Genomic DNA, 288358 nt, shown 5'->3' on the forward strand with positions numbered 1-288358 from the left:
GAGCGGGCACCCAGATCCCAGAGACCAAGGACGGCGAAAGAAAGGAAGAAAATACAGTGGTAAACATATCTTCTACCACACTTACCAGTGAACAGATTCATGTTCTAAACAAGGGACTATCCTTTTGCCCCGTAGCCACAACCAACTGGTTCAATGTTGAGCTAGATTTACAAAAATTTTACCGTATGATTAGATTGAAGGTGTGGGCCTCTGAGCAACAGGATAGATCACGTATTGATAACATAAGAACAAGTGAATTAACTTTACATGATACGGGACTTTTCCTAAAAAGTGACTTTAATCCTGTGTCACACCATCCTGCCATTGAGGCTTTTACTCTGGCAGTAGGGCGAGACATAGATAAATTGAAGCGTGAATTGATAGCGAATCCCATGGGCCATGCTAACATGACGTCTGAGGATATCAAAGCCGTTGGAGATCTGTCTTCAAACCGCAGCCTCACCATCAAGTCTGCGGACAAGGGTGGTGGGGTTGTGGTAATGGACACGGATCTCTACGTGCAAGAAATCCTATCACAGTTGGCGGACAGTAATGTGTATCAGCGGGTCTCCAATGATCCTAAGTTTAATCTACTGAGGGAACTCAGGGATATGTTATTACAGGCCAAATCGGGTGGCATCATAGATGAGAAATTGTGTAATTATCTGTTATGTGAAAAACCAATGACCCCAATATTATATACGCTTCCGAAGATACACAAGGATTTGCGTGCCCCCCCGGGCCGACCCATTGTGTCCGGCAGGGGCTCCTTGTTTTGTAATCCAGCTATTTTCCTTGATAGGATCTTGCGGCCGTTTGCTGTGTCCGCCAGATCCTATATAAGGGATACCAGTGATTTTCTGGTGAAGATCAAGGATCTGAGAATCCCTGATGGCGCCATTCTTGCGTCCTTTGACGTGTGTAGTTTATACACGTCAATCGAGCATGAATTGGGGCTCCATGCAGTGGAACTATGTCTTATGCAGACGACCTACACTGAGGAATGCAGGTTATTCTTATTGGGATTATTGAGATTTATTCTTTTTAGAAATTATTTCTTATTTCAGGATGATTATTATGTACAGTTGAGGGGGACAGCGATGGGGTCCAATGTGGCGCCCACCTATGCAAATATATATATGACACATTTGGAAGACTCATACGTCTATGGATGCCGCCACTTCAGCCATGTGCTGGGGTGGTGGCGTTACATAGATGATGTTTTTTTGATATGGGTGGGCGCCACAGAGGACCTCATGGCTTTCCACTCATTCCTGAATGGGATTGACCCTAGCGTCAAATTTACCTTGATTCACTCACATGAGAGAATACAATTTCTTGACACTGAGGTGAGTATTCAGGGAGATACCCTGTCTACCGACCTCTTTGTGAAATCTACGGACAAAAACACGCTTGTCAGATACGAGAGCCACCACCCGCGGCCAATGATTAAGTCCCTCCCATACAGTCAGATGTTACGAGTGGCCAGGATAGTTGAGCCAGGTCCAATTAGGGACCAAAGGCTAGCCGAAATGGCTAAAAAATTTCGATCTAGAGGTTATCCTAAAAAGCTTGTTAGGGAAAGTATTACCAAAACTGAAGTGAGGATGAAGGATGGTGACCCAGTTAAATCTAAGATTTCCACACCCAGGATACCGCTAGTTACAGACTATTGTTCTAGTAGCTCTCGGTTATCCACTATTGTCAGAAAGCACTGGCCGATTTTGGCCAGTGGCTTTGACCATATAGACGAATTCAAGATACCGCCACTATGTTCCTTTCGGAGAAGCCGAAACCTAGGTGACAAATTGGTTAGAACAGATGTTGGAACTAGGAAGGTTGACTGCAGCACGTATTTCGGCTCCACACGAAGGGGCTGTTATCCGTGCTGTAGTTGTGTCAATTGCTCCTATATGATTAAGGGTGACTCCTTTGTCAATCCAGCTACGGGGAAAACAGTTTGTATTAAACAATACCTTACATGTGATTCATCCTATGTTGTTTACCTGCTAACCTGTCCTTGTGGACTTTGGTATGTCGGGGAAACAACCTGGGATGTCAAAACAAGGTTGAATCAACATAGATATACCATAAGGAAGAAGAGGCTGGACTTACCTGTTCCCAAGCATTTTACAGATGTAGGCCATCAAGAACGGGATTTAAAATTTAGGATTCTAGAACAAGTGCCCTTACCCAGACGGGGTGGGGATAGGACGACACGTCTGAAAAGAAGGGAGCTCTACTGGATTTACGAGTTGAAGACTCTTAAACCAGCAGGGCTCAACGTTGATTTTAGGGTGGTTTGATGTCTCTGGTTATGTTGTATGTCTGTTTCCCCACATGTATGTTTGTTGATGTGGGTTGTCCGAGTGATATGTAGTACCCCATGTTTTGTCTTTTCTGTGGGGTTCTGGGTAATTTGACCTCGTCTCTCTTGTGTAAGGTCATATACAAGTGCAATTGCTATAGTTTAAGCTAATAACTAATATTGTTTTTATATTTTTTATATTCATCACTATATTTTTTATATTCATCACTTCTTTGTAGATTAAAGTGACACTTTATTTTACAATGGATGGCATGTTTGGGCACTGGAGGACGGCAGGACTGGAACGGCGTTTCAACATCTACACGAGCTTTTTGATCGCTGGGTTGTGGAGTGGCGGACGTCGGGGACCCGCACCTGTGGGTGGTGCTTGGTGATGCAGGCGCTCTGAGGCAGCGAATTTCCATTTTACACGTACGGTTGGGATGGTGAACTTATGTATTGTGTGACTGCATCAGCTTGGTTCTCCTATTGGGGATGCTGTGACAAGGTGTTAACTGATGGGTACACCTGTGTTCACTAGACCCCCCTTATTTTGCTGCCTCTGATTGCAATTCATATGGAGGCCGCATACTTGGAGAGCTGAAGTGTGAATGGAGAGGGCAGATGGACCTGAGTGTGTATAACGTTGGGGGACGAGACGGCAACATGGAGAAGTGGTGTGTGCCACAGATTTGGATTGGTCCGCTGTACCCCCCTATGCTACGTTGCTGTAGCTCTTTAAACTAAGTTTGACAGGTCCGTTGCCCAGTGATGATATCATGTGACTCCTCACATGATCGCTATGTATGCCGCTTGACTACCCGCCCAGTGTGGGGAATGAGCATGCCCAGTTCGCCTGTGTTGCTCTGTGGCCATCTTGGATGTGGGCCGCCGATCTCCGCACACCCAGAACATCTCGCGGGAGGAAGCTCATCTCGCGCATGCGCAGTGCCGAGTTCCGGACGCCGAACGGGTCCTGCGACCTTCCGCTGCACATGGGACATCCAGAAGTAAATATGTTATAGATCTTTACTGTTTAGTCATGAACACAACTAGGGACACCTGGCACTGATTATTGCCTTATGATATGTATGTATCACAATTATGTAGGTGGTTGTTTTTTAAATATTATTTATGACACTGTTCTATATATAATACAGTGTTTTGAATGCACTGTGCACAATGTCACTTTACGATGTCATGCTCACTGGAATATTTTACAGGTTTTTATATAATTGATGTATAATCATGTAATGAGATTGTTGTAAATTTGTATGCTTTATAAGCACCTGATGTTGCACTGACCACTATGGCTTGACAAAGGCTCCATTGAGAGAGCTGAAACGTTGCTGTCCACATGGGTCAATAAACACCCTTTTTTTTCACGGATTACTTGTGTGCTGCCTTGGATTTTTTCCTTCTTTATATCTCATTTGGACCAGGTCCGTGGCCCTTTTCAAGGTATTGCACCTGCTCATACATTGTGTGCTGCTCTTCTATTTTTTACTTTATAGATAGATAGATAGATAGATGATAGATAGATAGATAGATAGATAGATAGATACAATAGATAGATAGATAGATAGATAGATAGATAGATAGATAGATAGATAGATAGATAGATAGTAGATAGATAGATAGATAATAGATAGATACAATAGATAGATAATAGATAGATAGATAGATAGAGATAGATAGATGATAGATAGATAGATACAATAGATAGATAGATAGATAGATAGATACAATAGATAGATAGATAGATAGATACAATAGATAGATAGATAGATAGATAGATAGATACAATAGATAGATAGATAGATAGATAGATAGATAGATACAATAGATAGATAGATAGATAGATAGATAGATAGATAGATGATAGATAGATAGATAGATAGATAGATAGATACAATAGATAGATAGATAGATAGATAGATAGATAGATAGATAGATAGATAGATAGATGATAGATAGATAGATAGATAGATAGATAGATAGATAGATACAATAGATAGATAGATAGATAGATAGATAGATAGATAGATAGATAGATAGATAGATAGATACAATAGATAGATAGATAGATAGATAGATAGATAGATAGATAGATAGAGAGATAGATAGACGATAGATAGATAGATAGATACAATAGATAGATAGATAGAGATAGATAGATAGATAGATAGATAGATAGATAGATAGATAGAAAGAAGGATAGATAGTAGATAGATAGATAATAGATAGATAATAGATAGATAGATAGATAGATAGATAGATAGATAGATAGATAGATACAATAGATAGATAGATAGATAGATAGATAGATAGATAGATAGATAGATAGATAGATACAATAGATAGATAGATAGATAGATAGATAGATAGATAGATAGATAGATAGATACAATAGATAGATAGATAGATAGATAGATAGATAGATAGATAGATAGATAGATAGATAGATAGATAGATAGATAGATAGATAGATAGATAGAGTTGTAGTAGTTGGGGTAATGTTGGATAGTAGCACATTGCCCTTATTTGTCCAGGTCACATTTGGGGACATTACTGGGGCCTTCAGTCCCCTTCTTGCTGTATTTCTGTGTAGCTGTCCTTGTGACCCCCCAACAGGGTGTAAATCCTAAAATATTTATACAGAAAGTGCCATAAGTGCGTGCCACGGCTGCAGATAGAGCTATCAGACGAGCTGCTGGCCTCAGATATGAGATTATACTTTATGACATATGTATATGTATATTTGGTTATGGTCGCATTTGTAAATGTCAGTGTTATTGTCCATGAGGATGCGGGGAATATGTCTGACTGGAGGCTCCAGCACCTGTCTGCATGCTACAGCTCCTTCTCCTCTCTCCCTGCAGCCAGGCGGCCTGTCAGTCTCTCTCTGCATCTCACAGGAAGAAATGATCCATTCCACATCGCAGCTGCAGGCCTAGGATTCCATTACACAGGCGTCTGGAATCAGGAAGCGCACAAATGCTGCGAAAGAAGGCAGCCGCTTCTTAAATATCACACTTACTGGGCTGACACTTACTGCAGCTCCCCCCTCGCCGCTCCAGGGGATTAGCACATCTTACCGCTACTGCTTCTGTGGACATGTAGAAAGAAAAAGGAGCAGCTAAGGAGACATGTTAAGATGGTTCTAGTAGATTCTGAGGCCTAGCAGTCAATCCTTCTGCAATTTGGGGTTTCGTGGGCTATCACTAAATGTTTTAATGTGAATTCTACAATTTGAGAGTAAATAGGCTTAACAGGCTAAGTGATAAAAATATTTACTAAGTGTGATTAAATATCAGGTAAAACAGACAAATCGCATACAGAATAAATAATAATCACATGGCCTGCACAATACGAGAGTTGGACTCCTGCCACCATGTCATAACACATGGTCCACACCCCATGGTGATACAAGACAAAGACAGACCTACAACATCCTACCTGGATCATGCTCAATGGTGTTCCAATTACTTGTCTTTGTTCACAAAGTTTATACCTTTCCACCCCTTCTCCTAAGAATGTCTAGTGTGCAGCATGCATGTCTCTGAGATGTGACCTTCTCAGTACAATGGGGGGTTTGTGTATGGTATTTAATTATCCCTAACTCACAACATTATAAGGAATATCATTACAAAGAATTTCACAATACTATATAATAATTAAGGAGGACATAACCAATGTATGTAACATACCCCTACAACACAGCTAAATAACCCTTTTTCGGGGTGGCCGCAGATAGGAAGACAGTTGATGACCAAGCATGCATCACTGTGATGGTCTGATTATTGGACCAGTGGAAATCTGTTCAGTAGACCAAAAGTGATGGGATTTGGGCTTCACGTAAATGTATCATAAAGGGGTACCGTATTCCTATCTGGATATCTATGGCATATCAATAGGATATGTCATAAATGTCCAATAGGTCCAAGTTCCATCTCTGGGATCATCTCCTATCTCAAAAATCAGGCTCTGAATTGAGCGGAGAGCATGTTGCACATGTGCAACAATCTCTCCATTTTTGGAAGTCCCATAGCAATGAATGGAGAGCAAGCTACACATGTGGGGCCATCCCTCCATTCACCACTATTGGACTTCCAAAAATAGCCATGCCAAAGCTTGGATATTTTTGAAAGTCCAATACAGGTGAATGGAGGGGTGACTGCGCATGTGCGGCTTGGTCACCATTTTTGTTGTTGCCCGGGGCTCACACCTATCGATATGCTATACATGTCCAGACAGGAATACCACTTCAAGGGTCTGTATTACTCAAAAAGGCAGAAAATGCTTAAAGGGGTTGTCTGTCCACTAAAGAAATTCAAAAAAGGAGAAAATGCTGTGAAAAGATTACTAGAAGGCATGCTTTCTTTACCAATCCCCCATCACTCCCATTCCGATATGTCATGGGGTCCCACTGCTCTCTACTTCCTGGTCCCCCTTGACACCCAGGACATGACAGCCCATATAATCACTTGGTGAGGCGGGTCACGGACCAAGATAGTAGAGACCAGCATTGACTTGGGAACAGTAGGAAATTGAGGCAAGTATGATCTTAAATTTATTTTATTTTTTGGGCTAGACAACCACTTTAAAACCCTGGCCATTACACATGGTTATACTGAACCAAACACAGACCATTATAGACTCCTATATAAAGATTCAAGCCATGCAAAAAAACTCCATTAAAGAGGACCTTTCACCTCTCATGACATTTAGCTGTTTTAATAGCTACATGAATTCCCCATGTAATAACAATTGTGGAGCATCTATTCTTATGGCTCTATGTTGTGCCATTCCTCTATTATTTCTACTAGAAGTTATGAGTGAATTGCTAGCAGTTTGCAGTAAGGGTACAGAGGGGTGGTAACCAGTTGGGGGTGTGTTCCTGAAAATGGCAGCATTGATTGGATAGAACGAGACTGTGCAGGGACCCCCCCCCAACATGTTACCACCCCTCTGTACCCTTACTGCAGACTGCTAGCAATTCATTCACAACTTCTAGTAGAAATAATAAAGGAATGGCACAACATAGAGCCATAAGAATAGATGTTACAGAATTGTTATTACATGGGGGATCCATGTAACTATTAAAACAGACCTGTCAGGAGTGGCGAAAGGTCCACTTTAAAGGGATTATGCCCTTGATGTGAAAAATGAAAAGCAGACATCATATAGTACATGGAAATATCTTCCTAACAATGCTAGAACCAGTCTTGTACCTCACATGGGTCCAGAGATCTCCCCATTCATTGGTCCAATTGATAGATTCTTCTCAGCCTGGCAGCTCAGGGGCGTGTCCTTTCTGCTGCAGCTCAGGGGGGCGTGTCCTTTCTGCTGCTGCTCTCTCCCTGTAACAGCCACAGCTTCTAACAGAACATATGGCTGGTGGCAGCTGAAGATTTAAACTGAGCATGTGCGACCACCTCAGTGAGGTGGACAAGAAATAAGGAAAAGAACAACAGCAGGTGGCGCTATACAGATACAGTTTATTAAATAACTCAGAGGCTATGCAATTCCAAAAGTATTCAGATCCATGTGCTGGTTTGAAAAAAGTAGAATATATTTTGTGACACGACCCCTTTAAGGAATACCAAAACACAATACGGGCAAAACATCACAAAAATGGCTCAAAAAAGTATAAAAATAATACCAGATAAATGCTTATTGCAGCCTCCAAGATCATTCTTCTACCGCAGCGATTCCAATGGGTTAACAAGATGACATGATCACGTGCCATATGTTATCAGGCGTCCCTCCAGGTACGAGCCTTTAACCTGTGCCCAGACATTCCCCCAGGATACCTGTTGTGTCAGTGTTGTCACCGGCTCCAGTCCCGGTGACAGGTGCGCTTCGGCCCCCCTCCCCCTCCCCTTACAGATTTGCATACTTTTATTTGATAGGAAAATTGCCCGGCAGCAAACGCTGAGCCTACAACACGGGCACCGGGAGATCTCCCGTCTGACCAGATTGATTGATCTTCAGATACTAAAATGCATCTTGCATCGACCGTGTCCCCAGTTCAACCATTGTCACGTTCCTGTTCCCAATGTCCGCACGTTCACATGTAAATTGGTCGCAGGTCAACAGCCGAATCACCACCTTGTGCCCATTTCGATGATGTATTTATTTGTTATTCTATTTTTTATGTGATTTTATGTTTTTATCGTACTTTGGTCTCAGCCGAAACGAATGAAACGCGAGCTGTGAAAATACTACTGCAAATAAAATAAAAGATAGAAATAGCGTCATTTTTTACTTTAGAGATGTTAACTGATTTTATTTAATTATATTTAATTATATTTATAATATTTTTTTAAAGTGCATTATATTTTTTAGTTTGTGATCACTGGAACTGATGACTATGTCTTTCTTAACCCCTTAAGGACACAGCCTTTTTACACCTTAGGACCAGGCCATTTTTTGCAAATCTGACCAGAGTCCCTTTAAGTGCTGATAACTTTAAAACGCTTTGACTTATCCAGGCCGTTGTGAGATTGTTTTTTCGTCACATATTGTACTTCATGACACTGGTAAAATGAAGTCAAAAAATTATTTTTTTTTGCACCAAAAAATACCTAATTTAACAAAATTTGGAAAAATTTAGCAAATTTCAAAGTTTCAGTTTCTCTACTTCTGTAATACATAGTAATACCCCCTAAAATTGTGATGACTTTACATTCCCCATATGTCTACTTCATGTTTGAATTGTTTTGGGAATGATATTTTATTTTTTGGGGATGTTATAAGGCTTAGAAGTTTAGAAGCAAATCTTGAAATTTTTCAGAAATTTACAAAAACTAAATTTTTAGGGACCAGTTCAGGTCTGAAGTCACTTTGCGAGGCTTACATAATAGAAACCACCCAAAAATGACCCCATCTAAGAAACTACACCCCTCAAGGTATTCAAAACTGATTTTACATACGTCGTTAACCCTTTAGGTGTTGCACAAGAGTTATTGGCAAATGGGGATGAAATTTGTGAATTTCATTTTTTTGTCTAATTTTCCATTTTAACCCATTTTTTCCACTAACAAAGCAAGGGTTAACAGCCAAACAAGACTGTATCTTTATTGCCCTGACTCTGCCGTTTACAGAAACACCCAATATGTGGCCGTAAACTGCTGTACGGCCACACAGCGGGGCGTAGAGTGAAAGGTGCGCTGTTTGGTTTTTGGAGGGCTGATTTTTATGGACTGGTTTATTTACACCATGTCCCATTTGAAGCCCCCTGATGCACCCCTAGAGGAGAAACTCCCTAAAAGTGACCCCATCTAAGAAACTACACCCCTCAAGGTATTCAAAACTGATTTTATATACGTCGTTATCCCTTTAGGTGTTGCACAAGAGTTATTGGCAAATGGGGATGAAATTTGAGAATTTCATTTTTTTGTCTAATTTTCCATTTTAACCCATTTTTTTCCACTAACAAAGCAAGGGTTAACAGCCAAACAAGACTGTATCTTTATTGCCCTGACTCTGCCGTTTACAGAAACACCCAATATGTGGCCGTAAACTACTGTACGGCCACACAGCGGGGCGTAGAGTGAAAGGTGCGCCGTTTGGTTTTTAGAAGGCTGATTTTTATGGACCGGTTTATTTACACCGTGTCCTGTTTCAACCCCTCTGATGCACCCCTGGAGTAGAAACTCCCTAAAAGTGACCCCATTTTGGAAACTACGGGATAAGGTGGCATTTTTTTGGGGACTATTTTTAGGGTAAATATGATTTTTGGTTGCTCTATATTACATTTTTGTGAGGCAAGGTTACCAAAAATTTAAATTCTGAAATTTCATCTCTATTTGCCATTAACTGTTGAGGAACACCTAAAGGGTTAATAAAGTTTGTATAATCAGTTTTGAATACCTTGAGGGGTGTAGTTTCTTAGATGGGGTCAGTTTTGGGGAGTTTTTACTCTAGAGTGCATCAGGGGGGCTTCAAAAGGGACATGGTGTCAATAAAAAAGGCCATCAAAATCGGCCTTCCAGAAACCATGTCAGTCCTTTCCTTTTGCGGCCTCCCTTTTACTGATACAGCAGTTTACGACCACAAATGTGTTTTTTCTGTAAACTGCAGTATCAGGGTAATAAATATTAAGTTTTGTTTGGTTGTTAACCCTTGTTTTGTTACCGGAAAAAACGGATTGAAATGGAAAAGTGCCAAAAATAGCGGTTTTGGCACCGTTTTTTTTTTTTTTTTTTAACCGTGTTAATCTGGGGGGTTAGGTAATGGTATATTTTTATAGAGGAGATTCTTACGGACGCGGCAATACCTAATAAGTCTACTTTTTTTTTACAATTATTTAGGTTTTTGACTATATTATCTTTTTTGATACAAATCTTTTTTTTGGGTATCTCTAAAGTCTAAGGGTCATTTTTTTAATTTTTTTTTTATCCAATTATCTCATGTGGGGGCTCATTTTTTGCGGGATGAGCGGACGGTTTTATTGGCACTATTTTGGGGGCTATATGACTTTTTTTTCGCTTGCTATTAAACTTTTTGTTATGTAAGGTGACAAAAAAATTCTTTTTTTGCACCTATTTAATTTTTATTTTTTGACCATGTTAATATGGGGGGTTGAGTAATGGGGTATTTTTATAGAGGAGATTCTTACGGACGCGGCAATACCTAATAAGTCTACTTTTTTTACAATTATTTAGGTTTTAGACTATATTATCTTTTTTGAGTATCTCTAAAGTCTAAGGGTCATTTTAAAAAAAAAAAAATTATCCAATTATCTCATGTGGGGGCTCATTTTTTGCGGGATGAGCGGACGGTTTTATTGGCACTATTTTGGGGGCTATATGACTTTTTGTTCGCTTGCTATTAAACTTTTTGTTATGTAAGGTGACAAAAAAATTCTTTTTTTGCACCTATTTAATTTTTATTTTTTGACCATGTTAATCTGGGGGGTTGGGTAATGGGGTATTTTTATAGAGGAGATTCTTACGGACGCGGCAATACCTAATAAGTCTACTTTTTTTACAATTATTTAGGTTTTAGACTATATTATATTTTTTGATACAAATTATTTTTTGGGTATCTCTAAATTCTAAGGGTCATTTTTTTTTAAATTTTTTTATCCAATTATCTCATGTGGGGGCTCATTTTTTGCGGGATGAGCGGACGGTTTTATTGGCACTATTTTGGGGGCTATATGACTTTTTGATCGCTTGCTATTAAACTTTTTATTATGTAAGGTGACAAAAAAAAACTTTTTTTGCACCTTTTTTTTTTTTTTTTTCTTGACCGTGTTAATCTGGGGGGGTTGGTCATGGGGTAGTTTTATAGAGGAGATTATTACCGACGCGGCGATACCTAATATGTCTACTTTTAATAAATTATTTTAGTTTTTTTGGGTGTCTCAGGTCTGAGAACCATTTTTTTTTATCCGATGTCAGTGCTAAATTGGGATATAAATTTAGTACTCCATGGAAGTGTGATACTCCCTGAAGCAACCGTCAATGCAGAGGCCCGGATGATCGGGGCACGTGTCGCACTGAGTAGTCGTGTCCTTCCATATCCCCCTCCTGCGACACACTCTGCACTTTTTTTGGGTTCGTCCCTTTTTTCCAGTATGGGGGACCACACCTGGAAAGTGTTGGCCAGGGACGATCCGGGCACCTACAGTTCCCGAGGTACTCCGGCCTGCTCTTTCCCGGTCCGAAAAGATCAGGGCCTTGAGGACTGCCTCATAGAACTGGAGGAATGTCCCTGTGCTGCCAGCGCTTCGGGATAGTACAAAAGAGTTGTACATGGCAACCTGCACCAAGTAGACCGCAACTTTTTTTGTACCATGCCCGGGTTTTGCGCATGGCATTATATGGCTTGAGGACTTGATCAGAGAGATCAACTCCTCCCATATACCGATTGTAGGCGACGATACAATCGGGCTTGAGGACCGTTGCCGCGGTACCTCGCACAGGGACAGGGGTGATGCCGTTACCATGAATTGTGGACAGCATAAGGACATCCCTCTTGTCCTTATACCTGACCAGCAACAGGTTTCCAGTGGTAAGGGCACGGGTCTCACCCCTGGGGATAGGTACCTGGAGGGGGTGGGCAGGGAGGCCGCGTTGATTTTTCCGCACGGTCCCACAAGCGGACGTGGATCTGGCGGCAAGGGACTTGAACAAGGGGATACTGGTATAAAAGTTATCCACGTAAAGGTGGTAACCCTTATCCAGCAGTGGGTACATAAGGTCCCACACAAGTTTCCCGGTAACACCCAGAGTGGGGGGACATTCTGGGGGTTGAATCCGGGAATCTCGCCCCTCGTACACACGAAATTTGTAAGTGTACCCTGAGGTACTCTCACAAATTTTGTATAGCTTTACGCCATACCTCGCCCGCTTGGAGAGCACATACTGGCGGAAAATGAGTCTCCCCTTGAACGCAATGAGAGACTCATCAACCGCGACCTCCCTTCCAGGTACATAGGCCTCCATGAATTTGGCCCCAAAGTGATCGATGACCGGCCGTATCTTATACAGACGGTCATGGGCAGGATCACCTCGGGGGGGACATGCCGCATTATCGGAATAATGCAGACATTTCCGGATGGCCTCAAACCGGGAGCGTGTCATGACCATACTGTACAGTGGGGTCTGGTATAGGACGTCCCCACTCCAGTACAGCCTGACACTGGGTTTTTTGACCAGGCCCATATGCAGCACGAGGCCCCAAAATGTCCTCATTTCGGCTGCACTGACCGGCGTCCAGCCACCGGGCCTGGCCAAAAAGGAGCCCGGGTGTTGAGCGACGAACTGTTGGGCGTACAGATTCGTCTGCTCCACCATCAGATTTACCAGTGGGTCACTGAAAAAATGACAAAAAAAGTCATATTCAGTGTAGCCCACTGTGGAAATCTGGATTCCTGATTGGCCTACAAAATCAGGAATCACAGGCTCGTATCGCTCTGGGCTACACCAGACAAGTTCACCGGCAGGGGGCTCCGGTGGATTTAACTGGTGGGCCGGGAAACCAGTACGAGCCCCAGAGCTGCTCGTACTAGTGTGGGCCACAGGGTCCCTAACATGGCGGTCCCCTTGCTCCGCCTGGCGGCGTCTCCGCCGCCTTGGGGGCTCATCATCATCGCTAGATGATGAGGAGGATGCGGATGACAACAGGAATGTGGGGTCATCCTCATCCTCACTGGGACTCTCGGAGTCGGAGGCAAGCTGGGCGTATGCCTCCTCGGCCGAGAACGTCCGGCGGGCCATAGGGGAGTGTGTGTCTGCGTGTATATGTGCGTGTGTGTAACTCTTTATTTTGTGTGCGTGTGTGTGGGGGCACGGGTGTTCACGAACTCACCCTAAAACTAACAGAAAAAAAATAAAATAAACTAACTAAAAAAAATGCAAAAAATGTGGGGAAAAAAAATCAAAACCGCTGATCAACCGTCCGAAGTTGATCAGCGGTGGGGTGTGCGATGCGCTAACAGTGGCCGGACACTAAGTGCCGGCCACAATCAGCGTACACAAAAAAATAAAATAAATGCACCCCAAAAAAGGTGGGGGGGGGGGGCAAGTGGCAGCACCCCTGGGGGGTCTAGGGTCACACAGCTGTGCTGTGGACCCCAGACACCCTAACTTAGGGTGATGCAATAAAAGTTAGAAAAGTTCAAAAACTAACTTTCCCTTTTTTTTCCCTGCCTAAACCAAACTTTCCCTATGCTGTCCCTATGTACCTGATGGGGGGTGCTGGGGCACAGATCGGGTCCTGGGGGTGCTGGCAGACACACATGCAGGCAGCTCCTCTCTCCTCCGGCTCCGGAACACAAAAGGAGGAAGAGAGGAGCGCCTGCCTCTTTTGAATTTGCCGCCGGACCGCCCACAGACCAATCAGGAAGCGATCCTGAGTGGTGATGTCACCATCACCACTCAGGATCGCTGGATGGTGATTGGTGGGGTGAAATCACACCACCATCACCATCCTGTTCCGGGTTATCGGGTCTTCAGAGACCCGAACAACCCGGAAACGCAAAAAAACGCAGGTCTGAATTGACCTGCGGTTTTCTGCGATCGCATACATGGGGGGGTCACCGGACCCCCCGGCGCATTTGCCCCAAGTGCCTGCTCAATGATTTGAGCAGGCACGGGGTTCCGATCACCGCCCGCTGCGCGGCGGTGATCGAAAATACACAGGGCGTACATGTACGCCCTGTGTCCTTAAGTACCAGGGCACAAGGGCGTACCTGTACGCCCTATGTCCTTAAGAGGTTAAAGAGAACCTGTCACCTCTACTATGCTACCCTCACTGAGCGTTTCTAAATGTTCATCGTGTTACCCTGAACGTATAAATTACACTTTTAATTTCATTTGCAGACGAATTCAATAAGTATTATGCATTTTTGTACTTCCCGCCTTTTATGCAAATTAACATGAGTCGTATCTTATTACTTGTGTGACCAGAGAAGAGTCATATTTTCAAGCTCTGACTCATCTCGGGGTAATTTTCATATGTATCAAATCAGGGTTTTTTTACACAATAAAAGCACACAGAGCTATGGGGACTGGGTATTGCAGATGAGCTAGTGGCCATCTAGCAATCCATGTCCTCAGCTCTATACCCAAAATCCAGGTGACAGGTTCCCTTTAAGAACAATTGTACAAATGGGGCAGAGCTGGCTGCACCCCGCATACCTCCCAAATTTAGAAAATCACAAAGAGGGACAATAGCAGGGGTGCGGATCTAATTTTTTAATAATAAACCACACCTCTATCTCCACCCAGTGCATATCTATACATGCCCAATCCTGTCCAGTCCCCTTAGTGCCCCCACACAGAATTTATATCTACATTGTACCTTCACGCAGTAGTTATGCCCATATTGTGCGCCCTCACAGTAATTATGCCTACAGTGTGCCCCCTCACAGTAGTTATGCCCACATTGTACTCTCTTGCAGTAGTTATGCCAACATTGTACTCCTGTCTCCTTCACAGTAGTAGTTATACCCACATGTGTGCCTTCACAGTAATTATGCCTACAGTGTGCGCCCTCACAGTACTTATGCCCACATTGTACCCTCTCGCAGTAGTTATGTCCACATTGTACCCCCCATTACAGTACTTTTGCCCACATTGTGCTCTCCTGCAGTAGTTATGCTCACAATGTACCCTCTCACAGTAGTTATGCTCACATTGCGTGCCCACACAATAGTAATGCCTATATTGTACCCCCACACAGTAGTTATAGCAATAAAGGCATAGTTGCCATTAAAATTCAGGATTTTAAAGGCTATATACACTTTTGGGGGGCAATTTTGTTTATTATTGCATTGTACTCATTTTGAGCTAAAATATTTTTTTTCAATTGGTCTTTATTAAAAATGTTGAACCTCTGTCTCTCTGCAGCCTTGAGTTTATCTAGTAGCAGGATCTGAATTTTCACTCTGCTCAGTCAAGCAGGGAGCTGGCGGGCTCCTTATCTCTGCTCTCTGACATTATAAATACTCATTATAGCTCAGTTATTAACTTACTGGCTTAAATAAGTGCTTATGACTTATAATTTAGAGATAAGGGTTAAAGTAGATAAAGGGATTAAGTGAAAGTACTAGTCACACAGCTAGACAAACAGTTAAAGGGGTTGTCTCACTTAAGCAAGTGGCATTTATCATGTAGAGAAAGTTAATACAAGGCACTTACTAATGTAGTGTGATTGTCCATATTGCTCCCTTTGCTGGCTGGATTCATTTTCCCATCACATTATACACTGCTCGTTTCCATGGTTATCACCACCCTGCAGTCGATCAGTAGTGGTCGTGCTTGCACACTATAGGAAAAAGCATCAACCTTTCTGGTGGCCGGGACCATGGGAGCACACATAAACTAATGCTTTTTCCTATGCACGACCACCTCTGATGGATTGCAGGGTGGTCTGTAACCATGGAAATGAGCAGTGCATAATGGATGGGAAAATGAATCCAGCCAGCAAAGGAAGCAATATGGACAATCACAATACATTAGTAAGTGCCTTGTAATAACTTTCTCTACATGATAAATGCCACTTGCTAAAGTGAGACGACCCCTTTAACCCTTTGTGACAGAAGGGCTCAAAATGTTTAATATTCTAAAATTATTTTTAGCCCAAAATGAGTAAAATGCAAGCATGAAAAATTGCCCCTAAAGGTGTACATAGTCTTTAAGCTTGCCCCCAGGATGACCCAAAATGCCAAAGAAGCACCCACAAACTGCCCCGTTTGGGGGAAATAGGCACAGGCCCCACCTCCCATTTCTAGAGACTCTTGGTAACTACGTGAAGGGAATGTGGCACATTTTAATTCAGAACCGATTAGTACAGTATATAAGTGTGCTGCTATGTAGCTGGAGACTATAGACCAGGAGCTCCTGAGTTATCTAAAACAGTCTGGTTGCTAGGGATGTGCAGCTTGACAACCCATATATTACGGTATAACTGTTAAACAATGAGCCCATAGCAACCAGCCCATAGAAACCACTCACTAGCCAGGCTTTACCATCTGAGTTTGTGTCCTATGGAAATTACACAGGAATCCCACATGGCTCCATGAAATAAACATAGATTAAGTAGGATCCTGTGGTCATCTAAAACTGGTTCAGAAGAATCAGGGTTGGTCCAAGTCTTGCAGCCATAATCCAAGTCCTAAAATAAGGTCATATTATGGTGGTATGAGATTGGCTTACATTTTTTTGCCCCATATTCACATTTAAATATAATAAATGACACCAAAATGTCCTTATTAGGGGATGTTCACACAATGGATTTTGAAAAAATCAGCACCGAAATTTTTTTTTGGTGTGGTTTTCACACATTTTTTCGTGTGTTTTTTAAAGCAGTTTTTTTTATGTGTCTTTTTCTTAACCAACGGGTGTTTACTGTAATACAAAGCTGCATTTTCAGCTGAAGTTTTTGATGTGGATCTGCGGCCAAAAAAACATGCTGAAAATGCAACAAAAAACCCCCCAAAAAAACGCATTGGACTTTTATGGAGCTTCTTTTTTTTTTTTTTGTAATCTTCCCATTCATTTCAGTGGCAGATTCAGGGCTGATTCTGCCCCAAGATGGGTTGCCAGCACCTGGGGCGAGCCATGTATTGCGCCCCCCTTCCCCTTCCCAACCTGTGGCCCCTTTTACAGATAATGTACTAGTCTATATAACACGGTGAGAACTCTCGGAGTACAGATAACGTAGTAGATGGGTGTGAGGCCCCAGAATTCAGAACACACACAGTGTGACCTGAAGTCTGGGGCCAGGATGCGGCAGGGTGGGCCATATTCTCAATCCACCCCCAACCCAACTGTGAAACAAATATGTGTTTGGACATTACATAAATCACTACAAAATATACGGTATAATACAGCACCACATACCTCATCCATCCAGTGACTCCTCCTGTGATGTAGACTTTCCTCCTGTGATGTAGACTTTCCTCCTGTGATGTAGACCGCCATGACACCTTCTTTCAGCCGCGTCTCATCTCTGCAGAGTTTTATATTAATATACAGGGGGGGAATTATATATTATAGTTATACAGAGGGGCCATAATAAATAATAATTATACAAAGGGGCCATTATATATTACAATTATACAGAGAGGCTATTAACAATGGGCCCTCTGTATAATTCTAATATATAATGCCCCCCCTGTATAATTATTATATATAATGGCCCCCCTGTATAATTATTATATATAATGGCCCCCCTATATAATTATTATATATTATGGCCCCCCTGTATAACTATAAATTATAGTTATACAGTGGGGCCATAATATATAATAATTTTACAAGGGGGCCATTATATATTAGAATTATACAGAGGGCCCATTATTATTTATTTTTTTAATTGTCTATTTTTTTATTTATTAAGTCATTGCAAATAAACAACAATAAGTACAAGCCTGTGCAGTGTGGTGTTACAATCAATCAAAATACAGGCGTAGCTAGGTGTGAACTACAGAGGTAATAAAGCATGTGGGTAGCAACCCACTGGGTCCACAGAATACTGTATAACAAGACAATAATTAGGAACAGGTGCAATACATGTACCAAAATATGGGTGTAGTGCAAAATATCCAGTTTTATATAATCAGCCACTAATGAAAAGTTAAAGAATTATAAGACACAGAACAAACAACTAAGATGGGAGGTATGGACAAAGGACACAAGACATAAGGAAAAGGGGTTAGGGGTAGGTCACCTATATGAGCACAGGCACGGGTCAATGTATTCGTCCCATGATTGCCAGATCTTGTTAAATCTCTTAACCTGGTTAGATAAGCTAGCGGACAAGTATTCCATTTTCCTGACCTCCATAACATTTGCAATGAGGTCAATTCGGGTGAGCGGGACAGATCTTTTCCAAAATCTGGCAATAAGGCGTCTGGCTGCGGTCAAAATAGGTAGGGATAAAAGCAAAATGTGTCTTGAGTAGGGTTATTGGCTAAGCTCGAGCCCTCTCCAACCCGTTAAACTAACCCATCCATCACTCTCTCCATCCCAAATAACCACGCACAGCCACTGTTCGGATTAAATCGGCCACAGCAGCCGTTTTATTATATTAAATAAATAACATAAATAATTATAATAATAACATAACCATTTGACTTAAAACTGACGAGGGAGGTCGTAGAAGCCGCCTAAATGAACCTTAACCGGCCAAAACCACCACGGCAATTCCATCTTGCCCCCAGCTGCGTACCATATGCTCGGGGACACCAACTGATGGACGCCACACCAAGCCAACCAGGTGCCCCAACTCTGAGAGTCCAGCCCCACCATTGAGGCCCTCTCATTCACCTGTACCATCCAGTAGCCCCAGCTTCTATGACCTCCCCCCGCTAACAACGCGCAGCTTGACCCCAATCCTTAAGCTTGCGCGTTCCGACACACAGGGAGAGCTCTGTCCACTCCCCCTTGCAAATCCAGCGACCACAAATCAATGCCCACTACATTAAGGTGGATCCCATCCTCTCTCTAGAAACCCCCGGTCCCCCGATTCCAACTCCGGGTGCCGCACCGACACTGCCCCATGCTTGGCACAAAATCGCCCAATCACCCTATTTAACTTGATCCTGGCCTTGTTCAACTTATCCACAGATCTAGCCTCCCTCCAGGACTTCCTCGGCACAATGTCTGACCACACAGTCATCATGGACGGGAAAAGGGACCACAAACGCAAAAAATCAAACCTGATGTCCCGAGTCAATTCCCTGCAGGGACGAACACCTAGGTCATTACCCCCCACGTGCAACACTAGCACATCCGGGGCCCTTTCCAACCTGGCATGACGATGAACCTCCTGGAGGACACTACCCCACAACATACCTCGACGCCCGATCCACCTCACCACTGCTACATCGCGTTTAAACCCCAACTGTCGCCCGTTCTGCCGAACATCAGCCCGCAGGGCCCCCTAAAAAACGAATGAGTGGCCCAAAATCCACACTAACAGCGGGATGTCACCTGCAAGACAACAAAACCAAAACAATGATTAGAAACTGTAACGGCATACAAGGGAATGCTCCAAACTCCCGAACGGAACCTCACGAATAGCTGCTAGCAGACGAATAGGAAACGCACCCAAGCGGCTTACACTCCTGGCAATCAGTCTCTAACAGCATACTGTGAATCCCCCCAAGAACGATATGAGGCTCCGTGTTGAGGGTAAAGCAGTGGACCGCTAGAGCTGTGTGTTTATTGTTCTCATATAACATTGTTACACACTAGTACCACCCACAGGGTTTTGTAAAAACAACCAATAAACACGTACAATACAGAAAAACACTCCCACACAAAATCCTCCCCTCTGCCTGTGATACAATTACCTTACACAATGGGTTGATGTTATTATCACAGGCAGGAGAATACACAATGTCTTCTCTCCTGGAGACAACCGAGGAGTAATTCAATTATCTCTCAGGACAAAGGGAAATACTTTACCAATACACACATAGAGACAATAGGACAGACATCACTACTCAAATATTCAATGTCCCAACTATTACAGTAAACATAGACATTTAACATATCACCAGATGGCTTGGATCTGAGCGCTCAATATATCCAAACAGCGCTCAGATGCCACAAACACAGTCAAATCACCATGGGGTTTAAGTTTAGCATGGGCTGATGAGAGGGCCCATAATCCTGTGGCAAGAGGCTGGCAACCAGGCTTCTCCACCACCCAGTGGCGAGGTTGGTTTCGCCACATTTCTCCCCTTTTCCAAACAGACTAACAGGGTATCTGACCTTCTGCCGGTCAGTGCCCTTGTTAGTCCAGCAGCCCACCCACAAAATAGAAACAGCAGTACAGCCCACCCACAATAAATGGTTACTACACCTGAGCAAGGGATAAACTTGTCCATGTCCATGTGCCTCACTACGGCTGCGTGGGGGACTGGTAGACTGCCTTGGTGGATTGCTGAGTGGGCAGAGACCAGCGGTACTTTGCCCTGGTGCCAGTGCTACCATGGAAGAAGCCTGGTTGTAGCCTGGTTGTTGGAGGGGGAGACCGACTGTCTCCCCTTTAGATAAACCACCATGCTGCTGTGGGGGGAGACCGACTGTCTCCCCTTTGGCTAAACAGCCCTGTTGCTGGAGGACAGGACTAACTGTCCCTACCCCCTGTGCTGTGAGTGCAGAGACCACGGCCCCATCTGCACGGTTGTGGGGCTTACTATCTCCCCCTGGTACGTTAATCTGCCGCTGGGGAATGGAGACTGGGTTCCCAATTCCCAACAAATCCTGTTGCTGTGGGATGGAGACTGGGCTCCCAATTCCCAATAGATCACATTGCCGCTGTGGGACAGGACCGACTGTCTCTGACCCCTGTAACTCAGCCTGCCGCTGGGGAATGGAGACTGGGCTCCCAATTCCCAATAAATCACATTGCCGCTGGGGGACAGGACCGACTGTGTCTGCCCCCTGCAACTCAGCCTGCCGCTGGGGAATGGAGACTGGGCTCCCAATTCCCAATAAATCACATTGCCGCTGGGGAGAGGGGGTAACAAGCTCCTCTCCCATACATACTTCCAGCCCCTGGGGAGGGAGACCGACTGTCTCCGCTCCTAATACAGTGTCCTGTTGCTGGGGAAAGGAGACTGGGCTCTCTATTCCCTGTAGGACACTCTGCCGCTGGGGGACAGGACCGACTGTATCCACCCCTTGTAACTCAGCCTGCCGCTGGGGAATGGAGACTAGGCTCCCAATTCCCTGCAGGAGCGGTGGAGAGACCTCAGTCCCACCTCCACCGGCCACCTGGGGTTCTTCCCAGTAAATCTCCACAATATCTGCCCAGCTAAATGGGTCTGGATCCGGGTCTGTCATCTTGCTGTCCTGCTGAGCCTTCCCAATGGAGTGAAAGAGATCTCGGTAGTCCTGCTCCAGTTCCCACTCCAGGGTTGATAGGTGAGCCAGGTCTTTCTCTACCTCATGGGGGTCATCCCAATCCTGTCTAGCCTCCCTCTCATAGAAAATGTCCTGAAGTCTGGACTGTGCAGGGCTCCCGAAGTCAGGCTCTGCAAAGGACTCCCATAACAAGCCAGGACCATCAAACTCCTCTCCCTCTTGCTTGTCACGCTCAGCTGTCCAGGGTATATACTGTGCCATATACCACCAGAGCGCCTGGCAGGCATCCTCCAGGCATAGCTCCTGCCATACCCGGTGCTCTAGTTCCTTCACCCATTCCTCCAGGGGCTGCTCTCCCAGGAAGGGCATCCGCAGGGCCACTTGCTTCTGCAATCACTGCTCTTCACTGGGGAGACTCTCGCCTCGCTGGTATTGTACATTATCCAGGGCCTGGTACCAGATGCCTTTCCTTAAAGCATCCCGGCCATCCAGGCTTCCTCATCGTACTCCACTGCTGGTTCCATTCTGGTGCTGTCAGGGTCGCTGTACTAGGACATGCGTTGCCCTCAAATTGTAAAAATCCATGGAATAGTGTCTCCTGTAGCTGTCCTTCTGGCTGTGGGAATGATCCCGCCGCTTGCCACCAATTGTAACGGCATACAAGGAAATGCTACAAACTCCCGAACGGAACCTCACGAGTAGCTGCTAGCAGACGAATAGGAAACGCACCCAAGCGGCTTACACTCCTAGCAATCAGTCTCTAACAGCATACAGTGCATCCCCCCAAGAACGAGACGAGGCTCCGTGTTGAGGGTCAAGCAGTGGACAGCTAGAGCTGTGTGTTTATTGTTCTTATATAACATTGTTACACACTAGTACCACCCAGAGGGTTTTGTAAAAACAACCAATAAACACGTACAATACAGTAAAACAATCCCATACAAAATCCTCCCCTCTGCCTGTGATACAATTACCTTACACAATGGGTTGATGTAAACCGCCCCAACCGCACATATAACCGAAAGCGCTCTGACTCCCACTTACCAATGCGCTTTATCACCTTATCTCGCACGCCCAGTCAAGCAGCCTCCGTGGCGGCCCAAATCCTGAAGGAATGACCCGTGAATTTACCAGAATTCATTCCCAGGTTACTCAAACACTTCTTAAAGACCGCCAAGAATTTAAACCTTGACAGAAAGGACCCATCTGCATGCCTGAGAAGCGGGCCCCCACCAACCTCGGACCCCTCCTGAAACTCCCGCAAGCACTTGACTGGGCACAACAAACACCCCGGTACCTCAAACAACGTTATATAATGACCCTTCCCCTCCCGATCCGTCTTAGAAAAACAAAGATAAACCACCAACCTGTCGGCATACAAAACTACATCCTCCCCGCTCAATCCCTTGCACGACTCACACTTCTACACACTAACTCCCCCAAACGAAAAGCCAAAGAAAACGCTAACCTAAACAACCTCAATTCCCAAACCGAATGGCAGACCAAGGCCACTTGCTCCCCCAATTTGAGCAACAGAGAAAAGGACACCGGAAGTCAAGGGTTCCTCACCCACCGAAATCTCCTCTACCCCTTTAACACTTGCCGCACCAAAAAGGACTTAGTGATGTCTGGGGAATTCCGCATCTTGAACCCAAAGGCCAGCCCAGCCATGCAGCTGTTCATCTGCGCGACCAACCAGCCCTGGTCCTTCACATGGCCAATGAACAACAATAGCGTGATTTCCCCACCCATCACATCGACCCCCAGTTCTTCACACCACCGTTGCCAAGTACGCCAGGCCTTATGATATGCTCTCCATGTGCCTTCACTCAATGATGCCTGCAATAGATCCCCTACTGTACCTCCAAGATCTCCCACAGCGACTCTGGACACAACAACCCGTATGGACTCGCCTCTGGGGCCAACTGGCGAAACCGCTCCCACTGTAAACGAGAAAGTGCGTCAGCGATACCATTAGAAGACCCTGGCACGTGCACCACCACCCAAGCATTAAGAGACAGACACATAAGGACCAACCGCTGTAATAAACAAATCACCGGGGGGGAAGAGGCAGTCAAGCCATTGATCGCTTGCACTACTCCTAGGTTGTCACAATGAAACCTAACTTTCTGGTCCCTAAACTTTTCCCCCCAAAGCGTGACCGCCAACACAATTGGAAAGAGTTCCAATAACGCCACATTTTTAACCCAGCCATTTGACACCCAGGATTCTGGCCACCTACCCGCACACCACTGTCCATGACAGTACACCCCAAAACCAACCCCACCCGCAGCCTCTGTAAACAAATCAGTCAAAACTATCAACAACACCACTCATAACTAACGCCCTGCCGTTAAATCTCTGCAGAAACGAATCCCACACCATTAGATCCCCTTTCAGTTGCTGACCCAGCCTGATAAAATGATGCAGAGCCACAATACCCCCGGTCGCGGAAGCCGACCTCCTACTAAATATGCTGCCCATAGGGAGAATGCGACAGGCAAAATTCAATTTGCCCAGCAAGGACTGTAAGTCCCGCATACAAATCTTTTTCGCCCTCAACGCGGCCGCCACCCCTGCCCTCAAATCCAACACATTGTCCTCTGGCAATCTACACTCCATTCGCAGGGTATCAATGACTATCCCCAGAAAACTTAACTCCGTTGTTGGCCCGACTCTTTTGTCTACTGCCAATGGAACCCCAAAAAACTCAAAAACTGACTGCAATGTGGATAACAACAAGGAACAAACTCTAGACCCTCCCGGCCCTAAACACAAAAAATCGTCTAGGTAGTGAATAATAGATGAACAACCCGATTCTTGAACAACCACCCACTCCAAAAATGAACTAAAACGCTCAAAATAGGCACAAGACACTGAACAGCCCATCGGCAAACACCTATCCACAAAATAGCCGTCATCCCAAAAACAACCCAGTAAATACAAACTATCCGGGTGAACCGGTAACAGGCAGAATGCCGACTCGATGTCAGATTTTGCTAATAGGGTACCCGGTCCTAACTTTCTCACCCACTCGACAGCCGCGTCAAAGGAGGCATAAACCACCGAACAAAGCTCAGGGTCTATGCCCTCGTTGACCGACGCACCCTTTGAGAAGGATAAATGATGTATAAGCCTTTTTGGGAACCAAACCCAGAGGGGAGATACGCAAATTACTCATGAGCGGCGTAAAAAAAGGGCCATCCATCCTTCACAAAAAAAACTCTTTTTCTAACTTCTCCGACACGATTTCCGGGAATTCTAATGCCGAGCGCAAATTCTTCCGCGTCTCTACCACCGGCAACGGATGAGAGGGGATATGAAATCCTAACATAAAACCCAAACGTAAAAACTCTGCCACTTCTTGGTTAGGATATCTACTTAGATAATCCCCCATCCTTTCCACTCGCACTGGAGTCCGCCCCTTTTGCAAACCCATCCCCCCTCTCTGTCTACCACCTCTAAAACACCTGTTGGCCCCATGGCTGACCCCACATGCGGAACACTCATGCTTAAATTTACATTTTTGTCCAAACTTGCAACCTCCTTCATTAAAAAGGAAGCAGAACCCCTTACCGGCTGGCGCGTTCCACGTGGACTGGGCCGCCCCCCCTGACTCACTCCGAAAGGACTGACCAGTCCTTCCAGGTGCTGTAACTCTCATCCATAAGGCTATATCCTTATGGTCCCATCTCATGGTAGGGCGGACCGCTTTTCTTTGACGGAATTGTTTGTCATATCTTATCCACCCCCGTACACCCGATAAGCTTCCCCAATTGCGTCCAGGTAACAAAAAAGTGCCGAACAACAATCGGAATACTTTTCGCCAATCACACTTGCTAGAATGGCAAAGGCCTGCAGCCAATTACGAAACGTCCGCGGGATAAGCCGAAAACTACACGCTTGTCGCCTTCCTCCTTCCTAACCCCATCCTTCTTTACTACATCTAAATTAAAGCGTTCTAACAGAAGGAGAGAAAACATTTCTACGTATTCTCCCCGCCAAATCTTTTCTCGCACGTCAGGCTTCAAATATGCTCCCAGGGGACCCTCAAAACACACATACACTTCCCCTTTTGCCGCATCATCTAACCTGGGCCTATCCTCGCCCCCCCCCCCCCCCCCGCCTGCGTCTGTAGTGACACTGACCCCGCCACCCCTCCGCTAGCGGGTGTGGGCACATTACTAGCCCCCGTCCCCAATCCCCATGCCTGTAAGGGGGTCGCACCCAGGGCCGGCCTTTGGGGTGTGCGGCCGCACAGGGCGCCATAGTAACAGGGGCGCTGGGCGGCCGACATCTCGCAATGTAATCTGCGGCAGGCGAGGCTGTACTTGTGTTCTCCTTCGGGGCGCCCCCTCCATCTCCACCTCCCCTGTCTGACCTGCCTGCTGCCCCCGCCGCTGCCAATAAGAAGAGAGACAGGAGGAGGAGGGGAGGGGCTGTGGCCACTGCGCCACCAATGAAGAAAACTGACCTGAAATACAAATACAGGAGGCGGGTGCCGGAATCAAATAGCCGGCACCCGACCTCTGTGACAGGGAGCTGCGATCAGCTGCAGTTGAGTTAACCCTTCAGGTGCGGTACCTGAGGGGTTAACTGCCGCTGATCGCAGCTCCCTGTCACAGAGGTCGGGTGCCGGCTATTTGATTCCGGCACCCGCCTCCTGTATTTGTATAAGAAACGTTGGTGGCACAGTGCGCCCCCCCAAACACCCCAGTATAAGAAACCTAATTGGTGGCTCAGTGCGCCCCCCCCTAGTATAAGAAACGTTGGTGGCACAGTGCGCCCCCCCCAGTATAAGAAACATTGGTGGCGCAGTGGGCAGTGCCAATGAGGGTTAAAAAATAATAACAAAAAATTAACTCACCTCCTCCAGTTGATCGCGTAGCTGCCGGTCTTTCTTCAGGACCTGTGGTGACGTCACTGAGCTCATCACATGACCCATTACCATGGTGATGGATCATGTGATGTATCATGTGATGAGCACAGTGATGTCACCACAGGTCCTTTGACAGGTCATAAAGAAAGAACAGAAGACGATCAATTGGAGGAGGTGAGTTAATTATTTTTTTTTATTTTTTAACCCTCATTGGCACTGCCCACTGCGCCACCAATGTTTATTATATTGAGGGGGGGCGCACTGCGCCACCAATGTTTATTATATTGAGGGGGGGCGCACTGCGCCACCAATGTTTATTATATTGAGGGGGGGCGCACTGCGCCACCAATGTTTATTATATTGAGGGGGGGCGCACTGCGCCACCAATGTTTATTATATTGAGGGGGCGCACTGCGCCAATGTTTATTATACTGGTGTGTTGGGGGGGGCGCACTGCGCCACCAATGTTTATTATACTGGGGTGTTGGGGGGGCGCACTGCGCCACCAATGTTTATTATATTGGGGGGGCGCACTGCGCAAATGTTTATTATACTGGGGTGTTGGGGGGGCGCACTGCGCCACCAATGTTTATTATACTGGGGTGTTGGGGGGGCGCACTGCGCCACCAATGTTTATTATACTGGGGTGTTGGGGGGTGCGCACTGCGCCACCAATGTTTATTATACTGGGGTGTTGGGGGGGCGCACTGCGCCACCAATGTTTATTATACTGGGGTGTTGGGGGGCGCACTGCGCCACCAATGTTTATTATACTGGGGTGTTGGGGGGGGCGCACTGTGCCACCAATGTTTATTATATTGGGGGGGCGCACTGCGCACAACGATGGGTTAGGGAAATTTCCCAGCAGAGTGCGCATGCGCTGGGAGCCTCGCCGGCGGTTAGGGTAGGGAAAAATTATGGGCCAGTGCACAGGTGCGGTGATCGGATGGATGTTCTCAGCAGGACACCGGCCGACACTGCGCATGCGCTGGGAGCCTCACCAGCGGTTAGGCTAGGGAAAAAGCACTGGCCCGTACGTAATTTTTCTCTTCCCTAACTGCTGGTGAGGCTCCCGGTGCATGCGCAGTGTCGGCCGGTGTTCAGCTGAGAACATCCATCCGATCACTGCGCCTGCGCACTGGCCCATAGTTTTTCCCTACCCTAACCGCCGGCGAGACTCCTGGCGCATGAGCACTCTGCTGTGAAACTTCCCTAACCTGACGTTGTGCGCCTGCGCGGCGCTGCACACCTCCTCACGTCATGTCCGGTGCGACCGGAAGTGACGAGGGTAGGGAAATCTCACGAAGTAGGGAAGTATAACATTACACCGGCCTTTGGGGTGTGTGGGCTGGTAACTACTTGGTTGGATAGTCAGCCAGCCTATGCCATGATGCCAGCAACAAGCAGTGTTTTATTTTTTTGGGGGAGGGGGGGGCCACAAGGTTAGCTCGCACAGGGCGCCTGGACACCTAAGGCCGGCCCTGGTCGCACCTAACCCCCGTCCATCTGGACTGACCCCAGCTAGGCCACATAGCAAGCGTCCCAAACCCCCAATAATGGTACTATTGCTCCCACCCAAACTGCCTGACCCTTGAAGTATAGATAGCAACTGTAAACCCAGCAGCCGAAGGTCCTGATTCCTGTCGCACGGCTCCTGAATCAACCGGTACGGTCCTCTCTTGATCTCTTGCTTCAGACGCAGACGGCGCCCCAGCTGCGGCCACGCTAGGCGCGTTGAACGAGACTCTGGAAAGCTCCCTCACATCTAGGCCGTCAGGACCAGCCTCAAGCCGTCCTCCAAAAGAGGCCTGCGCACATCCCTTCCTCCGACATGCGCAGCCTCGTGCTGCTCCACCACCGCATCTTCACGCCCAAGAGGCCTGCCCTGGTACCGGACCCCCGCCTGAGCAGCCTCGTCCTCCTCAGCTAGATGACGCTGTTATTGGCGAGGCCTGTGCTCGCTCGTGGCTCCGCCAGGAACAGCCTCGTATGCCACTACCAGGGGCCCATCCTGTGAAGGCCTGCGCAGGGCTCCGCTACCTGCCTGCACAGCCCCGCCGTCGTCTCTGCTGCTGCCACTACTTCCACGCCGAGCAGGCCTCATCCTCCCTCTGATGGAAGGGTATCCGGCAGAACACGGTCCTGACTCCCTGGCTGCCGCTGCTGTGGGATGGCAAGGGGTCCCCCCTGCCGCCGCTGGGTCCCGCCGGACACGTGGATTCCTCCCACGTCAGGAGGCAGCAGAAGAGGTAAGGCTGGGAACCTCCTGGCGTGAAGGGTCCCCTGAGGGGCTCCTGACACGGCGCCGTACCCGGTGGGGTAACTCGGGGCTTAGGCGCGCCAGCGGACCTACCCGCCGCGGCTGTCTTGCTGATGGAGTGGGGCTAGCTGTACCTACCTCCGCCCCCCTAACATGGCAGTCATCTGCTGCTCCAACCACCCGGAGCCTCTGGAGTCTGCCGCTTCTCTCAAGCGCCGCAGCATCGCCTCCACTGCTTGCGACATGACTGGACATGCTAAGGTGAGGTGAGAGGCTCGCTACTGCTTTCCCAAGATGGCGCCCGTTTCCCGCTCTCTCTTTCATTTAAAACCTCGGCCCGCCCCCTCTCACACCACTCCCCACATCACGTCCACACTTATTAACCCTAACCTACCCTAGCCCTCGCCCTCCAAAACCCCTCATGCCAGCCTCCCCTGAACTTCGTTTTCCGTCCGGCCTTACTTTTCAGCGACATTGGCGGCATATTCAGTAGATAGAAAAAGGGGTTTAATGGGAACCGAATATGGAAGACCTGGAAGAGAATCTCATGCACCATCTCCCAGAAGGGCCCAATTAAAGGGCAATTCCAGAATATATGTATTTGAGACCCCTCACCTGTGGTACATCTCCAACATCTATCGGAGAGGGAAGGGCATAAATGCTTCAATAACTGTGGGGTATGCTACCAAAACATCAATACCTTATAAGAGTTTTCTCTATGAGAGATGCAAGAGGATGACTTCGCTGTCCTGTCCCACACTAGTTTCCAATCCGCAGTCGAGATGGGTCGATTAAGAATCGCTTCCCATTTACAGAGGGCAGATTATTATTAGCCTCTCTGTATAATTATAATATATAATGGCCCCTCTGTATAATATATGATTGCTCCCTTGTATAATTATTATATATTATGGCCCCACTGTATAACTACAATATATAATAGTAACATAGTAACATAGTAACATAGTACATAAGGCCGAAAAAAGACATTTGTCCATCCAGTTCGGCCTGTTATCCTGCAAGTTGATCCAGAGGAAGGCAAAAAACCATGTGAGGTAGAAGCCAATTTTCTCCACTTTAGGGGAATAAAAAATTTCTTCCCGACTCCAATCAGAATAACTCCCTGGATCAACGACCCCTCTCTAGTAGCTATAGCCTGTAATATTATTACACTCCAGAAATAAATCCAGGCCCCTCTTGAATTCCTTTATTGTACTCACCATCACCACCTCCTCAGGCAGAGAGTTCCATAGTCTCACTGCTCTTACTGTAAAGAATCCTCTTCTATGTCTGTGTACAAACCTTCTTTCCTCCAGACGCAGAGGATGTCCCCTCGTCACAGTCCTGGGGATAAATAGATGATGGGAGAGATCTCTGTACTGACCCCTGATATATTTATACATATTAATTAGATCTCCCCTCAGTCGTCTTTTTTCTAAAGTGAATAACCCTAATTTTGATAATCTTTCAGGGTACTGTAGTTGCCCCATTCCAGTTATTACTTTAGTTGCCCTCCTCTGGACCCTCTCCAGCTCTGCTATGTCTGCCTTGTTTACAGGAGCCCAGAACTGTACACAGTCCTCCATGTGTGGTCTGACTAATGATTTGTATAGTGGTAGGACTATGTTCTCATCACGGGCATCTATGCCCCTTCTGATGCAACCCATTATCTTATTGGCCTTGGCAGCAGCTGCCTGACACTGGTTTTTGCTGTTTAGTTTGCTGTTTATTAAAATTCCTAGATCCTTTTCCATGTCAGTGTAAGGCCTCATGCACACGAACGTTTTTTTTCACGGTCCGCAAAAACAGGGTCCGTAGGTCCGTGATCCGTGACCGTTTTTTCGTCCGTGGGTCTTCCTTGATTTTTGGCGGATCCACGGACATAAAAAAAAAGTCATTTTGGTGTCCGCCTGGCCGTGCGGAGCCAAACGGATCCGTCCTGAATTACAATGCAAGTCAATGGGGACGGATCCGTTTGACGTTGACACAATATGGTGCCATTTCAAACGGATCCGTCCCCATTGACTTTCAATGTAAAGTCCGGAGTCCCTTTTATACCATCAGATCGGAGTTTTCTCCAATCCGATGGTATATTTTAACTTGAAGCGTCCCCATCACCATGGGAACGCCTCTATGTTAGAATATACTGTCGGATATGAGTTAGATCGTGAAACCTCATTTCCGACAGTATATTCTAACACAGAGGCGTTCCCATGGTGATGGGGACGCTTCTAGTTAGAATATACTACAAACTGTGTACATGACTGCCCCCTGCTGCCTAGCAGCATCCGATCTCTTACAGGGGGCCGTGATCAGCACAATTAACCCCTCAGGTGCCGCACCTGAAGGGGTTAATTGTACTATCATATCCCCCTGTAAGAGATCAGGGCTGCCAGGCAGCAGGGGGCAGACCCCCCCCCCCCCCCCAGTTTGAATATCATTGGTGGCCAGTGCGGCCCCCCCCCCCCTTCCTCCATTGTAATAAATCGTTGGTGGCACAGTGTGCGCCCCCCCCCCCCTTCCTCCCTCTATTGTAATAATTCGTTGGTGGCACAGTGTGCCCCCCCCCGCCTCCCCCCCCTTCCTCCCTCTATTGTAATAATTCGTTGGTGGCACAGTGTGCGCCCCCCCCCCCCTTCCTCCCTCTATTGTAATAAATCGTTGGTGGCAATCATTGGCCCCCCTCCCTCTATAGCATTTTCAACATTGGTGGCCAGTGTGCGGCCTCCCATCTTGCGCCCCCCCCCCCCCCGATCATTGGTGGCAGCGGGTTACTAGCAATAGTACAAGATTCATACTTACCTGGGAGCTGTGATGTTCGTGTCCGGCCGGGAGCTCCTCCTACTGGTAAGTGACGGTTCATTTAGCAATGCGCCGCACAGACCTGTCACTGTCACTTACCAGTAGGTGGAGCTCCCGGCCGGACACGAACATCGCAGCAGCAGGTAAGTATTAATCTTCTACTATTGTACTATTGCTAAGTAACCATGGCAACGAGGACTGTAGTAGCGTCCTGGTTGCCATGGTTACCGATCGGAGCCCCAGCGAATAAACTGGGACTCCGATCGGAACTCCGCTGCCACCAATGATGATGGGGGGGAGGGGGGGGGGGAGATGGGAGGCTGCACACTGGCCACCAACGTTGTTAATGCTATAGATGGGGGGGGGGCAATGGGGGGCGCACACTGTGCCACCAACGATTTATTACAATAGAGGGAGGAAGGGGGGGGGGCGCACACTGTGCCACCAACGAATTATTACAATAGAGGGAGGGGGGGGGCCGCACTGGCCACCAATGATATTCAAACTGGGGAGGGGGGGGGAGGGTCTGCCCCCTGCTGCCTGGCAGCCCTGATCTCTTACAGGGGGATATGATAGTACAATTAACCCTTTCAGGTGCCGCACCTGAAGGGGTTAATTGTGCTGATCACGGCCCCCTGTAAGAGATCGGGTGCTGCCAGGCAGCAGGGGGCAGTCTTGTACACAGTTTGTAGTGTATTCTAACTAGAAGCGTCCCCATCACCATGGGAACGCTTCTGTGTTAGAATATACTGTCGGTTCTGAGTTTTCACGAAGTGAAAACTCAGCTTTGAAAAAGCTTTTATGCAGACGGATCTTCGGATCCGTCTGTATAAAAACTAAACTACGGCCACGGATCACGGACACGGATGCCAATCTTGTGTGCATCCGTGTTCTTTCACGGACCCATTGACTTGAATGGGTCCGTGAACCGTTGGCCGTGAAAAAAATAGGACAGGTCATATTTTTTTCACGGCCAGGAAACACAGATCACGGATGCGGCTGCAAAACGGTGCATTTTCCGATTTTTCCACGGACCCATTGAAAGTCAATGGGTCCGCGAAAAAAAACGGAAAACGGCACAACGGCCACGGGTGCACACAACGGTCGTGTGCATGAGGCCTTACCGAGTGTTTTACCATTTAGTATGTACGGGTGACTTGCATTATTCCTTCCCATGTGCATAACTTTACATTTCTCAGTGTTAAACCTCATCTGCCACTTCTCTGCTCAAGCCTCTAATCTATCCAGATCCCTCTGTAGTAGTATACTGTCCTCTTCAGTGTAAATTACTTTACACAGTTTAGTGTCATCTGCGAAAATTGATACTTTACTATGCAAGCCTTCTACAAGATCATTAATAAATATATTGAAGAGAATAGGGCCCAATACTGACCCCTGAGGTACTCCACTAGTGACAGTGACCCAATCTGAATGTGTACCGTTAATAACCACCCTCTGTTTTCTATCACTCAGCCAGTTACTTACCCACATACAGACGTTTTCTCCCAGTCCGAGCATTCTCATTTTATATACTAACCTTTTATGAGGTACAGTGTCAAATGCTTTGGAGAAGTCCAGATATACGACATCCATTGATTCGCCCTGTATATTATAAAACGGTGCCCATTCTTTCTAAATATACTGGCCTCCTTTGTATCTCTTCTGCCCACCTCCATAGTGCCCCCAGTATGGCCCCCAGTACTTACAGAAAAGAAAAAAAATACTCACCTCTCTTCATCACCTCTCCTCTTATAGTCTTTGCTTGGGCGTCCCGGCGCAGGCGGTCAGGAACACATCACCGTGCGATGATGTAATCGCGATCTCCTAGACTCCTGCGCCGTTCTACTGCTTCTTAAAGCTTCAGGCCAGGCGGAACGGAGGGGATGGGAGCCATAGGCTTCCATCACCCTCATTTTACTGCCTTCTGCCCTCTACAATTTGGCGCCCGGGGCAACGGCCCCCCTGGACCCCCCCACGCTACGCCCCTGCTCCCACAGTATATGTGCTTCACACTGAACGCCTGACATATATAGCTCTGTGCTCTGCAGTCTGTATATAAGTTCTGACTCCTGACACCAGCAGCATCTTCAGAGCTGAAGGACCTGTGATGACGTCACCGTCATGTGACCCATTTAAGGGGCGGAGCTAATCAGTACAGAGGAGTCCTGCTGAAGACCTGTCATGGCAGTATGTGAGGAGAAGGGAAGAAACATGGAGTCTCTGTAAGAGGCAGGGAAATGCTGAGAGTTATAGTTATCTTCTATTATGCCTCTTCCCTGTAATGTCCTCTGATACTACAAAAAAAAATGGCCTGGACATACTAGGAGTTGTAGTCCTCTTCTCTTGTACCTCCTTCTGTAATGTCATCTGGTATGATATAATAATAGCTTGGACATGCTGGGAATTGTAGTCCCATCTTCTTTTACCACCTCCTGTAATGTGCTCTATTATATAATAATGGCCTAGAGATATACCTCCTCCTGTAACGTGCTCTGATATTAAATAATAATGGCCTAGGAGTAGGGTTGTCAGCCGGCCGGTATGTCACTGTTCAAGACGGTAGTTTAGTGCCCCTGCTGGTGCCAGTAATTTTGTTTTCTTCTAATAATTGCCGGTATTTTACTATAATGACTGTTACTAATGAGCGGTTCCATTGTGGAGTGCTCATTAGTACAGCCTTTACCTCCCTCCCCTCCCCCACTTGTGTGAAAAGAAAAAAAAAAAGAACTCACCTCCCCCATTTGCTCGCGCCGCGGTGAACACTCACTGCTCACTGGAAGCTCAGGACAGGACCTGTGAGACGTCATCACACTGGAGAGCAGGTCCTGTCCTGAGCTTCCAGTGAGCAGCGAGTGTTCACCGCGGCGCGAGCAAATGGGGGAGGTGAGTTCTTTTTTTTTTTTTTCACAAGCAGAGAAGAGAAGGGGGCATTATTAATATTGAGGGACACTAATATGGGCATTAGTAATTCTGGGGGGCACTAACGGAGGCATTACTATTACCAGGGGCACTAATAGGGACCTTACTATTACTGGGGGGCACCAATGGGGCACTATTAATTCTGTGTGGGGTATTAATATTAGGGGGCACTAAGTGGGGTATTAATATTACTGAGGGGCACAAATGGGGGCACTTTATTCTGGGGGGCACCAATGAAGGCATTATTAATTCTGGCGGGCACTAATGGGGGCATTACTATTACTGGGGGGCACCAATGGGGCACTATTAATTCAGCGTGGTGCTAATGGGGGCATTATTAATTTGGGGGGGGGGTAGGTGGGGTAATAATATTACTGAGGGGCACTAATGGGGGCACTATTAATTGTAGGGGGCACTAATAGGGGATATAGGGCCATTATATTTCTGAGTTGCACTAATGGTGGCACTATTAATTCTATGTCGTTCTAATTGGGGCATTATTAATTCAGGAGGGCACTATGTGGGTTATAAATATTACTTAGGCCTCCTGCACACGACCGTTGTGTGCACCCGTGGCCGTTGTGCCGTTTTCCATTTTTTTTCGCGGACCCATTGACTTTCAATGGGTCCATGGAAAAATCGGAAAATGCACCGTTTTGCAGCCGCATCCGTGATCCGTGTTTCCTGGCCGTGAAAAAAATATGACCTGTCCTATTTTTTTCACGGCCAACGGTTCACGGACCCATTCAAGTCAATGGGTCCGTGAAAGAACACGGATGCACACAAGATTGGCATCCGTGGCCGTGATCCGTGGCCGTAGGTTAGTTTTTATACAGACGGATCCGAAGATCCGTCTGCATAAAGCTTTTTCAAAGCTGAGTTTTCACTTCGTGAAAACTCAGAACCGACAGTATATTCTAACACAGAAGCGTTCCCATGGTGATGGAGACGCTTCTAGTTATAATACACTACAAACTGTGTACAAGACTGCCCCCTGCTGCCTGGCAGCACCCGATCTCTTACAGGGGGCCGTGATCAGCACAATTAACCCCTTCAGGTGCGGCACCTGAAAGGGTTAATTGTACTATCATATCCCTCTGTAAGAGATCAGGGCTGCCAGGCAGCAGGGGGCAGACCCCCCCCCCCCTCCCCAGTTTGAATATCATTGATGGCCAGTGCGGCCCCCCCCCCCCCTCTATTGTAATAATAGGTTGGTGGCACAGTGTGCGCCCCCCCCCCTCCCTCTATTGTAATAATTCGTTGGTGGCACAGTGTGCGCCCCCCATCGGCCCCCCTCCCTCTATAGCATTAACAACATTGGTGGCCAGTGTGCGGCCTCCCATCTTCCCCCCCCCCCCCATCATTGGTGGCAGCGGAGTTCCGATCGGAGTCCCAGTTTAATCGCTGGGGCTCCGATCGGTAACCATGGCAACCAGGACGCTACTACAGTCCTGGTTGCCATGGTTACTTAGCAATAGTACAATAGTAGAAGATTCATACTTACCTGCTGCTGCGATTTTCGTGTCCGGCCGGGAGCTTCACCTACTGGTAAGTGACAGCCTCAGGTCTGTGCGGCGCATTGCTAAATGAACTGTCACTTACCAGTAGGAGGAGCTTCTGGCCGGACACGAACATCGCAGCTCCCAGGTAAGTATGAATCTTTTACTATTGTACTATTGCTAGTAACCCGCTGCCACCAATGATCGGGGAAGGGGGGGGGGGGGGGGAGATGGGAGGCCGCACACTGGCCACCAATGTTGTTAATGCTATAGAGGGAGGGGGGGGGGGGGCGATGGGGGGCGCACACTGTGCCACCAACGATTTATTACAATAGAGGGAGGAAGGGGGGGGGGGCGCACACTGTGCCACCAACGATTTATTACAATAGAGGGAGGAGGGGCGGGGGGGGGGGGGGCGCACACTGTGCCACCAACGATTTATTACAATAGAGGGAGGAGGGGCGGGGGGGGGGGGGGCGCACACTGTGCCACCAACGATTTATTACAATAGAGGGAGGAAGGGGGGTGGGGCCACACTGGCCACCAATGATATTCAAACTGGGGAGGGGGGGGGTCTGCCCCCTGCTGCCTGGCAGCCCTGATCTCTTACAGGGGGATATGATAGTACAATTAACCCCTTCAGGTGCGGCACTTGAGGGGTTAATTGTGCTGATCACGGCCCCCTGTAAGAGATCGGATGCTGCTAGGCAGCAGGGGGCAGTCTTGTACACAGTTTGTAGTATATTCTAACTAGAAGCGTCCCCATCACCATGGGAACGCCTCTGTGTTAGAATATACTGTCGGAAATGAGGTTTCACGATATAACTCATATCCGACAGTATATTCTAACATAGAGGCGTTCCCATGGTGATGGGGACGCTTCAAGTTAAAATATACCATCGGATTGGAGAAAACTCCCATCCTATGGTATATTAACTCCTGACTTTACATTGAAAGTCAATGGGGACGGATCCGTTTGAAATGGCACCATATTGTGTCAACGTCAAACGGATCCGTCCCCATTGACTTGCATTGTATTTCAGGACGGATCCGTTTGGCTCCGCACGGCCAGGCGGACACCAAAACGACTTTTTTTTCATGTCCGTGGATCCTCCAAAAATCAAGGAAGACCCACGGACGAAAAAACGGTCACGGATCACGGAAAAACGGGACCCGTTTTTGCGGACCGCAAAAAAATACGTTCGTGTGCAGGAGGCCTTATTATTACTTATTACTATTAATTCTGGGGGGCACCAATGAGGGCATTATTAATTCTGGGGGGCACTAATGGCAGCATTATTAATTCTGGGGGAAGCTAATGGGGGCATTATTAATTCTGGGGGGCGCTAATGGGGCCATTAATATTACTGGGGGCACTAATGGGGGCAATAATATTACTGGGGGCACTAATGGGGGGCATTAATATTATTGGGAGCCACAGTATGATAGCGACTTAACACCCCATGTTAAGCCACGCCCCACAACCACACCCCCTTAACTTGGCCGGGTATTTTTTGTTGGGAAAGGTGGCAAGCCTACCCTAAGGGGATGTGTGTGTTTTTTTGCAGGTTTTTTCATGCGCCAAAAAACTCATGGGGTCATCTACCAAACTGGTGTAAAGTAGAACTGGATTAGTTGCCCATAGCAACCAATCAGAATCCACCTTTCATTTTCCAAAGGAGCTCTGAAAAATGAAAGGTGGAATCTGATTGGTTGCTATGGGCAACTAAGCCGGTTCTCCTTTACACCAGTTTTGATAAATTTCTCCATGTCTGTGTCTCTCATGCGCCTCCTCCCGACAATCCTTAATATGGAGGCAGAGGGCCCAGGTCTTCTATTCACATGGACCCTACCCCGTGCCTGCCGTGTACGATAGTGCAGCCCTTTGTGTACAGGAACATAGGACTGTCCTATGACAAATGGTCTAATTAATGGGAGTCTGGCGAGACCCCGGAATACCTTGGCCTCTGTGTGGAGAACGTATAAAAGGAGATGAGTATAATTCACTCTGACAGGATGCTGGCAGTTTTTCATCCAGCGCTCTTGATGTTAGTGTGGCGGTATGATAGTCTTCTGTAATAGTGGCCTGTGGCGATGTAGCAAGGGATACAGAGGTCGCATTTACCCCCTAGTTTTATAGAAAATGAAGCTTTGGGAAACAAGCAAAGTGGACACATATAATCCCATCATACCGCCATATAGTGCAAAAGGTATGTTGCTTCATACAGGCCACATAATACTGCCATATACTGACAAAATGATATACAGTATGCAAAGAATACTCCCCTAAATGCTACCACATATATTATATTACACTGATATTTAACTCCCCAAAAAATATAACCAAATATAACCCAAAAATTGGTTTTAGTTTCCTTTTGTTGTTCTTGTCCATAGGTCTACCTAAGAAATGGGAGTCTTAGGTAGTGTCTTGTCCTTTAACAGTCGATTTTATGTTGTCCCACAAAAAATGTAATCAATAAAAAATTTAATTTAATTAAAAATGTAGTATAGCCATTAATTTTATAAAATGTACCTGTATAGCGCCACCTGCTGTTTGTTCTTTTGCTTATTTCTCAGTCCACCTCACTGAGGTGATCGCACATGCACAGTTCTGAAAATGATATACAGCATGCAAAGAATACTTCTCTAAATGCTACCACATATATTGCCAACATAATATTACATTGATATTTAACTCCTAAAAAATATAACGGAATGCACACGGACCCATTGAAGTCCGCGAAAAAAACGGAACGGACACGGAAAGAAAATACGTTCGTGTGCATGAGCCCTTATTGTGAATGGCGGATCCGGTCTTTTCTATACACAGAGGTGATATCATTACAGGCAGGTTTGGGATGACAGATAAGCAGATAACTGCAGTAAAGTGATCTGTACAGACCAAGAAGTGCCGCCTATTATTAGGCTTTGTGGCCAGTGTGAAAACTGCAGGATTTTATGTTTTTTGTTTAAATATACCTTATTTTTCGTCCTATAAGACTCACCTAGGTTTTAGAGGGTGAAAATGGAAAAAAAATAATTTTTGACTCCCCTGCATAACGGTAACGGGACGGATCCGTTATGAAGGCCATAGACTTCTATTATGACAAAGTGAATAACGGAATGCCTCTAAAGGCATTCCGTTATAGAATTGCGTTATGGTCCGTGGTAACGGAATCCCTAACGCAATTCTGCTTTTACCACCAAACGAATCGTGAACGAATTTCAAAATATGAAATTTGCTCATCTCTAGTCACTTTATTAGGATTGGGGTGATTAGGGGTACCTTATGGATCACTTTCTGGCAGGGAACAGCACGCAGGGCACAGCTCTCACAGTGCAGGTAGCCAGGAGCAGGAACGTGTGAAGACTGAGAGGCGGAGCAGGGATGTGTGACAGGGAAGTCTGCTCCGTCCCTCGTCTGCCTGCTCCCGCGCTTCCATCAACCGTCCTCCTCCACCATATCATCGCAACTTCAGGCCGGCCGGTCCCTACCACCCAGCACTTTCTGCGGCCGGCCCCTATTGCAAAACACCCGCAGAGGCGACCAGCCCCTGCATCCAACCACATGTAGCTGCGCCGGGTCCCTGCCTCCCAGCACAGCAGCGCGCTCCGCCTTTTCCCTCCAGCACCCGCAGCGCGGCCGGCTCTTTCACTGCAGCGGCAGGAAGGTACCGCAATAAGCAAAGCTCCAGACATTTTCTTTTTCCCTATATACACCCCATAAGACGCACTATTCCCCCCCCCCCCCCCCCCCCCCCCCCGCGCGCCATGCGTCTTATAGGGCGAAAAATACGGTAGATATTGACATGGAAAATTAAAAATAACATCATGAAAATTCTTTAAAAATACATTAAACATAAAAAACTTGATTTAAACAATAGGTCATTTTCTGATGACGTATTCCCGTTAGATATGCTATGGCTATTCCAGCCAGGACGCCCGGGGCAGTAATGGTTAATTTTCAAAGTGCTCTTTTACAAGTGACAGTATCAATCATGGCTGCTTCCTGCATTCCTGCCTTTACAATCACTTCTTGTCTCTGAGGTTCACAGTCTGTCCAGCAGAGATTGAACGCTCTCTGTGTTTATTGGGAGTTTTTAATGATGGCCGTTCCCATATCTCTTCGCGGTTCTATCGCGCTGCGTGCAACCAACCACATTTCCAAAAATGGACTAAACTTGTGATTCCAGTCTCAGTCAGGGATCACATCATTCTTTGTACTACATGGGCATTTGTACCTATGAAACCGGCTGACCTGTTGCTAGGGTTGCCACCCGGCCAGTAACTCACCAGCCAAGCCGGTAATTTAGTGCCGTTGCCGGTAATTTTTTTCTACCGGCAATAATAATTAAATATTAATTAATATAATTATATAATAATTATATATATATATATATATATATATATATATATACAGTACAGACCAAAAGTTTGGACACACCTTCTCATTCAAAGAGTTTTCTTTATTTTCATGACTATGAAGGCATCAAAACTATGAATTAACACATGTGGAATTATATACATAAGAAACAAGTGTGAAACAACTGAAAATATGTCATATTCTAGGTTCTTCAAAGTAGCCACCTTTTGCTTTGATTACTGCTTTGCACACTCTTGGCATTCTCTTGAGGAGCTTCAAGAGGTAGTCCCCTGAAATGGTTTTCACTTCACAGGTGTGCCCTGTCAGGTTTAATAAGTGGGATTTCTTGCCTTATAAATGGGGTTGGGACCATCAGTTGCGTTGAGGAGAAGTCAGGTGGATACACAGCTGATAGTCCTACTGAATAGACTGTTAGAATTTGTATTATAAAGAAAAAAATAAGGGGTTGGGTCAGCACAACCTGCTGCAGGTGCAGATCACTATGGCGAAATACATATACAAACGGAAAATGCAAATGTGATCGCACACTACATCCAGCACTCTGCCCTCCATGCTGGATGAGACATTGGTTTATATTTTGGCCAAAGCATAGTAAGCCACTCACCGCGTCAAGGCTGTCTCATGAGTGGTCCCTAACTCTTGTTCCTACCTGTTCATGGGCCATGACAGCCACATAAAATCCAGGGAATGCAGGTCAGCATGCAAGCCAAGTACACTTTGCTTGTAACCCCGTCCGGTGCCATTACAGCTTTCATCGGATCCAGGGATGCAAGTACCAACATGCATGCTGAACCTACCATATACTTCTCCTGGAGCCAGATGGCTAATGGTAGGTTCTATACAAGCAGACTCAGTTTTATACTGACTTTAAAACCAGCCTCAAGGACAGATTAACTGGTCAGGTGTGCAATGACTCCAAGGAGATCGCCACGCCTCCAATATATACTACAAAGAAAAAAATAAGGGGTTGGGTCAGCACAACCTGCTGCAGGTGCAGATCACTATGGCGAAATACATATACAAACGGAAAATGCAAATGTGATCGCACACTACATCCAGCACTCTGCCCTCCATGCTGGATGAGACATTGGTTTATATTTTGGCCAAAGCATAGTAAGCCACTCACCGCGTCAAGGCTGTCTCATGAGTGGTCCCTAACTCTTGTTCCTACCTGTTCATGGGCCATGACAGCCACATAAAATCCAGGGAATGCAGGTCAGCATGCAAGCCAAGTACACTTTGCTTGTAACCCCGTCCGGTGCCATTACAGCTTTCATCGGATCCAGGGATGCAAGTACCAACATGCATGCTGAACCTACCATATACTTCTCCTGGAGCCAGATGGCTAATGGTAGGTTCTATACAAGCAGACTCAGTTTTATACTGACTTTAAAACCAGCCTTGCATGCTGACCTGCATTCCCTGGATTTTATGTGGCTGTCATGGCCCATGAACAGGTAGGAACAAGAGTTAGGGACCACTCATGAGACAGCCTTGACGCGGTGAGTGGCTTACTATGCTTTGGCCAAAATATAAACCAATGTCTCATCCAGCATGGAGGGCAGAGTGCTGGATGTAGTGTGCGATCACATTTGCATTTTCCGTTTGTATATGTATTTCGCCATAGTGATCTGCACCTGCAGCAGGTTGTGCTGACCCAACCCCTTATTTTTTTCTTTGTAGTATATATTGGAGGCGTGGCGATCTCCTTGGAGTCATTGCACACCTGACCAGTTAATCTGTCCTTGAGGCTGGTTTTAAAGTCAGTATAAAACTGAGTCTGCTTGTATAGAACCTACCATTAGCCATCTGGCTCCAGGAGAAGTATATGGTAGGTTCAGCATGCATGTTGGTACTTGCATCCCTGGATCCGATGAAAGCTGTAATGGCACCGGACGGGGTTACAAGCAAAGTGTACTTGGCTTGCATGCTGACCTGCATTCCCTGGATTTTATGTGGCTGTCATGGCCCATGAACAGGTAGGAACAAGAGTTAGGGACCACTCATGAGACAGCCTTGACGCGGTGAGTGGCTTACTATGCTTTGGCCAAAATATAAACCAATGTCTCATCCAGCATGGAGGGCAGAGTGCTGGATGTAGTGTGCGATCACATTTGCATTTTCCTTTTAGAATTTGTATTATGGCGAGAAAAAAGCAGCTAAGTAAAGAAAAACGAGTGGCCATCATTACTTTAAGAAATGAAGGTCAGTCAGTCAGCCGAAAAATTGGAAAAACTTTGAAAGTAAGGGCTATTTGACCATGAAGGAGAGTGATGGGGTGCTGCGCCAGATGACCTGGCCTCCACAGTCACCGGACCTGAACCCAATCGAGATGGTTTGGGGTGAGCTGGACCGCAGAGTGAAGGCAAAAGGGCCAACAAGTGCTAAGCATTCCTGGGAACTCCTTCAAGACTGTTGGAAGACCATTTCAGGGGACTACCTCTTGAAGCTCATCAAGAGAATGCAAAGAGTGTGCAAAGCAGTAATCAAAGCAAAAGGTGGCTACTTTGAAGAACCTAGAATATGACATATTTTCAGTTGTTTCACACTTGTTTGTTATGTATATAATTCCACATGTGTTAATTCATAGTTTTGATGCCTTCATAGTCATGAAAATAAAGATAACTCTTTGAATGAGAAGGTGTGTCCAAACTTTTGGTCTGTACTGTATATATATTTTTTTTATATACATCATTCATATTTTCCTATATGAACTGTTACTAACGAGTGCTTCCGTACAGCCTTTAACTCCCGCACGCCCACCCCCCACTTGTGTTAAGAAAAAAAACTCACTCACCATTTGATGGATCCAGAACCTGCGCTCAAGCGTGATGAAGTTTCACAGGATTGACTGGAGGCATCAGGACCTGCAAAACGTCATCACGCTGGAGCGCAGGTCCTACCCCATCAAATGGATGAGTTTTTTTTGTTTTTTGTACAAGCAGAGAAGGGGGCATTATTAATATTGGGGGGCACTAATGGGGACATTAGTAATTCTGAGGAGCACTAATGGGACATTACTATTACTGGGGGTACTAATGGGGACATTAAAATTACTGGGGAGTGCTGATGGAGGCATTATTAATTCTGGGGGGCACTGATGGAGGAATTACTATTACTGTGGGCACTAATGGGGACATTATTAATTCTGGGGGGCGCTAAGGGGGGCATTAATATTACTGAGGGGCACTAATGGGGGCATTATTAATTCTGGGGGCCACTAATGGAGGCATTACTATTACTAGGGGCACTAATGGGGACATTATTAATTCTGGTGGGCGCTAAGGGGGGCATTAATATTACTGAGGGGCACTAATGGGGGCATTATTAATACTGGGAGTCACATAATGACATAGAACTTAACATCCCTTTGGGGTGTGGCTTTACTTGGCCAGTAATTTTTATTAGGAAACGTGGCAACCCTATCTGTTAGGCCTCTTGCACACAAACTTTTTTTTTTCCCGCTTCCGTTCCGTTTTTGCGGGTTACGTTTGCTGAATCATTCACTTCAATGGGTCCGCAAAAACAACATACTGTATGTACGTTTGTGTGCCAGCTCTGGTGCATCTATTCTTATGATTCCCTGTTGTGCCATCCCATTATTATTCCTGCTAGAAGTTATGAATGAATCGCTATCAGTTTCCAATGAAGGCGTTTCTGACACCGGCTGCACTGATCTGATAACGTCAGGCTGTGCAGGGACACACCCCAAAATGTCAACACCCATCTGGACCTTCATTTGAAACTGCTAGCCATTAATTACATAACTGGGATAACTAGGAATAATAGAGGAATGGCACATCACAGAGTCCAAAGAATAGATGCTTCAGAATTGGGGGGTGCAAGTAGTTACTAGAAGAGACGTCGGTTCTGTTCTGTCATCGCACTCTGCTGAGATGACGCTTGCCCTGGTTATTACCAGGATAGGTGTAACGGATCTCCTAGCACCCCGACCGGGTACCTCCGTCGAATGGATGCTCCTAGTGCTTCCCGAGGACTCCAAGCACTCCACTTGACACCGTACACACTGCAGACCACGCGTACCGCCGAAGCTTGGTTGAGGTCTCACCGTCTCCTACCCACCCTGGGCCTACGACAAGGCTCCAGGCTCCAGTGGGTGAACCTCTCCTAAATCCAGAGAGCAGGAACAGCTCTTACAAGAGCTAGTAGTTATAGCCAGGGGAGTATAGCAAATCTTCAGCGTATAGCAATCCCCAGTTACCCAAACACCAGCCTCAACATGATGAAGGGTAAAACAGGAACTCTTTATTGAACACACAGCATTGACTTATATACACATGACATACTGAGGACATGACATAGCAGCCAATCCTGTACAGTTTAAACACAAAACTAACCCTATTCAACAAACACAATGGCATTGTCTGTGACGCAATTAACAAACACACTGGCATTGTCTGTGACGCAATTAACAAACACACTGGCATTGTCTTTGACGCAATCAACAATTAACATGCAAACAGATATCTTCACCCCCTCCATAATGAATGAATAGGGGACGAGGAGACACATGTGATGGGATTAACTCCTGAGTGTATCATAGGAGTCGGCTGCTATTATAATCAACTATCTTAATCCCATCACTAACACAATCAGTGGGAGTCTCAGTGCAGAGTTAACCCTTTTTGTGTTGCTGAATCCACACCATGCCTTTTTAATGGGCCATAGGAAATATGTGGCATATAAATGACACACATAAATCAGGGTTCATAGTTCCTTGTAACCCCAAAAGGTCTGAGGGGATCTCCATTGTTCTCGGTCCATAGTCTGTAGGAAGGAGACTAGCCCTCAGGCTCCTCCAGCAGCCCCAGTGACGGTTCAGTCCGTCACAATAGGTTATCAGTGTCAGATCGGCGGGAGTTCCGGGTGTCGGCTGTATGAATGGAAGGTGCGATCAGTGCGCGTGTGCAGTCTCCCTTCTCTCTTCACCTGCTTGCGTCTTTCCTTCTTACAGCTGATCAGTGGGGGTGCCGGGTGTTGGCTTCCCCCCCGCCGATCTGATATTGATGACCTATCCTGAGGATAGTTTATCAATATTAAAATGCCGGAGAACCCCTTTCACCTAGACCTCATGGTCAAATACGCCATAAAGTCTATTAGAAAGTAAAGTAAAATATCAAATTTTAGAGTGACCATGATAAAGTAACATTTAGGATCCCCAGCCTGCTATCTGATATCAGGTCAGATATAATCTCGAGTGACTTCACCTCCGTCCATGAGATAGGCCGCCATGTGCTGTAACCAGCCTCAAAAAGATGATAGTAAATCAATGCTGATGGTCTCCATGCTGATGGATTCACTAGCGTGATGCTACTGGTGTCTGCTTTCACCTCCCTCCAGTGTCGTGAAGAATAGATCCTCTCCCCGGGGTGACCCCACGCCCCACCCTGCTACAGAAGACCTAACTCTAACCACAGCAAGACAATAGGCAGCGAATTAGAATACGGCACCCAAGGACACCTCCTGAAAGTGGAGACAATTCTATTACCATCGACTTGAATGGAAGGGAAGCAAAAAAAAATTAAAAAAAGAGAGATTTCTCAACAAAGCAACGTCATTGAGCAAGCAATTAACTCCGAAGAGCTGACCCTGGTATAGTCAGTGCTGGGTCTGCAGAGGATTATGGGTCCTCCTTTCAAGAATAGACGCCTCACTGACTGCATCGTTATGGAGCCGGATAAATGTCTTGTTTGCTTTATATCAATATGCAGGAGGTAAATTGCTTCTCCTTTTGCACTTCACAAAATGGCCTCCAATTTACATTGGAAGTGTGCCAAGAAGATCGTCAACGCAGCAGTTCTGTGCGAATCACTTGCTGAGATACTGGCATAGCAGCTACCTACAGCTGCCACTAGGGGGAGCTCCCTGGCTACTATTGATTGGAATACTAGCTCTATAAATACAGGTAAGGTTATCTCCCTCTAGTGGTGGCTGGTTGCAGTCACAATTTTATTATTTTATTCATTATTTTTCCATGGTGAGATGAGACTAATTGGTCACACTCGCTGATGATCAGTGAATCAAGGGCGGCACCTGGCTGCTACCTACTGTATGCTGTAAGTAGTAATGGGTTTGACTTACTTTTTCTCAAACAAACAAGTAGCAATAATTTAAGGGTTTTCCCTAAATATTTTAATTGATGACCTATTCTCTGGATAGGTCATCTGTATCTGGTCAGTGGAGGTTCAACACCCAAGACCCCCGCCGATTATCTGTTTGAGAAGGCACCAGCGCAGACTTTGCACAGCTTTAGGGTACTTTCACACTTGCGTTGCTGGATTCCGGCAGGCAGTTCCGATCCCGCAATCTGGACGCAAACGGACACCATTTGTAGACGGATCCGGATGCAGATCTGTCTCACAAATGCATTGCAATACCGGATCCGTCTCTCCGGTTGTCATCCGGAAAAACGGATCCGGCATTTATCTTTTTCACATCTTTAAAGGTTTGCGCATGTGCAGACCGCAAAATCGGATCCGTTTTTTCGTGAACACTTGGGGCCAGATCCGGCATTTTTGCATTTCAATGCAAAATAATGCATTCCGGCATTCCGGCAAGTGTTCCGGAATTTTGGACGGAGAAAATACTGCAGTATGCTGCGGTATTTTCTCAGTCCAAAAACCGTACAGCGACTGAACTGAAGACTTCCTGATGCATACTGAACGGATTGCTCTCTATTCAGAATGCATTAGGATAAAACTGATCCGTTTTTTTTCCGGTATTGAGCCCCTGTGACGGAACTCAATGCCGGAAAAGTTTAACGCAAGTGTGAAAGTACCCTTACCTAGGCCAAGTGATGTCACATTCATTGGTCACATGGTCTAGATGCAGCTCAGTCCCAAGTGAATGGTGCTGAACTGCAATACCAAGAATAACCACTATCAAATGGACGGTGCTGTGCTTGGCGATCATGGATAAGGCCGCGGCACTACTACTAGAATCAGTGCCTTCTCAAACAGCTGATTGGCAGGGGTCCTGGGTGTCAGACCCCGACCGATCAGATACTGATCACCTATCCTCTGGTAAAATTATCTAAAAAAAATATATATATATATATAGAATAGCATCATATATCAGAAAACCCACATTTTCTCAAAAAGCCGTCACATTGTTACTTCCTACAAAAAGGTACAATTGAGGTCATTTATCAAACTGGTGCAAAGTAGAACTGGCTTAGTTGCCCATAGCAACCAATCAGATTCCTCCTTTTATTTTCCAAAGGAGCTGTCAAAAATGAAAGGTGGAATCTGATTGGTCGCTATGGACAAGTAATCCAGCTCTACTTTACACCAGCTTGATAAATGACCCATAATGTTCTTACACCTGATTGAGCCCCCCTCCCACCTCCCGATCCTCTAGGCCCGATAGGAAGTGCTATGGCTACTATAGCTATAACTACGCCCATGCACAGGTCACAGTGCTCTGGTGATAGCTGCCACCGTCTCACAGCACACAAAGCACAGCGCCGTACATTGTATAGTGGCTGTGTTTGGTATTGCAGCCCAGGTCTATTCACTTGAATGGGACTGAGCTGCACATGGACCAATGAATGTTTCGTCACAGGCGCAGCATTTTCAAACAGCTGGGATTCAGACCACCACTGATCTGATATTGGTTAACCTATCCTGAGCAGTGATGGTCAGTTCGCATTGTTCGCCAGCGAACACATGCGGGCTGCCATCTTGACTCACGAGTCCGGCGATGCACAGGTAAGCCCTTACCTGTGCCGGGAGCCGGTCTGAAATCAAATGCGGTCACCGGGAGCAGGCAGTTCCGAGAACAGCCGCCGGAGGCCTTCATCGGACTGTTCTCGGAACTGCCTGCTCCCGGCGATCGCATTTGATTTCAGACCGGCTCCCGGCACAGGTAAGGGCTTACCTGTGCATCGCCGGACTCGTGAGTCAAGATGGCAGCCCGCATGTGTTCGCTGGCAAACAATGCAAACTGACCATCAGTGATCCTAAAGGAGCATCGTACTCCTCGAAAACCACCTATAGATTTCCTCCTACGAAGCGAGCGCCTCCGTACATGCCCCCCTGTGACTCCTCCGTCCCTGCGGAGATATTTTCAGGAAGGGTATTGATAATCACAGACTGACGGATATGAGTCGAGCATTACCTGCGCCATAAATTATGCACATCCTCAGATACAGGTTGATATTTTTGGGGTTTTTTTTTATCGCCAAACCATCAACGTCAACCGCTAAATAATGAATCGAGTCATTAGACAAATGTATCGAGCCTTGGACCATTAAACAACCTCTCGCACAGGCTGACCATCTCGGCAGCAGGTCTGGAGGATGGCGCATGTACTGCCAGCTGTTTTTTTTTTTTTTTTGGAGGATGTGAGTGATTTGCAGTGTGAGATTCTCAGTCTGTACCCTGCAGCATCAGAGAGAGGAGGAGCACAGACCCAGGCTCGGTGGATGATATCACTGTGTAGCTCTGTGCCTCTCTCACATCCACAGCTGCAATCCTGCTGCTGCTGCTGCTCCCCTCGCCTCTATTCCAAGGAAAAAGCACACCCAGCCCAAGGAGGGGAGGCACGCGCCGCTGACATCCCTTTTGTTCATTCTTCTACCAGGTAGGCTGCCGCGCAGCATCCACATTCGTACAGTAGGTCTTCTCGTAGGAGGCAGCAGAGCTCAGCGGGTGAAGGAACCTGCAGCCTCTGATTTGCATGCTATTGCATTGTTTGATCCCGTCTCTTCTCTATCATTGCAATCAATGAGGTACAATGGGTTTCCCTATCCCCCCGCGGGGAAGGGTTGCACTGTGCTCCATTGAATTCTATAGGGTATGCAACATTTAGAAATGATGGCATAAGGCAATGTGAAAGCATTAAATGATTATAAGATAGAGAGACGATAAGGTCACATACACTATTTCTATCCATCGACGTGTATATGGGCGTGTGCCTAGTGATGTAGTATTGCACGATATACGCAATACTTTCCTACCGTGCCGACGCCAAATTTCTAAGACTAAATATATATATATGCAGAAATAAAAGAATAGGGCAACGTGAAAGCATTAATGGTTATAAGGTAGAGAGACGCCACGGTCAGGTACACTATGTCTATCTATCTACGTGTATATGGGCGTGTGTCTAGTGATGTAGTATTGCACGATAAACGCAATACTTTCCTGTAGTGGCGACGCCAAATTTTTGAGAATATATATATATATATCCAAAAATAATAGCAGAGGGCAACGTGAAAGCATTAATGGTTATAAGGTAGAGAGACGCCACGGTCAGGTACACTATGTCCATCTATCTATAGGCGTGTGTCTAGTGATGTAGTATTGAACATGATATATGCAATACTTTCCGTCAGTGCCCTCGCCAAATTTTTGAGAATATATATATATACGGTATATACAGAAATAATAGCAGAGGGCAACGTGAAAGCATTAATGGTTATAAGGTAGAGAGACGCTACGGTCATGGGCACTATGTCTATCTATAGGCGTGTGTCTAGTGATATATACGCAATACTTTCTGACAGTGCCCTCACCAAATGTGTAAGAATATATATATTGAATATGATTTTAAAAAAAAGCTGAACCTCAGAGGATAGAAATCTGAAGAACCCTTTCTATGACGTCAGCAGATGCTTAAAGAGCTGGGGGATGGGAGAAGTTTTCTCCAAAGGGATGTTCAAGATAACAGTGGGCCCCATTCATGGTTCTGTATAGGACCCGGCTTCTCAATCATCCAATTAACCCTGTCAGGGACCACTCGGCATATGTAACGGGAAGGTTTGGTAGCTTGGTATTTTGACCATGGTCATTGGTTTTCTACAGTATAGCCGTCTATAGTGGATGGGAGAAGTGGCCACTCCCTGGGAGACGGACTGGACGGTGTGGAGGTGTTCTCAAGGTTATGTATTGTTACCGGCAACTGCACACAGGGGGCAATGGCTGTAAAACACTGAACCATGTATGAAATTGTCAGAGGGCTTCACCATGCCTAACTTGACCGGGCAAGGGACGGTGAATGCCAGCTGACAGCTCATGGGTATGTCAGGTGTGCCAGCGCTATCTATTATCCATCTATCTATCTATCTATCCTTCTATCTATCTATCTATCTATCTATTATCTATCTATCTATCTATCTATCTATCTATCTATCTATCTATCTGTCTATCCTTCTATCTATCTATCTATCTATCTATCTATCTATCTATCTATCTATCTATTATCTATCTATCTATCTATCTATTATCCATCTATCTATCTATCTATCTATCTATCTATCTATCTATCTATCTATCTATCTATCTATCTATCTATCTATCTATCTGTCTATCCTTCTATCTATCTATCTATCTATCTATCTAATTATCTATCTATCTATCTATCTATCTATCTATCTAATTATCTATCTATCTATCTATCTATCCTTCTATCCATCTATCTATCTATCTATCTATCTATCTATCTATCTATCTATCTATCTATCTCTATTATCTATCTACCCTAGGTTTGTAGAAAGGTCGTCCCTATTTTCTGTGTAGGTAACATGGGCCTAGACAGGACATATCTACTGTAATTAAGAGCCAGTTGTTTATTATGGGTACATGGTCCCAAGCCTTAAAGGGGTTCTGCAGTTTGTTTGAACTGATGATCTATCCTCTTGACCCCCGCCGATCAGCTGTTTGAGAAGGCAGCGGCCGTGGCCTTCTCACTGTTTACTGCCGGCCCAGTGACGTCACGACTAGTATCACTGGCCTGGGCGGGGCTAAGCGCTGTTCAGTTGAATAGAGCTTAGCCCCGCCCAGGCCAGTTGATACTAGTCGTGACGTCACTGGGCCAGCGGTAAACGATGAGAAGGCCGCGGCACTGCTGGAGCGCCGCTGCCTTCTCAAACAGCTGATCGGCCGGGGTCCCGGGTGTCGGACCCCCGCCGATCAGATGCTGATGATCTATCCAGAGGATATGTCTAAAGTGTCATCCACCTATCCCAATGCAAAGTGAAAGAGGGAATAATAGAGCGATAATTACTAGGACCCCCCCCCCCCCATTCACTTTGTATATTGTTGGTAGCACATCTCCATTTGCACAGGGTGACGTACTGCCGACAAATATCAAATTTAGGTGCCATGTGAATTAGGCCATCACTGATCAACGAGCGATTTGTTCATATTTTTGGTATATTTACATGGTATTATCAGGAACGAGCCTTCATTACTGATGATTGGCCAATGTTTCTTGGCCAAATCTTCACTTACCTTCAGAAAATCGGACTAGAGGTATCGGGCATTAGTTCTCTCATTTCATATAGACAATGGGGGTTATTAATCAAACTGGTGTAAAGTAGAACTGGCCGAGTTGCCCATAGCAACCAATCAGATTCCACCTTTCATTTACCAAAGGAGCTGTGAGAAATGAAAGGTGGAATCTGATTGGTTGCTAGGGGCAACTAAGCCAGTTCTACTTTACACCAGTTTGATAAGTGACTCCATATGTGTTGAATGGCGGATTTAGTGAAGATTGTCAGCGGGTAAATAACGGTTGTGCAAATGTCCATTGTATGAATGCTTTTGAATATGTATTAGGTCGGTGAAGATGCTCTTGAAGAGGTCCATTTGTTCAGTCAATGATGAGTAGAGGCAGGGGTGTAACTAGTAACCATAGGGCCCCATAGCAAAAATTGCAATGGGGCCACGCTCTAACATATTTATTTTCAGTAGCAAGTCTGAAACGAGAAAAGCTTATGTCAGTCTCCCTCATGTGCAGGGATAAAGCACACAGTGATGTCACAGTACAGGGATAAAGCACACAGTGATGTCACAGTACAGGGATAAAGCACACAGTGATGTCACAGCACAGGAATAAAGCACATAGTGATGTCACAGCACAGGAATAAAGCACACAGTGATGTCACAGCACAGGGATAAAGCACACAGTGATGTCACAGTACAGGAATAAAACACACAGTGATGTCACAGTACAGGGATAAAGCACACAGTGATGTCACAGTACAGGGATAAAGCACACAGTGATGTCACAGAACAGGGATAAAGCACACAGTGATGTCACAGCACAGGGATAAAGCACACAGTAATGTCACAGCGCAGGGATAAAGCACACAGTGATGTCACAGCACAGGGATAAAGCACACAGTGATGTCACAGCGCAGGGATAAAGCACACAGTGATGTCACAGCACAGGAATAAAGCACACAGTGATGTCACAGTACAGGGATAAAGCACACAGTGATGTCACAGCACAGGGATAAAGCACACAGTGATGTCACAGTACAGGGATAAAGCACACAGTGATGTCACAGAACAGGGATAAAGCACACAGTGATGTCACAGCGCAGGGATAAAGCACACAGTGATGTCACAGCACAGGGATAAAGCACACAGTGATGTCACAGTACAGGGATAAAGCACACAGTGATGTCACAGCACAGGGATAAAGCACACAGTGATGTCACAGCACAGGGATAAAGCACACAGTGATGTCACAGCACAGGGATAAAGCACACAGTGATGTCACAGCACAGGGATAAAGCACACAGTGATGTCACAGCACAGGGATAAAGCACACAGTGATGTCACAGCACAGGGATAAAGCACACAGTGATGTCACAGCACAGGAATAAAGCACACAGTGATGTCACAGCACAGGGATAAAGCACACAGTGATGTCACAGTACAGGGATAAAGCACACAGTGATGTCACAGTACAGGGATAAAGCACACAGTGATGTCACAGTACAGGGATAAAGCACACAGTGATGTCACAGTACAGGGATAAAGCACACAGTGATGTCACAGAACAGGGATAAAGCACACAGTGATGTCACAGCACAGGGATAAAGCACACAGTAATGTCACAGCGCAGGGATAAAGCACACAGTGATGTCACAGAACAGGGATAAAGCACACAGTGATGTCACAGCGCAGGGATAAAGCACACAGTGATGTCACAGCACAGGGATAAAGCACACAGTGATGTCACAGTACAGGGATAAAGCACACAGTGATGTCACAGTACAGGGATAAAGCACACAGTGATGTCACAGTACAGGGATAAAGCACAATCAATGCAATGACACAGTGACGTCAAATAGATAATGCACATCAATACATTTCAAGTGACAGAGAATATACACGCAGGGATGTCACATTAGTGGGAAAATGCACAAGTTAATATGCATAATGATGTCACAATATGGGAATAATGTACACCATGACATCATAGCACAGGAATAGCACACCCAGGGAAGGTCACCACATATGAGAAATCACAGTAAAGGGAAAAAATCACCACAGTGATGTGATTTGAAGGCATAATTCCCACAGTGATGTATCACATACAGATGCAAAAACTACACTGATGTCACAAACAAATATAATTCACACTATGATGTCACAGGCAGGTATAATGCGCACAATATTATCACATATAGGTGCAGTAACTACAGTGATATCACAGGTAAGTATAATGCCCATGATTATGTCTCAGGCTGGTAAAATGCATACTGATGTCACAAATAGGTATAATGCACATGGTCCATGTTAGAGGCATGTATAATGCGCACGGTGATGTGATAGGCAGGAATAACGCACACAGTAAAGTCACAAACAGGTATAATGCACAAAGTGATGTCACAGGCAGATATAATGCACACAGTGATGTCACAGACAGGTATAATGCACACAGTGATGTCACAGGCAGATATAATGTACATGGTGATGTCACAGACAGGTATAATGCACACAGTTATGTCACAGGCAGATATAATGCACACAGTGATGTCACAGACTGGCAAAATGCACACAGCTATGTCACAGACAGGTATAATGCACACAGTGATGTCACAGGCAGATATAATGTACATGGTGATGTCACATACAGGGATAATGCACACAGTTATGTCACAGGCAGGTATAATGCACACAGTGATGTCACAGACAGGTATAATGCACACAGTTATGTCACAGGCAGATATAACGCACATGGGGATGTCACAGACAGGTATAATGCACACAGTTATGTCACAGGCAGGTATAATGCACACAGTGATATCACAGGCAGGTATAATGCACACAGTGATGTCACAGGCAGATATAATGTACATGGTGATGTCACATACAGGGATAATGCACACAGTTATGTCACAGAAGGTATAATGCACACAGTAATATCACAGGCAGGTATACATGATTATTACAGCACAGGAATAATGCAAAATGTAATGTGGCAAAGAAGGGAAATGCAGAGATAACCAACGGTGATTCCCATTATAGCTTAGAATGGGGCCAGTGCGATTCTCTACAGCCTCACACAGACTAACTTCCAGGGGATATGGTGCCCTGTGCAGGTGTTTGGTAGCCGCTTATCTCCTCTGTTCTCCTGCACATTATAATGAGAACAAACTGCAGATTTACGTTGTGGAGCGTCCTTCTTCTTCTCCGAGACTCTCCGTTACAGTATAATTAGTGAGTCTTGATGTTTCGTTACCAAGGAGATGGGAAAGCTGATTACTGGAACTGGGAATTGGGTGGAGAAAGATCATGTAAGATTGCTGCCAATACAAAGGCGTGCTCTGTAATCTGGCTGCCGCGCTCACTATCTGGATGATGCTACCCAGAAGCTGAAGTCAATGCACAGTATCAGCTGGATGCGGATGCAAATGATTTTGCTAAATTAATGAAGTCCACACAAATTATCTCCGTGCTTCTTGCTGATCTGCTGGGAGAAGTCCTCCAGAAGTAACTGAGCCGAGTTTGAAATTTGGTACAATTCATCAGTATATTATATTATTATTTGGATAACTTTGGACCCAACGTAAACCTACTACATTATATTCACCATGGGATGTAGCTCAAAGGGGAGCAGTCGCAACAGGGCCATAGTGCCTGGGGAGACCAAAAGTCACTCTGCCACACACGAAGACATCATAACTGGTACGTGGTAGATGGAGCCCTGGTTGGAGATTTGATGTTGGAGCCCAGGAGTAAAGCCTCTGGAAAGCACCATGGCCCTTGTGGTCATTCCCTAAATTGAGACCGAGCTGCAAAACAAAACACAGGCCAAAGGCAAGAATGAAGGGCTTTTCTTAAATCAGAATATTGATGACCTATCCTCATGATAGGAACATCAGTACGAGATTGGTGGGAGTTTGACACTCAAGTAGAGTTTGAACGAGGAGTGGCATACATAGACAGTCTAGGCCAGTGATGGCTAACCTCCAACACGCCAGCTTTGGTGAAACTACGACTCCCAGCATGCCCCATTCATTTCTGTGGAGTTCTGAGAACAGCCAAGCAAGTGTGCATCTTGGGAGTTGTAGTTTTATGACAGCTGGAGTACCGGAGGTTAGCTATGATGGGTCTAGGCCAATCTAACAGCTTCTTTGGGTGGGAGTTCCATGAGTCAGAACAGATCTAATACTGATAGCATACTGAGATAGAGCATGCCTTTAACCCATGTTCTTCTAAGGATCTTGGTCCCGTTCAGTCAAATCCAAGTTGGACTTGGATCTTGAGTGTTTTTGGTGGCCAAGATATTAGCCAACTGGATCTTCACCAGTTGGGTTGTGAGCAGAAATTAGTCACAAATATCTAGAAAGATGTAGCACTAAAATAAGGAATACACTTGACACTGAGGTCTTCATTATGTTGCACATGTTGACTACAGAGTACAGAAGATACTGCAGTAATGTGAACACGTTATTTCAGGCTTGTTGCTTACAAAAATAATGAACGTTGCTTAACAAGGGCATCACTCGAGCAACCAACAACTCCTAATTAACCGTTATAAAACTGAGGAAAAAACTGGTGAGAAAATGAGCTCAGTGTATCTCAGGATGATCTTTTCCAGTTGTTTGTTCAGGCTCAACCATTTGACTGCTTTAATGTTCAGTGAATCTAAGTGTCGTGTGAAATGGCCGTCCTGGGGTTGTAAGCTGATGACCCAGTGACAGTAAGAACATAATGGACCGCAAAAAGATGTAGTGTTGCCCTAAGTAACTAATAGACCCATGACTTCTACTTATCAAAGCTGTAACTTGAAGAACTTCAGCCCCAATTTAAAATTTGTACTGCCATGTGGCTTCTACTGGTCTACTGGTGTATTCTTATGTAGCAGAGGAGTCTTTGCACCCCCTCAGGAACCAGGTCTCAGGTGTGACGGCTACTTACAAACCCCCTATAGCTATGCCCCTGCTCTGGATAATACAATCTGGCATTGGATTGGTTGTTATGAACAAAAACCTAAGCCCAATCTGGTCCTTTAAAGCCTAGACTAGATGTCCACATCAGTCATGACCTTACCCACCATGACAGCCAAAGACCAAAGTCTTCCTTGAATGTATCCTACACAGAGGGACTCCTCCTTATCTTCATGGGAAATGTCACAACTGAGAAATATTTGTCTCTATAAAGTATGGAAGATAGATATGGAGAACCCCATCCTTGAAAGATCACATTGCTTACTTTGCCAGAGCGTGTAGAACTTTTTGAAGTTTGGATAGAAAACCAGGTATGATATCAATGTGTGGTTAGAAGTGCAAGGCTGAATTTCAGAGAAAAATTTGATTGAATTTATAAAAATTTGCAGAAAACACGGACTAGAATGGATTGCCTCTATACTACGACGGTCCATAATTTTGAAATCAATATCAAGCAGGCATGCTTACTCATGCTTTAAGAGACATCTTATGCATCATTGTAGGTGCCAGATGAATGAATGATCAGTCAAAAGACAACAACCCCAGGCTTAAATACTTACATTTATATTCCTTGTCATAACGTCTTTGTTTTTTTGTCCTGGTGAAGAAGCAGAGTTGCCCTAAACGATAAAACCCTATCCATATCCCCAGCTGTTCTAAATTTCTCGTATTGATGTGCCTAAAGGAACACGACTGAAACACATTGGGTCAGATCTATCAATGTATCATGGCAACATTTTTAAGCTGCTTGTTATACCTAAGACTTTCTTCAACCTTAAAGGGAACCTGTCACCGGGATTTTGTGTAAAGAGCTGAGGACATGGGTTGCTAGATGGCCGCTAGCACATCCGCAATACCCAGTTCCCATAGCTCTGTGTGCTTTTTATTGTGTAAAAAAAAACGATTGGATAAATATGCAAATTAACCTGAGATGAGTCCAGCGTGAAAGAAGCCCAGCACCGACCCGCATCCTGGGCTCCTTCACGCTGGACTCATCTCAGGGTAATTTGCATATGGATCAAAAAATTTTACACAATAAAAGCACACAGAGCTATGGGGACTGGGTATTGCGGATGTGCTAGCGACCATCTAGCAGCCCATGTCCTCAGCTCTATACATCAAATCCCGGTGACAGGTTCCCTTTAATGTCTTTCAATTGTACCAAACCCGTTCCTGTAATACCTTTAGTACAAAGGGCCCACATTTTTTTGTTTGTAACCCTATTTTATCTTGTCTGTACCCTCATTTTGATATACAGTAAGTGGAAATCTTGAGTGGAAGAGGAGGAGACAGCAAGAATGTGTCCATGATCACTTTGATATAGGTGGGTGATCAGGAATGGACTGGGAACTTAAAGTGGCCCTGGAAAAAAACAATGCCTCCCATAATGTGCCAGAAAGAAATGCCCCTACATAGTCCCCTTAGGGTCCATTCACACGTCCGCAAAATGGGTCCGCATCCGCTCTGCAATTTTGCGGAACAGGTGCGGACCCATTCATTTTTAACGGGGCCGGAATGTGCTGTTTGCATCCGCAAATGCGGAACGCACATTGCCGGTGTTTGTATTTTGCGGATCCGTGTGAATGGACCCTTATAATGCTTTTCTCCTCCCCCCCATAGCGCGCCCAGCAGCATTGTGCCAAATAAAAATAAAAAAAACAGTAATACTTACCTCCATGCTGCTGGCAGCCAAGCCATGCAGACCTCTTCCGGCCTGTGTCCCGCGCTGTAAGCTGCGCAGGTTAAGCGGCGCGACGATGATGACATCATCGCGCCTGCACCTGCTTTTGATAGGCTGCAGACACTAGATCTGAAGCCTATTAGAGAAAGGGGGAAGGGAGACGCCTCTCCCCTGCTCCGCCGCCGTTGTCCAGATGAATGTAGAGAGATAAACGCTTTCACAATGGAAGTGCTCATTTCCCACAGCCCCGCTGCCACTGCCTCTGCCCCCCACTTATCTCCAGGGCCGCGCCGCCTGAGGCGATCGCCTCACCTTGCCTAATTGGTGGTGCGGCCCTGGGGACCCCCCAGGAGAAGTGGGCCCCCGGAAACTTGCCTGGGTATGCTGGGTGCTGATGCTGGCCCTGCACAAATGGTTGAAAAACGGCCATGAAAAACTGACAGTATGTCCTTTTTTAATGGCCATTTTTTTTAACTGTCAAGTGAAAGGAGAGGAGACAGCAAGGAAGTGTCTATGTACACTTATGTGTAGGAAGGTGACCGGGAGACCAAAACACTCATTGCTAACTGTACGGTGGCTGCAAAAATCCTCTGATTACAGTAGGAAGTTGCTACTTCTGTACATGATCTGGATCACATAAAGAAAAAAAACACTGAAAAAATACTGTATTATAAAATGGCATTAAATAGTTCAGACAACTTGACACCATTTCACCGGTGTGAGTCCATCAGTGTCCCCTAATTGCATCCAGAAGTACGGATTTATTGGTAACCCAATCTTTGCCGGTACTACAGTGCATTACACATGTTACAGACTGGAGAGATATCACTTACAATACACAGCACTTAATGTAAAAGCTAAAATAAAGCTTCTGACGAAGTCCTGCTGGTGCAATGGTTGGTTGGGGAGGTTGATCAAAGCTGGAACCAAGGTGAGTCCAGTAATGTAAGTGAATGAGAGGTGCTCTCTATGTTGGATCTCTAGGGACAGCCAGCTGCTGGTGTTCTCTGATTGTTACACAGCTCGATGCTTCCATAGGGCGGTGGCTCTTGGATGAGGAGGCTGTGCGTCCGTGTTCAGCAGCAGGAGGTCTTCGCGAGCAGCTCAAGGGCAGATGAATGGGTCTGGAGGACTATCTGAGGCTCATTACATCTGTATCTTTTTCTGTTCATTATTTTACGGAACATGTGTGCATGTAAATTCCTCTGCATGGGTTAAATCTGCGTAGTCATCGTTTAGAACATTGGTCGTATAGACATCTGAAGACCACAGAGAGAAGACATGAATTTCCTATAGTTATAAAGCCTTATAGTGAGATGCAGAATTCTAAAAACAGGAGTTTACATCATAAGAGACTGGTCCCCGTCACTGTACTTTCTAAGCTGAGTGCTCGGGGGAACTAAAGAGTTAAAAATCCCACAACCCGAAAAAAAAAAGGTAGCGCTGTCCTTCAGCTTATTGAAGTCATTAGTATGCTGTTTAATTCTTTGCTTTCCAGAGGGTTAAAGGGTACAGTGGTCTGATATGCATTCTTTTTTTTGTTCGTACCACACCACAGAAAATCTGGAGAGATAAGGGCCAAACATTTGTCCTCTCATCTGTTTTTCCATTGGAGAACTGGAGCCGATTACAATTTTAAACCTTCTATTAAAAATGGGGATGAGACCAGCCTTAGCTCAGGCCCCCTACCCCTACTAAGGTATCACATGGGTGGGGTATATGGAGTTGTGTGCTGGTCCTAATGACTTAATAGAGGATTCCCTCCATAATGTTTGATAGAACATCAATTAAAAATATCATTCGTGTCTGAGACCATATTGAGACCGCTCACGATGTCTAAGAGAAAGGGGCTGTGGCAGGGTCAGACTGGCCCACCAGAGTACCAGAGGATACACTGGTGGGCCCAAGTTCTGACAATAATGGACCTCTAATAAAACAGGACCCTTAAGTCTGAGGCCTTCAGAATCATTCCCTCTGGTGGGCTGTGGCACTTGGCAAAGCTCATCAGTACTTTCAGCTTTTTTTCTAGAATGACTACAAATCCTGACCAAGAATTGTAACCCATTAAAGTTCACTCTACACATGAGATAGTTGGCTGACAGCTATCTTTCCTGATCCTCCCATACTGTGCTCGGTTTGGCCAAACATGCATATGTATGGAATGAGATGTGGATAGAGAGCTGCTAAACACCAGCAGTGACATATCTCCTAAGGTGCCCAAGCCTTATCTCCCACTACATCAGTCATTTGTGAACAGTCAGTAGGCCACCATACCCATTAGACGGTTGGCCAAATCAGTTGAAATCGGCAGAGATGAGCAAATCACTAAAAATTTGTTTTCGGTTCCAAATCAATTCTACTAGAATTGCAAGTGCTCCAATTGGCCTGAAAATTTATATATGATTCTCTTATTTTCTCTCTCTCTCTACAAAATTTGACGAAATCAAATGACCAAAAATTCTGATTCGGATCCATCTCGAATTTTTATAAAATTCGGATTGAATTTGTTTCAAATCGATTTGGTCATCTCTAGCTGATACACATCTAATGAGCATGGCCAGCTGTATCCTGATTCTAGGCATCGCTGGGCCCCAAAAAATCAGTCAAAACCCCTTTTCTGGGGTTTGCGTCAAAACACTTTATTGTCCGACCCTCAATATATTTTCTTAAGGAAGATTTATAATGTACAGAGAGGATAATTTTTGGCCAGTTTGATTATTAAAAGTTATGTGCCAGTTATGAGCTCACCTTGAAATTATGGGGAGAGGGGAGTGGAGGGTGGGAGTGGTGGTTTTGGCCCTGAGGGTGGTAGTAGTGCTTATGGTGGCAATTTTCCCTTTCTGGCTCTCCCTGGGGCTGTGCAGTGTTAGCAGTATGGAACCTTTCTTCTCTCGGCACACACCCTGGTCTTGGGGCCCCTGCCTGGTGGTGATTGGGGTACCCTTGATGCTTTGGCAGGGTGCAAGACAGGAGCGTGGATGATGGAGTTAGTAACCAGGCCAGTTGATATCAATAAATTCTGTAAGTCCCTCTTTACTTAAGTGCAGAATAGCAATAGTACATCAGAGAGAGAGAGAGAGAGAGAGAGAGAGAGAGAGAGAGAGAGAGAGAGAGAGAGAGAAAGAGAGAGAGAGAGAGAGAGAGCACCTAGTACACAAATGTGTGTTTCTCACGATATATATGTGTTGTCTAACTGGTACTTTTTCTCATTATGGAGAGCCCGCGGTATGCAGAGTACGCAGTATTGTAGGCCTGACGATGCCCCTACTATGCCAAGTACATGTGCACAGCATTGTAGTCCTGGCAATGCACCTGGTACTCTGAGTATGTGTGCACAGTATTGTAGATCCAATAGCTCATCGTTAGTTTCTATGATTCCCAGGCTCAGGGGTATAAAACGAAGATACGGTTGGCCAAGGCATTTCAAAGCGTGGAAGAGTGTACAAGCAATGTTCTCTCTCACAAGAGCAAAGCCTTTTTCTGCCATAAACGAGCACAATACCTTGCTGGCTTACTCCAATGCACGGCCTTGTAGATTCTGGACCTTCTAATTTCTTCCCTTTCTCCCTCTGGAGCACTTTTTTGCACCAATTGTTCCTAGCTCTGAGGAGAAAGCACACGTAGATCCTCTCTCTTCTTCAGGTAGCACTAGACTCTACTTTAACTGAACTAAGCAGAGGGCGGGCCCAGGTCCATCTCATGGCAACCTAAAAGGGTTGAGTCCAGGTGTTAACCCTGACTTATCCTTACAATACAATGCTGTTATATGAACACATCAAATCAGAACTTTTCACTTAACTGTTTAACATTATATCAATTTACCATTTGCAGCTACCCTATTCTGGCTGAAAGGATGTCAGATGTTGAGTTGCATTGAAGACTATTACTCCATTGTGTTATAATCTGTTGCTCGGGGAACATTCTGTTATTATTTGTCAGCTCTTTAAACTCATGATATTTACAAAAAACCCACTTGAATAAAGGGCAAAGTCTTCATCTGCTATTCATGGGTGTGACACCATGCCAGCTTGTGTTGAGATGGATTGTCCAGGTTTACAAAAACATTAATGCATAGTGCTTGGTGCAACCAGGGCGTCGCCATTGCTCCTTTGTACCCAAGCTCCGCTCCTCCTTGTGGTCCAGCCCCTCCATCGCTGCTTTTATTGATAGGCCCAGGCAGTGACAAAGCAGCAAAGGGGAGGGGCTGGCCAAAAGAGCTTAGATGACACCCTTGTTGCACCAAACAACTAATGTTCATTTTAGGAAAAAGTATTATAACTCGGGAACAGAGCCTCAGATCAACAAGCTATGTGTATATGCAAACAGTTGGATAGAGAGGTCGCTGGTGACAGAATTAGTGAATGGGATGGAAGTGCACATTAAATTTGCCGAACCCGCCTTTTCTTGGTGGGATTGGCCCACACTTTAATGTGTATGGAGTGTCCAATCCTTTTGTTCTCCAGGGAGATAAGCTGCCGACTGAGGATCCAGGCCTAGCATGCATGTATCTGGTGGAGTTTGGACAGATGGTTGCTGGCCATAAGCCTTTAAAGGTGTCTAGGCTCCTCTACATCACAGAAGCCCAGCTGAAGTCTGGCGACAGGCTTGTTGCCCCTTTAAGATGAGAACGGGCAGCTCTAGATCATACAGGCTGTGACTCAGGATCACTACAAGATTGACGCTGCTTTCACATGCAGTTTTCTCTCTCACTTTATTGTTTTCAAATTGCCAACATTTTCTCCCAGGAATATATGATTCTTTGTACCGTAAGATGCCCCTTTCTGTTTGCAAACCCACATAACAGCAGACACTTTTGTATTGTATGTGTCTATTACAAGAAGCTGCATGGGGGTATGCATTACCCCGGTTCAAAGATCTATAATAACCTGTGCATGTGCAGTCTCTGGATGGCAGAAGAGGCTAAGAGAGTTAGGAAAGTGCAGCAAGAAAAATGAGAGAAGTGTCTGGAAATTGCCTAAGTGTAAATCCAATCATATCCGCCATTGTATAATGACAGCGGGAATCAATCAGAGGCCTCACTGCATTACTCAAGGTATCTGCCGCCATGATACCAGAAGCTGGGGGAGGGGGGCAAGAGATGGAGCAACAGCGGGAGTCCTGTAACGCTTCTCCCCGACTTGTATTGATTGCTGAGCATAAGAAGAACAGCAAAATCAAGTGTGTGTCTTTCTTCAGATTGTTTCAGACAGGTTCTCTATAAAAAATAATTGAGATAAAGAAAATTACTTCAACAAATCTACTATCTATCTACCTATTATCTATGTATCTATCTCATATCTATCTATATCAAATCTATCTATCTATCTATCTATCTATCTATCTATCTATTATCTATCTATCTATCTATCTATCTATCTATCTATCTATCTATCTATCTACCTATTATCTATGTATCTATCTCATATCTATCTATATCAAATCTATCTATCTATCTATCTATCTATCTATCTATCTATCTATCTATCTATCTATCTATCTATCGTGATAGGTGGGGCCATTGTGAAATATCGTATCTATATTTCTGTTAGTCCTTCTATCCATTTATCTATCTATCTATCTATCTATCTATCCATCCATTTACATTCTATCATATTTCCTCTCCTTTTATGTGGACTTGAAGTCCGGTATATGAGCCTCGAGTATATTCAAGTTGGTGTCCCTGCTGAATTTTTGAAACATATAGGAGGAAGGGGTCTCATCTTCCAGGATTACACAGACTTGTACCTCTATTTTATGCCGTTCTCTGTATCTGTTGGCAGAGCTTAGTGTGACCAGCCCCCAGACATAACTTTGCTTGGGGCACCAGAAATGCCAAATGCCCCAGGTCCAATAACCATAGTAAGTCTACAGTTCTGAAATGTGATCTCTTCTTCTCTACTCCCTGTGTGGGGGAACCTATGAGAGATGATGCTCTATGACTTAGTTCAGACTCCTCAGAGCTGCTTAAATCCTACAATGGCTGTGAGCCTGCATTCACTGGATTACCTTGTACATCTCTATGTAATATTACATTTATTTCTGGGAAAAATTTTGAGTAATGTCTTCTATATGGTATTTATCAGGATCTATAATATTGCTTTTCCCTGTGACCTCAGAGCCTCTTCTGTCAGGGCCACTTACCCGTCACATATGTCAGAGCATCTATAAAGCGGTTCATTTATTCATAATGGAGTTTTAGGCTCCTTGTTATGTTTGCTGGACAAGCCATTATCCAATTATTGCTGAGCCTTTATACAGTATTCTTTTTATGCGACATTTTAAATGACAATGGTGCGTAATATAGAAAAATGATCTCCGGTGATCTCATGACTGGCATTAAAGTTTACTTCCTAGTTGGTTATTTAAAGGGAGTTTAATTCACTGTTATATCAGGCACTATACCTTGTAGGGCTAGATCAGCTGAATGTAACAATACCTTTCACTTACCGATCGGTTGCTTCGTTCTAGAGAAAAAGTGTTTTTAATTTATGTGCAGAGGAGCAGTTAAGTGGACCGAAGGCGGGCCCAAGCCACTCTGTGCAACCTGGCTCCGCCTGCTTCCTCTGCCACCGAAGGCGGGCCCAAGCCACTCTGTGCAACCTGGCTCCGCCTGCTTCCTCTGCCACCGAAGGCGGGCCCAAGCCTCTCTGTGCAACCTGGCTCCGCCTGCTTCCTCTGCCACCGAAGGCGGGCCCAAGCCACTCTGTGCAACCTTGCTCCGCCTGCTTCCTCTGCCACCGAAGGTGGGCCCAAGCCACTCTGTGCAACCTTGCTCCGCCTGCTTCCTCTGCCACCGAAGGCGGGCCCAAGCCACTCTGTGCAACCTTGCTCCGCCTGCTTCCTCTGCCACCGAAGGCGGGCCCAAGCCTCTCTGTGCAACCTGGCTCCGCCTGCTTCCTCTGCCACCGAAGGCGGGCCCAAGCCACTCTGTGCAACCTTGCTCCGCCTGCTTCCTCTGCCAGCCCCTAACTCTCCTTCTTGATTGACATGGCCAGACGAGAAGAGTATGCAGGAAGATCGTAGACATATAGAAGAACATTAGAGCTCCCATCGGCCAATGATTTAATGTATGTGTGTGTGTGTGATGGTGGGGGTGTGGGGGCAGGTCTCCCAACAGGCCCCCAACATCTACTGGTTTGACATGTTGGATGTCCAATCATTTGTCTCTCAGCACACCTGACCATGAATGTTCACAGACTAGTTAGGAGTAGAGATGAATGAACTTTTTGAGATTTGGTGTGTTTTAGAGATTTTTGTCAAAAAGTTTGGTTCCGAATTGATTCTACCTGTATCAAAGTTCTCTCTCTTTTTCTCTCTTTCGCTTGAAATGAATTACAAAAAATTGGGGTTTGTTTGAATCCAAAGTTTTTGGGAAATTTTGTACGAATCAGGTTCGTTCAGAATCGATTTGCTCATCCTTAGTTGGGACAGAGAGCACCATAAACATAGGATCAGGGATCAGAAACCTCCGGCACACCAGCTGTTCTGAAACTACAACTCCTAGAATCCTCCTTTTACTTCTATGGATGTTACAAAAACAGCTCAGTAAGTTTGCATGCTGTGGGTTGTAGTTTCACAACAGTTGGGTTGCCGAAGGCTGCTGATCCCTACATTAGATGAATGTTGACCAATCCCTCCAATTATGGCCAGACCAGACGACCACTAATATGTTGCGACTCGAACCCTGATGGCAGATGTCGGGGCAAAGAAGGAGAACACATGCATGCTTGGCTGAACCATGGCTGCATGTGCAGCGTTGGACTGAAGTCCCTTGGGCCCAGCCTCCGTGTATATAGGACCTTAAGAGCCCTGTTTTATTAGGTATCCATTATTGTCAGAGCTTAGGTCCACCGGATCCTCTGGTGGGCCAGTCCTACCCTGTGCATATGTATGAAGGAGGGTTAATAGGTGCTCACTAAAGTATAGGGATAGCTTGTCTGTTGCCCTACACTTGTAGTAATCTAGCTATACGGGAAGTATCCTACAAGGTCATCACTATATTATGACCATCCGGTCTTAGTCCTATTATTACGCTGCCCTCAATGTAGTCCTTCATTGCTAGAGAGGGTAGAAGACCTCACAGTGGAGGCTTGGTCTTCTCCAAATTCTCACCCTCTACGTCCTTTGTTCTTTTATTACAGATGACAGAGCCAGGCTAACCTAATTTGTGAGAGGTTAGGCTGCGTCCATGCTTTACACGCCTCCTGCTGTCCTTTAAAGAGTTAATTTAATTAAACATTTCATCATTTCGGAAGTCCAGAGAACAGAGCCGTTTTCTTGCCTGAGAACACTTTGCTGAGCTCGCTGGTGAGGCTGCGGAAACAATCGGTAATGGAAGTAGGGAGCGGAAATTAACGGCAGGCAGATTTGTTTTTGCAGTCAGACCTTAATTGCGAAGATGATTTTTCAGATTATTTAGAATTTTTTTTTTTTTTTATTGAAATGAGATTGAAAAGTTGAGATCCTCGAGCCAGTAATTTCCTGGAGCAAAAATGAAGAATTGACTGTGGATTGATGATCCCTTATGCATGCTAATAAAAGGTGCCCGTACACCTTCAATAGCTATCAGCCAAAGGCTGGTGCGGCCAACAGCTAACGCTCCCAACTCTCCAATGGCTCAGCCAAGTGTCTGTCTGTTTCCAATGGGGAGAGAGGAGAGAGCTAATGCCAGGAGAAAAAAAGATTAGGAGTTGAAATTCAATTTGCCCAATCCTTCTCTCCACCGATTCCAGTGCACTTGCACTAGCAGAATAAAACATCATATTCACTCTACTCCTGATGATAAGGGCTCCAAAAAAGGTATGTTTGTCCTACTTTCCCCAGTAGAAGGACACCTTTTAAAAGGCTGGGTTCACACACTGCAAATGCACCATGGCTGAGGTGTGCCCTTGATGTGGTCAAAACTGCAACGGCGTATAAATTGGTGTGGCAGCATTTTCAATAGCTGTCGGCCAACAGCTAATGCTCCTGACTCTCCCATGGCTCAGCCAAGTGTCTATGTGTTTCCAATGGGGAGACAGGAGAAAGCCAGGCACCTCAAGAGGCGGCTTATCTCCGTGGAGAAAAAAAAAATTGGGGGTTGAAATTCAATTTGCCCAATCCTTCTCTCCACCAATTCCAGTGCACTTGCAGGAGCAGTATCTAGCAGAATAAAACATCATATTCACTCTACTCCTGATAATAAAGGCTCTACAAACTGTATGTTTGTCCTGCTCTCCCCAGTGGAAGGACACCCTTTAAAAGACTGGATTCACACACTGCAGATACACCGTGATGTGTCCTTGATATGGCTTAAACTGCAGCGGTATGTAAATTGTTGGGGCAGCTCTTTCAATAACTGTTGGTCCAAGTCTGGTGTAGCCAACAGCTGATGCTCCCGACTCTCCTATGACTTAGCCGCATGTCTATGTGTTTCCAATGGGGAGGGAAGAGAGAGCCAATGGCGGGCACCTCAGGAGGCGGCTTATCTCCCTGGGGGAAAAAAGATTGGGTGTTGAATTTCAATGTGTCCAATTTGAGAACTGAACCGAACCGTATGTCGGCATGGTTTTGGACGCATTGAGGGTAAACCACTGTGTATTAGTTGCCATATACATGTCCAAGATTAGCAAAAAAAAGTTTGAGGAGGGAAATAGTATCGGTGGGTGCTGAATCGGCAGGGGATTTAGCAGGTAAGCAATGGCTCTTTTATTATTTTATGCAATCCTCCTTGGACAACCATTTAATGCATCCTCAAATGTACATAACGCCACTCGTTATAGTGACATACTTCGATGCCCCCGTTGCTCCAGCCTCGTCCAGAATGGGGATCTCTGTTTTCATGGCACCCATTAAGGAATGCACGCTGTATCTGAAGCATTGTACGATACAGAAGAAGATAGAAAAGGGTCTTCAGACTGTTGACTCTTAGACCACATAAAGCCAGATGTGCGTGTATGCCGCGGTCTCCGGAGCACAGACCTCTCGCTATTTGCGCTGCTGTCTATGGTGACAGTCTTTACATAAGTAAAAAATATATTTGTACCGTGTCAGCCAGTAAATAGATGATAAGAAAAAATACCAAGATTCCTCAGAGGTTGATAGCCTTTAATGGCTAACTAAAAGGATGATGACACAATTGTAAACTTTCGAGACTACTTAGGTCTCTTCGTCTGAAGATTCACATATTTATAAACCATTTATGTCCTTCTACATCTCCTAAAGGGGTTGTCCAGGTTCAGTGCTGAACCCAGAGACATCCCGATCTGCACTCATTCACAATAAATGAGTGGAGCATCAGAGCTTTTTACGCTCCAAAGCTCCCCCTTGCCCTGCGGAATTGCGCAGGGCAAGGCCTGTTTGTTTACATTTGGACAGTGCTAGGCGGAGGCGCCCGCCTAGCAGTGATCCTGGTGACGTCACCGGCTCTGATGGGCATAGATGATGTATGTAAGAACAGACTAGGGCAGCACTAATGACCGCCCATTAGTGCCGATGACATCACCAGGCTGACTGCTAGGCAGAAGCCTCCACCTAGCTTACCCATGGAGAGCCCGGTACGTCACTGGATCTCAAGAAAATTCCCTTGCCCTGCGAGATTCAGCACAGGGGCAAGGGGGAGCATCACAGCGTGAAAAGCTCCGAAGCTCCACTCATTCATGGTGAATGAATGCAGAATCGTTTTGTTTCCGGGTTCAGAGCTGAACCACTTTAAAGGGAACTCTCCCCGCCCACCTGCTGCTGAATGACAGTTATTTTCCATATGAATCAGCAGCAGGTGGGCAGGGAAGTGGCTATAGCTGTTAATTAAATAAACGCTGGACTCAATGACATCACGCTGGACTCAAATCAGCTCATTAGCATGCGGCATGCAGCATCTTTGTGTGTATATTATGAGGTAACCATCTGTCACACCAGTAAGTGAATACATCTAAGGCACTTTTTAGTAGTTAATGATTGTATATAATTAGTTAGATTATAATCAAATATCCACATGACAGGTTCCCTTTAAGGAAGGTGCCCCTCAGACCTCTTGGATTCATTGCGTTCATGGACTGGATATGTATTACTCCTTATCTATAATTTCTACTACAATTTACTGCTACAACTGTTTGTTTCCTCCCCCACTCATATTGATCGGCTTTCCACCACTTGTCTCATCTACCTCATTATTCCCACGTATAAATATGTAAATCTTCAGATAACGTCTTCTGACGAAGAAGCCCAAGTAGCCTCGAAAGCTTGTAATTGTGTCATCATCTTTTCAGTTAGCCATTACTATCAACCACAAAGGAATCTCAATTTTTTTTTTTTTTCTAGTCTTTACAATGTAGTTAGTGATGGAGAATAGGACTCAACCCCAAGGGGGCGCCTCAGAGTCCATCTCCTTCCCGTCATATTAGATTCTTGATATGATTTTATTTACTTTTCACCTAACATGAGGGATCCATTTGGATAGATTAATTAAGCAAAATGTGTCAGAAACATGAAGAAAAGCAGGGAAAGTGTCGAACATAATTGCCTGACTGTAGAGTATTTGGTGCATCTTCTGCCTGCCTGGTCTAAGTTTCATATATATATATATATATATGATAGGATTAGACAATCTGCCACATTGACTTGTATTCCAGTTGTAGCCTGTACTTGGCAGATCACAGTGCTTCCCTGTTGCCTGGTTGTTCTTTTAAAGGGGTTATCCAATTTTTTTAAAAACATGGCAGCAATGCCAGACCTACCTGTATCAAATTTAGTAGTGCAGGTCATCTCCGTCACAATGACTAGGATTGTCCTGCAATGCCACACTCAACCTGTGAACAGATGTGGAGCTGTTTCTGACAGAAGGCAGGTGCGTTTTTCTTATCCCGTGAACCTCTTAAAGAGGATCTCCCCGTATTAAGGACATAGATGTTTGGGTATCATCTTCTTTTCATTGGTGGTTTATCTTTATTGTATTAAAAATGAACCCTCCGGGCGCTGACTTCCTGGCAAGCTGCTTTTTCTAAACATCAGCCAGTCTGAACAAGCACAGCTGCAGTGTAAAGCATGAAGGAGGAGCAAAACTACCTGATAAGGTAGGAGTCAATTTTAGCCTACCTTCAGCTTCTATTAGACAATGGAGCTAGGCTGTAGTCACCGATCGTGAAGGGGCCAATAATGACCTATCCCTAGGACAGGCCATCAATATCCAATCAGTAGGGGTCTGACACCCCCACCCCCACCATTCAGCTGTTACCTTGCAGCTCCGGGAGTGGCGTTGTGCTGGGCGCTACCCCACAACGGCTGATTGGTGGGGGTGCGGGTGTTAAACCCCTGTCAATCTGACGTTCTGATGGCCTACCCTAATCACAATCTTGACATATGTGTTTCAATAAATGCTTGCATGTCTTATGAAATAACAATTCTAGACCATCGATTTTTAACACTGTGCTTTGTACCATTCCTCTTTAATTCCTCCTGGAAATATATGAATAAATCACTGTTTAATAGGAAGAATCCCTACATATTCTGAACTGTCTAGTTAGAGCTGAGCAATGTTAGACTGTGTAAGAATTCATCCTGTTCACGGGGGAACTGTTGCCCCCCAGTTGTCAATTTATTCATACATTTCCAGGTGGAATATTTGTGGTCTCTTGACATATGTGTTTGAATAAATGCTTGCATACCATATGAAATATTAATTCTGGAGCATCTATTACTTACACTATGCCTTAAATCCTTACTCTTTTATTCCTCCTGGAAATGTATAATAGATCACCATTCGATAGGATAAATCCCTACATATTTTGACATCGCCAATGTTAGACTGTGTAAGAATTCATCCTGTTCACTGGGGGAACAGTTGCCCCCCAGTTGTCAATTGATTTATACATTTCCAGGAGGAATAGAAGAGGAGCGGCACAATGCGAAGTTCTAAGGGAGAAAGAAAAAATTGCATTTAAAAAAAAAAAATGCGTATTGATTAAAACAGACACATCAGAGGAGGGTTGGCAGGTCCTCTTAAAGGGGTACACATCTCAATGATTGTACATGGACAGGGAGTGTCTGATGCTGAAGGCCTACCCTAAGGATAGATCATCAATATAAAAATCCTGGACAACCCCTTTAAGGGGACCAGTAGGCTCTCTTGACATATGTGTTTCAATAAATGCTTACACACCATAAGAAATATTAATTCTGGAGCATCTATCCCTTACACTATGCCTTGAATCGTTACTCTTTTATTCCTCCTGGAAATGTATTATAGATCACTATTCAATAGGAAGAATCCCTACATATTTTGACTGTGTAAGAATGCATCCTGTTCACGAGGCGAACTGTTGCCCCCCCCCCCACCTCCCCAGTTATCAATTGATTCATACATTTCCAGGAGGAATAACAGAGGAACAGCTCTATGCAAAGTTGTAAAGAAAAAAAAATATATATATTTTTTTTAAAATAACGATGCATTCTGATTAAAACAGACACATCAGGGGGGCTGGCAGGTCCTCTTAAAGGGGTGCACATCTCAATAAACGCCCCGTAGACACGGATCCTCGCCTCAGTAATTGCACTTAGTTTACATTTTTGCCCATTGCTTTTGTTGGCAGGGCGGTGGGCAGTGAAGTGGCACAGATTGCAGGCACTGGAGCGTGATTGCTTGTCCTTTCTAGAAGTCTGGACTATTGAGGCTCTGCTGGTGTAACAGAGGGGATGTTAATGGTGGGGGGGCTGGGGGGCACCAGGCCGGCTCTCTAGTAATATCAGGAGCAGATGGGAGCCTCAGGGACATAGAAGGAGTTATATTATTATCAGTAATCTAATGGACTTGCATCGGATACAGTTCTAGATAACGTCGCCATAGTCCCCAGCAGATTTAGGCGGATGACCAGTTTATTGTATTTGCTCTTTTCTTGCTCTGGTAACCAGTACATTGGTGATGAGGGCGGCCAAGCAGCAGTCACCCCCGGGTGCCCTTGAGGGGAGGCCTGAGCAGCTGAGGCCTTGGCAATTTTATTAGGGTGGCTGGAGGGGTCTATAAGGTGACCCTAGCCCTCTCCTGTTTCATGGACATGTCAAGATAAGGCGGTAAATTGACAGATATTTAGACAAAGGGGACAAGGCTGCATAATGAGGGATGAAGTCAGTTCCCGGACGATGTCAGCAGCGGATTGGGGGGGGGGGGGTGATGATGAGCCATGAGGGTGGGGGGAGGGGGAAGACATTTACAGATAGAGGGGATATTTCCGATCATCGCTGAGTCATGAAACTGAAATCTATATCATTTTCTATTCAGTGATCAGTTATCTCACCTCTAAATAACGATATAAAACTGTGAGCGAAAACCCTGGCTGATCACTCAGCTCTGCTACATCTCCATGGCTGATCACTCAGCTCTGCTACATCTCCATGGCTGATCACTCAGCTCTGCTACATCTCCATGGCTGATCACTCAGCTCTGCTACATCTCCTGGCTGATCACTCAGCTCTGCTACATCTCCATGGCTGATCACTCAGCTCTGCTACATCTCCATGGCTGATCACTCAGCTCTGCTACATCTCCTGGCTGATCACTCAGCTCTGCTACATCTCCATGGCAGGCTCCGTCACAAATACCGAAAGATGGGTGCAGCTGGCCGTCCCATTATAAGTCAGCGAGGTCCGTCTGGTGCCAGTGACCATCACATAAGATATCATCTTCTGCTTCTATAGTGGAGCAGAGCAGTGGAATGGCCACATAATCTCTATATTCTTTCTTTCTTTCTTTCTTTTTCTCTTCCTTTCTTCCTTTCTCTCTCTCTCTTTCTTTCTCTTCCTTCCTTTCTCTCTATCTCCCTCTTTCTCTCTCTCTGTTTCTTACTTTTTCTCTTCCTTCCTTTTTCTCTTTCTTTCTTTCTTTCTTTCTTTCTTTCTTTCTTTCTTTCTTTCTTTCTTTTTCTCTTCCTCCCTTCCTTTCTTCCTTCCTTTCTCTCTCTCCCTCTCTTTCTGTCTCTTCCTTCCTTCCTCTCTCTTTTTCTTCCTTCCTTCCTTCCTTTCTCTCTCTTTCTTTCTCTTCCTTTCTTTTTCTCTCTCTCTCTCTCCCTTCCTTCTTTTCTCTCTCTCTTTCTTACTTTTTCTCTTCCTTCCTTCCTTTTTCTCTTCCTCCCTTCCTTTCTCTCCCTCCCTCTCTTTCTGTATCTTCCTTCCTTCCTTTCTCTCTCTTTTTCTTCCTTCCTTCCTTTCTCTCTCTCTCTCTTTCTTTCTGTCTCTTCCTTCCTTCCTTTCTCTCTCTTATTCTTCCTTCCTTTCTCTCTCTTTCTTTCTCTATCTCTCTCCCTTCCTTCTTTTCTTTCTCTCTCTCTTTCTTACTTTTTCTCTTCCTTCCTTCCTTTTTCTCTTTCTTTCTTTCTTTCTTTCTTTCTTTCTTTTTCTCTTCCTCCCTTCCTTTCTCTCTCTCTCTGTCTCTTCCTTCCTTCCTTTCTCTCTCTTTTTCTTACTTTTTTCTTCCTTCCTTTCTCTCTCTCTCTCTTTCTTTCTTTCTCTTCCTTCCTTTTTCTCTCTCTTTCTTTCTCATCCTTCCTTTCTCTCTATCTCCCTCTTTCTCTCTCTCCCTCTCTTTCTGTCTCTTCATTCCTTCCTTTCTCTCTCTTTTTCTTCCTTCCTTCCTTTCTCTCTCTTTCTTTCTTTCTCTTCCTTTCTTTCTCTCTCTCTCCCTCTCTCTTTCTTTCTTTCTTTCTTTCTCTTCCTTTCTTTCTCTCTCTCTCCCTTCCTTCTTTTCTCTCTCTCTTTCTTACTTTTTCTCTTCCTCCCTTCCTTTCTCTCTCTCTCTCTCTCTCTCTCTGTCTCTTCCTTCCTTTCTCTCTCTTTTTCTTACTTTTTCTCTTCCTTCCTTTCTCTCTCTCTTTCTTTCCACAGCGTACTCTCCTCTGATACCTCTCCAGCCCTGATCACTTACAGCCTTGGGACTGCAGCCATGGTCCTGAAAGTCATGTATGACCCTCTGAGGTCTCCTAGGAATGGATCCAACCCATTTCAAGCTCTTTATTGCCGAGTCACGTCAAAGTGACATGGTCCAAAAATGATCTCCTTTTGGTGGCAGATTCAGATTCGCTGACATTCCACTTTTTGGGGAAATTTATAATGAATTTGATTCTTGTAATTCTTATAATCCAATCATCTCAAGATTGATAGAACCCGAATCAAATTTGTTATGAATTTCTCCAACATTTTTTATCTTAAATATGTGATACTACTCAAAATCCTGGAAATCTGCTGTAGAACTTCAGCTGTTTTTATCTTTTTCTCTTCCTGTTTTCCACGTTTCCTCTCCTGACTTTGAGTTCATTACTCCTTTTGCTTCTGTCTGCGCCTCTGTTTCCTTCCATGGTTTTAGTCACCGCACCTTCTTTTTTCTAGAAGGCCTTTTTATGTTAACTCAGGAAGGCATTTCATTTAATGAATAGGCCCCTCTCTCCAGTCTCTTCCTCTCCACAAGTACTTGCTCCTCGGTGGCCTTCTGCTCGGTCCCTGCTCGGCACAGTCTGTCTTTTGTTCCGCTGAAGCTGCTCTTTGATTTTGTTATTTGCTGAGAAAAGCCCATCTTTCTTCCTTACTCCACTTGGCTTTCCTTTCAGTAGTCCACGGTTCAGTTTCTTCTTCCAAGAATTGCTCTGGGCTGGTCACACAACCAGCAGCCGGGACTGCGAACTCCACATGCAGAAGGCACGAATACCCAGAAGGTCTGATCTTACAGCTCGTTTTTATGTAACCTTCTGGCTATATGGAAACTGCCAGCAAGTTGCTGATGACGGATCCCTTAGATCTATTATCTGTCTTCATTTAAACCAGTATCTTTTTTCTTGGCGGGCTGTGAGTGTGACTGGCGTATTCATCTAAATGCTCACCTAAACCCCTTCCTAATAACATATATTGAACGTTGAACCTCGAATGACCACACTTTGGTCCAAGGAAGCCCCCTATAAAGAACTCCTACCCCTTAGACTAGGGGATTGATAACTGTTTAATATCACAAATCTGAAAGCTGAGAATTTTGTTCATTTATTTATGGTGATGGTCATATTTGTGCAGCAGGCATGGCCCGCAGGGGGCGTGGAGAGGATGAGTGGCTGCGATGGCAATGAGGGAGTAGGAGTTCCTCTTGGGGCACACCCTTGGTTTAGGAGGGTCCTGCCTGGTGGTGGCTGGGGTGCCCTTGATGGTGGATTGTCAGCAGAGTGCAAGACAGGTGTACAGGCACGACGATGGAAGCAATAACCAAGCCGGCTTGATTATGATGAATAGCAGCCTCTATACTGTGGATGATGGGTGGCACAGTGCAGAGATAAGTAGGAGGCACAGGTCTGAGATATATAACAAGACATGTTTCTCTCCAAGGCTGCATATAAAGGCTGGGAAGGTCTCTCTCTAGGCATGCAAGTCTTTTTCCCTTATATCTACAATGCCCAACCTGCAGGGTTTAGTCCTAGAATGGCTGTCCAATCCATCTAAGTAGTGTGGCGGGCACCAGAAGCAACTAACCTTCACCAGGTGCAGCAAAGTCCAAAGCCATACCTTGTGTTACATTGGCTGTCTCAGTGGAACACAGCCTTTAAAATGGTCCTCAACCTTCTGTAGTAGTTCAGTGTAGTCAATTATTTCAATAATGATAAGATTCGTGATCCGTGAACAGTAAATTCTTTCCTTCGTGGCTGTAATTTATAATGTTCATCAAGCTGTCGTCAAGCAGGACCTGCCCTTGTGCTTCTCCACCTCAGCAGCATTTCCTCTCTGCATGCATTTAAAGCTTTGAGGGTCAATAACGACGTCAGACGCCCCATAAATAATCAACCCCTCGCTATACGCACCGCCCTGTGCTAGTAATATTGCTAATTGCATCCATTTAATGATGGTGTCTATAGAATAATGAACACGCTTTTAACCCATCATGTGCAGCCTTTATGTCCCTAGATATAAGTGCAAACTATTCTTCCGTGTGCCTATATGCCCATCCATACCTTACTTCCTATGTTCTATTATCATATTTGCCAACAGTCCCGAATTTGAGCGTCCCTAGGCTGAAAATGGGTGGGGCTTATGTAAACCCTGTCCCTAAATGGGGGCCCAGCTTGGTTTGACCTGAATTTACCAGCTGCACAGTTGGTAGGTATGTGTTATGGGCAATATACAGATGTCGCTAGTTGGTGCAACTCACATTAATATCACAACGCAGGGTGATTTATCAAAACTGGATCAGTTTCCCACAGCAACCTATGCCAAATGACAAACTCGTCTTTGTGGCTAGAATTGCTTTGCCATTATTACCCATAATGCAAATTTGCACAAAGCCGTGGTTTTTCTTAGGGTTGCATGAAATACCGAATGCGAAGATGAACAATAGAGGCAGGAACAAATTCAGCTCTGCTACATCTTTCACAGAAATATCTTATAGATCGCCTAGTTCTGCCAAATCACGATGAACAAAAGAGGCAGGAACAAATTCAGCTCTGCTACATCCTTTGTAGAAATATCTTATAGAAAGTTTAATTCTACAAAATTGCAAATGCAACAACTGAGACTAGGGTCATACCTGCAGTGCATTTTTTATTTTTCTGTTCTGGTGTAGGAGCAGAAAAACGAAAACAATAAAAGTGCCCGATCTGGCATATGGTGGACACCAGTGGCACCCAACGGACCCCATTGGCTATAAAAGGGATTGGTCAGGTTTTTGTCACGGTGGCCGTCTCTTTTTTTTCAGAATCTGCAATGAAAGCTCCTAGCAGAACTTCCATCTCAGATGTAATCCAAACCTAACATGAAAAATTGCAATACTAGAATCAGATGTAGCCGAGATGAATTTGTCTTGTAGCTCTTTCCTCTTCGTATACATCCTAATATAAAATATCATCTGCATCCTTATATAGTGAACATTACATAACTCTAATATAAGGCAGGGGGCTTACTTATTCTTCCTAATGAGATTTTATATTTGGAGAATTCATTAAAACGAATGCAAAATAAAAAATGGGGGACGGGGTGTTGCTAATAGTAACCCAATCAGAGTGGCGTTTCAACTTTTAAAGGGGCCTGAAGAAATGTTTTCTACGGGCAACTGCTCCATATTTCATTTGAACTAGCTTTCTGGGCTAAATGTACATCTTTGTGGGCTAAATTGTCTTGATTCCATCTAGAAAACTTGAAGAACCGTCCCTTTCGATGAGGTTTCTAGAGGATTTAACAAATGGTGATTGGCGGCAGCGCGTCCGGTGGAAAACACATTTATCGTCTGCATAATTCATTGCCATTCAGCGGTATTAAAACCGTCCGGGGGAGGGGGGGGGGTTCAATAAGTAGGCATGAGCTCCAATGTACAGAGCAGATAATGTGGTCCTCTGACCCCTCTAAATCTCCACATGAGGCTACTGACAAGGACGTTTTGTCTACGGGAGAATTGGACAATGGGAACAGGAGCTAACGGTCTTACTTCTAGACTTGACCACACTGGACCTACTGAAGTAGATCTGAAAGAGGGTTGTCTAGCTTACAAAGCCTGTTTTCATATAGGGAGACAATTAAAGGGGTTGTGCAAGAATGGAGGGCGGTGGGGGGGACCCACTTGGCCGGACCTGTAAAGGAAAGATTACTTACCTGCTTCCCGGCATTGTCTCCCCGCTCCTTCTCTTCGAGGCTTGCGATTAGGCTCCCTCATTGTCAACATCCTGTCCGACAAATAGTCACGTGATGCAGGGGGATCCGGTCTCTGGACAGTGATTGGCTGCGGCAATGTTAAACGGGATGTTTATAGCTAGGGAGCCCACAGGCTGGATCAGAAGTAGCGATGAGCCAGAGCCGGGAAGCAGGTACGGTAGCTTCCCTTTCACCTAAGTTGCCAAACCCAACCCTGTTATTGCACAACCCCTTTAACTTAGTGAGGGGGTCTCCTCTTTAGGACCCTCTTCTATAGGCAAGAGCAAAGAGCAGGTACAAAGAGCATTCCTCACTCTAAAGGACCTTGCAGACAGTTTATTGTCTAAAGCTTCCCAGGACTGTTTCTAGGACTCTCTCTCTCTCACTGGTTCTTAAATGGCCAATGCGTGTGCACCCTAGTCTTCCCCACCTAATGACTTGTCATCTCAAGGTCTTTAAGACACTTTTCCCTAAGAGAGGGAGCCTTAGCTTTAGGATATCTATCATGCTATTTCCTGATAAAGGTGTGCTGATTTCTGTTTGTCTGCCTGTGTACTGACTCCTTCCTGTTTACTGATTCTGACCTTCTTCTGCCTGATCTGACTTTAGCCTGTTTACTGTACTGACCTTTTCCTGCCTGCCCTGACCTCGGACTAGTTTCACTATTCTGCACAAACGCTGCCTGCTCTGACTTCAGCCTGTTTCCTGACTACGAGTATTTTGGCTGATCCCTCGGTGCTTCACACTGGTGTCTCTGACCTCTGCGGGTCAGCTGCCAACCACACAGGGACTACTCCAAGAGGTAGTGGCTCCCCTGCAGCAAAGTCCAGATCCCCTTATAGGTGTTTACAGGGGACTGCCAGGATAACGCTCTTAAGTTCAGCCCAAAGTCAAACGCAGTGTCACTGTGGTTCCATCCGCAATGCCTGTAATACATTTCTTGCCAATGGTGTCCTTTGGTATAAGGCTGGCGTCAACTTTGAGACTGGGCCCTATTAGGATAATTAAGAATATTAGCTTGAAAGTATGACCATTGGGTTGAAATTTGTGCTCGCAATTTTCCGAAATAGGGCACCATTTGATTCATACTGTCTGACATGTTCCCAGCTGGCACTCTAGCAAAAAAGCAGAGCTGACCCCAGAAGTATGTGGGCCCCTTAGGTGCCAAAATCTACCTCACCCTTGGCTTGAAAAAAATGCAGCCTATTTATACAGATTGCCAATGGACCCAGCTTTGCCTGGTGCTGATGCCAGCCCTGCGTAAAGGTAGCACAGTGCCCTCCTGGTGCCAGCGTCTAGGGGAAACCCCAGTTACACATGCTAGAAACTAGTACAACATGCTCAGTAATAGGTCTTGCATCGAAAACTGCAGCACAGATTGTGTTGGGTATGAGCATAGACATATGGCAGTGAAGGGCACAGATTGCCTGCAGACCAGCGAGGTCTGTGGTACAGAGAATTAGTTTGTTGTATCACATTAGGGAATTCTCATTTCCCCCGTTACCATGGCAGTGCAGATTCTCGGGCCTTCGTTACACAGCGACACAGTCCGCCTGCATCCAAGCCGCTCTTTGGCCGGTGCCTGTGTGTACGATAGCTGCGGAGATTGCTCAGTATCTGTCGTATTAGGGAATTCGTGCCCAACCAGAAGGTGATTTGCAAAATTGATGAAACCGCGGTTAATGAGAAATGTTTAAGCAATCATCATTTGGTCATATCCGTAGGAAAAATTATGCAACACTGTATACATAAGACACTGGTGGTCTTGGCAAGCTATATATTTTGCAATGTTTTCTTTGGTCTTCTTGGAATAAGCCATAAATTAAAAAAAAAAACATAAATGATAATCCAATATTAACCTCTAAAAGATCCAACTTTGCTCCATTTTCTCGTGAATGGGTCTGGATTGCAAAACCTGATGTAGCCCATTAATAAGAGTGGTGCTGTTTCTGAAAGAAATCACCATGTGATGCTATTCATACACTGTGATGCCTGGTTCAGACCCTGCAGAGGCAGGTTATGACCTAGGTGGATTTGGAATCTCTCTCATGCTCCGCCCCCGCAGAGCACATAACACAGTGTGCATACATTTTGCCCAGACTGTTCCTTTAAAGTGGTTTTCCAAGACTTAAATACTGATGACCCTTCCTCTGGATAGGTCATCAGTATCTGATTGGTGGGGTCCAACACCCGGGACCCCCGCCGATCAGCTGTGAGCGTCACAGCCTTCTCCGTGCTCACCAAGCACAGCAGCAAACATTGTATACTGGCTGTGCTTGATATCGTAGCTCAGCCCCATTCACTTCTATGGGGCTGAGCCGCGTCTCGGCCATGTGACTGATGAAAGTGTTGTCATTTGGCCTAAGGAAATCTCGAACAACTGATCGGGATGGGTCCTGGGTGTCGGACCCCCATCGATCAGTATTTATGTCTTGGAAAAACCCTTTAAAGGAACAGTCTGGGCAAAATGTTTGCACACTGTGCTATGTGTGTGCTCTGCGTGGGCAGAGCATGACAGAGATTCCAAATGCACCGAGGTCATGAACTGCTCCCTCAGGGGCAGGCATCACACCATATGACTGTTTCTTTTCAGAAACACTGCCCCTCTTATCCATGGGCTATGTCATGTATTGCAGCCCAGACCCATTCAAGTAAAAATGGAGACCCCCTTTAAACTCCCTAGTATAAATTTACAATGAGATGTGCAAGTTTAGTAAACAACCTCCCCATTGGAGGCTTCACTCCAAAGATTTATGGGGAGGGTTCGACATAATTCTACTTTATGATGTTCATGGCTGTAAACGTCTTGCAGACATTCGGCAGAGTTTAACGTCTCCAGCTCCAGAGAAACCACTGACGGAATTATCATAATAAAAGCTGAGTATCTGCCGGTATTGTGCTTATAAATCCTGCAGTCGAGCACAGCATGTTCTCTGGGAAGGGAAGAGGATCATTTGTATTATTTTGGAGAAAATGGGGGGGGGGGGGGTTGCTCAGGCTGGAGCGAGCTCGTGGAGCGGTAAGACAGATCTGCCCTTGTTAGTCCCAGTCCAGAGTCCACTGCCTGATTGTATGGTTTACTTGGTGCTTGTAATTTTATCATTTCAGATCTAGCAATAAATAACTTTTTATTTCCTTTTGTTTTTTTTCTTTAGATTTTTACTTTTTTTTTTGTAGGAACCAACACGGGAGAAAATATGGTAGATTTTAGTTCTCACCCAAAGAATGGTGAGTTAAAACAGGTTTTCTGGGTGATTAATATTGTTGAGCTTTCCTCAGGATAAGGGGTAATGCACACGACCGTATGTATTTTGCAATCCGCAAAAAACGGATCCGCAAAAAATACGGATGACGTCCGTGTGAATTCCGTATTTTGCAGAACGGAACAGCTGGCCCCTAATAAGGCTCCATTCACACGTCCGAATCCGCAATAGTCCAGGCCGTCACCCCCATAGAACTGCCTATTCTTGTCCGCAATTGCGGACAAGAATAGGACATGCTCTATTTTCTTGCGGAGCTGCGGACCGGAAGATCGGGGGCGTGCTCCGGAAATGCGTATGCGGACAGCACACTGACTGTGTGCTGTCCACATCCATTCCTCCCCCATAGAGAATGAATGGGTCCGCACCCGTTACGCAAAATTGCGGAGCGGATGCGGACCCACTTGCGGACGTGTGAATGGAGCCTAAAACAGCTCTATCCTTGTCCGTAATGCGGACAATAATTGGACATGTTCTATTGTTTTGCAGAACGGACATCCGGAAACAGAATGCACACGGAGTAACTTCCGTTTTTTTGCCGACCCATTAAAATGAATGGTTCTGCATGCGGTGTGCAAAAAAACCGGAACGGACATGGAAAAAAAATACGAGCCCTAAGTAATTAATACCTGATTGGGGGGGGGGTATGACACCAGGCAACCCCTGCCGATCAGCTGTTTGAAGAAGTCCTGGCGAATGCAGCGCCGTCCATTGCATGGTGGTTGTGCTTGGTATTGCAGCTCAGCATCATTCACTTGAAAGTGACTGAGCTGTGCCTTGGCCACTTGACTGATGAACATGAGGTCACCGGCCTCTTCGAGCAGATGATTGACAGGGGTGCTGGGAGTCAGACCTCCACCGATCAGACACTGATGACCTGTCCTGAGGATAGGTCATTATTATTAAACACCTGGAGAACCCCTTTAAAGAGGATCTGCAAGTGATCCCAAATGTAATACACTCTAATCAATTGGTTATAGCAGTTTTTAAGGGACCCATGACCTTTAAAGGGGAAAATCAGACATCCTATAGTACATGATAATCTCTTTCTAACAAAGCTAGAACCAGCCCTGTACCTCACATGGGTCCAGAGATCTCCACATTCATGGCTCCAATTGCTTTGCTAGATTTATTTCAGGATGGCAGCTCAAGGATGTGTCTTTTCTAAGGGGGGGGGGGGTGTCTTTTCTGGCATCTTCTAACAGAAGATGTGACAGGTGGCAGTTAAAGAATGGAACTGAGCATGTGCGACCACCTCAATGAGGTGGACAGGGAAACAAGGAGAAGAAGAAACAACAACAGGTGGAGATATACAGATACATTGTATCAAATAACTCAGTGGCTATATGACATTTTTTATTACATGCAATTAAAATAGTATTCAGAACTGCGGGTTTGCAAAATGTAGAATATTTTCAGTGGGACAACCCCTTTAACCCTTTCCCGACATGTGACATACTATTACGTCACATGTCTGGTCTTTAAAGATGGCACCTGCTCCTGAGCATGTAAAGTGTAAAATAAAAAAATTAAGTTTTTACAAAATTAAAAAAAAATTCTAATCACCCCCCTTTCCCCAAAATGAAAATAAAAAAATGTAATAAAAAAAAAAAAATACACATCATGGATATCGCCACATGGGTAAACGCCCATCAAAATACAAAAGTATTAATCCCATACGGAAAAAGGCAAAATGAAAAAAGGGTCAAAATGGCTGATTATTGATTTGTTATTTTTTAGTTGCTTCTCCTCCCACATAAAATTTAATAAAAAGTGATCGAAACGTTGTACACACTCTAGAATGGTATCAATGAAAAGTACAGATCGCCCCACAAAAAATTATCCCTCTTACAGCTCTGCATACAAAAAAAGTTACAGCTATGAGAACTGAAAAATAAAAAAGTTATGGCTCTGAGAAGGCGGGGAGCGAAAAACGCAAAGTAAAAAAAAAACAACTCCAGGGTAGAACGGGGTTAATGCCCCTACACCCAGAATACTCTCATCCTGTCCCTAGTTATCACCCTATTTTCTTACAATGAATGGAGCAATTGAAAAAATGGTGGGACCTTCTGTCATTACGGGGTGGTGATGTCAAGCGGTGGGCCCCTTTCCTTCTACACTCTTTTTATGGGGCCCCTTTTCCATATACATAGTTTGCATTTGGCTCCACAGTTTGTGAGATGCCATACTAGTACACAATGAACTGACTTGCAGAAATCCGGGCTAGGCGGTATCTGCCAAGTCTCATAATCATAGGATCCTTGAGAGGGGACATCGATACACATGCAGAAAACATCATTTAACCTTTGTAAAAATCACTTGTCAGAGAAAATCGGGATTACTCTGTACAGTTTGGGGCACCATGAATGCTTATATGTGAGGGTTATATTAAGAATTGGAGAAAAATTAAAATTAAAATAAAGACTCAAATGTATGAATATATAATGAGAATATGGCAGCAAATGCTTAAAGGGGTCTTCCAGTTAATAGATATCCGTAACTTATCCTTAGGATGGGTCTTCAATATTGGATCGGTGGGAGTCCGACACCCGTGACCTCTACCTCCTAGCTGTTTGCAGCAGTTGTCGGAGCTAACAAAGAGGATGGATTTGAGAGCGCTACTAGCAGGGGTCGACTGGGATCAACAGTGGCCCCATGTTCTAGGCTGGTCAAAATTGACAAAAAGCAGGGCCAACATAAGTAGGCAGGACCAGCAATACCATAGTGTAGCACAAAATACCGCCCCAACAGAATCAAATACCACAGTCCAGCATTAAATACTGCCCACCCCAGCTGTAGTATTCAACTGTATCGCTGTCCTGAGGATGGCAATACAGTTGAATGCAGGAGGACACTTTCTGCCACCAGCCAGATAAGTACCTGATGTGCCTAGTATTAGAGAGCGTCATATCAGCCCACTAGGAAATTTCTCTGTAGGGTGTCACGCTTCGGTATGGGAGAGAAACACCACACTTAGCATAGGAGGAAAGGGGGAAACAGGCAATCAGGCCTGAGAACTCGGGAAGGAAGATGGACACCTCCTAGTGAAAACCCTAACCAAAATCCTAACTTACTACCAGTATGAACAGAACCCAAAGGTACAGATGTAGTAGAGTTAACACACATGGTTTATGAGACGTGTTATATAAACTAAACTAAATGCGTTAAGCAAACACCTTCAATTGCTTTTCAATGGCTTTTGTTTCAAGATAATGAGTTAAAAGTTTGTGTGTTAACCCTGCTACATCTGTAGATGAGTTCATACGCAGGAATACCTAGAGTGCTATCAAGCCCTATAGAACCCTGGTACTAATGGCAGGGACGAGATTACCTGTTACCTCCAAAAGGAAGGATGAACAGGAGTCTACTTTAGGCCTAATACAAACAATAGGGAAATGCAACACACAGAACCCAAACAAAATACAAAAGGGACAAGGAAAGACTTAACTTCAAAGAGGCTATGGAAGCACCAGGAATTCAGCCGAGATCCAACCACAAACAATCCACAGACACAGAAGCTATAAACCGCACAGTATAGTGGGAGAAGCAACAATAAATAAGGAAGGTTAATTGACCACATAAGAAACACCTAGAGGCAAGGGGTGTGGCAATTACCAGGCACAACACAGACATCTATTGATCCACAAGAAAAACCTTTTTAGATTAAACCACGTGTTGCCAGTCTCACAGATCTCCTGACACTCACTGTCACCAGGACATCCGTATGTCTCGGTACGCCTGTGACACAGGGTCTATGACCAGTCTACCCCTGACCGCTAGTGATTGTGCAGGGTTACTGCATGATCACTAACCATTCATCCGGACTTAGAGGGGTTCTTCAGGATTAGAAAAAAATGGCAGCTTTTTTATGTAATCTTGAACAACCCCTTTAAGAATGACATTCACTTTTCACAGGGTCCAACACTAGTTCCGAAACATTAATGCAGTGTTTGTAGTAAATTGTTTCTGGGATGTCCTTGTTTGGCCTTTCGAACATGTTTCTGGGCCATTTGGAATATTTATTGATGGAAGCAAGCAACGTAATACAAAGATAAACCAGATATGCAGAATCCTCTCCAACTTGACATTTAGGGGAATATTTTTCCTTTCATCTGCATCTCCTGACGTTGGCTCTTGATGGATCAATGGCCTCATGCGTGTCTATTATTTATAACGTTGGCTATACATTTCTTATCGTACTTTTAGCAGAGCAGGCTGAAAAGCAAGTTTTGTGTAGAGTTTTGGCAGTACTTTATACAAGTGATGAGTCATCTAGGTCTAGGCCGACAGTAAAATAAAATGATCTCTTGCTGATGTACGACGTTGATGTTGACAATGAAGATGTATGAACGCTGCACTTAACCTCAGTCGAGGAGAATGTACAAGTTGTTGAAATGGAAAACACTTACCATTATTTAGTATAAATTCTAACGTTAGCAACAACTGCAATGTGGTAACATCTGTCCGATGATGCAGTGAAACAAAAGTAGCTGAAATCCTTTGAGCCTGACCCATCCTTTACCCCAGGCCCAGCTTGTTGGCAGAAAGTGTGGACCCCAGAAACATTTCAAAGGTCTACAGATATATTTCCTCCGTAAAAATAAAATAAAGTGGGTGACATTTTGATTGTGGTCTTATCTTCACTGTCTGTCCCAGACCATTATGAGGACTTCTCCTGACCATTTTCTAACCTTGCAAAATTTAACGCATAGATACCTTTGGCTCCTTGCTTTCCAGCAACCTACTTTTTAGCTTTTCTGCACCTCTAAACAAACACCTCTCAACATCCATAGATGTAATAATGCCCCAGACCGTAATAATGTCTCTCTTCGTACTCCACCCTATGGAATGGTTTACAATAAAAGTAGATATGCACATATTACGTACAGATGGAAGGGAGGCCCCAGGATAATTTCCTTGGATGGGCACAAGGAATTCCAATTAAACACTATGCAACAGCCCAAATCAATGGTGTGAACACCACCTACTTCATCAGTAGTTCCAAGTAGGATAGTCTTGTGTGCAACTTTAGCTTTCTAGATAAGGAATTTAGAATAAAAACATGGCGGCCAAAAACATTTAACTTTATTCACTGAAGATCTAGCAGTAGGAGGCATAGCAAAAGTCCTGGTAGGGTATTGGGTCTACACCTTCAGTGATGGGTCACCTAAATCCTCATAACCATGTTGTTAGGGTCCAGATTGTCCTCATGTTGGGGTTACGGCTAGATCCAGCCAGGAAGAGTGGCGTGGCCTGGGTGCTTGGAAGAGTGCACAGAGTGGCAGCCATCTGATGCATCCTTGTATGTGGAGAATGTAACCCTATGAATACCAGCGCACTCGCATTCCGTTCCCTTGTAGCTTCCAGAGATCAGAGTGTGAAGACGTCAGTGAATGAAGCTTCATTGTGTGTGAATGAGGAGTTCAAGCTCTTCCTTGGTAGATCAGTGAGAAGGAACAGTTGTGGTGCCCACAGCCGTGTACTCTTCTACTGTAATTGGAGTCATTCTGGGGACTTTCCATAACCTTTGGTCCTGCCTTAGATAAATAAACTCTAATACTCACTGGTTAATGCAATAAGCAAACTGGAAAAATACATTATTATCATGTATTCGTCTAGGTAGAACTACAGATAATAGAAGTATTCCACGCTACAGTTTCCAGTTCCTGAGTTTCCAAACCTTAGGATCATGTGTAAGAATCTTCTAATGAGTTGAGAAATTGAAGCTCATTTATTGTACAGCAGTTTTCTAGCTTATGTTCTGCATTGGTTCCTCACTAAATATCTGTGCGCAGTCAGTAAATTTGAATATTTCTTGCCTACATGAGAATGTGATGATCAAAAAGCTACATGGCGGTACACAGCTCTGACTGGAAGTGTAATGGACCATTGCACCACTATGTCTTCAACATGACTAGGTGAGGTTTTTATTCTCTCAAGGAACATTCCTATTCTCGGACTGCAAGCAGGGTAATACCACCATATACATGATGTGATGATGAAAGGAGGGGGGAGATGGATGAAAAGAGACAACTAGACCTAGACTAGCCATAATCATAAGTCTATTACTGTATGTCCAGATCAAGTGGGCAAAAATTCTCATCCCTACTGGTTACAACCCTGGCCAGAAACATGGCACGGCAGTGGACAAATAGGGGCTTTAGGACACGTTTTTATGCATGTCTTGTAGCTGATACTTTCTCTCTAGATGAAATATTCCATGCAAGCAGGGGTGCACCTAGCCTTTCTGCTGCCTGAGGCGAAAATTGAAAAAGCGCCGACCCCCCCACCCCCCCATACTCAAATTCTCAACCTAACCCATTCCCTCCTAACATTACGTATATCACTACAGAACATACAGGGTAATACAGCGCCACATACCTCTTACATCCAGTGACGTCTCCTCTAATGTAGATGTTCTCTTTCCTCATCTTCTCCCTTAAGACCAGAGCACCATTTTTCAGCCATTTCTCATCTCTGCAGTTTGACAAAAAAAATCTTAGTTTACTACTTTTCCATCATCCTCCCATCTTCTGGACAAATCATCCTACTACCCCCAATACTGTGCCGCTGTGCTCCCCAATACTATACTGCAGAAACATATAAACCCCCTGATAATACTAGTACCATGCAGATAGTGCCCTTCAATAATTATTGGCACGCAGTGTCCTAAAATAACTGCGCCCAGCAAATAGTGCCCCTGACACTAATAGTGTAAACATAACGTCCCCCAAAAATAATTGTGTTAAGCTGATACTGTGCCAAGGTGCACCCACAGCAATAGTGCTCCCAAAAGTCCCAACAATAGTAATAATTCTCTGCTAGAGCACACATGGTAGTAATAGTGCTCCTACAGTGCCCCCAACATGTCCCCACTGTGCCCCAGAAGTAATAATGCTCCCATAATGCCCATACTAGTAATCATGTTCCCCCTAGACCCCCAGTAGTAATAAAGTCCACCATAATACCCCCCAGTAGTAATAATTCTCCTTATAATGTGGCAATACAAAAAAATGCCCCATTATAATGTGTGCCAGTGCAAAAAATACCCCCTTAATGCGCCCAGTCGAGCTAATGTCCCCATAGTGCACCCATAATGTGCCAGTATAAAATGCCCCTATAAAGTGCCTTAGTAGATTTCCTTAGTGTCCCCATAATTTTCAAGTATAAAATACCCCTTCCTAGTGCCCCCCATAGATGACCCCATAGTACTCCTCTCCCCCTCCCCATAGTACCCACCATAATGTGTCTCAGTATAAAATGCTAAATCACTGCACGTATAGGTAGGGTAGGTAAACATATATATCACTGAAGCTAGTAAGTGTACCCTTAAAACGTCACTTTTAATATATAAGTTAAAATAAGACCCACCAAGGTAAAGACAAACAAATATATAGACAAAATAGATAATATGAAGATTGGGACAGATAACCCGCTGGAACTCTAATCAAGTGATTAGAGGCAAAACAAATGAAGGGTTACCGCTATGCGGTTACTCATGATACCGTAGATCATAGGTGGGATGGTATGGAGAATAATACGTCCAGAATTAGATCAACATTTCTTGATAGATGTCAAATGGTGGTAAATCGAAATGACCCAGCAAGGATATGATGAAGACAGCTTGCGGTGCACGTACATGGATAGGCAAAAGTGGGATGACTATCCCTAACAGCCTATACTATCCCTACCTAAAGCAGGACAGCACCCCCAGATGGGAGAACTATCCTACTTATAAACGTTGCCCCTAGAATTAGAGTCCCTCCCTAGAGTATCCCAGACTAGGATGCCTAATGAACAACAATAAGGAAGTCCAATGGGTGTCCCAGATTCAAAATCTCCCGACGCGTTTCCCTAGCTTCAATACGAAGGTTCATCAGGGGAGAAAACATAACTCTCGTTTAGTGCCCCCAACATGTCCCCAATGTGCCCCAGAAGTAATAATGCTCCCATAATGCCCATACTAGTAATCATGTTCCCCATAGACCCCCAGTAGTAATAAAGTCCACCATAATACCCCCCAGTAGTAATAATTCTCCTTATAATGTGGCAATACAAAAAAATGCCCCATTATAATGTGTGCCAGTGCAAAAAATACCCCCTTTTAATGCGCCCAGTCGAGCTAATGTCCCCATAGTGCACTTAGTGCCCCCCATAGATAGCCCCATAGTACTCCTCTCCCCCTCCCCATAGTACCCACCATATAAAATACCCCTTCTTTGTGGCCTCCGTAGATGCCCCCATAGTGTTCCTCTCCCCCCCTTCCCCCATAGTGCCCCCCATATAAATTACCCCTTCTTTGTGGCCTCAGTAGATGCCCCCATAGTGCCCCCCAATAATGTGCCAGTAAGAAGTGCCCCTATAGATGCAATCATAGTGCCACCCAATAATGTGCCAGTAAGAAGTGCCCCCATAGATGCCCCCTATAGAGCCCCCTGAGGAAAGCAATACAGACGACTATTGGGATGATCGCTTTCACAATGGAGGAGCTCATCTCCCTGTGCCCGGCCGCCGCCCCCCACTTGTCACCAGGGCCGCGCCGCCTGAGGCCATCGTCTCACCTCACCTAATTGATGGTGCGGCCCTGCATGCAAGATCCTAATGTATATTATTACCAATGTGTATGTTGCTCCAAACTTCAGGGATTTGTAGGTACTCCATAGAGTGTATTGAGGTGCCTTCATGAGGCACCAAGTTCCTGAGATAAACGTTGCTTCTAGGGGATAATGCTCCTGTAATACGTCACCCAATGGAGTAGAATAGGGCTTCATACTCCTTTATCAGTGTAGTATTATAACTTACAACAGCTTTTGTTATTGTATAGACCTGCAATATTGCCATGTGCCTAAAGGGGTTCTCCACCTTACTTAACCACCTCAGCCCCCAGTGCTTAAACACCCTGAAAGACCAGGCCACTTTTTACACTTCTGACCTACACTACTTTCACCGTTTATTGCTCGGTCATGCAACTTACCACCCAAATGAATTTTACCTCCTTTTCTTCTCACTAATAGAGCTTTCATTTGGTGGTATTTCATTGCTGCTGACATTTTTACTTTTTTTGTTATTAATCGAAATTTAACGATTTTTTTGCAAAAAAATGACATTTTTCACTTTCAGTTGTAAAATTTTGCAAAAAAAAACGACATCCATATAGAAATTTTGCTCTAAATTTATAGTTCTACATGTCTTTGATAAAAAAAAAATGTTTGGGTAAAAAAAAAATGGTTTGGGTAAAAGTTATAGCGTTTACAAACTATGGTACAAAAATGTGAATTTCCGCTTTTTGAAGCAGCTCTGACTTTCTGAGCACCTGTCATGTTTCCTGAGGTTCTACAATGCCCAGACAGTACAAACACCCCACAAATGACCCCATTTCTGAAAGTACACACCCTAAGGTATTCGCTAATGGGCATAGTGAGTTCATAGAACTTTTTATTTTTTGTCACAAGTTAGCGGAAAATGATGATTTTTTTTTTTTTTTTTTTTTTCCTTACAAAGTCTCATATTCCACTAACTTGTGACAAAAAATAAAAACTTCTATGAACTCACTATGCCCATCAGCGAATACCTTGGGGTCTCTTCTTTCCAAAATGGGGTCACTTGTGGGGTAGTTATACTGCCCTGGCATTCTAGGGGCCCAAATGTGTGGTAAGGAGTTTGAAATCAAATTCTGTAAAAAATGACCAGTGAAATCCGAAAGGTGCTCTTTGGAATATGGGCCCCTTTGCCCACCTAGGCTGCAAAAAAGTGTCACACATCTGGTTTCTCCGTACTCAGGAGAAGGTGGGGAATGTGTTTTGGGGTGTCATTTTATATATACCCATGCTGGGTGAGAGAAATATCTTGGCAAAAGACAACTTTTCCCATTTTTTTATACAAAGTTGTCATTTGACCAAGATATTTATCTCACCCAGCATGGGTATATGTAAAAAGACACCCCAAAACACATTCCTCAACTTCTCCTGAGTACGGGGATACCAGATGTGTGACACTTTTTTGCAGCCTAGGTGGGCAAAGGGGCCCATATTCCAAAGAGCACCTTTCGGATTTCACTCCTCATTTTTTCCTGAATTTGATTTCAAACTCCTTACCACACATTTGGGCCCCTAGAATACCAGGGCAGTATAACTACCCCACAAGTGACCCCATTTTGGAAAGAAGACACCCCAAGGTATTCCGTGAGGGGCATGGCGAGTTCCTAGAATTTTTTATTTTTTGTCACAAGTTAGTGGAAAATGATGATTTTTTATTTTTTTATTTTTTTTTCATACAAAGTCTCATATTCCACAAACTTGTGACAAAAAATAAAAACTTCCATGAACTCACTATGCCCATCAGCGAATACCTTGGGGTCTCTTCTTTCCAAAATGGGGTCACTTGTGGGGTAGTTATACTGCCCTGGCATTCTAGGGGCCCAAATGTGTGGTAAGTAGGTAAATGACCTGTGAAATCCGAAAGGTGCTCTTTGGAATGTGGGCCCCTTTGCCCACCTAGGCTGCAAAAAAGTGTCACACATCTGGTATCTCTGTATTCAGGAGAAGTTGAGGAATGTGTTTTGGGGTGTCTTTTTACATATACCCATGCTGGGTGAGATAAATATCTTGGTCAAATGCCAACTTTGTATAAAAAAATGGGAAAAGTTGTCTTTTGCCAAGATATTTCTCTCACCCAGCATGGGTATATGTAAAATGACACCCCAAAACACATTCCCCAACTTCTCCCGATTACGGAGATACCAGATGTGTGACACTTTTTTGCAGCCGAGGTGGGCAAAGGGGCCCATATTCAAAAGAGCACCTTTCGGATTTCACAGGTCATTTTTTACAGAATTTGATTTCAAACTCCTTACCACACATTTGGGCCCCTAGAATGCCAGGGCAGTATAACTACCCCACAAGTGACCCCATTTTGGAAAGAAGAGACCCCAAGGTATTCGCTGATGGGCAAAGTGAGTTCATGGAAGTTTTTATTTTTTGTCACAAGTTAGTGGAATATGAGACTTTGTATGAAAAAAAAATAAAAAAAATAAAAATAAGCATTTTCCACTAACTTGTGACAAAAAATAAAAAATTCTAGGAACTCGCCATGCCCCTCACGGAATACCTTGGGGTGTCTTCTTTCCAAAATGGGGTCACTTGTGGGGTAGTTATACTGCCCTGGCATTTTCCAGGGGCCCTAATGTGTGGTAAGTAGGTAAATGACCTGTGAAATCCTAAAGGTGCTCTTTGGAATATGGGCCCCTTTGCCCACCTAGGCTGCAAAAAAGTGTCACACATGTGGTATCGCCGTATTCAGGAGAAGTTGGGGAATGTGTTTTGGGGTGTCATTTTACATATACCCATGCTGGGTGAGAGAAATATCTTGGCAAAAGACAACTTTTCCCATTTTTTTATACAAAGTTGGCATTTGACCAAGATATTTCTCTCACCCAGCATGGGTATATGTAAAATGACACCCCAAAACACATTCCCCAACTTCTCCTGAGTACGGCGATACCAGATGTGTGACACTTTTTTGCAGCCTAGATGCGCAAAGGTGCCCAAATTCCTTTTAGGAGGGCATTTTTAGACATTTGGATACCAGACTTCTTCTCACGCTTTGGGGCCCCTAGAATGCCAGGGCAGTATAAATACCCCACATGTGACCCCATTTTGGAAAGAAGACACCCCAAGGTATTCAATGAGGGGCATGGCGAGTTCATAGAAATTTTTTTTTTTTTGGCACAAGTTAGCGGAAATTGATATTTTTAATTTTTTTCTCACAAAGTCTCCCGTTCCGCTAACTTGGGACAAAAATTTCAATCTTTCATGGACTCAATATGCCCCTCACGGAATACCTGGGGGTGTCTTCTTTCCGAAATGGGGTCACATGTGGGGTATTTATACTGCCCTGGCATTCTAGGGGCCCCAAAGCGTGAGAAGAAGTCTGGAATATAAATGTCTAAAAAATTTTACGCATTTGGATTCCGTGAGGGGTATGGTGAGTTCATGTGAGATTTTATTTTTTGACACAAGTTAGTGGAATATGAGACTTTGTAAGAAAAAAAAAAAAAAATTCCGCTAACTTGGGCCAAAAAAATATCTGAATGGAGCCTTACAGAGGGGTGATCAATGACAGGGGGGTGATCAATGACAGGGGGGTGATCAATGACAGGGGGGTGATCAATGACAGGGGGGTGATCAATGACAGGGGGGTGATCAGGGAGTCTATATGGGGTGATAACCACAGTCATTGATCACGCCCGTGTAAGGCTTCATTCAGACGTCCGGATGCGTTTTGCGGATCCGATCCATCTATCAGTGCATCCGTAAAAATCATGCGGACATCTGAATGGAGCTTTACAGGGGGGTAATCAATGACAGGGGGGTGATCAATGACAGGGGGGTGATCAGGGAGTCTATATGGGGTGATCACCACAGTCATTGATCATGCCCCTGTAAGGCTTCATTCAGACGTCCGGATGCGTTTTGCGGATCCGATCCATCTATCAGTGCATCCGTAAAAATCATGCGGACATCTGAATGGAGCTTTACAGGGGGGTAATCAATGACAGGGGGGTGATCAATGACAGGGGGGTGATCAGGGAGTCTATATGGGGTGATCACCACAGTCATTGATCATGCCCCTGTAAGGCTTCATTCAGACGTCCGGATGCGTTTTGCGGATCGGATCCATCTATCAGTGCATCCGTAAAAATCATGCGGACATCTGAATGGAGCTTTACAGGGGGGTAATCAATGACAGGGGGGTGATCACCACAGTCATTGATCATGCCCCTGTAAGGCTTCATTCAGACGACCGGATGCGTTTTGCGGATCCGATCCATGTATCAGTGCATCCGTAAAAATCATGCGGACATCTGAATGGAGCTTTACAGGGGGGTGATCAGGGAGTCTATATGGGGTGATCACCACAGTCATTGATCATGCCCCTGTAAGGCTTCATTCAGACGTCCGGATGCGTTTTGCGGATCCGATCCATCTATCAGTGCATCCGTAAAAATCATGCGGACATCTGAATGGAGCTTTACAGGGGGGTAATCAATGACAGGGGGGTGATCACCACAGTCATTGATCATGCCCCTGTAAGGCTTCATTCAGACGACCGGATGCGTTTTGCGGATCCGATCCATGTATCAGTGCATCCGTAAAAATCATGCGGACATCTGAATGGAGCTTTACAGGGGGGTAATCAATGACAGGGGGGTAATCAATGACAGGGGGGTGATCAGGGAGTCTATATGGGGTGATCACCACAGTCATTGATCACGCCCCTGTAAGGCTTCATTCAGACGTCCGGATGCGTTTTGCGGATCCGATCCATCTATCAGTGGATCCGTAAAAATCATGCGGACGTCTGAATGGAGCTTTACAGGGGGTTGATCAATGACAGGGGGGTAATCAATGACAGGGGGGTGATCAGGGAGTCTATATGGGGTGATCAGGGGTGATTAGGGGTGATCAGGGGCTAATAAGGGGTTAATAAGTGATGGGGGGGGGGTGTAGTGTAGTGTAGTGGTGCTTGGTGCTACTTTACTGAGCTACCTGTGTCCTCTGGTGGTCGATCCAAACAAAGGGGACCACCAGAGGACCAGGTAGCAGGTATATTAGACGCTGTTATCAAAACAGCGTCTAATATACCTGTTAGGGGTTAAAAAAAACACATCTCCAGCCTGCCAGCGAACGATCGCCGCTGGCAGGCTGGAGATCAACTCTCTTACCTTCCGTTCCTGTGAGCGCGCGCGCCTGTGTGCGCGCGTTCACAGGAAATCTCGCGTCTCGCGAGATGACGCGTATATGCGTGACTGTGCGCAGCGCTGCCACCTCCGGAACGCGATCCTGCGTTAGGCGGTCCGGAGGTGGTTAATGGAAAGGTCTCTAAGCAGTAAACTGATCACAAAGTGTTTTTTTTTTTGGCTGGAACCCCTCGGCTGTAATCTATGGTGAAACCTGGCAGCAGGTGTTCAATTTCTCTACAGCGCCACCACAGGGGAAATGTAGTATGACACAGTGCCTATCTGTGTAATGCAGGATGGGACAGGCCCTCCAGAGTGAGAGATGCTCTTTACATAAACTCTCCCTGTCGGCCAAGAGATGAAGATCCTGAACAGAGGACCCCATTCTGTTGACTAATGAATTCCCTAGTAGAGTATATGGAAAAGGGTTTCTAAACTAGACAGTCCCTTTAAGAACAAGTTGTTTAGCCATCAGCGCTAGCTCTAGGTGCACGTACGACCCTTGGACAACAGAGTCACCCTGTTTAACACATCCTTGGCTTCACAACTGCAGACTGTAGTGAGCCAGAGTGGTAGTAGCTCTGGCTTTCATAGTCAGTCACTGTGCAACCTAGGGCAGGGCAATGAAAAGATGGGCAGTACCTCTCCTACCCTTGGGACACACTGTGGTTCTGGGGCTCCTGCCTGATGGTAACTGGAGTGCCCTTGATGTTAGGTGTTTTGGATGAGTGCAAGGCAGGGCATATAGAGTTCAATGGCCTGCATATGGTCTAGGAGTCAGAAAACCAGGCCAGTGGTACAAGAATAAACATCTCTCTTTACTTTACTGCAAAATAGGAGTTGTAGTACATGTAATTATAGAAAATCGCAATTCCAACTGTACACAGTGCAATTCTCTCCCAGATAGCAGTGTATGGATGAAGGCGAGGGTGAGCATTATGGGTTTCTTTCCTCTCTATCTGGCTAAAGTCGCTCTCTCAGTAGAGTCTATGGCAGGCAATAGTACTCTGGCAATCATGGTTGTAATGTCCACTGTGGGATACAGACCTTTAAGTGTGACAGGTGTCTTAACTGTAATCCCTCCATGGCAGTAAAGTCTGAATGGCTGTAGTTGCAGGTTACCTTGCTGACTCCCATGCTTGGCCTTGCAGATCGCTTCTTTTCTCTCTCTCTCTCTTTCTGTCCTTCTAAGGGTCCATTCACACGACCGCAATCCTGTTCCGCATTTTGCGGAACGGAATTGCGGACCCTTTCATTTCTATGGGGCCGCACGATGTGCTGCCTGGATCCGGAAATGCGGACCCGCACTCACGGGTCCGCAATTCCGTTCCCGAAAAAAAATAGAACATGTCCTATTCTTGTCCGCAATTGTGGACAAGATTAGGCAATTTTCTTTAAGTGCCGGCGATGTGCAGTCCACAAAATGCGGAACGCACATTGCCTGTGTTCGTGTTTTGCCGATCCGCAAAACACACTCGGATGTGTGAATGGACCCTAATTCTGTAGATCTTGCAAAGATCTATTTCTGGAACTTAAGGCCCAGGAAAAAGGAGCACATGGGCTTTGCTTCCTTCCACTTTGAAGTCTCACTATCCACCAACAAGTTTAGGGGTGGGGCCAGCCCACAACTAACCTCCTATGAGCTGAGCTGGGGTCTGAGCTGGGGTCTGAGCTGGGGTTTGTTAACCCTGGATTTGCCATCCATACACACTATACTGGGTGAAAAACAATAACATTAAAGAACATCATTAGCAGATACCCCCTGTACTGGGATACTGCACAGAATGTATATACCCAGATGCCACAGGCTCCTCAGTCTAAGTGGATTTGGGCATCTGCCCAGGTTTTTCCGGTGCTGGCGCCAGCACTGTGTTAAATAATCTAATAGGCGGCAAGTTGAACATATCCTGAAGCATATTATGAAGTGCGAAGCATGAGGGCACCAGTGCATGTATTTCCCCCACCGATAGGACATCCTTTTGCGGATACGGATGGTTTGGTTCTCATAATGAGGGGATTTACTATTCCTAAGATCCATTTTTAAGGGATGGATGGTGGCGGATTTAATATTTGTCTGGACATTTGCGGCTTGTTTTTCGCTCCTTGCTTGTTCAATAATAAATGTATGTGGCTTAAACATTATACATTTCTCACCTCGGCGGCTTTATTATTTATGGATCTATTAAATGAGATGCAGACTGGCTCCTAAAGCCATAATTGGTTCTATAATTACTCTCAGCTTCCGCCATTGCTCGGCTGCATCCCCAATTCAGTGTCATATTGTTGATCATGGCGCATACCTCGACATCCCCCCCCTCCCCCGCTCCCCTTGTATACAAATCAATAGGGTGGAACTCAGTTTTCAGCGCCAATTAGGCGGAATCACGTATCTCCCGCTCGAGTGTCGCCAAGGCCGTCATGCTGGTCGGGTGTCGGACAGTCTGACTGCTGGCGGACACCATCCTAAAAGAATTAATTTGCAATTGACCAGATTTCACCCAGATTTCAGGATTTTATCGCTGTCCAGGGCGATTAGTCACACAGTTATTATAGAATGCGGTCTCACTTCAATAAATAGCATTTATCATGTAGAGAAAGTGAATACAAGCCACTTACTAACGTATTGTTATTATCCATATTGCGTCCTTTGCTGGCTGGATTCATTTTCCCATCATGTTATACACTGATTGTTTCCATGGTTACGACCACCCTGCAATCCATCAGTTGTGGTCGTGCTTGCACACCATAGGAAAAAGCTCCAGCCTATTGGGTGGCCGGGAACTTTGGAGCGCACATAGGCTGGTGCTTTCTCCTATAGTGTGCGAGCACGACCACCACTGCTGGATTGCACGGTGGTCGTAACCATGGAAACAAGCAGTGTATAATGTGGTATGTAATGATAACTTTCCCTGCGATCTGTTGAGCTTCCTTCTGAAGAAAAAAATAATTTTAATCCATATGCAAATAAGCAGTTAGGTGCACCGAAGACACTCCTACTTCCTGTTAGCTACTTCCACTCGTTCTTGATTGATAGGACAAGGCAAGATGACTATGCAGGAACCCATCGCTATCAATCAAGGAGAAGGAGGAGCCAGGGTGCAAAATTACAGCTAACTTCATAAATTATTATTTTAAAGGATACAAATTGGAGAACCCCTTTATCAAGATACTTGATACAAATTGGAGAACCCCTTTATAGAGGACCTGTCATCTCTCCTGACATGTCCATTTGAGTGACTACTTTTAGTAACAATTCCAGAGCATCTATTTTTAAGACTCTATGATGTACCATTTCCTTCATTATTGCTGCTAGAAGTTATGAAAGAATTGTTAGCAGTTTGCAATGAAGGTCCAGCTGGGTGTTACCTGTTGGGCGTGTGTCTCAGCACAGTCTGACAATCGCAGCACTGATTGGATAGTGTGCAGTGCAGAGATACCCCCCAACTGGTAACACCAATGTATTCATAACTTCTAGTAGGAATAATAAAGGAATAGCATAACATATAGTCATAAGAACAGATGCTCCAGAACTGTTTAAGTAGTTACTAAAACAGACATGTCAGGAGGGGACATCTCCAGACCCAAGATTTATTAGCTAATTATCCCAATATTTAAAGAATCCTTTTTTTTCCTTCCCCAGAGAAGGCGCCACTCATGACCATAGGCTGTATGTGGTATTACAACTAAGACCCTTCGAAGTGCACGCTGCAATACCGGACATAACTCATGCACCGGCAAATCGTTGTGTCTAATCTCTGAATGGGAATGAAGCCTCAATCTGCATTTCTCAAAAGCCATATTTCAAGCTCTACTGTCTGGTTATGTAAGAAGCACAAGCCGTTTTATAACATTTGAGAACTGAACCGATATTCAGGCCTCCTCTCCAGGGATCAGCTCTGTCATGGTGAAAAACCATTTTGATGTCCCTGTCTCCTTAGAGGATTTTAGCACTCCTCTTCTTCGCTTTTCCTTTGTATAAAAGGCGCAATCCTTGAAGGAAAATCCTCCATAGTAATACACACCCGTAAAAAGGATTTACTGTATAATGTGTCATCTGAACTGTAAAAATTGCAAATGTTGCATCCATTTAATAAGTGACAACTGATGGCAGTGGGGGGGGGGGGGGGGGGGGGGGGGGGGGGATGGGTCCTATCATAGACTTTTTACCCATGTTCCCACTAATCCAGAGATCAGACTGGATTCAATAGCAGAATTGAGCAAATCAGTTCTTTAAAATCGAAATTTTTTAATATTTGATTAGGGAGAATTTTCCTAAAGAGGGGGTCGGAGAGAGAGAGAGAGGAATTCAAAGTACTTTAGATATGGATAAATTGAATTTCTTGGCTGATTTGGTCAAATCTGTCCAACGCGAATTTTAGGAAATTTGACCATCTCTACTGGATACCAATCTACAAGAATTGCCATACAATGGTTTTCTGTGCTACACATGGCTCGGATGATGAGTAGTTGGAACAGTCTATCACCCAGGGCACCATTGAGGGGTAGTGGCACAACTTATGGATAGAAGCAAATAAGCTATGCTCTGAATCCTTCATACAACCAATGGTATGATGTCCTAAAGTGGTCAATAATGCTGTATGTTCGAGAATTCCATTAGATGATTGACCATTCCACCGCTATTATAATGAAATTCTGCGATGAGGCACTTATCTTGGGCCCAATAGACCATGTCTTGTCTCTGAAGGGTTCAATTAAAGCTGGAGAGGTGTCAGTGAGACCCAGTAGACTTTCACCGATAGTCTTCTCTAACATGTCTACATAATACACCAGAAAATAAGAAAACTGAAGGAACCTTATCAAAGAAGCTTTCTGTGATCCCAAGATCACACTTGTCCATGTGTCTTGACTGGTACAGCACTTGACTGGAGGCACTATCCATAGGCGCATACACTAAACTGAATTTAGGGATTGCAATTAGATGGACAAATATATCAATAGTCCATTCAAAACATACTGTAGGTGGCTGTAGGGTCACCTCAAGGCAAGAGGCCACCTTCTCCAGCTGAAGGGAAATGTGTTCAGTAGAGCAAAGGATTCTTTACTGTAATCATCTCCACCTGGACCAGGAGAATTTTTTATTTATTTTAGGGCAAACTGGTCCATACTTTATATGAGGTTTTGACCTTCCTCTGGATCAACAAAAGTAAAATTTATACCAATTTTGACCATTCTACCCCCTTCCTTCCCTTGATTGATCTTCATGGACATATGATGTGTTCATCATCCTATCTATCTATCTTTTTATGTAGTAACTTCTCAATATTCAGCACGCTGTGATTCATTCCTTCCTCTGAAAGAATTAGTCATACATAATGGAGGTTTCAAGTCAAGGCCATGCTGACTTTATCGAACCTTACATTTATTGTATAGGAAGGCAAGGTCTTCTTTTCTCTACAAAGTACGGTTATGAAAAGAAGAACAGAAGGTTTTACTTATGTAACCAAGAGATAGCATAAAGCACATCCCCCTCAATGTCTGTGGAAAAATTCCACACACATTTTACCTCATCACATAATCTACAAGGTGCAATCTGCTTTAAAATAAGGATGCGCCAAGCTTATGCTGCAACCGAACCCTTGTCAGTTTTAAATCTGATGTTCTTGGTCTAGATCTTCAAAAAACCTGTATGTAGTATTAATGAAAATGTTTCCAGATGCGGCTCCACTTTTGTCCATGTCTATGTCCGAAGTTGCAGTTTAGGACCCTTTGCTTGAATAGGTACAAGCTATTTCCAACCCATGGACAGGACTGGTGCTGTTTCTGGAAAAAAAAAAAAAAAAAAGACCATTTTTTCTAATCCTGGACTACATTTTTAAGGCACTCCATGTAATCTATATACTGTATGTATCATATTCACTGGTATATAGCAGTAGACTTGAGATTTATCCCCCCAATTGGCTAAACTACCTACAATACAGGAAAGCAACAGTATTCCTATGGGGTCTGGAGGGAAGAAGAACTCTAGAAAGCCATAGATCTCTGTTGTAAGCAGGACCTTGGGTGGAGTAAAAGTAAAGCCTTGGTCCAGCTTTAGTGTTTTAAGGGATGGACTGGTGAAGAAGGGGAGTGAAGTACATAGAAAAAAGGGGACCTCACAGCAAATATCATAATGGGCTTCTCATTACAGTGCTTGGTATTGCCACCAATGATGAAAGGATATGGTTACTGCTTTCCTTATTATATCCTCTTTAAGGCTAATTTCCCACCCCATGGCATGCAAACAATGGATTTCCTCTGGAGAAGAGAGTCCTACTGGTTCTTGTCATCCAATAAGAATAAGAATTAAGGGGGGTATTCAGATTAATTGTTCTATGTGGCAGGTGGGAGAATCTCAGTGGTGGTTCCCACTTGAAGATGTGGGTTCAAAGGAAGACACTAAAGTTTTTTTTTCATGGGATGATGGCCACCAGAACAAATATTTGTAGGATTGTTCTTTCATAGTCATTGCCCTATATGCTGTGTATACCTTTGTATTTTTCATTTGCCCTCAAAAAATGATTGTTATAAGTGTTGAATAATCATTCATGTGGCCTTTCGACCAACTATCTGCCTTTGTAAAAGGCTCTTAAGTGAGCACCGGTATTAGTTATGACTGTCTAAAAGGACCCTAACTCGAAGTAAAATTGTGATCTCAGTTAACAGGACTGTCTTTGTTTATATAGATAATGTATTAGTACCTAGGAATACATTTTCAAGATATAACTCATATAATAATCTAAAGAACCTAAAGAACATGCTAGGTGAAAAGTACTTGAAGTCTTATTTGGTAGTACCAGTGCACTGTCCTCACAGGCAACAAACCTTGATTGGATTCCATGCCTGGCCATCCTGACCTCCTTTGCCCGAGAAACTTTTTCCTGGTTGTTTATTCTCTATTTCTGTTTCTACATTTGTTGTCATAGGGTTGGAATTCCGAGTCTAGTAATATGTGGGCTGTGAGGACAAAGATACCACTTGTTTCAGTGGGAAAGGACAGGGCGGGAGTCATTTCCTCTTTGTAGAATCTATATTTTGAGTGATTTGGCATTTGTAAGGCGCATGTGACTATAATGACTTTGTTATGAGGATTTCTATGTGTGCCATTATGATACTATGATGCATTTTTCTCTCATGCTAGCTTTATATTGTGATCAAAGACAAAGCAACGCAATTACGGGAAAATACGTAAGATAAGACATTGGTGGAAATAGTGACTACTGTGAAGCCCACGGTTATGGAGAACATATCACTGTCTGTCTTTGTATGCACTCTTCTGTGCATACAAAGACAGACAGTGATATGTTCTCCATAACCGTGGGCTTCACAGTAGTCACTATTTCCACCAATGTCTTATCTTACGTATTTTCCCGTAATTGCGTTGCTTTGTCTTTGATCACAATATAAAGCTAGCATGAGAGAAAAATGAGAGTTATGTATGACTTATATTTTGGGCATAAAATATGATCAGGGAACTTTTGCTGAACAGGCGAACATCTAAAAAAGCCCCTCCACCCATCAAACCATCACATATGACTGAATTCACCAATGAAACCTTCTGCATGCATCACATGCCTAACTTGAGTTTTCTGTGTTGGCACATCATGACCATACAAGAGAATACAGCACTAATTAGAGGCAGTCACATTATACATTTTTCCTCTCGATCCAGCCCAGACCACCATAACAATTTCTCCTGAGGGCTGCAGAATTTGATTCCCAGACCACTTTGCCCTTTTGATTCTGCAAGGCCCTAGATGATAACCTTAAATAAATTTCAGTCCCAAGACCAGGCCTTTCCCTTAAACCAAACCCCTAAATTAATTTATACCCCAGACCCCTAAAGAAATAAAACTCTCAGGCCAGTCCTCTAAATTAGTAAGGCCCCCAGATCAGACACCCTAAATTAACACAGACCCCTTCAGATTGAAGATAGGAATCCTAATTTAATTCAGTCCCAAGGCCAGACCACCTAAATTAGTGAGATCCCAGGGAAGGGCCCTAAATTAATTCATAACCCAGACTATAGCCTTTAAATAATCAGACTCCAGATCCCTTAATGCATCTCATCTTTCATCTCAGAACAAACCCCCTAAATTTAGACCCTCTAAATTTATAAGACCTCAGACCAGATCTTCTGCATGTATCAAACCCCACACTAGAGTAGCACACAGTGTTGTGATGCTGGGCAGCATCCGAACACAGTGTTGCAGTGCCCAGAGTTGAAGATGAGCCAGGTATGCATGTACATCGGTGCCCCTTGACTTTTCACGGCAGTTCAGCTGCCCGCCTGTCTTTAGATAAATAGCTATCTATGTAATGCATGGACTTGGTCTGCAAGTGCTAGACCATTTTAGAAACTACTCTTGCTCATAAAGGGGGTTGTCCCCCTGGAGAACATCCTATATGATGTCCATTTGAGCTACTAAATTATATGAAAAGGGGTTGACATAAAGAGAAAACCCCTGCTTTGATTCTGTAATACATAGCTATAGTGTTACTATATTGTGCCTTAGGTTTGCTTGTGGACTCTGAAGATAGCAAGGACCTCAAAAGTGGAGGATGCAGATTTAATTGAATTTTGCTATTGCTGGTGCCATAACATGAAGAGCACCAGGAAATGGACCTGAGAAAAGTGCTCTCATGTCCAGTGGTAGAAACATCATTGCTCCTCAAATTTTTCAACCTAGAATTGTCTGAGATACATTTTCTCAGAGACTATAATAGAACACATTCATCTTCCTTCCAAATTTCTCTTTAAACAAGTACCTATTCATTCAACTCAATTCATCAGACAAATAATAATACATTTCAAGATTTTCCATCTATTTTCTTTGCTTGAAAGAAATAATTGATTATTCGCTGTAATTATTTAATTCAACTAAAGTTAATTCAATTGGAAAATGAATCATTAAAGTAAGAACAGGAGATAGTGTGTCAGGTGCAATGTGTCTTTTTAGAACTGTGGCTTTTACAAAAGAAATTATTGAAATGACAAACAAACTTATTTGGATAAGCCTAGAAATGTTAAAGTTTTATTGAAACATATTAAAATACATAGACATTCTGGGTTCTCATTCTAGAACATTTAGCCTGACCTTGTATGACATGGTTGCCCAGTGGCTTCAATGGTCAGCTGATAATATTAATCTTTCTACTTCTTCTCTGACAACTGGATCATCTTCAGGGACAACCCCCTAGAAATTCCCTTGAAAAGCCATTTGTATCATTCCTGGCTGGTTCTTGCTCCAGGACAATGATTCAGTTGAGCAGAGTGTTGAACCCAAGTAGCTCTTATGTCTAGGTGGGGCTTCCTCTTGGCACAATTTCTGTTTTCCCATTCAGTCCTACATGGTGTAAAGATGTACAGGGTTTTTATGGTCTGAAAATTTAGCATTCACCACTTGAGATATCAATACGAAATCATGGCTGTAGCTCCTAAGGTGTACATTTTACCATGCTCAGGCTATGAAAGCTCCTTAAAGTGGTTATGTAAGGCTATTTTTACACCAGCATTTTTGCTGGATTAGTCATGGATCATCAAAAACGCTTCCGTCATGATAACACAACCATCTGCATCCGTAAAATAGCCATGACGTGTCTTGCTCCGGACCACATCGCAAACAGAAAAACGCTGCTTGTAGCGTTATTCTGTCCGCAATAGGGACCCAACCAAATGGAACGGAATGCATTCTGGTGCATTCCGTTTCATTCAGTTCAGTTTTGTCCCCATTGAAAATGGAAGCATTTTCCCGCTGCTATTGAGATCCTATGATGGATCTCAATAGCAGAAAGGGAAAGCACAGATGTGAAAGTAGCCTAATATATAAATGTCTTTCCAAGACGCTTTCATGTACTGTAACCAGGATACAGTGACTCCAAGAAAAACCCTAATGCCTGTCAGTTTGTTTTATAGAAGGGGCAGAATGTGAGTACTGTTCACTGTTGACCAACCCTTACAGCATTTGGGGAGCCCTAACTTGAAAGAACATATATGTCATAAGGTGCCCAGAGGGAATTATGAGTTATTGGAGGAGGTTACTGATCCAAGACCTGTGTTTTCTTGTCATGGCAAGCTTTTCTTGGCCTTGGAGGACCTTAAACAGCCATGCATTACACAAATAACCCATTGCTCTGTGTAATTCTTAATTTCACCTGTGGCGGCACTGCAGGAGAATTTAACACTTGTTAGTGGATTCCCTCGAGGATCACAGTTGATCATCCTGTGAATATTCTATTGTTCGAAGACCTTCCTAAAGAATAAGGGTTGCCCAAAGCTTCTAACTAGGGATGAGCGAATCGACTTCGGATGAAACATCCGAAGTCGATTCGCATAAAACTTTGTTCTAATACTGTACCAAGCAGGAGCTCCGTACAGTATTAAAATGTATTGGCTTTGATTAGCCGAAGTTATTGCTTTATGAAGTCTCGCGAGACTTCAGACAATAACTTCATATATTAATTTGTACTGTAAAAAACCATTTCCCGAACTCTGGTTCGGTTCCAAGTTTTTACAGTGCAAATTAATTTATGAAGTTATTGCGCAAAGTCTCGCAAGACTTCACGTAGCAATAACTTCGGCTCATCGGAGCTCCTGCTTCATACAGTATTAAAATAAAGCTTTATGCAAATCGACTTAGGATGTTTCATCCAAAGTCGATTCGCTCATCCCTAGTTAGAAGCTTTGGGCAACCCCTATTTTTTAGGAAGGTCTTTGAACAATAGAATGTTGAAAGTGTTAAATTCTCCTGCAGTGCCTCCACTGGTGAAATAACTTCCGCTCATCGGAGCCAATACATTCTAATACTGTACGGAGCTCCTGCTCCGTACAGTATTAGAACGAAGTTTTATGCGAATTTACTTAAGATGTTTCATTCTAAGTCGATTCGCTCATCCCTACTTCTAACCAATTTAATAGTTCTTTGTATTAAGTTTTCATTAGACATATCTTTGTATTAAGTTTTCCTTCGGGCTTCGATACCTATCTCTTGTGTTCCGCCCTTTGACAATTGTGGTTGTACTAGCTAATAAATGTATTCTCCGTCCATTTGTGAATTTGCCTTTATGTGCTTTAAATGTTTTTCCTGCTCTTCCCTCTGGCAGTAAAGTCAAGCAAGCATCAATAACAGCCCAGAGAAGCTTGCTTTCAACTATAAAATTGACATTCCTTATGCTCTTGTAGCTTAATATATGATTGTCTTTCCTAGCACAGACGCTCTATGCAATCACTCTGTTGCCAAAACCGTCAACACCCCCCCCTGTATCCAGCCTCTGGTCTGTATCAACCATCGACTGGAAATGCATTGCTAAGGAGAATGCTAATAGTGTGGCACTGTTAATGGTGGGGCTTTCAAGCCTTGCATTACATTACCTGTAAGTGCTGCCATAATGGAGACCATAATTGCAGAGTAAAATAGCATTTTATTTCAGTCTGCTTCTTTCCAACCTCTGCCCCACCCAATTTACAATTCACAGAAGCAAATGAATGCAGCAGATAAGGTCCATGAGCTGAGAGTCCCTGTACCTGCAGGTTCTTTTGAAAAAAAAATTCCAGTTGACTTTCCTTGGTAATCTAATAAACACAAGTAAAAAAAAAAAAGAAGATATATCAAGAGTGGAGATGAGCGAATCGATTCTTTAAAACGCAAAGTATTTAAAAAATTCAGATTTGCTAGAATCAAAATTTCTTGACATTAAATTTGAGAGAAAAAAATAAGAAAGTTTTCAGTAAATTAAAGCACTTTCGATTCGGGTAGAATCCATTTGTACCCAAATCGAATTTCTTGGCCGATTCAGATGAATCTGACAGAAACAAATTTTAGGAAATACGTCCATCTCTAATCAAGAGTTGCCTTCATGTTGTCCTTCAGAGTTTTTGTTAGACAGCCAGCTCAACCAGCAGCAGAATAGGGCTCCAAGCTCAGTGGGTGCAGGTGGGACGGGTGGAGATATTGGCCATATTTATGGTGCAACATATTGTAGCATCTCTGTGGTTATCTTCAAGGTTCAGTGGTCAGGTAGACGTGTGGTATCACAGCTCATCAACTCATGGGATAGGAAAGCACCAGGCAGCAGCGTGCAGTGGAAGATTAGCGAGATATAATAAATTTATACCTGAGTAGATAGAAGGAGCTCATACCAGATTATTTGGCAGCCATTAGAAGTTGTTCCTGCGCAGTTAAGTGTGTGTACTGGAAGAAAGATTATAGATATATCATGAGATTCAAACATCCATTTAGGAAATTGACTGGCTTCTGGCAACTCTCTCCTCTTATGTCTTCTCCTTAGACGATTCTTAGCTCCAGTTATTGAACTCTACAGTAATTTGGGAATAAAGCCATTATTTAATAATTTTCTGTATTTTTATGAAGCCAGTTTGCGTTCTCCATAGCCCTGTTTGGAACTTGGAGGACATCCATTTGAAGTGTAGTGTAGGTGCTGCTGCTAATGATGGTATAATGGTACGTAGTACAAATTGAAACATTCTACAGGGTAGCCCACGGAAAAGTAGCCCACCATCAATATCTCCAAATCAAACTGCCTAATAGTAAATCTAATAAATAGTAAAGCAACCAATCAGAGCTGTCCGTTCCAACAGGACTCTGAAAAAATGAAAGCTGAGCTCTGAATGGTTGCTAACTAAGAGATTTACTATTAGGCAGTTTGATTTGGAAGAAAGGAAGAAAGAAAGATGGATGGATGGATTAACAGAGAGATAAGATGGATGGATGGATGAAGAGAGATAGATAGATAGATAGTTTGGCGTAGCTGAAGTGGAGGCTAATGGGGCATTTGGCCATGGAACCTTGGAGTTTGGTGCCACTGGCACTAGTAAAAATAGCAAGAGAAGGGGTAGTGGCCAGCAGCCAAGATGGCTGGATGCATGTGAGAAGAGCTCCGCGGCTAGCATTGCAGAGCTGGACAAATCCTGCCTAACCAAGGCCATCTAAAAGACGGAACAGAGCCCTGCTCCTATAGAAGGACACACATACCGGTCCCAACTTGCGGAACACACTGCGAGGACTGCGCTGGGGGCTGCATCAGGAGCGGAGCCAAGAGCCAGAACAAGTGCGCAGATGTGCGAAACAGACAGCAGACCGGTGGAGTGCCTGAATGCACCAGACTCAGTGAGAGACAGGAGAAGAGGATCGGGCAGCGGAGGGCAGAATATCAATAGAGGGGGAAGGGGGCTCACCTTAGAGGCTCCCTCAGTTTCCCATCAGTCGGCCATCCTAGGGGCTCGCCTGCAGCGTGAGGAAGGAGCACAGAAAACAGCAAGCTCCTGCAGCTGTAGCATAGTTAAGACCCCTTTCCCATACAATAAAGACACAAACTATTGAATAAAGTCCCTAAAGACAACACTGAGGACTGATTGGCTTTAAATAAAGTTTGAAGAGCACTTATAGAGGCACTACACAATCCCAGGATAACATCCTCTGATAATAATAGCAGACCTATCATATGAAAACTCAAGCGTGCCATTCAAATCCTAGATTAGTCTCAAATATTATACGCTGGTAATTATCCTGACATAACAATAGGGCCGCAAAAAACACAAAGCGCCACTGAAAAACTGTGAGAATTCTCCAGACAACCAGAAGATGGTACACAATCTGCCACACCGGAATAGAAACATAGAAACATAGAATGTGTCGGCAGATAAGAACCATTTGGCCCATCTAGTCTGCCCAATATACTGAATACTATGGATAGCCCCCGGCCCTATCTTATATGAAGGATGGCCTTATGCCTATCCCATGCATTCTTAAACCCCTTCACTGTATTTGCAGCTACCACTTCTGCAGGAAGGCTATTCCATGCATCCACTACTCTCTCAGTAAAGTAATACTTCCTTATATTACTTTTAAACCTTTGCCCCTCTAATTTAAACTGTGTCCTCTTGTGGTAGTTTTTCTTCTTTTAAATATGCTCTCTTCCTTTACCGAGTTGATTCCCTTTATGTATTTAAAAGTTTCTATCATATCCCCTCTGTCTCTTCTTTCTTCCAAGCTATACATATTAAGGTCCTTTAACCTTTCCTGGTAAGTTTTATCCTGCAATCCATGTACTAGTTTAGTAGCTCTTCTCTGAACTCTCTCTAGAGTATCTATATCCTTCTGGAGATATGGCCTCCAGTACTGCGCACAATACTCCAAGTGAGGTCTCACCAGTGTTCTGTACAGCGGCATAAGCACTTCACTCTTTCTACTGCTTATACCTCTCCCTATACATCCAAGCATTCTGCTGGCATTTCGTGCTGCTCTATTACATTGTCTTCCCACCTTTAAGTCTTCTGAAATAATTACTCCTAAATCCCTTTCCTCAGATACTGAGGTCAGGACTGTGTCAAATATTCAATATTCTGCCCTTGGGTTTTTACACCCCAGGTGCATTATCTTGCACTTATCCACATTAAATTTCAGTTGCCAGAGTTCTGACCATTCTTCTAGTTTTCCTAAATCCTTTTCCATTTGGCGTTTCCCTCCAGGAACATCAACCCTGTTACCTATCTTTGTGTCATCAGCAAAAAGACAAACCTTACCAGCGAGGCCTTTTGCAATATCACTTATGAAGATATTAAACAAAATCGGTCCCAGTACAGATCCCTGTGGAACCCCACTGGTAACATGACCTTGTTTTGAATGTTCTCCATTGACTACCACCCTCTGTTGTCTGTCACTCATGTGCACACCAGGGCAAGCACTGCATCAGATTTACCGGCTCCTACAACCACCCCTGAGGACCATGAAGATCTCACTTTGAAGCAAGTATCAGCTCAAGTCCTGCCTGTAAGACTTCTCTCACAGGGAAACTAGATGAAGTCAAGATAGATCTAGGACTATTGAGCCAAGACCTGCAAAACCTGCGAGAAAGAGTTCAGAACATTGAAGAACGTATATCACGCATAGAAGATACTACTGCTACAGTTCCCAGATCCATTTATGATCTTAACACCAAAGCGGAGCTCTCAAAGCAAAAGGCAGACGACCTAGGCAGATGAGTTTATTGGAAAATGGATAAAAAAATTCTTTCCGGATGTGGATCTTCAGCACATGCAGTAGAAAGAGCTCACAGAGCCTGCTGTGAGCACGGAACCACCACACCTGGATGTGCGGATAACTTGAAGTCCAAATGAAGAGCAAAATCCAGCTCAGTTATGCAGAGGTAAAAACCGGTACTTTATTGAAGCAGTATAGAAATACATCAAGGAAAAACAATCTTAGTCTACGCATTTCGGGCCAACAAAAATGTAAGCCCTTACTCATTGTTAAACCTTTGCTCCATATCATACTTACCCAGGGGGATATCAAATCACTCGCCAATACTAGAATACTCGAATGAATATACACCCGTTTTGGCTGAACCTTATGGATGGTGGATGGGATTCCTTATCAACTAACTGAATTTATAAAAATACAAGAAGAGCCCAATCTGGCCCTTGTATGGAACACTTTAAAGGCATATCTGCGAGGGTCCCTACAATCCCATATAACATATATCAAAAAAGATACCAAACGCTCGGAGGTGCACTGCACTGGAACAGCAATACATATGTCACCCAACTGCCATCAGGACTGCCTGGCTCCAGGCGGGTAGACAATACTTATCGATACTCAAAGACAAAGCAGACAGGAAGCTGTTTTTCATAAAACAAACGGAGTTGGGTAATCAATCTTCTAAGATGCTGGCACAGTTGGTCCGCCATAATTCGCCATCATCAGTAATTTGGGCAGTTAGGGACCCAACAGGACAATAATCCTGCACGCAAGAAACAATTATACGTACTTTTAGGCATTTTTATCAGAACTTATATAGCTCTAGCATAACAGCATCTGAAACAGAGATGGCCACGTATTTAGAGGGCATAACCCTCCCTAAACTTTATATCTCACAAAGTGCCCAATTGGACCAACCAATTCCATTGGAAGAAATAACACAAGCCACATCAGACCTTAATAATGGGAAATCCCCTGGCCCAGATGGGCTCCCCAAAGAGGTATATGCTAAGTATGCGGAGGTATTAGCCCCTCAATTGTTATCCACCTTCCATTCGGCCTTAGAAACGGGGCCCCTGCCCGACTCATTTATGGAAGCCACTATAATACTTTTACTTAAGCCTGACAAAGAACCCTTAGAATGTGGCTCTTACAGACCTATAGCACTGTTAAATGTAGATTATAAAATCCTAACCAGAATCTTGGCCATGCGTCTCAATCAAGTAAATTTGTCGCTGGTACACCGGGACCTAACGGGCTTTATGCCAGGGAAATTCACTACGGAGAATATCAGACGGGTTGAGCTGGTCACACAGATGGGCCCTGGCATCACTAGATGCCGCCAAGGCATTTGATTCTAAAGAATGGACATACATGCGTGGATGCCTGCAGGGCTTTGGGTTCTGCCCCCAGTTCATCAGATGGATTACTCTTCTGTATAGCAATCCGGTAAGCAGGTTGCTGATAAACGGGGAATTATCAGAGCGCTTCTCCCTCCATAGAGGAACGAGACAGGGCTGTCACCGCTCTTGTTCGCCCTGGCAATCAAGACACTGGCAATTAAGGTGAGGAGTGGCAACAACATAACCGGAGCGACCATGGGAGAGAGAGAGGTTCGTATCGGACTATATGCTGATGATATGATCCTATATCTATCGTCACCTGACACATTAATAATGCAGTGGCTTTGATAGATGAATTTGGGGAGTTCTCAGGCTTAAAAATTAACAGGGAGAAATCAGTTGACATGCCTCTGGGCAGACCAGAATGGACAAGTCCTTCCCATGTGAAACAACTAAAAGTGGTAGACACATTCAAATATCTAGCAGCAAATATCACTAAAAGATATTCCCAGGCCCTGACACTTAATATTTACCCCTTAATGGAACATATAAGGCAAAAATTCCAAAACTGGAAGACATTGCCAATATTAGTGGCAGGACCTATTAACCTAATCAAAATGATTATACTACCTAAAGCTCTTTATGCTTTTCAACACTCATATACCCAAATCAATGTTTAAAGAAATAGATTCCTTAACCAGAACTTTTATCTGGGGAAGATCCTACGCCAAGCTTAGTTTAAACACACTGAAATGCCCCAAAACGAAGGGAGGTATGGCACTACCAGACTATTATATATATTACTTGGCAGGTCAGCTGCGGCTCATTTACACTTGGTATACGACTGACGACCTGCCCACCTTGGAGTATTTTTTAAAACAGTATTTGAACTGCCACACATTATGGTCACTACTGGAGTCCCGTCCGCCCCCCCCAAATTCCAGAAATCACTACTGCCGCTACACAAACTGGCCCAAACGGTATGGAAAGAGGGTAAATTACTGTCACAATTTACAGGGGCTGTTTCTGATATACCTCTGTGGGGCAATCAATCGTTGCCGCATATGCAGGTAGTGATGAGATTGGACAGATGGCAACTGGCAGGAGTTACAACCCTTGGAAACATCTATGATCATGGAGTATTGATGACATTTGAAGCACTATCGCAGAAATACAATATCCCACGTGCCCACTTCTTTTCAAATTTACAGCTTAGATCTGCCATACAGAGTCAATTCCTGAGTGCTAACACCACGATCTCTAGATACCCACTTATAGGAGTCGTTAAAACCCAAGGTCCCAGAGGGCTGGTATCGGTAATATATTCCCTCTTAGAACAAGCAAAGGTTAATACCAATCCCCTCACAGTAATTGATAAATGGAAAAGTTACAGAATAATCCATAGAGGCTTTATTAGAATCTCATTTACAAGTATCACCAGCAGTTAATAACAAAATAACTGTACATTATTCATCAGACATATCTCACGCCAACTAGGCTTTATAGAATGGGTAGAGCAACAACCACAGCATGTCCGAGGTGTGGAGAACTGGAGGCGGATTTCTGGCACATGATGTGGAGGTGCGGTCCGATTGCAACGTTTTGGGGAGAGGTGACCGCATTTCTTTCAAGTCTGCTGCCGATTCAGGTGGACTGCACCCCCGAGGTTTGCCTTCTGGGAATAATGAAGGGGGGGGTCTATGGGATCATCACACGACAATATTTTTGAGGGAATCACTTTTCCTGGCACGTCAAAGTATTGCCCTGAGATGGTACGATCCCAATATGCCGAACCTGTCCATGTGGAAATTGCAAATAAATCAGATGCTACCATACATAGTGTTAGTGTTTAAACACCGAAATAAACCCCAAAAATTTGCCAAAGTCTGGGGCTTGTGGTGCAGATCACCCCATACTTTATATTCGACCTCAAGACAGCGATAAACTTTGTCAGCGGCTCGAGGACCCGTGGCTCAGTCGGCTTAGTGGGATCATCTGAACGAAGTGTATAAGGCAATTTTCACCCCATGACATAAGAAACTGGCGACAATGCAGTGGGTGGTTGAAGAAACTGATTGTAAGGAACTTTCTCCTATGTCTGTATTATGATATGTAACAGGAGTGTATGATGATGATGTTATCTATCCTATGTTAATAAAAGAGTTTAAAAAAAAATAGCAAGAGCATAGCCGTATTGGCCGTACTGGGTACAAACCAACAAGGCACTTTGCTAGCTCAGCTCATTGACTCAAGGAAAATCTACAGGAGGTTTGACTCTTGGCAATAAAGTTTTAACAATAAAGAGGGTACATAAAATGTGGCTCCAGATTCATGTTGCACGAGGGTCCACCACCTCAAAGTTTTAATGGACAAAAAACATTATAAATATCATTTCCAGTGGTTTCTAATTGATTGTTGGATGAAGAAGTATCAAGATGAACGCCTTTCCAACAGTTAATGTCTAGCAGTGTTCTCGTTCTATAGTTCTAACCTTAGGCCTCATTAGCATGGCCATATTGCAGCCCTACTTTAATAGAGTTTTAATAGAGTTTTAATAGGGCATCCATAGAAGTAGAGGGGCTTTCATGAAGACATGGAGGTTTTGCATAGGTAGGTAGTTAACAAAAGGAAACTCCTTAAGGCAACTCTAAAAAAAAAAAGACTTCAAAGCTACCTGTAGAAAGAAATGATTTGCATTGTACTTACTCTGCCGAAGTGCCACCGATTCCTCTATCTCTGCCGTGGTCAAGTGATGGTCTCAGTCCTATTTTCAGCACTTCTTGTGATGTTCTGTTTCAGAACATCATGTACATTGCATGACTGATGCTTTGGAGAAGAAGCAGCTCTTCTCCAACGCTTGCACAGTTTCAGCTCATTACTGCGCATGAGTCCAGGCTGGTTGAAGTTGAAAACATTCCAGTCTGTGACAGTGACATCGGCAGTTCATGGTGGAAGGCAGGGATCAATGAAGAAGTTAGTTGAGGGACATGTACATAGGATTTTAGGTAGGATTTAAGTGGAAAAAATCCTCTGTGCCAGGAAGCGTAACTGTTATTGGTGCCCATGGATGTCTAGCCTTGTCTTCCCCTTTGTGTCTTCTTGGAGGGACCATTTATGGAAGGGACAGTAGTTAAATGGTTCAAATAAGAATTCAATACAGATGTGAACTAAATAATAAAATGCACATAGTATATAATAAACTGTATAGATTACATATAGTCTACATAGATTCTCTACATACCTCAGGCCCGGTACCCCCATTTTCTATACCTCACACAATGACTGCGCTGTTCCAGGGCAGGTGGCTCTTCATGACTGGAGCATCTTTGCTGTCTCTCTTTCATGCTGTGGCTCAATGTGGAACTAATGTGGAAAAGCAGATAAATGGCTTCCAGCCACCATGGCACAGTCATGACTCCAGTCACCCTATAGAGCACTAATCAGCTCATCATCATGGAGCATGGAGAGTACTGTGCAGATCCACAGTTATCACTCGCTCAACCAGAATGTAAGTGAAGCCCTGTGGTGCTTGTCAAAGAATGAGAAACCTGAAATGTTAATAAAGAGTCATATTTTTTAGAAAGATATAGCCTATCTGTTCTATTCTCCTCAGGAGAAGCCCTTCAGGTTGTCCTCTTCATTCTAGTCTTTTAATATTCTGTTCAGCTGTTTTTTTTAGGGATTAATACTGAGCTTTCTGCAGATTCTGACAGACAGAGCAGTAGGAGGGAGGAAGCAGGAAGACAGTAAAGTGCAAACAATATAGGTTTTAGATGCCATTCTAGCTCCGCAAAAAGTTGGGTGAAATCCTATGTGATTTGATCTATCTATCTGTCTATCTATTGGGTAAGTACTTTGCAAATCATTTCTTTCCAGAAGTTATCCTGGAGAACCCCTTTAAGGCAACTACCTACTGAGCAGCCACGTACTATAAAGGGTCCATATGCCTTCGTAAAAGCCTCTCTACTTCTATGGATTCCCTATAAAATATGGCCATGCTAATGAGGCCTAAGACTAGAACTATAAAACTAGAACATTGGTTGACCCTATGGGCGGACTGGCCATAGACCCTACAGGGAAATTTCCTGGTGGGCCCTCTTTTTGCCCACCATCCAGGTACAAAATGATCTGCTGTTCAGCATTAATTAATTTAGGCAGGATATTCTGGTTCTACTGAGGTTGTATTTTGTATTTCTTTTGCCCGGCCTTCTGTCAGTTTGGACCCGTCTACCGCATAGGGCCACTTTTTTTTTTTTTTTCCAGGGCCACTTTAAGTTCCCAGTCCGCCCCTGGCAAAGACGTTCATCTCAATGCTTCTCCATCCAACAATTAGAAGAAACCATTGAAAATGATATTTATGTTGTTTTTCTTCCATTATAGCCGTGGGGTGCTGGATCCTACCTCGTGCAATGGGGGCCTACACCTAAATTTTATTTATTGCTGTTATTGTTCAAACTTTACTGCTGAGAGTCAAATCTCCAATCTAGCTATGCCTTTGCTATTTTTACTCGTGCCAGTGACACCAAACTCCAAGGCTCCAGGGCCAAATGCCCCATTAGCCTCCACACTATCTATCTATCTATCCTAGGTTCTTTTGGTTGTATTGTCCATGGGGACAGAGCAGCTCCAATGTTCTAGAATGTTTACGTTTTTACCATCAGCAGCACCTACACTGCACTTCAAATGTATGTCCTTCACCTTCCAAAAACAGGAGTGGAAGGAAACTCAGATTGTAAACTTTAAGGGGATAAGTGCAAAAATGTGTGAGCAGCCTGTGGATCAGTTGTCCTCACTGTCTCCTTCTACCCTTAGGTTCTAGGTTCAAAGCAATACCAAAGGCAACATCTTCCTGGAGCTTGTATGGGTTTTTCTCCACCCTCTTAAGAAATTGCTGATGCTATGCTGCCCAAGTTAATGAGTTAGTAACCCTTCAGACTTCTGCTTAATAATGCTCATTCCTCTCAGCATAGGTGTGGCCAGTTACGCGGTAATCTTTTTCTCACTGATGACTGAACTTTATAAAAATGCTTTCTTTTCTGTAATAGAAACCAGCTCTCTAAGCACTGACTGATCTGTTTACTTGTGTTGCTACACAGCAGCCAATCGGAGGAGGCAGAATTGCAGGGGGAGGGAGAAAGCAGCTGCCTGGACCAATGATGAGACAGAAGGTGTGTCTCAGACTACCTCGGACTCCTTGTAGGCACTGTAGCTAGGATGTAGTCACAGATCACAGCTCTGTCCAGCAAGGAAAACAAATAGCAGGTATTTTTCCCTTATAGGTACTGACTTACATATTATATTTGGGCTCCTGACTAGACTGTAGCTTTAACCCTTTCATCTCAGCAATTTTTTAAATAAGATAAGAATAGGTTTTAAGTGCCTAGATACATCAATGCCAGAAGTCACAGAACTCATAATGCATCCCACAATTAGCCTCTATGCATAACCCATATCATTGGCAGATGATGCGTATCATTTTCCCTAAAGGCCTGCAAGTCAGTATGATCTTAATGTACATCCAGAATAATCTAGTGGAATTAATTTATTCTACTGAAGCGTGATGTATTTATACATTGTATATACATGGAATTAAAAAAAGGAGGGGGCGACGGATAAAGGTTTACACCCAGTGGAAAATCTTGCTTTGTACCTCTATCAAACATTGACGGCAAGTCCTTTGTTTCCTGGGGGTTTAATTAATGAGATGAAAAATTAGTAATCCCTTTCTTTAATCCCTATCCACGGGGAGGTCATGCTTGTTATCAGCCTGTAATCACAGATCGGCCTTTAACCATATCGCTACCAGAATGCCGGCAAGCTTTCACTTTGCATTGACTTTTACAGCTATCCAATGATGTCAAGGTGCAAAGGGTTAAACTTCCATAAATAATTAGCCTTGGGTTCCCAAGATGGGTAATTTGCTGAAAAAAATGGAAGGACACGTGTGTGCTTGTGTAAATAAGTCATAATTGTATCAACTGGAGACAAATGCCACCAGAGGCCCACCAAAAACCACACATCCTTTATAGCACTGGTCTCACATGGGTCAAGGAGACTTTTAGGCTCCCCTCAAGGGCCTGGAAGCAACTTTATCGGCTTCATCCTCTATGGTTCGCCTTCTGCATTCCACAATGATGATAAAATAGGACCTCTGGTCGAAAATGCGAGGTCTGTTGGCTGATGAAATGTGGTTTGACTTGACCACCCATATGACCACATCTAGATAATTTTAGATGTTGTGGTTTTATTTGTGGAGTTTTCTTTACCATCTTGTATTTTGTAATCGTCATGCTAATATGAGGGTCTGCAATAGCTTTGAGCAGGATCTTCTGGTGAGGAACATCATAACAACTTCAGTGTGGTTAGCAGTAGAAGGGTTTATATATGTGAATAGGAACCCATTATGACTACATAATTTCATCTTCTGGTGACCATTCGCCAAATTAACACTTTAATTTATTTTTCATTTTAAGATGCTACCTATCTTTGCTTTCTCACAGTTAAAGGAGGTTTCCAGGATCCTCAGGATAGGTCAATATGAGATCATCGGTGTCCGACTCTCGTTCGATCAGCTGTTTAAGGAAGTTACGGAGCTCACCGGAGCTCTGATAAGCGCCGCAGCCACCTGTCAGCTTACCAAACACAGTGCCTTCTATTTAATAGTGGTTGTGCTTGGTATTGCAGCTCATCCCTATTCACTTGGATGGGACTGAGCTGAGCCTGGGCCATGTGACCAATGAATGTGACGTCACTGGCCTAGGAAGAAGCCACAGAGCTCACCGGAGTGCTGCAGTGTCTTTAAACAGAGCCTCACCGATCGGATATTGATGGACTATTCGGAGGAAAGGCCATTAATATCAAAATCCCAGACAACCCCTTTTATTCATTCCATGTAGGAAATGTTCTGAAGTAAATGGGCCTTAGCTGCAATACCAGGCATAGCCGCTATACAATGTACGGAGCCAGCCGTGCTTGGTAAACTGTGAAGAGGGCAGAAGAGCTCACCAAAGTGCCACAACCTCTTCACGCAGCTTATCAGTTGGATTGAGACCCCCACAATCTCATATTGATGACCTATCCTATGAGTAAACATCAATATAAAAATCCTGGAGAACCCTTTTAAGCTGGTCTTACACATGAGGTTAATGTTGGCCAGACCGGCCAAACATCTCATGTGTATGGTGGGGTCCATAATTTCAAGATGTTGGGATGAAAATAAGAAGAATCAGACTACTGGATTTAAACATGCCCCATCCTTTTATTGGGATTAAGAGTGTATGGCCAGCTCTATGTGATGGTAGTAGCCCATGCAGGTTTATAAAACGGTCATCCATGGTGGTGGCCACTTTTTTGTCCCCATGCTCTGTTCTTAAAGTAATATTTGGTGGTATTGTTCTTCATTTTACCCAAATCCGTTACAACTGGCCAATAATGAGAGATTTGTAACACCAATGTAAAAGAACATAGCCTTAGTGAAAGTGATTTATGTCTAGAATATCTTACCTTTGCTTCCCAATCCTCCTCATTAGCAAGTTGATCATGTTCTTTACTTGAAGTCCTGATTATATTATTCCTGTGACTCATCTTCTGGTCTCTTAGCATTTCCTGGATCGTATGTGATACACAAGACGGGCAGAAAATTTATTCTCAAGGTGTCTGGATAGAACACAAGTAGATGCCGGAGAGCTTCATGTGAAAGCCAGCCTTCCATCAATTACTGGGAATTTGTTCTTCTTGTCATTCATTTAGCGAACACTAAAGCAAAGGAAGGTGAAACATTTGGGGCATAAACCTGTCAATCAACTGCCGCTAAACCGTAATTGTCATCTCTGTCCTCGCAAAAAAAATGCTTCCAATGTCTTGAAATTGTTTTTTTTTTTCCTACTGAAAACCTCAAATTTTTACTGACATGATTTGTATAGCTTGAGCATAAGTGAAGTCATCCAAAATCTGTAGGACAAAGGGGACACTTTAGAAGCTTGAACAGTCATGTCCACCGTGTGGACCATGTGGATTTGTGTCATGTTCTTTGGAGTGAGGGACCATTTCAGGATTGGGTTCCTATAGATCAGAATATGTGCCCATTATGGTTCCAGATTTTCCTACCCCGGACAAACGGGTTTGGCATTTCATTCCTCCTCCTTACCCTTTACATGAACCTATGTCCAATGCCCTGCATCTATGTTTGTTAACGCTGGGGATCCTCTGAAATTAGGAGCACTTCCACCTGGTAGCAAAAGGCAGGGGGCCCATCAAAGTTCTGTTTATTTTTCTGGTTCTATTTTATAGTATTGCAGTTTAGGTCCATTTTAAAGGGTTCCCCAAGATCCATACTGAATACCTGTCCAGAATATAAGTGATAAGTATCTGATTGCTGGGGGTTCCACCACAAGTTCCCTCATTGATCATGGGAATGGAGGTCCTGTGTCCTAATTTTGAAAGGAACGAAGGTTGACCATGTGCACTGAAGCTCCACTATATGGGACGGACAAAGACAGCTGATCACTGTACCTATCTTTGACAGTTCCATAGAACCACCAATCCATTCCACTTTGGAAATGGGATCCTCGTTCTGGTGGGTGTCTTAGTGGTGGCCTCCAGTGATCACACACATATTCCCTGTTCTTTAGATGGGTGATATATACTGATTTCTGGAGGTTCCACCACTTGGTCAACTGAACATGGGAATGGTGGATTGGTCCCGTATCCTCCGTTTTTCAAGCTGGGGATCATCTTGATTGGGACCCCCAAGAATCACAGACCTTTGCTTTTGATAGGTGCCTAGTGTCGAACTTGGGAGAACCATTTTAAGTGAATAAGTCTGAACTGCAATACCATATACAGCCAAAAGACCACAGAGGCGCTGTTGCTAGAAACAAAATGCAGATTATTTTTATCTAATCTCATAAACCCATGAATCTCATAAACCCATGAATAAATGCCTCCCTGCCAGCTACAGTTCGGCCATACAGCACTGTGAATATAAATAGGTTAATATGTTGAAGGGGTTTTCTGGGTGTTTGATACTGATGACGTTCCGTCAGAATAGGCCATCAATATCAGATCCAGGTCCAACACGCTGGACTCTGACGTTCAACAGTGAGCGCAGCGGTCTCCTTGCAGCTTACTAAGCTCAGCACCGTCCATGGTATAGTGGCTGTGCTTGGTATTGCAGCCCAGGTCTATTCACTTGAATGGGACTGAGCTGTGCCTGGGGCATCTGACTGATAGACCTAGGAAAAGGCCACACTGCTGACCGGAGTGCCACGGTCTCTTCAGAGAGTTGATTGAGGGTTGAACCCCCACCAATCTGATATTGATGACCTGTCCGGTGGATAGGCCATCAATATCAAGATCCCAGAGAACCCCTTTAATTTATTCCATGTAGGAAGATTGCACAAAGTGTACTAGATGATTTTAAATTAGGGGACTTAATGGGGTTATCCCGTAAATAACGAAAAAAATTTAAATCATACATAATCTAGTATGTGACAACCTCTTTCTATTAAAAACAAAAAATAGCCCTGTACCTCACATGGATCCAGAGATCTCCCCATTCATTGCTCCAATTGTTCTGCTAGATTTCTTTCAAGCTGGCAGCTCAGAGGGTGTGTCCTTTTTCAGGGAGCCGTGTCCTTTCTGCTGCAGCTGGTGGCAGTTGAAGGAGGGAACTGAGCAGGTGCTTCCGTCTCAGTGAGCAGGACAGAAAAGTTAGAAAAAGAGCAAACAGCAGGTGGCGCTATGCAGATAGATATGACATTTTTAATGACATGCAATTACAAAAATATTCAGATCCAGGTGCTGGTTCGAAAACTGTAGAATATTTTTCATAGGACAACCCCTTTAAGTACACCTAGGCTGCAGATCACGTCCCATAAGGGTCCATTCACACGTCCGCAAAATGGGTCCGCATCCGTTCCGCAATTTTGGGTGCAGACCCATTCATTTTCAATGGGGCCGGAATGTGCTGTCCGCATTTGCGGATCCGCACTTCCGCATCCGTGCTTCAGTTTCCGCAAAAAAATAGAACATGTCCTATTCTTGTCCGCAATTGCGGACAAGATTAGGCATTTTCTATTATAGTGCCGGCGATGTGCGGTCCGCAAATTGCGAAATGCACAGTGTCCGTGTTTTGCGGATGTGTGAATGGACCCTAATGCTCGGCTTCCCTCTCCTGATCTGGGTGCAGCATGATAATTCTCCAGATGTTTTATGGGGAGGGATCGTATGCCGTGCAGCGTGATGAACACAAGCGATCAATTGTCCCGTCAGTCCACATGGCCGCAGTAATGGATTTGTCGATATGCGGTTCTGTTTTCAGCTTTTTAACCCTGTAACCTTTTCTGGAAGTCTTAGAACAGTATTTCAATTTTTATTTTTTTAAGAAAAGCAGATCGGATACTGAGAAATGACAAGCCGCAATCATTTATTAATACGTTTATTACTGCATGGTATATTAGTCTGTTACAGGAAGCTGTGCTGTATTTTTTATATTTTTTGTATTTTTTGTATTTTCTTTTATTGTACTGTATGCTCAAAGAGAGTCATCCTATTCTATGGGCAATTTTACTTAAAAGAAGGGCGCCCTGCTTAAAACCCCCGTCGAGATTGCATAGTGGATCAGGATGAAAAAAGACACAGGTCCACCCAGAGTTGATCCACATCAGGCCTTGGAGACCCCGGGTGTGTCCCATTCCCTTTGCTACTGGGTGGCAAGAACCTGACGGCAAAAATGGGGGTGAAGGATTATCCCAGGGATAGGGGAAAGAAATACCGGGTCCTTCTGCATGTGGTAGCAAAACCCAGCACCATAAAGGGGGCTCATTTTGATATTTAGTGCCTTTTATCCAACCCCCTCCCCCCCCCTCCACTGATTATTAAAAGGGCACCTGTCACGTTGGGGTCTGGTGGAGCAGGAGGATCTGAGAAGATTGATCTATAGCTTTCTGGGAAAAGATTCAGTATACCTTGCATTCTATTCATTTAAACCCTGTTCTTTCAATGCTTAGGAGTCCAGTCTAAGGCTTATTGCACACGAACGTGTGCGCTCCATGGCCATATTGCGGACCGCATTTGCGGATCCGCAATACACGGGCACCGTTCCGTGTGCATTCCACATCACGGATGCGGACCCATTCACTTCAATGGGTCCGCAAATCCGGAGATGCGGAATGGTGTGGAACGGAAGCACAGAACGGAACCCTACGGAAGCACTACGGAGTGCTTCCGTGGGGTGTCGTTGCTTCCGTGGGGTGTCGTCCCGTACTTCCGTTCCGCAAAAAGTTAGAACATGTCCTATCTTTTTGCGGAACGGCCGGATCGCGGACCCAATAAAGTGAATGGGTCCGCGATACGCTGCGGCTGCCCCACGGTGGGTGTTCGCAGCACGGCCACGGGGAGCACACGTTCATGTGCAAGAGGCCTAAGGCTACTTTCACACTAGCGTTTTGGCTTTCCATTTGTGAGATCCGTTCCGTTTTGCCCTAATGCATTCTGAATGGAAAAAGATCCGCTCAGAATGCATCAGTTTGCCTCCGTTCAGTCACTATTCCGCTCTGGAGGCCGACACCAAAACTGTGTCCGCCTGAGGAAGCGGAGCCAAACGGATCCGTTCTGGCACACAATGTAAGTCAATGGGGATGGATCAGTTTTCTCTGACACAATAGAAAACGGATCCGTCTCCCGTCATGGCTATAGAAGACATAATACAACCCGTATCGGTTCATGACGGATGCATGCGGTTGTATTATTGTAACGGAAGCGTTTTTGCAGATCCATGACGGATCTGCAAAAAACGCTAGTGAGAAAGTCGCCCACTGGACTCCTACGCATGGAAATAGCAAGGAATTCCTTAAAGGGGTTAATGGAAAAATGGAAATCAGACATCATATAGTACATGACAATCTCTAACAAAGCTAGAACCAGCCCTGCACCTCACATGGGTCCAGAGATCTCCACATTCATTGCTCTGCTAGATTTTCTATTAAGCTGACAGCTCAAGGGGAGTGTCCTTCCTGCTGCAGATCACACGGCTCAGGAGTCAGTTGAAGGATGAAACTGAGCATGTGCGGCCATGTCAGTGAGCAGGACAAAGAAATAAGGAAAAAAAACAAACAGCAGGTGGCGCTATACAGATAGTTTATTGAATATCTCAGTGGCTATATAACATTTTTAATTACATGCAATTACAAAAGTATTCAGAAGAAGGCGCTAATGAGCCACTAGGCCTTGGTATTAAAATTCAATTCCAACACTGGGTGTCATCTGGGAGGTCTTATATGCATTAGCTTAATTGGACTAACATAACTTTAAGGGCTCATTCACACGATCCGTGGCGCCGCAAAAATTATGAGTCATGTCCTATTCTTGTGCGTTTTGCGGACAAGAATAGGCATTTTTATATAATGGGCCTCCTGTTCCGTTCCGCAAATTGCAGAAGGTACATGGGCGCCATCCGTTTTTTGCAGATCCGCAATTTGCGGACCGCAAAAAAAAACGGCACGGTTGTGTGCATGAGCCCTAACGCGCATGCTCAGCATAATTCATTTGTCAAGGATTACAAAAACATGGCTGCTGTCTCATAAAACAGCGCCACCCCTGTCAGCTGGTTCTATCTGGTATTGCAGTGTGTGTGTGGAGCAGTTTTTGGAAGAAAGCAGCCATGTTAATCCAGCAGGTATACAGGACCTGCACATTACTCACAAGCCAAGATTGGACTGTGAATCGTGCTATGTGACAAACACAGCCCTGCTACATCTGACACACTCAGCCCTGGCTACATCTGTAGTCAAGATACCTGGGTCACCTTAAAAAAAAAATTCAAGAAACGTCTTGGCAATTTTAAAGGGCTTCTGTCACCCCACTAAACTCATATTATTATTTTTTGTGTACTTATAATCCCTATCCTGCCATATTGCCATACATTATGTTATTAATAATTTTCGTTCAGTAGATTTAGCAAAAAAACGTACTTTTATGATATGCTAATTACCTTTCTACCAGCAAGTAGGGCGTCTACTTGCTGGTAGCAGCCGCAGAAAACCGCCCCCTCCTTCTGTTGATTGACAGGGCCAGCCGCGATCTCCTCCTCCGGCCAGCCCTGTCAGCATTTCAAAAATCGCGCGCCTGTGTTGATTCGGCGCAGGCGCTGTGAGATAAGGAGGCTCGCCTCCTCGGCACTCCCTCAGTGCGCCTGCGCCGATGACGTCTTCTCTTTCGGTGATCGCGGCTGGCCCTGTCAATCAACAGAAGGAGGGGGCGGTTTTCTGCGGCTGCTACCAGCAAGTAGACGCCCTACTTGCTGGTAGAAAGGTAATTAGCATATCATAAAAGTACGTTTTTTTGCTAAATCTACTGAACGAAAATTATTAATAACATAATGTATGGCAATGTGGCAGGATAGGGATTATAAGTACACAAAAAAAATAATAATGAGTTTAGTGGGGTGACAGAAGCCCTTTAAGAACTTAAAAGGACGGGGTGTAGCAAGGCTGCAGAGCTCTCCATTGTGCTCCATCCACTCCGCGGCTGCAGGTTGCCATTGTTTTGCAGCAGGGACGGAGGTATACATAAATCATGACATCACCGGCAGCCAATCAGAGGCCTCTGGAGCTGAGAGCGCAGCCTGTGGCTGTCATTGCAGTGGCACGGTCCTATGGGAGCCTTTTAACTTCTTGGCTGCCGTGATAAGAGCTGGTTTTACTATGCTGATATACGGTATATTATATATATTTCCCTACTGATTCTTCACCGCCAAAGCTGGAACGCCTGCGACCCTGAGAGACAAATAAACGTTGTATGTGGAGCTGCATTTCTCCTCCCAAAGCCTCCGCTCCACCCGTCTAAGGAATCATGCACATGGTTATATTATGTCTCTGAGCTGTAATTATGGGGCGGCCTTTATTTACGGCGCATTTTTATAGACAAATGGGGTCGTTTATCAAACTGGTGTAAAGCAGAGCTGGCTTAGTTGCCCATAGCAACCAGTCAGATTCCTCCTTTCATTTTCCAAAGCAGCTGTCCAAAGTGAAAGGAGGAATCTGATTGGTTGCCTTGGGCAGCTAAACCAAGTCTACTTTATACCAGTTTGATAAATGACTCCAAAAATTCATTTGGTAGAATGACATTCTGTACCACAAAAGTACAATTCTGTAAATTTTTTTTACACAGAGGGGGAGATTTATCAAAACTGGTGTAAATGAAAACTGGCTGAGTTGCCCATAGCAACCAATCAGATTCCATCTTTCATTTTCCAACGGAGCTGTGGAAAATGAAAGGTGGAATCTGATTGGTTGCTATGGGTAACTAAGCCAGGTCTACTTTACACCAGTTTTGATAAATCTCCCCCAGAGTGTCATTTTGTCGCACAGATTTTGACTTTGTCATGTTGTGACACAGAATGTCATTTGGTCGCACAGACTGTCATTTTGTGATACAGAATTCTACCAAATTAATTTTGGGGGTCATTTACTATGCTGAAATATGCCTAAATAAGGCGCAGAGAGCGCGGCAACGGTTAGTTGTGCCGCTATCTGTGACTTCGCCCCACTCACGCCAGGTCTAAAATTGGGCGTTGGGAAGGGGGTGGGCCAGTATGCCCGTCTTATTCACCATTTTGTACGCCTGTTTTAGGCGTAGAAAATAGTTCAAATGTAAGACAGCTCGGAAGCTGGATGGGCCGAAGTTATGGAGAGGCCAGTGCGGATCCACCACCATTTTAGGGCTTTATTAAGACTGGCGTCTAAAGCACCGATCTCAATAAATGTGCCCCTTTGTCTATACAAACTGCATTTTGTGTAAAAAAAAAAATGCGCTGCGAACAAATGGCGCCCCCACATGTAATCGGCCTGCCATAGAGGTGGATGAGGGCTCATGAACCTCTATGGCAGCCCTATTACAGCTCCGTACAATATGGGGACATCTCCTCGCACTGCTCGTTTGCACCTCCATGTTGGTTTCCATACAAACCCAGCATGAAATAAAAAAAAACATGTGGGGTCAGTTATCAAACTGCTGTAAAGGAGAACTGGCCGAGTTGCCCATAGCAACCAATCAGATTCTACCTTTCATTTTCCAAAGGAGCTGTCAAAAATGAAAGGAGGAATTTGATTGGTTGCTGTGGGCAACTAAGCCAGTTCTACTTTACACCAGTTTGATAAATGACCCCAATAGTTCGCCATCAGACTCTGTAGGTGAGAAGATATAAGTAAGCATTGCTCATCTGGGAGAGTATATTTCCGTATGGCAGTGCCCAAAGGCTCTATGTGTCGGTGGCTGCTTCTTTGCTGTGGAATTGTATTCCTGTACCAGAAAGCTCTGGATGAGCAGTGCTTTGCAGCCTGATTATTGGGATGTGTGCACAGATGATGAATCAAGCATATCAGGTTAGGGATTCTTCTACGGCCACTATTCCTAAGCCATTTGCCAATAAACCTTTGAAAGTTCTATGGAAATTCCTCTACGCCCTCAAACATTGTAATAGCAGTGAATAAGCCTTGACTTGGGCCAGTTGGAATTACAGAGGACCAATCACCTCTCCTGACATGTCTGTTTTAGTCACTGATTGTATTCCCCCCCCCCCCCCCCCCTAATATATCAGTTTCGAAGAACTCTATGTTGTTCAGTTCCTCTGTTGTTCCTACTATAAATATATGAATACGTTGCCAGCAGGATGTTATCAGGTCGGGGTGTGTCAATACACATACTCGCACTGTCCGGTCGGTGCTGCCACTGCTAGACCATGAAGGGACATACCTCTTTGCCAAGTTAGCAAGTTTCTAGGAGGAATAACAGAGGGAAGGCGCTCCAGAATTGTTACTTGATTGGGAATACAAGCAGTTACTGAAAAAGAGATATGTGAGGAGAGGGGTCCATTAGAATGTGGTGACATCGGATGCTTGACGTTCATAAGAATGCGGATTCTGAGAATATTCCATCATTCCACCACCATCCGATTAATACTTCCTTAAGGAGGGCAGACGTTTATGTCTTCCGCTGATTAATTATCCTCTAGTGCATAAACGACCAGACACTTTTTGCACAAATTGATAAATGTGCGGCTGTAGAAGCAGGATATCGGAAGAAAGCAGCCACCGAAACATTGCTCGGTGTTTCCTTCTGCTTCCACCATCAGCCAATTAAAGGGACAGTCCACAAATGTGCTCAGAGACAAGATCTCAAGGTTTACCTCTGATTCTGCTTGAGATGCTACATTTAAATCCCCCCCCCCCCCCCCCAAGCATCTTAGGTTCCTTACAGCAGACAACCAATGTATGATCACTTGATTACAAGACCTGAGACAATGCCCTATGTGTGGCCATGTATGGTACTGCAGTCCAGTCCCCTTCAAGCAGGGGCGGGACTTGATGCTCCTGTGAAATCTGTATCATGGTCCTCATTTACCATGTGCCTTTTATGTGACGTTGGTCTACTCAACTCAAGCACAACTGCTACCACTTCTACGTACCTGACTTCAATAGGATTGGGCAGTGCTTTCTGTCACTTCCTCCAATGAAGTGCTGGACTGTAGGTCAGAACAGAGAAACCAAAAGGTGGTCTTCTACAGAAGTCCTTGGAAGTATATATTCTGTTATGAGCTTTAAAAAGTCACTACATCCAAAATGGATAATGGTGGTCCTTCAGGGATGACCATGCTTATCAAGATCACTGCTTGCTGCTAGGAGCCATTTTCATGAGCAGAAAGTCTTCACCTAGTCCTACTTTTACATTTCTGCTGTGCTTTTGTACCATGCATGAGTCAAGTCAATTCCCTACTTGACCCACCATGACTAATCTCTTCTTCTTTCTCTCTTTGACATGGTGGTGTAATGAATCCGTTTGACCCAGCCAGAATTTGTCTTGACTGAGGGTTGATGACAAACTATGGGAGTCATTGTTAATCCTGGCACCTAATTTTTGAAGGGCAACAGTTACAACTTTTTGAGTTTTGTCCCCAGAATGCTTGCATTTTCTTCTCGGAATCCAGGTGACCTCACCATTATCTAGAAGACATTCCAGAAGACATTTACAATCAATAGTTTACAGTTTTACAATTTTAAGTTTTTTAGAAGATCCCCCTAAAGGGTGTCTAGTCCTCTTTCTTGTAGTTGACCTCCTATTTCCAATGCTTATGTTTGAAATATATAGACCACCAGGTCATTACAGATTATGATAAACTTTAGGACTATTATGGACATGTGATGGACCATCAACGAAACCAAACCCAAAGATCCTCCAAGTTCCTTCTAGAAGTTTATTAGCTTCTCACCTCTTCACAGCCACCTACCATACAAATCTGTATGCACCAACCCTGGCTTGCTGTAGGCTACTGGTGGTTACCTTTGGGGATTTGTGTGGTATGGTCTTTTGGAGATGTGAATGTTTGAAAAAAGTAAATAATGGGGTTATGTAGAATCTAGCATGGTCATGCTAAGTTTTACATTGAAACTTCTTTGAGATGACCACCAGAAATTGCAATGGAAAGTGGTCTTCTAGGAGGGTTGTGTGGTCAAAGATCTTCTAAAAAATCAATATGCATAGTATATGGTGGAACTGCAAATCTGTCACTGAAAATCAAGTCTGGTTCTAGGTCTTCTCTAAAAGGCTGCACTTATATACAGTATATTGATTATCGAATATCTGCTGTTTTTCAGTAGGGTGAAACCAATGACTAAATCATATCAAGTCCACCTTCATTTATCAGGGAAGTTTTGAAAGGATCTCTTGAATATGTATGGATATCCTAACATTTGTTTTGATGTTCCACCGTGGGCCAAACTTCTTGAGATTTTTGAGGGCCACTTGTGTTCTTTGTCTGCTTGGGTCATAAAAGCTTCTTCTCTGGCTAAATAATTCACATTTAAATGAATTCTCATATTTATTAGAAACTCCATACTCCTTCCAGGAAAGCAGATGTGTGAGTAAGTCAAAATCCCTAATGTGTTGTTAATCACTCTGCAGTGTAAGCTGGAGCGCACTGATGGATGGAGCAACCCTGTCACTGAAGGTTACGTAGAAGACTGTAACACCTAACTAAAATGTTCTGTTTGTGTCCTGTAGTACCAATAATGTATTCAGCTTCCGGACGGGCAATAATGTATTCAGCTTCCAATAATGTATTCAGCTTCCGGACGGGCAACAAGCTTGTGGTTGATACTGAAAATTAAAGCTAGTTTACCTGATACAGAAAGGAAATTGGAAGAGCCTTTTATGGTCTCATGTTCTCCCTGGAGAGATTTTATAGGAATTTAGACCATAATAAGCAGATATCTGCATATAGAATGCAATGTAATACAGTGATCCCTCAAGATACAGTGGCCTCAGGATACAATATTTTCACCATACAATGGTCTTTTCTAACCCATCGTAAGTTGAAACCAGACTCAACATACAATGCCTTCTCAGATCCAACCACTCAAGGCCACTTCTCTGGTAAAATAGTTGTTTTAGTTGCTAGTTAGCAGCTATCCCTGACTGTTATATGTAAGGACTTGTTTTATCTGTCTTAGTTATCTGCTTATTTTTCTTAAATCTTCATTTTCTCTTATCTTGAATTACATTTTGGGGCTTTGGAACCGATTACTCAACTTACAATGGTTTCAACATACAATGGTTGTCCTGGAACCAATTAATATTGTAACTTGAGGGACCACTGTGAAGGTAGCACTAGTGGCGACTGGGATACTACAATGCCCAAGTTATTTCAGCCATAACAAGACATATCTATCTATCTATCTATCTATCTATCTATCTATCTATCTTATAGTTATCTATCATCTTACTATCTATGGGGGTCATTTACTATGCTGAAATACATCAAAATTCTGCGACTCACGCCAGGTCTAAAATTGTGGGCATGGCGTGGGAGGGGATTGGACGGCAGACCCGTCTCATTCACCATTTTCTACGCCTGGTTTAGGTGTAGAAAAAGGTCTAAATGTAAGCTTTCTTACACTTAGACTGGCGCTGAATGCACCGAAGTTATGGAGAGGCCGTCTAAAATGCCGGTCATAATAAATGTGCATCTATCTATCTATCTATCTATCTATCTATCTATCTATCTATCTATCTATCTATCTATCTATCTATCTATCTATCTCATATCTATCTATCTTTCTATTTTCTATCTATTATCTATCTATCTATCTATTTATCTATGATATCATTGAATATTTTACACACTAAACTTGGCCCTAATCTTAATGACTAGAAAAATCAACACATTTTTAAAATGTATTTATTTTTTTAATTTTCCAAAAAATGTGTTTTTGAACTTTAAAAAAATTAATCAGGCTCCGACATTGACCCTCTTCCATCACTTGCATTCTTTCCATCCCCCAGACACCTATCACATAAATCTCAGGTTATGACAACAATCATTTCTGATCATTTAATCCCAGTAGTGCAGCCATACATCTCACTGTGCAGCTGTATGGCAGTCTGCCAGGGTTATGGATCAGGCAGTCCGATGGTGTATAGCAGATAAAATATGATGAGGCCAGACTCTGGCCCGGTGCCTGTAGGATCCGCTCGCTCCACACGACATTCATCATGCTAAAACATTCTTCCAGGGACATTGGGCAGTTGCAGGAAAGCATAGCAATTACTCATGGTCATCCACACGCTAATTGGTGGTGATGCAGAGCTTTGTGTAATGGTCCAGCATTGGCCTGGATCATTAACTTATCCTGACCCTGGAGTTAATTGCTAATAGGTGACAAAAAGCAGATGTAATAATAGACTAAATGGACACCGGAAGCTCCTTCAATGTGCTCTGAAGGACAACTAAAATGTATGGACACCAAACTGGTGCTTAAGGGCTGTATAGGAACTCTCAGCCATTAGATCAGGAGACTTTATAATACTTCCTATGTGAATATTTCATAGCTCCAACCAGATTTTAAAATTGTGCTCCTAAGACCCTATGTGCACTTTTTGGTAAGCTCTCACATGACAGAAAGTAGCTAACATTGGCAGCCATATTGGCATTCAAAGAGCTTACCCTAGAGTATCCTCATTCCTACCTCATATCTTCCAAGAAAGAGAACCATCTCACCAGTGCCACCAAAGGAAACTGGCCCCTATGAGTCAAGATCTGACTTCCCAACAACCCTTGGCATTTGACAAGGGAATGTAGCCAGGCCAGATATCCATCTGTAGACAGCTCTTTCTGGGTGCTTGGCCTCTCGTCAGTAAGGAGTAGAATTCTGAATGGCTCAATGCTTTGGAAGAAGCTTTGGCAGGGTACTGAATCTCCTTGAAGAGTTCAGACTTGTGTGGAGACTTACTGGAAGTACTTCATGGTATGGAGACCTATTGGCAATGCTCCATAAGAAACAAATATGCCAATAGCTATCTCCCGAAGAATAGAACCATCTCACCAGGGCCACCTATTGGAAGTGGGCTAGAGAGATGCTTCTTTTTCTTGGGAGATACCACTTTGCATATTTGTCTCTCATGGAGCATTGCCAATAAGTCTCCATTACCATGGAGTACTTCCAGTAAGTCTCCATACAGGACTGAACTCTTCAAGGAGATTCAGCACCCTGCCAAAGCTCCCTCGCATTGAGAAAACCCCCTTCTATATTTTTGCAGGGTCAAACAACTATCTTTTGTGTCTGTGGATGTGCCGATTCTGCCACAGAATGGGAGAAAGAGGGATTTTGCATATTGATGTGTTGTCCTCATGGAAGATAAGCTGCCATCATGAAAGCCATCAGCTTACTTACCGCTCCCCATGGAGAACACATGACATGTATGCTCAGCTGAACTGAGCATGCATGTGTAGGAGGGAGTCAGGAAAGATAGCTGTTGAAGTTCTATGGCCACCTATAGGTAAAGCTTAGACATTTATGAATATGGAAACAAAGAATACTGAAAAATATATAACGGTGCCATCAATGGGAGAGGAGGAAGTAGCTAGCTTCTTAGGTACAGAAGTTGCCCTTACTTAGCATCTTCCTGCTTTGTTTCATACAGAAAGGTCCCAAGCAGTGAACCCTTGTCTATGATATCCATAAAGATGGAAAATAGTAAACACAAGGGAAGGGTCAATTGTGACATCAATGAGGGAGGACGAAGTAGCTGGCTTTTCCAGAACAGGAGCTGCCCTGCTTTGGCTCTTAGAGGGGGTTCCAAAGGACTCTACCCTCCTTTATGATATCCATATGCCATAAAAGATGGAAAGGAGGAAATGCCAGGAAACCTTTAATGGTGACATCAGTGAGGGAGGAAGTAGCTAGCTTCTCTTCTATGTACTACATGATAAGACTGTTTCCACCAGAATGAGAGTCACTCTTACATAAAGGAGGTGTCCAATCTCAATATTTATGGCGTATTGCTAGGATATTCCCTAAATGTCAGATAGGTGCTGGTCCCAGAAAAAGGACCCACTCCTGTCTCCAGAATAAGGCACCCTCCTTTCACCGCTATGGGAGTTTTTCCTGGACCACCCCAGCATGGCTGGACCCGAGGTGGTGAGCATACTTTCCTGATCCAACTCCATCTCTACCTCTCCTGTACCGCAGTTCCCGGGTCAACATCCTCTTTGAAGAGGTTGACGTGACCACCGCAGCCAATGACTGGCTGCAGTTGTGATATGTCACGCATGTGTCATGTGAGGCAGTTAAAGTGGGGAGACCCAGGACCTACGGCACCTGAGAGAAGCGATGGAGCCAGAATCCATTTGTGGAGGTCAGGTAAATATGCTCACCACCGCTGGTCCAGCCACGCTGGGGGGGGGTCTGAAAAATGCACAGCAAAGGTGAACAATCCCATTTTTAAGATATGACCCATAAATAGTGGTCATAATTAGCAATGTGCACTATCTGTATATACTGTGGCTTGCATCCAATTTGTGCAAATTTCAACCGGTGTCCATAGCCATAGCCTCCATTTCTTAAGCAAGTCATCCCCTTCCTTTTGTCTCGTTAAGCAGACACATATTGACAAGGAATCCTTTGCAAAGAACAGCTCTAGCAAATAAATCACAGATAAAACTAAAGAGCAGCATAAATATAAATGAACACGGCGGCGTAAAATGCATATTAAGAGGCATAAGAAATACAGCTTTATGTGTCAAGGGGCTTAATAACGTACAATAGGTTGGAGTGTGAGGAGGGGGCTGGGGACTCACATGTATTATTGAAGCTGCACTCAGATGTGGTTATGCTGAGCATCATCACCAGCTTTCGGTCATGTTGTTGCCATGGAAACTAGGGACCGGCGGTCTCTACTCTGTGTGGGGTCCCCGGGGATGGTAAAGTGAGAGGAGGGAAAGCCCTGAAACAAACAGCTCAGAAGGTGGAGGGAACGGGTAGACAGGGAATCTCTCCTGGCTGGTATTGCTGTAGAACCTTTCACTGCCTGACAAGACTTCTGGAACGGCATGGGTTAAATGTGAGATGAAGCCCCTTCCATGTAAACTGCATGACAATCAATGTTGACCTCCAAGTCAAGGACGTCCCTCAATTTGCTTCTCCAACCCTCTTCAGAATCACGCTGACAACCTGGAGCAGACACCTTGACATCTGGTAAGACCTTCTCACGAGGTAGAAGATACTTGGGACGTCTCAACAAGCCACACGAATGGCCTCCCCCCATTCATAATCCTAAAATGTCAGAACAGATACGAAATATTCATTTTTAGCTTTAGTTTCCGATCTTATTAGACTTTGTTTCAAGATGAAAGGACCTTTTACCAGGAAGTAGAGTTGACATCACTATGGACTTGGGAAGCATTAGGCTACTTTCACACTTGCGGCAGTGTGATCCGGCGGGCAGTTCCGTCGTCGGAACTGCCCGCCGGATCCGCCGATCTGGGTGTGACTGAAAGCATTTGTGAGACTGATCCGGATGCGGATCCGTCTCACAAATGCATTGCAGGAACGGATCCGTCTCCCCGCTTGTCATGCGGACGGATGGAACTGTCTTGTATTTTTTTCACATTTTTACCGGTCAGCGCATGCGCAGGCCGGAAGGACGGATCCGGCATTCCGGTATTTTGAATGCCGCATCTGGCACTAATACATTCCTATGGGGAAAAATGCCAGATCCGGCATTCAGGTATGTCTTCAGTTTTATTGTCCGGAGATAAAACCGTCGCATGCTGCGGTATTATCTCCGTCCTGATCAGTCAAAACTACTGAACTGAAGACATCCTGATGCATCCTGAACGGATTACTCTCCATTCAGAATGCATGGGGATATGCCTGATCAGTTCTTTTCGGGTATAGAGCCCCTGTGACGGAACTCTATGGCGGAAAAGAAAAACGCTAGTGTGAAAGTACCCTTAGAAGCATCAAAGTCAACGAGCCAACTGCTAATTGCTGCCTTGGCTTAAGGGTTTGGGGTGTTTGGAGTGATTTGCCTTAAACTTTTAAGGTGGTCTTGTATTAGTAGAGCCTGGAATCTGGATGTGAAGACCTCATGGCAAGGCATGTGCTTCGGGCTTGTACAGGAACCCTCAAATTCTCATATGCACTCATTATGGACCTGTATGCACTCGCTGGGCTGTAATATGGTGCCTCCATGAGATTACCTCCATAGTATTGTGATAGCATAAAAGTGACACCACCATGGTTCCTCACAGCCAAACCTATAAAGGGGTCCCACCCAGCAATGACCACCATCATTCTGTAAAATACTTCTTCTCCACTCACTTCTTTAACAATGGAGATGGCCTCCTATAGCAGCTGCTATGGAACCTACCTTGGTGGTGACACCCATTATGGGGTACATGGGATATCTTCCTAGTATCATAATGCTACAGTTTTACATAGGACTCCAGAAGACCTACTACATTATGGCGCAATGATGGAAAACACTACATCCCCAAAGTGTTTAGTGAGACATTAGATGTAAGCTGGCCAAACCCACAGATTTTGGTGGGACTAGCTGATTAGTAGACGCCTTGACATCTGGTAGTACCTTCTCGTGTGGTAGAAGATGTCTGGGACATCTCAACGTGCCACATGAATAGCCATAGACATTATATGCAAGTTGGCCAAACCCACAGATTTTGGTGGGACTAGCTGATTAGTAGACGCCTTGACACCTGGTAGTACCTTCTCGCGTGGTAGAAGATGTCTGGGATATCTCAACGTGCCACATGAATAGCCATAGACATTATATGTAAGTTGGCCAAACCCACAGATTTTGGTGGTACCCGCTGATTATGTAATGTGTATAGGGGGCCTTGATGCCAAATGTTGGGGGAAAGAAGCTCTGGCATGTTGGACTTCAACTGCTTGAAACCAAGCAGGAATTGTGGGGGGAACAGCTGTCAAATGAGCAAACATTTGGCCATTCATCACATGTGTAGGTCCACCTTAAAGAGGTTATTTTCATATTGACGGCCTATCCTCATGGTAAATCAATATCGGCGGGGGTGTCAGTAATCGGAAGAGGCAACTGCTCTCACCAGAGTTCCGGTGAGCACCATGTCCTTCTCACAGCTTACCAAGCACAGTGCCATCCATTGTATAGTGGCAGTGCTTGGTATTGCAGCTCAGCCGATTCATTTGAATGGAACTGAGCAGCGCCTAGGCCATGTGACCGATTTATGGTGAAGTCACTGACCTAGGAACAGGCCTAAGATCTCCCGGAGTGTTGCGGCCTCTTCCGATAGCTGATCGATGGGGGTGCTGGGAGTCAGACCACCATGCGCATAGGCCATTATATAATAATCCTGAATAACCCCATTATCTCAGCTCTGCTATACCAAGGCATACAAAGTTGGATGTGAACTTACAGTATCAGTGAATATATACAGTGTATATCCATATGCATTCACTGGTACAAACTGCAGCACTTAAACCGCTTTCTTTCATATTGGTCACAAAATCCCTAATCCATGCTTTCGTGGTCTTCAGAAGTCAGCGTTTCTCCTCTCCTACTGCCCAGTAGGGTTTGTAATGAACTCAATACAAAAAAAAACATTATGCTGAGCTCCATTGTAATGAGCACGCTGCCCCCTTCTCCTGCGTTCCTGATTAAACACGAGATGCCAGGCAGCATCCTGCGCCCGTGTCTCCAAAGCAAACACTGTCACATTGCATCTAGCGGGAAGTCTCGGAGATGTCAGGCTGATGCTACATCATTGTTTGCTACCTGGCACTGCAGACAATGATGGCGGAGTGTGCAGTACGCACGTGGGGCATGGGCTCTTCTGGGGGTGCCATGTCGCCCAGTCCCTCAGCCATAGTCCCTGTGTCATGTGTCTCCGTCGTCTCATCACTTTCGACTCTAATAAGCAGACCTGCTAGCTCTGAGCTGTCATCTGCCTCATTAAATCCGTGCTCTGATGGAGCCTCCCTGTCTATTGTCTTTCAGTTTATTCTGATGTATCTGCAATTTGTCATCTAGGGCGGGTGCATGCCATCTCTGTGATCGGGCGAAGCCGTCTGCATCACAGTGGAGAGGAACTGGATGATTGAAGTTGGGGGCATACCCTCTTGCTGCCCAAGAATCCAATATAATATATTGTCTTTCTGTAAACACACAAAAAAAAGACCTCCTATGGAGATAGGTAATCCATTGCTGTGAGAGGAAGATATTATCTGCAAGCTACTCCTTATTATTAATAGTAGGTGTAGAATTATGACAACAGTAAGACAGCTCATTAGTTCTCTGGATAGGCCTAGATAAAGGCGCACATAGAACAGCATTGCATGTATCAGAGTAATGGGTGGTGCTCTAACTGAGTCTCTGGCCACAGTGATGGTCTGACTGAGAGAAAACCAAACACAGTTTTTTTGTAAAAAAATAAAAATAAAACACATAGAAAGTTCACATATACTGTATGCTGTTAATATGTGATAAACATTTTTGATGAAAGTATCCCTTTAAAGGAAATCTCCTTCCATTATGCCTTAAGTGCTGCCTACAATAATAGCCTGGAAATCTACAGGGGCCCCTGCATTCGATCAGATCCTGTGGATGGGGATAATTTTTAAAAGGGAAAAACTCCTTTAAAATATTCCGAAGTAGGACAGTATTTAAAGGGGTTGTGCCCAAAAAGTATTCTACATTTTTCAAACCAGCACCTGGATCTTAATACTTTTGTAATTGTATGCAATTAAAAATTTTGTATAGCCACTGAGCTAGTCAATAAAATGTATCTGTATAGCGCCACCTGCTGTTTGGTGATTTCCCTATTTCTCTGTCCACCTCACCGAGCTGGTCGCACATGCTCAGTTCAAATCTTCAACTGCCAGCAGCTATATCTTCTGTTAGGTGTGGTAGTTACAGTGAGAGAACTGCAGCTCAAAGGACACTCCCTCCTGAGCTGTGATAAGCAGATAGTTGCAGCCGAAAGATATGCCCCTCAAGCTGTGATAGGAAGAGAGCTGCAGCAGAAAGTATACGCCCTTGAGCTACTAGTGCAGGGCTGGCCAACCTGCGGCTCTCCAGCTGTTGTAAAACTACAATTCCCACCATGCCATGCTGTAGACTGATAGCTGTAGGCTGTCTGGGCATGCTGGGAGTTGTAGTTTTGCAACAGCTGGGAGAGCCTCAGGTTGGCCAGCCCTGTACTAGTGAGTTATTCAATAAATGTATCTGTATAGAGACAATTGCTGTTTGGTGTTTTCCCTATTTCTCTGTCCACCTCACTGACGTGGTCGCACATGCTCAGTTCAAATCTTCAGCTGCCAGCAGCTATATCTTCTGTTAGAAGGTGTGGCCGTTACAGTGAAAGAGCTGCAGCTCAAAGGACACTCCCTCCTGAGCTGTGATAGGGAGAAAGCTGCAGCAGAAAGGATACGCCCTTGAGCTGCCAGCAGAGCAATGAATGGGGAGATCTCTGGATCCATGTGAGGTACAGGACTCATGCACTATATACAGCAATCATGGCATAACCCCTTTAAAGATGGTCCTGTCCTCTCAGGATTAGTAAATGTGTCCTAATGGGTTTTTGTAAGAAATCATAGGATTCGCATAGTGTGAACAGAAGCTTATCCTTCACATGACACAACGTCCCACTGTTCTGTCCTCCGATATCTTACTCTTATGTAATTCATGAATTATTATGTGGTGATCAGCACAATGACGTCAGCCCAGCCAATTAAGCCTCTTCGTTAGATATCATTAGGGAGCTACAAGAATTGTTAATGAGGGCACTTATCTGCAGGAGCTTTCTTTTCCTATCAATAATCTTATTTATTAGGTTTAATAGCTTTAGATCTGATACAGACGCATCACTGCCTTATATGGCTTATATGGCCACTAAAGATTATTTCTACCGAAAATATGATTAAAAGTAGTAATTCTATCAAATTATTCCAAATTCTATTTATTTTTAGCTTCTATAGGCATTGTCACTCAACTTTTCCGACCTCCTGAATGGCAGATAAGCCTGTGTAGGAATATATAGTGTATATACCACAGCGTAGGGTGGGTGACAATTCATGCATAACCGCTATAGGGGCTGGAGTGGTTGTCACCCAGATCTCTCACTGCAGTCACAGCAGGTCTGGGGTGGACATTACAGAAGAGCAAATCCATTCTTTAGAATCAAAAACTGACCTGTTGGTTTTTTTTTCAATTCTAATTCGTGAGAATCAGAATTTCTTCAAATTCTTCTATCTATCTATCTATCTATCTATCTATCTATCTATCTATCTATCTATCTATCTATCTGTCTATATATCTATCTATATCTATCAGTATCTATCAGTATCTATCTATCTATCTATCTATCTATCTATCAGTATCTATCTATCAACCTATCTATCTATCTATCTATCTATCTATCTATCTATATATATCCATCTATATCAATCAGTATCTATATATCTATCTAGGACCTGCCCCCTCTCCTGACATGTCTGTTTGACTCTTTGCTGTAGTATTCCTCCGTTACCCCTGCTAGAAGTTATGAATGAATTGCAATGAAGGTCCAGATTGGCATTACCAGTTGGGGGGGGTGTCCCTGCACAGTCTGACACTAGCAGCACTTTTTGGATAGTCGGTTAGGGAGATTTATATCTTAGCATAAGTGCTAAATTCACAACCAATTCACGTCAGTACCTCTCTGTAATGTCCTTGATGGTCCCAGGTCATACTCCTGATTGAGTAAGAGAAGCTTAGGAAGCAGCTTCTCCTCTACTTTCTGTGTGTGCACTGGATGGCAGCTAGTCTAAACCCACCAGATCTAGGAGAACTGCAAACTAGATGTTCAGCGTGTACATAGGAAAAATGCTAATCAATGTCATATACAAGTGATGTAGCATCCAGAAATAAGAAAATGAATTGGATGGTCCAGCTTGTATTCGTGGTAATCCAAAAGCTTTATTCAGTATTCAATAAAATCCAGGTACAGGAGTGCAGGTCTACATGTTTCGGGCACAATACAATCTTAGCCCTTACTCATGATCATGAGTAAGGGCTAAGATTGTATTGTGCCCGAAACATGTAGACCTGCACTCCTGTACCTGGATTTTATTGAATACTGAATAAAGCTTTTGGATTACCACGAATACAAGCTGGACCATCCAATTCATTTTCTTCATACTTATATTTCTCCTACTTCGGGTGAAGGAGCCGGTCCGTGCTATACCAGTGGAATCCCTGGCAGGTGAGAGCTGCTCAAACCTCTGATTTTTACAGCATCCAGAAATAGTATTATTCCTCATGTACACACTGTACTACTGATTAATGCTGACTTTGTTGAAAGGTTAGGTACGCTTCGCGTTTTCACCGTGTGAGTCCACCTGTCATAGGAAATATACCAAGCCGATCTGTTTGAAAAGCACAGCATCTTTCAAAAGGAACTTAGAAGTGAAGACGTGAGGCGTATGCCAATGACAATATAAATGGCTTCCAGTTCCCATCAAAAAGAGTGTTCTTCAAACCGGATGAAAAGTGGTATCTGGAGCTCAGGAAACCAGCCAAGGAGAGTCCCAAGAGCCAAATCTCCACATCATAAATGTCTCTTTTGGTTTCTAAATTGCTGTTTTTTTTCCCCCTTCTATCCGGTGCTTCCCAACAGCTTTACTGCCAATGTCAGGACAAACACATTCAAGTGAATGATACCTTTTTTCTCAAAGCCGTCAACACTGCAGTAAAGCCAGGGGAAGTCTCCGACCACCGACCGAGTTATGGTTTTTATTGCCAAGAGCTTCTATCATCTTGAGTAAGAATAGTATCACCATGTTTTGATTCTGTCTCCATGATGAGGAGCAATGAAGCTGGCCATACCATTCACAAAGCTGTTAGAAGACGACTAGTTTGGCCAACAGCTAGCTCCTGATTCCCCAGGAACTCAGCTTGGCTAAAAGTGTGCCGAGGGAGGATTTCCTCTGGCCGAAGCTTTTCTCCTCTCAGAAGAAACATTGGACATGTTGAAAATGAACATCTTCTTAACTCTTCTTTTCCCCGTCTTCTGCTGTCAGGAGAGAGCCTGGAGGCTTCTCTACCCCCTCAATGGTCAACAGGTTTGGCTAACATTAATATGTATGGAAACCTAGTGGTCTATATAGATCAAAATGGGCAAAAAAATGCAGGCCAGACATGGACCAAAAATAAGATCATGTGCATGAGCCCGTAAAGAGAGGTGAGACCATTCTGGAATATGCTCCTTGACTCCACATGGCCTTCACCATGAATAGGTCCACATGAGATTCACAAAAAATGCAGACCGGACATGTACCAAAAATACCATCATGTGCATAAGGCCGAAAACAGTGATGAGACCGTTCAGAAATATGGTCCTTGACTCCACATGGCCTCCACCCTCTTGTTCTGTTTATTTCTTGTAGGAGACAAGAACACCACAGCCCTTGGGCAGGATCTTCCACCTCCATTCTGGTGCCCTAGTGACTGACCATCCTTTGTAAGGTTTATACTACAGATAACAAAAAGTACACCCCCCTCCCCCCTTTGCATAGAGCCACGGGGGTGCTTCTCTAACATGTATGCCCTTGGTTGGAGAGCAGTATGACAGCGGACAGTGTCCTTTCCCTCTAGCCACAAGCTTTCGCTGGATTCTGCAATCCCTTCTAAGCGCAGCGTTAGGCTAGAGGATTAACGCCACAATTGGATCTGTAGAGGGCTTTGCTGCAAATCCCATGAAAGTAGTCACTATTAGCCCAATTTATGTCAGCCGCTATTTTCCCTCACAGCTCAGCCGTGATGATGATTTCCTGCACTAAAGCAACATAACTAAGTGGAGAATAGGATGCATAAAATGTGTTGATAACTGAGAGCTCTTGTACATGGTCTTATAACCGATCTGTACACATGCATGATACTGCAATGGTTTCTCCATGATTGATGACCTGCAGACTCCAGATGCAATGGCTTCTGCATGGGTCACGACTAGGGTTGCCACCTTTCCCAACCAAAAATACCAGCCAGGTTAAGCCACATCCCAAAGGGGGTGTGATTGTGGGGGCATGGCTTAACACTGGGTGTTAAGTCGTTATGTCACAATGTGGCTCCTAGTATTAATAGTGCCCCCCAGTAATATTAATGCCTCCATTAGTGCCCCTGGTAATAGTAATGCCTCCATTAGTGCCACCCAAAATCCATAATGTCCCCATTAGCGCCCCCCAGAGTTAATAAGGTCCACATTAGCGGATCCCAGAATTAATAATTCCCCCCTTAGCTCCCCCCAGAATTAATAATACCCCCATTAGTACCCCCAGTAATAGCAATGTCCCCATTAGTGGCCCCAGAATTGATAATGCCCCCATTAGTGCCCCCAGTAATAGTAATGCCTCATTAGTGCCTCCCAAAATTAATAATGTCCCAATTAGTGCCCCCCAGAATTTACAATTCCCCCATTAGCGCCCCCAGAATTAATAATTCCCCCATTAGTGCCCCCAGAATTAATAATGCCCCCATTAGTACCCCCAGTAATAGCAATGCCTCCATTAGTGGCCCTAGAATTGATAATGGCCCCATTGGTGCCCCCCAGAATTAATAATGCCCCAATTACCACCACCCAGAATTAATAATGTCCCCATTAGCTCCCCCCAGAATTAATAATACCCCATTAGCGACCCCCATAATTAATAATGCCCCCATTAGCACCCCCCAGAATTAATAATGCCCCTATGAGCGACCCCAAGAATTAATAATGCCCCCATTAGCGCTCCCCAGAATTAATAATGCCCATATTAGTGACCCCCAGAATTAATAGTGCCCTATTAGAGCCCCCCAGTAATAACGTCCCCAGTAGTGTCCCCTAGTAATAACAATGCCCCCAGTAGTGGCCCCCAGATTTACTAATGCCCCCTTCTCTGTGCAAAAAAAAAAGAAAAAAAAGAACTCACCTCGTCAATTTGCTCGAGCCGGAAGCTAAGGACAGGACCTGCAAGACGTCATCGCACTGGAGCGCAGGTCCTGTCCTGAGCTTGGCCAGTGAGATAATGGCCGGGTGGCAATCCACTCACGACCTGCAGATTCCAGGAGAGGGGATGGAGAAATGTTTTCAGACATTGCCCCATCCCTTTTAACAGCCTACACTCCTTTTTGTACATGCCCCACCCCTTTCGTGCTTCACCCCACCCCTTTCTTACAGTGCCAGGCCCCCTCTATGCAGACTTGTGTCCAATGGTGCAACATGGTGCAACAGGAGGGGACCCTATTGACTTCTATGGGAGAGTTTTCTGGGCATGCTCTGTGACCTGTGCAGAGGTCAGGAGGGAGCAGATAAGCTGTGATATAACCTACTGTGAATGGTGGATCCTGTGTTATCTGTAGATAGGTGATATTTGTCATTGTATTCCTGCCAGTGATGATAATAAGATGACTGCTGAAAAGTGATCTGTATAGACCAAGAAGTGGAGTCAATAATTAAGTTTAGTGGCCAGTACAAAAACTGCAGAAGTTTAAGATTTTTCTGTTTTAAGATAGATAGATAGATAGATAGATAGATAGATAGATGATAGATAGATAGATAGATAGATAGAGATAGATAATATAGATAGATAGATAGATAGATAGATAGATAGATAGATGATAGATAGATAGATAGATAGATAGATAGATAGATAGATAATAGATAGATAGATAGATAGATAGATAGATAGATAGATAATAGATAGATAGATAGATAATAGATAGATAGATAGATAGATAATAGATAGATAGATAGATAGATAATAGATAGATAGATAGATAGATAGATAGATAGATAGATAGATGATAGATAGATAGAGATAGATAATATAGATAGATAGATAGATAGATAGATAGATAGATAGATAGATGATAGATAGATAGAGATAGATAATATAGATAGATAGATAGATAGATAGATAGATAGATAGATAGATGATAGATAGATAGATAGATAATAGATAGATAGATAGATAATAGATAGATAGATAGATAGATAATAGATAGATAGATAGATAGATAATAGATAGATAGATAGATAGATAGATAGATAGATAGATAGATAGATAGATAGACGGATAGATAGAGAGACGGATGGATAGACGGATAGATAGAGAGATAGAAAGATTTTAAAAAATATATATTTAATATAAAAAGCTTACTTTAAGCAATAGATCTTTTCTGATCAGACATTCCCTTTAATCCCCACTATACAGGTAGGAAGATAACATAGTTGAGGACAACTCCCACCATTTTGCATGTGTAATCCTGAGGTTAATCCTTCCCGTCACGTCTATACGGCAGGTGACAAGCCTTGTACAGGGTGACAGTGAGGCTCTACCTGCTGACAGGCCACATTATTATCATTAAAAGCCTGGTGGAAATTGTTCCGTACTAGAATGTGATTAGTGAATTGCTCTCCCCAGTCACCGCCATGGTGAGACAGCATCTATTACTTATCAGGAGGCTTCTCTGAGACTGAGCAGCCGCCCAGCCTCCGCTGCCGGCAGCCTCCATTGTGTGCTCCAGATGTTATACTCTCCAGATGACTGCGGAGAGCCTTCCTATCAATGGGAAGCGCTGCCACTTTAAATATTAGAGAACTGCACTGTCAGCAATTTCCATTATTAATGGATAGATCATCAATATCCAATCATTGGGGTTCTGACATCTTGTACCCCCCACCAATCAGCTCTTCCCTGCAGCCTCCTTCTCTGGAACTAGCACTGTGAATGGAACAGGAAGCACAGCGCCGTTCAAAGTGTAGTGGCCATACTGGGTACTGCAGCTCAGCTTCCATTCACTTTAATGGGAGCCGAGCTGCAGTAACTCAGCACGGCCACTACACTTGGAACGGTGCTGTGCTTCCTTTTCCATTTAAGAGCTAACTGGTCAGTAGGGGAGCAGGGGTTGGATATTGGATTACCTGTCCTTAAGATAGGCCATCAATATAAGGAGCCTGGGGCCCCCTTTAATACAGGATATCTTCTTTTAAAATGTGCATTTCGAAAAATATATTAAAGTGTCTCCAGAGCAGAACTTGACCTTAAAGGGGTGGTCTACTTTGAACAATTCATTTATGATGGAAAGGTTCCCTGATAATATACTGGTTATCAGTTTGTGGGGTAACCCCACATTAAAGGGGTATTTGACATGGACAGTCAATTATTAGCTTGACGATAAACTGATCACAAGATGTCCTCCCTGGTACGACCATCAATGATCAGCTGTAACCTGTGGGGAAACTTGGCAGTAAGTGATCAATTTCTCTGCAGCGCCACCACTGGGTAAAGTGAGAATTACACAATTCTTGTAGAAATCAATAGGTTTAGGCTGCTTTCACACAGTCAGTGTTTGGTCAGTCTTTGATCAGTGATTTCCATCAGTGATTGTGAGCCAAAACCAGGAGTGATATAAGGGAAAGATCTGCTCCTGGTCTGTATTTTTCACCCACACCTGGTTTTGGCTCACAGTAACTGATGAAAATTATTGATCAAACACTGACCAAACACTGACCAAACACTGACAGTGTAATTCTTGGCAGGACTGAGAGGATGAGGATTTGGCAGCTGGACTACATAACCAAGTGGCAGGGAATGGGCACACCTGGAGGAACGCCCCAGAGTAAAATATTGATATCTGATGGATAACTTTATAGCTGTCATCGGTTCTTAAAGGGGAAGTAATCCTTATGTCTCCAGCAGACAATAAATCAATACAAATCACAACCTATACCACTTATGATAATTGAAAGAAGAAGGAGGGAATGAAGGGGGGAGGGGGTCTTTACTCCAGACCCCCTGCTGAATAATTCACACCAGCAGATGTCCACTGGGCCCCGGCTCCGAGCTATTTCTGCCATTTATTCAATTATTTAACTTAGAAGGAGTAGCGACCGCCATCCTGAGAGATGTTAAAGATTTTAACCTCCCCTGCTATTTACAAGTCATCCATTTCCTGCCTGTAGAGGCGGAGGGGCGGAGAGCGCTACCCCCACATCACAGGAGCCGAGCGACCATGAGGGTCCTACTGTACTGCTAATAGTCTGGACGTCATGTCCATCTATCATCTATCTTATATCTATCTATCTATCAGTATCTATCTATCTATCTATCTATCTATCTATCTATCTATCTATCTATCTATCTATCATCTATCTATCTATCTATCTATCATCTATCTATCTATCTATCTATCTATCTATTATCTATCTATCTATCTATCTATCTATCTATCTATCTATCTATCTATTATCTATCTATCTATTATCTATCTATCTCCTATCTATCTATCTATTATCTATCTATCTCCTATCTATCTATCTATCTATCTATTATCTATCTATCTATTATCTATCTATCTATCTATCTATCTATCTATCTATTATCTATCTATTATCTATCTATCTATTATCTATCTATCTATCTATCTATCTATTATCTATCTATTATCTATCTATCTATCATCTATCTATCTATCTATCTATCTATCTATCTATTATCTATCTATCTATCTATCTATTATCTATCTATCTATCTATCTATCTATCATTATCTATCTATCTATCTAATCAGTCTATCTTATTTGTCTATTATCTATCTCATTTTCATGATGATATTTTTCATTTTCCATGTCATTATCTCTATTTAAACAAAAACCATAAAATCCTGCAGTTTTCCTAATAATTGGCTCCACTTCTTGGTCTGTACACATCACTTTACTGCAGTTATCTGCTTATCTGTCATTCTAATCCTGCCGGTAATGATATCACCTCTGTGTATAGATAAGACGGGATCCGCCCTTCACAATAGGTGATATCACAGCTTATCTGCTCCCTCCTGACCTCCGCACAGGTCACAGAGCATGCCCAGAAAACTCTCCCATCGAAGTCAGTGAGGTCCCCCCCCCCCCCCCTCCGACCATTGTGTCTACGCCGTAAAGTGCTTTTGAAATGCCCAGGCAAGATGGCCACCGTCATCCAGTTCAGGTCATAGAATAAATAAATCTGCCACCAGAAAATAAAAAGAGATTAGAAAAAAAAGGGAGATGTTTCCGGCAGATAGAATTTTTGGGGACATTACGGTAAATATACTAGAAATTCAGCAAAGAATTTTGGCCGCGTAATTAAAATGTCTTTCATAGGCGAAGATTCACTAATGGATTTGTCATAAAAAACCGATCAGGAACAGGCCTGTCGCCAGTCTTCCTCTCCGTCTTATTTCTATTGTCCTACTTTTTAAGAATTTTTCGTATTCGCCAAACCCAAAAAAAAAAAAAAAGAACAACAACTTGAAAGCCATTAGCGATAATCCGTCCAGGGCCTCATTAAATTTTCAGCAGTGGCTGTAGAGAACATATGGTGGAGAGGAGACAGCTGCCGGGATCCTGCATCAGATGTCTCTCCGATTTCAGAGGAATCTGTCCTGACCCCGAATCCCTGCTCCGTCCACGGCACGACCCTTCCACGCCATGGATTTGTTACCCCAAAAATCCCATTTTCCATTGGTCTTAGTGAAGATATTATTTGAAATATAGTTTAAAAAAAGACCTGTCGCCTCTCCTGACTAAGTAGTGGCATTCCCTACGTAATGATTCTAGAGCATCTATTCTTATGACATGATGTTACGCTTTTCCTCTATTATTACTATGGGAAATGCCAGCAGTCTGCAATAAAGGTCCAGGTGGGTGTTACTAGATGGGGGGGTGTCCCTGTGTCCAACCACCCCTCAACTGATAACACCCAGATGGACCTTTATTGCCGACTGCTGTCAATTCTAGGAGGAATAATAGAGGAACGATAGTGTCTCTGTACGGTCTGACGCTATCCAGTCAGTGCTGCCATTCTCGGTTGTCCAGCTGTATAATATTGATGGCCAATCCTTAGGACAGGTTATAAATATCTGATCAGTGGGAGTCCGACACCCGAGACCCCCCGCCCATCAGCTGGCGCAAATTTCTCGCAGCTTACCAGGCACAGCGCCTTCCATGGCATAGTGGCTGCGCTTGGTATTGCAGCTCAGGCCCATCACTTGAACGTGATCTCACCGGCTCAGGGCTCATGCACACGACCGTATGTATTTTGCGGTCCGCAAAACACGGATCCACAAAAAATACAGATGTCACCCGTGGGCATTCCGTATTTTGCAGAATGGAACAGCCGGCCCCTAATAGAACAGTCCTATCCGGACATACGGAAGCGGAATGCACACGGAGTAACTTCCGTTACGGTCGCGTGCATGAGCCCTAAGTAATATGCACAGTGCAGTGTAATGTAGGAACAAAACTCGGATCCGCAAAAAATACAGATGAGGTCTGTGTGACATCCATGCTGCGTCCTTTTTTTTTTTTTCGCGGATCCATTGTAACAATGCTTAAAACGGACAAGAATAGGACATGCTCTATCTTTTTTGCAGGGCTACGGAAAGGACATACGGATGCGGACAGCACGCGGTGTGCTGTCTGCATTTTTTGGGGACCCATATGTGTCTGCATCCTATTCGGAAAAAGAAAAAACGGAACAGACACAGAAACAAAATACGTTCCCTATTTGTTAGCTTTTCTCCAGACTAATAAGAGGGGGTCCTAAGTGGAGGACCCCCGTTTACGATGTCCATGTGTCCTTTCAAGGCATATGGGAAGAGGTTGTCTTGTGGATCGCAAATACTAGGCTTCCCGGACATGGACGCCTATAGATCTACGATTCCAGAACAGAAGTACGTCCCAAAAAACCTACATACATTAAGTTTTCTAAGAAAAAGAAAAGGACAAATCTCAGCATAAAATGCTGAAAATCCCCCATAACAATAGTAGGACAAACACAAATCCAGTCGCCGGCCGCGGAGTTATACGGTTCTTTTTGTTCCTTACCCCTCCTCCCACTCCCTCCACTCAAATCAGATGTTAAAGTGACAGCATAAAGCGCCACCACTTAGCAGAGCTGGCGCGCGGTGTATTGCTTGTGTCACTTGCTTTATTTGGGGGGGGGGGGGGGGGGATAGAGAGATCAATAGGGTTTGTCTGTGAGCCGTGTTATAAAGTAAGCTATCGAGAGCAAGGCCAGGGGGTGAGGAGTCCGGCAAATAGGCGAAGAAAACACAATAGAAGTAATAATAATAGTAAAGATAATAATAAGGAATAATAGCAATAATAATACTCAATAAACATAACTAAATGATAGAAACAATAATGATTATAATTGTGAATCATTATCATTATAAATAAATAATAAACCTATTTAAAAAAAACACAAAAGAAATAGTAATTGTGGTAATAAAATAATAATACTAAAAAGGAAATAATAAAAATCTACAAATTCGAGGCGACTTTCACACTGGCGTTTCTGGGTCCGCCTGCGAGATCCGTTCAGGGCTCTTACAAGCGGCCCAAAACGGATCAATGCATTCTGAATGGATAAGGATCCGCTCAGAATGCATCAGTTCGCCTCCGTTCAGACTCCATTCCGCTCTGGAGGCCGACACCAAAACGCAGCTTGCAGCGGTTTTCTGCCCGTCCTGGGATGCAGAGCGAGACGGATCCGTCCTGACTTAGGCCTAGTTCACACGAACGTTTTTTTTGCGAGTGTACCGGCTGTTTTTTTGTGTTCCGTATACGGAACCATTCATTTCGATGGTTCCGCAAAAAAACAAAAAAAACGGAATGTACTCCGTATGCATTCCGTTTCCGTATTTCCGTTTTTTCCGTTCCGTTGAAAGATAGAACATGTTCTATTATAGCCCGCAAATCACGTTCCGTGGCTCCATTCAAGTCAATGGTTCCGCAAAAAAAAAAAAACAGGACACCTACGGAAAGGCATCCGTATGTCTTCCGTATCCGTTCCGTTTTTGCTGAACCATCTATTGAAAATGTTATGCCCAGCCCAATTTTTTCTATGTAATTACTGTATAGTGTATGCCATATGGAAAAACGGAACGGAAAAACGGAAACACAATGGAAACAAAAAAAACGGAACAACTGATCCATGAAAAACGGACGGCAAAACACTGAAAAAGCCATACGGTCGTGTGCAGGAGGCCTAAGTCAATGGGGACGGATCCGTTTTCACTGACACAATATGGTGCAATTGAAAACGGATCCGCCCCCCATTGACTTTCAATGTAAGTCAGGACGGATCCGTTTGCATTATCATCTTCATCCGTTCTGAACGGATACAAGCGATTGCATTATAGGTGCGGATCCGTCTGTGCAGATACCAGACAGATCCGCACCTAACGCAAGTGTGAAAGTAGCCTAACTTAACCAACCCAACAGCTGGCATCTATAGTGTTAAACATGCAGATAGTCTTCTCCAAGATCTCCATCCATAGAGCCCGATGTCAGGCTGCTGTACACGAGCCGTGCTCCGGCTCCAGCTCTACACATAGGAATGAGCATTAGGAAGATCTTATGGAGACATGTGGTGCCCGGGCGAGCGCATGATCTCAGCTGGCATCCTGGGCTCTTAGTCGTTTACCCATCTTTCCTCATCTCCCGGGGAGACTCGCTCTGTCTGGCAGACGTCGATGTCTCAGGAGAAGCTGAGGGTTTTTTGTTCCATAATTAAAGAGGCCTGTTTTCTTTCATTCTTGCATGTAGCCGTGGATAGTGCGAGCGCCTCCTCCTCCTCCTCCTCCTCCACATTACATTGTAATACCTTTATATGTATATCTATGGAGACTTATTCCATCTACTGGGCGCAGCCTTCAAGGGGTATTAGTCCCATCTCAAATGTTGATGGCTGCCATCAATATCAGACAGCTGTAGGCCCCACTTCTGAGACCTGCTCCTATCTCCAGAATGGGGCTCCCGAAGTGAAGGCCGCCCTCCATTCACTGCTTATAGGAGTTCCAAAAACAGCAGGTCAAGTGCGCTCAGCTATTTTTTGGGGAGCGCGCCTCACTTTCATGGCCTCATTCATGGGATTGCTGGAAATAGCCAGAGAATGGAGGGTGTCCACGCATCCACGGCTGCTCTCCCTTCACTTTGGGGGTCCACATTGGAGATAGGATCGGGTCCACTCCTATCTGACATGGAGGCCATCAGTATCAGAGATGGGAATACTCCTATAAGCCCATCACATTCTCCATCCTCTATCACATTATGGAGGTATTCTACCTAGAAGGAATATACAGTCAGGGGTGCACCGCCAATGAGGCGAGGTGAGGCGATTGCCTGAGGCAGCAACAGGTAGGGGCAAGAGAGGGGGCAGAAGAAATTGGCATGGGGGAGGGGGGGTTGGAGCGCCGTTTCAGTTTTTGCCTCGGGCAGCAGAAAGGCTAGGTGCACCCCTGAACATAGTACATGACATAGGAAACCATATGGTGGAGACTCTATGTACCGCCATACAGGACTCACGTCTACAACATGGCCTTGAGCATGGGCTCTTAAAGGAGCTGCCTGAGAGCAGCGCAATATCGATGATCTATCCTTAGGCTAGACCACTAAAGGGGCTGTCCAACTGTTTAATACCCATGACTTGTCCTTAGGATCTGATCGGTGGGGGTCCAACTGTTTGAAGAAACCACCGCTCTCCGTGAGCCTTAGGCCTTTTTCTAGAATAGTCGACGTCACATTGATCGGTCACGTGGCCTCAGTGAATGGGGCTGAGCTGCAATACCAAGCACCGCCGCTATATGATGGATGGCGCTGTGCTTGGTAAGCTGTGAGGAGGCCGTGGCACTCACCACAGTCTGATTGATGGGGGGTGTCAAGAGTCAGACCCCCATTCTGAGGTTAGGTCCTCAGTATTAAACACTCGGATCAGTGACGGTCTCGGCCGTGGTGGCTCCACAGTGCGGTATACTTCACTGTATTGCAGCGTTGCATCATTCACATGGATAGTGTGTTCCCCTTTAAAGTCTTAATTGACGAAATCATCTGCAGTCGCATTCCTCTTTATGTTGTATGTCGTACGGTTTATATAGCACCCACATAGTCTGCCATGCAGTACACAGCGCCGAGTCATCCACATCAACCGCAGACAAATCTTTGCTTTGGAAATGTGAAGCTATTGCAATGAAACCTAACAAAGAGTTAAATCCGACACCTCTCCCTGTCTCCTCCCCCTCCTCAGCATCCCTCGTCTGCAATGTGCTGGGTGAAGGAGCAGGCGCTGATTTCTGTCACTCATCTCCTCTCTCTCCCCGACAGGTGGATCCCTTCTTCTTAAGTCATCCTGGGCTTGTAAAGACAAGGAGCCTCTGCTATGTCTCTACCATCATGTGTCCTGGGGACCTTCCTAGTCACCCTGCTCTGCAGCAACCCCCGGGCATTGGATTTACCCAAGGACTGTGAGTAAACTGCTTACAACCCCCAACATCCGCCTCCGCCTCTTCTGTGTGCTCTGACCCCTATGCATTGCTACGATGTATCTAAAGGTATCAGCTTGTTTGTATTATCTTCCAGCTGCACAATAGCCCAGGGACAGTACGGGGACAGTACAGTACAGTACAGTGACAGTACAGGGACAGTACAGGGACAGCACAGGACAGTACAGTACAGTGACAGTACAGGGACAGTACATGGACAGTACAGGGACAGCACAGGACAGTACAGTACAGGGACAGTACAGTGACAGTACAGGGACAGCACAGGACAGTACAGGGACAGTACAGGGACAGCACAGGGACAGTACGGGGACAGTACAGTACATGGACAGTACAGGGACAGTACAGGGACAGTACAGGACAGTACAGTACATGGACAGTACAGGGACAGCACAGGACAGTACAGTACAGTGACAGCACAGGGACAGCACGGGACAGTACAGGGACAGGCCATGGACAGCAGAGGACAGTACAGTGACAGCACAGGACAGTACAGTGACAGCACAGGAAAGTACAGGGACAGTACAGGGACAGTACAGGGACAGCACAGGACAGTACAGTGACAGCACAGGGACAGCACGGGACAGTACAGGGACAGTACAGGGACAGGCCATGGACAGCACAGGACAGTACAGTACAGTGACAGCACAGGGACAGCACAGGACAGTACAGTGACAGCACAGGACAGTACAGGGACAGTACATGGACAGCACAGGACAGTACAGTGACAGTACATGGACAGTACATGGACAGCACAGGACAGTACAGTACAGTGACAGCACAGGGACAGCACGGGACAGTACAGGGACAGGCCATGGACAGCACAGGACAGTACAGTACAGTGACAGCACAGGGACAGCACAGGACAGTACAGTGACAGCACAGGGACAGCACAGGACAGTACAGGGACAGTACAGTACAGTGACAGCACAGGGACAGTACAGTACAGTGACAGCACAGGACAGCACAGGGACAGTACATTGATGGTACATGGACAGCACAGAAACAGTACAGTGACAGCACAGGGACAGTACATTGACGGTACATGGACAGTACAGGGACAGTACAGTACAGTGACAGCACAGGACAGCACAGGGACAGTACATTGACGGTACATGGACAGCACAGGGACAGCAGTGATCGCAATTCTTGCAGTGCCCAGTAGTCTTTGCTTCAGCACCAGGGCCAGCTCACTGGAAGGGGGCAGGGCTACTGTGTAGGAAACCATCAAAACCACCAGCACCTTGGTCAGCACCTGACAATAGACAGGCAGCAGGTGCAGCACTTGTCATTAGCTCCTCACAGTCCATAGGGAGAACCTAATCAGCTCAGAATAGCAGCTAAGTGTGTGCTGGGTGTCTGTATATACACATGTAGCAGAGTTGGATGTGATATTTTAAGGAACACAGAATTTTCCTTTTTAACTCTTTAATCTCTCATGAGCACTAACTGAATGCCTAACTCTATCTATCTATCTATCTATCTATCTATCTATCTCATATCTATCTATCTATCTATCTATCTCCTATCTATCTATCTATCTATCTATCTATTTATCTATCTATTTATCTATCTATTTATCTCCTATCTATCTATCTATCTATCTATCTATCTATCTATCTATCTATCTATCCTTCTATCTATCCTTCTATCTATCTATCCTTCTATCTATCTATCTATCTATCTATCTATCTATCTCCTATCTATCTATCTATCTATCTATCTATCTATTATCTATCTATCTATCTATCTATCTATCTCCTATCTATCTATTGTATCTATCTATCTATTTATCTATCTATTTATCTATCTATTTATCTCCTATCTATCTATCTATCTATCTATCTATTTATCTATCTATCTATCTATCTATCCTTCTATCTATCCTTCTATCTATCTATCCTTCTATCTATCCTTCTATCTATCTATCTATCCTTCTATCTATCTATCTATCTATCTATCTATCTATCTATCCTTCTTTCTATCTATCTATCTATCTATCTATCTATCTATCCTTCTATCTATCTATCTATCTATCTATCTATCTATCTATCTCCTATTCTTTCTATCTATCCATTTATCTATCTATCTATCTATTTATCTATCTATCTGTCTATCTGTCTATCTTTGGCTGTCTGTCTATCTCCTTAGGCCTTGTTCACAAGTCAATTATTTCCATCAGTTATTGTGAGCCAAAACCAGGTGCTGGTTAAAAACACAGAACCGATGCGGATCTTTCCTTTATTCCTGATCTCTGTGTAGCCTCCACTCCTGGTTTTGGCTCACAAAAACTTATGGATATAACTGATCAAGTAACTGACGTGTGAACAAGGCCTTACTTACTTATCTTTCTCAAATCTATCCATCTATCCAGGGCCAGATGGGACTACAATTCAGCCCTGGCATGTTGAATCAGACAGGCCCACTTACTGTGTGGTGTGCTGCTCCCCCCAATACTCTGTCATCTGTGCTTCCCAACGCCCCCCACATAATATGCAAAAAAGTCCTTACTAGTACCATACAGATAGTCCTAATACCATACAGATAGTCCTTACTAGTACCATACAGATAGTCCTTACTAGTACCATACAGATAGTCCTTACTAGTACCATACAGATAGTCCTTACTAGTACCATACAGATAGTCCTTACTAATACCATACAGATAGTCCTTACTAGTACCATACAGATAGTCCTTACTAGTACCATACAGATAGTCCTTACTAGTACCATACAGATAGTCCTTACTAGTTTTGCTCCCAAAAGTCCCACCAATTATAATTCTCTCCCAGAGTGCCCTCATTACTGATAGCGCCTTCTACAGTGATAATGCTTCCTGAGTGGCCCCATTAGTAGTAGTACTCTTAATATTGTGTCCAATAATAGTATCACCAGTAGGGATAATGCCATATAGTTCCCCCAGCAGTAATAAGGCTTCCTAAAGTTCCCCCAATAGTAATAATAAGTAGAGTTGAGCGAACACGAACTGCAAAATTCAGGTTCGTACCGAACTTTGCGAGTTCAGGTGCCCGGACCCGAACCCAGACTTTTTCACTGAAGTTTGGGTGATTTTATTATTTTTTCGTTATAACTGAAAATAATAACATTCTTAAAACAGAATGCTAAATAAAATGTCTACTAAGGGGATAAAAAAAATAAAAAACAACTCACTTCATCCACTTGATCGCGCAGCTGGGATCCTCTTTTCTTCAGGACCTGCAAAAGGACCTGTGGTGACGTCACCATGCTCACCACGTGGTGAGCGCGGTGACATCACCGCAGGTCTTTCTATCTTCATTCAGCAGGACCTGCAGTGACGTCATCGCGCTCCCCATTAAGAGTTTTGTTTTTTTAACCCCTCAGTAGACATTTTATTTAGCATTCTGTTTTAAGAATGCTATTATTTTCCGTTATAACCATGTTATAACAGAAAATAATAAAGTGAAGTTCGGGCCCCCTTAAATGGGGTCCGGGTTCAGGGGGAAGTTCGGGTCCCAAACTTTGACCTGATGTTCGGCTGAACCCGGCAACGCCGAACTTCCACGGGTTCGCTCAATCCTAGTAATAAGACCCCTTAAAGTGCCCCCAGTAATAATAAAGCTCTCTAAAATGCTCCCAATAATAATAAAGCCCCTCCATAAGACCCCTTATAAAGCCCTTAGTAGTAATAAGGCCCCTTTAGAATGCCCCCACTAGTTATAATGCCATATTGTATTTTCCCAGTCCCCAGTAGTAATAATTCCCCCATATAGTGCACCTGTAGTTATAATGTGCCCCTGTAGTACCCCCAGTAGTTACACTGCCCACCCTCTATCTCACCTGAGTCCTGCTCCATGCTTCATTCTGCATAGCAGGCCACAGGCCTTTTCTGGCTGTCACAATGATGTCCCCACGGTGTGACCACATGCACTGCCTCATAGGCTTCAGGTTTAGTGGCCTAGGAGAGTGCAGGGTGATACAGTAGTATCTACGACGCCCAAGAAGGCGGCCCACTCCAGCTCCGGCCCAACTGGCATTTGCCAAAATTGTCATATCGGTAGTCCAGCCCTGTAAATCTATCTATCTATCTATCTATCTATCTATCTATCTATCTCATATCTATCTATCTATCTATCTATCTATCTATCTATCTCATATCTATCTATCTATCTATCTATCTATCTATCTATCTCATATCTATCTATCTATCTATCTATCTATCTATCTATCTATCTATCAATCTATCTATCTATTTATCTATCTATCTATTTATCTATCTATCTATCTATCCTTCTTTCTATCTATCTATCTATCTATCTATCTATCTATCTATCTATCTATCTATCATCTATTTATCATCTATCTATCTATCTATCTATCTGTCTGTCTATCTATCTATCTATCTATCTATCTATCTATCTATCTCTAATATCTATCTATCTATCTCTAATATCTATCTATCTATCTGTCTATTATCTATCTATCTATCTATCTATCCTTCTATCTATCTATCTATCTATCTATCTATCTATCTATCACCTATCTATCTATCTATCTATATTCTATCTATCTATCTATCTATCTATCTATCTATCTATCTTCTATCTATCTCATATCTATCTATCTATCTATCTATCTATCCTTCTATCTATCTATCTATCTATCTCATATCTATCTATCTATCTATCTATCTATCTATCTATCTATCTATCTATTATCTATCTATCTTCTATCTATCTCATATCTATCTATCTATCTATCTAGCTATCTATCTGTCTATTATCTATCTATCTTCTATCTATCTCATATCTATCTATCTATCTATCTATCTATCTATCTATCTATCTATCATCTATCTATCAATCTATCTATCTATTTATCTATCTATCTATTTATCTATCTATCTATCCTTCTTTCTATCTATCTATCTATCTATCTATCTATCTATCTATCTATCATCTATTTATCATCTATCTATCCTTCTATCTATCTATCTATTATCTATCTATCTATTTATCTATCTATCTATCTGTCTATTATCTATCTATCTATCTATCTATCTATCTATCTATCTATCTATCTATCTATCATCTATTTATCATCTATCTATCTATCTATCTGTCTATTATCTATCTATCTATCTATCTATCCTTCTATCTATCTATCTATCTATCTATCTATCTATCTGTCTATTATCTATCTATCTATCTATCTATCTATCTCATATCTATCTATCTATCTATCTATCTATCTATCTATCTATCCTTCTATCTATCTATCTATCTATCTATCTATCTGTCTATTATCTATCTATCTTCTATCTATCTATCTCATATCTATCTATCTATCTATCTATCTATCTATCTATCTATCTATCTATCTATCTATCTCATATCTATCTATCTATTATCTATCTATTATCTATCTATCTATCTCATATCTATCTATCTATCTATCTATCTATCTATCTATCTATCTATCTATCTATAGAAAAATAAAGAAAAGAAGCAGCACTCAAAAAAGAAAGCGGGTGCAAAAAAATCCTCCTTATCAGACCTGTGACCACGGTCCAAGTTTTAGATACAAGGCAAAAAAACGAAGGCAGCACTCCAAATAGTGAAGAAAGTGGAAGGTTTATTCACCCAACCAGCAGCAACGTTTCAGCTCTCTCTATGGAGCCTTTGTCCAGCTTTGTATTTGGAGTGCTGCCTTAATTTTTTTGCCTTGTATCTATCTATCATCTATCTCTCTATCTATCCTTCTATCTATCTATCTATCTATCTATCTATCTATCTATCTTACTCACATATATCTATTTATCCATCTGTAACTATTATCTAATATTATCTATGTAGCTGTAGATCTATTCATAGATGACATTTAGTTATTTTTCACGTCTCTATATCAGCCATATGATGACTTTTTGCAATGGTTTTAGAATATCCAGATCTTATAATCTAGACTATTGATTTTTTATTTATTTTTTAGAGCTGGTGTATGATTGATTAGGCTTGTCGTTTATGTTTCCATTTTGCTATTGGCTTTAATGGGGAAAACGTTACATTAAAATTCCATGGAAAGGTTTTGTAAATGGCAATGCAGTTGTGATTTCCTATAGAAGTAGCTGCAGGAGATTTTCGTAAAACTCATTTTAAAATAAAATATGACTCTATTCTTGCAGCGAAAATCCCATTTTGAATATTTAACTTCCATTGGTGAAATAGAGGTGCAATCCTCAAGTGCACCCCTCTGATATTTGTGCCCATGTGATTCCTGGCTCTGATCATCCTAACTGCCCTCAGCTTCACAGTGTTATGTATTCTAACATGTACCTACGGCTAGGACCACGGACGGCTTTGATATCATTATTACATAAGTTAATAGTTACTTTGAGTTAAAAAGTTGCTGTAAGTTTCAGTCTGCAATTTTTCTTCCATTCCAAATTTTCAATTTGCAACCTCCTGCTGGTTTTAGACTTTTCTCATGTGCATGGTGTGTTTGTCCCAGTAATACATGCTGGATCTGTGTGACCAGGATGATGCTGTCTTCTCCCTGCAAACTGTCTTGTGTGTTGCTTTCCTCCCTAGCTACACTCTGCACAATCTGCCTTCCTTGGATCCTCTCCACACACATCTGCTGTGTGCATACATACCACATCATCTAGATCAGGGATGGCCAACCTGCGGCTCCACAGCTTCTGTAAAACTACAACTCCCATCATGCCCTGCTGTAGGCTGATAGCTGTAGGCAGTATGGGCATCCTGGGAGTTGTAGTTTTGCAACAGCTGGAGAGCCTCAGGTTGGCCATCCCTGATCTAGATATATATATATATATATATATACAGTACAGACCAAAAGTTTGGACACACCTTCTCATTCAAAGAGTTTTCTTTATTTTCATGACTATGAAGGCATCAAAACTATGAATTAACACATGTGGAATTATATACATAACAAACAAGTGTGAAACAACTGAAAATATGTCATATTCTAGGTTCTTCAAAGTAGCCACCTTTTGCTTTGATTACTGCTTTGCACACTCTTGGCATTCTCTTGATGAGCTTCAAGAGGTAGTCCCCAGAAATGGTTTTCACTTCACAGGTGTGCCCTGTCAGGTTTAATGAGTGGGATTTCTTGCCTTATAAATGGGGTTGGGACCATCAGTTGCGTTGAGGAGAAGTCAGGTGGATACACAGCTGATAGTCCTACTGAATAGACTGTTAGAATTTGTATTATGGCAAGAAAAAAGCAGCTAAGTAAAGAAAAACTAGTGGCCATCATTACTTTAAGAAATGAAGGTCAGTCAGTCAGCCGAAAAATTGGGAAAACTTTGAAACTAAGGGCTATTTGACCATGAAGGAGAGTGATGGGGTGCTGCGCCAGATGACCTGGCCTCCACAGTCACCGGACCTGAACCCAATCGAGATGGTTTGGGGTGAGCTGGACCGCAGAGTGAAGGCAAAAGGGCCAACAAGTGCTAAGCATCTCTGGGAACTCCTTCAAGACTGTTGGAAGACCATTTCAGGGGACTACCTCTTGAAGCTCATCAAGAGAATGCCAAGAGTGTGCAAAGCAGTAATCAAAGCAAAAGGTGGCTACTTTGAAGAACCTAGAATATGACATATTTTCAGTTGTTTCACACTTGTTTGCTATGTATATAATTCCACATGTGTTAATTCATAGTTTTGATGCCTTCATAGTCATGAAAATAAAGAAAACTCTTTGAATAAGAAGGTGTGTCCAAACTTTTGGTCTGTACTGTATATACACACACATACAGTCTAAACCCCCCAAATACAAACAAAATAGTAGAACCGTGTTAGTCAGATGTAGCAGAGCTAAGGTTGTTACACTCATTATTAAAGATTTGGCTGCTTCGCTGAATGTTATCAAAAAAATGTGCTTTGTAACAAATGACTTCGACATGAAGCGCATTTCTTTTTGAGTAGTGGGTGCAATGGAAGCGGCGATTGCGCCACTCCCTGTCATTTTACCCCTCAGATGCCTCGTTCATAGCTGATTGTGGCATCTGACTTTGATATTACAGTGTAAAATAAAATCATACTTACCTCATCCATTTGATTGCAAAGAGTCGGACCCCGCCATCTTGATTGAAGATCTAGTGAGAAATCTTGCGTCGCCCGTGATGACATGCACAGGATTTTGCGCGGGATCTTCATTTAAGCTCTTTGTTCTCAAACGGATGAGGTAAGTTTTATTTTTTTTAATTTTTTTTACAGCCATTTTGGGAAAATCGATTCGTTACCATGAAGCATGAGGAAATTCGGCTTTGTGGCGAATCGAATTTTCCCTGAAATTCGGATCAAATTCCACTTCGTCAGGTTCGATTCGCTCAACACTACTCGTTATATAACAAAGGAGGAGATTTATTAATACTGGTTCGCCATATGAACGGTGCACAAGTCTCATGCTCAGGGCAGCATATGGCAGAGTTATCAAAAGGGTGGAGATAAAGTGCTGAAAACTCAAGTCAAAATAAGTCGCACTTGGTAAAACATAAAACGCACTTATCCTGACAAAGGTAGAGAGGAGGCCTCACCAAGTGTTCTGGTTTTACATAGGACTGCAGGCAAACTTTATAATCAGGCACCAATAATAGCCCTAGAAAAACAAATAACCTCTTCAGCACTGCTACATTCTAGTTTTGGTTTTTTCAGCCCTAAATTTATCAAATCAGACTAATAATAAATGCAAACTTACCTGTCGATTTGCATCCTCCACCATTCACCGGAGGCCTGACGTTTGGAGATTACAACAGACGTTATTGGAAAGATAAAAGGGGCTTTGTAAATCCAGCCTTTGAAAATCTTATTAGGGGCTTTCAGCCTTTTTTCTTATTTTTCTGTAGCACAAAAGATACAGCATATTATGGGTTCCTGGTGGTCTGCAATTTGTTCGAATTGGTTTCCCAGGGGGATAGAGCAGAATAGGCCAAGGTGCCTTTGAAAGCAAAAAAAAGAGCTTGAATGTGGGTTACAATAAATGGTTAGCGTGCCAAAAATATAAGCACACGGGCAGTAGATGTAGCAGAGACATGGGGGAACTCTGATGTATGATATCTGTTGTGCCATATGACAAATTCAGCCCAGCTATCGTGTTTTTTTGCCCTATAAGACGCACCTAGGTTTAAGAGGAGGACAGTCAGAAAAAAAATGTTTTTTATTAGATCTCAGGTCAGACCACTAATCAAACCCCCAATGTTAATCAGTCCTCAGCTTAGAGCCCTAATCAGACCCCCAATGTTAATAAGACCCTCAATCAGACCTCAGATCAGACCCCAATGTGAATGACCCGAATCAGACCTCAGATGAGACCCCCATACCTCATATCAGCCCCCAGCCATAATTGATCAGCCCCCAGCCATATTTGATCAGCCCCTAGCCATATTTGATCAGCCCCCAACCATATTTGATCAGCCCCCAACCATATTTGATCAGCCCCCAGCCATATTTGATCAGTCCCCAACCATATTTGATCAGCCCCCAACCATATTTCATCACCCCCTGCCATATTTCAGCATGCCCCAGCCTCAGATCACAAAATAAAAAATCCACTTACCTTTCCTGCTCCGGACGCCCCCGCTCCTCACCTCCAGCGCTCTCTCTCTTCTTTCTGCCGAGGCTGTGCTGTGACCGGACACCCTCACACTGTGCGCAACCACAGCACAGCCGACCGTAGAGGGCAAGAAGGCGTTGAGTACAGAGCCCGCGGTGCGCTGCATTTACCGCTTACCGGGCCTCCGGTACTAAAGAGCGCTTCCATAAAGGAAACGCTCATTAGTATTCGCCCCATAAGACGCAGATATGACAATGGAAAAATACGGTATATCTGACAAATTTATATTAAGAAGACAAAAATTAACAGATTAACCCGGCCACCAGGGGTGTAGCTATAGGGCTGTGATGGCTAACCTCCAGCACTCCAGCTGTGGTGAAACTATAACTCCCAGCATGCTGAGAACAGCCAAGTGTCCATCTTGGGAGTCATAGTTTTACCACAGCTGTCGTGCCGGAGGATAGCCATCACAGCTATAGGCGGTGCAGAGGTAACATTTGGACTAGAATTTCCTAAAATTTGCTTCAGTCCGATTCGTCCAAATCTGCCCAAAAAATTCTAATCGATTCTACCCAAATCAAAAATGCTTTAAATGTCCAGAAAATCCTGTTCTCTATCTCTCATCTTTCTCAAATGCAAATGCGCATTCGTTGGGTAATCGCTCGTAAAATCATCATTTGTCGACATCATATCAGGTATGTGCTGGCAACAAACATTGAATCTGTATAGGGATGAACAATAACAGTGGTGAATAATCAGCCTGTCTGATCCAAGTAGATATAACATATGCTAATGTGCATAAATGTTTCCCTGAAACACAGACTACAATACTCCTCATGCATACTAGGTGGTCTCCCTAATGAGAAAGAACACCCCCTTCCCAAGAGCAACCAGGGTAATTTTCCCTTGAGACATTCACTACTCTTTTCCTTTTGGAAGGAGAGCTGGCTTGCACATCTCACTCAGAGAAGTGTTACGCTTGGGTCTCTGTCTCTCTCTTGTCTTCTAGAAAGAAATAGGAGTCCTAGGACACCTTAGAGTGTTATATGTCAATTTTTAGGGCAATTGTAGCATATTTGATTTGGCTAGGATCAATTCGGACACAAAATGATTTTTTTTTTAATTTGGTGAAACAGAGACAAAAAGACTTCAAAAAGTTCGCTTATCTCTATTAACAGATGGACAATATGGTTATGTCATGGTCTTCTAGAAGGCTTATTCCGGGATGAGTAAGAATACCCTAAGGCTATGAGGTACCAGCCGGGCCTTGTCAGTAGGTGTCATGCTGCTTCTCTAGCTCAGTCTTCTCCAGTAGATATACATAAGCAGAGACATTTCATCTCTCATTAAATCATTAGTTCAACCTTCAATAAGGAAGCTTCTAAGTGCTGATGGCAACATCTTCAGTAAATCTTAACTGACAACAAGCCCAGGGCAGAGTCAGGGTAATGGCTATTCTTCCTGCTTCTGACATCCTCTTAACCTGACTCTCATACCCGTCATGTCACCAGGTCAGGCCTGTCTGGATAGGTCTACGATGGCATCGTGCCATTCTATGTTAATATGATACACCTCAAATGACTAAGCAATGATAACATGAAAATGGCGTATTCCAGGAACCCCATAGACACTGCATTGGCTCCTACAAATACCTAATACGTAATCCCTCCTGGTTCAGGAAAAAAATGTTCCTCAGTATCACTTAAGAACAGAACCCATTCCCCTTCACAGATCCTGTACCCTTCCATCCAGGGTCGGACTGGCCCACCACAGTACCAAAGGATCCTCTGGTGGGCCCAAGCTCTTACAGTAATGGACCCCTAATAAAACAGGGCCATTAGGGTCCTATAAACACAGAACCTAGGCCCTCAATCATTTCCTCTGGTTGGCCCAAGGAACTTCAGTCCAACGCTACTTCCATCATTCCTCAGGGGCCCACATCTTGCCCATAACAAGGTAAAAGATGGAAGATGATACTCTAGGGAGGTGTCCGGTGGCCCTCTCTGTTTTCCTTAGTACTATATACTTCATTGGTGAAAGCTATGAACATAGTCATCTCTATATCAAAGCAGTTGCAAAAAGGACATCCTTCTTCTAATGGGAGGGGGTCCAAAAATTATTACCCCACTATCAGGCTTTTACAGCATATCCTGTGTGTACCATACGTCTTAAATTCTTCAGATGGAAATATTCCTTTAAAGGAATAGGTCAATATCTGATCGGTGGGGGTTACACTTCAGGTACCCCTGCCAATTATCCAGTGGAAGAGGCTGTGATGATGATCAGCTTACCAAGCACAGCGCCATGCATTGTGTAGTGGCTGTGCTTGGTATTGCAGCCCAGGTCCATTCACTTAAATGGGACTAAGTTGCAGCTAGGCCACGTGAGCAATGAACATGACGTCACTAGCCTAAGAAGAGGCCACGGCACTCACAGGAGCCCCGTGGCCTCTTCAAACAGAGGAGCCAGGAGTCAGTCTCCCATTGATTTGATTATTATCCTGAGCTTAGGTCATCAACATTTTACTTCCAGAAAACTCCTTTAAAGGGAAAATATTGAACAGTTTTCAAAACCAGCACCTGGATCTGAATTATTTTGTATTTGCATCTAATTAAAATTCAGTATAGCCTTTGAGTTATTCAACAAAATGTATCTGTATAGCGCCACCTGCTGTTTGTTTGTTTTTCCTTATTTCTTTGTTCTGCTCACTGAGATGGCCGCACATGCTCAGTTTCCCCCCCTGAGCTGCAGCAGAATGGACATCCCCCTGAGCTGCAGCAGAATGGACATCCCCCTGAGCTGCAGCAGAATGGGCATCTCCCTGAGCTGCAGCAGAATGGACATACCCCCTGAGCTGCAGCAGAAAGGACATGCCCCCTGAGCTGCAGTACAATGGACATACCCCTGAGCTTTTTTTTTTTTTTACATTAATCATAGGATAATCCCTTTAAGTAAAACTAGAATTACCCTTTAGGTAAAGCTCTAGATCCAAGCCACCCAGCAACCCCAATTACCATATATTTGTTTTACGCCAAGCCTCATGTACTGAGGCTGATTTTCTCTCACCATGTAACGCGAATAGATGTCACACTCCTGCCCCCTTGAGCGCTTTGCGATTCGGAAAACATAATTAGCTTGTTCCCTAATAATTTGGATAATTTGTATTCGCGCATCACCCCCGTTTTTTTTTAAACGTTTTTGTTATGTGCTGTCTACCACATGCTGCCAAGGTCACAAAAACTCACTGAGGATGTCGCTGTTATTTCCAAGAGCTGCGACTTGCCCTAGTTTTAGCTGCAAGCAAGCTGATCTGAGACGGCGAGCAATTCCCAAGGCTTGCGAGTTGTGGGCTCGGAGCGCCGTCTACAATTCTACCGTTAAGTCTCGCTAATTGTTTGGCTACAAGAAGAAAGCGCACAGCATTAAGGTTTAGTCTTCCGGGTAGCGGAAAAAATAATAATATACTAAGAATATGGCGTTTAGGGATTTTCAGGCCATGGCTGGCATCACACACGCTATACAACTTTGTTTTCAATATTGAAAAAGTATTTGCCCCCTTGACTGCCCCTTTAATTCTATGCTGAAATGCAAAGTTAGATAGGAGGAATCTGAGTAGAGACATAACAGGTGATGAAATTATGGACGCTTTTATTTCCTGAACATATTTTTCCTATGTTCGCATCAACCAGTTTATTCTTAAAGGGGTTAGTCCGTGACTGATGTAAAAATGAATATCAGACACCACATAGTCCATGACAATACCTTTCTAACAAAGCTAGAACCAGCCCTGTACCTCACATGGATCCAGAGATCTCCCCATCCAACTGCTAGATTTATTTCAGGCTGGCAGCTCAGGGGGCGTAGGTTTTTTCAGAGGGTATGTCCTTTCTGCTGCAGCTTTCTTCCTCTCACATCTCAGGGGGCATGTCCTTTCTACTGCAGCTCTTTCCCTGTAACTGCCACAGTTGGTAACAGTTGAAGATTTAAACTGAGGACGTGTGACCACCTCAGTGAGGTGGACAAGAAATAAGGAAAAAGAACCAACAGCAGATGGCGCTATACACCATTTAAAAATAAAATTTTTAATCACATGCAATTACAAAAGTGTTCAGATCCAGGCGCCAGTTTGAAAAATGTAGAATATTTTTCGTGGGACAACCCCTTTTAAAGAGTTTCCCCAACAAAAATATTGTATGGCAACTAGTTAGGCCTTCAGAACTAGATATGTAGAGTTCTGACTGCTTGGATCTTCAGGAGCCCAGCACCGCCTGCCTACTCCGAATCTCCTCCTTTTGACACAGTTAGATTGCCGTAATCTCGCAATGCGCGAGCTCGCGCATGCGCAGTGCCGGTATAGCGTTCCTTCCCTGTGCTGGCATCAGCCTCAGGGAAGGAACTGCACATGTGCAAGCTCGGGCATCGCGAGATTATGGCAATCTAATTGTGGGCACCAGGAAGGTTCGTACAGCCCCTTGGGCACCTTACAAGGCTCATTTACATATCTCAAAAATAATTTTTTAAACAAAAAAAAAGCACACAGCCCTATAGGACCGGTATATTGCGGACATGCTAGCGGCGATCTAGCCGTGCATGTCCGCAGCTTTATAGACTAAAACGAGGTGACAGAATCCCTTTACATTTCGGCAAAAAAAATTCACTTTGTGACAAACTACTTTGACAGGGAACAGCAATTGCGCCGCTCCCCATCATTGAGCCCCTCAGATGCCGCGTTCATCTCTGGTTGTGGCATCTGAGATCCATATTAAAGCATTTTAGTGGTTTTTAATAAAAACTAATTGTAATTGTACTTACCCCATCCATTTGATTGCGAAGAATCCGCAGTGGTCATCTTGCTTGAAGATCCAGCGCAAAATCTCGCATGGCACATGATGACGTCATCACATCTGCTGGCGCGGTGATATATTACGCGTGGAATCTTCAAGCATGATGGCCACAGCGGTCTCTTCGCGCTCAAATGGATGAGGGAAGTATGATTTATTTTATTTTTTTACCGCCATTTCAGGAAAAATCGATATGTTACCACGAAGCACAAGGAAATTTGGCTTTTGCGGCAAATTGAATTTTTCCTGAACTTTGTGAACTTCAATTTGCTCAACACTAATCTTCACCAATGCAAAAGGTGAGACCAGGAGGCACACAGTCCCTGTCCTCAGCAGAGAAGAAGGTCAACTGGAGATACATTCTCTTCATTGAAGTCAGTGGGAGATGTGTACATGTCCAATGAGCTGCTTGAGTTTCTCCTGATCCCTTTAAGACTAGAGACCCCATATACATGAGTATAAGGACAGGTTGACTATCTTATGTGTATGTTGGAATTTCATGCAATAAATTATGTCCGGGAAAGGAAAGATCGGATGCGTTAAATTTCCGATCTTTTTTTTGCTAGTGGCTTTTCTCTTATCAGTGGAGAAAAGCCACCAGCAGAGGTGTGTGACATGGCCTTATTACCTTCTTCATATTGACAACAAGCAAGCTTGGCCAAACCATGGGGTAGTCAGGAGTAATAGTATTTGGCTGAATGAGCAGTTAGTCAACAGCTATTAAAGGTGTATGGGCACTTTTAGGGTAGGTTCACGTGGACTTTTTTGGAGATGGTTTCGAGGCAGATTTCCCTTCATATTTTTCAGCCAAAGCCAGAAGTGGATCCAGCAGAAAGGAGAAGTCTACGTTCCTCCTTTATATTTCCGAATCCTTTCGAATCTACTTCTGGCTTTGGCTGAAAAACCTAAAGGAAAATCTGCCTCGAAACCTCCTCCAAAAAACTCCATGTGAATCTACCCTTAGGCTCTACTGGGACACTTGGCAATGCATCAGATAACTTGCAACCATCACTAAAATCTTGGCTGTGTTGCAGTTCTTTCACCTGTCCCAACTTTCTTCTGTACTGTATAGGAGGAGCTGCGGTCACATTGCAATTTTCTTTACCCCAACTCGCAGGCCACCGAGTGTAAAGGTGAAGTTCTTCTCTTATGGAGCATGATCACACATGGGGGGGACATTCTGTGCCTATTCTCAGCATTACTAAGGGTTCCAGCAGTAGGACTCTAAAGCAATACCCCTTGAGCAACTGGTTTATTACACCTTTAGCAGAACGCTGCTCTAAGGGGATGATCTGCTATCTTCCTATGTGTAGTTTCGTTGGCATTGCCTGCCCAGACAAATCTTTGAATCTTTCTCTTATTCTGCAGGATCTTGTAATTTAGGATGCCTCCCAACCTCTTGATTTCCTGTATGGGAGATCATCAGTGTGCATCTAAAAGAACAAAAGTGATCAGTGAAGGTTAGATCTGCTATGCAGTAGACTACCTCCACTTTCTACACAGACTTGTTATTGGTTCCTATCGGAAATCATGTAACTTCAGGTGGGGGAGGAGGGTAAATGGTAGTGGGTATTCAGGAAATTAACTTCTATCTACCATACGTACCGTATGTAGTGATGGGTAATTATGGATGACATGACGTAGCAAAGAGTGTAAGATCTTAAGTAAACTGCTAAAATCTTGAACTAAAGTGAATGTTTTATGCAATTTTTGATACCAGTAGTAGGGTAAGATGGGTTTGCAGAGATTGTGCCATGGCCATGAATAGTAGCACCATCCTACTGTACACAGCAGTGATCTCCAAACTGCGGCTCTCCAGCATAATTGCACAACAATAACTCTTATTGTGCCAGGGGCTGCAGTGTTGAAACAGCTGGAGAGCCTCAGGTTGGAGATCACTGGTATATATCATAATATAGCACCTTGTAACATCAGAAGTAAGGTGATGGGTCCCAGGTACAGGACTTGTGCCAGGACCCTGATGATTTCAACTTCACTATATAGTATATACATTGTCTTACATTTTTTAAAATAATATACACTGTTCACACCTGAAGAGATATTAGCAATGAACCTAGAAAAGTCTAGGCTGAACATCATTATCGTCAGCCTGAATGTTGTGTCTACTCATCTAATAAAGCTTCTCTAGGGCACCATGTCCTGTAGTGATTTGGCTGGACCTGCAAATAGGCATTCATGGCCAAGTCTGCAAAACCTGGCAGTGATCAGTAGGGCCAAATGACAGAATTGGCCCATGTGGATGGAAATACTTCTATATAACATTACCAGCGGCAAATTACAATCATGCATCAAAATCTGAAGACATTGGTTTTCATTGAGGTAAACGTCAACAAGGACACGATTTGGAGCTAGAGCTCTAATTCTCTTGGAATAAATCTGCCAAAACATATGGAGCTGTTAGTTGTTTGGCATTGGATTGAAGGATTTCAGGATGCTACATGTGTGGACTGCAAAACTAAATATTACAAACAGTTGGTGTACGGCAAAACTTAGTCCTTGACCCAATTTCATCGAAAAGCTTCTTCTGGTGCTAGTACATAAATCTCAGTTACTAGAACGCAAGAAACACTGAAACCTCTTTAGGTTGAAAAATGTTCTCCTTTAGGATGGTCTTCCTGAAGAAGAAGCAAATGTAGACAGTATATAGGGAAATTGCAGATTTTTCACAGAAAAATCTAGTCTAGCTTAGATGGTCATCTTAAAGAGGTTTGACTTTACATGATAATGTCTTCTGCCATGAGTTTGGAGTCCATGGCTATGCAAGTAGGGAGCTCATGCTGACATATTTTGTGTCCATATATAAATATGACCGTGTGTGTATATTTGTCCGTGGGTGAGATGAAATTTTTGGTGGCTTCCTGTAAGAAATAGGAAAAAGTATCTTTGTACCATGTTAGCCTGTAAATACAAGATATATAAAAATAAGATTCCTTGGTGGTTGATACCTTTTAATGCATAACTGAAAAGATAAAATTTCAAGCATTCAAGACTACTCAAGTCTCTTCTTCAGACATGCCTGAAGAAGAAACCTGAGTAGTCTTCAAAGCTTGCAATTTTGTCATCATCTTGACAGTTAACTAGAGATGTGCGAATTTATAAAAAATTTGATTCAGCCGGTTCGTCAAATTTTCTGAGAAAATTTGGTTCGATCCAAATTTATTTGTGGCGAATCACGTTAAAAACCGGCTATTTCCTGGCTGCAGAGAGTCTTTATAGTGGTGTAGAACACTGCGCCTTGCAGTAACATGCATAGGGAGTCTGCTGTGGTAGTGAAACAATACTGTGAGTCAGTATGACATGCAGATGACAGGTGTCGCTCTTAGAATCACTGCTCACTTCACTTATTTGGGCATTTACGGGGCCAAAACTGACCAAATACCTCAAGTGTGAACTCAGCCTTACAGGTCGATGTTAGCGTCAAGAAGAAGCGCACTCCTTTTACACCGTCCTCAGCTGATTCCACATAGATGTCTACAGAACATGTTTGATTAAACAAGTAGAGACCCCCCCCCCCCCCCCGACAGAGTGGAGAGGGTGTCAGCAGTAAGTTTGTGTTGACGTCACTGATTATTTTGCCCTTCCTCTGATCCGTCAGAACAATAACCCCCAAAAAACTGATCCTGTCTGTGTAGCATCTGCCTTTACTCGGTCAGCATTTGGTCAGTAATCCATCAGTATTGTTAAAGCCCCAAAAAAAACAGGAGTGGATCCAAAACAGATATGACACGGGAATGGAATATTTGCATGTCTTCTGTGTTTTGTACCCACTCCTGCTTTTGGCTACCAAATCATAAGCCAATTCTGATGGGACCATACAGGCCTTACAGCTGTTACATAGACAGGATCCGTTGTGCATCTGATTTTTTTCTTCCTTCTGACAGATCAGAAGAAGGGTCAAATAAATGATTATGTCAGCCAGGCCGAAAGGCAAAATAGTGGCCCAGTCATTAAGTGGGGAGGGTGGGAACAGCATGAGAAGTCCACAGAGTGGCCCTATGACATAGTGGGAGGTGGAAGCAGCATGAGGAGACCACAGAGTGGCACAATGACAGTGTTGAGGTGGCAGCAGCATCAAGAGGCCACAGAGTGGCGCAATGACAGAGTGTGGAGGTGGCTGCAGCAGCAGCATCAGGAGGAGGCCACAGGGTGGCACAATGATAGTCTGGAGGTGACAGCAGCAGCATCAGGAGGAGTGTGGAAGTGGCGGTAGCATCAGGAGGAGGCCACAGGATGACACAATGACAGTGTGGAGGTGGCATCAGCAGCATCAGGAGGCCACAGAGTGGCAAGGTGACATAGTGTGGAGGTGGCAGCAGGTGGGTGGCAATTCCAGTACCAGCTGAAGATGGTGGGTGAAAGAAGGAGCAGATGGGTGTAAGACTTCAGGAACCACTTGACAACCAGATTGAACATGTGCGTCATGCAGGGCGCATGGCTCAGCCCTCCTTGACGCAGCGCCGACACCATGTTCTTCCCGTTGTCGGTCACGGAGCAGTTCCTCCCTTGTGCGACTCCGTTCGCCCAGGCAATCGAGGTGCAGAACAGCATGACACCGCCGTGCCCTGCACATGTGGTATGCTGGAGGAGCACTGTGAATTGTCCCTGCAGTGGAGGCTGAGGACACGGTGGAGGATGAGGAGGCAAAGGCGGACATTGTCGCACGACCAGCGGCGTTGCAACGTGGAGGCCGAATCGGTGTTACCTGGTCAAGTTGCTGGTGTGGCTGTGTAGGAACCACATTCACCCAGTGGGCCGTAAAGGACATGTATTGTCCCTGACCGTAGTTACAGCTCCACACGTCGGCGCTGCCATGCACTTTGGCAGACACCGACAGGCTAAAGGACTGGCCCACCTTCTGTTCTACATATGTGTGCAGGGCTGGTACTGCCTTTTTGGTAAAGAAATGATGGCTTAGGACTCTCCACCTCAGTTCTCTGAAAGGTGCAGTGTCCACACTTGGAAAGGGAGGGACTGTAGCACCAGCAACTTGGCCAGGAGCACATTCAGCTTCTGCACCATTGGATGAGTGCATGCATACTGTTGTCTCTTGAAAATCGCTTCCATGATCGATTGCTGACGGAATGACTGACGAGGAGTAGGAGCAGGAGCATCAGGACCGGTAGATGATGGGAAGGACAGACAGCTCCCTTCGGCTGAGGTGGTGGAGCCTTGACTGCCTGAAATCGGTGCGTGCCACTGGGTGATGCAGAAGTTCCTGTGGCAGGCTGGACCACCACATCGGAGCCACGGTTCTCCCAGGCCACTTTATGTTGACGCTGCATGTGTTGACGCAGGGCCGTGGTGCCAACATTGGCACCCTGACCACGCTTCACCTTCTGCCCACAGATTCTACGAATCCCCATGTTCACCTCCTTAACAAAAAAACTGCCACACGGCCGAGTAGGTTATTTTACCCCCAACACTCCGCACTGACTGACTGCTACCGCCGCTGCTTCCGTGAACCACTGCACCACTACTTTCCGGGCAGGTAAGCTCCTGCGAAGCGGGTGGTCTACCCCGGGCACGTTTGGCTCCTGAGCTCCCACTGCTGCCACCCTATTGAGTCCCGGCCATGCTAGCGACTTGCTGGCTCTGCCGTTGCCTCACGGGAAAGCTGCCACCCTCTTCTCCTGATGATGATGAAGACCCTAATTCACCCGGCTCCCAAGTGCGATCAGCAACATCATCATCATCATCATCGAGAACTGTCTGCACGTGACTGATGTCCTCCCCAGATCTCTGGGTCAGGAGCCTCACCGCTCGCAACACCAGCTCCCATGCCACTCTCCTCATCACTACTTGCCCGCCTACCGGAGGAAGCAGTGGATGTCTCCTCTACATCTTGGCTGGCCAGTAGCTGCTGACTATCCTCTAGTAGCTTGTCCTAGCTGTATAGTGGAGCTGAGCCCACAGCGTATAATACTTCTCTGGCTGAGGGAACAGAAAAGGACAGAGGCAGGTTGAGGGTGAGAGCACAGGGCCTGCTCCCGGGCCATGCCAACTAAAGGTTGTGTCTGACGAACCCACCGACTCTTGGCTGGGGGTGTCTGATGTCACTTGGGATGAAGTGGATGACCGAGTCAACCATTCAAAAACCGCTGGGTTGCTGGTCAAGACACGACCTCTAGATGACACCGGGAGCTCAGGCCTCTCGCTGCAACTGCGGTACGCCAGACCTGCAGGGTATTGCGATTGTGAGGTCACGGTTAATGGCAAGCGAGGGTCACTCACAGTTTTATCAGGAAACCCTGGGCAAGCATACTGCAGTGAAGGAGAGGCTGGCACAAAAGTCCTCTGGGGCACACTCTGTGTTTAGGGACCAGGCCTGGTGGTGGTTGAGGTGCCCTGGGTGTTGCAGGTGTTTTATGTGCCTGGGGCAAGGTCCCTTTGATGTACGTGACGCCAGTGCCAATTTAGACGGTGGCACACCGTGTAGTGTCAGGTTGAATAAATTGAGGATTCAGTGGGTAAACCAAAACGTTCCTTTACTTGGTTGATACAGTCCCAACTTTATACAGGTAGTTACAATTGACAAAATGATTGAAATGCAGTCCCTCGGACAATCCTTCACCAACAGGTAGATTTCAGATGACAGCAGGAAATAAACAGGCAAGATACTTGGAGGAACCTAGTGACGACTGCTTTACAGTGAAACACTGCTCTATCCCCTTCAGCTATTCTAGCTGGCTGGATGCCAAGGCCCGGATGCCTAAATACTGGCTTTTATCCTTGGTAAATCGGTTCTTTTTCCAATATCGGCACTTGCTGCATTCTATATAACCTCTGTCCATCAAGGTACTTATCTGACCCGGTATTGTCCTGACTTGACTGGAGGGTAACCGCTGATCTCTCCCAGGAGGTGCACCTGCAACTGGGGCAACTTCAGAGCTAACTAAGGCTCTCTTGATTCACAGGTAGGCTAGGATCCCTCTACTAGCCCCCTGGTAACAGCTAACAGCCTGGGCTGCCCAGCTGCATGTCAGGAGAAGGTTCTGACTTGAGCCTTCTGGCTTGTCTCAGCAGACTCCTGACCCTGGATGCAACAACCCCCTCTCTCTGTCTGGGCCGAACCTTTATACTAGGGGTTCCCTAGCTCCCTCTAGTGTCTAGGATGACCAATTACAGGGGGAAGGCCTGTTAATGTGTATACAGGGAAACATGGCATAAATACAATACATTGCAAATTACATAAAATGCACAGTTAGAGATACCATCCCTGTCCCGAGTGAGGGGAAGTCACGCACACCCCAATTGACCCTCGTGTAGTGCCCACGCTTAGTCCGTGAGGCCACTACACAACTCCTTCTGTCACAGTCCCTTACTCTGCTGCGACCTCTGCCTGCGCCAGAAACATTTAGGCCTCTGCCACTCCCATGTGCAGGGCCCGGCACTAGTGTTGAGCGAACTTCTGTTTTAAGTTCGGCGTCTAAAGTTCGGCTTCCGGTTAGCGAAAAATCCCGATATGGATTCCGAATTCCGTTGTGGTCCGTGGTAGTGGAATCAATAATGGCCGATTATTGATTCCGCTACCACGGACCACAACGGAATTCGGAATCCATATCGGGATTCTCCGCTAACTGGAAGCCGAACTTTAGACGCCGAACTTAAAACAGAAGTTCGCTCAACACTACCCGGCACTTCTCTGCCTGACATACTGTTAGATCAAATAAATAAAAAGGAAATTAAAACACCCCAAAAAAGTCTGTAATTTTCTCACTTCACCACACGACGGCTAATAAGACTTTTTTTCCCACTAATATATGCCAAAGAAGGCTTTAAAACATATAACTGCCCTGCTGAACGGCAAATAATATATATATATTTTTGCCACTAATACACGCCAAAAAGTGCTTTAGAACATACAACAGCACAGCTGAATTGCAAATTATATATATTTTTTTGCCACTAATACACGCCAAAAAGGGCTGTCATTTTCTCACTTCACCACACAACGGCTAATAAACCCTTTTTTCCCCACTAATACAAGCCAAAAAATGCTTTAGAACATATAACTGCACCGCACAAGGGCAAATAAGACATAGAAATATTTCCTTGTAATAAACCCTGTTAATGCCTGTATCAAACAGCACTTGCACCCCAATAACAAGAACGGTTTGCTGGACTTACAGAGCTGTATAACGGCAATTTGGATCCGCAGTCAGTGCAGCAAGGTGTAATAGGATTGTTCCTTTTACCCAGTCTGTAATCTCCCCTACTGAACCCTGTTCTGCTTCAATACTGTGGAATGATTCCTCCCTATCCTTTCCCTACACTTCTAATGCTCTTTCCCTGAACTTCTATACAGCAAAATAAAAGTTTTAAAGTTTTTCCTAGCACTGTCCCTAGCGCCTGCTGATGTCTCTCCCTGCACTAAGTACACTGGAAAATGGCTGAATCCAAGATGGCTGAGGCTATTTATAGGGCTTTGACATCACAGGGCTGTCTGACTGCTGATTGGCTGCATGCATGGCATTATGGGTGATCCCTCGTTCCCAGAGTTCCTTGCTTCATGTCCTCACACGTGAGGCAGCCATTTTAGGAAAAAATACATTTCGTTACCACGAACCATGAGGTAATTCGGATTTGCTGCAAATCAAATTTTTCCTGAAATTCGGATCTAATTCCACTTCGTCAACTTCGATTCGCTCATCTCTACAGTTAACCATTAAAAGGTATCAGGCACTAAGGAATCACATTTTTATATCTTCTATGAGAAATAGGTTTAGAGTAGAAGGTCATGGGAGATTGGATGCAGAAGTAACCACGTCTTATTATTCCTGAGAAAGTCTGAAAAATTGCAATAAGCCATATTTGTTGAACTAAAACATCATGTATATTCATTAGTCTCAGTTACTGGCCTCAGCTCAGCCTTGGTCAACCATCCCGACCTCACTTTTAGAGACTACATCTTGAAGGCATCTAACTTGTGTGAGAAGCCGAGCATCACAGCAGTAATACAGTGTTGATCAGGGCGCTCTACCTTACTGGATACCAGGCCAAACTTCAATAATGAGACCAACCTCACAAATTTGGCATACAATTTGAGTAGTAAGAGCCATAGCCGTACTCTTTCCCAGTCGTGCACTGCAGAGTCAGAATTATTATTTCATAGGGAATACATTTATTAATTAAAATAGACATCAGGAGAGCTGTCAGGGACTTCTGTAAGGCCAAAATTGTCTATCCATCATGTAACCCCTAGCATTCAGGGTTGAATGTATAGATCACAAGGCATGAGGAGGTGACATGAATGTCTTCAGTGTATTTCCAATATTGCTAATGTACAGAGTCTACTCCGGTAAATCATATTCTGGGAAGTGTCATTTTCCCACCAGGTATTATACAGTAAGCCAATGTACACATAATTAAAGAGGGTCTCTCAGTGTTTCAAACGTGAATTCAAAAGATTTGAGAATGAATAAGCTTACGCAGGCTAAGTGAATAAATATATTTACATCTGGGGAAAAGGTTCAGTCCACTTAGGTTGCCTTCACCCTATATCTAAATACCTTGGGCAGGCAAAGTGGCTTGGTGGGTGCTCAATCTGGCCTGGCAAAAAAGCACCTGGGGCACATGCCTTGGTGTTCCCCCCTTACATAGAGCAAACGCTTTACTTTTAATCTCCTTTTGATCAGTGAAGTTTTTAATCTGTTGATACAGTATTTCCATAGCATTGTCATAGAAACATTATTTATTGAATTAAAATTCAGTCTCTCCGAGCATCCTGTCACACACTGGTGGGTGAGATAATACTGCTGCCAGTAATAAGATACCAATCCCTCCTAGGTATTATGTCTTTGAGTTTACTGAATTTGTTCCTCTGCTTTTCTTTTAAATATCAATATAAATCACTGGATATTCGGACATTGCTCTCTGATGATGGGATCCAGGGCCTCGCATTGCACTAATGCTGGTTAAGGTTGTCCCCCTAGAGAGGATCATGTCACCGTTATCATATATCCCTTGTCTTAAAGCAGCCTGATTGTCTTTCATATAAGAAGCTAGAAACTGCCCTGTATGATTTGTATGGGTAGAAGACATCCTGTTATAGTCTTATTACTTGATATATCCTGTTTATTCAATTACCCAATTAGATTGTATACGAGGGGTGGCAGCACGCAGCATGAGCCTGCACGTTATACATAATACCATTATAATTATTCAGAGGTGGTGTAAGGTAACGCACTGTAATAACCTTAGTAATGTGTCTGCGGGCAAGGTTCCTGAATTTGTCAGCATTATAGATATGTATAATTGTATAATATCCTGACTTAGAGACTGCTGCACAATGATCAGTTACTCATTATGAAGACCTACACTATGGTGTCTTAAAGGGGTGTTCCAGTTCTTAAATAAAAACTGGAACACCCCTTTAAGACACCATCGTGTAGGTCTTCATAATGAGTAACTGATTTTTTAAAATTTATTTACATTTTATTTATTTACTTTTATATTTTATTTTTTGCATAATTCTTTAAATTGAATTGTTTTTTTTATTCATTTAAATTTTTTACATTTTATTTACATTTATTTACATTTTATTTATTGTATTTATTTACTGTTTTATATATTTTTTGCTACATCAGTTATTTTGAATTTTTTACATTAATTAATTAAATAATTAATTAATGTGAAAAATTTAAAATAAATGATGTAGCAAAAAATATATAAAACAGTAAATAAATACAATAAATAAAATGTAAATAAATGTAAATAAAATGTAAAAAATTCAGATGAATAAAAAAAACAATTCAATTTAAAGAATTATGCAAAAAATAAAATATAAAAGTAAATAAATAAAATGTAAATAAATTTTAAAAAATAGAGAAAAAATGTAAAAAAAAAAAAAAAATTCTAATATATAGTACATCCCCCCCCCCTAACATTTTCCTTAGAATTACCCAAAATTAAACACTGACATACATGGTTTGAAAAAAAAAGTAACACTCAACTCCCCCCAAAATGAAACTTCATACGATTACTTACGTGTAGACTTGAAAATAAAAGAAATGCAATCATCAAAATGTGAGAAAGTGAAAACAAGCAAAAAAAAATTCTTCCAGTCTTTAAGACGGACTTGTTGCCTCTCCTGAATTGTCTATTGTAGCAAATACTTGTATTCTCTATGAAATAACAATTCTAGATCATCAGGATTATGCATTGTGCTGATCCTCTGTTATTACTCCTAGAAATGTAAAAATATATTTTATTCAGTAGGGCAAATCCCTAAAAACCGTGATCCTGTCCAATCTGTTGTTGACCATGTTATGGTGCCACTGCCTTCACATATGGTAAAACTAGTACGGTGGTCAGATCCTCGATGCTTAGTGAGCAGTGTGGCCAAAAATTCTGACCGTATACTGAATGGATGAGTCCCACTAACAATTGCCCTTTATTCTGGGGGACCCCCCTTTATGACGCCCTAAAAATGCATGTGGGCTGAGGTCATCCATCCTCTTAAATTTTTCCGCTTCGTTCCTGGGGTGCTTATCACCATCCTGTGGACCATCTCCATTGGCAAGCAGCAGAATTATGAATACAGCTCCAGACAATTACTGTACCTTTATCTATATTGTATGTATAGATGGAGGTGTAAGGTGAGCGTGCACATTGCGATCCCATTGTTTCTCCCCCGTTTTATTGATATAATTGATGTTGTGGTGCATTTGGCAGGCGCATCCAGTAATAAATGATAGTCTTTCTGTCTGAAAACAATTGCATCATTAGCGAGCGCGCTAGACCTCTCTTTCCTCTAACTCTTCCCCCCCCCCCCCCCCCTAATCATTTGCAATTTACTGTACGACTCTTACTCGTTCCTTTTATCTTCAATACCGGAATCTAAAAAGTAGATAATGATACTTAAGTATATGTCAACCTGTCTATATGGTAATATTATATTTTCCAGTTTTACATTGGGAGCTGTATAAATCTGTATGCAGTGAGCTCCCCCTAGTGGTGGCTTGAGGTAAACATGGCAATCAGGACAGTTTAATGCTGGGTCGATGTCTGTGTCTTGCGGATCCGCAATTTGAGGACCGCAGCACACTTCCGGTCGTGTAAATGCCCCCTTAGGATACGCTGCCAATAGCTGTCTGCTGAAGGCTCGCCCGGCCAACAGCTCTTCCCAACAAACATGTCTGTTCGGTTCAGTTGAGCATGCAGGTGTTGGCTTATAATCAGGTACGGTATGTTGAAATTTAACATGTCCGATCCTTTTTCCCTGTCCATTTCATACACATTAAGTAATTGGCCAGTCCTGCCAATATTGCTGGGTTCAGCCAACCTAAGTCTGTGTACGGCCACCTTAAAGAGGAGCTGCCCCGTCTCCTGACATGTCTGTTTTTGGAACTACTTGCAGTTCCCCATGTAATATCAATTCTGGAGCATCTATTCTTATGACTCTATGTTGTGCCAGTCCTCTATTATACCTGCTAGAAGTTATGAATGAATTGCTACCGGTTAGCAATGAAGGTCCAGATGGGTGTTACCAGTTGGGGCTGTGTCCCTGCACAGTCTGACGCTGGCAGCACTGATTGGATAGTGTCAGACACACCTGCAACTCATAACACCCTTCTGGATTTTTTATTTATTTTTTTGCAAATTTCTAGCAATTCAATCATAACTTTTTGCAGGAATAATAGAGGAATGGCACAACCTAGTCCTAAAAATAGATGCTCCAGATTGTTATTACATGGGGAATGCAAGTAGTTACTAAACCAGACATGTCAAGAGAGGTGACAGGCCCTCTTTATGTATTGGGACGCCCAACCTGCAGCCCTCCAGCTGTTGCAAAACTACAACGCCCAGCATGCCTGGACATCCTACAGCTATTAGGGCATGCTGGAAGTTGTAGTTTTGCAACAGCTGGAGGGCCGCAGGTTGAGCATCCCAGCGGCCCTACAGCATGGAAAACTAGCCTTTAAGTTTAGTATTTTTTTTTATTGTGTAATATTATTATTATTATGTATTCTATTATTTGTCAATATGAGGCCTCATGCACATGACTGTATCAGTTTTAGAGTCTGCAAACTGTGGATCCGCAAAATACAAATACAGTCCATGTGCCATTCCCATTTTTATGAGTACCCTTTGACTTCAATGGGTCAGTGGACTGCATTTTGTGGACCAGAATGGAACATGTTCTATAACTTCCAAATAAAGCAGAAGAAGAGTCCAGCTTCCAAACAATCGTGGCAACTTTATTGTTTCAGTGCATTAAAAACCAAAGAGACAGTCCATGTCTACGCGTTTCGGATCTAGTAGTGTTGATCCTTATTCATGTTCTATAACTTGTGCTATGGACATACAGACGCAGACAGACGTCACCCCCAGAATGGGACATGTTCTAAAAGTTGTGGAATGGACATAAAGATGCAGACAGCTCACAGACGTCACCCCCAGAATGGGACATGTTCTATAAGTTGTGCTATGGACATACAGACGCAGACAGCTCACAGACGTCACCCCCAGAATGGGACATGTTCTATAAGTTGTGCTATGGACATACAGACGCAGACAGCACACAGACGTCACCCCCAGAATAGGATATGTTCTATAAGTTGTGCTATGGACATACAGACGCAGACAGACGTCACCCCCAGAATGGGACATGTTCTATAAGTTGTGCTATGGACATACAGACACAGACAGACGTCACCCCCAGAATGGGACATGTTCTATAAGTTGTGGAATGGACATACAGACGCAGACAGCTCACAGAGGTCACCCCCAGAATGGGACATGTTCTATAACTTGTGCTATGGACATACAGATGCAGACAGCACACATCCATATGTCTGTTCTACAAATTATAGAACATGTCCCTTTCTGGTCCGCAAAATGCGGTCCACAGACCCATTGAAGTCAATGGGTCCTCCAAAAAATGCAGATGGTACTCAAGCGGTATTTGTATTTTGCGGATCCACGGTTTGAAGACCGGAAAACGGATACGGTCGTTTGCATGAGGACTGGGTGATCCCATCTACTTTGTAAAGCCTGCGCAGAACCCCAGAGGAGCTACACTGTTAGCAAGCAAGGGGTTGGGGAACTGGTCCGAGGGTCATGAACAGGGGCTATCTGGGGTGGCAATGCCAGCTCCATACTGGGGTACCATTATGCATATATATCTTTACCTGTGGTGGTTATACCGTATGCACATTGCCTGCTTGTTCTGCTTGCACTAACTGTATCCAGTTTCCGCAATTTCTAGTAACTCTGCTCTCTCTTCCTCTCTTCCTTCATTTTGCTTGTGCTAAATGGAACCTTCAGATGAATTTCCAGCAAGTAAGTGACCGTTTTATGTCCACTGACAGAGAGTGTCCTAAATAATGAGTGGGGTGTGAAATGCGCATATCTAAAAAAGACTCACATTGTAGACTCTCCAAATCCATATTACCCTCCCTTGAAGGGGCTGTGAGAAACAATGCACCTCATGTCCACGGGCTGGGTCAAAGAATTGTGGCTGCACCTGACTGTTCATGAGCTGCAATACCAAACACAGCCCATGGACCAGAGGGGCGCCATTTCTCCAGAACCCTTCAATATACAAGAAGGTGTCCTCTTCTATCAGCTTGGTAGCATTTGCTATTCAGTCACCCATTCCTAACTCCCATATGACATGTTTTTATTTTATTTTAAAGGGGTTTTCAAGGAATAGAGATTGATGACCCCTCTAGGAACTGAAGCAATCTGCAAAAGGGGGCGATGATGCTTGCTCGATTGCAGCTGCCCCTTCAATTGTTTGTAAACACAGTGGCCCACCTCCAGTCAAGGGAGTGGATCTTAAAGGGGTTTTCCAATGATCAAAACTGATCCTCTGCTGTAGGTCAGACCACATATGTGCTACCCTACTAGTCCATTCAATATCTATGGAACTGACGGAGACACCGACTTGGCTCATTCCCAGAGAGATTGAATGGAGCATTAAAGGGGTTGTCCAAGTTCAGAGCTGAACCTGGACATATCCCAATCTTCACCCCTCCGATCCGCCTGATCCCCATTTCATGTGCAGGGCAAAGGCATTTTTTGGAGATCTGGTTACGTACTGCCAAACCAAAATTCCACCATGGTCATTTCCCCTATTGCCCCATAGTGCCACGGTCCGTACTTTATTAGTACCACGGATAGTCACTTGGTAAAGTTGTTTTTTGTGGGTATTTTGCATGTCAGGAAATCATCGGAGAAAGAGTTCACTAATAGCTTGTATGGTTTTTTTTCTCCTTTGTCCTTTAGCACAATTATTTCCTCCATCTTTTACTGAGCAGCCCCCCAAAAAGTATGTGGTGTACCCCAACGATGATATTATGCTCAAATGTGAGGCGAAAGAAAAAACCAAAACAACGTAAGTCCAAAATGAAGAAGTGGCGGGACATGAAACAGGGGCTATATGAATATTACTATAATAGTAGTATTATTATCAAACAGATTATTATTAATTATTATTATTAATATTATTATTACCATTATTATTAATGTAATAATTACTATTATTATTAGTATTATTATTAGAATAATTATTATTGTTAGTAGTAGTAGTAGTAGTATTAGTAGTATTATAAAACCGATTATTATTAATTATTAATATTATTATTACCATTATTATTAACGTAATAATTACTATTATTATTAGTATTATTATTAGAATAATAATAATTATTATTGTTAGTAGTAGTAGTATTATTAGTAGTATTATAAAACCGATTATTATTAATTATTAATATTATATTACTATTATTATTAATGTAATAATTACTATTATTTGTATTATTATTATTATTATTATTATTATTATAATAATAATAATAATAATAATAATAATAGGCTGCAGTCATATGAAGACCAACAGCACCAATATCATGATGAATTGTGCCAAATATCTCTTGTAAATTACAAACTCAACTTTGCTAAATCTAAATACAGCTGAAATAGTACCCTAGGTGCACAGCAATCACATATCTGAAATCTGCCATCTTATTGGTTGCTTTATGCTTCCAGTTGTCAGTTCTAGTTTCTGTAAATGAGTCCCATTTTGATTTTCCTTGGGTTGGCTTGGGTAGCCCTAATTATCATAGCAGGTGACACATCTGCTTTGGATCCATGGTGGTAGGATCCTTGCTCTGAACTGGCTTCCCTATTTTGTCACAGTGTATTCCTTCAGCCACCACTAGGGGGATCTCCCTTCAGACAGATGTATACAGCTCGCATTGAGTTCATTACTGGTTCTCATGCAGTTAGCTCCCCCAAGTGGTGGCAACATGCAGTCAGAATTATATCATTTATCAAGCCATAAAAACAAGGAGATTCCATGAGAGCCATGGGGGCCCTATTATTTAAAAAAACATAGATTAATATATGACCAGAGCAATACCTGCACATAATTAACCTGCTCTGAACTGGCTCCTTTGTTTTGTCACAGTGCAGTGACCACTAGGGGGATCTCACTTCAGACAGATGCATACAGCTCGCATTGAGTTCATTACTGGTTCTCATGCAGTTAGCTCCCTCTAGTGGTAGCAACATGAAGTCAGAATTATATAATTTATCTAATCAGAAAAACAACCAATTGCTTGGGTTAACCATATGGTAACTTTGGTGCTAAGGCATGAGTACATGCTAAGCTGGCCATGCTCATTCAAACCTGACAAGTTCAGTGGGAATGATCAACCATCTAATGTGTATGGGGGTGTCTCAACATTTAGTTAAGATGACTTACCTCCCCTCTCCTCATTCAGAACACATGCATGCTTGGTCAGGACCAGGATGAATTGAATGTAAAGTCTAGATTACGAGCTCCATATGGACAGTATCCAACGCTATCTGCTTGTTCCAGGTATTCATGGGAGAAGGACGGGCTGCCGTTTGAGCCAAATGACACCAGAGTGGTTCGAAGGAAAAATTCGGGGTCCTTGACTATTACCAATTTCAACGGGAACATGAAGGAGTTCCAAGGCATGTACCGCTGCTTTGCCAGTAACGAGCTTGGCACAGCTGTGTCCAATGAGGTCCATGTCATTACAGAAGGTATGTTTGACGTTTTTATATCACAGTGTGTCACTTGTTAGGGCAGCAGTTTGTGCTCCAGAGCTGTTGCTCTTTTTAGGAAGTTGACAGCTATCCTCTAGGAAAGCTATGAAGAACTTTCATTGGTTGCTAAGGACAAGTATATATAAACTCAACTATATTCTCATACTTACCAACATGTTTGTTAGAAAATTTAGGGAATTTAAGCCCTGCCCATTACAGACCAGAGAACACCCCCTTCTGGGCAGGGTTTACTAAAGCCCCGTCCATTTTCAAGCGGGAACAAGCAAAAAGTCCAGACGATTCAAGCAAATTGGCAACTATGTATACTGTGCAGTCAGGGGTGCGCCACCAATGAGGCCAGGTAAGGCGATCGCCTCAGGCAGCACCAGGTAGGGGCAAGAGGGGGTCAGCGAAAGGGCCGTGGGCAATGAGCGCTTTTAAGGTGGAAAAAGGGGTTAGGTTAAGAAATTAACATGGGGGGGGGGCGCAGTTTCAGTTTTCGCCTCAGGCAGCAGAAAGGCTAGGAGCACCCCTGTGTGCAGTATACGGAGCACCTGAAGAACAGACAACCACATGGCAGCCCATGTGCACCCTTACAATACACAGCTGGAATTTTATTTTTAGCAGGAAACGAAATGTAAATTTCAATTGTTGTAATTGGGATAATTCCTAGCCGCTCTGCTAATCAGAAGATCTGCAGCGCAAAAGGCCTTCATTAACATTTCCAAGCTCACGACTGGCATTACAGAAAAGTATTCTTATGAAAGCGATGTCTGACCTTCACAGGGTCTATGTAAAGCACAGTCATCTTTTGCTTCTACCTGCTCCGGCTGTGCGCTGTTACCATGGAAACGGTTGCCTCGGTAACTATGCTGCCGATGATGTAAAATGGGAATTTTAATTGTACGCACCCTGGGTGCACGCCTCACCTCCTTGTGTAATTCTAGCCTTGCTGTTATGGGCACAGCCATAGTAAGTCACACGGAAGGGATATGAAAGGATGATATGCTATAGGAATATGGGTTATATTGAATATATTGGGTTGTCCAGCTCCGAAAATAAATGTATGTCCCCTGGAAATAAGTGCTGAGGCGCCCAGTAATCAGCTGTAATGTGTGGAGAATATTACAGCACACGTTCGATTCCCCCTGCAGCACCTCCACAGGTGAAATAAAGCATTACATGGTGACCATCAGTTGACTATGCATCTTGGTCCTCCAAATCTTCTCGCCAGAGGTGATCAGGACTATGGAAACAGACAATCAGACTGCACTAAATTGCTTTCTTAGCTCTTATACAAGGGAGTATCAAGCTTGCTTTAATTGGCATGAGGTACGGTTTTGTTTGAAACAAATTTACTTGCACTTGAAGGGGTTGTCCCATCTTGGACATTTATGGCTTATCATTAAATATCAGATAGGTGCGGTGTCTCCAGAATGGGTCCCCAAAGGGATCGAAGAGTACAGTTCAGTGTCCTCTCCCTCCACCGGCATGGGACTTCCAAAAACAGCCAAGCAGATGAGCTCTGCTATTTTTAGGAAGTCCCATACCAGTTAATGGAGAGCAGGCCAAGCAAGCGTGGCCACTGCTCCATTAACCATTATGGGTTTTCAGAAAATAGATATGCTGGCCCTCACCTATTTTCGGAAGTCTCATAGTGTGGAGTAGAGGGTGGCCACATATGTACAACTTGCTGTTCCTTTACTTAGGAGCTCCATCCTGGAAATAGGAACAGGTCCCAGAGGTGGGACCCACACCTATCTGACATTGATGGCATTTTCTAGTTATTTGCCATAAATATCCCAGATGGGAAAATTCCTTTGAAAGGTTTTTCACTTCAAATAATCTCTACGTGTTGGAGACTTTACTTGACAATAAGCTAAGCACAACATGTCTCTTTGCTGGGACTCCCAACGATCAGCTATTATTTTTGGGGACACCTAAGTAGGTTTTCCAGCAGCGCCACCACAGGAGAAATGAAGCATTACATAGTGTTTATTCAAATCAATAGATTGTCTGTAGAGTCCAGGACAGAACAAGTTTCCAAAGCCAGAGACACTTAACTGTTCTACATTATGGTCACAAGGAGAAGGTCTCACAAAAGACCCACCTATCAACTCAGAATCCCCTAAGGGTACGGCCACACGGCCAGGTTTTTGCAGTGAACTAAAAAAGAGGAGAAATCATATATGTCCGTCATATTTTCTCTCCTTTTAAGATCCACTCCTGATTTTGGCTTCCAAAACTGTATGCAGAAACCATGACCTTTATGGTCATACCCTAATAGGGTGTAAGAAAATGGTTTTTCTAATCTGGATGACCCCTTTAGTCTGGCAAATCAATGTTATACGTCTCGGGTGATTAATGATAACATGCTGTCTTTCTCCAGCTATGCCTAAATGGCAGAAAGAGACCATACGACCTGTTGAGGCTGAAGAAGGAGACTCAGTTGAACTGCCTTGCAATCCCCCCAAAAGTGCCGTACCTCCACGGATCTTCTGGATGAACAGCAGTGAGTGAATCCTTGAAGCTCTTTCTTGGATCTAACTTTTAGAACTGAAGACGTGGTCAATAAGAAATACTATATACTCCATAACATGTTGAAAAATGCTGGGCAAGTCAAGGTCATGTTAAACCAGTATCTGAAAAGTATGCCTTTCATTCCAATTCAAAAGCATCAGTCTAAATTGCAGTACCAAACAGGACCTATGGACAAGTGCGTCACCATTTCTGGATGCAGGCAGTCAGATTATTTTATCTCAAACTGTCCCTTTAATTTATTTTACTTGCTGATACCAGTACTGTATATTGCACAATGTCTCATATGTATCTGTTACATGTTCCTTTTTTTCGTATCAGCTCTTTCACACATAATTCAGGATGATCGTGTCACTATGGGAATGAATGGAAAGCTGTATTTCTCTAATGTGAAGTCAACAGATAACCATCCAGACTACATTTGCCATGCCCAGTTTATCGGAGCCCGAACCATTGTGCAGAAGGAACCCATCGAACTCAAAGTCTTACCCTGTAAGTAAAAGACTCAAAGGGGTTTCCCCATCTTGTAAAGTGCCGGCACCGATTTTGCGCTACATCCCCTTTTAAGTTCGGCCTGCACACAGGCGATCTTGGCCATCTGGGTGTTCAAAGATCTGCATTTGGCGCAATTCACTTGAATGGGTTTTCTTCTGGGAAGGTGGACATGGCGCCATTGTCCACTGGGAAAAACAATGAAGGGGACATATATTATAGTAGTGCTGTGACCCCTCCTTTCAGCATCAGACCCCCATGATCATAATGTGATGGCATATACTAGCAATATTCCATCAATTTACACAATAGGAATAACCGTACACTACAAGAGTCTTGTTTGTTGAGTAGATCTTGTAAGAAACAGGAATCGGTAGATCCAGAGATCTGCCTGATCAGTACGGTGTCAGGAAGGATGTAAGGATGTTTCTCACTCTATGCCAAATTATTCTAAGCCTTTCAAGGATGTTTTTTTTTTATGCCTACCACTGTCCTGGCTGTTGAGTAGATCTTGTATTAGAATAAGGAATTGGTTTACTGGTGTATACTGGTATGAACAAGGTAGAAAGGTTGATCTGGGGATCTGTCTGATTAGTAGCGGGTCGGGTTTCCCATTATTCTAAGCCTTTCAAGGATTTTTTTTGCTGTCTTTTGGATCCACTCGGGTTTGTAAGTCTAAAAGGTTGAACTTGATGGACATGTCTTAATTTCGACCCACTATGTAAGTATATACTCCATGAATTATTATGGTACACTGTTAATTAATTAATTTTTTTTTCAGCTAACTCACTGAAGTACCGTAAGCCCAAGATGATGATGCCAGTTGGTAGTTCAAGTTCTCACTTGGCCTTGAAAGGCACTCCTCTGCAACTAGAGTGCATCTCAGAAGGACTGTAAGTTCAGCGATTTACTCCATATGTAGCATACAAAAATGTGAACATCACAACATGTTCATGGGAGGGAAACTTAGAAGAAGAGGCAAATCAGTTCTTTACCAGATCCACCATGGCCAGGGGCAGAAATGGAGGAGAGTGGGCTCCAGAGCAAAAGTATAAGGTGACTCCTTTGGGTGGTGGTTCATGTCACCATGCCATCCTGGTAATAGTGTGGTGCATGTTAATTTTCCTACCCATTTCTTTCAGAACACAAGGGTCTTCTGGCCTTCGGTCACCATTCCTATTCCCTTATTTGCTATATAGCGGTCCCTGTGCAGGTTTACACTATAGGATGGATAGGGAAATCCAAACTGGACCTGTTACTTTCGTGGAGAAGAGTCAGTTTTATGGTCCTAGCCCATTTTTGAGATGAGATATGTGTGTCCTATATTGAAAAAAACAATCTTGGTTTGGGAAATTAATGCAATCTATTAGTATTCTTTCCTTCTCTGACTTATTTTCCTTATAGTTATTGGGGTTTCAATCAAAATAATATTGTTAGAACAGGAATGAACTGCAATACCAGACACTACCAAGAATGACACTGTTGCTAGCAAAAAAAGCATACCCCTTTAAAAAAAAAAAAAAAAGAACATTCCCTTTAAGTATCAAGTAAATGTTAGTACCGTAGCTACGTTTTGGTCTGTTCTTCTGTATTATTTCACTTCATCTTGTTCACCTTGGACAGCCCTACCCCAGCGAATGAGTGGATAGCTATCACTGGAGCTATGGATCCAAGGCGCTTTCATTTCGATGAGTTTAAGAAGATGCTTCGGATTGAAGAGGTCCAAGAAGAAGATGATGGAGAATATGAATGTATTTCCAGAAACACGGAAGGCGAAGTGAGGCATACGTACACTGTCAGGGTGGAGTGTGAGTTTTTTTTATCCATTATAAAGTAATTTGCTTCGTGTTTGCTTCTCTGCTTTATTGAATTGGAGGGCTTGTCCACATTGCAAAGTTCCTTTTTGTAAGAAGGCTCTCCAGCGGATAAGTTTACAGGGTGAGCGCCCCAGAAATCAGCTGCAATATGTGGTAAAACCTGTCAGTAAGTGTTCAATTTCCCTGCAGCACCACCACAGGACAACTGATGCATTACATACTCCCCACTTCAATTAATGGACTGTCCATGTAATCTATGGACCTGTTGAGTCCTCCAGAGGAGGAGACAGTCTTTGTAGTTGCATTTTCCTCTGGCTAATCGATGATTGCTCTGAACATGGAACCCCATCTATGAATTCAGAATATCCTAATAAAGTTTGGGGGGTAAAGCAGATAACTATAACAAATCACCTACTACATTCCCCTTTTTAATATTTGAATAGTCTTAGTCTTATTTAGGACCAAAAACACCAGGGTGAAGATAATGCTTGAAGACATATGAGGGTTTTGTTGTTAAACATTATAGGGACACTTCCATCAGAAAGGAATATTTTTTAGCTTAGTAGTCATAGAAAACACAATTTTTAGCAATACAGTGCCATTCAAAATTAAATATCAAATATGGTCCTTCTGTGGCAGTCAACACAAATGTTAAGACCTCCTATATAGATAGACAATCCATTGTCAGTTTACTGCTGCTGTGATGGGAAGATGTTATCTGCAGGATAATCCTCATGATAAAAGTAGGTGTAGAGTTTGGAGAGCAGTATGACAGCTTTACTGTTCTCTTGATAGACCTTGATAAAGATGTCCACAGAAGAGCATTGCATTGATAATGCAACGTCACTACAGAGGGGGCTCTATCTGGTCACAGCGATAGCCTGACTGTTTGCCATGCTAAAAGTCCAAAGAGGACATTAAAAGGCCATGCCAGAAAGTACAATATATGGAGTGACTTCAGAGAATTATAACCACAAACTATCCACTCATTATTTGGGAAAAAAATAATACATAGAATATTCACATATTGGTTGTTAATAATTAATTAGAAAAACTGATGGAACTGTCCCTTTAAGTGTTCTAATTGTCTTTTCTTAGCTGCTCCATACTGGATTAACAGGCCGAAAGATGAAATCCGAAGTCCAGGAGAAGACGTTAAATTTACCTGTGAGGTTGAAGGGAAACCCAGGCCCAAGATCACCTGGAAGATAAATGGAGAACCCTTAACAGGTGCAGAGAAAGCTACTGCCAACCTTCTTGTTGTAGATATAAGCCTACAGGTGGTGGTCCACAATCCAGTTTCTTAGGTATCCATATGCATTGGGTTGTAATCAAACTTATAAAATTATGGTCCTTTATCCACCAAACCTGTAAATTTGTACACTTGGATCTTCCAAGGGTACAACGGTAGTCCTGTTGACGCTAAACCTGAAAAATGACAAGACAATTTAGTTTTTTAACATATAAGTGTGAATGTCCACCTAAAGAATCACAAGCAACCAGAGAACTTACGAAAATCTCTCCATTTAATAGCTGCAGATTTGGGTCCTGATCGTAAAATGGACAGTGGAAGATTAATTCTGCAGAACCTGAAGACAAGTGACACAGCTGTGGTTCAGTGTGAAGCAAGGAATAAACATGGACATATACTAGAGAACGCTTATATCTCTGTTGTTGGTAAGTCTTCTGGATTTGGCCTGCACAGCACCACAGAATATAGCAATTCATCTATTTAAAACTGAATTTTCCAACCTGTTGTTCTCCTGTTGTTGTGAAACTGCGGCTCCCAGAACTCCCTGCCGGTCACAGTTTGTTAGACATCCTGGAAGTTGCCGTTTTCCAAATGATGGAGGTGCTTAAAGGCTATCGACACCTTTGGGGTCAATGTTTCATCATTGTAGTTTATATATTTTGGTCTAAAAATCTTTTTTGATAACATTTTCAAAAGTTTTTCCTCTACAGTTTTTGCTTTACAGTTTTACACTGAATCCTTTAGAGAGCTGCTCTGTTGGCTGGATCTGTAACCCTTATCTCTGAACTCCTGGCCTCTCATGAACACTCATTTAAGCTAAAACAGGAAAGTACTGATTGAAATAGTCTGCAGATGCAGTGAAATTGAAAGCATTCTGTTATAGACTGAATCCGTCAGAGAGCTGCTCTGGTGGTGGGATCTGTGACCCTTATCTTTGAACTCCTGACCATTCATAAACACTCACTTAAGCATAAGTGCTACAGAGCACACTAACAGAGCTGCTCTCTAAAGGATTCAATCTGAAACAGAAAGTCATAGTCTGCAGATGCAGTGAAAATGAACCAGTAGAGGAAAAAAGGTTGAAAAACAATATTTAAAGACTAATTAAAAAAATTATTTTTAGCCCAAAATTAGTAAAATGCAATGATAAAAAATTGCCCCCAAAGGTAACTATAACCTTTAAAAAACATGATTAAGAAGTATTGTGCAGTATCCACTATCAATACAGCCAGAATTTGCCGTTCATAGATTATTTTTCTACATTTTGGGTTCCTTGAAGTTATTTGTTTTCGGTTCTGGGGGGAAATATGAGGATTTCCATAATTGTAAAGCACTGAAAGCGATCAGCTTAAAGGGGTTGTCAAGAATTAGAAAAACATGGTTACTTTCTTCCAAAAACAGCACTTCCCCCATTAGTTGTGTCTGGTATTTTAGCTTAGCTTCATTGAAGTGAATAGAGCTTAGTTGTAATACTGCAAACAACTTATGGACAGTTGTGATGCTGTTTATGGAAGAAGACATGCATGTTTTTCTTAACCTGAACAACCTTATGGAAAGCATAATATAAATCAAATCACATAACTCTTCAAGTTCCAATAGAATACTCCACGTACAAGCAAATGAAACCCCCACAAGGTGTACAGCACCAAATCAGCTTATTTGGTATTTTCTAATTTTGTGTCGGTTTGACCCCCTTTAATGCAATTGATTCAAGGTTTAAAAGTCAAATAATGCTAATATGTTTGTCCTTACAGAACTGGCCCCTGAAATTCTTACTACTGATAGAATGAACTACTCTGCTGTGGAGAACACTAATGTTCATTTGCATTGTAAATTTTTTGGTTCCCCTACTCCAGACACCCTCTGGTATGTACTAGCTAAAAACATTCTGTAGCCAAGAAATTGTGAATATCATGTGTTAAAGGCATCTTCACCTGCCAAATGGGCCTGCCAACTGGTGGAGGTGGATGTATTGTTAGAAAATCTGATTGTCTTTACAAGCCATCGAAACCTTTGCATCCATTTTATGGTTCGAATGTATTTAAAATTGAAAATGAAGAAATCTTATTCTTGATTTTAAACAATTCTACTGGTTCGTGTCTATACTGCCGATTTAGACCGTTGTGTTTCACTAGTTCTGGTTAGCCTTGTGCGTTCGTGAGAAGTAGGGAGCAGATGGAAGGGAATATGACTGAAGGATCTGCGACGGGCTTCTCACCAGGAGCGATCGGGTGCCATTGTTTAGGAATGCCAAGTGGTGATGCGGCCCTAATAGTTTGTGTCACGGTGCTCCTACCTGGATACTGTCGCTCCCCAGTGTTAGGCTCCGCAGCAACAAAGGAGTTGTAGTTGGTGAAGTAAGTAGAGTGCAGACTTGGTAAAGTTCAATGGATTTTACTTGAATAAACTTACAATAAACTTAAGTCATCCAAGCAATGTTTGATCTTTCTCTAGGCTCCAGCATGCTAAGGGTAAACTGGCAGGTAAACTTGCTTTATCTCTCTGTTGCTGTGCTAATCTCTCGCTTCAGTTTAGTTCCTATCGACTTCAGTTACTGTTTCTTATGAGAGTGAGGTATCCTGTGACCCATTTTTCGGGGTAGGGGTCTTTGGCTCTGTTTTGCCTCTCAGAGGTACCAGGTCCTTTCATATCAGGAGTGGGATACTTTCTGAACTACTTTCTCAAAGTTCCTGCAGCAGTGAGGGGAAACGCTCCCTCACCACACCATGCTGCTACAGTCTCTCGCACAACTCTCAACTCCACTTCTCATTTCCTCCACTCTTGACTAGCTATAGCTTCCTACAACCCCTTCCTTGGTAGGAAGCAGGACTAGCCCACTTCTTGGAATGGCAAGTTCCATTCTATCTAAAGGTACTCTCTGCCACATACACTGCCACCTGCTGGACAATCAGGCACATTACATGTAATAACAGTTGCATAACAATATTATTAAGGACCTGGAAATAAATACACAAAATACATAACACTCTGTGCTAGCCATTAGAGACAGTAGCTAGATGTAAGAATGGTAGTACTCCATCTGGGGTACTACAGATCAGACTACAAAGCATTTGTTTGTAGTCTGTAACCATGGAGACACAAAGGTCTATATAAGAGATGTGGACACAAACCAGGATGACGTTTTAAATCAAGTATTTCATTTCATGCATTAGGAGGAAAATAATGGTTGGGAAGACAGACTTAGCCTTTAATTGACATTATAAGCTGTGTGGACTGGGTCTTTGTTGATCTTTCCTCTATAACCATATATTTGCAGGTATGACAAGGATATGAGATCTGTGGTAATGAAGAACAGCTTCAACATCCTCACTAATGGCACCATGGAAATCACAAAAGTAACTAGTGAAGATGAAGGAATTTACTACTGTACAGCCTCAAACAGCCAGGGCAACATGACCATATCTGCATATTTAGATGTTAGAAGTAAGTTAGAAACCACCATCACCACCTTTAAGATGAGAAAGTTCAAGACATGAAATTCCTCTGAATATTTTGGTCTCTACTTGTCCATTGTTTACTCCCTTATTTTGTGTAGTCTTCAGTTTTTAGCTGCCCCATCCATTCTTCCATCATCTACTGACCATTAACTGCTCCTCACCCCTGAGACACAATGGGTGATAGGTCCCTCCTCTGCTAAGCCACATAGTGCCTAATATGTCTGCTATGACGGTAGTCTAGAGCAGAATTTATGACAGTGTTTAGAAGGATTGTCCAGGATTAGAGTCATAAAACTGAAATTCTCCTTCTCATGTAACTCTTAATCAGGCTGTCGATGTTTAGTTTTTAGCTTTTAATCGAATCCTCTAAAGACATACCACCAGAGGAATCAAAGACCTAAGTAAATGGACTTTTCAGTTCTGACACTTCAGATAGCTGCCAGGCAAATAATAGTTTAGTTATCTCTCCCCAGGGGTGCACCACTAATGAGGCCAGGTGAGGTGATCGCCTCAGGCAGCACCAGGTAGGGGCAAGAGGGGGGCAGCGGAAGGGCCACGGGCAATGAGCGTCTTCATTGTGGCAAAGGGGTTAGGTTAAGAAATTATCATTAGGGGGGGGGGGCGCTGTTTCAGTTTTCGCCTCAGGCAGCAGAATGGCTAGGTGCACCCCTGTCTCTCACGACTACCTATGCACATGCACACGAGGCTTGTCCAAGCTTGACCACGTTGTGAATGGGCAGAAGGAAGTAAGCTGTTCCCAGACACCCTGATGGTGGCTTTTTCCTTGAGCACAAAAGGATCAGGTGATTGAAATCCTAATGCCCTATTCTTCTCTTCCCCAACATCTGCTATTGGGGAGGAGTTGGGAAGCCTCCATAAACATTAGATGGTTTGCCGGTCCCACTGAAATCGGCAGTTTGGTCGACATCAATCATTTGTATATGGCCAGCCTTAGATTTGAATGTTCATGTTATGTGCAGAATTGAGGCTGGGAAATAAATTAATTCAGGCACCATGCATGAGCATCTTGCTTGTCTACTCATGTGTTCACCAAGACCTGGACGCATGAAGTTATGTTGAAATTTACCAGGGATGAATTACAGGGAGGGCAAATGGGGTAATTGCCCAGGTGCCACCACATGCCACAGCCTCTGAAAAAGGTTTTACGTGTACCTCCAGCAATATAAAAGTTTCAAGTTACATTGCCTGATCAACTTACATTGACTTTTTTTTCTTTTCACAGATGCTACTCAGATAATCACTCCACCAGAGACCCAGCGGGTGCGAAAGGGGGGCAAAGCAACTTTTCAGTGTATACCATTATTTGATCCCAGAATGGAGGATAAAACAGTGGAATGGAAAAAGGACGGCGTGGACATTACAGAACATGCTGATAATGACAAGTAAGGAGGACTGTGATAGGAGGGTTATGTAGTATTGTATGCATTTTGGCTCACATCTGCTTATAATATGGATATGGTTCCATGTAGAAAAAGTGATGTCCAAAAGATCAAATCAGAATGTTATGCTGAAAATAGGCTTTTTGTTTTGCTTTTGCTACCATGGTCCTAATGAATTTTATTTTATCTTCACAGATACTTTATTGAAGATTTCTCTTTGAGTATAGCCAATGTTCAAGAAGATGACCAGGAGATATATACTTGTGTGGCCCGCAGTGAACTTGATGTAGTAGAGAAAAATGCATCTCTTATGATGATTGGTTAGTACTTAGTATGTAGAAGTAATTTAAGAAGAAATCCAACCATGACCATATAGACATGTCAGATGAGCTGGGGACATTTAATGGTAGAAACATCTCAGTGGTGCTGAATAGCTTGGAGAGCTGAAAAGATCACTGCTACCTATTCATTGGGGAACAGTATACATTCACAGGCCCTAAATGATGTCATCTTCTGATATGTTTCTAAGGCCTTGCGAAATGAGCTTGGCTGGGTTTTCCAACAGGGTAACATCTTTAGTCATCATGCCCATGCCAGAGCCATGTGCAGGAGACTGTGGGAGGCAAATGACCATTGCATCCATTGGGTAATGTCACTAATAAAAAGTGGAAGTATAGGTAGGTACAGTACAGCCCTATAGAAATCCATTGGTGCCATAATCTGGCCACGTGCTCGAGGTCTAAATGTGTTTCCTGCCTTTCTCCATCCACTACTTCAATGAATAAAACAACAACTATAGCAGTCTGAAAAAGCTTTCTAGGAAACATTTTTTTCGGTTTCATGGTCCACCACTGGATTTTGTTTGTTGCAGCAGTCTATACTGGCCCACTGTATCCTTCTGAACAAGTTTCAATCGTGTTGATTTATTTTTGTGCAGATCTTCCAGAACCAGCTTATGACTTGGAGCTTTCAGACCCTCAGGACACAAGTGTCATTCTCACCTGGATCCCAGGAAAAGATAATAACAGTCCTATTGATGGTAAAATCCACCACCAGAAATTGCCTTTGCCAGATTTGCTTTAAAATAATAATAGTATAATAAACATTTTGAAAAAGTGTGTCCTTCTTGGCTGTAACCTCAAGCTCATTATTGTAATCTAGAGTTCATCATAGAGTTTGAAGAAGACAACTTTGAGCCTGGAATATGGCATGAGCTAACCCGGGTGGATGGAGATGAAAACACAGCCCGTCTGACTCTCTCTCCCTATGTTAACTACCAGTTCCGAGTCATTGCTGTAAATGAGCTAGGTCCAAGCAATGGAAGTAAGCCATCAGATCGTATCAAGACCCCTGAAGCAGGTGATAACAAAAGTAGAGGGACCTGGAAAATGAATGAATAAAAATCTTAAAACACTATAGTAACTTTCAAAAATGTTTTGTTTACTATTTTCATCATAGCCCCTTTGAAGAATCCCATCGATGTCCGAGGTGAAGGCACAGAGCCAGACAACATGAAGATCACTTGGAAGGTAAATCAGGATCTTCCCACTGGAAGATAGTAAAAATTGATCTGAGTCCTAGTTGGATTTGAAAGCTACTTTTTTCAAAAACATTTACAAGATTCCATATTATCAGGCCAGTTCTGTAGTTCTGTGTAATGTGTTCTAGACTATTGGAATTCCAAAACAGGAGGCAAACATGGATTTTTCACATGATGGACACTAACAGTGCCCAACTAACCCCATGGACTTCAATGGCTCTTCTTGGTGTTCATTATTTTACAACAAATTGTGCTTATTTAACCCTTTCAGGACCGGGCCATTTTTTCACCTTTCTGCCCAGGCCATTTTTAGCAAATCTGACATGTGTCACTTTATGTGGTGATAACTTTAACCTGTTACGGACACAGGGCGTGATGTCCTGGTACTTAAGGACACAGGGCGTACCTGTACGCCCTGTGTATTTCCGATAACCGGCGGGCGGTGATCGGAACCCGGTGCCTGCTCAAACGATTAAGCAGGCACCTTGGCTAAATGCGAGGGGGGGGGTCCCGTCACCCCCCCGTGTCGGCGCAAACCGCAGGTGAATTCAAATTGCGGCTTTTACCTTATGCGATGGCGGTGATCGGAGGTGCCATCGGGTCCCCATGCGGCTGTAGGGGGGACCCGATGGCATGGAAGGCAGCGCGATGCCTTCCTTAGGCATCGGCGCTGCCTTCCGGTGACGAGCCTATGAGATCCATCTCCCTGGATCTCACAGGCCGGAAGCTGTATGAGTAATACACACAGTATTACTCCTACAGCCAATGCATTCCAATACAGAAGTATTGGAATGCATTGTAAAAGGGATTAGACCCCCAAAAGTTGAAGTCCCAGAGTGGTACAAAAAAAAGTTTAAAAAAAGTAGAAAAAATAAAGTTTCACCCCCCCAAAAATTAAAAGTTTCAAGTAAAAATAAACAAAAACGTCATTTTTCCCAAATAAAGTTAAAAAAAATTGGTAAAAAATAGGAAAAAAAAAGTAGACATATTAGGTATCGCCACGTCCGTATCGACCGGATCTATAAAAATATCACATGTCCTAACCCCTCAGGTGAACACCGTATAAATTTTTCTTAAAAAGGTGTAAAAAAAGTAGTACCAATAAAACCATCATCTTATCCCGCAAAAAATGAGACCCTACCTAAGATAATCGCCCAAAAACTGAAAAAACTATGGCTCTCAGACTATGGAGACACTAAAACATGATTTTTTTTGTTTCAAAAATGAAATCATTGTGTAAAACTTACATAAATAAAAAAAAGGTATACATATTAGAGATCGTCGCGTCCGTGACAACCTGCTCTATAAAAATACCACATGATCTAACCTGTCAGATGAATGTTGTAAACAACAAAAAAAAAATGGTGTCAAAACAGCTATTTCTTGTTACCTTGCCTCACCAAAAATCATATGTACCCTAAACTAGTACCAACAAAACTTCCACCCTATCCCGTAGTTTCTAAAATGGGGTAAATTTTTGGGAGTTTCTACTCTAGGGGTGCATCAGGGGGGCTTCAAATGGGACATGGTGTCAAAAAAACAGTCCAGCAAAATCTGCCTTCCAAAAACCATATGGCATTCCTTTCCTTTTGCGCCCTGCTGTGTGCCCGTACAGCAGTTTACGACCACATATGGGTTTCTGTTAGCTGTTAACCCTTGCTTTATAACTGGAAAAAAAATATTAAAATGGAAAATCTGCCAAAAAAGTGAAATTTTGAAATTGTATCTCCATTTTCCATTCATTATTGTGGAACACCTAAAGGGTGAACGACGTTTGTAAAATCAGTTTTAAATACCTTGAGGGGTGTAGTTTCTAGAATGGGGTCATTTTTGGGTGGTTTCTATTATGTAAGCCTCACAAAGTGACTTCAGACCTGTACTGGTCCTTAAAAGTTGGTTTTTGAAAATTTCTGAGAAATTTCAAGATTTACTTCTAAACTTCTAAGCCTTGTAACGTCACCCAAAAATAAAATGTCATTCCCAAAATGATCCTAACATGAAGTAGACATATGGGGAATGTAAAGTAATAACTATTTTTGTAGGTATTACTATGTATTATAGAAGTAGAGAAAATGAAACTTGGAAATTTCCTAATTTTTCCAAATTTTTAGCAAATTTGGTATTTTTTATAAATAAAAAAGATTTTTTTTTTACTCCATTTTACCAGTGTCATGAAGTACAATATGTGAAGAAAACAACTATCTCAGAATGGCCTGGATAAGTAAAAGCATTTTAAAGTTATCACTACTTAAAGTGACACTGGTCATATTTGCAAAAAATGGCCTGGTCATTAAGGTGAAATAAGGCTGTGTCCTTAAAGAGTTAAAACACTTTTACTTATCCAAGCCATTCTGAGATTGTTTTCTTGACACATATTGTACTTCATGACAGTGATAAAATTGAGTCAAAAAATGTCATTTTTATTTATAAAAAATATACCAAATTTACCAAAAATTTTGAATAATTTTCAAATTCTCAAATTTCTAATTCTCTACTTTTATAATAGATAATAATACCTCCAAAAAATTCTCCATATGTCTACTTCATGTTTGGATCATTTTGAAAATTACATTTTATTTTTGGGGGACATTAGAAGGCTTAGAAGTTTAGAAGTAAATCTAAAAAATTTTAAGAACATTTCCAAACCCCAATTTATTCAGGACCAGTTCAGTTATGAAGTCACTTTCTGGGGCTTACATATTAGAAACCACCTATAAATCACCCCATGTTAGAAACTACACCCCTCAAGCTATTCAAAACGGATTTTACAAACTTTGTTAACCCTTTAGGTGAACCACGAGAATTAAATGAAAATGGGAATAAAATTTCAAAAATTCCCTTTTTTTTGCAATTTTTTAATTTGAATCAAGGGTTAACAGCCCAAAAAAACCTCAAAATCTATTACCCTGAATCTGCAGTTTACAGAAACACCCTATGTGTGCTCAAAAACTGATGTATGGGCGCACAGCATGCTTCAGAGTGGAAGAAGTACCATATGGCTTTTGGATAGCGCATTTAGGTAATTGGGAGCTATGTCGCATATGAAGACACCCTGAGGTACCCCTACAATGGAAACCCCCAAAAAGTGACCCCATTCCGGAAACTACACCGTGAGGTACCCCTAGAGTGGAAACCCCCAAAAAGTTTTCCCATTCTGGAAACTACACCCCTCAAGGAATATTTCAAGGTGTGTAGTGAGCACTATGACCCATTGAGCGTTTCACAGAATTAGGAAACGCTTGGCTGTGAAAATGAAAAATTAAATTTGTTTCCAGAAAAAGTTGCTTTACACCCACATTTTTCACTTTCACAAGGGGTAACAGGACAAAATGCACCCCATATGTTGTTCACCATTCCCCCCTGAATACGCCAACACCCCATATATGCTCAAAAAAATGATGTATGGGTGCATGGCAGGGCTCCTCTAGAGTCAAACAGCTAAATATGGATTTTGCTGACCTGAATTGGCAGACATGTATTTTAGGTGCCATGTCGCATTAAATAAATTCCTTAGTTCCCCAGAAATTAAAAACCCCAACAAGTGACCCCATTTCGGAAAGAGCACCCTTGTACGAACATTTTAAATGGGAAGACAGAAATACTTGTGAAAGCATTTCAAACCACATATTTGTGAAAAAAAAATATTACTAGCAGACCCCAATTTTTTCCCACAAGGGGTTAAATTATAAAATGCACCCCAGGTTGTGTTCCCCATTTTCTCCCCATTCAGGAAACACCCCATATGTGCTTGTATCCTGCTGTATGGGCGCACAGCAGGCAAATGGCAATATATGGATTTTGCTGACAGGCCTGAATTGGTAGACATGGATTTTAGGTGCCATGTTGCATTAAATAAATTTACTGAGGTCCTCAGAAATGAAAAACCCCAATAAGTGACCCCATTTCGGAAAGAGTACCCCCGTACGAACATTTTAAGTGGTGGAAAGGGTACTTTTTTTTTAGCAAACAGGTGTCTCACAGAAGGCAGAAATACTAGAGAAAGGATTTCAAAGCATACATTTGTAAAAATAGAAAATTACTAGCAAACCCCAATTTTTCACTTTCACAAGGGGTTAAAGGAGAAAATGCACCCCAGTATATGTTCCCCATTTTCTCCCCTTTTCTTCAAACACCCCATATGTGCTTGTAGCCTCCTGTATTGGTGCACAGCAGGTCTCTAGAAGCAAAGTGCAAAAACAGTTTTTTGCAGGCCTGAATAAACAGACATGGATTTTAGGTGCCATGTCGCATTTATAAAATTCCTGAGGTCCATAGAAATTAAAAAACCCCAAGAAGTGACCCCTTTTTGGAAAGTGCAGCCCCATACGAAAATTTTAAGGGGTGGAAAGGGCACGGTTGTCTCACAGAAAAAAATATGTAGTGGTTGTTGGAAAGTGGATATGCAAGCGAGGTGGACTAAGTCAGAGATATAAAGTGGAAGTATTACAGGGAACATAAAGGATGAAATTAAATTAATACTCCATGGATGAGTGGTAGATTCTGAAGCACTCCTGCATGCGCAGGCCAGGTTTTTCAGGGCCGGTTTCACAGTGGTAAATGGTGTCTTTTCTTATCCCCCTTTTGTAACACATCCTGCATCTTTTTTGGGTCCTTCCCTTCCTTGCTGTCTGGGGGACTTGACCTGGAAAATGTTGCCCTGGTAAAACACGGGCACCGTAACTTCCTGAAGTACTTGGACCCTCCCCGGCCTGGGTTTGAAAAATTAGGGTCTTGATTACCACCTATTGGAACTGAAGGAAAGTTTCTCTGTGGCCTGCAGAATTAAATAGCACGTACGCATTGCACATTGCCATCTGTACAATGTGTACGGCCAGTTTTTTGTATTACTCTTTTGTTTTTCGTGTGGCACTGTAGGGCTTCATAAGTTGATCTGCAAGATCCACCCCTCCCATGTGCTTATTGTAGTCCAGGATGCAAACTGGTTTGGGGTAGTGGTTGTGGTACCACGTACAGGGGCAGGGGAGCTGGCGTTAGTGTGAATGTTGGTCAGTACAAGGACGTCCCTCTTGTAATTAACCACCAGCATGTTCTCATGGAGGAGAGCCCTGCTTTCACCCATTCTCAGTGGTTGCCCTACCAAGGATCTAGGGAGGCCTCTCTGATTTTTGCGCATTGTGCCGCAAGCCACAGTACCTCTGGCAGTTAGGGACCTGAATAGGGGTATGCTGGTATAATAGTTATCCACATAGAGGTGGTAACCCTTATCCAGCAGTGGGTGCAGTAAGTCCCACACAATCTTTCCACTGACTCCTAGGATGGGGGGGCATTCTGGGGGTTCTATGCGGGAATCTCTCCCTTCATAAACTCGGAATTTGTGGGTGTACCCAGAGCTACTCTCACAAAGTTTGTATATTTTTATGCCATACCTTGCCCTTTTGCTAGGCAGGTACTGGCGGAATCTAATCCTCCCTTTGAACAGTAATAGGGACTCATCTACACATACATTCTTATCTGCAAACTTGGTGTTAAAGTGGTCAAGGACGGGCCTAACCTTGAAGACACAGTTAAATATTAGGTTGTTTTGGGGTGGGCACTGTGTATTGTCGTTGTAGTGTAGGAATTTCCGAATTGAATCAAATCGATTCCGGGTCATGGTCTGACTGTAAATTGGAGTCTGGTAGAAAATGCCCAAACTCCAATATTGTCTGACGTTTGGCTTCTTTACTACGCCAATATGCAGCACGAGTCCCCAAAATGTCATCACCTCCGCTGCACTTACTGGGGTCCAACCTAGGGGTCTAGAATATGGTTCTGGGAAATAAATTGCTGGGCATATAAATTTGTTTGGGTCACCATCCAATTTATAAAATCTTCTGAGAAAAAGATTTTGAAATAATCTATTTCTGTAAAGTCAATTTGGATTCCAGAGTGTCCCCCTCTGGTGGACTGCCTCCTCTGCTACCCTGGGGCTCCTTCCAGAGGGTCCCTCATCAGTGGATGATGATGATGATGAGGGAGTAGAGAAATAGAGGAAAGTGGCATCCTCTTCTCCCTCACTGGCAGAGTCAGTATCGGAGGCAAGCATGGCGTATTCCTCTTCAGCTGAGTATACTCTTTGGGATGGACGGGCCATTTTTATTTTATTGGGGAGTAATGTGTGAAATGTGTAAACCTATAAATTTGAAATTAAATTTAGAAGAAAAGTTGTAAATTTTTATTTTTTTTTCTGCAATTTTTTTTATTTTAAACAAAAAAAGTCTTTGCTGCACAAAAAAAGTATTTTCTGCAAAAAAAACACAAACTTGCGGTGCAAACTGAGCAGACACAATCAGTAATGGACACTACTGATTGGTGCTCAGTGGTTGCAAAATGCATGTACGCAGATGGTGCGTTCGTGCAAAAACCTAAACTCACACTAACTGAAATTTATATATATACTGTATATCTTTTACTAACTACCACTAACTGCAGGTCTTTTTTTACACTAAAAAAATAAAAAAATAACCTCAAAAATGTGCAGATGCTACGGAGCACACTACTGATCGGTGCTCTGCAACACACACGCACACAGATCATGCAGGCGTGTGTGCAAAAACTGTAGTATAAAAATTCACTACAGTGAACACTGGCTAAAAATTTAACATATCTATATATATATAGAAATATAGAACTCTATATTGTGGCAATGTGATGGGTGCAGTAAAGTCCCGGGGAAGCATGAAAAAGGGGTGTTGTTTGCACCAGAAGCATGTCACCAAGGGGCCTGGCCTTGGTGGAGTAAAATCCCTAGATATAGGTGGCCACTTAGTTAGTTGGTGGACACCAAGATAGTTAGCTTAGCTGGCTCCAGCTAGTCCAGGGCGGGCTTTTACTGGGAACAAGCAATGTGCAGGGTGGGTGCCTGTTCCCCATGCTCCAGTCTGGGATTTTGGAATATGCCCATGTCCAGGGATGCTATTTAATCCTGTTGCTGGACTTGGGTGTGGCTTCCAGTCTGGGAAAGGAGCAGGCTGTGTTGAGGCCTGTGGGAGCCGGGGCCCTCTAACACTGTGTGTGGGGTAAACACTGTTGATGTGTTTTGGGGAGCTGGGTGGTAGACCCAGACCCAGATCCCGATAGAGAGGGAAAGACTGTTTAGTCAGTGGCCAGATGGCTGAGGATTTATGTTTTTGATTTATCTTTTGGTTGCTGTTTTGTGCTGATGTGCTTGAAAATAAAGCATCGTTTGGACTTCAATCTGGTGTCTGGCGAAGATATCTGTGAGAATGACTCTGAAAAGGAGCTAACCCCCCACAATTGGCTGAGCGTTAAGGGGTTAATAGGACACACATTAACTATATGAATTGTGGACTCCTAGGCTTGACAAACCCTTTAAATAATTTTTTACATTTCTGTGTTTTCCAAAAGTAACATAACTGAAGGTACCAACTATATTTTTTGAGTCCATTGATAGCAGCTATTTCATACAAAAAGTGCAATCCATATTTGGACAGTCAATGGTGAACCTGAATGCCCCCACTGTGTACTTATTTAGGCTTTAATAAGCCAAAGACCACAGTCCGTGATCATTGGGCATCATAGTGCACTCAAAATAGTAAGTAGAAGCACATAAAAGAATACTAGATCTATCAACAGCAGCTTGCGGACAGTTTCCAGGTAGCAAAATATGAAAAGAGCAAAAAGTACTGATTATTTGCATTTATACACCCTATATTCATTATACATAACCAAACATAATTTTTTTATAGCCTATGAGAGGAATTGACTGGAACGGGCCTGGATTTGCATACATTGTCAAGTGGAGGCGACAGAATCAAAATGAACCGTGGAAGGAAAAGATGGTCACAGAGAATTTTTTGTTTGTGGAGAAGACCAAGACATTTGTACCCTACGACATCAAAGTCCAGTCTGTGAATGACCTCGGCAAGGGTCCAGAGCCTAGACTTGTCACTGGCTACTCGGGAGAAGACGGTAAGTGTCCGCCATCTTCCCCTGCAATGTACAATGTGAAATACAGGGGATAAATAGCAAATGCACAAATGAAAGCTATAAAATGGATAAGCAAGAACAGACATAACAGTCGTGCATTAAAAAAAACAAAAAAACTTGAAATATGCCTTTAAAGGGGTTGTCTGGGTTTTTTCATATGGATGGCCTATCCTCAGCATGAGTCATCAATATGAGATTGGTGGGTGTCCAACTCTCAGTACCCCTGTCGATCAGATGTTTGAGAAAGCCATGGCACTCATCAGAGCCCTGGTGAGCACCGTGGCCTCCTCAAAGGTTGCCAAGCAAAGTGCCATACATTGTATAGTGGCTGTGCTAGGTATTGCAGCTCAGTCCCCTTAATTGGTACTGAGCTGTAGCTAGGCCATGTGACCGATGGACATAACGTTACGGGCCTAGGAAGAGACCTAAGCACTCACAGAGCTCCTGGTCCTCTTGATACGGCGGATCGGGAGGAGTGCCAGGAGTCAACTCACCACCGATCAGATACTGATGACCTATCCTGAGCATAAACCATGAATATCAAAATCCCATTGTGATTATTTCTGGCCAAGAGGGCTCTCTGCCCTCAAAACCTGTTATGGAATAATATCTATTTTTAGACTCACCCACTTTCAAGTCCATGAACGACCGGGCTAAAACCAGGGTTCCTTTTTTCTACACAAACTTGTTCAAAAGCCCAGAGAACTCAGTTAAGGGGTGTCATTAAGTATAGTCCTTTCAGATCAGATGATTCCTGGAGAGCATATCAGTGGAGGAAGCAATGTATAGATGTAATTTATGCTTTGTTTGCAGTTCTTCTCTCTGGCTAAGTTGAGTAAGAGACTCCGTTCCTTCTGTAATATCTATATCTCCCACCTGGCCATGCCTATCTCTTACCGGTAACTCTTGGTATCTCCTACCAAGCCAACTATTTTAACAGCCACCATCATAAACCATTCTGAGTTTTTTTTTTTATGTTCCACGAGATGTAAATATTCAATGACCTTCTAATGGGTTTCCACTCACTTTGTAGTGCCCACTATTATCCCTGAAAACATTGGATTAGAGGCTTTAAATGATAGCACCATCAAAGTGGCATGGCTACCGGTGCAGAAGGAGGGATTGAATGGAAGACTAAAGGGATTTGTGGTAAGTAAAAGGACTTGGAGGTAACCTATTGCTTCATAAACCAGTTGACATTTCATGGTGACATGTCAGAAGATTTGATCTGTGAAGGTCTGAGTGCTGAGACCTTCACCGATCGTAGAAATGAAGGAGTGGAAGTACTCCTGTGAGTGACATGCTCCTTTGGCCGTGATGGTGGCTGTGGTTGGCTCTCCTTAGAGAGTCATGCATGTGGTGCATGGGCATATACTCTCTATGGATCCATACACCAAACGTTCAACTCTCCAAGGAGAGCTGTGTCAAGCCAATCACGTTGGAAGGGCATGGCACTCAACTAATCATTTGTGCTCTTCTTTCAGCAACCAGTGGGGCGCTCAGAATTCAGAGCCCCCGGTGATCAAAACTTCTGACATGTCACCATGACATGTTTAATAAAGCAAAACTTACTATAAACTCTAAAGAACACCTGTCAGCAGGATCTACCCTGTTGAACCAGACATACTGCCTGGTAGGGTTGTTTTCCTGCGGCTTAAAATAATACCTGTCTTGTGAAAAACGGTTGCATTGCAGGAAAAAAAAAATCCTGTTATTCTTTATGCAAATGAGGGCTTAAGTTCTCCAAGGAGCATCACCAGCACTGAAAAGGTGAGGTGCACCTATCGTGAAGATATCTGTGAAAGGTATTTGGTCCATGTGTCCGTTTTTGCTCTCCGTGTGTCATCCTTATTCCAAAGACACTGCTAGACTGAAAATTACCTTCCAGAGCATCTCTTACCATTGGTCCATGAAAACCACTGACAGAACACAGATGCCATCCTAAGTGGTTTTCACGGACCCATAGACTGGACACATCAATGGACGTGTTTAGTCCACATCATGGACCAAAGTAGCGCAAAGTCTCTGTGCTTTTTCTACTGATCTAAGCTCAGTGAAAAATCACTGATATTTAAATAAACACATTAAAATCAGTCAGTACGTGTGCCGTCTGTGGAGAACCAGTACCATGTGTGTACATGTTGCTTTATCCCATGTTCTTTAAGCTGTGATCATGTCCTTATAGGTCCGATATGTTGTTCAAAATGAAAAGCATAAAAGCAAGTTAACCGTGCATGGAAACGTTACCCATACATCCATCAATGGTCTGAAGCCTTTCACCAACTATTCAGTGACTGTCCATGTACTTAATGGAAAAGACGAGGGCCCTGAAAGTGAGACACAGACGATTCGAACAGAGGAGGGAGGTAAGTTCACAGGCACAGAATATAGGATATCTATAATACAATAAGTCAAGCATATATAGCTCCCTAACACTCAGTGGAGCGGAGAAAAATGCATGGTAGGGACAATACTATGGATGGCAATACAATATGGAGCTATTATGACTAGTACTAGTGCATAGGTACATGTGGGTAGTGCAGAGGATGGGAGTGGTGGTGGGTCTGGCTGAGGAGGGGGCACCCTTTTTTCCCTCGTGGCACGCCCTGATTCTCAGGCTCCTGCCTAATGGTAGCGAGGGTGCCCTTGATGTTAGGTGTTTGGATGGGTGCAAGGCAGAGCGTGCAGGGTGCAATGGCCGATGTATGGTGAAGCATCTCTCTTTACTGTAGTGCAAAATAGAAGTCGAACTATAGCAAAACACAGTTCTAACTGTTACACAGTGCAGTTCTCTCCCAGATAGAAGTATATGAATTTAGGCAAGGATGGGAGTTATGGCCCTCCTTCCAATCTAGCTTGCCAAATTCTCTCTCAGTAGAATGTATGGCTGGCAAATTATGCCTATAGTGCTCAATGCAGCATACAGGTTGAACAATATGACTGGCTTAGTTGTTCCTTAAGTGTTTAGGACATCTTAACTGTAATCCCTCCATGGCAGTAAAGTCTGCGTTGCCCTCAGTATCGGTTACCTTAATGACCCCCATGCCTAGCCATGCAGATTCCAAGCTCTCCAATTCTCTCCTTTATCTTTTTCTCCTTCTCTCCCTTATAGTTCTTCCTGTAGATTTTGCAACAATCACACAGAGATCTGTTAGTCTCCGAATCCTGGTCAGTGCGCCCTGACTCTCCTAGAACAATCTAGTGCTAAGGGTGTAGCCAGTGACCACCTAGAAACCTCCTGCAAAGGGCTGTGGCAGAGTTACTATCATACAGAGCTATTCTGGGAGGATACAAGGCATTAACAATACATAACATGGCAATATATAGCATAACATGACATTACATAACATGAAAGAAAAAAACATTTGCTCTGGGGTACTGTAGTAACAGTATGCAGATGATACTATTGTATGATCACTGGCTTGTTCTGCATTTATAGGCACTATATACTGTTTGCTGATATATTTCTACTTCTAATTTATGGCCATTTACATTACTGTATAAATATTGCTATGACTGATATTATTCTATGTGCATAGTTCTTTGGCAAGCATGATGGTATGAACATTAATACGTTATCGGCAGTATTGGTGGGGCACAAATATGGGCTCATCCCTACTATTTTCTGACCATGTGCCTGTTGGTGCCAGCTCTAATACAGGGTGGTATTACCCAACATCAGCACTTGAACATCTTAATTCCTTAATTTTTTGGGTGTTTTTACAGTTCCATCACCACCCAGCGGCCTTCGTTTTGAACGCCTTTCTGACACCTCTTTGGCACTATTTTGGGGGCCACCTGAACATCCCAATGGAATCATAACAGGCTATAAAATTTCTCACGATCTAGGTAAGCTCTCATTTTGATGATCAGTGTGTCACAGTTCATGCTACTACTTCATGCATACCTGAAGAGTAATTCCAGTCACAGATTATGTCAATACTGCAAATCTCCTGAGAGGTAATCCTACTAGATGCGAAAATTTCAGCGACCCCATCCATCGCTGGATAATGAACAATGTATCCTGATTTATACTGCCTCCATTAAAGAAGAGTTGCCTCTAAAGAAAACATTGGAGAGGTCATATTAAAGGGGTTGTGAGGAGCTCTGAGTTCCATCTTATAACAACTTACAATTAGTAATAGATACTGTATTAACCAATTGACATGATTTTGTTACTTACTCGACATTACTTGTGTCTCCTCTCAGTGAGAAAGGATCACACCAACTCATTTCTGCTACAAACAATTGATGACCCGGCTCAGCAGACCTGGACGTTCCACAACATGAGCAACAAAGATACTTACAAGTTCTATGTCTATGCCAAGAACTCTGCAAGAGAAAGTCTTCCTGCCAAGATAGTAGGCAGCACAATGAAAGATCTAGGTGAGAAAGATGGAGGACTTTGAAAGTGTTGTGAGAGTAATTACCATATGTTGCTTAAGATATATCTCTGGTATATTAAATGTACAGTACAGACCAAAAGTTTGGACACACCTTCTCATTTAAAGAGTTTTCTTTATTTTCATGACTATGAAGGCATCAAAACTATGAATTAACACGTGTAAGAGCTACTAAACTAGTACATGGATTGCAGGATAAAACTTACCAGGAAAGATAAAAGGACCTTAACATGTATAGCTTGGAAGAAAGACGAGACAGAGGGGATATGATAGAAACTTTTAAATACATAAAGGGAATCAACAAGGTAAAAGAGGAGAGAATATTTAAAAGAAGAAAAACTGCTACAAGAGGACATTAGTTTTAAATTAGAGGGGCAAAGATTTAAAAGTAATATCAGGAAGTATTACTTTACTGAGAGAGAAGTGGATGCATGGAATAGCCTTCCTGCAGAAGTGGTAGCTGCAAATACAGTGAAGGAGTTTAAGCATGCATGGGATAGGCATAAGGCCATCCTTCATATAAGATAGGGCCAGGGGCTATCCATAGTATTCAGTATATTGGGCCGACTAGATGGGCCAAATGATTCTTATCTGCCGACACATTCTATGTTTCTATGTTTCAGTCTTCTTGGGTATGATGCCATAAGTTTTGGACACCTGGATTTGGGGATTTTCTGCCAATTTTCTCTGAAGACCCTTATAAGCTCTGTCAGATTGAATGGGGACTGTCAGTGGGAAGCCATATTCAGGTCTCTCTAGAGATTTTCAGTTGGGTTCAAGTCACAGAGTTGCCCCTAAGCCACTCCTGTGTTTTGGCTGTGTGTTTAGGATCAGTGTTTTGTTAGAGAGTAAACCTTTGCCCAGTCTGAGGTCTAAAGCACTCTGGTTCAGGTTTTAATTAAGAATACCTCTGTAGTTTGCTCCATTCAGCTTGCCCTCAATCCTGACCAGTCTCCCTGTGCAGCCACTGAAAACATCCCACAGCATGATGCTACCACCACCATGCGTCATTTTAGGGATGGTATTCTGCAGGTGATGAGCAGTGCCTGGTTTCCTCCAGACATGACGCTTAGAATTGAAGCCAGAAAGTTCAATCTTGGTTTCATCAGACCAGATAATCTTGCTTCTCACAGTCTGAAAATCTTTTAGGTGCATTTTTGAAAACTCCAGGACTTTCATGTGTCTTTTACTGAAGTGAGGCTTCTTTCTGGCTACTCTACCCTAAAGGCCACTGTGCTCTTGGGAACTTTCAGAACATCTAAAAGGTGATAAAGAGAAATGAGAGGCCCCCAGAGCTAACTTTCAAATGTTATAGCAAAGGGTCTGAATACTTATGTCCATGTGTGAAATTTTTCCTTTTTAATACATTTGCAAAAATGTCTAAAATTCTGTTTTCACTCTCATTAAGGAGGTGTAGAATGATGGGGAAAAACTTTTTTCATTTTAGCACAAACCCACAACATAACAAAATATGAAAAAAGTGAAAGGGTCTGAAGACTTTCTGAATGCACTGTATATAAAGTATATATTATTGAAAATACTTATAGAGGTTCTCCATATCTATTCTTGGCCTAATCACTGTATCAGACATGGACCACCAGCAGGGGCCTAACTACCATAGCGGCAGACCCTGCGACTGCTATGGGGCCCAGTCTTAGTTGGGATTATCTCTTCTACTAGGTGAGAACTTGGTCAGGACTCTACCCTCCAAAGAAACAACTTTTAGCAAATGAGGCAGTGGAAAAAAGGGTAATCGAAAAAGGGTTTAATCGGAAACCCTTCTGTCCTGTGTAGGGGGCCTGGTTTGATCCTTGCAATGGGGCCCTTACTTCTCTATGTACGCCACTGACCACCAGGCAGTTGTAGCCGTCATGGCAGAACACCACATGGACATGCAAGTCTACACGGTTTTCAAATTTATTGCAAAACTACATGGGCATTATAAATGAACAATCAATTGACAAAAATGTTTTAAACAGTTAATTTAAAAACAGTGCAGACTAGTACATCACTACATAGGCTCCAACTTCAGTAAAGGGAAAGCTAGGTTTATATGGGATGCACTTAATTAATGCCAGTTGGAAGTTAAAGTATAGCCTTTGCTTGTTTTGTGTGAATGGGTTATTTTCATGATATGTATCCCTTTTAGGAAGAGTTCACATGTCTGTTTCAATTTCCGTTCTTCTGATCCGTCTGCATCAGTTATGCATACGGATCAGAAGAACGCAAAATGAAATGGTGATGTGAACTACCCCTTACTTTAAAAGGTAAGGCAGTATGATTTATGTGTATTTTTTAAATTTATTTTAAACGCAAATATGTCCCTTTTAGAGCGAATGCACACAACAGATTTTGCTGCATAAATTCCTGCAACTGTCTCATTCATCAAAGGAATATCCAATGGATATGCAATAAATATCTGGTAGATGCGGGGCCCACCTCTTGGACTGGTACCTACACTATCTTTAGAATGGACCCCATCTGGCCTGGATGCCACAGTCAGAGGTGGTCATAGAAACGCTGAACAATCTATGCTATGCCTATTCACTTGTACCGTATGTGAGCTGTGGAAGCAGTATAGCACAGCCCGCTTGACTATTTCCATAGATCTGACCACCTCTGGTCACCGCATCAGATCTTGGTACGTACTAAGATGGGAACACCTGGGTAAGATCTTAGTTGAACAACTTCAATTCACAATATCCGAATTGAGAATTGGGGGCTACTTGACCCTTAGATAGCTGTATTTTGTTCCCTAATTTTCCTACTGTTTTACTCTAGTTTTGTGTTTTGCTCAAAATAAATATGAGCATTGACTGACAAATCTAAATGAAGTAAAAATATGATGGTGAGAACACCCACGCCCCAACATTTAGACTATCTTGATTATTATTTTATTCTGTTTTGTCTTTAGAATTTCCACCAGTTCTGAACATTACAGTTTCGAGGACAGCCAAGTGTATCACCATAAAATGGAGACCATTGGAGGGACAGAGAAATGTTGAACTCAAAGTACAGATGAAGAACAAGAGCAGTAAGTGAAAACAAAAGAGAAAGACAAGAGAGAAACAAACATGAGTCCTAGAAAATTTTCAGCCCAATTGGAACACTTTTGCTTTGGGCTGAATTTATTTGCACCCGAGTCAAATTTCAATAAATTTGCTCTAGTCACCATACACCACTGAGCCTTCCTATGAGAATCCCTTTGAAAGGACCTTTTGCCCACAAGCAGTGACTGCCTTGTCGTAAGTGATGCCATGCAGTGCAAGGGAATGAACCTCGTAAGGTGGATATTTAGTGCATGACTGATTTGATTTTTCTTGAAGATTTTTTTATATTTTGTGTTTGATTTTACCAAAATTTGAAGAAGGTATATGAACATCACAGAAGTTGCTCCCAACTTGAGTCCCGCTTTATGCGAAGTAAGTTGCCAGAGCTTCTCTTGGTTGTAGTAGTGGCATTATATGAAATAAAAGTTTGGTCTACTTTTTTTTTTTTAAATAAAAAAACAGCTCTGCTCTTACCTATAGGCTCTGTCTGGTATAGCCGCTTGGTCCCAGTTAAATGGACTTGAGCTTCACTTCCAGATAGAGCCATGGGACACAAGTAGTATTGTTTCTCTAAAAAACAGACCATTTTTCTAGTTAAGTTGAGAGGAGTCTGTCAGCAGTTTTGACCATGCTAAACTGCTGACAGCACTAGATAGGGGCTGGGGAGAGCAGGTGAACCTTACCTTTTGTGGAGCTTTTATTATCAGGAGTAGCATGAATATGATGTTATATTCTGCTAGATTCTACTACTATAAGTTCAGGAGGCAGAGCTTCACTAGTGGAAATTTTTTTATTTTTTTATTGCAAAATTCTATGTGATCAAAGGTGCCCATAATCTTCAAATAGCTTCTCCACTTTGGATAATGCCTTTTATCCAGAAGAGCACCATCTAATAAGAAGTTGATCATAGGATGGCCCATTCCTGGGTCTCTACAGCGCTACCACAGGATAAGCGAAGAATTACACAGCACCCATTAAAATCAATGAGCAGTCCATGTAATTCATGGAAGCGCTAGGTCTTCAAGAAAGATCCATTATGGTGATTGTGATTTCACCGCTTTTTCCTTTTCAGGTGATTCGTGGCAGCAATACGATGTGAATGCTTCTGAAGCCGAATTCAAAATTGTTGAACTGCAACCGAGTGAAAATTATTATGTTCGTATTTTGGCGTTAAATAACACTCGTTATGAAGAAATTTGGGGAGTTGAGACTCACACTTTACCTTTAGGTAAGAACCAAAGCTAGACAGATAGCTCGAAACATGCTTCCGGTCTTTACATTATTACCCATGTGTCTTCTCATCCTTTCTTTACAGCTGTACCTGACGAGAAGGGATTTGCATCACAGGGCTGGTTTATTGGCCTGATAAGTGCTATAATTCTGCTGCTTCTCATCCTGGTCATCCTGTGCTTCATCAAACGTAGCAAAGGTGGAAAATATTCAGGTAAGTTGACATCTGCCCAAGACAACCAGCTAAGAAAAAGAAAATAGACAGTACTTCAGAGAAGTACTATGAGGAAGTCTCATGCTTCCATTCTGTCATTGGAGTTTAAAGGGGTTGTTCCATGAGTAATATTCTACAGTTTTCAAACCAGCACCTGGATCTGAATACTTTTTTAATTGCAAGTACTATTGAGTTAATCAATGAAATCTATCAGCCACCTGCTGTTTGCACTTTTTCTAATTTCTCTGTCCTGTTCACTGAGATAGGATACTTTCACACTGGCGTTTCAGGGTCCGCCTGTGAGATCCGTTTTAAGGCTCTCACAAGCGGCCCCAAATGGATCAGTTTAGCCCCAATGCATTCTGAAGCGTTTGCAGCGTTTTGGTGTCCGCCTGGCGGTGCGGAGCCGAAAGGATCCGTCCTGACTTACAATGTAAGTCAATGGGGACGGATCCATTTACATAGACACAATATTGGTGCAATTGTAAACGGATCCGTCCCCCATTGACTTTCAATGTAAAGTCAGGAGTCCCTATTAATATACTATCGGATCTGAGTTTTCTCCAATCCGATGGTATATTTTAACTTGAAGCGTCCCCATAACCATGGGAACGCCTCTATGTTAGACTATACCATCGGATTTGAGTTAGATCGTGAAAACAGATCCGACAGTATATTCTAACACAGAGACGTTCCCATGGTGATGGGGACGCTTCAAGTTAGAATATACTAAGAACTGTGTACATAACTGCTGCCTGGCAGCACACGATCTCTTACAGGGGGCTGTGATCTGCACAATTAACCCCTCAGGTGCCGTACCTGAGGGGTTAATTGTGCGGATCTCAGCCCCCTGATCGGGTGCTGCCAGGCAGCAGGGGCCAGACCCCCCTCCCTCCCCAGTATTAAAAGCATTGGTGGCCAGTGCGGCCCCCCCTCCCCCCCTCCCCAGTATTAAAAGCATTGGTTGCCAGTGCGGCCCCCCTCCCTCCCTCCCTAGTATTAAAATCATTGGTGGCAGTGGCCACAGGCTAACAACCCCCCCCATCATTGGTGGCAGCGGAGCGGCATGCCCGATCGGAGTCCCAGTTTAATTGCTCCGATCGGTTACCATGGCAGCCAGGACACTACTGCAGTCCTGGCTGCCATGGTTACTTAGCTTATACTTACATGCGCTGTCTGTGGCCGGCCAGCGCTCCACCTAATGGTAAGTGACAGGTCTGTGCGGCGCATTAGCACAGACCTGTCACTTACCAGTAGGAGGAGCGCCCGGCCGGCCACAGACAGCGCATGTAAGTATAATCTAAATAACCATAGCAGCCAGGACTGCAGTAGCGTCCTGGCTGCCATGGTAACCGATCGGAGCCCCAGCGATTAAACTGGGACTCCGATCGGAAATGCCGCTCTGCTGCCACCAATGATGGGGGGGAGAGGGGTTGTTAGCCTGTGGCCACTGCCACCAATGATTTTAATACTGGGGAGGGAGGGGGGGGGCCGCACTGGCAACCAATGCTTTTAATACTGGGGAGGGAGGGAGGGGGGGGGCCGCACTGGCCACCAATGCTTTAAATACTGGGGAGGGAGGGGGAGGGCCGCACTGGCCACCAATGCTTTTAATACTGGGGAGGGAGGGGGGTCTGGCCCCTGCTGCCTGGCAGCACCCGATCAGGGAGCTGAGATCCGCACAATTAACCCCTCAGGTGCGGCACCTGAGGGGTTAATTGTGCGGATTACAGCCTCCTGTAAGAGATCGGGTGCTGCCAGGCAGCAGGGGGCAGTTATGTACACAGTTCTTAGTATATTCTAACTTGAAGCGTCCCCATCACCATGGGAACGCCTCTGTGTTAGAATATACTGTCGGATCTGAGTTTTCACGATCGTGAAAACTCCGATCTGAAAAAGCTGTTATGCAGACGGATCCGCACTGGACGGATACCATTGTTTGCATTTATAGGTGCGGATCCGTCTGTGCAGATACCAGACGGATCCGCACCTAGCGCAGGTGTGAAAGTAGCCATAGAAGCACATGCTCAGCTCTATCCTTCAACTGCCACCAGCCGCAGCAGACAGGACATACCCATGGGCCGTTTTCAAACAGTATTGATTAGAGAGATCAAAAATTTCCATTCTAAATATGATGCTGCATTCCTTATGGAATGATTTATCATACAAATATTTTATTACATTATTAATATATGATTGTTTCTCATTCCTGCAGTATTTTACATAGTGTCATTATATTATTTACTCATATATATTTTTTAGTGCAAGTCAGTTTTCAGCCACAGGCATGTACATCAAAAGTTAATATTATCTACATTTTACCCTACACCTGCACTGCGGGCGTTCCTTAACATTTTCAATTGATTTCATTCCTCCCTTTTTGCTTTCAAAAGCAGTTACATGCCTGTATCTGAATACTTTATACTATGAATCCATGAAGAAGTTGAAACGCGTCAATTTTATGCAGGGGGATTACTAGTTTGTACATTTTTTTTAAATGAAGAAATAAAGAATCATTGATTTTACTCGCTGGATCCATTTGGACTTTTATGGCAGAGCGGTACCTTGGCACCCTTTAGCATTTAGCACCTAGGAAGGATGTCCCATCATTCAGCCCTAACTTCGCCACTCAGGGCCTATCTTGTGCTAGCCATATAAATGGTTTAGACTTGATTTGACAGTTTTCAGATTTTCAGAAAATTAAAGTTATTTCTATTTTGTAGAATTAAAGGAAAAGATTGTTCTGATGGGAGGGAAGTTTCAGGCAAAAGGAATATGAGATTTCCCAGTCACGTTGTGCTGCTTCTCCACTACTGCCTCCCCAGATTGGGAAGGCAAAATCAGATCTACATGTACACTGCTCAAAAAAATAAAGGGAACACAAAAATAACAAATCCTAGATCTGAATTAATTAAATATTCTTCTGAAATACTTTGTTCTTTACATAGTTGAATGTGCTGACAACAAAATCACACAAAAATAAAAAAATGGAAATCAAATTTTTCAACCCATGGAGGTCTGGATTTGGAGTCACACTCAAAATTAAAGTGGAAAAACACACTACAGGCTGATCCAACTTTGATGTAATGTCCTTAAAACAAGTCAAAATGAGGCTCAGTAGTGTGTGTGGCCTCCACGTGCCTGTATGACCTCCCTACAACGCCTGTGCATGCTCCTGATGAGGTGGCGGACGGTCTCCTGAGGGATCTCCTCCCAGACCTGGACTAAAGCATCTGCCAACTCCTGGACAGTCTGTGGTGCAATGTGACGTTGGTGGATAGAGCGAGACATGATGTCCCAGATGTGCTCAATTGGATTCAGGTCTGGGGAACGGGCGGGCCAGTCCATAGCATCAATGCCTTCGTCTTGCAGGAACTGCTGACACACTCCAGCCACATGAGGTCTAGCATTGTCTTGCATTAGGAGGAACCCAGGGCCAACCGCACCAGCATATGGTCTCACAAGGGGTCTGAGGATCTCATCTCGGTACCTAATGGCAGTCAGGCTACCTCTGGCAAGCACATGGAGGGCTGTGCGGCCCTCCAAAGAAATGCCACCCCACACCATTAATGACCCAATGCCAAACCGGTCATGCTGGAGGATGTTGCAGGCAGCAGAACGTTCTCCACGGCGTCTCCAGACTCTGTCACGTCTGTCACATGTGCTCAGTGTGAACCTGCTTTCATCTGTGAAGAGCACAGGGCGCCAGTGGCGAATTTGCCAATCTTGGTGTTCTCTGGCAAATGCCAAACGTCCTGCACGGTGTTGGGCTGTAAGCACAACCCCCACCTGTGGACATCGGGCCCTCATATCACCCTCATGGAGTCTGTTTCTGACCGTTTGAGCAGACACATGCACATTTGTGGCCTGCTGGAGGTCATTTTGCAGGGCTCTGGCAGTGCTCCTCCTGTTCCTCCTTGCACAAAGGCGGAGGTAGCGGTCCTGCTGCTGGGTTGTTGCCCTCCTACGGCCTCCTCCACGTCTCCTGATATACTGGCCTGTCTCCTGGTAGCGCCTCCATGCTCTGGACACTACGCTGACAGACACAGCAAACCTTCTTGCCACAGCTCGCATGGATGTGCCATCCTGGATAAGCTGCACTACCTGAGCCACTTCTGTGGGTTGTAGACTCCGTCTCATGCTACCACTAGAGTGAAAGCACCGCCAGCATTCAAAAGTGACCAAAACATCAGCCAGGAAGCATAGGAACTGAGAAGTGGACTGTGGTCACCACCTGCAGAACCATTCCTTTATTGGGGGTGTCTTGCTAATTGCCTATAATTTCCACCTGTTGTTTATCCCATTTGCACAACAGCATGTGAAATTGATTGTCACTCAGTGTTGCTTCCTAAGTGGACAGTTTGATTTCACAGAAGTGTGATTGACTTGGAGTTACATTGTGTTGTTTAAGTGTTCCCTTTATTTTTTTGAGCAGTGTATTTTAGAAAGATTAACCCGAAAGGTAGGTCACATCTTCGCTAATCTGGTAGTCTGTTCCTGTTCTGGCACAGCCGCTTACCACCACACATTTCCAGATCCCCATTGATTATAATGGGATCTAATGGGGATCCGGCAGCTTTTTGGCGTAAATGTTGGCTTTCGGCTGGACAAATCCAGCTACATGCGGAGGGATTTTACCAGCCAAAAGCCACCATTGATGCTGGAAAGCCACCAGATCCCCATTGGATCCCATTATGATCAATGGGGATTCGGCAGTGCCGAGCAGTGTGCGGTGGTATCCGGGTATGCTAGACATGGTAACTCCTGTAGTCCGTTCTTATGCTGGAACAGACTACCAGATTATCTTTAACACAGATGTGAACCTAACTTAATGCTCCTTTATACATAAGAGTAATTATGGCTGAACCGTTATTTTTGGAGGAGCTGGTCGACAGTTTAATCTGTCTTGGTAGTTAAGGACTCTCCCCCAACAGATTATGATTAGGCATGCTGTCTGATACTTTTGTAGATAAGGATAAGATAAGTCACCACCTGAGGTATCTGGCAGCAGCTTTTTCCTCTCTACCTATTGAAAAACGCATACACACTTGGCCAAGCTGACTGTGCATGGGGAAGTCAGGAGAGATAGCTGTTGGCCAAACAAGTGTTTGGCTGGTAGCTATTGAGATGGTATGGGGGCACCTTTAAAGGATTTCTGGTATTTCAATATTGATGGCTTATCTGCAAGGTAGGTCATCAATATCTGATTGTGGGGGTCGCATGGCCACTGATCAGCTTTTTCAAAAAGAGGCCTTGGTTCTCCAGTGATTGCTGAAGACTTCTCACACTCTAACAAGCACTGTACTGTACATTTTATAGTGGCTGTGGTTGGTATTGCAGCCTTGAATGGAACTGAGCTGCACCAAGGCCACCTGACCAAGGAACGGGACGTCACTGGCCTAGGAAGAGGCACCTCAAACAACTGATCAGTGGGGTACAGGTAGTCAAACCCCCACCAATTAGATATTGATGACCTATCCTAGGGATAGGCCATCAATATTCAACTCCCAGAAAATCATTTTAACAGTAAAAAAGTTGAGCACTATATTAGTTCCATATGACCCATGATGTGTACAGAACATATATTTTTAGAGTCTTTTACACTGACCTGTCCTTTATTTGCATCTTTTTTGGCACATCCCATCTTGTGACATTGTTTTATACAGTGAAGGACAAAGAAGACACCCAAGTGGATTCTGAAGCTCGCCCAATGAAGGATGAAACGTTCGGGGAGTACAGGTACAAAAAAAAGGAGTGTTGAGTGTTTAGCCAGTTAATATAAAGGTGAAACTGGCCTATAGTCATCTACAGGTATATGGAATAGACTTCTCAGTAGAGGATAAGACCATGCTGCTGAACATTACAATCGTTGGGATTGCGGTTTTGATTTCTTTTAGAATTACATTGATTACTAAGAGTTTATATGCTTTGTAGAGCACTGTGGTCCTTTACTTTGGGCAACACTGGACTCCAGAACCATTGGTGATGTCATTTTCATAGATGCTTTAGGTTCAATTCTATATTAATACGAAACTCTTACATAGCAGTCTACCTCTTGGGTACATAGATGATTACATGTAGACTAAACTATGGAGAAAAACATATGGATCGCACATCTACATGCCTTGCATTGATCTATTGCTTCTCAGCATAATTTATAAACTGTACACAATGCACTTAGCATGTGTCTTGATCAAAATGTATAGGTCCACTCACCACGTCAAGGTGGCTTCTTTTGACTGGGTCGCTGCTCTAATTTGGCTCAGCACCACATGGCAACCATCGCCGTTGCAACATAGCAAAAATCAGATCTGCGCTGCTCTTTACACATTGTATATTTGTTTTTTAATGATTGCAATTTCAAGAAAGCGAAGGTCGGGCATATAAAAATCAATGCCCCCGATGAAGCAGATGTGAAACCCTGGGTCGGACTAGTTGATCTGAAGTGACAATATTTTATTCATACTTGCAGTGGCAATTCTCCACTGTCTGGATTTCCCTTTTCCCTTGAGAGAGAGCTTCAATAGGGATTTAGGTGGAGCAATGAAAAATGGCTTTTACACCGATTGTGTGGCTTTCTGGAAGACATACCAAGGACCCGACCCCTAAGTCATCTGTGGTGGAGTTACATGTATGGGAATCCCAACTCCTATGGAAAGGGCAACACAGATCTGATTTTTTACCCTTAGGTGGTGTGTTCCGGTGGTCACCATGTGGTGCTGTGCCATGGACCCACTCAAAAGAAGTCAGTGGGGCCTATGCATTTTGATCAAAATGTATGCTAAGTGTTCAGTACTTCACACCTCATGTACAGTACAATATAAATGATGGTGAGAAGGAATAGATCATGGATGCCCAACCTGTGGCCCTCGAGCTGTTGCAAAACTACAACTCCCAGCATGTCCGGACAGCCTACAGCAGGGCATGGTGGGAATTGTAGTTTTACAACAGCTGGAGGGTCGCAGGTTGAGCATCCCTGGAATAGATAAATGCATGACATGTAAATGTCCGATCCATATCTTTTTCGATATAGGGTAAATACGATTAGAAATGATCAGGCAAATATCATGCATGTCCTGATTGTATCCCAGCTTGTATTTAATGTCTAGAAATGATATCAAAATACTGTATATTAATAGATGCCCCTATTACGTCTTCTTACAAGGCTAGAACTACGAGCATAGGAAGCCGGCCGAAATATTTTTTTTCCATAGTTAACAGCTATTAATAACATTTTGTTTTATGGAGACAGAATATTTTTATGATATGTGTCATCCGGGAAACGTGTTTCTGTGTAATTACACCAGATTTCACTTTCTGAGTTACACAAGGAAGAACAGACTTCTCTGACATCTGGTGCAGAATATTATGCAAATATTATTTTCGTCTTCAGATTTGGCAGTTCATTCAGACTAATTCGGAATTGCTTCCAGGCTGTTCTAAAATGAGCAGCAATCAGTTCACTTATCCAAATGATCAGTTCATGCCAATGTGTATAGCGCCATCTGAGGGTTATGGCATTGTCACTGCTGATTGAATAGAAGGCATCTAATAATCAAAACTGCCATAATGTCAAATACAAAGCAGAAATGTCCAGCCCCAGGATCGGGAGGCTCCTCCAAAGAAATATGCCATAAGCTGCTCTAAAATAGTCAGCACCATGGACAGCAACTAACCCATTTGTTAGCTGTTAAAAGGGTTTGACCAGCAGTATGTATTTTCTAGATAATTTACGGTGGGTCAAAAATTTAAACGAAGCCATACTCACCTCACTGATCCCCCGCCAAAACTGTCCTGGATCAACATAGTGGAAATGCCAGGAAAAGCATGACAGAGGAGGGTCATCATGGAGTAGGCTTCTCCTGGTTTTCCAACTTGTTGACCAGGGGAAGCAACGTGAGTCAGTATATATCTGTATACTGTATATCCATGTCAACACATGCTAATATTCTTCAGTATATCATCTATGGTTTAAAAACTTTAAATTCAAAATTACACCCTACTGCCAATAACTATATTAAAATTTTGTCCCCGGAAACTAATGTCCAGGTCCAAGGTTGCATTGTTTGTTCATATCCATATACTATATATACTATAGTAACAGTGCCACTCTTGTCTATGGGTTGTACCTGGCAACGCAGCTCAGTCACGTACTTTGCAATACCACACACAAGGTTTATGGACAAGAGTGGCACTGTTTGCTGGAAAATAGCAAATGCTTATTTCTAAGCCATTTAAGGAGCAATCATCTCAAGATCAGAGTAATATTTCAGTGTTCTATGGTTTGGAAAGACTTGTGAGATATGATACAATGCTTAGAAGTGCCTTCACGTACACTGTTTGCACATGTGTGACTGCCATTCCTGACCTTATGCATTCGTTCCCCACTCTCTTGTCCATGCTGCCATCAGATCTCTGGAGAGGTAAGCTGCTCTCGCACGGTAAAGTTCCTTCTTACAGATGGGGGATGCGATTTTTGCACAATGGGTGTTCACTGAATCTACGTCTACGCCCTTTTGTGCCATGGTTCTTCAAATCCATATGCAGCTACATTTGTTTATGACTACATATATGGTATTAATAAACATCCAGCCTTTGCTAAATTCAGTTTCCGTGAGGATCTACTAGCAGTTGTCTGGCTTGTAATGTCAGGTAACACTACTGTGGCTGGATCTTGGAAGGTCAATCCTTCTCAAGGCTAAACTAAAGCTGCATCATTCAACAAAAACAGTCCAAGTAGCATTCATATATATAGGTCAATCTTTCAAGATCTAAGCCGGTTGGACTTTCCTGGAATAAAGGTGGAAGGGTCTACCTGTTTCAATAGCCTTTATTTTCGAGGTTCTCTTTACATCATAGATGTATGGACTACCACCATCTTTCCCACCCAAGTTTTATCTTTCAGGCCACCTCATTTTTTTTTTCTTGAGGCTCTCAAAAAACTTTTCTGGATAGTGGAGATCATTATGTTTATACATACTCCTGTAGACATTGGTCAGGTTCAAGATCACCATTGATAGCTAGATTAGTGGAGGACCATTTTATGCCTGACCAACTTGAGTTCCCTTTCTATCACAGAAAGTTAATTGGACTTGTGATACAGATTTGCTCCCTGTGACTTCTCAGAACTGTCATGGTCATTATACAACAGAACTACCGTATATATATGAAGCAATATTTCTAGGGCTGAATATGGTGCCCACATAGATACTTTCGGAATGTCTGAGAATAAAAGTTATGGCATAGTAGCTGTATTAAGCCATTTATATGAGACATATGGTGGAATTCAGGGTTTTACTGGCCTACTAGAGTACCAGAGGATCTTTTGATGGGCCAAGGTTCTGATACCATAGTTGGCCCCAAAGGTCCAAGAGAAAAAAATATATTTGGCTTACTTTGGAGCCAGTCATCTGCCACTAGGGTCTAACTGTTTAATTCACAACCTATTCGACTTTATTGAGCCTCAAAAATAATTTCCTATGGTGGTCCCAAGGAACCATAGTCCCACACTGATGGTCTACAAAGCACCAGTGTGTCTGTAATCTGAAGTCATTGGGTTTCTACGTGACTTCAAGCTCGTTACATGTGGAGTTTCCCTAGAGGTCCTCGAATGTGAAGAAAGTCCTGCAGCTCCTTTACCAAAACCAAGAGACCCTTTTTCCCAGACTCCATTATTTTTTATCTAACCAAGCCATGTTTCTTACATGGGTCACGGCACAAGAATTTATACATGTGAATGCTATAATATTTTTGGTCTTCTGTATAACGACTAGTCTTGTTGTGAACACGTGTACTAGTCTATACTTGGAGACCCATTAGATGGTTTAGTTTGTCACCTACAATTGGCCTGATACGAAATGAGAAGACACTGTGGGGGAGATTTATCAGAACTCGTGTAGAGGAAAACTGGATTAATTGTCCATAGCAACCAATCAGATTCCACCTTTCATTTTTCAGAGCTGCTTCGGAAAATGAAAGGTGGAATCTGATTGGTTGCTGTGGTCAACTAAGCCAATTTACCTTTACACCAGTTTGGATAAATCTCCCCCCGTGTCGCCCGCACCTCCCTAGAAGTATGGGAACTTGCCATATACTTCAGTATAGAGAGCAGCCTGCCATATGCAAACATGGCTTATCTCTGTGTATCACCTCATTGCAGTTCACAGAACGTTACACAATTTTCTGGATGACAAGGTCCTTCATTTCGATGTTGCTAAAATTAAAGTGAATGTCAATGTGACGGCTGAGCCGAAATCACCCAAAATACATTCCACTGATTGTTGACTACATTTGCAATACAAAAATGTCCCATAATGTATGGATATATGGGGTCAGTTATCAAACCGGTGTAAGGTAGCAGCCAATCAGAATACACCTTTCATTTTCCAAAGGAGCTGTCAAAGATGAAAGGTGGAATCTGATTGGTTGCTAAGGGCAACTAAGCCAGTTCTACTTTACGCCAGTTTGATAAATGACCCTCATATTGTGTACATTTGTGTCATGTGTGTGGTGTGTAGCTGTGAACACTTATATTACTTTGTGCATGCCTAGTATACAATTTCTACATTGCATATGCTATGAGCAGCAGGAACAGGTGCGGAACCATTCATTTCAATGGGGTCGCAAAAGATGCGGACAGCCCACAATGCACTGTCCCCATCTGTAGCTCCATTCCGCGGCCCCGCAATCACGGACAAGAATGGACATTTCTATCATAGGGGTGGCCATGTGCGGTCCACAAAATGCGGACTGGTATCCGTGTTTTGTGGATCTGCAATTTGTGGACCGCGAAACACTTACGGTCGCGTGAAAGCACCTTTACAAGAAGGAGAGTCCCAATAATGGAGCAAGGCAAGAGCTCTAGCAATCCCTTTAATAATCATACAGTATATTAGGGAATCGTCTTGTAAAGACAATCTCCATTGCAAATGAAGCCGGTCTGACTACTCCGCAGTCCTCACTTAAAGGAGTTGTGCCACGAAACACATTCTACATTTTTAAAACCAGCACCTGGATGTGAACACTTTTGTAATTGCATGTCATTAACAATTTATTAGACCCACTGAGATATTCAATAAAATATATCTTTATAGCGCCACCTGCTGTTTGTCCTTTTCCTTATTTCTTATTCACCTCGCTGCGGTGGTCGCATGCTCTCAGTTTAAATCTTTAACTGGCACCAGCCATATCTTTTGTTAGAAGCTGTGTCAGTTACAGGGAGAGAGCTGCAGTAGAAAGGTCACACCCCCTGAGAAAGACCCCCCCCCTTTTCTGAGAAAGACCCCCCCCTTCCTGAGAAAGAACATGCCTCCTGAGATAGGACACACCCCCTGAGCAGCCAGTCTGCAGTATAATTGGAGCAATGAATGAGTAGATCGCTGGATCCATGTGCGGTACAGCGCTGGTTCTAGTTTTGACTGTCATGTACTATATGATGTCTGATTTTCATTTTTTACATCAATCATGGCATAACCCCTTTAAGTGTCATCATACATGTAGGTGCCCGTTAGCAGGTCTCTGATCTGGCTCATAGAGGGCCTAATTTCCAACAGTCCAAAATTTTCTGAGATGGTCCAGAATTTTAGGTCAGTCCTGGCAAATTTGGTTTGAAAATGGGTAGGGTTTATGTCAAGCCCCAGCTCGAAGTGGGTGTTCCTGGGTTGGTTTGAAGCAGATGTTTAGAAGGGGGCATCAGAGGAAGAGATCCACCTCTATGGCAGCCATATTGCCCTATAGGAAAGATGGAATTCCCTTAGTGGGGAGGTGTAGTAACACACAACAGGCCCCCAATAATGGTCTTCTTCTTGGACCCCTGTGATCTCCTGGGGGATAAGCTGCTTTTCGCAGTGGCTGATGCCACAGGTTAATAGATGGACATCCCAAGTGCTGGAGTCCCCACTATTGCATCTACATCCCCAATAGGCTTTGGTATAATCGGGAGACTAGATATTTCAAGGATACATTTTCTTGGCCATTCCTACCTAATACAGCAGAGACAGGCTGTCATAAAACAGCTGTCATAACAATACAATTCTCTTGGCCTCCTTGCTCTCTTATTGGGCTCCCAACTGCTTTTCAGACAGATTTCTATACATATAAGATCATAATATGAACTCGACCCTCTGGTGGCTTATATTCTCTATTCTGCCATAACATATGCACCTTGTATGTTCACTTCTTACATGTTTTATATGTCTGTGATTGTCCTGTGACTGTCATTCTGTCATTTGTCTCTACAGCAGTACCTACTTTAGAAATAGGTAAACCACATGGACTGGTTATGTTATATCGCTCTTATACTGCATGTGCCAAAATACCAAATCCTGCTATGCCATACAGTTAATTGGATGGAGATTTATAAGGGATACTAAGTCCACTATGGTATTTTTCAAGTATCTTTATAATAGCTTTTCATCAGCTCTAATTGACTGGAATAAGAGTCAATGGAAATTATGTCTATTATGGACTATAGATATATATATCTTCATTTGCTTGGCCTTTTATCTCTAGAAAAGAAGGTGTAGGGTTCAGGCCTAATACCATACCATATATAAACCATCCCAATCCAGATTATACAGTACTATACCAATAGTATTCTACGTACCGCTATCATGAAAGGCTGCCCTGGACACCAGAGAGGAACTCATAGTCATGTCACACTCATTTCTGTCATTGCAAAGGAGATATAATATTAGTCTCCAGGGTTGAGGTTCTCCAGAACTTAGTTATTGATGACCGATCCTTAGGGTAGGTCATAAACATCAGATCGTTGGGGGTCCAACACCCAGCACATCCACCGATCAGCTGTTTCAGGCAACCGTCGACACTGGAAACAATACAGTGAAAGGAGCCAGAAACAGAAGGATCCATCCACTATTCAGTTTTAGGTGCCACATGTTTATTTAATTTCAGTTTCCACTCTCTTGAATTGTAGCTGGGCTTCAGTACCCTGACATAGCCACTAACAGGGCCGTAGCTATAGGGGGTGCAGAGGTATTAGTCACTACCGGGCCCAGGAGCCTGAGAGGACCCAAAAACTCTTGTGCATCATAGGAAGACGCTGGTATTATAGAAAGTGCATGCTGGTCAAGTTACATCTCTGGCTGGAGGGAAGGAGTTAGGTCAAGAAATTGGCATGAGGGACGGGGGGGTCATTTCAATTTTGCCTCAGGCAGCACGAAGGCACTGAGGGAAGGGGGGCCCAAGCTGAACTCTTGCATCAGAGCCCATGAGCTTTTAGCTACGTCCCTGGCCACTACCACTAAGGATAGATCATAAATATCTAAGTTCTGGAAAAACCCTTCTAAACCACGTCCCTTTTTCTGCAATTTTTCAAATCTGTCAAGTGAGGAGCAAAAACACATCTGGGACAAGACATATATGGCAGTTTTTTGGCACAAACTGAGCCAGAAATCTGTCAGTCAGACGGTTGGAAGAGTCAATGGGGAGATTTACTAATTCTGTCCTACATTTAGGCAGGTTAAAACTAGACCAGCCAGCCAGAAATGGCAGCTCATTAAACATAATAGTACAGTACATGCTGTATGGTAAATTTGGAGCATCTTGCTAGAATTGATGGATATTTTTCTCTTCCTCATGCTAACTTTCTTGGCACAATTTGCACCAGAATTTTGGTGCATTTTACTTAGTAAATCTCCTCCTATGTCTCTATAGAGATCAATAGGAATGGTGGACATCATTTAGTAGGAATAGTACCCCTTTCCAACATGCCTATTCAGAACATATGTGGTCTGAGATGGACCAATAACCTTTGTTTCTCAGTCCTTTAAAAAGGTTTCTCCAGAGCTTCCTTATCAACATCAGTTCGGCAGGGGTCTAACTTCTGGCACCCCACCGATCAGTTGTTTTTACTAGTTGTGGTGCTGGAACCAGGCACGGGGTCACCCCATCCTAGTACAATGTATAGTAATTGGGTCTGGTTACTGGAGGACTGTTCCGGATCAGGTGTTTCTGACTTCTGTCACCCCCACTGATCTGATATTGATTACCTGTCCTAAGGATAGGTCATCAGTACATAAGTCCTAGAAAACCCCTTTAGGTCAACCACTTTCCTTTAGCATGAATGGTTTATGGGTCATGGAATAAAATTGGATTTTCACTATGTTGGACTTGTCGCCATCTGTCATTTGGTTTGTTCCCATGCATGTTTCAATATCATAGAGTTTGAATTTTGCGGTTTATTATGCTATTAACATGGCATTGCACCTTATGCTGCATACATTTCTATATACAAGCTATCCGCCTCAATATGACCCCTGTAATGCAATGCACCCCTCAGCATCTTGTTTACAGCAGAATTGTCCTCATGTGCATGCATTTCACTCCATTTTCTCGTTTGGGACATTGACCAGTAAACATAGAGTTTTGGCCAAGCCTATGAACCCATAATCATACTGGATATGGATGTTCAGTTATGAAAATCCATAACGAGGGCTAGTATAGTCTGATGCACATTTATTGAGTGTGCTCCTTCCATATTGGACAATGATGGGTAATCTGATGGTGATCAGTCTGACATGGTGCTTCTCTCCTTGTTGGGAAACCATAAATTTCATGTTTTGTGCAATGTCCTCTTGTCCAACTTTACGTAAGTTGTGGCATATTTGCCAATAAGGCAACCAATACGCTGAGTATTGGGCCCCTAGATAAAGGGAGTCGAGCTGCAGCCCTAATTAATGCATGCTGAGAACCTCAGTAGGGAATACCCTTTCCACATGCCTTTCAAATTAGGGTGTAGACAATGAACCAAACAATCATGAAAAGGAGATTGGTGGAGGGCAATTAGATACCGCCGTGTCCTCCTGCTCCAAGTGGTTAGGGGCTCTTTGGTTTTATCCAGCCCCAGAAGGAAACCCTATTTTAATCTTTGCTATAGTGTTTGGCCCTCTGAAAGGAGTTTCCTATAAGCAACATTTATTGCCTATCCCCAGGATAGGTGATAAATGACTGATTACTGTGGTTGGACCACTGGGACTCTTTCTAATTATGAGAATAGGGGTTACCGAGTCCCCCATGTGGATGGAGAGGTAGTGTACCATAGAAGTGAATAATTTGGTGGTCACGCATGCATACTACTTCTCCATTCGGGATTCGGCTGTTCTCATGATCGGTGGAGTTTCCAATGGTGGGACCAAGTCATACAATTATCACTTATCCTGGAAAATATTTGGAGGATATCATTTATACCTGCCTTTCACCATCAGATTAACTCTTTACATCACAAGAACATGAGACCCAGTTAAGTTCATTTTAATGGGTTAGAGAAGTGACCAACACTGAGCAATTTTTGTTTTATTTTCCTGGAATCTTTCTTTTGCTGTCTGTCCTTGACTTCTGTGTTTTTTTCTTATTTTGCCATGCAATCATGCAACCTATACAACCTGTACATATATTGAACTTTCTATCTATCTTCCTTCTGTGTCTTCCTTTGTCATTTTGTACCATTTGGCAAGGTCTGGTTACACAAAAAGAAAACCAATATTACATCTGGCACCCTATGAGGGTAGATAGGAGGTTGATGTTGTGCACAAGAACACTTAATTTAAAGGGTTTCTATCACTTTGTTTCACCTATTTAGCTTTCAGACACTAGCGATCCGCTAGTGTCTGCTTTATCTAACCATCCTAATATAAGAGCTTATTGTCCTGCCGTTTAGCTAAAAAAATAACTTATATAGATATGCAAATGAGCCTCTAGGTGCTATGGGGGCGTGATTAGCACCTAGAGGCTCCGTCTACCTTAACAAACTGCCGCCGCCCAGCGCGTCCCTCCAGCCCGCCCATCTCCAGCTGAAGCGATCCTCTCCGTGCGCGTCTCTGTTCTGCGCATGCGCAGTGAATGTCTGATCGCTTCCCTGCTCAGACATCTCCACTGCGCCTGTTCCTCGGAGCACTATGACGTCATCGGCGCAGGCGCAGTGGAGATGTCTGAGCAGGGAAGCGATCAGACATTCACTGCGCATGCGCCGAATACGAGGAGCATCGCATTCCGGAGGAGATGGGCGGGCTGGAGGGACGCGCTGGGCGGCGGCAGTTTGTTAAGGTAGACGGAGCCTCTAGGTGCTAATCACGCCCCCATAGCACCTAGAGGCTCATTTGCATATCTATATAAGTTATTTTTTTAGCTAAACGGCAGGACAATAAGCTCTTATATTAGGATGGTTAGATAAAGCAGACACTAGCGGATCGCTAGTGTCTGAAAGCTAAATAGGTGAAACGAAGTGATAGAAACCCTTTAAGGGTACAATTTCTTGCATACAGAAAACCACAGAATGAAGGCTGAAAGATAGAAGAGTATATCTGGAATAAGTGCCCATCAGGAGTGTCCTAAAATCAAAGCTTTATGTTTTTAAAGGGAACCTGTCACCGGGATTTTGTGTATAGAGCTGAGGACATGGGTTGCTAGATGGCCGCTAGCACATCCGCAATACCCAGTCCCCATAGCTCTGTGTGCTTTTATTGTGCATATTTGATACATATGCAAATTACCCTGAGATGAGTCCTGTATGTGAGATGAGTCAGGAACAGGACTCATCTCAGGTTAATTTGCATATGTATCAAATCGGTTTTTTTTTTGCACAATAAAAGCACACAGAGCTATAGGGACTGTGTATTGCGGATGTGCTAGTGGCCATCTAGAGACCCATGTCCTCAGCTCTATACCCCAAATCCAGGTGACAGGTTCCCTTTAAAGGCGATGTACACCTTTGCAATCAATTGTTTTTTGTCTCCATAAATCTAAAATGAAAAACTAAGCAACTTGGTAATAGGCCTTAATTAGAGAGTCCTACTGTTTTGTTTCTACAGCTCCTATGCAGAATATGTATCTCCATTGCAACAACAAGCATTCTGTGTAGTCTTATCCTGCATATTCTGTTACAAAAGTGGGTGTGGAACTGCTGTGTAACCCTTATACAGGAATCTGGACTTCGCTGCAGGGGAACCACCAGGCTTCTACCTCGTGAAGTAGTCTCTGTGTGATTGACAGCTGAGCCGCAGGGGTCAGAGACACTGGTGTGGTGTACCGAGGAATCAGGCAAAACCATAGTTAGGGACAGGCCAAGGTCAGGGCAGGCGCAGTATGAGCTATGTGGCAAACAGTCTGTTGTCAGAGCATGCAGTGTACAAGCAATCTGATAAACAGTCCGAGGTCAGGGCAGGCAGTGAAGGGTCAATACAGAGAACAGGCACCTTTTAGGTAAAGCAGCAGAGGGTCAAAATCCAGTAAATGGGCAGAAATTAGTACAGGGGCAGATACACAAATACAGCAGGAACTAGCAAGCTAGGAACCTCTTGCTCAGGCAACCTCCCATTGGGGAAGGTGTCCTAAGTACCCATAGGTGACCAGCCATTGGCTGTTTTGAACGAGGGTGCATGTGATGGCGCTTTAAGAGGTTGGAAGACGTGCCCCATGAGATAAGAAGGAGAACTGAGCCAGCAAGCAGGCCACAGCCTGCATGGAGGAACAGAGCTACCTAGGCAGCAGGATTGGGCTTGGGCTGTGGAGAGCCAGTGGACCAAGACAGTACCATTTGTCCCCTATTTCGTGCCAACATGCATCTGGTAAGCAAGCTAGAAGCAGAGATCAAATGTAGGGAGTATCACACGTGGTTTGCTTGTAGTCTGTGACCATGGAGACATATCGCTTGTACTGGAGCTGTAGAAATGAGGGGAGGAAATGTTTAACTATGACCAACTGCTAAATTATTTCATTTTAGATGCGTCGAGATAATAAAATAAATCTGTTTGGAAAGGAGGACACTGCCTTTAAATCTAAAAGAAATGTTGTGCTAACGCTAACCACATTTGCCTTTCATTTTTATCCAGTGATAATGACGAGAAACCATTTACTAGCAGCCAACCTTCCCTCAATGGTGATGTCAAGCCCCTCGGAAGTGATGACAGCTTGGCTGACTATGGTGGAAGTGTGGATGTCCAATTCAATGAAGACGGCTCCTTCATTGGCCAATACAGTGGCAAAAAGGAAAAGGAGCCTGCTGGGGGGAATGACAGCTCCGGCGCAACCTCTCCGGTTAACCCTGTTAACATTCCAATCGAGTAAAAAAAAAAATACAACGCGTTTTTGATGGAGGAAGGTCTTAGGGGAAATATATCAAGAATGAACACTTGGGGGGCCAGTGGGAAGAACTGGATGGATCTGGAGAATTTATTTTTTGCTTGCAAACCTATTAACCATTTTGGTGCTAGAGCAGCAAGTAATATATTATGTGGTAAGTCTCTCTTGCACCAAACGGGTCGAACTGCTGTACTATTTTTTGACTGCAACTCCATGACGTGTACTAGGAAAAGAAAAACATAGGAGGAGGAAAAGGATAGGTGCCAACAGATTTTGGGTACCAGTGTTGTCATATTATTTAATAAAAATGAACAAAAAGTGGTGAAAAATACAAGAAAGGATAAAAGAAAAAAAAAAAGAAAAACCAAAGGAAGAAAATAAAAAGGAAAAAAAAAGCATTCCTCTCTTTCACGCCAAGTTTCGCATTCACACAAGAACTGTGTTACTTTTCTATGGTGTCTTTTCTTTGTAATGGTCTCTTTCAGTGTGTTTAAAATTCACAATGGACCCATCGGCTCTGTGGGTCTTATTATCTGAGCGTGGCTTGCCAAAAAAAAAAAAAAGATGAAAAACATGGGATCTGAGCATTGCCTATGTGTGCTTTTCTCAACATGGCAAAATCTTCTGTATTGTCTCACCATCGTCACCATGTCATCTGTCTATCAACGAGCCAGATTGTGGGGCTATCACGTTAGCCTGTCCCCTTGTAATCACAGTGGGTTCCCCTGGAAGATGGAAGGAGTAATGAAAAAGTATTCTTTTTTTATGCTCTTTGGTTCACAGCCTCTCGTCTGGCGGAGAGGGGGCATTTACTTGTCAGGCATTGGCACAAAATGTGCACCTGACATTCTCATGGTCTCTCTTTCGGCAAAAATAATAATAATAATAATGTATCGTATCGCCATATTCCAGCGGGTTGTTGAATTGCCATGGTAAGTAGTATTTTTTTTATACAAGATAGGCTTATTTAATGTTGTGTGGCAAATAGTAAAACCGTGAAGTAGCCAACAGCATCCATGCAGTTGCCCTCTATCAAAGTTGGGGGTCTACTGAAAGTTAATATTTGGCTATAGCTATTGGTTACACTGTACACGTATTATATGCACCAGGCCATTACATAAGCTTACAATGTTAATCAGCAACCTCCATATGCTCGGTTCTGCATGGTGTGCATCTCAGGAGCAATGAAGGCAACAAACCAATTTGACCCCCACTGTTACTAGACTTGCAATTTATGACCGGATGTAAGGTCTTCTAAGGGGTCGAGCCATAAAATACAGGGTTTATTGCATGCTCAATGCAGAACTGGCAAGCAACTGATAAGCAGTAGAGAATCCTGCTGGCCTTTTTTGCAAGACAAGCAAGGTTCTTCTTTTCCTTAGCATGTCAGGACCAAAGGAGAACAAATTTCCTTGTATCCCAATGTCTTTTCTCAGGGGCAGGTGCAGCATTATGGCTAAGGTGCTTACTTGGGGAATCCATCCCAACCACCTTATCTCCCTGTGCCTCAGGGTCCGCTCTGTGACTATTATATCACCCATTGTCCCTATGTTTCTGCAGGAACATGCAGCGGCGTCTCCACCTGCCTGGAGACCTCAGCAGAATATTTCCAGACAGAAGTGCTGTGTATATATATAAAGGGTATCATTTTGTCTCCGCTGAGTAACCACTACCCCTGTCTGTTATCACATTTAACTGTGGATGTTAGATTTGTTTCGTTTTTTTGGGGGGTGTTGATCAGGAAGTTGAGATTATATGTGAAGGAGAACAATGTACTAACCTACAGTGCCAGCAAAAATATGAACTGTGTTTAGTTATGGGAAAGGCTGCTTTTTGGAGTATTCTCATGTGTTCTTCAAACAGTCCTTGGTCCAAGAGTTCCATGACGGACATCGATCACCTTCTTATGAACTACACATTACTACATTATATCTACACAACTGCCCCACAACACCATGGTAAACATGTCAGCACCTATAGATTCTCGATATATGGTAACCTGAATGAAGGTCTACCCTTGAGTCCTTAGCAATGGCCAAATGTTTGCTAAAATGATCTCTAGGGCATCTAAACTAGGCCATTGGCTTGCCATTGGTCAGAGAGTATGTTTATTAATGGCTGGACAGAGGAGGGCTCCCATTTTGGTTTAATTGGTTCATTGATTACTGAGGACTCTCTGGTGAGCCCAGGTCATCAGACAATAATACTACCCAAATATCAAGCAGAAGACAACTTCATTTGGTGATCCTCTTTTTCTTATGGGTTAATTGACAGCTATCCAATTAGGACCTTATTGATTAAATATCTTGGGCTTTCAATGACGTTAAAAGTGGACATATAGATGGAAGGTAGGTGCTCCAAGGAACCTTAGTATAACATTGGTTGCCATTCATGGCTTGGAATCCATTTGTTATCTATGATGACAAGCCAATGATTATTTCCACAACAAACATGTGTGACATATCCAAAATGTTTCCACATACATTGCCACCTTTCCATTCCTTCCTCATCTAGATGCAGCGTCCTCTGTTTTGGATATAGGTGTGGATCCCAAATGTGAGACCTGATAGACTGTGTAGATTCCCAAAATGTCTTTAATGGGTATACCTCCCATAACTATAACACTTGAATGAATGAACCATTAATTCCCTCCACAGTGCACCACGTAAACCTATCTGGTCGTACATTCGATTTTTCATCTTAGAAGAAGTCACCATTAGATCCATTTGCCAATGTTCTATGTAACATAGCACACATTTATTTCCTTATATGTAATATTATATAATGCCATAACTACAAATAGTGGAATTCTGAAGTATGTCTGCTAAAGGGATAAGACCTCACTCGAGAAAATGGTCATGTAAAGTATCTTTATACGGGGTTTAGAGTGTCTTAAGCTGAGAATTATGGTAATGACATCCAAAAGGGTAGAAGACTGTTCATGGAATCTCATAGCACAACTGCCATTACTTACATGCTATGTACAGATATGTCCTTCCTGACTTTAGTTCTTGGCGTCAGATGACCAGTTTTGAAAAAAATACTCAAAACATAATTTTGTGATACTCTGTTAAGAGATGTTTATACTCAATCTGTGGCAAACCTAGTAGTCGTGATGTGAATTGCAGACTGCCAAGGTTTTTGCTAGCATCTCACAATATTGAGTCATTAAAGGGTCATTCCAATCTCAGACATTGATGGCATATCGCTAGGATATGCTGTCAATGTCAGATTGGTGGAGGTCTCATCTCTGGGACCTACTCCTATCTCCATAGGAAAGTGAAGGAGAGCGCACTGCGCAAGTGCAGCCATCCTCAATTCACTGCTATGGGAGTTTTGAGAATAGCTGAGTACTAGCTAGGCTATTTCCAGCAGTCTCATAGCGGTGAATAGAGAGGTGGTCGTGCATGCATGGTGATCTGTCCATTCACTGCTATGAGACTTCTGAAAATAGCCCAGTGTGCTCGCTCAGCTATTTTCGGAACTCCCATAGCAGTGAAGGGAGAGCATGCTGCGCATGCACATTCTGCTTTCCTTCACTTTGGGGAGCCCATTCTGGAGATAGGATGGGGCAACCAGAGGTGGGACCTGCGCCTTTTTGACATTGATGGCATGTCCTAGGGATATGCCATGAATGTCTGAGATGGTCCAACCCTTTTAACTAAATTCAAGCAACCCTAAGGGTGGACACATCTGTGTGGGTTCATGATTGTTCCATTGGAGCTACTTCACCACAAATCTCAACAAGCCGCTGGCCGATGACGCGATCTTGGACTTATAGTTCAACACCAGTTGGCCACAAGTTGTTTTAAGTCCTTCTAGCCAATACGGTATAGAGACTGAACAGCACTTCATATCCAATTTTTGGTTTTAAACTCAGCTTAGAGGGAACAAGGACACTGTGGAGTGAATTTTCCTGGCATTGTTCTGTATGGACAGTGCACGTGAATGCTCAGACTTGGTGTTTACCCTCCAGCTCTGGAAAAAAAAAAGATATAATTAACACTTTTGCGGTCAGGGGTCGAAGCTGCAGGCACCCCTGGAAGTAGAGGGGTTTAAATGGGAAATCAAGAAGCACCGGGGCAGGTGCGGGATGTACCTTTTTGAATGTAAATAGTGTTTCTGAAGTTTGTATCTGACGGTAGTGTATAGGCCTCTGTAAGTCCCTGTCTATAGCTTGGTATTGTTAAAGAAAAATACAAACTATATCATGATACAAATCACTTGTGTTGTGTTTTTTATTCGGGGTCTTCTGTCAAGTTAATCCAACGTCCCGAGCATCTAAAACTTGGTCTGATACTGGTCAAATTTCCATCTCATTTATATCTACTTAGTCAAATCCTTCCAGACCTATTGGTGTCCGACTGTCCCATACATTATTTTAATGCATTTACACAGCGCCAACTTATTCTACAGCGCTGTACAGATATTGTCACTCAACTTGGTTCATGTCCCCAATGGAGCTCATAATCAAAATTCCTAATTAAAGGGGTTTTCCTGGGTTTCAGGTATTGATGACTTTTCCTCAAGATAGGTCATCTATATCAGATCGGTGGTGGTGCAACACCCAGTACCCCCACCAATCAAATGGTCCCTTCAGCCTCCAGCACTGGACATGGTACTTTGAATGTAGCTGGAAGCTCTTCAAATAAAGTGGACTCAAGTGAATGGGAGGTGAGCTTCAGTTACCTGGCACAGCTTCTACACTTTGGCAGGGAGAGGTTGTGGAGAGCAGATGATTGGCAGGGGTCCCCCGCTGATCTGATATTGATGACCTATCTTGAGGATAGGTCATCAATATCTGTAGCCTGGAAAAAACCCTTCAACCTATCTGCACATTTTTGGAGTGTGGGAGAAAATTGGAGCACCTGGAGAAATGGTTAGACCATACAAACTCCATGCAGATCTTAAGGTGGATATACCACTTCAATAGCTGTCTGCTGAACGATCATTCAGTAGATTATAGCTATCTCTCTGAACTTCCTCTTGGCTCCTCCACGTAAGCTCTAATAGTCATTGCAGGTAAGCCAATAGTCCCTGTCAGAAGCTGGATTCAAATATTTTACCATGAATCTCACAATGAAGGGAGAATGTTTTGTCATACCATCGACTGTCCCGTCTTTCACAGACACAGAAGATTTTGGGAGGGGTTGCTTCCACATTGATTTCCAAGTAGATATACACTGTCCTCCTGCACTGTGACCATGCAGTATTGTGCTATATATAACTAATATGAACTTATTCCTTGATTTGGGACCTGGCTGTATCACTTCCCAAACTTCCTTTCCGAGTTCCTTCAAAACTGTGTGCAAGTGGATCTAGAAGAACAAATGCTGTTTTGAAGGCAAAGGGTGGTCACGGCAAATATTTATTTAGATATATCCTTTTTATGCTGTTAATTGATGAAAACAAACTACAAAAACGTCATTTTTTAAAGCATTGCACAGTACTGTATATAATAAATAAACCTTAAATCTGCTGTCCTTTATTGTAATCCCTTTATAGGAGCTCTGGTTGTCCCATTGTTAGGACCCCCGGCGAAGTTATAATTAACAGAGGAATCTAGCAGTACCACCGAGTCAATAAAGCATTTTATAGAAACCTTTGAAATCAATGGGCGGACCATGTTATGCATGAACATGATAGGTCCTCCAAGTACAGAGACACTCCTTGTAGGTATTATTTGATCTCTGTTCTTTCTGAAAAAAAATCAGAGAGAGAAAGAGACTAGCGTGCTACTCTGGGTTTTTGAAAAAAATTTAACGTTGTCTTGTGGGTACTCTTTCTCATTAGTGATGAGCGGCAGAATATACGTTTTCATGATATTTCGTGAATTTTTCGCATAATATTCACAAGAAATTCGCAAATTATAGGTCTTATTATAGGCATTATTTTCGCAAATCGGCACTAATGATGCACATATTTTTTGCGCAATACGTGCAACTTCACATTTCATCAGGTCTGAGTAGATATTACTGATTGGTGCACTAAGTATTGTTGTGACATCACAGCACTATGTCTGTAGCCTGTATGTATGGACAGCAGAGAAACAGTAATCCCTATCACACTACCTAACAGCTACACTATATCAGGATATAACCTACACTGACTATCTGTAATATATATATGACCTAACTAACTATCTAATGTAATTGGATAAAGAATAGGATCCAGATGAAGGCACAGAGCACAGCAACGTCACTGCTCTCTCTCTCAGAACTGCAAAAAACTGCAGAAAATGGCTGCTGGGGAGGTTCTTATATAGTAAGGGGTTTGGCAACTTTCCTATTGGTTGCTAGGGATGTTGCTAAGCTCTGACAAAGATATTGCAGCCTTCTCATTGGTCCACAAGCAAGAAGGGAGGTTACTGATTGAAAAAAAAACTATAATATTCGCGATTACGATTACGAATATATAGCACTATATTCTACATCTTCGCAAATTCTCAAAGTGCCGATATTCGCTATAAAAATTTGCGATCAAAACTTTTTCTCCTTATGGAGAGCACTTAGTTTGCCTGAGGAGTATTGTAAGCCAAGCAATGCTGCTCTGGGTTTCTGGAAAAAATATATGCACATGAGCATTTCTTACGTCTGCTGACATCAGACAGGCTTAGCTTTCCTTCTAAACCCAAATATATGCAAATTAACTTTCCTTCCTAAAAGAAAAGAACACTAAGCTTCTCTGATGGCAGCAGATGTAAGAAATTTGTATTTATATTTATATTTTTGCCAGAAACCCTAAACAGCAAATTTCTCATAATCAAAATCAATTTTTTTTCTTAATTTGGTATATATTCTGAATTGGTAGGTTTGAGTCTCTCATCTCTAGTGCAGTCTTATATAAGAGCTCTGCCTGGAGGCAAAGAGAGTAGACTTCTTATGTGGCTATCTACTTCACCACAGATATCAAGCTTGAAGTTCTTGGGTTGCAGGGTAGACTTTATCAGAGACCCCCCCCCCCCCCCCCAACCATCTATGACCGAATAATCTATATAAGCTTCAAATATTTGTTTTCTAGCATAAAATACAGTAGATTCTGTATAATCACATAGGGGTATTACATTTTTCTGCTACTATAAGGGACCCTAATCATGGCAGGGGGACCATAGCTATGCCTCTTGCTCCTCATGGCATGCCTCCAAAGTTTGCACTCAATTATCAGTAATCACTGCCTCAGGAGACACCAGCTGTACACCCAACACAAGAATACATCTCTTACACTTCCTGTGTTCCATTGTACTATAGAACTCCTTTCGGTATTGTTTTTTGAGAGGGTAAGTCTCAGTCTACAGAACAGAGCTACCACAACCTGAGTTCACTGCCTCAGTCCATCAAGTTGATGTATTGCTTTCCAATGTGTTAATAAGACAAATGAAAGTATATGTACATTTGACTGCATCCATGTATAGTTAGGGTATTTAGTTTTGTTGTAAGTGCTGTTCTACTTTTCAAGAAATTCACCTATTCACCCCCTAATCAATCATGATCTATGACCGTATGATCTATATAAATGCAAGTATACTGTAAGTAAATGCAAGTATAAGTAAATTTGACTGCAAGTATAAGTAAATTTTGACATTATTCTTTTCCGGCACTGAGTTCCGTCAAAAGGGCTCAAAACCGGAAAAGAACTGATCAGGTATATCCCCATGCATTCTAAATGGAGAGTAATCCGTTCAGGATGCATAAGGATGTCTTCAGTTCAGTCATTTAAAACCGTAGCATGTGCAATGAGCCGGACCGGGGTATGCACTCTGACGCCAAATTATGCAATGGCTGGGTCAGGTGTAGGTGATAGTCTATAGTCTTGTTTGTGACGCCAATTGCAGCGTGCGCAGGGTACAATCACAGGGCCCTCCAAGGTGTTATAACTCACTCCCCAGGTTAGGAATACCAGAGTGGTGTAATGTCTCTGCATGGTAGTAGTAATGGTGTCATCGGTGTCTCCTACCTGGGTACGGCTGGACTCCTGGATCCTGGCTCACTTGCAATAAATTGAGTGTAGTACTAGTAGGAATAATAGAGGGATTTTGCAGCAGAAATGGAGATCCAGACCAGTTCAAACTTGTCTTTACTGATTGTAACTTTCATCCAAGCAAGATACAGCTTTAGTCTTAGGTCCCAGCAGGTATTGGCGATGGTTGGCAGGGATTTATCTTCTGCTCTATCAACCTGGAGCTTGCAGGAAAATATGTCTGCTTTGTAGCTCTATACTGTGGCAGGAATTTGGCTTCTGCACTCTCTATTTTCTGCTGTATGGGGATTAACTAGCTGAGGAGGAATATGGCTTCTCCTGGGTCTCTGGACTTTACTCACAGTTATCTTCACAGGGTATGATTTCTTCCTGTAACTGGAGTTGCTTCATCCAACTGAGGGTACAGGGCTCAGGCTGGGGATGGGGATCGATGTCTCAGCCGAGACAAGATCCTGGCTTCCCTCTCTATCTCAGGGAGCTCCTACACACACACCCTACCCCTAGCAGGGGGTGGGCTACACTACTTCTAACTTCCTTCTCCACCCATGAGGCAGGATGTGGGCGCAGCCCACTCTGCTCACAGAGGGGGAGCTAAACTGGAATGAACTATTCCAGCTTAGATGTGCTAAACTGATCCTAACTCCTTGAGAAAACATTGCTGCCACCTGCCGGTGAACATGAAGAATGACAACAATATACATTTAACAAAGTTTTATAATGCACAGTTGTGAGGGTATAATATAAAATTACATAAGATGACAAAGTTAATGCTCTTAGGAGATTGTAGCGGGGTAAAAGAGTTTAGTAACACAACTCTGGGGTGTTACACATGCTACGGTTTTATCTCCGGCGGAAAAAAAACGGAAGACTTGCCTGAATGCCGGATCTGGCATTTTTTTCCATAGAAATGTATTAATGCCGGATACGTCCTGATCGAAAAAAAGGTGAAAAAAATAAATGCCGGATCCGTTTTGCCGGATGACACCGGAAAGACGGATCTGGCATTTCAATGCATTTTTTTGACTGATCAGGCATTTTTAGACTGATCAGGATTCATATCAGTATTACTAAGGGTACTTTCACACTAGCGTTATTCTTTTCCGGCATAGAGCTCCGTCAAAAGGGCTCTATGCCGGAAAAGAACTGATCAGAAATATCCCAATGCATTCTGAATGGATAGAAATCCGTTCAGTTTGCATCAGTATGCCTTCCATTCAGTCATTGTCAGGCGTTTTGGCCGGACATAATACTGCAGAATGCTGTGGTATTATGTCCGTCCAAAATGCCTGATCAGTCACCGGAATGCCGGCATTAATTACCATTGACTTGCCGGATCCGGCATTGCAATACAACTGAAGGACGGATCCGTCTGCAGTGCATTTGTAGACGGATACGCACCCGGATCCGTCTACAAATGCTGTCAGTTGTCACACTGATCGGCGGATCCGGCAGGCAGCTCCGACTACGGAACTGCCTACCGGATCACACTAACGCTAGTGTGAAAGTAACCTTAACCTTCATCAAACAGTAAAGGATGAACAAAACATTAGAAAAAAAGTAGCCATCTTACTCCCTCAGAAGACCTTATGACGTGTATATATACAGTATAGACCAAAAGTTTGGACACACCTTCTCATTCAAAGAGTTTTCTTTATTTTCATGACTATGAAAATTGTAGATTCATACTGAAGGCATCAAAACTATGAATTAACACATGTGGAATTATATACATAACAAACAAGTGTGAAACAACTGAAAATATGTCATATTCTAGGTTCTTCAAAGTAGCCACCTTTTGCTTTGATTACTGCTTTGCACACTCTTGGCATTCTCTTGATGAGCTTCAAGAGGTAGACCCCTGAAATGGTTTTCACTTCACAGGTGTGCCCTGTCAGGTTTAATAAGTGGGATTTCTTGCCTTATAAATGGGGTTGGGACCATCAGTTGCGTTGAGGAGAAGTCAGGTGGATACACAGCTGATAGTCCTACTGAATAGACTGTTAGAATTTGTATTATGGCAAGAAAAAAGCAGCTAAGTAAAGAAAAACGAGTGGCCATCATTACTTTAAGAAATGAAGGTCAGTCAGTCAGCCGAAAAATTGGAAAAACTTTGAAAGTAAGGGCTATTTGACCATGAAGGAGAGTGATGGGGTGCTGCGCCAGATGACTTGGCCTCCACAGTCACCGGACCTGAACCCAATCGAGATGGTTTGGGGTGAGCTGGACCGCAGAGTGAAGGCAAAAAGGCCAACAAGTGCTAAGCATCTCTGGGAACTCCTTCAAGACTGTTGGAAGACCATTTCAGGGGACTACCTCTTGAAGCTCATCAAAAGAATGTCAAGAGTGTGCAAAGCAGTAATCAAAGCAAAAGGTGGCTACTTTGAAGAACCTAGAATATGACATATTTTCAGTTGTTTCACACTTGTTTGTTATGTATATAATTCCACATGTGTTAATTCATAGTTTTGATGCCTTCATAGTCATAATGAAAATAAAGAAAACTCTTTGAATGAGAAGGTGTGTCCAAACTTTTGGTCTGTACTGTAGATACTTCACTTACAGTGAATATGAGTAACATTGGTAAGATACTGTATATAAGTAGAGATTAGCATATATTTAAAATATTCAATTCGGCCGCTTCACCAAATTTTTTTTTAAAGTTTGGTTCAATCCGAATTTATTTGCTGCGAATCGCGAGAGCCTTTATAGTGGTGTAGAACACTGTGCCTTGCAGTAACACGCATAGGGAGTCTGCTGTGGTAGTGAAATATTACTGTGAGTCAGTATGACATGCAGATGACAGGCATCACTCTTAGAATCACTGCACACTTCACTTATTTGGGCAGTCACGGGGCCAAAACTGACCAAATAACTCAAGTACCGTATGAACTCAGCCTTACAGGTCAATGTCAGCACCAAGAAGAAGCGCATTCCTTTTACACCGTCATCAGCTGATTCCACATAGATGTCTACAGAACCTGTTCTAGTAAACGCTTATACAAGTGAAGCCCCCCGACAGAGTGGTGAGGGTGTCAGCGGTAAGTTTGTGTTGACGTCACTGATTATTTTGCCCTTCCTCTGATCCGTCAGAACAATAACCCCCAAAAAAATGGATCCTGTCTGTAAAGCATCCGCCTTCACTCGGTCAACATTTGGTCAGTAATCCATCAGTATTGCTAAAGCTCAAAAAAACAGGTGTGGATCCAAAACAGAGATGACACGTGAATGGAATATTTGCATGTCTTCTGTGTTTTGTACCCACTCCTGCTTTTGACTACCAAATCACAAGCCAATTCTGATGGGACCATACAGGCCTTACAGCTGCTACACAAACAGGATCCGTTGTACATCTCATTTTTTATTCCTTCGGACAGATCAGAAGAAGGGTCAAATAAATTATGATGTCAGCCAAGCTAAAAGGCAAAATAGTGGCCCAGTCATGAAGTGGGGAGGGTGGGAACAGCATGAGAAGTCCACAGAGTGGCCTTATGACATAGTGGTGAGGTGGAAGCTGCCTGAGGAGGCCACAGAGTGGCACAATGACAGTGTGGAGGTGGCAGCAGCATCAGGAGGCCACAGAGTGGCACAATGACAGTGTGGAGGTGGCAGCAGCATCAGGAGGCCACAGAGTGGCACAATGACAGAGAGCGGAGGTGGTGGTAGCATCAGGAGGAGGCCACAGAGTGGCAAAATGAAAGTGTGGAGGTGGCAGCAGCATCAAGAGGCAACAGAGTGGCAATGTGACATAGTGTGGAGGTGGCAGCAGCATGAGGAGACCACAGAGTGGCAAGGTGACATAGTGTGGAGGTGGCAGCAGCATGAGGAGACCACAGAGTGGCAAGGTAACAAAGTATGGAGGTGGCAGCAGCATCAGGAGACCACAGAGTGACCCGGTGACAGAGTGGGGAGGTGGGTGGCAATACCAGTACCAGCTGAAGATGGTGGGTGAAAGAGGGAGCACTTGGCATCAGATGTGTGGAATCGGGCGGGTGGAAGCATCAGAATAGTAGCTTAGGCAGGTAACCAGAAGAAACCGGTCTCTTTTGTCAAAGTGTTAATGTGGTACCATGGATGATCTAGTCTGATGCATCAGGCATTTGTGGGTGGAAATCCTGGCTGATCCATGACTGATTCATCTTGACAAAGGTCAGTCTCTCCACATTTTGGGTGGACAGTCGAGTTCTCCTTGGGGTAACTATGGCCCCCGCCGCACTAAACATCCGCTCTGATGCCACACTACTGGCCGGGCAGGACAGCTTTTCCAGAGCAAACTCGGCCAGTTGCGGCCACAAATCCAGTTTGGCTTCCCAGTAGTCAAGCGGATCTTCAATGATGGGTGGCAGGGTGCTGTCCAAGTATGCCACCACCTGCTGGTTCAGGTTCTGCTCCAGGTCTAGATGCTGCTGCTGGTGAGTAGTTTCTTCACTAGGCGGGTGAAGAAAGCTGCTCATCGGCGACTCTAGACTCAGGCTGCTGATGGAGCTGGTACTGCTCCTGCCACCCCACCCCTCCCAAGCAGCCATGGCAGTGAAACATAAGCGCAGAGGCCCCCCCCCCCCCCCGGCAGACCTGCGAGAGGATGGCTGATGGCACAGATAGGCAGCAGCCAACTGACTACATAGGATGTCTTTATAGTAGTTCAGTTTGTCCTCCCTCTCAGCAGCTGTAAAAAAGGCCCCCATTTTGGACCGGTAGTGAGGGTCCAACAAGGTGGAGAGCCAGAAGTCATCCCTCTGCCGAATGGTGACAATTCGGCTGTCACTACGCAAGCAAGTGAGCATGCATCCTGCCATTTGTGCAAGTGACTCGGAGGGACTCCCTGCCTCCATCTCCAATGCATACTGCCACGGTGAGTCTGGGTCCTCTGCCTCGTCTTCCTCATCACCCTGTAGCTCCTCTGGCTGCTCCTGCTCCTCCTCTCCTGTCACCTGTGTAGAAAAACCACCCATTTCGCTACACATTGCTTGTGCTCCAATGTCCTCCTCCTCCTTCAGTTCAGCCCCCACAGGGCTCATGTGGCCGTGAGATGTAGGCGCCACATCTCCAGTCCCCTGAACAGCCATATTTACCAGCATCTGTTCCAGGACATGAAGCAGTGGAATGATATTGTTCATCCCATAATCCTGGCCTCTGACAAATAACGTGGCCTCCTCAAAGGGCCTGTGCAAACAGCAGGTGTCACGCATGAGCTGCCACTGGCTGACATTGAAGTTACATAGAGGAGTACTCCTGTCCGCTTGGATCATCAAGAAATCGTTTTTGGCTATTCTCTGTTCATATAGTTGGTCCAACATTTGGAGGGTGGAATTCCCAAGGGTGGAAATGTTGCATATCAGCCTGTTGGGGGATGCCATTCTGCCGCCGCAGCTCAAGGAGGGTGTGCTTTGCGGTGTACGAGTGGCTGAAGTGCATGCAAGGTTTTCTGGCCATTTTTAGGATGTCTTGCAGATGGGTGGAAGACTTCAGGAACCACTTAACAACCAGATTGAACACATGTGCCATGCGGGTTGTGGCTGTGCAGGAACCACATTCACCCAGTGGGCCGTAAAGAACATGTATTGTCCCTGACCGTAGTTACAGCTCCACACATCGGCGCTGCCGTGCACTTTGGCAGACACCGACAGTCTCAAGGACTGGCCCACCTTCTGTTCTACATGTGTGTGCAGGGCTGGTACTGCCTTTTTGGCAAAGAAATGATGGCTTGGGACACTCCGCCTTGGAAGAAGCCATCAGTTCTCTGAAAGGTGCAGAGTACACCACTTGGATAGGGAGGGACTGCAGCACCAGCAACTTGGCCAGTAGTACGTTCAGCTTCTGCGCTGTTGGATGAGTGCACGCATACTGTTGTCTCTTGGCAATCGCTTCGGTGATCGATTGCTGACGGAATGAGTGACGAGGAGTAGGAGGACGAGGAGTAGGAGCATCAGGACCGGTAGATGATGGGAAGGACAGACAGCTCCCTTCGGCTGAGGTGGTGGAGCCTTGACTGCCTGAAATCGGCTACGTGCCACTGGGTGTTGCAGTGATTGCTGCGGCAGGCTGGACCACCACATCGGAGTCACGGTTCTACCAGGCCACTTTATGGTGACGCTGCATATGTTTATGCAGGGCTGTTGTGCCAACAATGGCACCCTGGCCACGCTTCACCTTCTGACCACAGATTCTACATATGGCCATGTTTACCTGACGGTTTAACAAAAAACTGTCACACCGCCAAGTAGGTGATTTTACCCCTAACACTACTCACTGACTGACTGCTACCGTCACTGCCTCCGTAAACTCGTGCACCACTACTTCCCAGGCAGGTAGGCTCCTGTGAAGTGGGTGGTCTACCCCGGGCACGTTTGGCTACCGACCTCCCACTGTTGCCACCCCGCTGACTCTTGGCCACGCTAGCGACTTGCTGGCTCCGCCGTTGCCTCACGGGAAAGCTGACACCCTCTTCTTCCGATGATGAAGCCCCTTCAACACCCTGCTCCCAAGTGCGATCAGCTACATCATCATCATCGAGTACTGTCTGAACGTCACTGATGTCCTCCTCAACCGTCTCTGGGTCAGGAGCCTCACCGCTCGCAACACCAGCTCCCAGGCCACTTTCCTCATCACTACTTGCCCGCCTAGTGGAGGAAACGGCGGATGTCTCCTCAACATCTTGGCTTGCCAGTAGCTGCTGACTATCTTCTAGTAGTTCGTCCTCACTGTATAGTGGAGCTGAGCCCACAGCATACAATACTTCTCTGGCTGAGGGAACAGAAAAGGACAGAGGCAGGTTGAGGACAGGTGTGGGCACAGGGCCTGGTCCTAGGCCATGCCAACTAAGGGTTGTGTCTGACGAACCCACCGACTCTTGGCTGGGGGTGTCTGATGTCACTTGCGATGAAGTCGAAGATCGAGTCAACCATTCAAGAACCGCTGGGTTGCTTTTCAAGACACGACCGCCAGCTGACACTGGGAGCTCAGGTCGCTCGAAGTGACCCCTGCTGCGACGGTCCCTTACTCTGCTGTGACATCTGCCTGCGCAAGAAACATTTAGGCCTCTGCCACTCCCTGTGCAGGGCCTGGCACTTCTCTGTCTGACATACTGTTAGATCAAATAAATAAATAAAAAAGAAATTAAAACACCCTAATAAAAGGCAGTAATTTTCTCACTTCACCACACAATGGCTAATAAGCACTTTTTTTTGCCACTAATATACAACAAAAAGGGCAGTCATTTTCGTACTTTACCACACAACTGCTAATAAGCCCTTTTTTCCCACTAATACACGGCAAAAAATGCTTTAGAACATATAACTGCACCGCACAAGGGCAAATAAGACGTAAAAATATTTCCTTGTAATAAACCCTGTTAATGCCTGTATCAAACAGCACTTTCATCCCCAATAACAAGAACGGTTTGCTGGAATTACAGAGCTGTATAATGGCAATTTGGATCCCCAGTTAGTGCAGCAAGGTGTAATAGGATTGCTCCTATTACCCAGGCTGTAACCTCCCCTACTGAACCCTGGTCTACATAAATCCTGTGGAATGATTCCTCCCTATCCTTTCCCTAGACCTTAAATAATCTTTCCCTGAACTTGTAAATTGTTTTTTTAGCACTGTCCCTAGCGCCTGCTGACGTCTCTCCCTGCACTAAGTACAGGCTATTTATAGGGCTGTGACATCACAGGGCTGGCTGCTGATTTGCTGCATGCATGGCATTATGGGTGATCCCGCCTTCCCAGAGTTCCTTGCTCTATGTCCTCACATGTGCAGCAGCCATTTTAGAAAAAAAATTAGATTTGTTACCACGAAGCGTGAGGAAATTCGAATTTGGTGCGACTCAAATTTTTCCTGAAATTCGGATCGAATTCCACTTCGTCAACTTCAACTTCGCTCATCTCTATATATAAGAATTAGGGCTCGTTCACACAAACGTTTTTTGTGTTCCGTATACGGTCCGTATACGGAACCATTCATTTCAATGGTTCCGCAAAAAAAAAAACAGAATGTACTCCGTATGCATTCCGTTTCCGTATTTCCGTTTTTCCGTTCCGTTGAAAGACAAAACATGTCCTATTATTGCCCGCAAATCACGTTCCGTGGCTCTATTCAAGTCAATGAATCCGCAAAAAAAACAGAACACATACAGAATGTACTCCATATGTCTTCCGTATCCGTTCAGTTTTTGCGGAACCATCTATTGAAAATGTTATACCCAGCCCAATTTTTTCTATGTAATTACTGTATACTGTATATGCCATACGGAAAAACGGAACGGAATCGGAAACGCTACTGAAAAAAAGAACGGGAAAAACGGATCCGGAAAAAACGCACCGCAAAACACTGAAAAAGTCATACGGTCGTGTGAACGAGCCCTTACCTGCAGGTTGTGCGCTGCATCGCTATTAGAGATGAGCGAAGTTATCAAAAATTTGATTAGACTGCTTCGCCGAGTTTCACAAAGATTCGTTGCGATTGACAAATCGCATTCCATTGTATGTAGTGGGCGAAATGATGGGGAACATCGATCGCGTCGCCCCCCCATCATTGAACCCCTAAGATGCAGTGTTCATCGCTGATTGAGGTATCTGACATTAACAATGAGGCCTTTCAGGGGTTAATCAGTGGTAAAAAGAAAAACAGACTCACCTCATCCATTTGCTCGCGACCATCTTGATGGAAGAAACTGCGCAAAATTTTGGTTGGGTGTGGTGATGATCATGTCATCACTGATGACATCACCGCGCTGGCCAGCATGCTGATGTGGTGACATCACACATCACCACAAGTGAGATTTTGCGCTGTTTCTTTAATCAAGTTGGCCACGACGGCCTCTCCGTGAGAAAAGCAAATAGATGAGGTGAGTACGTGTTTTTTTTTAACGCCATTTCAGAAAAAAATTGTCTCACTCCCAGGAGCTTACCCCATTCCTTTTGCTGATTGGAAAAGGGGCCCCCATGATCAAATATTCCATGTGATTACTAAGCCCTGGACCTATCTAAATGCCCTTGCCGAGGCAAAACTGATTGTTTCTGCATCCCCCGTAGCACCTGCGACCTGGGGTACTTGCCATTTCAGCCCTTACCTCTCGCTATGCTCCTGACCACCTTAACCACACAGCACCTCTCTTAAAATATAAGTATAATATTGTATACTGTGCTGTTGAAATCCTTCTCAAGTGCTAATTATGATGCCCAAATCTTTCAAAATTCTATTCTCCACGGATTCTTCACAATGCCAATCTGTTTAATTCAATATGAATGTGGAGCCTGGCGATTTGACTCTCCCTTGCATTAAATTCATATGCAATTATTATTGCAATGCTAAAAAGTCACACTAGATGGCACCATACCAAATAATACACTGAGCAGATGATGCACTGTGCGGAGATCAGATGAAGGCAGGGTGATTGACACAATCACACGGATGCAATGTAAGCTATTGTGACATGCGAGTGCATGGAGAAAGGAGGCTCGGCAGATAAAATACGTCTTCCACACTGAAAGAAGTTGCAGATAAAGACTGTGAAACTGGATTACTGAATGAGTAGTGGTTTAGAAACATCTGACACCTGCAAATTTACATTTAAAGGGAAAGAAAATCGAAATCCTCTTTGTACATTTGGTTTTCAATTGAGATCCACCAGTCAGTCATAACTTTAGAGTGTAACTGTCATTCTTTTTTTCCATTTTTGTAATATACAGTGGATATAAAAAGTCTACACACCCTTAAACTTATACTTTGTTGAAGCACCTTTTGATTTTATTACAGCCCTCAGTCTTTTTGGGGATGAGTCGATCAGCATGGCACATTTTGACTTGGCACGATTTGCCCACTCTTCTTTGCAAAAACACTCCAAATCTGTCAAATTGTGAGGGCATCTCCTGGGCACAGCCCTCTTCAGATCACCCCACAGATTTTCATCCGGATTCAGGTCTGGGCTCTGGCTGGGCCATTCCAAAACTTCAATCTTCTTCTGGTGAAGCCATTCCTTTGTTGATTTGGATGTATGCTTTGGGTCGTTGTCATGCTGAAAGATGAAGTTCCTCTTCATGTTCAGCTTTCTAGCAGAAGCCTGAAGGTTTTGGGCCAATATTGTGTAATGACCGACGACACGCACAGGGAGGAAAACAGGGAAAGCCCTGCCCAAGGGAGAGGGAAAGGTGGTGACCCCTAACTCACCTTGCGGCTGGCACCTGACTGCCCTGACGTCCCTAGACGGGTTCCTCACCCGTGCGGCGATCGCGTGCCTAAACCCTGGCTTTCCCTAATATGAGCCCTGGATAGTGAACAGGCCGGTGGGATCGCTAGTCCACACCACTATCACTAAGAGGGAAACACCAGGGAGAGGACAGACAAAACATACAAACACATACACCCAGGTGGGCGACCACAATAAACCAAAAAGGTCCAACAGGGATCTGGAGGGTAGCGTACTGGACCAACTACCAGCGAACGCAGCAACACAGCTCCAGAAGGTCAGAATAGATGTCCAGGCAGGAAGCTCTATCTCTGGCAACCAGAGAAGTGTGACAGAGAAATATAAGGAGGTCTGGGAGTGCTGGACAAGGAACAGCTGAGGAGAAGGAGCTACTGATCCCTGAGTGAGCCAAAAGGGTTTGCTAAGCAAACCCAGAAAGCTACCATAAGGAAAACAGCCCTATCTTAAATAGAGCGTGCAGCCAACCGCTGCGACTTCCTGACCCCGGGTATAACGGAGTCAGGCGTGGTCCTCGACACCCTCGTGACAGTACCCCCCTCTCTACGAGGGGCCTCCGGACACTCAGGACCAGGTCTCTCAGGATGAGAGGCATGAAAAACCCGAACTAACCTGTCGGCGTTTACCTCAGGCGCAGGAACCCACATTCTTTCCTCGGGACCGTAACCTCTCCAATGCACCAGATATTGAAGAGAGCGGCGGACCCGGCGAGAATTAACAATTTTGGATATCTGAAATTCTAGGTTACCATCCACGACAACAGGAGGGGGTGGCAGCGGTGATGGTTCTAGAGGTGGAACATATTTTTTGAGTAACGACTTTTGAAAAACATTATGAATTTTAAAAGTCTGAGGTAACTCCAGGCGAAAAGCCACGGGGTTGATGATGGCTACAATTTTGTAAGGGCCAATAAACCTAGGACCCAGTTTCCAAGAGGGAACCTTCAATTTAATATTCCTAGTAGACAACCACACATAGTCATTCACTCCTAGGTCCGGACCTGGCGACCGTCTCTTATCAGCCATGCATTTGTATTTACCTCCCATATTTTTCAAGTTAGCTTGCACCTTCTGCCATACCGATGAAAGAGATGACGAAAACCGTTCCTCTTCGGGAACCCCAGAAGACCCCCCCCTCTTTGAAAGTACAGAATTGGGGATGAAAACCATATGCACCAAGAAATGGTGACTTGCCAGTGGATTCCTGACGACGATTATTTATGGCAAACTCAGCTAACGGTAAGTATGATGACCACAACTCTTGGTTTTCAGACACAAAACATCTTAGATATGTCTCAAGGTTTTGGTTGGTACGCTCAGTCTGTCCATTCGACTGAGGATGGAAAGCAGAGGAAAAGGACAAGTGTACCCCCAAACGAGAACAAAAAGCTTTCCAAAATTTAGAAATAAACTGGGTACCCCGATCCGAAACAACATTGGAGGGGACCCCGTGAAGCTTCACGATTTCACTGACGAATACCTGAGCAAGAGTCTTAGCATTAGGTAGTGCGGGTAACGCAATGAAGTGTACCATTTTGCTAAACCTGTCCACTACTACCAAAATAACTGTTTTACCCGCAGACAAAGGTAAGTCAGTGATAAAATCCATTGACAGATGTGTCCACGGTCTATTGGGAATGACGAGTGGTAATAGAGACCCTGCAGGACGTGTATGTGAAACCTTTGCGCGCGCACAGGTAGAACAAGAAGACACTAAATCCAATACATCCTGACGCAACCTTGGCCACCAAAAACGACGAGACAATAGTTCCAAGGTTGCTTTACTACCCGGGTGCCCAGCAAGTGCCGAATTATGATGTTCCTTTAATAATTCGAAACGTAAGTTCAACGGTACAAACAATTTCTCTGAGGGGCAAGAGACCGGGGCGTCCCCCTGGGCCTCTAACACCTTCCCCTCCAAAACAGAGTGTACCGCAGAAACAACCACTCCTCTTTGAAGAATGGGCACCGGATCACTCACATTACCCCCTCCAGGGAAACAACGAGATAGTGCATCAGCCTTGGTGTTCTTTGCCCCAGGACGATAGGTAATCACAAAGTTAAACCTGGTAAAAAATAGCGACCACCTAGCCTGTCTAGGGGTGAGACGCTTAGCTGATTCGAGGTACAGAAGATTTTTGTGGTCCGTAATCACAGTGACGGGGTGGACTGCCCCCTCTAAGAAGTGACGCCACTCCTCAAACGCAAGTTTAATAGCTAATAGTTCCCTATTGCCAATATCGTAGTTCTTTTCTGCTGCAGATAGTTTTTTAGAAAAGAAAGCACAAGGACGCCATTTGCCAGGAGACGGACCCTGAGACAGCACAGCCCCCACTCCCACCTCTGACGCATCGACTTCAACAATAAAAGGCTGAGAGACATCAGGTTGGACCAGTACAGGTGCTGAGGTAAACCTCTCTTTTAGAGAGGAAAAAGCAACTTTAGCGGCGTCAGACCATTTAGAAAAATCAGTCCCCTTCCTAGTCATGTCAGTAAGCGGTTTTACAATAAGTGAATAATTTTTAATGAATTTCCTATAGAAATTCGCGAAGCCCAAGAACCGTTGTAGTGCTTTGAGGTTCTCAGGAAGATCCCAATCTAAAATTGCCTGGACCTTCCTAGGATCCATACGGAAACCTGACGCAGATAAAAAATAACCCAGGAATTGTATCTCCTGAACGGCGAAGACACATTTTTCAATTTTAGCATATAATTCATTCGTCCGTAGGACCTGCAGTACTTGTCTGACTTGCACCTCATGTGTTTTCAGATCAGACGAATAAATTAAAATATCATCTAGGTATATTACCACAAACCTGCCGATTAGATGACTAAAAATGTCATTAACGAAATGTTGAAAGACGGCAGGAGCATTGGTCAGACCGAAAGGCATAACTAGATTTTCATAATGCCCCTCAGGGGTGTTAAACGCTGTCTTCCACTCATCCCCCTCCTTAATACGAATCAGATTGTAGGCACCCCTAAGATCAAGTTTGGAGAACCACCTAGCACCCGCAATCTGATTAAACAGGTCAGGAATGAGAGGAAGAGGGTATGGGTCTCGGATGGTTATCTGATTTAATTCGCGAAAATCTAAGCAAGGACGCAGGCCCCCATCTTTCTTTTTAACGAAGAAAAACCCTGCAGCCACGGGTGAAGAAGAGGGTCTGATGTGTCCCTTAGCCAAGCTCTCGGAGATATAATCTTTCATGGCTTGTCTCTCTGGACCCGAAAGATTATATAACCTGGTCTTGGGTAATTTTGCGCCGGGAATCAGGTTAACCGGGCAATCATAAGGACGATGAGGTGGTAACTTCTGACAACCCTTTTCAGAAAAAACATCCTCAAAGTCCGAAATAAATGTAGGTAGGGTAGTTATGGAGGCGACTAAGCAATTGCTATTTAAGCAATTTTCTCTGCACTGCTCACTCCACTCCAATATCTCCCTGGCCTGCCAATCCACCACTGGATTGTGCGCTACCAACCAGGGAAGACCCAGCACTACCGGAGTGGGAAGCCCCTCCAGAACATAACATGAAAGCATCTCGTTATGGTGGTCCCCTACCCGAAGGTGTAAATTATGAACAATGTGCGTGAGGTTTCTCTGAGACAGGGAAGCAGAATCAATAGCGAATATGGGAATGGGTCTCTGTAAATTACAGAGAGATAAACCCAAAGTGCGGGCAAAATGGGCATCTATCAAATTTACCCCTGCTCCACTGTCTAGAAAGAAAGAAATAGTCTCCGTCTTATCACCAAAAATAATAACCGCTGGCAACACAAATTGCGATGTACGTATGGAGGAAACGTATACCCCCCGGCTGACATCCTCCACACAGCCTGGGGTTAGTAGTTTTTCCGACGGTCTTTTGTTTCTGAGGAAAGAAGGACAGACATTAATGAAATGACCCCTCTCCCCACAAAAAAAACAAACCCCACGCCTACGGCGAGCCTCGGGAGGACGGACCTGACGAGTAGTTCCTCCTAGCTGCATAGGCTCGTCTAAGTCCGTACAGACTAACTGCTGCTTGGGAGGGGTTACCAATTGCTCCGGTTTTTTCAACCTGACCCTAAGGCGTCTATCTATTCGGATAGAAAGGGACATAACCGCATCAAGGGAAAAGGGGGTCTCATATAATGCAAGCGCATCCTTAACCCTTTCGGATAACCCAGAGCAGAACTGACTCCTGAGAGCCGGGTCGTTCCATTGGGTATCCGTAGCCCACCTACGGAATTCAGAGCAATACTCCTCTACCGGCCGCTCTCCTTGTAAGAGTCTCCGTAATCTTGATTCAGCCAGGGCGACTCGGTCAGGGTCATCATATATGAGACCCAAGGCCCCGAAAAACTCATCCACTGACCGAAGAGCCTGGGAATCAGTAGGTAAAGAGAACGCCCAGGACTGCGGATCCCCCTGCAGCAGGGAAATAACAACCCCCACCCGCTGATCTTCATTACCAGAGGAGTAAGGGCGCAGTTTAAAATATAACTTACAGGCCTCACGGAATGTCAAAAACTTGTCCCTTCCCCCAGAAAATCTGTCAGGGAGAGGGACCTTGGGTTCCGCAACAACCTGGTTACCAGTAGCAACCTCTGGGCTTGCAGTCAGTTGTAATTGCTGCTGTTGCTGGAGGACCGACGCCTTCAATCCTACCACCTCCAAAGACAGGCCATAAAATTGTTTGGACAGAGCAGCAATTTGATCCATACTGGATTCTAAGTAGGTAAAACATTTTTTTTTTTTTTTACCTACACAAAATAATGGCCAGAGATAATGTAATGACCGACGACACGCACAGGGAGGAAAACAGGGAAAGCCCTGCCCAAGGGAGAGGGAAAGGTGGTGACCCCTAACTCACCTTGCGGCTGGCACCTGACTGCCCTGACGTCCCTAGACGGGTTCCTCACCCGTGCGGCGATCACGTGCCTAAACCCTGGCTTTCCCTAATATGAGCCCTGGATAGTGAACAGGCCGGTGGGATCGCTAGTCCACACCACTATCACTAAGAGGGAAACACCAGGGAGAGGACAGACAAAACATACAAACACATACACCCAGGTGGGCGACCACAATAAACCAAAAAGGTCCAACAGGGATCTGGAGGGTAGCGTACTGGACCAACTACCAGCGAACGCAACAACACAGCTCCAGAGGGTCAGAATAGATGTCCAGGCAGGAAGCTCTATCTCTGGCAACCAGAGAAGTGTGAGAGAGAAATATAAGGAGGTCTGGGAGTGCTGGACAAGGAACAGCTGAGGAGAAGGAGCTACGGATCCCTGAGTGAGCCAAAAGGGTTTGCTAAGCAAACCCAGAAAGCTACCATAAGGAAAACAGCCCTATCTTAAATAGAGCGTGCAGCCAACCGCTGCGACTTCCTGACCCCGGGTATAACGGAGTCAGGCGTGGTCCTCGACACCCTCGTGACATATTGACTGGTATTTGGAACTGTTTATATTTCCCTCTAGCTTAACTAGGGCCCCAGTTCCAGCTGAAGACAAACAGCCCCTTGGCATGATGATGCCACCACCATGCTTCACTGTGGGTATGGTGTTCTTTTGGTGATGTGCAGTGTTGTTTTTGCGCCAAACATATCTTTTGGAATTATGGCCAAAAAGTTCAACCTTGGTTTCATCAGACCAGAACACCTTTTCCCACATGCTTTTGGGAGACTTCAGATGTGTTTTTGCAAAATGTAGCCTGGCTTGGGTGTTTTTCTTCGTAAGAAAAGGCTTTCGTCTCGCCACTCTACCCCATAGCCCAGACATATGAAGAATACGGGAGATTGTTGTCACACGTACCACACAGTCAGTAGAGATGGCCTTGCGGTTCGCCTGGCGGTTGTTTCGCGGTGAACTTTGCTCGTTCGCTGTTCGCCGGACGGGCGAACATATGGCGATATTCGCGCCCGCCATATTCTTATACATTGTGAAGAACTTTGACCCATGACACATCCATCAGGTGGTACAGGACAGCCAATTGAGACGTTTCAGCACATGGACACACCCCCTACCTTATAAATAGACCCGATCTGGCCGCCATTGTACATTCAGTGTTTTGCCAGTGTAGGGAGAGGTTGTTGTGCGGAGCAGGGACAGGCTGTTAGGGACACCAAACACTAGCTAATAGGGCCACAAAAGTCCTTTTTTTTAAATTATTATTGTTTATTTGTTTTGTTACTATACGAAACAGCAATAATAGGGCTTCAGACCCTTATAGAAAGCGAAGTGCTTATAAAAGTACTTAAAATACTCATATGCATCAGAGGGGTACGCAGACCCCCACAATATCAAGTAAAATAGAATAAAACATTAAACAATGGGATATCACCAAGGCCATCCTGAGGCCGACCACCATTAAGAATTATGCAGTTTGGTAATCAGAATGAAAAACAGAGCTATACATAAGCAGTACTAAAGGTGAGACGCTGCTAGGCCTATACTCAATTATTAGTTCTTTACATATCCTGTAACCGCAACCTCCCCAATCTACCCTTTAACTGTTCAGTAAGATACCATTCTGTTAATGTGAAAGGCTGTATAATACTACCAATTTCGTTGTCTGACATGTACTTTACAATAAAACATCTCCATTTTTGAAACAATTTATGCGTGAAAAAGTCCTTTTAATGACTGGTATAGGTGTGCAATCGATAGGTGTAATATACTTAGAATATACTTTCTAACATAGAAAGTATATTATAGTGCATTTGTATTGTGCAGCAGTTGTGTGCGGTTCTGCTGCGATACCGCAGCTATATAGAGGGACAAACGCTATTGGAACAAATCATTTCTACTGGTGTGATATACCAGTTCTCCCTCAAAAAACTGATTGAGGCAGGGGTGTGATACACCAATAATATACTTTCTATATAGTGCATTTAGGTAGTGCAGCATTTGTCTGCAGTTTTGCTGTGTTACCGCAGCTACACAGAGTGAAAAACACTATTTGAAGAAATAATTTCTACTGGTGTGATTTACCAGTTGCCCCCCCAAAAAAACTGATTGAAGCAGGGATGTGATATACTCGCCTAGCTCATTTCTAAAAATGCCATGGATCTCAGAGGAATTCAACACATGTGACGAGTCGACCACATTTGATTGAATTTCCTCATGACAGCCCACAAATCTCCGCCACCACCCGGAACAAATCATGGTCCCTGTCTTAGGTAAATACAGCGGCATAAAAGGCCTTTTATGTCCGTTGAATGTCAAATTTTTTAGGCCTGTACTCGCCGACGGTTACATTTTTATCCTGCGACCGCCTAATGTACCTCCAGCCACAGAATCCAAAGTTCTTTGCTGTCAGGTGAATGCCTATTGCCTAATTTTTGGGGCCTGTACTGGCCGACAGTTAATTTTTTTTTATCTCTAGCCACATAATCACACCCTTGTCTCATTCCTCTGCCTCTCATTATGGTGGCGTATGAACCGCATTCACCATAAGGACCTCCTAATGTCAAAGGGTCATGTGACTGTGCCCCCCACCCTGTACTGTGCCCCTCACCGTGTACTGTGCCCCCTTATACCCTGCATTGTGCCCTCTTACCACACCCTGTGCAGTGCGCCTAGTCATTCCCTGTACTGTGCCCTCTTATATCCTTTTATTCGGTCACGGTATGGCGGTGTTATCCGGTCACTGTATGGCGGTGTTATCCGGTCACTGTATGGCGGTGGTATTCAATAACTGGATGGCCATAACTGTATCCCTTTCCCTGCCCACGCCACTTTTTTAGACCTGGCATGAGCGGGAAAAGATACAGATTACGGTGCTAAGGACCTTTGTGCCACAATCTGTGTCAGAAATACGCCTAACATAGACGTATTTCTATATAATAAATGACCCCTAATTGTATTATTATTCGGGGGTAGGGCTAATCTCTGTATATTATATAGATTCTAGTGTATTATACTGTGCCCTGTATTTCCCAGTAGAAAATGATCCTTGGGAGACACAGTCCTCACCCCTGACCACCAGGACCAGGCAGCGCTCTGTCAGTACATGGCGGCCTCCCCTCTCCGCCACGCTGCTCCGCTGTGTATTGGTGCTTATTCTGACACTAGGGCTAGGTTCACATCACATTTTTGCCATTCATTTAATGCATACCAAAAATGTATACATTAACAGATACCTCAGACTGATGCCGTACAGTGGCGTCCGTTCACCATACAGTGCCATGGTAGAAAAAAAAAGTAAGTTAACATATGCATTTTTTTAATAGACTCTGCAAGATACAAAAACGTGGAGTGCTGCACACTTGTATACATCAAACTGATAGGAAATAAAAAAATTCTAGGCTCCAGCAGGACACATTTTTCAGAGATTCCCTTGAAGACGCAAAAAAAGGCCCCTGATTAATTCTGCTTAATTCTGAACACCGCTACATCCCCAGTTATAGGAGGGTGTGCACACTTATGCAACCACATTATTTTAGTTGGTTTTTTTTTTCCCCTCCACCTAAAAGATTTCAGTTTGTTTTTCAATTGAGTTGTACAGTTTATAGGTCACATTAAAGGTGGAAAAAGTTCTGAAATGATTTATCTTTGTCTCGTTTTTTTACATCACAGAAACCTGACATTTTAACAGGGGTGTGTAGACTTTTTATATCCGCTGTACATTAATTACTGAAATTCTACTTTTCAATCAGAACAATAGCTCTAATGTGGCCCATTTTGAGCCTTAGCAACGCTCCTCTGACTTCTGTTTACATAACAGTGGAGACTTGCTCAACACTGTGTTATGTAAACAGAAGACAGAGGAGCATTGTTAGGGCTCAAAATGGGCCACTTTAAAGCTATTTTTCTAATAGAAATGTACGATTTCAGTAATTAAAGTATATTCCAAAAATGTTTAGTATCACTGCCTCTATACATTACAAAAAAATAAAAAATGACAGTTACACTTTAAAACTACAAAAAAATTTAGACTAGAACCTTCAGAATTACAGTTGCATATCCATGAAGCAAGCATGATTATAAAAAAGAACATTTTTGCTTGCTTCATGGATATGCACCTGTGATTCTGAAGGTTCTAGTCTAAATTTTCTTGTAGTATTAATTGAGGGTAGCGCCTCTTTTAGACTGAACACGCCCATCTACTTGGGGCTTCTGAGCAGAGTACGTATGTAGCTGGTTCCTACACTGCCCTGAATATTGTAGGCTTAGGAAAGTCCAAAGAGAGGCAGTATACTAGCGTTAGGGACTAGTGTTGAGCGAACTTCTGTTTTAAGTTCGGCGTCTAAAGTTCGGCTTCCGGTTGGCGGAGGATCCCGATATGGATTCCGAATTCCGTTGTGGTCCGTGGTAGCGGAATCAATAATCGGCCATTATTGATTCCGCTACCACGGACCACAACGGAATTCGGAATCTATATCGGGATTCTCCGCTAACCGGAAGCCGAACTTTAGACGCCGAACTTAAAACAGAAGTTCGCTCAACACTATTAGGGACCCATCTGCGGAAGCCACCTTGACGCCTGGTAGATGGGCCGACACACGTTTGATCAAATATGTGCGCTAAGAGCTTCCATTGACTCATTTATAGTAGGTATTGTACCACTTTTATTTAGAATGACCCCCATTTCTTAGATCTATTGTTTGTATGTATAATGGTGTGCAGCCATTTTATTTTTTATAGTTACACTTTAAAGGGATTGTTTTGTAAGTGATAGCCTATCTTCAGGATAAGCCATCTATAGCTAATCAGTTGTTTTGATCCGTGTGGCGGGGAGTTGCAGCAGCAGCCCTGCGGGCATCAGTAGCGGCATGGGTGCCGTGGAGCGGAGAAAGTATAAACTGGGCATTTTGGGGGGCATTATAGAGTTTGGATAACCCCTTTAAGTGTATTGTCAGAGGATAGCTCTATACCAGCTAGGTGACTTTACCTTTAGGGTTTGCTAATTGGTTACTACTAGGGTTAGGCAAATCGGGTTCGGATTGCTGTATCCGATTCTGTTAAAAACTACATTAATTTGGCTCTGTAATACTGTAAAATGTATTGCCTCCGCAGAGGTCTTTCAGAAGTTTCAGCAAATATCGCCAGACTTACTTAGTCTCGCCTCTATCACGTGTCACTTCATTTATTCGCATAAATTACTGTATGAAAATAAAAAGCTGAACTCATTAATGAGGCCTGAAGCCAAGTTCGGCTTAGTATTTTGATACAGTAATTTATGTGAATAAAGGAAGTGACACGTGACAGAGGTGAGACATCTAGACTAATACAATTTACCTTCACTGGTACATTGCAGCAAACTATCTGAACAGTTACGAGTACTGCTGTTATATTGTACTGCTGATATATTTTACTCAAAGAGGATTATCTCAACTGGATACAAATTTAGCAAGCTCTCAAAGGTACAGTATGTACAAGTTTGACCCTCTAGAAGTAAACAATTACAGCGAGCCCCTGAGGAGTTGGTGCAGAAGATGGGAGTGGTAGTGGCCCTGATGAGGTATTGTGTTGCGGTGTACTCCCTCAAGCCGTTGCTCCCTGGGGATCAGTGCAGTGGAAACGTAGTTTGAAAAATCAGGCCTGAAGTAAAAGTATAAAAGTCTCTCTTTACTTAGTGCAAAATATAACTTGTGGTACATCCAGCAGTAGTATGTACAAGGTGCAGTTTCAGTCACCAGGTGATAAGATATGGTGGCTGGTAAGATGGCAATTAAATAGCATTTGGAGATACTTGTGAGTATAGGTGTCCATGGTATGATACAGGCCTGGTGTCTTGCTGACCTGGAAGAAGTATAGGTGATGGGTGTCTGATCCATAGTCCCTCACCTGCAGCAGGGTCTGTAAAGCAGTGATCTTGCTAATCACTCTGCTGTCTAGGCACACTGAAGCTTTTTGGAAACAGTGTTTTTGATTTTGAAAATCTTCCTGGAGTAAAGATCTCACAGGAGCACTAATTAAAGTTCCATGAGGAAGGAGTTCTGGCATTAGCTTTCTTCCTCTTTGCTGTCTCTCTGGAACTCCCCCTCCTGGCAGGAAGCAGGACCAGCTTACTCCTACCAAGAGGGGAGGAACAAAGTGGTTAGCCCTTTTCCGTTCAACCATTGCCAACCATTTGCTAGAGTACACAGCAGAAACAAGGTATAACATATTAAATAACACAAATACAGTACAGACCAAAAGTTTGGACACACCTTCTCATTCAAAGAGTTTTCTTTATTTTCATGACTATGAAAATTGAAAATTCACACTGAAGGCATCAAAACTATGAATTAACACATGTGGAATTATATACATAACAAACAAGTGTGAAACAACTGAAAATATGTCAAATTCTAGGTTCTTCAAAGTAGCCTCCTTTTGCTTTGATTACTGCTTTGCACACTCTTGGCATTCTCTTGATGAGCTTCAAGAGGTAGACCCCTGAAATGGTTTTCACTTCACAGGTGTGCCCTGTCAGGTTTAATAAGTGGGATTTCTTGCCTTATAAATGGGGTTGGGACCATCAGTGGCGTTGAGGAGAAGTCAGGTGGATACACAGCTGATAGTCCTACTGAATAGACTGTTAGAATTTGTATTATGGCAAGAAAAAAGCAGCTAAGTAAAGAAAAACGAGTGGCCATCATTACTTTAAGAAATGAAGGTTAGTCAGTCAGCCGAAAAATTGGGAAAACTTTGAAAGTAAGGGCTATTTGACCATGAAGGAGAGTGATAAGGTGCTGCGCCAGATGACCTGGCCTCCACAGTCACCGGACCTGAACCCAATCGAGATGGTTTGGGGTGAGCTGGACCGCAGAGTGAAGGCAAAAGGGCCAACAAGTGCTAAGCATCTCTGGGAACTCCTTCAAGACTGTTGGAAGACCATTTCAGGGGACTACCTCTTGAAGCTCATCAAGAGAATGCCAAGAGTGTGCAAAGCAGTAATCAAAGCAAAAGGTGGCTACTTTGAAGAACCTAGAATATTACATATTTTCAGTTGTTTCACACTTGTTTGTTATGTATATAATTCCACATGTGTTAATTCATAGTTTTGATGCCTTCATACTCATGAAAATAAAGAAAACTCTTTGAATGAGAAGGTGTGTCCAAACTTTTGGTCTGTACTGTACATACAAGCAATTGCACATGCCCCCAGGTGTGGGGTATACCCAGCAAAGTACAGTTTCGGTCACCAAGTGATAAGGTATGGTGGCTGGTTAGATTGCAATTAAATACAACATGCAGGCACTTGTGGATATAGGTGTCCATGGTATGATATAGGCCTGGTGTCTTGCTGGCCTGGAAGAAGTCTAGGTGATGGGTGTCTGATCCGTTGTCTATAACCTGCACCAGGGTTTGTAAAGCAGTAATTTTGCTGATCACTCTGCTGTGTAGGCACACTGAAGCTTTTTGGAAGCAGTGTTTTTGATTTTGAAAAACTTCCTGGAGTGACGGTCTCACAGAAGTACTAATTAAAGTACCCTGTAGAAGGAGCTCTGGTATTAGCTTCCTTCCTCTTTGATGTCTCTCTGGAACTTCCCCTCCTGGCAGGAACCAGGACCAGCCCACTCCTACCAGGAAAGGAGGAACAAAGTGGTTAGCCCTTTTCCTCCCAACCATTGCCAACCTTTGCCGGAGTACACGGCAGAAACAAGGTATAACATTAAATAACAAAAATACATACTAGCAATTGCAGATGCCCCTTAGGTGTGGGGTATACCCAGAAATAGTAGGTATAAAGTGCAGTTTCAGTCAACAGGTGATGAGCTATGGTGGCTGGTTTGATGGCAATTAAATAGCACTTGGAGGCACTTGTGGATATAGGTGTCCATGGTATGATACAGGCCTGGTGTCTTGCTGGCCTGGAAGAAGTCTAGGTGATGGGTGTCTTATCCATAGACAATCACCTGCAGCAGGTTCGATAAAGCAGTAATCTTGTTAATCACTCTGCTGTCTAGGCACACTGAAGCATTTTGGAAACAGTGTTTTCGATTTTGAAAATCTTCCTGGAGTGAATGTCTCACAGGAGCACTAATTAAAATTCCCTGGAGAAGGAGCTCTGGCATTAGCTTCCTTCCTCTTCACTGTCTCCCTGGAACTTTCCTCCCTGGCAGGAAGCAGAACCAGCCCACTCCTACAAGGAGGGGAGGAACAAGGTGGTTAGCCCTGTTCCTGCCAACCATATATTTGCTGGAGTACACGGCAGAAACAAGGCATAACATATTAAATAACAAAAATACATACAAGAAATTTCAGATGCCCCCAGGTGTGGGGTACTGCCCAATTAAACAATAAAATTCCCTTGTAAATGGTTTCCAGGACTTAATATTAATATTTTTAGGATAGGTTATCAATCTCAGATCTGTGGTGGTCCAACTCCCGCCTATGAGTTGTTTCAAGGGGTTGCAGCACTTCGCCTCTTCATACTATGCCAAGCATAGCGCCATACATTGTATAGTGGCTGAGTTTGATATTGCAGCTCAAGCCCATTCAGTTGAATAGGACTGAGCTGCAGAAGGGTCGTGTGACCGGTGGACGTGACAGGACGAGGAATAGGCCACTGCGCTCGCTTTTCCAACAGCTGACCAGCGTAGGTGTAGGGAGTTAGATCCACACCAATCAGATGTTCACCTATCCTGATGATAGATCATCGATGTTTAAGACCTGGGCAAGCCCTTTAAGTCATATTATTATATAACATTACGCTATTTTATAATTACCCTACTGTGTTATACCAGCAGCCAGTTTTGGCTTCTGCTCTGCGCCCATCATCAACACTATAGGACGGCAGGTGATATAGATGCCTATAATTTGGTGACATCACCAGTTTTTAGCAAATAATAGTTCTCCAGGTGATGAATGGGCTGAGAGTATGTCTAGCTATAAATCATATAAGGAAATAGCCGCTTGCTTTAGAAACAGATGTCATCTTACATGGTGTGACTGCGGTGGTCCCCAGTGAGCAATAAATCATTTAGAACTTACCTCTGTGCAGTAAGCCCGACATGGCCCATATCTATGTAATTCAGTACAGAGTGTAACAGACACCACCATGTATATTAGTTTATGTTTTTTCTTTAGGACTTTCTTTAGCACTTTAGTACAGAGTATGGATCACGCAAAGTTGTCTAGTCTTCAACAACGTATCATACCAGAAGTTAAAAGGGTTGTCCTATCAGGCCCTCTACATATGGCCTGGGCTGTGTCTCCGGAGGACTCATCCCAACTATTTCATTCATTTAAATAGGCATCATGTAATACCAATTTTATACTGCAAAGGCCACTACAGCAGAAATGTTCAACCGCCAGATCTCCATTGGGTTCACATGTCTACTATCATCTGATCTCTGGTTGGTCCAAAGGGTTGTCCAGATCCAGGGGCGGATTGGCCATAGACCTTACTGGGTCCTCCTCACGGACGGCCAGTGGATGTTTTTGGGGATGTATTTTGTTCTGCTGGCAGTACTGTGGTATTTGGCTTTGTTGGGGTGGTATAATGTGCTACAATATGGTATAGCTGGCCCTGCCTTCCATCAATTTGGACTCAACTAAAAAACGGGGCCACTTTCAGTATTTTTTCCAGGGCCGGTCCACCCCTGTCCAGATCAGATAACCCTTTTAGCTATTTGATTGTGCTATAATATGGCCTATATACAACAAATACAGATTACCCTGAGAGTTGTACCTAACACATACGATCATTGCAATGGTCTTGGTACCATCCTGTTTAACTCAAAGAAGTGAGAGATCTACATCTCTTTTGGGTAGGGCAGCTGGGTATAGACAGGCAGAGCTGGCCCTAAAAATTGGCATCTGGGCAGAAAGGTTCAGCTTTTCATGAAGGGTAGGGAACAGTGCGGCCCTATACTCCACCCACACCACTGTCCCTACTTACTTACACAATCCGCCCCAAATGACGGCCCACAACTTGGCGACGGTCCCTGACTTGACTAAGGGCAGGGGCCTAAACCTACTGGGGTAAAAGAGTAACCAGACAGAAAGAGGTCAAGACCAGCATCAGATCCGAATCTAAGAGCTAAGTCAAATACACACCCGAGTGAAACGAGGAGATTACGGCAGAGACAAAGTCAGCAAGCAAAGGCGAGGTCACAAACTAGCAAGTCTAATACCAATGTCCGATATCAAGCAAAGTCAAATAACAAATAGACCAAATAATAGGAGGTCACATCACAGGGAAAATCAGAGAAACTGGCAAAATGTCAGTGATCCAGAGTAACAAACACATACTGTAACTAGCTAATGAGGCAGGAGTACTAATCACAGGCAACTGTGGCCAGCAGCTGCCTATTTAAATAGCCCACCCTCAGGAAGCATATGATTCTGGCGTCGAGACGGGTACTTACGTGGCGTTTCTGAGTGATGGCATGGAGATGGGCATAGACATACCATTGAGATACACTTTCCAATGCGCATGCACTGGATGTACTGTAAAACCTATAGGCAATGTCTGTGTCCATGCATTTATATATGTTTGTATGCAGTGCAGTTTCTAGGTAAAATTTCTCTCAGGGCGAGTGTCAAAAAAACCCCCCCCCCCCCCCTCAAAACTGCTCGATGAAATAAGTGTCTCCCCATTGTAAAAAATGTGGAACCACATTGCACGGACGGTCACAGTGACCCACAGACTCAGGCTCTCACTCACAGCAGGCTTCTTTCTCAGCACTGCTCCGGGCGGGCGGTAACAGGCAGGGAGTGCGGGCGGCGGTGCTCACCGCACTTACTGTACGTCACGCGGCGCGTGACGTACAGTGAGTGAGCGCCGCCGCCCGCACTGCCTGCCTGTGGGGGGACATTATTTTTAATAAGGATCACTATGGACATTATTTAGAATGGAGGCTGCTGTGGGTGTCATTATAACTATAATGTCTGATAGGCCTAGTCCTGAGTTATATTACCCTGCCCTGTATAATAATGTACCCTGATACCCCTTAGTTATATTACCCCAGCCAGGTAATATAACTAAGGGGTATCAGGGATGGGTACATTATTATACAGGGCATGGGCAGGGAGATATAACTCAGCTCAGGACTAGGCCTATCAGACATTATACAGTTATAATAAGTAATGACACACACAGCAGCCTCCATTCTAAATAATGTCCTTAGTGATCCTTATTAAACTTAATGTCCCCCACAGTGACAGTGGCCCCCACTTTCATGTCTCCCACAGTGCTCCCCCCCCCCATTGTAATTAATGTCCCCCCCATTGTAATTAATGCCCCCCCATTGCAATTAATGCCCCCCCATTGTAATTAATGCCCCCCCCCCCCCATTGTAATTAATGCCCCCCCAGACCATCACTCGCCTCACAGCAGGCATCAGCACTGCTCAGGGGCTCAGGGCGGGCGGTAACAGGCAGGCAGTGCGGCGCTCACTCACTCACTGTATGTCACACGCCTGCGCCGCCTAGTGGGAGGAGCAGGCGCGTGACGTCAGTAAGTGCCGCCCGCACTGTCTGAAGAGTGAGAGGACTCGGCACTCGGGCACAGGTCAGGCGAGATGTCAGAGGGAGGCAGGGCCGGTGCGAGGATTTTTGCCGCCCTAGGCAAGATAAAAATTGCCGCCCCCCCCCCCCCTTATCAGACATCACATATGTTCCACCCCTTTCTCAGCTTTTAAATTAAAATAACTGCTATGCTTCCCTTACGGTTAATCCAGCTTCTTGTAGCTGTCTTTTTGCGGAATGGAATTGCGGACTCATACATTTCTATGGGGCCGCAATTCCGATCCTGAAAAAAATAGAACATGTCCTATTCTTGTCCACAATAGCAGACAAGAATAGGCATATTCTCTTAGTGCCCGCAAAATGCGGAACGCACATTGCCGCTGTCCGTGTTTTGTGGATCCGCAAAACACATACGGACGTGTGAATGGACCCTAAATGTGAGGTAAATTAGTTTCCAATGTAGTATTAATAACTAAACAATTACATAATAAACATATTGCATTGTCTACTTACCACCAGGACAATAAGATGATCTGGTCTCTGGCTGCAGTCTGGCTCTGGGGACTCCCTTGTCACTCTCTTCTACCCCCCCCCTTGTCACTCTCTTCTACCCCCCCCCCTTGTCACTCATTAACATTTTCCCCCCCTTGTCACTCATTTCCATCCCCCCCCTTGTCACTCATTTCCATCCCCCCCTTGTCACTCATTTCCATCCCCCCCCCTTGTCACTCATTTCCATCCCCCCCCTTGTCACTCATTTCCATCCCCCCCCTTGTCACTCATTTCCATCCCCCCCCCTTGTCACTCATTTCCATCCCCCCCCCTTGTCACTCATTTCCATCCCCCCCTTGTCACTCATTTCCATCCCCCCCCCTTGTCACTCATTTCCATCCCCCCCCCTTGTCACTCATTTCCATTCCCCCCCCTTGTCACTCATTTCCATTCCCCCCCCTTGTCACTCATTTCCATTCCCCCCCCTTGTCACTCATTTCCATCCCCCCCTTGTCACTCATTTCCATCCCCCCCCTTGTCACTCATTTCCATTCCCCCCCCTTGTCACTCATTTCCATCCCCCCCTTGTCACTCATTTCCATCCCCCCCCTTGTCATTCATTTCCATCCCCCCCCTTGTCATTCATTTCCATCCCCCCCCCTTGTCACTCATTTCCATCCCCCCCTTGTCACTCTTTTCCATTCCCCCCCCCCCTTGTCACTCATTTCCATCCCCCCCCCCTTGTCACTCATTTCCATTCCCCCCCCCCCCCTTGTCACTCATTTCCATCCCCCCCCCCTTGTCATTCATTTTCATCCCCCCCCTTGTCACTAATTTCCATTCTCCCCCCCCCCCTGTCACTAATTTCCATTCTCCCCCCCCCCCCCCTTGTCACTCATTTCCATTCTATTGTCACCTCTAGTGTAGCGTGGCCGAGCTCTGTTTGGTCCGCGGTACAGGAGCATTTGTTTCCTGTACCCGGCCGGACTGACAGGAAGTGCTCACTTAGTGTGCACTTCCTTTCAGTCCGGCCGGGTACAGGAAACAAATGCTCCTGTACCGCGGACCAAACAGAGCTCGGCCACGCTACACTAACATGAGCACAGAGCAGAGACAGCAGGCAGGAGATTCTTTAGAGGGGCGGCAAGCGCTCAGGAGGCGCAGCATGACGGGCGCCGCCGGCCGGCAATTATATATAACCAATTTTTATTTTTTATTTTTTTACACCACACAGGGCGCCCCTGCCGGCGCCCCCCTTCTGACAGCGCCCCGGGCGGCCGCCCGTCCCGCCCGCCCCTAGAAACGGCCCTGTTTGTATGTACGTGCCTGTATTAGTGAAAGTCTATCATCTAGGGATTTCCAGGAGCCTGTTAGGTCTCTGGAGAGTCGCTGCTGTCTGGAGTGATAAGCGGACTGAGCTAATAGAATGCCATTGCACAACTGACTGTCTAATTCTGCCAACCACATCTGTAGTGTACGGGGACTGTAATACCCGTCACTACCAAAGTGTCACTTGGTGTGCTGTCGTCCCTCCTTAGTTATGGAGAAGTTGGTATATGTCAGTTTTATAAAATGTCATGTAATGCAATGCTATGTGTTTCCCTGTTACTATGACACTTGCATGTACAGGCCTGCTAGGGGTGTCATTCCAGCTTCTAGTCACTAGAGGGAGCTAGAGAGCCCTAGTCTATATAAGGCCCAGTCAGGGAAGGGAAAGACAGACGGAGTCTAGTGTCTGTAATCTACAGTTGGAGATTAGACAATGTCAGAGACAAGTCCAGGCCTGAAGCCTGCTGTCCAGGAGAAGATTCCCTCCTGAATTCCCATATGCAGAAACAGGAATATCTTAGCTAAAGAGCCTGAGGAAGCAGCTGAGAGAGACCGAGGCAAAGTGCAGAGAAGCAAGAGGTACTCAAAATAACAGAGGAGGTACTTTCTAAAGCTATAGCCAAGGATATAAAGCCAGAACTAGGTTATTGGGCCTTGGTGAAGAATTGCTATATTCCAGGATCAGACAGAAATAGAGTGCAAGCTCCTGTACTGCAAGTCCTGTGTTCAACACTCTGTAATCACCTTGCTAAATCTGTAATTGCCTGCATCAACCGTTTTGCAAAATCGACTGTATGCCAAGGAACTGCGATTCCAATATTGTCTCTGCATGAAAACTACTAAAGTTGGAGTTCTGTTTTAATACCACGTGTTCCTCAATTTATTCCTGCTATCCGCAAACGGCGTGCCACCGTTTAATTGGCACTGGCGTCACGAACAATTTCTACCATCACCTGCCTATGCAGAGAGTCAGCCGTCTCAGGTTAGTGTCATTGCACTACTACACCCAGAAACTCTATTACACACAACTTGAGTACGCTGCACCTCTCTTTTGGCGTCACGAACAGGATACGCACGCTTTCCAGTGCAAGAAGCGTGAACTTTGTGCCTTATACAGTTGCCCTGTGACCAAAGTGACAAATTGCCTGTTTATTTAAAATGGACTTTGTGGACTGAAAAATATACCCAAAGTGTTCCTAAAACCTCTAAAAAGCGCTGTGCAGTGTTGCGCTACCAAGAGGAAGAAAATCGCCACATTGGAGTGTGGTTTTGTGGACTTTTAACAATCCTGCTTGCTGTCAGTGAATAGACAGCGTTTATACCCAAAGATGGCTGCTGGGCTTGCTGAATTTACTGCTGCGTCACCTTCATCCTGAAAAGGCGGGAAAAATTGGCGCCTTTCCGAGAAAAGAGCGGGAAGGAGTTCAAGGTCAGGCGCCACTGCTTATCTGGACATTTGCATGTCTGCCAGCATGGACACCGCCTTCCATATACTGGGATACCTGGGGGGCGGCCTCCCAGTGCAGTGGGAGGAGCTGGCTGCTGTAATTGACGCGACCCTATCGCTCTCCTCAGAAGGATCGAGCATGTTGGAAAGTGAGCATCATTGTGCTGCAATGTCTACGCCTAAAATACTGCAAGTGCCTAATGTTGGTGTAGAGCCAGAGGAGGCTCCACCGGCCTACTCTCCGGGACCGGAGACACCCGCCTGCCGCCCAAGGGAGAAAGAACCAGAGCCCTACTATGGCTCGTGGAGAGACTTTTTTCAGCCCTCGTTCAAGTGGTCATCACTTATGGCGGAGATCTGGGAGGCCGCTATAAAGCGGAATACGAAGACCAAAATCGTTTATGAAGAATTGACTAAAACAATCCATAAAAAGCATGCTAACACCCAACCCCGCCTGGAAAGGAGAAAGGGAGTGGTGCTGTCATTCGACAAAACCCGTGGCTACGGGTTCATCCAGGACTATCTAACTGGCAGAGACCTCTATGTGAATCGAAGGTCTGTCAAAAGAGACTACCTCCCTTCTTATCAGCACAGCCTCCGTGAGGGAGAGGAAGTGGAGTACACCCCTGCCGAGAGCCTGCGAGGCCCTTATGCCACTGCCGTGACCCGTCCCAAATGAGCACCTGAGGACTGGGAGGCAGAAGAAGGAGAAGACTACTCTGGCTGCGAGCGGGAACCTGAACGCTCTCCAGAGCCGGCCCATCACGCCTTTCAGGAGCGGAGCTCCTTCATTGGGCCTAACGTCTTCTGGCAGCCAACCGTGTTGGAGAAATGGGTGAGCCCCTATCCTTCCCCCAAGCTGCCTCGTCGGGAGAAGACCATACAAGATATGGAAAACTTGAAAGGACTTCATGCTACCTTGGAGAACATCCGGAGGGGTCGGAGACCAGACGCATCGCCAGAACCTGCAGAGGCCGAGTCCGCGCCATCGGTGACTGTACCTGCTCCGGCGGCGCCAGCAGATGACAGCGACTCCGACACAGAGAGCATCAGTGAGCAGATTGTCCGGCTGGAGGAGAAGTTGCGGGAGCTGCGCAAGATCGCGACCGCCAGGATCCAGACGCCGCCAAAGAAGGACGAGGTAAGGGTGCCTGTCACCACCCGTAGACCACCTTCTGCTGCCACCGCTCCGTCAGTGCCCCAAAGGAGACCCCCGGTTGCTGTGAATAGCCGCGCCGAGCCCACCGGACCGCTTGAGGCGGCGGTAACCACGCCATTCCATCCCACAATCCTTATGCCGGGACCGGTACGGTCCACCCAAGGGTTTACCCCTAGGCCCCTGGGGCCAATACCTATTAGGGGCCCCTTCACCCTACAGCTGCCCCCCAATACAGTTATGTGGGCCCATCCTCCTGTAGAGGACTACTACAGGCCGTACTTGCCAGCAGAGCCAAGTGGTTATGATATGCCACTGTGAATCAGCCTGCTAGGCCTTTGATTTATTTCACTGCAGAAGTTTGATGTTAACCCTTCCAGTGTTTCTGGTCCTTTGTTGCGGCTGCCAGTTTGTCCACGGCTCAGTGATAGGTGTTGACCACTGAAATCACAAAGTCAGCAAGGCCACGTTTGTTTCCAGGACCTCCTGCTTGCTTTTGCTACCCCACGCCAAGTTGTGCCTGTTCCTTTAGTTGCACCTTTTACCCTTCACCCCCTTTTCAGGTTGATCAGGGGTCTTACAGCACTTGTCTTTGCTGTCCTTTTATTGTGCAACTTCATACTAAGGAACCGTGCCCGGAGACAGACTCAAAAGAACCTGAGCCTCTGAGATTTTTGCTCTTTTAAAGGAAATGTGCCCAGAGATGGACTCCACCGCACGAGAGCCTCTGTGATTTATAGGAAAGTAACCTGGGTACGGACTCATGTTTGTTCTTTGAGCCTCCAAGAACTTTTATACTGTTTTATCTATTGTGCTGTTCTATTATGGACTTATTCATTGTCATGGACTATCCTGGTTATAATGTTACGCTGTGCCAGGTCAGCGCCCCCGTTCCATTCATTATCCTGAGAGAAGAGAACGACGCTCCTTGTCACTACCCTTCACCTTTGCCAATTGGACCTGATGTAAATGTAAATGCAGATGAATTACATGTATGTATGCCTGCATGTCTCTATTTTCTATTTCAGGTAGAGATTCCAGTTGGGCGACCCATGATGGAGTACGAGGTCGTACTCAGCTTAAATCAGTGGGGTATGTAGTGTACGGGGACTGTAATACCCGTCACTACCAAAGTGTCACTTGGTGTGCTGTCGTCCCTCCTTAGTTATGGAGAAGTTGGTATATGTCAGTTTTATAAAATGTCATGTAATGCAATGCTATGTGTTTCCCTGTTACTATGACACTTGCATGTACAGGCCTGCTAGGGGTGTCATTCCAGCTTCTAGTCACTAGAGGGAGCTAGAGAGCCCTAGTCTATATAAGGCCCAGTCAGGGAAGGGAAAGACAGACGGAGTCTAGTGTCTGTAATCTACAGTTGGAGATTAGACAATGTCAGAGACAAGTCCAGGCCTGAAGCCTGCTGTCCAGGAGAAGATTCCCTCCTGAATTCCCATATGCAGAAACAGGAATATCTTAGCTAAAGAGCCTGAGGAAGCAGCTGAGAGAGACCGAGGCAAAGTGCAGAGAAGCAAGAGGTACTAAAAATAACAGAGGAGGTACTTTCTAAAGCTATAGCCAAGGATATAAAGCCAGAACTAGGTTATTGGGCCTTGGTGAAGAATTGCTATATTCCAGGATCAGACAGAAATAGAGTGCAAGCTCCTGTACTGCAAGTCCTGTGTTCAACACTCTGTAATCACCTTGCTAAATCTGTAATTGCCTGCATCAACCGTATTGCAAAATCGACTGTATGCCAAGGAACTGCGATTCCAATATTGTCTCTGCATGAAAACTACTAAAGTTGGAGTTCTGTTTTAATACCACGTGTTCCTCAATTTATTCCTGCTATCCGCAAACGGCGTGCCACCGTTTAATTGGCACTGGCGTCACGAACAATTTCTACCATCACCTGCCTATGCAGAGAGTCAGCCGTCTCAGGTTAGTGTCATTGCACTACTACACCCAGAAACTCTATTACACACAACTTGAGTACGCTGCACATCTGGTAAATTTAATTAGTGCCAAGCCTCTATCCACACATGGCAGTTTTATGAAATTTAATTTGTTCATCCGTTGTGGTACTGTAGTAGATATTTAGGGCTTTCTCCAGATTCCAGTTTCTAGCATTCCCTATGAACGGTGTCTCATACTTACCAATGTTTCAGCTGGTAAAATCGGGGCATATAAGTCCAGCCCCTGGGAACTCCCAAAAACCCCACCTGGGGACAGCTACTTATGAGCAGGGTTTGAAAGATCAGGGACAGTCCCACCAAATTTGGGACCGTTGGCAACTATGGTGTTTTCATGCCGAGTGCTTTCAGGATATGCCAGGTAAAAACCTAAAAAAAATCCTTTTGTGGTACTGAAACATTTACTGGAATCGATAAAAAAAAAAAATTACGATACTATACGATACCATCCATCTATACCATATTATTATCACCTGCTGAGCGGCAACACAGCCATAGCAACTTTTGCGGGGCCCAGGGCAAAGGTTTTACTTAATTTTTCTTATCCTATAAAATTTTAAAATAGCAACAAGTACAATGCCCTTCCTGTGCCAGAGTGAAACATAACGATGCAGAACATTTTTATCTTTGGCTATTTTTGCCCCCAATGGTCCTTCAATAGTGTTCCAGTCACATATGGCCCACAAGTGCCAAAAACGATGCTGCTTTCTCATTGCCTCAGCTTCAAGTGTCCCCATATCTTGCCTCCGATTCTCCAAAGATGCCAGCCACATTTGCCACAGAACAACCCATACAGGGCCTCAGTCTCAAAAGTTAACCATGAACCCTATACAATACTTCAGTAACTGATAATCCCCATACAGTGCCTCAATCACCAATGATCCCCATACAGTGCCTTGGTAATCAATGATCTATATAGATTGCCTCAGTCACCAATGATCCCGATACAGTGCATTGGTAATCAATGATCCCTATAGATTGCCTCAGTCACCAATGATCCCCATACAGTGCCTCAGTCATCAATGATCTCCACAAAGTGCCTCAGTCACCAATGGTCCCCCGGATACTGTTAAGGTGTCACCACATGTTGCTGCCCTCTGGAAGAGATGGTAAGACGTGGTTCAGAGAGTCAGGGTCTGCAGTTAACCAGTGTGCTTCTTTACTGGAGGGACTCAAGTCTAAAACAATACCGGCAATACAGACCCTGACCGCCTGGACTTATGTCCCATTGGGTTGACCATGCCTTACCATGTCATCCGGAGAGCAGCAATATGTGGTGACATCTCAATGGTATTCCAGGGACCAAGAGTAGCATTGAGAGCCACTTCAAATTCAGCTACTGCATCCCCATACAGTGCTGCAGTCATCAATGATCCCCATACAGTGTCCCAGTATCTAATGGTCCTCATACAGTGACACAGTCACCAAGGATGCTCATACAGTGCTACAGTCATCAATGATCCCCATACAGTGCCACAGTCTCTAATGGTCCCCATACAGTGTCCCAGTATCCAATGGTCCTCATACAGTGGTCAGTCATCAATGATGCTCATACAGTGCTACAGTCATCAATGATCCCCATACAGTGTCCCAGTATCCAATGGTCCTCATACAGTGCCACAGTCACCAATGATGCTCATACAGTGGTCAGTCATCAATGATCCCCATACAGTGCCACTGTCACTAATGGTCCCCACAGAGTGCCTCAGCCACAGACGAGACCCATACAGTGCTGCAGTCATCAATGATCCCCACACAGTGCCTCACTCACAGGTCATCATCATAGAGTGCCTTAGTCACAGATAATTCAATCTCTATATGTTGCCTCAACCACAGATGATCCCTGTGCAGTCCCTTAGTCACCAGTGATTCCCATGCAGCACCTCCCCACGCAGTGCTTCAGTCACAAATGCTGGTCCCCATAGAGTGCTCATCAGAGTGCCAGCAACAGATGTCGCCAAGGGTGCTGCCACAGATGCCTCATACAGTGCCTCAGCTTCAGTTGACCCCAGAGCTCTATTGACACATGTCCCCCAGAGCCCAACAGCCTATGCTGAGCCATATAAAGATTTTATACAATAGCATGAGAGCTACTCATAGGTCATTTATTCACAAAACAATTATACAAAAAACAGGAACCAAGCCATAATGATCTGGAGTGTAATTAATTTTCTGATTTGCATTGCTGATCGGTTGCATAGCGCAACAATACTGTGAATTAATGCACTGATTCCGGCTCTGTATGGCTATGTGTAAATGAGTCTCTCACAGTCACACCAGCTAGAAGCAAGTCATTTGCATACAATATGCCTGTTACTAATGTTTCATTCACACATTTCAGTTATGGCTTTGCTTTTGCATTTCAACCTCTACCTCCAGATGTAACTGCAGATGTGACTTAAAAAACTCTATTTCAGTGAACTGTAATATTGCATATCGTCCATTCAAATGAACATTAGAGGTGGTCACAGAAAATTCCGCAAAGCAGGAGCCTTACTATGGCTATAAGTGGGGTGATTCAGGATTATGAAGAGTTAGCATTCCTGGTGCTCCAGTGTATAACAAGGCTCATGCTAACATCCCCGATGCTCCAGTGTATAACGAGGCTCATGCTAACATCCCCGGTGCTCCAGTGTAATAACAAGGCTCATGCTAACATCCCCACTGCTCCAGTGTATAACAAGGCTCATGCTAACATCCCTGGTGCTCCAGAGTAATAACGAGGCTCATGCTAACATCCCAGGTGCTCCAGAGTAATAACGAGGCTCATGCTAACATCCCAGGTGCTCCAGTGTAATAAAGAGGCTCATGCTAACATCCCGGGTGCTCCAGTGTATAACGAGGCTCATGCTAACATCCCCGGTGCTCCAGTGTAATAACAAGGCTCATGCTAACATCCCCGCTGCTCCAGTGTAATAAAGAGGCTTATGCTAACATCCCGGGTGCTCCAGTGTATAACGAGGCTCATGCTAACATCCCTGGTGCTCCAGAGTAATAACGAGGCTCATGATAACATCCCCAGTGATCTAGTATAATAACAAGGCTCATTCTAACATTCCCGGTGATCTAGTATAATAACGAGGCTCATGCTAACATCCCAGGTGCTCCAGTGTAATAAAGAGGCTCATGCTAACATCCCAGGTGCTCCAGTGTAATAACGAGGCTCATGCTAACATTCCCGGTGATCTAGTATAATAACGAGGCTCATGTTAATATCCCCGATGCTCCAGTGTAATAACGAGACTCATGCTTACATTCCCGGTGATCTAGTATAATAACGAGGCTCATGCTAACATCCCCGGTGCTCCAGTGTAATAACGAGACTCATGCTTACATTCCCGGTGATCTAGTATAATAACGAGGCTCATGCTAACATCCCCGGTGCTCCAGTGTAATAACGAGACTCATGCTTACATTCCCGGTGATCTAGTATAATAACGAGGCTCATGCTAACATCCCCGGTGCTCCAGTGTAATAACGAGGCTCATGCTAACATCCCAGGTGCTCCAGTGTAATATCAAGGCTCATGCTAACATCCCCGGTGCTCCAGTGTAATAACGAGGCTCATGCTAACATCCCAGGTGCTTCAGTGTAATAACGAGGCTCATGCTAACATTCCCGGTGATCTAGTATAATAACGAGGCTCATGCTAACATCTCCGGTGCTCCAGTGTAATAACAAGGCTTATGCTAACATCCCGATGCTCCAGTGTAATAACGAGGCTCATGCTAACATCCCAGGTGCTCCAGTGTAATAACGAGGCTCATGCTAACATTCCCGGTGATCTAGTATAATAACGAGGCTCATGCTAACATCCCCGATGCTCCAGTGTAATAACGAGGCTCATGCTTACATTCCCGATGATCTAGTATAATAACGAGGCTCATGCTAACATCCCCGATGCTCCAGTGTAATAACGAGGCTCATGCTAACATCCCAGGTGCTCCAGTGTAATAACGAGGCTCATGCTAACATCCCCGGTGCTCCAGTGAAATAAAGAGGCTCATGCTAACATCCCAGGTGCTCCAGTGTAATAACGAGGCTCATGCTAACATTCCCGGTGATCTAGTATAATAACGAGGCTCATGCTAACATCCCCGATGCTCCAGTGTAATAACGAGGCTCATGCTTACATTCCCGATGATCTAGTATAATAACGAGGCTCATGCTAACATCCCCGATGCTCCAGTGTAATAACGAGGCTCATGCTAACATCCCAGGTGCTCCAGTGTAATAACGAGGCTCATGCTAACATCCCCGGTGCTCCAGTGAAATAAAGAGGCTCATGCTAACATCCCAGGTGCTACAGTGTAATAACGAGGCTCATGCTAACATTCCCGGTGATCTAGTATAATAACGAGGCTCATGCTAACATCCCCGATGCTCCAGTGTAATAACGAGGCTTATGCTTACATTCCCGGTGATCTAGTATAATAACAAGGCTCATGCTAACATCCCCGGTGCTCCAGTGTAATAACGAGGCTCATGCTAACATCTCAGGTGCTCCAGTGTAATAACAAGGCTCATGCTAACATCCCCGGTGCTCCAGTGTAATAACGAGGCTTATGCTAACATCCCCGGTGCTCCAGTGTATAACGAGGCTCATGCTACCATCCCCGATGCTCCAGTGTAATAACGAGGCTCATGCTAACATCCCTGGTGCTCCAGTGTAATAACAAGGCTCATGCTAACATTCCCTGTGCTCCAGTGTAATAACGAGGCTCATGCTAACATCCCCGGTGCTCCAGTGTATAACGAGGCTCATGCTAATATCCTGGGTGCTCCAGTGTAATAACAAGGCTCATGCTAACATCCCCGGTGCTCCAGTGTATAACGAGGCTCATGCTAACATCCCCGATGCTCCAGTGTAATAACAAGGCTCATGCTAACATTCCCGGTGCTCCAGTGTAATAACGAGGCTTATGCTAACATCCCCTGTGCTCCAAGTGTAATAACGAGGCTTATGCTAACATCCCCGGTGCTTCAGTGTAATAACGAGGCTAATGCTATCATTCCCGGTGATCTAATGTAATAACGAGCCTCATGCTAACATCCCCGGTGCTCCAGTGTATAACGAGGCTCATGCTAACATCCCTGGTGCTCCAGTGTAATAACAAGGCTCATGCTAACATCCCCGGTGCTCCAGTGTATAACGAGGCTCATGCTACTATCCCTGGTGCTCCAGTGTAATAACAAGGCTCATGCTAAAATCCCCGATGCTCCAGTGTAATAACGAGGCTCATGCTAACATCCCTGGTGCTCCACTGTAATAACAAGGCTCATGCTAACATCCCCGGTGCTCCAGTGTAATAACGAGGCTTATGCTAACATCCCCGGTGCTTCAGTGTAATAACGAGGCTAATGCTATCATTCCCGGTGATCTAATGTAATAACGAGGCTCATGCTGACATCCCCGGTGCTTCATTGTAATAACGAGGTTCATGCTAACATCCCTGGTGCTCCAGTGTAATAACGAGGCTCATGATAACATCCCCCGTGCTCTAGGGTAATAACGAGGCTCATGTTAATATCCCCCATGCTCTAGTGTAATAACGAGGCTCATGCCAACATCCCTGGTGATCTAGTGTAACAACGAGGCTCATGCTAACATGCCCGGTCCTCTAGTGTAATAATGAGGCTTATGCTAACATCCCTGGCGATCTAGTGTAATAACGAGGCTAATGCAAACATTCCCCATGCACTAGTGTAACAACAATGCTCATGCTAACATCCCTGGTGAACTAGTGTAATAACGAGGCTCATGCTAAGGCCTCATGCACACGACCGTTGTTTTGGTCCGCAGTATTTGCAGCTTGGATGCGGACCCATTCACTTCATTGGGGCTGCAAAAGATGTAGACAGCACTCCGTGTGCTTTCCGCATCCGTTGCTCCATTCCGTGGTCCGCATGAACGAGGCTCATGCTAGCATCCCTGGTGATCTAGTGTAATAACGAGGCTTATGGTGATCTAGTGTATTAAAGAGGCTCATGCTAACATTCCCAGTGCTCTAGTGTAATAACGAGGCTCATGCTAGCATCCCCCGTGCTCTAGTGTAATAACTCCGTGTGCTTTCCACATCCGTTGCTCCGTTCTGTGGTCCGCAAAAAAAATATAACCTGTCCTATTTTTGTCCCTTTTGCGGACAAGAATAGGCAGTTATATTAATGGCTGTCAGCGCTGTTCCGAAAATTGCGGAACGCACACGGACGCCATCCAAGTCTTGCGGATCCGCAATTGGAGGACCGCAAAACACACAACGGTCGTGTGCATGAGGCCTAACATCCCTGGTGCTCTAGTGTAATTATGGGGCTCATGCTAACATCCCTGGTGATCTAGTGTAATAACAAGGCTAATGCTAACATTCCCCATGCTCTAGTGTAATAACGAGGCTCATGCTAACATCCCTGGTGATCTAATGTAATAACAAGGCTCATGCTAACATCCCTGGTGATCTAATGTAATAACAAGGCTCATGCTAACATCCCCGGTGCCTAGTGTAATAACGAGGCTCATGCTAACATCCCTGGTGATTTAGTGTAACAACGAGGCTCATGCTAACATCCCCGGTGCTCTAGTGCATGCTTGCAAACTCTCCTGGGAAAAATAGAGATCCCTGAACTCCAGGCTCCTAGGTCTCCCACATCCATTTTAGAATGCACTGGGTTAAGACTTTGTTTGGGGATCTGTATATGTTTAAAAGGCCTGATCTGGGGTTGTATTTGGGGCTCTGTATACAGTGAGGAACAGAAGTATTTGAACACCCTGCGATTTTGCAAGTTCTCCCACTTAGAGATCATGGAGGGGTCTCAAATTCATATTGTAGGTGCATTCCCACTCTGAGAGACAGAATAAAATAAAAAATAAATCAGGAAATCACATTGTATGATTTTTAAAGAATGTATTTGTCTTGCACTGCTGAACATAAGGAGAGGATGAATGGGGCCATTTATTGTGAGATTTTGAGCAACAACCTCCTTCCCTCAGTCAGAGCATTGAAGATGGGTCGTGGCTGGGTCTTCCAACATGACAACGACCCAAAGCACACAGCCAGGATAACCAAGGAGTGGCTCCGTAAGAAGCATATCAAGGTTCTGGAGTGGCCTAGCCAGTCTCCAGACCTAAATCCAATAGAACATCTTTGGAGGGAGCTGAAACTCCGTGTTGCTCGGCGACAGCCCCGAAACCTGACAGATCTAGAGGAGATCTGTGTGGAGGAGTGGGCCAAAATCCCGGCTGCAGTGCGTGCAAACCTGGTCCAGAACTACAGGAGACGTTTGACCTCTGTAATTGCAAACAAAGGCTTCTGTACCAAATATTAACACTGATTTTCTCAGGTTCAAATACTTCTGTTCAGCAGTGCAAGACAAAGAAATTCTTTAAAAATCATACAATGTGATCTCCTGTTTTTTTTTTCTTCTGTCTCTCAGAGTGGGAACGCACCTACAATGTGAATTTCAGACCCCTCCGTGATTTCTAAGTGGGAGAACTTGCAAATACTTCTGTTCCTCACTGTATATCAGATAAAGCTGACCAGGAGTCCTAACTATAACATATCCGGAAGACTAATGGAAGAGGAACATGTATGCATTTTATTATTTGATCAGAGAGGTGCTTTAACATGTATACGATATTAAAATTCCATTTTTTGGAAAGCATCTGCAGGACTGACCCTACAGAATCTATTTTTCATACGTATCTGTAAATGAAATATATGGTCACCTTGGTTATTGCACAATTTCAACCCAAAAAATAAGTGAAGCCTGAAGAAGTAATATCATTTCTAACCCTGGATCCATTCAATTCTTCTAGCCTTCCCCTTCTCCAAGAAGTCATCGGGTCGTGCCGGAGACAGTGCACCCTAGAGCAGGCATAGATTCCAGTCAGATAGAGACTTGTGGGGTCAGGACATGGTCCAGCGCACACAAATGACTTTCCAATAACAATTAGTTGGGCTGCAGAGGGATGAATAATCGGTGGCGCTCAGATTGATTTTAGATGCTATGGGAGACGTGCAAGAAACCTTACCCGGTGCGTAATATAATCTCAGCCTGGCCTATTATCAGGCTTAGACGCTTGGAATGGATTAAGATACTTTGTGTAATTTTACTGTATGCGATGGATGAGCACACAGTTCCTGTATTAACCCTTAGGATACCGGAGGTTTTTTTGTTTTTGCTTTTTTATTTTTTCCCCCTATCTTCCTTTATTTTCCCATTTACATAGCTGTATGAGGACTTATGTTTTGCAGGGCAAGTTGTACTTTCTAATGCCAACATTTAATGTGGCATACAATGTAGGGGGGTGCGGAAAAATTTTTCAAATGGGGTGGAATTGGAAAAAAATATGCAGTTCCTTCACCGTTTTATGGGCTTTGTTTCCACAGAGTTCCGATTGTGGCAAAAATCACGTGTGCCCTTTTTACTCTGGGTCAGTACGATTACAACGATGCCACATATGTACAGGTTTTTTATGTCTAAATAGTGTAAAAATTTATGTAACCTTTGAGAAATAAAATAATTTTTACATCACCATATTCTGACCCCCATAACTTTTTTATAGTTATATCTACTGAGCTGTGTGGGGGCTCATTTTATGTGGGACAATCTGTAGTTTTCATTGATACCATTTTGGAGTGTGTGTGACTTTTTGATCACATTTTATTACATTTTTGGATTAAGAGAAGCAATGAAAAAATGGCAAATTGGCAATTTTGTTCCTTTTTTCCGTTACGCCATTCGCCGTATTGGAAAAATATTCTTATATTTTAATAGTACAGGCATTTTTGGTCACGATGATACCCATTCTGTTTATATTTTTTGTAATTTATGTATTTATTTTTTTATTATACGGAAAGGGAGGTGATTTAACCTGTTATATATATATTTTTTTTATATATTATTTAACTTTTTTTTATTTTTTGCTATGATTTTGAAGCTTGTATTTCAGCCTACAAAAATTCTGAACAATCATGGATTTTTAAGATCCATTAATTACTCAGAATTTCTCATTTCTTATGTTAGCCTGCCACCTGGTGGCCGAAATAAGAATTGCAGCTTTAATACCCTGGGTCTCTTCAGCGAGACTCAGCATATTAAAATCAAATACCCGCATCCTCACTGGCCGCAGAGGATGCGGGTAAGAAGCCTGGAAACGCAAGCTTTAAGTTTTAGTTGCTGATCCGCTAATTTCCGTGCTCCTCTTTCATCATCCAAGATGGATGAAAACTGTGCTTCCGTAGTCTGAGTCACTTCCTGTTTTTCCAGCTCTGCTCTTGGATTGGGCAGAACTGTTCATGTGAGCAATGCTAGCCAATCCTAGGGTAGCAGGAAGTATCTTGGGCTACCAAATGCACAGTATGCATCAGATAGTCTGAGAAGTGGTGCTCCCATCTTGGATGGCAGAATAAAAGCCCTGAAATTGGTCATCCTTCTAAATTGGTCATCCATCTAAATTTTATTCATACGCAAATGAGCATGTTCGAGCACCAGGGGGCAGAGCGGAACCCTTGGAGCACTGCTTTTGTAACACTCCTGTGCTCTGAACACTTCCCCTCTCCTTGATTGACAGTGTTAGACATTAACATGCTGAGGGCAGAGCTGTGTCATGGCATGTATCTATCATATATAGTACAGTACTTATTATAGCCATACCATATTGAGAATACATGTTTTCTATGCTTAGAAAGTTAATATATTGATTATAAATAAACCAATAATATGTATTAGCTTTCTAAGTACAGAAAACCATACTTCACAAGATGATAAGGTTGCTCATGTCCAGCCCTATTGGTGTAAGGGGAGGGGGGAGTGTGCAGAGCACAGGTGTGTTATAAAAGAATTGCTCTAAGGATACAGCCCTGCCCGTGGTACTCCAAGGTGCTAATTTGCATTTGAATAAAAATGCAGATATCCTCTCAGCTGTTTACCATACAGAGAACAGAAAGACATCATTTTAGTCAGCATGGTCAACCCTACGAAGCAGTATGGCTGGCTTGGTAGGGTTAATCATGCTGACAGAGGTGCTGTCATGTGATTATTTTTTTTTTTCTTGAATTAGAGGTTCACTTTAAGCTGGTCTAGTTATCAACTGACTGATTCATTTCTGGAACTTGGAAGAAGGATTGCTTTTTAAAGAGATACAAACTGGGTAATGGTCAGAAACCCCCTTTCCAAAGGAGTCTGCAAGGGCCGTCAACGCCAACGTCAAACCACCATACATTATTAAAGGGAAACTGTCACATTAAAAATGCAATCTGATCTGCAGACATCATGTTATAGAGCAGAAGGAGCTGAGCAGATGGATACAGTATATAGGTTTTTGAGAAAACTAAATTAAGCTATTGGGTTCATTCTGGGCTAAGGAGTGTTACGGTAGGAAACAGTGAGCCCTAAACTCCTGAAAAGACACTGTCCTTACCTATTTGCATGATCCGCTCTAAACGGCAGCCCAAAACTGGTCGACAGTCCCTTCCTATATAAGTGTGCAGCGTCCAACATATGTGTGTAAATGGGACACTTTAAACATCTGCTTATTTATGTATTTATTTGCATTATATGGTATTTCCTATTATCAGGCTGGCAATGTCATTTCCCCCATTCGCCCCTAGGTGGTGCTGGCACCACATAATATATACAGCTGGGGTGTGTCTAGAAGAGAGAGTAGAACCGGAAACGAAGTAGTTAGTGAGAGGAGGAAAGCAAGTGTATGGAGGAGAGAAACAGGCCTTGTCCACGATGTAGCTGCAATTTCTTTCCTCCGGGACCTGATCAATCCTGGAGAGGACAAACCAAGAGTAGTTACTGCAGCCAAGCACCAGACAGTAATTCTATGTCTAAATATGAACAAGCCTAGTGAGGGTTACAGCTGAATCCAGTCTATGGACCTCATCAGCACAAGTGCCTGAGAGCAACTTTCCAAGTGCCGGGACACGAATGGATAATTAGTGCGCATGATTGTCCTTATTCACTAGAAGCCTTCCGGGATATAGTGGAAACCTAAAAACCTGATTACTTCAGGAGAGCATCCTGCAAATAATGTAGCAGAAGACTGATGCCTGCCACGAGGGAGAACGCCCATATTAGATAGCTCAAGATAAGTAGAAAACAGCATATTTATTACTGGAGTGCTATAGTTTGGACTTAGGGTACATTCACACTTGCGTTGCTGCTCGATTCCGGCAGCCAGTTTAGTCGCAATCTGTATGCAAACGAATACCATTTGTAAATGGATCCGGATGCGGATCCGTCTCACAAATGCATTGCAATACCAGATCCGTCTCTCCGGTGTCATCCGGAATGCACAGGCCGCAAAACCGGATCAGTTTTTCCAGAACACTTGGGGCCGGATCCAGAATTAATGCATTTCAATGTAAAATAATGCTGGATTCGGCATTCCGGCAAGTGTTCTAGAATTTTGGAGGGACAAAATACCGAATTGAATTGAAGACATCCTGATGCACCCTGAATTGATTGCTCTCCATTCAGAATGCATTAGGATAAAACTGATCAGTTCTTTTCCGGTATTGAGCCCCTAGGACGGAACTCAATGCCGGAAAAGTTTAACGCAAGTGTGAAAGTACCTTTAGAATAATTACAGAACTCTTGCCTGTAACCTGATTGCCTAAACCTGATATAAGGATTACAATTACCTTAACATCTGAATAATTACTGGTGCCATATGAATGCACTTTATTGATGGACCGTAACATCTGCCTTGAGAATATTGATTCAAGTAAATGTTCAATTGTTTTACAACAACTGACTCTTCATTACTACTACTACACTAAACATTTGCACCTTACGGTGCTGGCGTCACGAACACAGGGGCCCAGCCACCAAAGCACCTTAAACACCTACACTATCAAGGGCACCTCAACTTCCACCTGGCTGGTGTTCGAGAATGCCCCGGAGGATTTAGTGCTGTCTTCCCATCCACTGCACTGCCGGCCCAGGGAGGGTCTGCTAACCATGAGTACAAACAACTACTACCCCCATTGGCCCACCGTGAGCATGTTTCCCCTGTGGTCCGGCTCGTTGCAAGTGCAGGATCCAAATCGGGAAGGGTAACAAGTACAAAATAATAAATGACTACTGACAGAAAACAAATACAAAAATGTACAGTACCAAGCCGAGGTCAATACCAAGAGAATGTCAACAGTACCAAATCATAACCCACAGCAGAAACCAGGAATAGCCAAGAGTCAAAACCAAGAAAGATGGTTACGTCCAAAGAGGTTTATCAAGGTCAGGGTCAGTGTCCAATCCAGGGGTTAGAGATCCAGGTAACAGTATTTTAAAAAATAGGGCTAGTGAGGCAATCATTGGAGGTAACACCAATCACAGGCAACATGTGGCCTGTTCTTCCTGTGACATCAGCGCACCTAGCGTGTGAACGCCACTTGTAACTGGCTAGCGCACCTTCACAGGGAGACCCAGCCTGTCTGCCTAGAAACTGCACGCCCTCAGCGCTGTAGAAAAGACTGATAGCTATCACAGGGAAAGCTGACAATCACTGATAGCACCGCCCAACTGGACGCCTAAGCCCAGAAGAAACAGGAATATAAGTGACTAAAATACAAATTTTACTGAATCTTTTTCCACAGAACTATATCTATCTGCTCAGCTCCTCCTGCTCTATAACATGCTGTCCACAAATTGAACTGCACATTCAATGTAACAAGTTCCCTTTAAGCTATGTATGGCGGTATTATTTTGGAATTTTATTGTATTACGCGGGAACAATATGGTACCGTAAAGGCTCTTTAAGGTGAAGCTGTCTGCGAGGTTATGCTGCTCTCTATGAGGGTAGTAATAAGTAGTGACAGACATGCTTCCTCCACCCACCCAATGATTGACAGCTTTCTCCTTTTTACTGTTTATATGGAGAAAGCTGTCAATCAGCAACATGAAGGTGGACTTGGCACAGTTTTTTTGGGGGAAAAACAGCCATTTTTCTAATTATGTACAAACCCGTTTAATAATTCAAGGTGTTCCACCGAGTCTCACTTATTAATCATAAATAGATGTCACTTTAAAAAAAAAAATAAAGTTAAACTTTCCCGGAATTTTTCAATTACTAGAGCAGCAGCAGGGGGAGTTATACAGTTACGTTGTCCCATGAAAAATATTCTACAGTTTGTAAACCAGCACCTGGATCTGAATACTTTGGTAATTGCATGTAATTAAACATTTAGGACAGCTACTGAGCTATTCAATAAAATATATCTGTATAGCGCCACCTGCTGCTTGTTCTTTTTCATTTTTCTTTGTCCTGTTCACTGAGAAGGCCGCACATGCTCAGTTTCATCCTTCAACTGCCTCCTGAGCTGTGATAGGGAGAGCATGGACACGCCCCCTGAGCTGCAGAAGAAAAGACACTCCCCTTGAGCTGTCAGCTTGATATAAATCTAGCAGAGCAATGACTGTGGAGATCTCTGGATCCATGTGAGGTCCAGGGCTGGTTCTAGGTTTGTTAGAAAGAGATTGTCATGTACTAGATGATGTCTGATATTTGCATTATTCATGGGATTACCCCTTTAATTGAATACCTCCATTTTTAATGACATGCCATTACAAAAGTATTCAGATGAAGGTATTTTGTGGGACAACCCCTTTAACTTTTCCAGATCTAAGTAGCAACGGATCCATCCTGACACACAATGTAAGTCAATGGGGACGGATCCGTTTTCAATGACACAATATGGCACAATAGAAAACGGGTCCGTCCCCCACTGACTTTCAATGGTGTTCAAGACGGATCCGTTTGGCTATGTTACAGATATTACAAACGGATCCGTTCTGAACGGATGCATACAGTTGTATTATCTGAACGGAAGCGTTTGTGCAGATCCATGACGGATCCGCACCAAACGTGAGTGTGAAAGTAGCCTTAAAGGGGTTCTCCGGGAATGATTTAAAATAAACGCCAGGAACCTGCCCTAGAATGTGAGCAGGACTGGTGGTCTCCACTTGCAGAGTTGCCCAGGGGGGTGAAAAAGAGGCCTCATTACACACTAGTCTCTGGCACTTGCATATACTACACATTGATCAGTGTTCCTGTCAGGCTGCTCAGCCATGATGGCATATCGTAGACAGAATCCCATCATTAGTGAAAATAAATATTTAATAGGCACACCACCTTCTAGGAAATGTATATCGGCACACCTTATTTAATAATCGAAAATTAATTTGCATAAAAGTTACATAAAAATAAGAACTCTGTATACGCTGACCATTCATCAAATATGATTCAGTAGTATAAAAGACCAGTGGTCAACATTCAATACCCCTTCAATACCCCTGTTATATCAAGTGCAGATAAATATGCAAAAACACATTCAATCATTAATTCATCTCAATTTATCCACATGATTATGGTAAAAAATAAAAAAAATAAAAGGGGAAGGTCCGTAATCAGCATAAAAAAACACTTGAGATGGTTATATCCAATTCCTTCAGAAAAAAATGATTATATCCAATCTATACAAGAAAATGTCAATATTTCAGAAAAACATTAAAAAAACTTTCATCAATAATTTTTTTTTTTCTCTGATGGATATTGCAGGATCCCATCATTACCATCTATTGTAGAGCCGTGCAAGTGGTGGCAACCAGTCCTGCTCACATTCTAGGACAGGTTGCTGGCGGACATTTTAAATAATTCCTGGTGGACTCCTTTAAAAGAGGGTTGCTCTAAACCAGTGGTGTGTAGTGGTCTCGTTTTGACTCATACTGGGTTTGAAGGCCCTATAATCACTGGCGTAGCTATAGGGGTCGCAGCGGTCGCAATTGCGACCGGGCCCCTAAGTCAGCATTACACTGCTGGGACTCCGATCGGAACTGCCGCTGCCACCAATGATGGGGGGGGGGGGGGAGTCCGCACTGCCCACCAATGATTTTAATACTGAGGGGGGGGGGGGGGAAGGGTGCACTTCCCTGCCCACCAATGATTTTAATACCAAGGGGGGGGAGGGTGCACTGCCCACCAATGATTTTAATACCGAGAGGGGGGAGGGTGCACTGCCCACCAATGATTTTAATACTGAGGGGGGAGGGTGCACTACCCACCAATGATTTTAATACCGAGGGGGGGAGAGTGCACTGCCCACCAAGGGCTGATGAAGAGGCACTGGGGGCTGATGGAGAGGCACTGGGGGCTGGTGAGAGGCACTGGGGGCTGATGGAGAGGCACTGGGGGCTGATGGAGAGGCACTGGGTGCTGATGGAGAGGCACTGGGGGCTGATGGAGAGGCACTGGGGGCTGATGAGAGCCACTGGGGGCTGATGGAGAGGCACTGGGTGCTGATGGAGAGGCACTGGGGGCTGGTGAGAGGCACTGGGGGCTGATGAAGAGGCACTGGGGGCTGATGGAGAGGCACTGGGGGCTGATGGAGAGGCTAGTGGGGGCTGCTATGAGGCTACTGGGGGCTGCTATGAGGCATGGGGCTCTTATCTGAGGTCTGATTGGGGGTCATTCATATTGGGGTCTGAGCTGAGATGTGATCTGAGGTCTTATTGGGGTCTTATTAACATTGGGGATCTTATTGGGGCTGTCAGCTGAGGTCTGATTAACATTGGGGGTCTGATTGGTGGTCTGACCTGAGGTGTAATGAAAACATTTTTTTTTCCGGAGCAGCTTGGAGAAAAAAGGCCTCACAGTCTCCCACACTCCTTCTGCCCGGCCAAGCCTGTCAACGCTTCTTAGGCCAAGCCAGTCAGCACCCCTGAGGCCAAGCCTTTCAGCACCCCTGAGGCCAAGCCTGTCAGCACCCCTGAGTCTTCAGAACTGTAAGTAAATTACACTCACCTAAAGAAATATTAGGAACACCTGTTCTATTTCTCATTAATGCAATTATCTAGTCAACCAATCACATGGCAGTTGCTTCAATGCATTTAGGGGGGTGGTCCTGGTCAAGACAATCTCCTGAACTCCAAACTGAATGTCAGAATGGGAAAGAAAGGTGATTTAAGCAATTTTGAGCGTGGCATGGTTGTTGGTGCCAGACGGGCCGGCCTGAGTATTTCACAATCTGCTCAGTTACTGGGATTTTCACGCACAACCATTTCTAGGGTTTACAAAGAATGGTGTGAAAAGGGAAAAACATCCAGTATGCGGCAGTCCTGTGGGCAAAAATGCCTTGTGGATGCTAGAGGTCAGAGGAGAATGGGCCGACTGATTCAAGCTGATAGAAGAGCAACGTTGACTGAAATAACCACTCGTTACAACCGAGGTATGCAGCAAAGCATTTGTGAAGCCACAACACGCACAACCTTGAGGCGGATGGGCTACAACAGCAGAAGACCCCACCGGGTACCACTCATCTCCACTACAAATAGGAAAAAGAGGCTACAATTTGCACGAGCTCACCGAAATTGGACTGTTGAAGACTGGAAAAATGTTGCCTGGTCTGATGAGTCTCGATTTCTGTTGAGACATTCAAATGGAATGCTATCAGCACCTTGTTGAATCAATGCCACGTAGAATTAAGGCAGTTCTGAAGGCTAAAGGGGGTCCAACACCGTATTAGTATGGTGTTCCTAATAATTCTTTAGGTGAGTGTATATATAAGGGGAGCTTTTAATATGAAAGAGACTAATTATGTCAGAGCCGCTCTT

The 288358-nt window shown here is 43.9% G+C and overlaps 1 protein-coding gene across 1 annotated transcript; it reads left to right on the top strand.

Annotated features, from left to right (window-relative positions):
• The first annotated feature begins 48804 nt into the window (after nucleotides 1–48804).
• L1CAM (L1 cell adhesion molecule) lies at nucleotides 48805–231166 on the top strand. Its single transcript, XM_040406138.1, has 27 exons — nucleotides 48805–48998; nucleotides 151728–151867; nucleotides 181551–181659; nucleotides 183148–183338; nucleotides 185731–185853; nucleotides 186201–186371; nucleotides 187153–187264; nucleotides 187995–188179; nucleotides 189287–189418; nucleotides 189722–189865; nucleotides 191195–191306; nucleotides 192718–192884; nucleotides 194142–194301; nucleotides 194494–194618; nucleotides 195236–195337; nucleotides 195460–195657; nucleotides 195757–195827; nucleotides 203548–203770; nucleotides 204822–204937; nucleotides 205974–206154; nucleotides 207515–207637; nucleotides 207998–208174; nucleotides 211106–211225; nucleotides 212314–212469; nucleotides 212557–212685; nucleotides 218352–218424; nucleotides 230532–231166. The coding sequence occupies exons 2-27, from the start codon at nucleotides 151783–151785 to the stop codon at nucleotides 230764–230766; spliced, it is 3720 nt and encodes a 1239-aa protein (XP_040262072.1). The 5' UTR covers nucleotides 48805–48998; nucleotides 151728–151782; the 3' UTR covers nucleotides 230767–231166.
• Nucleotides 231167–288358: the final 57192 nt, after the last annotated feature.

The sequence above is a fragment of the Bufo bufo genome, chromosome 8, assembly GCF_905171765.1.
Source record: "Bufo bufo chromosome 8, aBufBuf1.1, whole genome shotgun sequence".
In the NCBI taxonomy this organism is placed as follows: domain Eukaryota; kingdom Metazoa; phylum Chordata; class Amphibia; order Anura; family Bufonidae; genus Bufo; species Bufo bufo.

Bases quoted from the DNA above. Each gene is read 5' to 3' on its own strand.
- L1CAM (XM_040406138.1), top strand. From the start codon at position 151,783: ATGTCTCTACCATCATGTGTCCTGGGGACCTTCCTAGTCACCCTGCTC. The intron at 188,180-189,286 runs GTGAGTTTTTTT...GTCTTTTCTTAG, and splicing joins GTACACTGTCAGGGTGGAGT to CTGCTCCATACTGGATTAAC. The intron at 194,619-195,235 runs GTTAGTACTTAG...ATTTTTGTGCAG, and splicing joins TGCATCTCTTATGATGATTG to ATCTTCCAGAACCAGCTTAT.